We start from the raw sequence: 288,358 nt of genomic DNA, 5'->3' as shown, positions 1-288,358 counted from the left end.
GGCGTTTTAATGTTAACCAAGGTGGTCTATAATACCTGGAGAAATCTACTCATTACCATTACCATTCATCTCAGTTGCTTAACAGGAACAAAATGTCACATGAAGGAAATGACACTGTACCACATAAAAAGCTGACTTTAAAAAGCAGCAGACATTTCTTTTTAAATATAATTTTAAGAAATATTTGCAATGTTAATAAAATAATTAATACAATAATTTTGTGAAAACAAATAGCTGATTTGTATGTCCATCAATAAACATATGGTGCAGATACAACATCTACCAGCACTGCAGAGTACGCTAAGCAGCAGAATATTTTACGTTTACACATATTGACTGGAAATGCTGCAGATTCACGATATATACAATAAATGAATGTGCTTAAGGTTCCCAGCTAGCCATCCGTTTTTATCCATATTTAGTTAAGATATGCAATAGTGAATGTACATGTCGAGGTCTATATAGACCCCTTTTCAGTTGGTAAACATATTGACGTTTTTATGAGGGCGGAGCTTAGGTGGAGGCAGAACGATCGCTCTGGCCGCTTCACTAATGCTAGTTAGCAAGTATTGTTAGCTTGTTTTTAAACAATGACTGGAGAAAATCCGATTTTATCTTAAATGTGTAAGGTCACTCACTGTCCAGGACCGAAACCTTTTCCAAAGGTTAATTTTTAACGGACAGAACCAGATTGGCTGACCCGTAGCCTTCACACGCTCACTCAATGCATGGACGATCTGACAGGATTAAATACCTCGGTTGAGTAGCCTGACTTCTACACCTACCTTATAGAGAAACCGATCGTAAAGAGAAACTGAGGGCATATAAATTAACTAAGTGCTAAATGGTCCTGTAACATTACAAGACTTGTGTGAACGATCTGCTGTTCTGCCGAGCCAGCGCAGAGACGACGACAATGTAAAGAGTGACATTACATGTGAATATTTTCTAGAAATAAAAATTCCACATACAACATATTTATTTTTCATCAATTCTTGCACAAAACAACACAACAAGATGACATTTAATAAGTAATTTAAGCTCCTTATTATGTAGCCGAATCTGTGCTGGTTTGCATTGGCCGCCTCCAGTTTTCACTTTGTTTTGCCTCCAGCTAGCGCCGTGACGTAACTGTGACGTCGGTGCAAAAGGGGTCTATAGTCTAACATTGCCAGACCTTTAGACTGACAGCAGAAGGTCTGGACTTCATATCAGCTTCCTTTAGCTAAGGACCTTCCAAGAGTCTGACTAAAATGTAAAGCAACCAATCACAGTTTGTTTTGTTCATCATCATGTTTACACTCTAATAAATGCAGGGTTGTTTTAATTGTTAAGTCGATGTCCCTAAAATAGCAGAGCGGCATGTACAACTATTGGCATAAGTGCATTTCACCATGTCACGACTTGATGAACCACTGAAACTTGAAATTTCAGTGAAAATTTGAAAACATTTTTTTAAGGTAATGAAATCTTACTTCGTGTTGCTTGGCGGGAACTTGTTTTTAAAAACCCACGTTTAGTTGATCATGATCAGTGTTGGGTAATGTTACCTTTAAAAAGTAAAAGTAATGCGCTACAATATTGTGTTACACTAAAGAAGTAACTAATGGTATTAAGTTACTTTTTATGGAAAGTAATGTGTTGTGTTCATTTTTATCACCGGGATGGGCTTGCTTATTTGTTTTTTAATAATAAAAAAAAAGTTATATTTTTGGCAAATGTTAATGCCCTTTCACACGTCTCCCGAAAATACTATAGAAATCGCAAAATCAGATTTTGAAACACTTGAAGTGTTTACCATTTTGTGTGCCAAATGCATCAGATGTTCAGCCAACAGTTCGTGTGCGTGGTGTCTGAGGCTGAGACTAAAGGCATTGCACATCGAGTCCGAAATTCGCATCTGAAATTTTCGCACGTAAAAAAAAAAAAAAATTCGACCTCATGGTATGTTAATCAGAGGTTTTTTGACAATTCAGAGCCACCGTACAAGTGAACGACAAAATCCAGAATGGCGTCTGACTAGTTAATACACTTCGTCTCGCAGCACAAAGTACTTTATGAAAAACAAAATGCGGATTACAAAGTCCTTTCAGTTTCGGTGTTCAATTCAATCAAGTGTTTACATGTTCTCTCGATCGGATTAGAAAAGGAATAAACCTCCCCTTTCAATCGGATCATAATCGGATAATTTTGCAACTCTTTGATATGGAGGTGGAACTCTCCTTCCTCTCAGCACAATTTCAGGATTGGATGGACCCAATATTTTCCCTTTTGAATAAGAGAGAGTGCAACAAAATCATCCTCACTGCTTGACGAATCCATTTTGTATTTTATTTGCGTTTTTTTTTTTTTTTTTTTTTTTCAGCAAAGGTTTAATAAATATACACATCGGACTCATTGTACAAGGTTTATGTGAGTGACAATTATTTAGGCTGACGAACACGGAAAAAACACATACAAAAATTTCGGACTCAGTGTGCAATGGCCTTTAGGTCCACGTATGTACTTCATAACAGAGTTGGTATTCACTATTCGCTATTGGTATTCATGCAGCAACAAATGCAAATTTTACTCATCAGGACGAGACCTCTGAATAAAGTAAGGAGGAAAGAAGTCCACTGTGGAAAAGAAAGTGCAGATATTTGCATAACGGGCAGCTCACTATTTAAAAAGCAAACAATATTGGTTTGGATGTTTCAGGTTCAACCCACCGACTGAGGAAAAGGGCAGTTTGCAGAGTGCTAATGAGCCTGCAGTTCACTGACGCAAATGTCCTTGTCACACCTTTAGACTTAGTCATATAAAACAGTCATTCGAATGTGCATGCAAGCCTATTTTACACATCCCAGTTAAATACAACAACTCACATGTATACTTCATTGGGGTTCTGACTAAAAGCATAATTCCACAAGCCCCCTGGCAACCTGACATTTTACCTGTGAACTAATGGGTTTCTTCATGTAGGCAGGAGTCTGTATTGTTTCTCCCGATTTGAATGGACCAGCGCATGTTCTGGACTCCTGAAGAGCTATTGATTGAATATTTTACTTACACTGCAGGTAACCTGAGGTAAATGCAGCATTTTTGCTTTGGAGAACTACTTCAGTTTCATGGGATTTGTGACGTCACATCACGGGCAAATACATTCACATATGACTGCCTCCATAGCAAGACATCAACAAATAGTTCAACATAGGCCCCGCCCACTGGTGTTCAGTCACTTAAAGGGATAGTTCATAGTGTTAATGTTCTGAAATTATGGAATTCTATACCCCTAACACTTCGAAATATCTCATCTGTGGCTACATTCAAGACTCAGTTAAAAACATATCTATTTAACATGTATTTTGTGTAATGTGCTTGTGTGCAGGAGTGTAAATGTATTGTAATGTACAGTACAAGTAAAGTGACCTTGAGCTACGGAAAGGCGCTTTATAAATAAAACGTCTTCTTCAAAAATGAAAATTAGCCCATGATTCACTCAACCTCAAGTCTGCCAAGGTGTATATGAAGCAAAGCGATGCGATTGTGTAAGAAAAATATTCGTACACAATGTAAGAACAAAAAAAGCAAACAGAACCCATTATTATAGTCACTGGCACTGTCTACACTGGATAGAGTATATGCCCACACACTTTCTGAAGTTCTTCACACGCTTGAGTCGATAAGAGGACAAATGGAAGGGAATGCTCACATTGACGCACAAGATTTTAGAAGGATATCACCATCAGGAACAATATGGTTTATTTTTAATGGCATCATGAATCACATCCGAGGATTATAGGTTTGTTAACACTTATTAGCATTACAAGTGAACCTCAAGGAACGTATTGAAATAATCTAAAATCCAGAAATAAAGAAGTCTATTATTATTCCCAGCAGGCTTCTATTTGATCAACAACTTATTCTGCTATATATTTACGTGGGAACCTTAATAGATTTTATTCTTCTTTCGTGATGCTTAACACCAGGTCAGAATGGTCAAAAGGGGAGTAAATGCTGATAAAAGTTTCATTTTTTGGTGAACTATTTCTTTGCAAATGCAAATGTTACTGGAACAATTCAATTTGGGCTCAGTCTTTCCCCTATGAATCCTTTACAAAGTCTGGAGCAGATTCAAATACATAAACCACCATGAATTTAGTTAATGAAACATTTGGAAGCCAAATGAGAAATGAATGTCATTTATTTGAATTGTCGTTGTCAACTACACATTCTCAGTTGAGTCAGATCTCCATGCCAGCACTGGCGTGTGCCACTTATGTAATACCAATTCCTCCCAATTCCAGTTTTTCATTTTGATTTACACAGGCACTCGACGGTGAAGGTGACGAGAAATTCTTCCCCACGTACAGCAAATGACTAAGCTAATGTGCTGAACTAAGGATAAGGAATTAGGTTTTTTTTCTTAAGCATTTCAAACATTTTATTGTTCAAAGACACTCCTGGCCACAAGGAAACTAATGAGAAAATAAACTAGGTCACTTTTAAGGCTTGTGGTTCAGTTTCATTCAAACTATATCCCTAGAGAGTAATATTTGTAGTTTTACAAAGCAGTTTTTATGCCTATGTGCATAGGCGGATTAACCATATGGGCAATTGGACAAGTGGACGGCACCATGTCCAGAGGGCACCGCACAAATATTGTCTTCTCTTTTAGTCATTTTCAAACACATTTCTACTCTAGGCCTATAAACACCATTTCATTAGAACGTTCTAAATTCCCTGAAAGTTTTTTAAGCTTATTATCATTACTTTTTTTTTTTTTTTTTTGTGGACTCACAATCTACCACCAGATTCACACTACTGCGTGAGCACACGTGTTTTATTTCAATGCCCATGTGTCCACTGGCATGTAGCAGACTTTTCAATTAATTCCAATGGAAGTTGAGCTTTGAGCTCACGGGTGAGCGTGAAACTAAACTTCCAATACATTCGTATCCCAAGGCGTCATATACTGTACTGACGCTTTTGCCAAAATGCGTAGACATCCAACGCACATGGCACCCAGAGTATGGGTAGGTTTACGTCTGGGGTAGGTTTAGGGTTAGACCACTAGGAGCCCATATATATCTGCGTCTCATATTGACGCTAAAGGGTGCCATGTGTGTTGGATATCTATGCATTGACAAAAGCGTCAGTATATGATGCCTTGAGATGAGAATGGGCTGAAACTTCTATATGAACTGAAAATGCTCTACTCCGCGCTAGGGTATTGGAAGCGCACCATACAGATGCTGGGAGTGCGCTTTGCGGTTTGACGTCCTTTCAATCGAAATGAAACTGACTCGCAATGCTCATGTATGTGTGATTCCACCACAGAACATCATCCTAGTACTTTCACGATGTACTTTGCAAAAAAGTTGCAAAAACAGGCAGAGTGTAAACGAGTGAGTTTTTACGCAGGTGTCAGTGCCGAAAGTTGGGTTGAAGTCAGAACCCAACGTCAGACTGACATCAACATCCGACATCAGACAGATAAGTGAAAAGAGCACCAAAGAGTCTTAATTCGCCACTGCCTCTGTTGACACACACGCACAGTTTTTGTTTTTGTCAGGAAAAAACTCAAATCAATCAATAAATACATAAACAAACTAAATAAATAAACTGCATGGCCAATAACTATACAAACTTTTAAAAGTAATTAAAATCGAAAGCTAGTCCATTCTTTAACATGTATAACATAATGAGGATAACTTCTACATGCTTAATCATGAAACAATTCCAGCACTAAAAGCCTGGCATTTCACAGACACCCATCAAAAGCCCAACCAAAGCCCATCTGTCTCTCTTAATAAGTTCAAGTTCCTGGAATTGAGCCGAGGACAAACGTGTCTGATTTTAATAGATCTTTGGTTCACAGACCCCGGTTACATCCAAAGTCTTCGGTCTCTCTAAAGAGAAAAGGCCTTAGAGCAAAAGAAGAACAGTGGGAGAAAAAAACAACAACTGGCACATCATTTGGCCATCTTTCCTTATCAGGAGTCAATGTGCATTAGAGCTGTTATCTTTGTGAACCTATTGTCACGGGTTATCTCCACACTAATCAGACATTATCTCATTGCATCTTTTAACAAAATTGCAAAACCAGCAGCTCAAAAAAAGAATGCAATTTGCATGAATCAAAATCTGGTTTCTCTGATTGAAGAGTAATTTTAGACCAAATGCAATAATTGAGATATATTGAAAATTTGCATGCAATTATCAGATGAATGAAATGGGAAAAAAACAAAACAAAACTGTGCAATACAAGTAAGTGTAATATCTAATGACTTGAGGAAGAGTGTAGAGAAGGTTCACCTGGGGGGACTAGTTTGATATGGTTGGGTTTTATATTTTTGGATTGATATGAAATGGTTTTCATTACTTAAAAGAGAGAACACATCCCACACACTAGATCCCCAGCGCTAGATTTTAAAAACAGCATTATGTTCAACTAATGACAGAAAATCATACATTGTTCAAACGAGTTTTCATTTGAACCCAAACAAGTTCGTGTTTGGGTAAAATAATCCATGAGCTAAAATCACACCACAGTGACATGTTGAGTGTGGAGCTTCTCAATTTTTTGCAGTGATGTCATAAAATAACTATGTGTGTTTTCTGGAGAACCTTTCAGTGAACACTTCTTAAAATAACCTTTTTTTTTTTTTTTTTGTGTGTGAATAACATTTAAAAAAAAAATCTAAAGAAGCATTTTCAACTAAATAACCTTTCGTGGAATGGAAATGTTCTATGGATGTTAAAAGTTCTTCATGGAACCATCAATGTCAATAAAGAACCTTTCATTTTTAATAGTGCAGGCTGTAAACAATAGCTGCCCAAAACAAAGGGGAAAAAACAGCCACTGTGAGGGCTAAAATAATTCACACATAGAGTTATAGAGAAGTATGAGGTCGGTATAACCTTCCCAATCTTGAGCCAGGCTATTTACCATCAGAATTAATGAGGAGGATAATGGCCAGACTCACAAACAAGTGTCCAGACAAACAAACAGCCGCTACCTGTCCGTTCTGACCTCCACAGCTCTTGTCCTTACAGGCCACCTTTCAGCTCACCTGAAAACAAGCATTAGCATTTCACTAAACGTGTCCCTAAACAAATCATCTATGTTGCAATACAAAAGTGGCAACAAAAAGCTAAAAGTTCAATCTGGGTGGAAATGTGAACTTCTCAATTTTGAAAACCTAATAATGAGACCTTAAAGTGAGCTGTTCTTGAGGCCTCACGGCATCAGATCTGAAATGTGGGGAATAGAAATAGGAAATATGTCAGCACAGGAAAGAAAACTGCCCATGACGGCATTGGTATGAAGTCTTAAAGACTTCAGCTGATGTTGCCGCACTTTCGCTTTAGGCGTCCAATGAGATCATGGCAAGCGCTGGGACGGACTCTGAGATGGAATGACATGGCAGATTCTTCAAAGTGTGTATGTTTCCTGCCCTTGAGTGCAGACAAAAATGGAAGTAAAGGAGTCACGCTGTCTCTCCAGAGAGGATGGGAAAGCAGGCTGCATCTGGCCCATAAAGTGATGGGAAATCGGGCGGTGAGGCAAGGTCAGTGTGAAGGACTCAAAGGGTGAAAGAGGAAAAGAAAGGAAAATGGCAAAACGTAGAGAGAACGAGTTCACAAGGAGACATCCTGTGATGGAGTTCCTGTAGCTCAACTGATAAAGCATCCCGGTAGCAATTCCGGGATCATGAGTTAAGTCCCCAAAGGAACACACCTACAGATAAAATGTACATTACCATTTAAAAGTTTGGGGCTGGTAAGATTTTTTAAATGTTTTTTTTTTTCTTTTATTAAATTAAAAATACAAAAATAAATAAATAATAATAATAATAATAATAATAATATTGTGAAATATTATTGCAATTTTAAATAACTCTTTTCTATTTTAAAAAAACTTTAAAATGTAATTTATTCCTAAAACGAGTGGCAACCTTCACATCAGAAATTTAGTTGGAGATTAAGTCCTTAAAATGACTTTAACAAATTCGTGTGTGTCATGGTGTAGGTTGAAGAAGACGAAGAGGCAAAAAGCTCCCGATACAAACTTTTACTATTAATAAGTTCAAAAAGGTATAGACATCTAATGGGCCTATCCTTTTCAATACCCTCTCTGGGCCAGCATCATCTAACCTGGCCTTTTTGAGAGGATGCGTAATTTTACCGGACACCTTTGAATGACAGATGCAATGATTAATGCATCCATGGCCAGGATATAATTATAAAATGTGACATGATTTTAAAAGTCAACTATAACATCAACTATGCAATACACTTTTCATTTATTTAGTGCTAATGCAATTATCAAGCCTATTTGGAGAGAGAGAGAGAGAGAGAGAGAGAGAGAGAGAGAGAGAGAGAGAGAGAGAGAGAGAGAGAGAGAGAGAATTATAATGTGACGATTTGTCAGTCATCGTGTGATAAGGAAAATATGGCTAGGCCTCGACTACTTGTTCTGAGCAGGTGTTGTCAGTGAACAGGCTGTAAAACTGTTGGCCAAGTTACAGTTACAGACACTCATGAAAAACTGATGCTAATTATCTCGGAAATGTTCTCTAACTGCAGTCAAGTTGTCATTGTTTGTGTCAAACAAGTTGTGAATTTGTTGTAACATTAAAACAGGAGATCATGACTTACTCTGTGCTCAAAGTGATGCTCGAAGCTCCAGTGGAATCACGTGAACAATTCCAGGATATGCTTTTTTTGTCATTGGTTGTTGCGTTAAAGCTTAAAATATTATAAAGGTTGAAAAAACTACATAGTGCTGCTTTAAAACTCAGTTTAAGTTCAGTGGGAATTCATCTTGGCAATTGTCACACTTTGCCTTGGATTCATTGCATGCATCATTTAAGCTAAAAGGAGCTGGAGTGCAGTGTTAAAAAGCCACACTTATTTTAGCCATGTGACACAGTGACGGGAAACTGCTAAAATCTAATTTACAACTTTTTGAACATTTTGAACGGTCCATTAAGTAAGTCCTAAAAGTGTGTCTCCAATTATTGCTTCATTACACCTTTCAGACATCAAATCAGATGCAAAGATATCCTAATTTGTCAAGGGGACGTTCACAGATATGCAAATATGTAAAACTCCAAAACTGTGAATGCATAATCTGCACATGAGATTATTTCGCTTCTAGAACTACAATTATAGTACGCTTCCCAGTGTTAAATTAGTTTCGATCTAAATTGAAGGCTTGTTGTTATATTCCATGCAGTGGCACTTCTACTTCATAAAGCAACATGAAAATGTCCTTGGGCTTGCCTATGGCTGATTGGCTGAACATGTCTTGCCTTCTGGTTGGAGAGGCGTGTAATGAACAATACATGAGCTGGCACGTGTAAATAAATGCCAGGATCTTGTAACTAGGTGCTTACATGCTCTGTCATCCATTAAATGTACCTTTCAGGGCAGCTTGCACTAGTGATAGTGATGACGTGGGGGGGGGGGGGGGGGGGGGGACGATAAAACTAATTTCCATTAGCATTGCAGCAAGAAAAAAAAAATACTGCCAAATCAAACCTGAAGAAAGTACATGATATCTTATCTAACTCTAATAGATAGTTAATGTAATCAATGAAGTAATGACATCTTATAAAACTAGTGATGTAAAGTACACGCATCAGAGCATAATTTTGTTTGTTTCAGTCTTGCCCCAAGGATTGTAACAAATCTATGCCTTGACAAGGTCAGCTTTACTGTTTCAATCTCATGAGCAATCCTACTATTTAAACACGTTTTACTGTTCGTCAGAAGATTAGTTGGCTGACTGTTGCTATATCGTACAAATCAATAAGGCAAAAACGTTTAAAAGTTTCACACAGCTGTCTTAAAGGAAGAGCTGACCCGAAAAAGAAGAATATGTTGTCATAATTTGCTCACCTTCATGTCATTTCAACTCCCATATGGCTTTTCCCTTCCTTGAAATGCGTAATGAGATGTCCGACTCAACGTCCAAGTGAAAATACAATGGAAGTGGGTGTTGATTTATGCTGCTACGCTCCAAAAATGCCATAAAAGTACCACTGTAGTGTCATAAAAGTAGTTCAACTCCTGTTCCATATTCCAAGTTTGAGAAACTCAAATTTAGGCTGTTATTGTTATAATGATGATATATCTTATACACTCTGCAGCCATGAGCTGGAAATACCAAACCTATTCAAAAATTTAAATGGAAAAATATATAAATGAGCCTCACCAGAACACTATTAATTCTTGAGAAAATCTGTGCAAGTAAAGTTTTAAAAGGAAAAAAACAAAAAAAAAAAATAAATAAATAAATAATAATAAAAAATATATATATATATATATATACACTTTTTGATGGAAAATTTCACATAAAGCTATGACTCACCTTTACATTTATTCATTTTTCAGCTGCTTTTATCCAAAGTGTCCTAAATGATGAATACAGCAGGCGATTCATCGTGAAGAGGCAAACAAACAGTAGAAGTGCTCAAACTACAAAGGGATTAAAGGAAAGTGAAAGCTTGAAGTTAAGTGCTCACGGAAGAGATGAGTTTTAAGCTGTCATTTGAATATTGTCAAGGATTCTTCATTCTGGAATGGGCGGCGGGTATGTCATTCCACAGCAAGTAACAGTGAACGAAAATGTTCTGGAGAGTGAATTTGTGCCTCTCTGTGATGGTACCACAAGCTCTCGCTCATTTACTCGCAAGAGCGAGTTGAAGTAGGAGGATTCTGAGCCTGTAATAGGTCTGTAAGCAAGCATCAATGCCTAGATCTTATTGTGAGCAGCAAGTGGTAGACAGTGAGTGCAGATATTTAAAGAGAGGTGCGACTTGGGCCCCTTTAAGCTCATTGAAGACAAGATGTGCTGCAGCGTTCTGATCATTTGTAGAGGTTTGATTGCACTTGATGGAAGTCCAGCCAGAAGAGCACTGCAGTAATCCTAGAAATGATCAAGGCCTGGGTGAGAAGTTTTGTTGCATGCTTAATTAGTGTAGTGCAAACCTGCATGACTGTGCTGTCTTTGCAATGCGGCATTTGAAGGTCAGCTGGTCCTCAAAATTACCTTGATGAGGTAATTGATGATGAACCACTGGATGTTGAAAACGTCTTGTAGAGTTAGATTGGCATGGAAGATAAGAAGCTCAGTCTTTGCCAGGTTGAGCTGCAGGACAAGTGATGACCTTTCATCTGTTACGTCTTCCCCTTAGTCCAGGGGTAAATGGGGAACGACGGAAATAAAAATTTCGCACGTAAACAAGCAGGTGGTAGCCCTTAATCTAATCAGTCAAAGACACACAAGAAAAGAGAAAGAGAGAGAGAGAGAGAAATACAAACACACATACCACTCTTGTTATTTAACAGACCAACGCATTCTCATCCTAGGGTGTCATATAGTGACGCTTTTGAAATTTCGTCTAAATCCAACGCACATGGCACCCTTTAGCGTCAATATAACACACAGAGAGCTTTGCTCGGTTTAGTTCTGGGGTAGTGTTAGGGTTAGACCACTAGGAGGTGCCCTCTGGCCCATATACAGTATATCGGTGTCTCATATTGACGCTAAAGGGTGTAGAAGAAATGTCAAAAGCGTCAGTATATGACGCTAATAATAAGAGTGTTCGGGAAACTTGTTTCACTTGTTGTTATAAGACTGTTACTTGTCATCACCTGACACAACAATGTAATCTGAATGAACAGTTACTTAAACAATAATTACAAAAATAAAGAATCTCAGGAAATCGCACTTTAGCCTTGTTAGCAATGTTGCTAGCCATTTTGGTGCCCTAAGCATACATCCTTTCCTTTCCTTTATGAACCCTAATACAAATGGAAAGCCATAATAAGACACAGGCACTTCTAAGCAGCTTGTCACTCAAAGTATCTGCCAAGAAAATAAATGAATTATGATGAATAACTAGACATCAGTGTTTGTTGGAAAGTGAGCATATTTCCATGAACAATATTACCGGCAGCAGCTGGCTCATGCTGAGCAAATCTGTTAGACTGTATGTGTTAAAGGCAGAAATCATTTATCTAGCTTCAATTATACCCAGACAGACTAAATTCAGTTAGATTCATGCAAAAACTGAATTTGCATTGGCAGAGGCCTCATGGCGGCATTATTTTAGACGGCCTTTAGTTTCTCTAGGTAGCAGTTGCTGTGGGAGCCACAGGGGAATAGCCTTTTCTGTTCTGTTGCATTCATGCAGTATTTACAATTGTAGCTGCCAGAAATCCCATGCACACCTCTTTAAACAGTGTGTGTGTGAGGGAGATTGGGGTCATGAGATCATGCCTATAATAATGTTTACCTGTGTGCTGAGAGGGAGATGGGTTAGGCGATTCTGACTACACCCTTGAGAACGGCTAAATCTGATATAGTGTGCTGAAATAAGGGCATCAGTTCACAAATAACTGCTTATCTGTTTCATTCAAAACAATGAATGATATGACCGTTTTTGTGGCAGAACACACTAAAAAAGTATGACCTATGATGTGTGATCAACAGGTGGGGAAATGATACTGAATACATATAGAAAATCTGATTCCAAATCAAATCTAAAAACAATGAATATACATATGAAGACTTCAGGGTAACACTTTAGAATACGGTTCCTTCGTTAATGAATAACTACACAAGAACTAATGAGTAACACAATATTAACAATCTAGTAACTATTATTAACTAACAAGAAACTCTGATTAACGAACTAGTAAGTAATAGCGCACAGACGAAAGTGGTAGTTCACTATTAAGTAATCAATAACTACTATTTTTTTAATACTTGCACTACTGAAAAAGTTTATTAATAATCTAGTAACTACTATTAACTAAAAGAAACTCTTATTAACGAATTAGTAAGTAACAGCTCAAAGATGAAAGTGTTACTAGATACTTCTGTGGGAATTACTAATTATTTGGATCCGTATTATAAAGTGAAGATCATTGGAACTAACTAGTAATTACTCAAGTGTTACTAAAGACATTTTCTAAAAGTTACTAAAGTTCACCAAAAAATCTCAAACATTTGCACAAATCATGACTAGATCATGTAGTAACACTTGAGTAATTACTAGTTAGTTCCAATGATCTTCACTTTATAATACGGATCCAAATAATTAGTAATTCCCACAGAAGTATCTAGTAACACTTTCATCTTTGAGCTGTTACTTACTAATTCGTTAACAAGAGTTTCTTTTAGTTAATAGTAGTTACTAGATTATTAATAAACTTTTTCAGTAGTTCTCTGGGAAGTATTAAAAAATAGTAGTTATTGATTACTTAATAGTGAACTACCACTTTCGTCTGTGCGCTATTACTTACTAGTTCCTTAATCAGAGTTTCTTGTTAGTTAATAATAGTTACTAGATTGTTAATATTGTGTTACTCATTAGTTCTTGTGTAGTTATTCATTAACGAAGGAATCGTATTCTAAAGTGTTACCGAGTTCAGATGCAAAAGCCTCTAAATGCCTAAATGAAATTTTCTTCTTTAATGTTGATTTTTATTACACTTGTATATTTAAGTTCAGTAATTTCACTTAAATAACAATTCATAGGTAATTATCATTGCCATTTAAGTGAAATCACTGAACTTAAATTTACAAGCTTGATAAAAATTATCATTCTAGAAGAAAATTTCAAATGTTTTAACATAAGGCTTTTGCATCTGAACTCTTCATATATATATATATATATATATATATATATATATATATATATATATATATATACACACACACACTACACTCTCGTAAAGCGATTTATAGCATCTCAGTTCTGTGATTGTTTATATTGTTGCAAAATGTAAAATTTTATGGCACAGCTCTTTATATAATGTTGGATATACAGTATATATATATATATATATATATATATATATATATTATTTAGCAAATCTCAACTGATTTATCATTTGTATTATTATTATTATTATTGCACTGCTTTTTATATCAATTTAGATAAATAAACATATACTCAACTTTATTCATATGTAAACAGGAAGTTCACAAAGTGATGCCCTACATAGCAATATATATATATATATATATATATATTAGGGGTGTGCAAAGCAGCCGCTATTTGTATTTGTATTTGTATTTGTTCAGGGAGGAAAAGTATTTGTATTTGTATTTGTATTCGAGTAAAATTCAAAATAGGCATAAAAATCTTTAAAAATAGGCCTACTTTATAGTGTATGGATTCTTTAATTATATCCATTATAATAATTATGGATATGCAATATTGGTTGGTTTTTTCTATAAATCCAGCAATGAACATGTAACAAGAAAAGTCATTGAAAAGAAAATAACAGTCAGCCATTACCTCATGAACCATGGTTAAACCAACAACTAATAAAATATAATTGTGAACATTATGAACCCCAACACCACGGTGGAGGACGCTGTGCAGACAGAATAAGTTATATGGATAATTTATAGTGAGGAGGTTGATTATGAGCCCGACGCGAAGCCTGAAGGGTTTTCGCTATAACTACGCCTCGCTCTACATTACCCCGCTTATTACATGGCTACCTACCAAATAAATCAATAATTTGACGCAAAATATGGATATAAAAAGGAGTTTATTGATTTAAAAAACGATTGTATCGCTCCCGCTAAAAAAAGAAAAATAGTCCGTTCTGTCTCTACGTTCAGAATCCATGGCAACGCTCTGTTTTTCATAGCAACCTAAGCAACGGTGTGTTGTACTTATAAGCAGCGGCCTGTTATAATAACAGACCGCATTCTACATTGGAATTCAATCAAGCCATGAAACAAATAATTACCGTTACCGAGCTAACAGAGCTACGTAAACAGAGCGAACATGAAAGCACCCGTCTGCAGACGTCAATAATGGAATATACTCCCGATCAAACTCCGCTTCCCGAAAGTTATAAACTGCCACCGGAACATAGTTAAGGTACAAACATCTATTAAACAAAAATAGTGATGCAGTTAAGTGTTTTTTGTTTTTTTTTCGCTCAGCCGAGCCCTCTCTGTTGCTGTGTGGAGCAGCCTGTGTCAGTCACCTCTTCCTGAACGTCACTCACTCAACTCGCGCACTGACTCAAGTCACTCAACTCGCGTCTCGTGAGGAACGCAGCTTTTTGATATAAAGTATTTCTTGTTCCCGAATACAAATATTTTTTTAAGTATTTGTTCGGAATAAGTATTCGTAAAAAACACATTATTTGTACCTTTCCGAATACCGTATTCGGATTCGGCTCCACCCCTAATATATATACATACACACACACACACACAAATATTTATTGTAAAACGTAAACTATATTATTGCCTAGTTCCAATCTGCTAAATGTGACTAAAAGGCATAACGATATTATAAAAATTAACCTCATGATTTTCATAATGCTCTATACAAATAAAATGGACTTGACCATATTTATTCCGAGCTTAAATGCAGAGATTTGTTTTTGGATGGACGGATGCATAAACATTTAACAATTAATAAAACACCTGGGTCTGAGCAGACACCGCTTCTCTTGTTATTTGATATGCACCAGCGCTCTGCCTCAAAAGCCAAACAAATGACATGATTATATTGTAATATCTGGTGTTGAATGATTCTGTTTGGCACACAGGCCGTTGATTCAAGGGATAGTGTGGGGGCGAATGTGTGTGTGTGTCAGCATTTGACGCATTTTCATCGATTCCCAAGCTTAATATCAGGCAAAATGATGCATGTTGGGAGCAGACCGATGACGTTTGACAGGACGGGTGATACCGCTAACCTCCATTCATTCCACTAGCGTTCCACCCACAACATGCTCAAACACTCAAGACAGAAACTGTAATGAGCTTTCATAAGACATTGCTTACATCAATCCAAACTCTGCACATTAGAGGTCTGTCTGCATATACATTCTCAAATTCATATCATATCTTTCTCATGGACGTGTGCGTGTGAGCTAAACTGTGGCTTATATGTGATTGATTATTTCTACAACAGTTTCTCATGTTGTTTAAAAGTGAACCTGCATACATTTTGTATGGTCTTACATTAATAATTTGTATGAACTACGTTTGGGAACTATGGTTATGGTTAATAAAATAATTATCAAAACTATAGCATCATTAGCATGCACCAAAGTGCCATTAGCACACACATCGTTTGCATATTCTGTGTACAATAATCAGCCAGTCCGTTCCTTTAATGATTGTCATAAGTTGATTAAGTGCTAATTCAGGCCATTTATTTAAAAATGCCGTTTAGCAAATGGATGCAAAACAGCATCTGTTGTTTAGTGTGTTGAATCTGGGCCATGGAAATCCTCAGGTCAAACTTTGGTAAAAGCATTTTTTTCAGAGTCCTGGCAGCACCAGTCTAAGGTGGTTTGCTGGTTTTAGCAGGATTAAGTTGGTCTAGCTCTTCTCCCAGACCGACCAAGATGGTGCTTATCTGCTTTTAAACAACTTTCAAATTTGCAAAACCAGTCAGCCTAACTAGCTTGGCCTGATTTACACTACCATTCATCATAAATCCATTTATAACGTTACAAAATAAAATAAATATTGTTCAAATAAATATTGTTCTTTTGAACTCTTTACTCATCAAAATAAATATCCTCAAAAAAAAAAAAAAAAAAAAAAAAAAAAAAACTCAGTTTCCTCAAAAATATTCTATATGGGAAAAAGGTGCACAACTTTTTTTTTTTTTTTTTTTTGGTCAAGGTTTGGAAATCAAACATGGTAAAATACATTTTGCATTTAAACTTGTTCAATTCCTCATACACAAGCTTAGAATGTCCTGATATTTTTCATGCTCTTAAGTTTGGTCAAAGACATTATTCATGACATTATCAAAGGGGACAACAGATAAAATATTGTTTAGCCTGCTGAGAGAGAAAATAAAACAAGCCAAACTAGAGACATGCTAGATACCAGTGGAAGTTGTTTTAAACCAAATTGGGTCAATTTTGATTCAGACCAGCATTGCCCGTCTAAAACCACTTAAAGGGATCGTTCAAATTCTGTCATCATTTACTCACCCTCGCATTGTCCTACACCTGTATGAGTTTCTTTCTTCTGCTGAACACTAAAGACGATGTTTTGAAGAATGTCGGTAACTAAACAGTTGATGGGCCCCATTGAGTTCCATAGTAAGTCAATTGGGCCCATCCACTGTTTGGTTACCCCTTTTCTTCAAAATATCGTATTTTTTATTCAGCAGAAGAGAGAAAGTCAAACAGGTTTGGAACTAGCTATTTTTTATTTTACTTCGAGTCAATCCAAGTACACTGTAAAAAATATATATATATTTTCATATTGTCAAATCTGTAAAAAATAAATATTGTTGGTTTAACTTACAAAAGTAAGTAGCCTGGTTAAAATTAAGTTGATTGAAATGGAAAAAGTGAGTTAATACAATGAAGGAGAATGATTTAATCATCAAAAACTCAAAATGATGTGTTCTGAACTAAATAAATTAAGTTGATTTGACAAAAGAAAAAATGTTGTGATTACAAATCATGAAAAGATATTTTTACAGTGTAGATAATTTATGTAGTTCAGATAACATAATATTTTGAGTTTCTGGTGATTAAATTAATCTCCTTCATTGTATTAACTCAATTTTTCCATTTCAATGAATTTAAAATTACGGCAACCAGGTTACTTTTTTAAAAAAAAATAAACCAACAATATTTTTACAGTGTAGTTTTTTAGCAGATAAGTGATTTTTCTGAACATAAGGTTACAGACAGAAAGAGGTTTCTTTTATTGACCTAATCAGATAGATGTAGAACTTTAAGAGCTTGTGTGACAAAACTTGTACACTTCACTCACTCCTTATTTTTTTATTTTTATTTTTTCACAATCCTCCAACCAATTTCTATCCAACAAGGTCAGGCTCATTTATTCTAGATATGTTGTCATGGCAATGCACTAAGGTCTGTTTTTAGGTCTTCTTAAATTGAAAGTCTGTCATTTTCTAAATGAGCTTGATAATGCATGGATGAGTAGAACCTTAAGCTATTTCCATAAGCATATAACATGGATGCACCCCTAACCCCCTTCCTCCATCACAGAATGGATCCGTAATGGTGTGGATGATGAGAGAAAATGACTCTTTTACTTTGCTTTATCTATTTCAATTTTTTTCAGTCAAGTTAGGAATACAAGAATAGTGCCAATGTGGCCCTAAGGCAGTCGAGTAATCACACCACCTTCCGGAGTAGTTTACCACTGAAAGTTTCAGACCTCTCCTCAGCTTAGAATACATTTGTGTCTAGTTGACACAGTAGTGTCTGTTTGTGTGTGTTCAGACAAATGTGAACCAATAAATCTAGCTTGGCACAGATAATGAGACCCGTAGGATGAAGTAGTGTCTATGTCCTGTGTGCTCATTGACAATCCAAGTTAGCAACCTACATTCAGTACAAACTTCTGTAAGTCTCCGAGTAAAAAAAAAAAAAAAAAACATAATTAAACCTGGCTTCAATAAGGCTTAACTAATACAAGATGATAGGGCTAAAAAGTATTTGGACAGTCTACTTATGTCTACATTCAAATTAATGAGTTGAAATGTAGTTGAAAAGTTACTTGTTTTGGAATCATCAAAACAAAGTGTAACCAAAGTAAATGATTAAAAAAGTAAATATTATTAATAAAAATAACTTCATGTATCAACTGAAATTACTTATTAGTTAAATGTATTTAACTTTTAAATTAATGTATGCATTTAAATTTAAACTGTATCTATTAAACATTACCAATCAGTTAAAAATAATTCATAAAAGTTACACCATACATGCACAAAAAGTTAATTTAAGGTCACACTTAAGAGACGGGTCAAATTCTCACTATAAACTAACTAACTATGACTTTTGCCTAAATAAACTCCTAATTACTTAATAGTTAGTAACGTAGGCTATTTTTAGGTATTGGGTAACGTAAGTTTAGGTATTGGGTTGGATTAAGGTATTATAAGGATTAAGGATTAATGGATATATGGTCATGCAGAATAAGGCATTAATATGTGCTTTACTAATAAACAGCCAATCTCCTATTAATACGCATGCTAAGTAATAATCAACTAGTTAAAAGTAAGAATTGGACCCGTGTTACCAAATGTTACCCCAAACATCCAGTTTTAACATAAGTTAGTAAAACATAATATATAATTTAATTAAACAAATTGACTGAGTCAAATGATTGTTGAACATGTCAATAAATGTTATAAACTTTCTCTGTAGTTATTATGTTAGGAATTTGAGGGGAGCTGATTTCATACAGCCAGTAAAAATCACCTTGGGACTAATCACATGCACAGATGTCTGCAAAAATAAAATTAGTCCTGAGCAAAGCTTGCACTGAATCTGTTTGCAGACGCCATGGTTTGATATTTTCCTACACAGGCCTGGCCACTTTCCACACGTCTACAGTAATTCAGGTCTGGTCATAATAAGCGGAAAATGTCCATATGCATTTGCGTTTTTGTATATCGAGTAAGAACTATTCAGTGTGAAATAGACCATCAGCCAATGAGGGGTGACAGAAACCCAGTTTCCCGTTCTCATTTTTTTTTTACAGTGTGATACATCAAATCTGTCTTACTATAAAGAGAAGGCACAATGTAATTACTCTGTGCACTAGTCTCTTCAGTATCCTCATTCAAAAGGACAACTTAATCATCTTTTGTAGCGATGTCACTGCCACAAATGAAGACAAATGATTAAACTTGAAACAATACTGAAGCTGTGGGAAAAAGAGAAGAAGCTCAGCAGAGGATATTGGTGTTTTGACTAAATATACAATGATGTGATGTCAGTTAGCCTTGCATGTTTCTTTACTACTTAATACAGTAGACACATTCATATTTTACTTAATATTATTCTTGCACGTACAAACAAATAAATCGTAATCATACAACAAATCTCTTATTTAAATTGTGTTTACACTTTGTAATGAAATGATCCCCAAGTGTGCAGCTTGGATTGAACAAAACAAAACCTTGTGCGATTGCAATGACGTTGAGTATGACTAACTCTGAGAGGCCAGTGTTCCAGCCCAAGGCGTCATATAATGACGCTTTTGCCAATGCGTAGACATCCAACACACATGGCACCCTTTAGCGTCAATATGAGACACAGATATATATGGGGCAGAAGGCGCCTCCTAGTGGTCTAACCCTAGCCCAGACCTAAACCTACCCATAACCGAAGTGTGTTATATTGACACTAAAGGGTGCCATGTGCGTGGGATGTCTACGCATTGGCAAAAGCGTCAGTATATGATGCCTCGGGATGAGAATGCATTGAGTGTTCACATGCTCAATATATGATTGTGATTTGCTACAATGGTCAACATTTAAATACACACACTGTAATAGACAGTGTTGTAGTCGAGACCACCTCACTCGAGTCCGAGTCGAGAACGAGACCAGAGAGAGTCGAGTCCGAGACCAGAGACGGTCGAGTCCGAGTCGAGACCAGTGAGGGTTGATTACCTAATTTACTTTTATTTACTTAGAGAAATCCCTTTTTTTTTTTTTTTACTGAATTTACTTAGAGTTTAAAAAATATGATCAGTTTAGGGTAAAAAGGCCACATAGTAGGTGGTGTTAAAAGTAATTTTATTACAATTTGTCATGCGCAGTTGCGCACTAGAAAATCACCAATCACTGGGCGTGTCAATCAATTTAAAGAAATATTTTATTAACATACATTAATAATCATGAAAAATATTTTGAATTGAAAAAAAAAAAATGTTCGGGTACGAGTCAATTCCGAGTCCAAATGCACACGAGTCCATGACAAGACCAAGACCATTAAAATATGGTCTCGAGACTGAGACCGAGACGAGTCCGAGTCTCGAGTACTACAACACTGGTAATAGAAACCTTTGACACTCAGAGAGTGCTCGAACAAACACAAGAAAGAGCGTTTGAAAGCAGGTACAGAATATAACCAGTTTTTTATTATTATTATTATTTTTTTACGGTAGGTTTGACAAACCCCAAGGTGCAGCAATTGCACACTGAAAATGAAAGTCCTTTTTGTTTGTTCAAGAAAGCTAACCTGACAAAATGTTCTAACAAACATAAGTTTACCAACTACAATCGACCTCCCGGGTTCAAGTCTGTCTCTTCCCAATCTTCCCGTCATGTCCCTGTAGCCAGACCCCACTTGGTGGAGCGATTACCTCTATTCGTGTTATGAATACTCTCCACGCTTTCCCTGGCAAGCAGATAGTGAGGGTTACAGAGAGCTTAAACTGCAAAGCGACCTTCTGTTACAGTTTCAAACATCACTGCCATCTGTTTGCTGACCCTTTAATGGATGTTCTCCATGTTTCAAACCTATGACCTAAGGCAATATCCCCAACGACAGCCCGAGATGGTCCTCAATGGGGTTAAAGAAATTGGTTCACTTGACTAAATATTGTGGCAATAATAATATTTTTTTTTAAATCATTAAAAAAAAGATAGCATTAGTAAATTATCCACTGAAGCTTCTTGACTTTATAAAACACAAGGTTTGCCTGTTAAATGCACACAAAAAAAAAGACTACTCATTGGGGTATATTCATTGACTACAGTTGCTAAAAAACTTGCCATATTAGTATAATGTGCAGCCATGTGTGTATTTTTGGCACGGTGTTAAAAGGCTCAGAATTTAAAGTCAAAAGTACCCATTTTATATTCATTGTATGATCATTATAAACTCTATGAATGCATCTTCATCTCAGTAGCATTTCCAGCTGAAAGGATGGTTAAAGATGCAATGACCGTGTGCTCCGTTCTTCAGCTGGCTGGAGTTAAAGAACTATGGCAAACAAAAGTCTGATTTTCATCTTAAAAACAAAGTGTTTCCAAGGGCAAAGCGTATAGAGATTAAGTTTCCAATTTTTTAGCACAGCAGTAAAGTGTCTGGTAGAAGACGCACACCTTTTCTTCTTTATTCAGCTCAGAGAGTGATTGTTATTCTGCTTGGCTCGGTACAGTCCGTGGGTTAGTGCCAACGTGTTTCCCATTTTCATTTCTGCATACTCTAAATATTGAGAAGTTTCCTTTGTGACCTCTGCGAAATGTTGTGTTTCCACTATCAAATGTCTGTGAATAACAGAGCATGATCCTACTGTTTGCCATGCAAATCAGTCAGTACAGCAGACGCTATGAGGGAAACCATTCTCAAAGTTCCTCATGAAAATCAAAAGCTTAAATCTATATTTATGTCTGTTTAGCATGTCCGCTCAGAACATCATATCCACCACTTCATCTTTAATGAACGAACAGAATGATAGAGCAAAAGATAGAGTGATAGAACAAAACAACAAACTAATGAGAGAACGATCGACAGATAGAACAAAAGAACAAACTAATGAGAGAACGGCCGACAGATCGATAAACCGACAGACAGAACAAAAGAACAAAGTAATGAGAGAACGACCGACAGACAGAACAAAAGATCAAACAAACTGAGAGAATGACCGATAGATAGATAGATAGATAGATAGATAGATAGATAGATAGATAGATAGATAGATAGATAGATAGATAGATAGATAGATAGATAGATAGATAGATAGATAGATAGATAGATAGATAGATAGATAGATAGATAGATAGATAGATAGATAGATAGATAGATAGATAGATAGATAGATCTGTTTGTATATTGCAAATGAAAGGTAATGAACTTTGTATTTTATATTTATTTATTGCTTGTTGTAACTGTTTTTTGTACTATGGACCTTTCTTTTTGAGTCCTGAATAAAGTAATATCAATATCATAGATAGATAGATAGATAGATAGATAGATAGATAGATAGATAGATAGATAGATAGATAGATAGATAGATAGATAGATAGATAGATAGATAGATAGATAGATAGATAGATAGATAGATAGATAGATAGATAGATAGTCAGAGCCTGGTGACATCAGACGTGTCTAATGAACACGCATCATGTTTCTGAAAAAATGAACGTCTGTCAGTCTTTGGTTCCCTTGGAAATGAAAGCCTTTATATTTCCTCTTTATAATTCAGAAGGAATATGAATTCAATTCGTCAAGCTCTTGAGTCAGACGACAAAGTTTCAGAGTTTGTCCACGGGGTTCAGTATAGCAGAAAAAAAAAAAAAAAAATCATATGACAAAATGTAATTTGCGAGCTTGGCCGCACTGAAGCTTTGCTCTTGGCAACAATAACATCCTGGAAATAATATGCTCGCAGGGAACCTACAAGGGAGCCAAATTTGCCTCTTCATTATCACCATCACCATCAAACACAGCACTGAAAAATACAGTTTTCAAGTTAAATGGCAATAAACAGCTTAATTTGGAACGGAAAATTAGGGGCTTTTTTAAACTGAAGGGCTGTAGGCACACTGTTATTAGTTTCATAAATCTGCTTATGATTAGTCATGAAGAAATAACACATATCCTGCTCTGCAACAGTTGTAATGCACAATTTTAGCAGAAGGAGAATGTCATTGTGGAAATGTGAGCCAGTCATGTTTTAGCATTTACAGTGAACTAGAAATTAAAGGAATAATTGAATGCCTATTGATACTTTCCCTGTTCTGGTTCAGATGTGGCATTTCTGAGACAGGAAATGCCAGCGCATTTTCATCACAGGGCGTCAATATAACGTGCTTCGGTTATGGGTAGGTTTAGGTCTGGGGTAGGGTTAAGGTTAGACCACTAGGAGGCGCCTATCATTGAGGTTTAGGTGTGTCATAACCGGAGAGATGGGAAATAAAAAAAAAAAAAAAACAACAGAATAAACCCCACTGGGCATAGCAAGAAATTTACAACTGTTTCTGGAGAGAAAAATAACTTGAGGTGTCAAGACTCAGCAGGTAAAGCTGTGAGCCAGAGCGCTAAACAATTCACTCACAAGCACAAGTATAGGACAAAATGAGCAAAACTGCAACAAAATTGCTTGCCTTTGATAGAAGCTCAGACAGAAAAACACAGAACTTAGAATGACTTGTATTCTAAGCAAGGGCGTAGATTACGCGGGGGACGCGGGGGACGTACCATATAATAAGGGAACACTTTACAATTAGATTAAAAAGTTTGTAGACAAACGTTAAGTTAAGTTTTCTTTAAAAAGCCTAACCAGAAAGTTTGAAGAAGTTTTAAAAGCATGAAGTTTGAATGTTTTCAATATGAAAGACAGTTAAGTAAGATAGATAGATAGATAGATAGATAGATAGATAGATAGATAGATAGATAGATAGATAGATAGATAGATAGATAGATAGATAGATAGATAGATAGATACTTTCGGCAGTTTCAAGTAGCTTAAAATGCTGAGACATATTAATGTTAACTCTGTATAAATAATCTGCTGCTTTTGAAAAAAAAGCCAAAAATGACAAGCATAAATGTGAATGAACACTTAACTGTTTATTGTATCGTATTGTTCTACTAATTTAAGATCTCGTTACTGTGACATGTATGTCATTTCAGTTCAATACATATCTGCAAATGTGTGGTTTGAGTGACTTTTATTTCCTTCCTGAAATGTGGACTAGAACAATGTAGAGTGTGAATGTGAAAGTATCCATTACTGTGTGCCATTCACATACAAAACAATGTACACAAAAAATATTTTTTAAAATATGTAAACAATATAGTAAAATATACAATACCATGTGCAATATAGATTACAGAACATCTGTATTCCTTTTTTTTCTTTCTGTTTTATCGTTTTACACATGAATAGCATATTAAGCCAATTAAGCAATAAGCGGTTTACAAAGGTCTGAAAAAAAAAAAAAAAAAAAAAAAAAAGGTATAATGCTTGACATTCTGTCCCCCTCACTTTTGAAATGATTGCTACGACCCTGATTCTAAGCAAACGAATTCAGAAAAATAAGTACCGTACACGTTACACAAAGCTGTTGAAGACAGCAAAGAAACCAGAAAAAGTCCCAAATAATATCGTGAATGGCTCATGTTTAACTCTTTCCCTGCCAGGTTGTTAATAGTATTATTATTTATTTGTTTTATTTTTTTAAAGCTTACACAGTCCTGCACCTCTTCCTATAACACAGTCTCATCCCAAGACGTCATATAACTGACGTCTTGGGACGTCTTTTGACCATACGTCAACATCCGCCCTTTTAGGGTACCCTTTAACATCAGTTACATGACAATCCTGGGACGTCATACAACTGACGCTTTACCTTTAACGTCAGTTAGGTGACGGGGTAGGTTTAGGTCTGGGGTAGGCTTAGGATCCGATAACGTCATCTAACCGACGTTAAAGGGTACCCTAAAACGGCGGATGTTGACGTATGGTCAAAAGACGTCCCAAGACATCAGTTATATGACATTTTGGGATGAGACTGCGCTGCTTCCTAGGTTGAGATATATATATATATATATATATATATATATATATATATATAAGTGTATATACACTCTAAAAAATGCTGGTTTGTTTTGAACCAAATTTGGGTCAAATATGGACAAACCCAAATGTTGGGTTAAAAATCAGCCCAGTCTCATCCCAAGGCATCATCTAACTGACGCTTTTGACCATGCGTCAACATCCGACGCACATGGCACCCTTTAACATGAATATGAGACGCGCCTCTTAGTGGTCTAACCCTAACCCACCCTACCCCAGAACCATGTGCGTCGGATTTAGACGCATGGTCAAAAGTGTCAGTTAGATGATGCCCTAGGATGAGAATGCGTTGTAAAAAATGTTTTAAACATTTAACCCAATGGCTGAGTTTGTCCACATGGGTCAAAACAACCCAGAGAATATTTGCCTACTTCAACTTGCAATGACTTTTTTGAATCCTTTATCCCATCCCTTTCTTCCCACTGATTGCAAGCTTATCAAACATCAAGTTATAGAAAATAAACAGAGAAAAATAACACAGGACAGTTGTTAATGACATTTAAAATTTGTTGTGTAGAAACCAAAATATGGATGTCAGTGAACTTTAAGTTATGAGGTGGTCTTTGATGATGTTTCTAAGATTGTATGGACATGTCATGAAACAATTTTTGAGTCCTTTTAAGTGCTGAGAAAGAAAAATTACCTCAACTTTCTCATCCGTTATCTGTCTCATTATATTTCAAAATAGTCTTTTTTCTATTGTATGCTGTCATTGGCAACAGGTTTTCTCTGGGCTTTTGTCTGTGTAAGTATGAATAAAATATTTTTTTCCAGAAGCTTCTTGGGAGAGAAAGACCAGAGATGCGCAACCCTTAAAAAAAAGCCGCCAACTAAAACAAGCTTTCTAATGCAGTGTTATATCTGTCACATTAACCTTTTTTCTTTCTTTTATTTGCATTTTAAAAGTCTCTCTAGCTCTGAGTGAGCTTACAAAAGAGCGAGACACGGCGAAATGGAAAAGAAGATCCAGCAATGGCATACTGGTGTTGTAGAACAGACCAAACAGGCATATATGAAGCCCTTAATCCTAACCGTCAGATACTGTCTGGCCGGCTCGAGAAGGAGAACACATTTATGTCAAACGCGAATGGTCTTCTTGCCTTTCACAGAGCTGATCTAGACTGTGAATACAATGCCTCAAGATGTCAGTCAACTCTTCTTTTCAACCGAGGGTCAAACAATCACGTCGGCCACATGCCTCCATTCAGCCATGTGCGCTCCGGTTGGCCACGGCTCTAAAAATACATACTGTATTACCGCCTTGTTTTCCTGCCAGACACTCTCGAAATGGCTGACAGGCAGAGACATTTTAAATGTCATATGGCCATGACTGCATAATGACATAACCATTATGTAGTCATACCCTGTCTGAGCCTCAACAAGCCCGAAAGGGATGTAACAGACTACAATAATAAAAATAAAAAAAACTACATCAGCGAGGATTTTTAGGTCTTTAACCAAGGGTTGGGTAAATGCTAAAATATACAAGTGCTGTTTCTCACCATCTCATGGGACTGTCGAATTGATGACTTGTGGTTGCAACATGTGTTTTTGAGCTGACAGCATCAAAAGGCTTATATGCTCAAATGTGGGCAGGTCTGTGGAAAGAGGGTGTCGAATGAATTTGTTCAGTATTTAAAAGTATTAGTAATAATCACTAGTAATGTACTGTATACTCGAGTCTGGTCTCGGACTTGAGACTGGTCTCGAGACTCGGACTCGATCTTGACTGGGAGGAGAAGGACTTGTGATTTTCAGACCGAGTCCTCGAGATTTTTTTCCAGCGCATTTTTTTTTTTATGTTCATACACACAACACATAACACCAATTATAATAAAATGCAATGTTGACGGGCAATATTTGAAAATGACATCCCAATGAGCAATGCCGTCAGAGCCATCAGTGTCTTCAGTTGCTGCCTGGTGTGAGCGCCGGCAAGATGAGCAATGAGTCTCCTATCATCAAATTCACCTTTCAGAACCACAAACCGTTGGTGACGATACATCTGCATTAGATGACTCACAGACAAGAACGGTTTGACCAAAAAATATAAAAATTGAAACTACTGCAGAAACTAAGACACATACATCTTGGATGCCCTTGAGTTAAGCTAAAACATACAAACAATTCATTTCAAAGTGAACTATCCCTTTAAGACGTTAAGACGGCTCTCGACTCGGACTCGACCCTTTAAAGACTCGGTCTTGACTCAGACTCGACTGTATTTGAAAACCAGCGGACTCTGTCTCGACTTGGACTCGACCCTTCAAAGACTCGGTCTTGACTCGGACTCGACTGTATTTAAAAACCAGCGGACTCAGTCTCGACTCGGACTCGACCCTTCAAAGACTCGGTCTTGACTCAGACTCGACTGTATTTAAAAACCAGCGGACTCTGTCTCGACTCGGACTCGACCCTTCAAAGACTCGGTCTTGACTCAGACTCGACTGTATTTAAAAACCAGCGGACTCGGTCTCGACTTGGACTCGACCATTCAAAGACTCGGTCTTGACTTGGACTCGACTGTATTTGAAAACCAGCGGACTCGGTCTCGACTTGGACTCGACCATTCAAAGACTCGGTCTTGACTTGGACTCGACTGTATTTAAAAACCAGCGGACTCGGTCTCGACTTGGACTCGACCATTCAAAGACTCGGTCTTGACTTGGACTCGACTGTATTTGAAAACCAGCGGACTCGGCCTCGACTTGGACTCGACCATTCAAAGACTCGGTCTTGACTTGGACTCGACTGTATTTGAAAACCAGCGGACTCGGCCTCGACTTGGACTCGACCATTCAAAGACTCGGTCTTGACTCGGACTCGACTGTATTTAAAAACCAGCGGACTCGGTCTCGACTTGGACTCGACCATTCAAAGACTCGGTCTCGACTGTATTTGAAAACCAGCGGACTCGGTCTCGACTTGGACTCGACCATTCAAAGACTCGGTCTTGACTCGGACTCGACTGTATTTAAAAACCAGCGGACTCTGTCTCGACTTGGACTCGACCATTCAAAGACTCGGTCTTGACTTGGACTCGACTGTATTTGAAAACCAGCGGACTCGGTCTCGACTTGGACTCGACCATTCAAAGACTCGGTCTTGACTCGGACTCGACTGTATTTGAAAACCAGCGGACTCGGTCTCGACTTGGACTCGACCATTCAAAGACTCGGTCTCGACTGTATTTGAAAACCAGCGGACTCGGTCTCGACTTGGACTCGACCATTCAAAGACTCGGTCTTGACTCGGACTCGACTGTATTTAAAAACCAGCGGACTCGGTCTCGACTTGGACTCGACCATTCAAAGACTCGGTCTTGACTTGGACTCGACTGTATTTGAAAACCAGCGGACTCGGTCTCGACTTGGACTCGACCATTCAAAGACTCGGTCTCGACTGTATTTGAAAACCAGCGGACTCGGTCTCGACTTGGACTCGACCATTCAAAGACTCGGTCTTGACTCGGACTCGACTGTATTTAAAAACCAGCGGACTCGGTCTCGACTTGGACTCGACCATTCAAAGACTCGGTCTTGACTTGGACTCGACTGTATTTGAAAACCAGCGGACTCGGCCTCGACTTGGACTCGACCATTCAAAGACTCGGTCTTGACTCGGACTCGACTGTATTTGAAAACCAGCGGACTCGGTCTCGACTTGGACTCGACCATTCAAAGACTCGGTCTTGACTCGGACTCGACTGTATTTGAAAACCAGCGGACTCGGTCTCGACTTGGACTCGACCATTCAAAGACTCGGTCTCGACTGTATTTGAAAACCAGCGGACTCGGTCTCGACTTGGACTCGACCATTCAAAGACTCGGTCTTGACTCGGACTCGACTGTATTTAAAAACCAGCGGACTCGGTCTCGACTTGGACTCGACCATTCAAAGACTCAGTCTAGACTCGGACTCGACTGTATTTGAAAACCAGCGGACTCGGTCTCGACTCGGACTCGACCATTCAAAGACTCGGTCTTGACTCGGACTCGACTGTATTTGAAAACCAGCGGACTCGGTCTCGACTCGGACTCGACCATTCAAAGACTCGGTCTTGACTCAGACTCGACTGTATTTAAAAACCAGCGGACTCGGTCTCGACTTGGACTCGACCATTCAAAGACTCAGTCTAGACTCGGACTCGACTGTATTTGAAAACCAGCGGACTCGGTCTCGACTCGGACTCGACCATTCAAAGACTCGGTCTTGACTCGGACTCGACTGTATTTGAAAACCAGCGGACTCGGTCTCGACTCGGACTCGACCATTCAAAGACTCGGTCTTGACTCAGACTCGACTGTATTTAAAAACCAGTGGACTCGGTCTCGACTTGGACTCGACCATTCAAAGACTCAGTCTAGACTCGGACTCTACTGTATTTGAAAACCAGCGGACTTGGACCCGACCCTTCAAAGACTCGTTCTAGACTCGGACTCAACTGTATTTGAAAACCAGTGGACTCGGCTCGACCTCGACCCTTCAAAGACTTGGTCTTGACTCGGACTCGGCATAGTCTCGTCCCAATCACATCCAACACCATTAGATCTGAACCGAGTTTGAATCCCGGCTCATGGACCTTTCCCGATCCCATCCCATCCTCTCTCTCCCACTTTGCTTCCTTTCTCATATGTCCCATCAAGGCACAAACAGCAAAAATAATTAAACAAAACAGACTGAAATGTGTCAGGGTTCTTCAAAATATATCCAGGACACCGCTCATTTAATGAGCCACGTCACCTTTCCAAATGTCTCCTTTAGACGGTTCCGCAGAAACTGGACCTACCTGTGTTTGTGCAGGGTAATGTGTGAATGGAACAACGGACACATCTACTAATTACACATCTAACAAGCTTGTTAGACCACACTCGCGAGCACCAATCCATTTAGTTCTTGTTAGAGAGATCACAAGCTCAGCCACAAAAGCAATGATGTAATACCATGTAATTAGCCATTTAAAGGTGCATGTTTCTTGTGACAGATAATATATGTTTTCATGGATACCAAGGCACTAATTATTCTAATCCTCGGAGTGTTCAAGCCCATGTGAATGTCTTTCTTCTGTGGAACACAAAAGGAAATGATAGGCTCTTTTCCGTACATTAAATGCGAGCGAAAAAGACAAATACAAAATCAGTGCCATTCTCCATTCATGTATGTTCTAGGGAATATTGGTATTTCAGCAGAAATTACTTATGAAATTAGCCACTGACTAACCTTTCAGTGAAATGGCGGCTAATGTACTTTTACTGCTGAGATATTTGATTTTCTTTCATTATATTTTCCCTCATGTCACAACCTTTCAACATAATTTAATACATTTATCTTATTGCTTCTATCTGCAGAGGCAAATTACACAAAAGGGTTTAAATCAACTTGAGAGTATTTTAGAATAACAGGTACAGACGGACATGTAAAATGACATACTGTGTGTGTGTGTGTGTATTGACACAATTACGATCTGTTTCGATTTGCCGGTCTTCCCGCCTGTGTTCCATATTCATTAGTTTTCATTGTTTTTTCCTTGAGTTTGCATGCGTTTTTTAGTTATCGTCCTCTATGTGTTTAATCCCTGAGTTTAGTTCATTGTCCAGTACCGTCAATGTAAAACGTGGTTGTTTCTCTCTTGTGTATTTATTATTAAACACTAGTTTGTTTCCTCTAATCCTGCATTGTACGCATTATACAGCCACACTGTGACCTATTGCATAACTAAATAAAGTACTTGCATGTGTTTTTCTGTATATGTAGGTGATGTAACTTTAAAAAACAAAACTGCATGCATATTGCGGAAAAATGCTGTTTCTGTCACGCTGCAAAACTTTCTGTGAGTATGCGGATGAAAATGACCCTGCACAGTAGATAATACGTTACAGTGAACTCTGACATATGGCAGGTTATCTGTTCAATAAAATACCCTAATCAACTGTTGAGTATAAAAACACTTTTACAACATTGCAAATCCCTCAGTTCTCACCATCTCCAAAAAGTGAAGCCAATGTGGATTCTAGTTTATTACAAGCTCTGTCGTTTTCTCTTTCTGCCAGCGGACTGTCCTCTGATCTGCGTTTTTTAAAAATGGGTGGTTCCCTGGAACTTGTAGATTCAGCGGCTCCATGTCAACCTTTCTCGCTTTTTGTGACTAACCTATGCCACTCCACAACCCGGTCTCATCCCTAAACGTCATATAACTGACGTTTTGGGACGTCTTTTGACCATACGTCAATATTCGCCTTTTTAGGGCCCCCTTAAACGTCGGTAGATGAGGTTATGGGATCCTAACTCTACCCCATACCTAAACCTATCCCTAAACCTAACCCGTCACCTACCTGACGTTAAAGGTAAAGCGTCAGTTGTATGACGGCCCGGGATCGCCATCTAGCGACGTTTAAGGGGGCCCTAAAAAGGCGAATATTGACGTATGGTCAAAATACGTCCCAAAACGTCAGTTATATGACTTTTTGGGATGAGACTGTGTTACACTCCAACTCCATACACACGTCAAAGTAGCTGGAGCAAGTCTATTTATAGATATGATGAGATTCACACAGGCGAGTGACGTACAATAAGAAGGCAATTTCCAGTGAAAACCAGGTCTAAATTATTAACACTTATAACAGGCATAAAATGGGGAATCAGGGTAAGACAAAAAAAAAAACTGATTTTGGAGGAAGGGAATAGACTCAATATTAAAAAAAAAAAAATAATAAATATCCAAAGCGACTTACAATTGCTATACGTGTACAATTGCTATAATTGTGGCTTATCTAAAAAAAAAAAAAAAAAAAAAAAAAAATTAAATACATAGTGTACTTTATTTGACATAAAAAAGTCAATATTATGTAGACCACCACGCTTCCTAAGTGTTTGTTTACGCTGCTGGAAAATAAGGGTTTGCTTATACAGGAGAAACTGGTCACTGTGGTGAAAAATAGTTTGTTTTCCTCTTTTCTTGATTGCCTGAATTGGCCACAGTGGGAGTAAAAGATGGAATGATTGAGGACTAAACCTAATGAAAGTCAAAAAGAGTCCGCCCACTGAATTTTCACCCTTTCAGTTTAAAACTGAGTTTCAGTTAACACACACGCACGCTCACACACACACACACACACACACACACACACACACACACATGTTTTAATGTTTTATGGGAGACATAAAACATAGACATATCCATAGACATAATAATTTACTGTGCAAACTATAGGATACATCACATATAATATAATAAGCTTTTTTCCTCATGAGGACCAACAAATGTCTTTGAATCTTATGTAGAAAGATAACCACATATCTACCTTAGAGTAACAGGTGTCTACATTTAAAAAAAGAAGAAGAAAGGAAAACGTAATTTGCTCCCATCTATACCTTCACAGTTTTTCTTTTCTTTTTTTTTTTTAAACTGCATGTTAACATTATAAGTGTAGTGTAAAATAATTAACTAAAGGTTGGACAAAAATTGTAAAATGACTTATGGAACATGCTATCTGAAATCTAACCTCAATGTAATCCTCAATTGTGGCTTATCCAAAAATGTTTGACACTTTTATATAACATCTACAATTAACTTAATGAACCAAGCTAAAGTAATGATTTTACATTCTACCAAAAAAAGACTTAAATTTACATTTCAATGGCTATTTTTCAACACATCTTTATTTAACTGGGCAAAACACACTCATTAGCCGGACTAAATTGCCCTACAGGCAATGTTTTTCTCCTAAAAGCAAAAAAGCTAAATCTTCCAGTATAATAACGGTGTTTTTTGAGAGTAGATAAATTTACATCACATTAAGATGGGTACTGTCACTATGCTAAATTCTTTTAAGAGCATTATAAAATAGAACCGTGGATTTCTGAAACTTTAATGATCAGATCACATAGAATATCACCTGCATATTGAGCTAGAAAGCCTAGTAATATTACATCTAACTGACTGTGGTGGAATGGAAATACAAGTGAAGTGAAGTCCAAGCTCGTTTTTGAGGTGAGTTCCAACAGTCCCCTTCATCTTCTCTCTCTCACACTCACATCTGATTCATATCTTTTTACTTTGATATTTCAGATTCTCCACAGTATATTCCTGCTCTCTGAGCTGGAGTAAGTATTTCCTTTTTTTTTTTTTTTTTTTTTTTTTAAGTATTGCCGTTTTTATTGTATTTTTGATAATAAATGCAGCCTTGATGGAACTTTTCAAAAACATTACAAACTCACCAACCACAAACTTTTGAATGACACACACTTAAAAATATATTAAAATCAAGTCAAAATAGTACTGAAAAGTAAAAGTAATCAGCTTGCCGTTCTGTATTTTCAAATATCATGTCACATCTCTTAAACCATCACACAGCACAACAGCTATAAGTTGAATGACCTGCTATCCTTTAACCTTCAGAAAATGTGTGTGGGGTACGAATTTGGGTTACAGGTTCAATGCCAGAAAAAGTGGAGTAAGGGAAGGAGGCAGAACATGGAGGGCAGCATGGTGTGTGTGTGTGTGCGTGTATTTGGGTTTTGGTCACGGCTCAGCAGCGTGATCTTCATATCTGCTCTGTCCAGCCTGAGTCTCTGGAGTCACCTTTTTCTCTTCTGTTTCTCCTCTGTTGCTTTCAGCACTTGATTCATAATCATCTATTCATTCCAGCACGAATACAGGAAACGCGAGCCGACTGACAATACCGTCGCCGCCGGCCTCACATGATGTGTGCTGGTACTAATCCTTAATTTCATTCTTCCTTTTGACAAATCAGGTACAAGAACAAAGTCAAACACATGAAGGTCATGGAAATCTTCCTAGAAACAGTCAGCTCCCCTCAGCTTTTTATTTGGTAGTTTGGTATTAAGTTAGGGATGATATCAACAAATGGTGTGTGTTTTTGAAATATTTATTTTTTTAACTGAGCAAATCATTCTCAATAATTTTCAATTCACCGCTGGCCAACAATGAAAGCAGGAAACAAAGAAAACAGAAAAATTATCTCAGGCATAAAGGTATCAAGACATGTCCAAATCCACAACATGACATCATGACTTTTGTGTAAACATACACGCCACTTTTGACTCAAGTGGAGTGTCATCTTTACGCATTTTGAGCCATCCGTGTGTATCCGCGTGTATATGCGTGTACGTCTACGCCATTAACGTCCGAGTGATTCCGCGTGTCCGTACACGACGTCAAATGTACGTGCGAAACAAAGCAAAATGTAGATCTACATCTGGGGAGCGATCTTTTTTTTTTTCCTAGGATGGTAAGGGAACAGTCATGCCATTAACCCCAGTGACGGTTAGGTTTAGGGACGGGGTTGAGGTAAGTCATATATTTATATATACAGTAATAACGTTAAGTCAACGGCGTTCATAAACACGCTGAAAAGCGATTATGCGTGTTGATAGCACTCCAAAAATGGAAATACGAATTGGCGCGTCATACACACGCTACTTCATGAGATCAGTCTGAAAACCAATAGTTTACTTCCTGTGTCCTAAGATACCTTCATCCTATCGATTTTTTTTTTTAAATTTACTATATGTATCGGTCACTGCATTTGACATCCCACAATTCCATTTCATGACAGTTTGTATGTCAGTGTGTGTTTTTGACTATGGTTTCCACTTGTGTGCTCCTTTATAGCGATAAATTAGTAGTAATGAAATATTTGCCGTTATCACCAAAGCTCTCTCGATTTTATTTTGGATCATGAGGTATTCATGAGGTTTGGTGAGGTATCTTCATGAGCAAACACTGCCTGCAAAGTCACAAACCTGTGAAGACAGCAAGGCAACAAGTCAGTTGCCTAAGTTTTGGACGTAGCCAACATGGATGGTCATATTAACGAACCAATTCTTGAGCCTACTGGGGCCAGAGAAGAACTCACTACCATAGGCCAGATATTCTTAGGTTAGCAGAAGCCTGAAAAGATTCCTTTGTAAAAACGAAAGCGCTTTAATATCCTTTTTATTTTCTTCACCTCAAATTTGGAGGGACTGAATAAGTCATGAGATATTGGCTCAGTTAAAGGGGAAACAGCACAGCCAAGCCCCGTTTGGAATAGATACACCAAGAGGAGCAGAACCGTTATTGAAGTTCAGAAAGTGAAATTGAAGTGCCACAAGACCCTTAAGCCAATTTGAAAGCATTGGCAGAATGAACCCCACTAGAAGAGGCTTCCTTGCATGAGTTAGCAACGTTTTTGACAGCAGAGCACTTTGGATTACCTCTCGGAGAGCTCTGGCCCAAGTCTGAAAGCCCATGCCGTGATCAAAGCACGTGTGATCAGATCACTATCAAGCAGCGCAAAGGCGTTAAAGCGGCAGAAGATAAAGAAACAATGCTTTGGTGTGGGAGGGGAACATATTCACACCAGTGACATGATGGGAAAAGCGTAATAGTCTGATTAACTGCACCGCAGCGGGTGTCGACAGATTCCTGTAGTAAAACTGAAAAGGGTTGCACTCTTTGAGGTTCACGCTCATTTTCCCTTAAACTCCGCAAGCTGTGACTCAATAGATGACATTTTGCCCCTGTCTGCAATGTCAAGCCGTCATCACCACAAATGCATGCTGCCACTTTCTATAGAATCAAACTATTTATTTACTGCAAGCACTGCATCTTAATACCAGCTCACACACACACACACACACTCTTGGCACTGTCAATCTGAATACTGGGCTGGCATATCTACAAGACCAGAGGAAGGAAGAAAGGAAGGAAAAAGCAAGATAAGCTGAATAATGTGGCACATAAGCAATTACGGAAAAAATAAATAAATAAATGCCAACATTGTGCATTACTATTTGGGCATAAAACCAATATAATTTAAGTTTATTATATAAAGGATTTTTAAATGAGGCCACAAGGGGTGATAGAGGGTCTAGAAAATTTATGAAAAAAAAAAAATTATCTTAAGATATAGAAACAAATTATGCATTTTATAATGCATTCAAATAATGTTAAAAAAAGTATTCACTAAAGTATAAAAAATAAAGATTGGCGTCAGTACAATTTATTAAAGAAATTAGTACTTATTAATAATTTATTCTTAAAAAAGTAATTTTTCAATTGTTCCTCAATGATGCAATAGATTATTCAAAAGTGACAGTAAGTACTTTAAGATTATCATAAAACAAATCTATTTCACATAAATGCAGTTATATTTTTATATTGCTCTTGTGAAATCCCACACAACTCTATTGGTACATTTTAAATATGTACATAGAAAACAGTTGCTTTAAATTGTAATTATAGTTTACAATATGCGTTTTGTTTACTGTATTTTAATCAAATAAAAGCAGGCTTGGTGAGCATGAGTGATTACTTTAAAAAACATTTAACTATAAATGCACAATTCATCTTACACATCTAGTATATGAAAAATGTGCAAAAGGGACACTTTCATAGTAAATGTGTGATTTTTACTTAAAAATACAGAGTACAACACAAATCTTACAGCATTTTAGAGAAACACATGACTTCATTACTTTGACTTATGTAACACAATACATGCTACTAAAGGCTAGTTTAAAAAAAAAAAAAAAAAAAATTAGGTGGACCTTGAAGTGAACATCTTGTTTGTGCATGCACATTCGCCTCTGTCCTGCTATGCTAAGGACAAAAGACAGAATTGACTTTCTGTGGTGGTGAAGGACAATCAAAGACTCCCTGGCATCTGTACACCACAGTTCATGTTTTCCATTCAGTGCAAAAGGTTAACGCAAGAAGGAGACCGCAAAGATGGGGCAGCATACACAGCGCTAACAACAGGAGACCAACCACTAAATGTCTTATCCCACCTACTGCTTTCAACCTCCCACAGCATTCTGGGAAACTCAATAAGATAATCTTTGGTGAGGGAAAACGAAAGAGATAGGGCATGACAGGATGAAAGATCTGAGGAAAAAACAAAGAGAGAAGGAGTGATATAGGGGCAAAACTAGATTTGAATGATAATGCCAAACACACATGCAATCATTAGAACCGAAAGGTCATCACAATGCTCCAGTCGCACTGTTCAAATCATGAGGACAATGCACAGGTATCATGTGGCTAAAGGAATTAAGGATTCTGGCTCCTCTTGACAATTCAAAAATGCAAAATACTTCAAATTTACTTTTAAAAAATGCTAATGCACTTTCCATCTCTTAATGACAGTATTCTGTATTCATTGTGGATGGATTTGCATTTACCTGTATGTTCTTTCTTGCCAAAGCAGCCATCATGCATTACCGTAAAAACTGCGTAGATCAAACTGAATATAGTCGTTATTCATATTTATCCAGGAGCTTTGATTTTGCTCCTGCAATTTAGACATTTCTAGCTTCTCCCTGAAACCATCTCATCTGAATTATTTCCATCTCAGTCTCTTCAGCTGCTCACCTGCACCCACATCTCTAGCTGGGTTTCCATTCTAATGTGAAGTGAAGCTTTTCAAAAGTTGGCATAAAAAAAAAAAGCAAAAAAAAAAAAAAAAGCATGCGTTTCCATTAAGTTGTTTGAGCGGATGATGGTGGTATTGCTACCCTATAACCAGTGCCGTCGTAGATGGGGTGCAAGGCCCTGTGCGAACTTGAAATGCGAGGTTTCGTAAAATTTCAACACAGCAAATTCTGTTTTTTGGAATAAACTCCCTGATAGTTAAAATCAACTCAATCTGAGTGTACATGAAAGAAGTCTCTTTTGCTTAGATTTGAATAAATTAGTTTTCTACTTCGCTCCATTCTAATCACATCTCAGCTTGAACAGACTTTATTATATATATATATATATATATATATATATATATATATATATATATATATATATATATATATAAATGTGGATTAACACGTACCAGATGTGGGCCGGATCTGGGTCGGCACCATTGCGGTCTTGGAAGTGCCTACAGGCCTATGTGTTTTTGCATTGATCACAGACTGATTTGCTCATATGTTTTTTGTACATGTATTAATACTCTGAGGTGCAAATATCTTCAAATAAGTCAAATAGCATTATATGCTTACTATATTTACTGTAAATAGAATCCATCACTGTTTGCACTTGGTGCATCTCCAAATGCATATGGCCAATTGTATAGTGTTATATAGTGACAAATAGCATACTAAAAAAAAAAAAATAAATAACAAAGGAACATCTGAGCAGGTACTTGGCAAATCAATTTCCACTGAGTTAATTTACACAAACCATCCAAATAAACAGATTTAAAGGATGTGTCCTTGCAAGAGCCACATAAAAAGAGCATTTCAGGAGAGCATGCTGAATTATTAGCTCAGCTGGAAAGCTGCACACAATACAATGCAAAATCACAGTGGAAAAAGCAGTTTGTAAATAGTTTTGAAATCAGAAGAGTCACACCTCTACAAAAAGTTACTCCTTAATGATGTAGATCGTGTATGCATCATTGGCCTCTTTTGCTAGTTTCAAGGGATGAGTGTACTTTTATAGAAGACCTATTTTTAACTACATGTCATTAATAAGTGTTTAACTTGCAGAATGCTTGTCAAAAATGTGCTATAAATGTGTCATTTACATTCTACACTCATTTTTTTAAGGAATAACACATTTTAAAAAAAATAGCACGCTGGTATTTCACACTTTATATATAGCTTTTATCATATTACTCACAATATTTTAGCTCCACATGGAACGGCAGTCGAGTTAATAGTTTTGTATGAATATAGCCAAATAGTTTGAATGGAAACTTGGGTTAGAGATGGTGAAACAGCTGTATTTAACATTAAACTAAGCTTAATGGCAATTATCTAAATAAATCAACTCAGAATTAAAATCTTTACATTTTCACTTGATATTTCTGTTGCTATTTTTCTTGTTCTTGCACTCACAGAAAAAAAAAATGTACAGAAGATTTTAAATCTATACAATCGGTTTTAAAACAAAAAGAGAAGACAACACTAAAAATGATAAATTACATTCTCAAGCATAAAAACACATGATACTATTTAGTCAATTTTACCCCATTGACTCGGAAAAACAAGAATGACACATCATTAACTCAAAACTGTTAGCTGCAAGTGTGCAACTCAATTATGTTAAAACTATACCAGTAGTTTTGAGGTGCTCACTTCTTTGATGTTTCAACTGGTTTCTCAATTATTTATTTAATGCATCACTTTGCTCAGAAATAGAAACTGTAATTCACTCTGCAAATTGTACTCTGCAAATGTCTGCCATTCCCATTTTTTAAATGTTTTATCGAGAAACCGGAGCTTCAGTACTCTTCTAAACCTGATAAAGTGAGATTTTGACTAAGACAAAACACTCCTTATTTCCATATGACTAACATCCTGTCACGGTCAAGCAATGCTCTGTTAATAAACACCAGTTTATGTCCGAGTATGTAAATGACACATCCTCTCAATCATATGTAAAAGAATATATACATGTAAAGACATGCATGTATTGTCAGCATCTTAAACGTTAATTATTATGCATTCATAAAGTTCATGGATTTTTTTAATATCATATATGTTTTTAAAATATACTTCATCACATTTATTTAAAGTGGATAATGCACTTTACTTTAATTTTGATTAAAAGTGATGGTAAAGACATTTCAAATGTTTTTAAAGATTTCGGTCAAACAAATGCTGTTCCAGAATCCTGAAAAAAAGTATCATGGACTACGTTTACATGCAGCCAATGTTCAAAACCAGGATATTAGCAATAGCATTAGCATATCGCGTCTTTAAGGTTGTCCCTACGTCTAGACGCTAACCCGCGCCCCGCTGTTTATGTCGGGATATTGCAGTTCCATGCACTCTAAAAAATGCTGGGTTGTTTTAACTCAATTTTGGGTCAAATATGGACAAACCCGAAATGTTGGGTTAAAAATGTAATGTAAAAATTTAACCCAACGGCTGGGTTAGTCCATATTTGACCCAAAGTTGGGTTAAAACAACCCAGCATTTTTTAGAGTGTGTATACAGGTGAAAACTCTCTCTGCTCACGCATGTAAACGGGTTCCTAATGTTTCAGAAACCCTAATAGTGACCTTAACCCGACCATAACCCGAAAATTGGCAGTATGTAAACGTAGTCATGGTTTTCAAAAATATAAAGAAATATTAGAAATATTGCAACATTGAGCAGCAGATCAGCAGACTATAATGATTCGTGTGACAATGAAATCTGGAGTAACGATCCTTTACGGTCACAGGAGTACATTTAAATGTAAAACACATTCAATTACAAACAAGTTATTCTAAATTGTAATAATATTTTCCAAAATTATTTTTTCTTTTTCTTAATTTACCAAAATTAAGCTTTCACTATCTCTAGTTCAGATCAATGATGATTACATCTCTAAAGTTGTCCATGGTTTACACTAGATTTTGTCAATATTGTACGTTTCAATGTTTATCCAATCATTCAATAAATATGTAGAGTACACCTTGCCACCAAATAAGCCTGCACTGCATGAAAAGTGGGATTTTCGTCAGTAAGCGGCACTGTAGATTGTCGTGGAAGTTCAGGTTTACGACTGCACACGGCAATTTACAGGTAACACTCAAAACTGCTGTGAATTGCCGGAAATTGACGTGGGCCTTGCTTGGCAGTTGTCCCCCCATTGTCCCCCCTTCTCCTAAATCTAGAGGAGGCTTTGACATGTAAATGAAAATGCTGTGAGCTATACACATGCAAATAAGGGTAGGGGAGTTTCACCCCAGGTAACATTTTTCTGAAAGGTATAACTTCATTCTAAGACAAGATCAGGCTCAGTATAACCTAATTGCTGTGTTTTTTTTTTTTTTTTGTTTTTTTAACATTGCACATAATGCACAACAATTACAACAATAACATGACATCCAAAAAGATAACAATCAACAAATAATAATTTCACAATAAATAAGAAACAAATAAAAATAGGACAGAATTGAACAAATGAAATAAAAACAGGAAAGGGACTATCTCTATTGTGTATAATATTATGATTTAAGAGAAAGTTAGAAACCAGTAATTTGTACTATTTAAAGCAGCGCTCAGTAAGACTGGAAACTTCTTTGCTGTTTTCTCGCAGGTTTCTCTCTCGAGCTCCCCCTACAGTTTCGGAGTATATATACATGAGAAAACTGTCGTAAACTCGTTGTCAACTCCCCCTCCCATCTCGTTCAGGCAGGCCATGTGAATTTGTTTTCAGAGAAGCCGGCGAACAAACGGATTTTGTCCCCACCACTTTTGAAACATCTCGCGGCACAGATGTACCAATGCAAATAAAACATCTCCAGTTAACAGCATTCGTTTCATTTGTTTGTTAAATAACAGGTGATCTAGCACTGAAATGTGTTGGCTTCTCTCAGAAACGCGCTTCAATCCGTTGCGGAGATTCTTTCCGGTGAAATCACAAATAAAAATGCACACAAACGTGTCCCTTTTTCTCATGGTTTCTAATTCCTCTCTCGTATATTTTCCCCCACTCATCAAAACATATAAAACCACTGATAAACATTATATCAATTCAACCACTGATAAACATTATTGGTTTTGATGAGGGGGAAATAAAAACTATTCGAGTGCGGAACCTCTGGCCGGACCATCACTGTATTGTGCTCATTTTTATTTATGTGCATCAGGAAGCTATGGACATCGTCGTTCAAAATATTACCTACTCGAAAGAGAAAAAAGAATGAATGCGTTACCCAGCACTTTTGAAAACGCCCTTCCGAATGCGTCTCTGTCCCCAGCACATTTCAAACCAAACTGACGCCCGAGCCATATCCAGGTATGATTCTCAGAACAATATTATTCAAATGTTGAGAGTGTATATTTTTATTGTGTTACCAAACGTTATCACGTAACATTATGGTTAAAAATCAATAATACTATAAGAAATATTTCCGCTATTTATTTATTTTTAGTTTAGCCTACAGCTATAGCTACTTTGATTATGCATTATCAAAATACATGTTACGTTACATTCATCATTTTTCTGGTGATCCGAGTTGTCTATCGTAACGATTGACCAAAGAAAGTCAAACACGTTTAATTTGTTTATTACAAGTTTGTTTATTTTATTATTGAAGCTTGAGACCGGTGGTACTGGTGGTCTGGGGTGCCTCGGAGTTGATAACACTTGCCAACGCTTGTAGCTAAAAAGGAAAAAAAAATGTATCAATCTTTTATCAACATATCATTTATAGACAAGGTCAAAATAGCACAGATGGAGTTGCATGTGTGAAGTTGCAATGCAATTTCTCGTTTACTTATAGTTCTGTTTGTGTAAATATGGGTAAATAAATATAAAAAAGTTGCATTATTAGCTAGCAGCTCTCGTGTCGGTTTATGCATTATCAAGTCAGCAGCACAGTATAACGTTACTAATTCTGAGGCTGACGACAAGCTAAACTAATGCATAATTTGTAGAATTTCATATCGATTTATAGGCGATCTGAGAAACACAAATAAACCCTGATAGAGGAACGGACAAAACACTTACTTACAGAAAACAAGCAAGTTTGTTTGCTAATGAAAATGCTAACATCTAAGTTACAGTATCTAACGTACTAGTAAGCCGGTAACAGACAGCGAGCATAATATAATAAAATAAAAAAACAGACAATAGCAAACATCCCGACTCCCGAGGTCACAATTACAAGAAATACAAACATTAAACACAGTTTATTATAAAGATACTTACAAGTGCAACAGCAAGAAGGCCAGGTCAGCATCGGTTTTGCAGGCTTCGCTTTCTTTCAGTTCTCTCTATTCTGAAAAAGCCGGTCCGTTTCTCTTCTTTGTTTCTCTGATAAACACTTCCGAGCTGTCTTCTTCTTCTTTTACATCAGCCATCACGAAAACTTGAAGAATTCAATATCTAGCGTTACCTTTTTCTTATAGCTAGCCGGCTCCTGGATGGCCGGGGGCGTGTACGCATGCGTGTGCGCGTATAGTGCCGTAAAGCAATTCGTTACCTCGCGAGACCTGAAATCTCACGATACTTCCTAACACTGAGGCCGGCGAGCCGCCGGCCCAAAGTTGCAAGGGTGGTTTTGCGGCTCACAGGCACCAGGGGGGTGCGAGACGATCACCATTCAACACGAAATCAGTAATATTAACATTACAATGACTCCAAAGCTGTTCAGTTAAGGTAAAAAAAGTTACTTAGTTCTGCTTTAAAGAAAGAAAATTAGCTTCAATTAGCTTCAATATTCTTTAGCAAATACAATTGTATCACTACATTTTTATCGATACATTTGAGAGACAGAATATACTGAAAACTAAAAATTAGACCAAAAAAAAAAAAAAAACTTCAAACAAGGTTTAGAATTATTCATTTTACTCTTATAAATATGAAATTTTCCTAATAAAATTATAAGATTCATCATAACATTTACGGAAGCAGTTTTCAAAATATATGATAACATCTTTGATGTTAATTCACAGTTATAAACAGATGTTTTTTGTTTTTTACAATTTTTTTGACTGGTTTATTTAATTTAAGTAACCTAATAAAGTTATTTATTTATGCATATATGTATTTTTACATTTCATGGTAGCCTATTTAGGTATATCCACCTTATTCCTAATTTAAAATGAACTAACAGCAGCAGAAAAGTCAAAGGACAGCCGACGACAGCCTTTCAACCTGAGTCAAAAACCAGTGAACGTAACTCTGATTGGCTGAGGCAGCATATCGTCATAATCCAACCTGTAACGTCAGCCACTCTGATTGGCGGAGGCAACGTGCCAGGCATGTGGCGTGTTTTTTTAAGCAGAAAGTAACTACACAGATATTCAGCCTGCTTCGCCGTCATGATCGCTGGGGAACCCATCTTTTCCTCTAAATTGAAGGTAAGTTCGTCCAGCTTTGTGAATTCTATGTCCATTACTGTGTCTGAAATCGCTCCCTATCCACTAAATAGTGCACTATATCGGGTGTCGGCCATTTTGTAGTGGTGTCCGAATTCTGAGTGAACGACATCATTCCCTACATTCATTCACTACTTTTACCCACAATCCTCTCTGAATTCGAGTGTACATTCGATGTACACTCGCTGAAGCCCTATTTCCCACAATCCAATGCGGAGAGAACTGAGCGCGCATGAAAGTTCGGCGCGAGCAAGTTTAAACCAGAGATTACATTACATCCAGTGGAGGATTTGAAAAATGTCCGTTAATCGTCGTTTTGAACATAATAACGGTCGCCGGAGGGCGCTCGACGACACGTCATCTGTGAACGTGAGAGTTAATGTACAATTTCAGTCGATGAAACTACAAAGCTGGCACGGAGGTATAATTACAAAATAAAGTCATTATGATTGTTATTGTTGTTAATATTATTTTATAAACTAGGTAATGTAAGATAAAAGGAGTTTTATCAGTACACGTGACGAAGCCTTTTCTGCGACAGCTCCAACTCTCCGACGCACAGTGTAAACGTCAGCGTCCGAATTCACTCACTTCATCTCCTTCACTCCTTGCAGATATAGTGCACTCAAATGCCATACACTATATAGGGATTAGTGAATGAGTGAACGAGTGAGCGGTTTCAGACACAGCTCATGTCTACTTATAGTTTTTGGTAGTTTAGCGTTTTTGTCTTAAACTTCACAAATCGGCTGTGATTACTGCCGCGAATGTCCAAGGGTGTTAACCTAACGGAACAGTTTTTTGTTTTGCGTTAGCTTGCTGCTCTTAATTCTTTTTTTTGTTTCATTTCAATTTGAACAAATTTGGGACACTAAACTGTACGTTGGGTTGCACGTTGTTATCTGGCTGCAAGTTAGCTACCATTCTTTGATAGTAATCAAACTAACTCGTTTACTCTGAATATCGTCAGAAATTATGAAAAAATAATAAGTGCCAGGGTCCTAAAACAAAGCGCGTAATGTGCTTGTATGCTCTAGTGTAGGCTATCCTTGTTTGTAAAATTGCATCACTTTGTGTGATGAGTGAAATCTTCAGATGTTTGTGATTTGTTTTGTCTCTCAGGGGCTGTTAGGAGTGAGGTGTCCTTCGCTGATGGGAGAAAAAACACCTAAATAAGGTAACGTTACGTGTTGTGATCTCATCCTCTTTTCTTTTGAACAGACCCCAGTCAAATAAAAAGTAAAACTAAACTAATTTGGATTAACGTCTGTGTTTATAGATGACTTTGAGCGTGAGACAGTGGTGAAAACGCCAAAGAGAACTGGAACATGGCATGTTATATTCAGTTATAAATGTTTGACCAAGTTTTTAAATATCTTATAAATCTGTTCAGTTTCATCATTTGATAATAACTTTTAAAACACATTTTTTTGTGGTATAGATGCAGTGACTGAGACTGGGAGATGCAGTGACTGAAACCTGGTGGTAAGTGTTGATCTATTGGCAGTGGAGAAGACGCTTTTAATAGACACATTCTCTCTTGTGAGCTAGCAAACTTTGTTATTCTAATTAGAGTATTGTAAACATCACCAAATGTGTTCGTTTATTTCAGTGTTCCAGAAAAAGGTCCTGAAACTACTGGTCGACATCCGCCATCGCCTGAAGGAAACCAGGTAGTGGATGCAGAAGAAACATATTTTTGCTTACAAATGTGGGGACTTGGAGCAGATTGCCTTTGCATACATCTAAATCATTTGTCTTTTTCAACTTTGCAGAAGGGGTCGTGAAATTCGGTTCCACAGCCACTGAGGTGTATGTACATCAAGGTGAACCTCAAGCACGCGTCGCAAAGACTTAAATTCACTTCGCCCTGATGAGCCAAGCCTACAGGACTTGAATTAAGAGTTTTAAAGGGATAGTTCACTTTGAAATTATTTTTTGAAATGTTTTGGCTTACGTCAAGGGCATCAGTCAGTCATATAATGGAAGTCTATGGGGATCTCTTAAAAGAGCATGCACAGAGAAGTACAAATTAAACATGATTTAATGAATCATAACTGTAAGTACACCTTGATGGCTTAAGATACGAGACGAGCGGTTTGTGTGAGAAAATGAACAGTGTGTGTGTGTGTGTGTATATATATATATGATCTGCGCATGCGGTGGAAACCGCCAGAAGCGATCTTGCACTGGTACGTCACTCATTGTTTACACAGATTTCGGAAGTTTTACTGTGAAGATCTAAACATATTAAGATGTATTGCATTTTGTGTATATCTAAATATATATATACACACACACACACACACACACACACACACACACATTTATACAATATAAATACTGTTTGTTTTCTTTCCCAAAACGCTCATTTCGTGTCTTAGTCAATCATTGTGTACTTAATTTATGAGTCATTAAATCATGTTTAATTTGGTCTTCTTTGTGCATGCTCTTTGAGGTGGTGACCATAGACCTGCATTATATGACTGACAGACAACAACAGTTTGACCTAAAAATATCAAAATTGAAAATACTGTGGAAACAAAACCACCTGCATCTTGGATGCCCTTGAGATAAGATAAAACATATCAAAAATGTATTTCAAAGTGAACCATACCTTTAAATTACATCCTTATTATTCGTTCATAATTCTGGCTCCACTGTACATTGTGTTTGATATATCTGGTGCCCAATTCTGATGCCATTCAGGGCAATTTATTTTTGAATAGAGATGCAATATATTATTGATTTATTTGTATAACTGTAGTGCTGTATGTATGTATGTTGTCCCATGTTTCCAGAGGGTGGAGGACATGTTTTCTGTGCTTTGAAAGATGTTCTCCTATGCTGTGTACATAGTTTTGTGTTTGTTCTAATAAAGCTATTTCTTTGAATAAACAGTATGTGGCAAATGTTCCTTTCCTCAATAAATTCATGTCCTTGATGGTAATAATAATTTAGTCCATAGGATAACAATGACATGAATAAACAACATAATAGCATATCATATGAATATGAATATATATATATATATGATTATTATTATTATAATTTTATGTCGGCTGACCAATAGTAACAGATCTGCCAACCAATCACGAGTGATTTTCTTGTTTAAATGTAGTGAATTTCAACCAATACTGAGTGAGGAAATTCAAGCCATTCTCTGGCAAGGCGCGCGCAGTGCTGCTATTCATATGCTAATTAGGGCCATTCGCACCTCCGCGAGCGCTGCATGCATACGTCATGGTTCGTTTCCGTCAATATGTGGCACAGTGGAACGCGACGTTCACAGTCTGTAAATTGTCGTTAACTGCCGAAAATTAGGGAGATTTCCGGCAGTTTACGGGGACGAAAATCCCACTTTTCATGCAGTGCTGTCCATACAAATATGAATGAGTTGAGATGACCCTGCAGTGTCAGAAAAAGTAAGAAACTGCTCACATCTGACAATGGCAACCTTCATTACTGTCGAAATTTACTCTCCTGCTATTGATTTACAATAACATGCAATGCCCACTAAGTCAGTGCGAATTGTCACTCCAATGTCATTTTGAGGGAGAACACTTACGTTTATTGATATTATGAAGGTTAAAGAATAGAGTAGGCTCAACATTCAACTAAAAAAAAAAACTCAAAATCAATATGGCTAGTAACGTTTCATGTGTGATTTATTAGTGTTAGCAGGCAACAAACCCTCTTTTTTAAAGGTGAAGTGTGTTATACGGTCACTGTGATTTTGCCAAGTAAGGCATGTTCATGGCTCATCATATTTTGTCAGTGAGAAAGATTATTCCTAGCCCTATCACTTCTGCTTAATCTAATGAGCTATCCCTAAAATCAGAGGGGAAGGATATGTAAATAAAACTGATGTAGAAGAACCAAAACCAAAGATTGTGAGTCTAAACTTTGCCCAAAAATCCCACATTCACCTATTTGTACACCAGCAAACAAAATTCAGAAGTCTAAAAATGCACATATACACAATTCATATTAATATCAACCCAAGAATAGCCTATGCCATTCAATCTCTAGTTTAGTCACATAATATTTTACTGTTCAAAGGACTTTGTGCCAGGAAATTAAATGTGGTTGAGTCCCCACTGGTTGCTACAGAGATCAACACATCCGAGTCGTTTCCCTGAGAGATGGCAGATTATTAGCCATATTTATACAACAGAGAAAAGTAATGGTGACATGTTGAAGGATACAAAGAGGTTTATAAAAACAGCTTCAGGGATCTAATCTATTGGAATTATCAGCCGTCTAAACGGTTTAGACAGCTAGCTGCACACAAGCAAACACCTGAACGCACAAACACAAATGCATGCTCAAACACACACGCACGCACGCACACAAGTATGCAAGTCATTTCCTATTTAATTATTATTTCTGTTGTGATTTCTAAAAATTGAACTACGAACTTCCACAAAGATCAATTTAAGAAAATTAAACATTTCCCAATGGTCACTCAATTATACACAACAACATGGAGGTCAAAGTGTCCTCCAAAGACATGCTGACACCTGCATATTGCATTCACATTTTGCTTACAGACAAGTTATCAAAGGGTTGCAACACAATAGTCCACACTATTTCACTCTGACAAGCCTTTAAACCACAAACGACTGATTGCCATGGGAACAGCTGCATAAATCAAGAAGAGGTTACCAAGTGTTGGGTCACCCGACCAATATATAAAAAAAGAAAGACATGGCCTAAAGGCCTGACAAAAGATCAAACCCTACAGCGCCCTCCATTGGCCATTAGTGGTAACCAAACCACGATGGGATGCGCACTGGCAATGTTCCCTCTAATTTTTGTTCTTGCTCTCAACTCAATTGGGCGGACCGTTCAGCCACCTGAGCACCTGAGACACTACATTTACCTTGGGGTCTAAATGTTCGAGACACAGAAAATACTGGATTCAAAATCCAATTTAAACCAGAAAATAGAGAGAAGATTGAACAACAAATTAAAATAAGAAAAAAAAAATCATGCATTTTAAACAAATGAATGTTCATATTTCTTCATCACTGAAAAAATGATGTCAAATGATAAAGAAATACAATATATTGCATGTGCACTGTTTTTAAGACTGTCACTAATTACCATAGAAAGTGAGAAAAATAATAATATTTTATATACATATAAAAATATTTATGTATTATAAATAGTATGTACTGTACAAGCAGTAGTATTTATGTATATGCTTGAAATTAATTATAACGTAAATAACAATGCACAGCCCGTGGGCTGTTATACACACTAATCTAAAAAAAAAAAAAAAAAAAAAGAAAAAAAAAAAGAAAAAGTTGGCTCAAAGTTTGAAATCTTCGATGCATTTTTTTTATTTTTTTATTTTAGGGGGACCTATGACAACTTTTAATGAAATTACATTCAACCAGGAAGCTATTTTGAGTTAGAGGTACTTAATAGATAGAGTTGTGGTCCTGGAACCAATTAATCTTATGAATTAGGTAGTAAGAGCGAACATAATACATGTGAAGCATGTTAAAAAAATAGCAAGATACACTGGCATTAGCACAACAATTTGTTATAGAGTCCATTCAATGTAGTGTTTACCTTCATGTTGTTCAGCACAATAGTAAGTTTTAGATGTGAAAAATCCTGAATCAGTGGACATCTTGATGGACTCTATCCCTTAAACTAATTTTGCAATCTTAAAAAAAAACAAATCCACATTTTTTTTGTATTTTTTTTTTTTGTCTTTAATTTTTGTATGTCTGCACAGGGGCAACATCAGTACTGTGCAGCAGTGCACACATGCAGCTAAGAGGGAGAATTGCTTACTGGGACTATTTAAAAGCTTGACAGATTAGTAAAATTAGTTTGAGAAGATGTCAATTAATTCACTGCTTCCTGTCTTCTGACCCCTGGGTGTCTCAGGGATGAAACAATCTCGTACATTATTAAAACACACAATCAGCAGCAGAGCATGATAGCCTGCAGGTTTATTTAGTCCTAGTTCACTCATATTCAGAGGGAGTGTTTTGTGTGTGTGTTTTTCCCTCGCTACCAAATTAGCTACAGCAATTCCCACCAGCCCCGGTGCATCCGTTGATCGTTCTGAAAACGTTACAGCCAGTGCTGAGAAGATAATTACTATCATCAAACTGTCAGACCATCATCCTTTTCAATTTACTGCAAGGGCTTCATCAGCTGACAGCCGGTGTGTAAAAAGAGTGAAGGACTGAGGTGTACGATGGGATCACGTGTTGGGACGCGAGAGAATGTTTGTGTGGAGCTGAGCTGACCTGTAAATCTTCCTACCGTCTGGAGGCTCATAATTAGTGATGAATTCACGTGACGCTGCAGATGTTTGGCAGAAGCAGTGACGCTGAACTATTGCAACCCTGGACAATAGACCTGATTATAAGTGTTCATACAGATCTTTTTTTTTTTACAGTCATTAGTGAGATAATTACAGGTGGAAGTGTGGAGAGCACTAAAGGCTACGACACATTAGAGCACAGGTCATCAATTACTAGACCTGTGATTCCACCCAGACCGTTAATCGTTTATCAGAAATATATATAATTACACTGTTAGGGGAAGTCGGGGCCCTAGTTTTTGGAGAGTTAGATTGGTAACCTAAAGTTCGGGGGTTTGATTCTCTATACCGGCCGGACATGGCTGAGGTGTTCTTGAGCAATGCATCCAACCCCCATTCGCTCCCCGGGCACCACAGCAAAAATGGCTGCCCACTGTTCCGGGTGTGTTTGTCTCATCCCAAGACGTCATATAACTGACGTCTTGGGACGTCTTTTGACCATACGTCAACATCCGCCTTTTTAGGGTACCCTTAAACGTCGGTTAGATGACGTTATCGGATCCTAACCCTACCCCAGACTTCTGAGTCAACTCCACGGCGTAGCTACGTCATCACTACTACGGCGTCGAGTAAGGCCGTATGAATTAGTACGAATTAGCCACTTTTGAATCACTCGTACGAATTCGTACGAATTGGTTGTGAGATAGCGTAGTTAATTCCACATCCAAATAACACTGAACCCCCAAAAGTGAAAGAGTGAATACTCTTGGAATTGACATTTGATGTCAATCTTGCACCATCAAGTGTTATATTTGATTGGAACAATATATTGAAATACTCAGAAGAATTAGAATAGCAAAATTAATGTTCAGTTTTGTTTACCACACAGATCCATCATTTAACTTAAGAGGAAGCGGGGACAGACAAGTTGTCATTATTCCACACCCCAGGGGTGAGGGGACTGGAAATTAATGATTTGACACTGAACAGTTTTAGGAATGCGTCAAGCTTTCAAAACAATCAAAAAGTCTCCTCCTGAGGTACCATGTTTTAGCTTGGCTCGTGTCTTCAGAGAAAGTGATCTAAGCGCTCTCTGTTCTGTCTACTCAGAGTCTAGAAACAGCAGGAACGCAATTATGATCCAAGGAGAGGATGGGATCATACCTAAAATCACCTGCTACATTAAGTGCCATGTACAAGTATGTTACCCGTCTTTCTGACACATGCGGAGCTTCTCCTTTCCTCTTTACATCCTGCTGTGGTGCTTTATTGATCTGACTAACAATGCCATGATGTTACTTATAATAATGTTAATGATGTTTTTATTATTTAGAGATCATGAACTTTCATGCAAATGCCCTCTTTGCAGGTGAAATGAGAAATAAATATTTTCGGCAAGGGGTTTGCAGTCTGAAATATAACTTTTAACAGCCCCATACTTACAGCATCTTAGCAATTTTGCTTCATTGTGACAGGTTGACTAAACAATCCAACCCTAAATATGCTGCACAACCTGTTAAGGACTGAAATAATGCCGTGTTAAAAAAAATTGTATGCAAAATGATAGGAGCTACAACAGCACATGGATTGATAGACTTTACCACATTTTACTGTTACATTATTTGGGTTCAACACTAATGCAAGCATTTCATTTTATTACAGTAGGGGTTTTACCAATGACTTGTGGGCTCTGAAAAGTGTAAAACAGCTCTGATACATTACATTGATTGTTGCACTTAATCTCATGGCATTAACATCTCATGTGACCTCTAAGTCTAAGAAGCTCACTGTCAATAAAATGGCAAAAGTCCCAGGAAGGATAAAAAGCCATACTGTAACTCATCAATTCTCTCTCTGTTTTTAACCTGCCCTCTTCAACATCTAAGAAACCCATCTCGCATGGAAACTCCTACGGGACTCGAGATGCTGTTTTGAAATTGATGTAATGTACTACTGAAACAGCATGAGAAGTATGGCGCATATAACAGGAATGATAACGTTTGCCTAATAATAAAGAAACTGTCAGAAAATGCACCTCTTTTCCTTAAGCATGTTAAAGCATGCCATGTTTACTCTGAAGTCTTGAGTGCGAAACGATCAACAGGGAACCATTTATTCATAGTGCAAGTGCACTTTAGACTGTAAAGCCTCTCTTTGATAAATAGAAATATGCAGATTCCCTTTGTTCCCTTTCGTTTTAACCTGCGGGGTTTTATTTTTACTTTCAGGATTATGGAATAGTATTGCATTTATTTATATATTTACTCATTTACTGAGAGCAGTAGGATTTCAAAGTACATTCTTGCAGTGGTTATACTAGGAACAATTTATTCTAACCAGTTGTGTTTATTCTTTTATAAAGTTATAATGTTAACACTTAACAATACGGTTTCAATAAAATGAGTAAACTACATTACATTGTACGTTTATAATACATCAATTATTTTCTTCTATTTGTTTGATGGTATTTTGTTTGTAAATTGTAGCTGCGTCCCGATTCGCATATTATCCGCCCTAAATTGTTTTCGAAAATAGAATAAGTACGTCCCAAATCGTAGTATGTTGAAGTGTTCCAAAGAGACCCGCATGCTGTACTATTGCCGGTCAGAATCCAAAGTGCACATCGAAGCACATTCTAACAGCTAATATTGCCCGCAACCCATCGCCCATTGGACGAGGATTCGGTTAGAACTACAAAAAACATGAGTGAAAAGTGTTAAAAAACTACAGACATGGGGGACATGCGAGTCAGGCGGTCAAGTAAAGAGGTTTAGATAAAGTGGTTTGACTCAAACCTTTTAGTGATTAATTATCAGTATCTAACCTGACGAAAATGTATTTATTCAAGGTTGTCTACGTTATTGCTTCTGCAGCAGCATTGTGAACTTTTTTTAAAGAGACCATGAACTTTTAAATGCATCATTACATTCAAATTGCAAACACATGAGGAGAGTCTCTGCATGAAAGACCCACAACTGGCAGATGAACGTGCAACATTTCTCTCAGAAACGGTAGGAAATTAAATTAGATTGAATGAAGGATTTTAACTGTGACAAGATGATTGACAGGGCAAGTTACAGTGATGTAGGCAACAGATCTGTCATTTTAAGACAATGAAAGTATGTCCCAAAGCTTGTCTACTCTTGCCAAACACTAATGCATTTGTGTGTGTAACAAAGTGTATACTTTTTTTCACAAACAGAGGGGCATAGTATAAGTAGGCGAATTACTTTGTAGGACGGAGCATGCGTTTACCTTCCGAGTCGTTCACAAGCTATGCATGTGTTGAACTTCATGAACTCACTCTTAGAAGAAAATGTTCCATCAGCGCTACGTATTTGGAACCCCTAAAAGGTTCTATACACTCTTAAAAATGGTCCTCTGGGTTCTAGAACCCTAGGTTGCACACTTGGCCAATAGAACCTTTTACCAAAAAAAAAAAAAAAGGTTCTATATAGAAGTGTAACTGACAGGTGTTGAAATAGGAAAGTCGTGAATAAAATCCTTTGGACAATTGCTCGGATCATTTTCTATTCTGCAAATATGTGTGGTCCTGTAATAAAACTAATATATTTTCCTTCACTGGTCACAGGGCGCCCGTGTTCCCTGAGCAAGAAGCGTGTTATCGAGCTGGGAAGTGACAAGGTTATGACCTTTTCTGCAGGGTCTGCCACATATATTAATGGTAGATGTGTAACCTGACACTCCAAGATAAAAATTTATGTTTAGACATTGACCTGCTTCTGTCACAGCCACACAGAATGAAACACACTGACATATGATGGTGTTTCACCTTCCATTATCATGACTAAGGATGAGTTGAGAGAGGTAGGGAACCATGGGAACCATGACCAAAAATCTATATCATAGTAAAGGTGTATATCACTATTATTTTACAATAGGCTTTCGAGAGGCCCCTGTGATTTCACCCGAGGGGTCCAACCATCCACACCGGGGCCCCTGATACCTAGCAACCATTCATTATTTTCTCTTTTTATTTGGAGCTTGATGGCCACAAAAATGATACGATTGTTTATAATGATAAAGTTATTGAAGTTCACTGCATATATAAAAAGAATGCATGCATGGCTTTTTATGTTCAATTCATTTTGTTATTTTAAATAACTGTCTTGATTGAACGTAAATTTGCCATTATTGCAGCACTTCAGCAATTACTTGATTTCTTAATCAGCTGAAAAGTTCTGTGCAAAGTGTTCCTTCTATTCACATGGTTTTAAAAGCATCTCATCTTATGTTTTCTTCAAGAAATTTACATTTCATGGCTGGTTAAGAACAACAATATCATTTTAAGAAGAACAAATAAACTCATTATGGTGTCAGAACTTGAAGACAAGTTAAATGGGACACAATCAACAATGAAAATAAAACCGGCTAACAGGCAAATAAAACAATCATATGAATTATTCATATCACAATGCTGGGAAGAATGCAAATCTCAAATCCATGTTACACTTACAGTATGTCCATTTAGTTTCTGTTTTCATGGACTTTCAGTCTGTCGTCATTCATCACATGTGTTCCTTTGTTTTAGTTTCCCGCCACTCATCAGTAACCATGGACATTAATTCATCACAGCTGTTCACCACCATGTATTAGTTCCTATCGGTTCCCTTGGTTTCTGTTGGTCAATGTTAGTGTACTCTAGTGTTTTGCTGCACATGCCTATCAAACTTTTTGTTTTTATAAACCTAGTTTATATTTGTATCCAGTCTTTAGTCCGTCTTCATCTTGTGACGAACAATTAGTGCACACAGTATTTGCTCTTAGAAAAATGCATTGGTAAAACGTATGTTTGTTGGTTCGACTTTAAGGGATATTTCACCCAAAAATTAAATGATTTACTCACCCTCAAGCCATCCGAAGTGTATTTGACTTTCTTCTTTCAGATGAACACAGAGTTATTAAAAAAAAAAAAAAAAAAATTAAAAATAAAATAAAATAAGCTCTTCCAAGCTTTATAAATGCATTGAATGGTAAATTAGAATATTGAAGCTGCCCATTTCTACTGCATCCAACATGTTGATTGTGTTAACACACATCTAAATGTTCTAGACCAGAAAACTGCCAAAACGTCTGCTTTTATAGAGTTGGTCACACTTGCTGATGATCAATTAGGCTAATCAAGGACATTTGATTATCAGGCCCTGACTGCAACTTACCCCCTTAATCCCTATAGACCTCATGTAGCCCCGCCCGTTTTCAGAGCTGCGCTCATTGTCTTTTGACTTCCGGTCTGCGTTTTCACAGCGATCTTGCATAGGTATGAATGAACTGCTCATTAATAATTTCCCGGTAGACATTTGTTAAGACATCTGCTTTACAGTGCTTATGATAAACATTACAATGCTCATGATAACTTTTGTTAACTCTACAATAAGTAAATCCACTTCACCAGCTATTGTTTTATTATGTGTATTGTGTCTGTGTACTGTGTATTATGTCATTATGTCAGGTGTTTTTGTTCACCTGCGGTTTTATTTGCCAAATTTCGAGACATGTTATTATTATTTTAAAATTTTAAATTTGATCTCTAACAAGAAATAAGTGTTTCAGATATTCACTGTTTTATCTCTGAAACTCACTTGTTTCAATCATTAGATGTGCAATAAATATGTTGTCTTCTGTATGATACATATCTCCATGATGCTTTTCCTCATTTAAAAATCATTTTGGATAAAAATATCTGCTAAATGATTAAGTTGTTCATTTGGAAAACCCCGTCTTTCTTTGTGCATAAACGTACTGTATGTTATCTGCCCACACAACACCCCAAGTGTTTCCAGCAATTGTGGATTCCTGCTGTTTAATGAGCTCCAGAGCTCACTGCAAAGATCAGCAGATTTTATCACTGTCCGACTTTCCCATGGAGAGAGTCATTAAGCAAATTAGTAACGACAGGTGCATTTGCATATTCATAGAGTGCCTTAGCCTAGATCATGCCCCAAGACAAACAAAGGAGAGCATTACAAATGCAACAGGTACAGAGGTTCTCCACTGACATGCCTGTGTGTGGTGATGTTTGGTTTGGTTTCACAGCAGTCTGAATTCATGTCACATGAATAACTGATAACATTTTGAGCACATTTTAATTAGCTCTATACCAAATAAATGAATTGAATAACCAAAATATCCGTTGACTACTAGGGTATCCATCTCTTTTCTACTATTTCTGAGAAAGACAATTGTATAGTGACTGATTGCTTGTTCATCTGATAAAGTTTCTCTATTCTAATGCTTGACAACTATCTATGGACTCATCATGGTTGTATTGCACAAAGACTGTGTGCTAACAGTGATATATTGTGTGTGTGTGCCTTGTATTCAGCCTTCTTTCATTTATTGGCAGCGTGTGATTCAAGAAATCTCCTTCCGACTCAGCGGACACCATGATAAGATCAAAGAGTATATTTGATAACCCATCTCATTTTCGGCAGTCTCTCTCGGCTCTGTCTGTTATATCACCATATCTCAGGCACAATCAGACCTATGGGATTTAGAAATTCAGGCATCGGGGACAAGTTGTTGTCTTTTGGATCTTTGGATTGTACACAAACCACATGTTTAAGCAGTTGAAATATCTTTTTTTTTTTTTTCTCCAAGTGGTGTTTATTTAAGAAAACTGTGTTTATTACAGGACTCAACTGTAATAGCTCATGTTTAGCCCTAAAGTAGATTTATTTTACAACAAGTACAAGTCTATACAAGCTCCTCTGGGACTGCAACGTCCATGTCCTCGTGAGGAGAAAATAATTATGAAAATCCTTGTGTCTTCAAAAAAATAAGAAATTCATATTCGATTTGAAATCATGATAAATAGATAAATACATAACAAAACGTTACAACCCGTCTCAACAGCCTCACAAATAAATAAATAGAATCATAAATAACATTCAACAAACATCTTTGGCCAAACGAGGCCGGCGAAGACAATTCCTCCTCAAAACTCCCTCCAACGAAGCTTGGAATTAGGGTCAGCTTCGGTTAGGGACGCCACTCATCCTTAAGAAGGGTGACAAAACAAAGCTAAACCATAACAAAAAGAATAACAAACCAACTCCATTGAGGCACTTTTTTAAGGATGTCAGAAAAAATTTGCATCTTCTATGTTTTTTTTTTGTTGTTGTTGTTGTTGTCTTTTTTTTGTGTGTGTGTGTGAAAAGCAAAGTTCATAAATATGACCAAAAACCCTCCAACATTCATTTACAGATAACCCGTCGGCTGCATTTTATTCTGGCTTCCTTTATCCTCTCTTGTTTTGAGTGTGAAATCAAGGCAAACTAAAAAGTCGAAAAGGTCAAAAAGAACCACTACAAAATAACACAATGGACTCTTGTAAAAAGAAAAGTCCGAGTTAAACACACATCTAGGGTGGAAAGAGAAAAAACAAAACATCAGTGTTTGTTTTCAGTGACGGTGCTGGATGTTACATCTGATTGGCTCTCTGATCGTTCTCCGAATATCCCTGCGAGGGTTTTGAAGCGAGGCCCCCACTCGTTGAGGTAATCGTAGTCCTCCTCCGTTTCACCCTTTACGGACTCTATAGAGCTTAAACTCTCGGCCACCGAGCCCTCGCCCTCGTAGGCGTATGTGGCCAGCGAGTCGTAAGGCGGGGCGGAAGTGTCACCGTCGTGCTCTTGCAGCCGCTGACTGATGAAGTTGCTGATGTCAGCGCTGTTCTGAGAGGCTATTGGCCGCTGTGGACACAAACCCAACTCTGGCTTAACGTCTCGGCGAAACAGATTTTCCTTGATGACTTTGGGGTTGCGGAGGGTGCCCATGTCGAAGGCGTGCGTGTCCTCCTCGCCTCCTCCTTCGTCGTCGTAATGGATGACGTTGTCACGGATGTCCTCTTTGGATGTCATGAGGGTCTCTTTCTTCTTCTGCCGCCGAACCCCAACGTAGAGGACCACGATCACTGCAGGAAACACACAAGCAGAACACAAATCAAAATGCTTTCAGAATGTGATACAACACGGTCTCTAAAGCTCCCCTGAAATCAAAATTTTGAGGTAACTAGTAATAGTGCATTAAGCCATCTTTTTTTGTATCTTAAACTGTTAAAAAAATCCTTCCTGGAAATATGTCAACAGGATTTCAGCAACTCCTAATGGGTGCTATTTTGTATATATTTGTATTTTATTTTTGGCATATATTCAACAAGGTGCAGGTCCATACTGATATGCTCTAGATTTGTCTGCCATTCTCCTCTGACCTCTGGCCTCAACAAGGCATTTTCGCCCACATAACTTTTGGATTTTCTCTTTTAAGGGCCATTCTCTGTAAACCCTAGAGATGGTTGTGTGTGGATATCCCAGTAGATCAGCAGTTTCTGTAATACTCAAGACCAGCTACTTGAGACCAGTCCTTCTGGCACCAACAACCATGACACATTCCAAGTCTCTCTTAAATCAGGACTCTGATGAAGATGTAACTTTACATCGAAACGTTAGTCTGTGTTACGCACCTTAAATTAAATTAACCCGTACAGTCCTACTCACCCAGCAATGAGTGTCTCCAGCATCGTAGGCATGCATGCTAACAAGGACACTAAAGACTGCAGTCTCTAACATCAGCTGCTAGTGCGCCTCTTGAGATCAGGGGAGTGAGGTTTATGCCTTGTTCACACTACATGATTTTAAAACGTCGGGCTGAACTGTGCGGTTCACACTACACGACTTGCTCTCAGTGAAATCTGGAGTGTTCAAGTTGTTAACTGTTCACACCACACAACACAACGTGATTGATCCACAACAGGAGGTAACTCACTACACGAGTTGACAACGCACTGCATAGAGATGCAACCACGATCGGATGATAAGAGCAAATCATTTGTGACTCAATAAGAACTGTTTCAGTACTATGTTACGGTCTAAATCCTGAAAATAATCAAATAAATAACAAGTTGACAACAACTCTGTCACCCAACGATTCTATCTTGTCAACAAACCACGTTTTGTCACGAAAAAAACCACGCAATAAATAAATAAATATTGCGCCAATACCCAGCGAAGAAGAGAACACAACACGTGAATATGGACGTCAGACAGAAACTAGTGCTGCACACTGTTTGCTCGACGATCTGCTCTGAGGGAAAAAATGCAAAAAAAGAGAGAAAAACTAAGATTTACCTGGTGTCCTCAACCCATGCGTTGCTATTGGCTGTACTCATGACATCACTGAGTTTGAGTCGCGCGACTGCTCTGGATATCTAGCAGGCTAGATATTTTTCTGGGCTCGGCGACGCGTCTGCGAGGCGTCTGCGAGCGTTTTCGCTGCGTTGTTGGCTCTTTCATACTAACAGATTGGCAAGCGTTCATCATCCGCTAATCTCCCGCGATTTGCACACGATAACACCCTGACCTGTCGGCGACTCAACGATTCGCAAATCGGGCATACATCGGGCTTAAAATCATGTAGTGTGAACTTGGCTTTACCTGAACTGGCCTCTGTTACACTCACCCCCTCTAAACCTCACTCCCATCCAGGCCACGGCACCAATGTGATCCTACTCCCCCCACTCCAATGCAAACCGGCATTTCCGGCATGGGAGGCAGGCGCGCTAACAAAGACCACAGTCTCTGTTTAAAATACATCCCAGAAGGAGTTGCAGCGCTGATTTTATTTTTATTATCTGAATTTGAATGATGAGAATAAAAATTATATATTATTACTTTTTGAATAAGCATCTCACAATATATCACATGACTTCAAATTAGAAACATTTCGGTCATATTAGTAACATTTTGGTGGGCAAAAAAGGTACATTTTATAGGGATCTACAAAGCACTGTCCACTCTGAACTCACTTTCAAACCAAGTGACTTTCTTTCCTGCGGAAATCCACCAGTACCATTGGAGTTAAAAACAATATTACAACTTCACCGTTTTGAGTTAAGGCAAGCAGAGAGTTTTGAACACAAGCTGGTTATGTACTTGCTCAAAAAATATTTTGGATAATTTTTTAACCCCAAAAAGTGACAGAATGCACCTTTAAATGGCGAAATAGTAGGCGGGTCCACGACGTGTGTACACTCTGCTTATTACACACACACCACTTCACAAATCCGCCATGAAAATAGCAATCTGGCATGGCGCGAGTGCAACTGGCTTTTAAAGGGAATGGGAGATCTGACTCTGATTGGTTTATTGAACGTTACACCCAAAACACATAGATTACTCATTAAGAGAACCGGGACAACCCTTTTAGACCATGCGGCGTGTGTACTGATTTTTCCTGTCGTTAAACTAGCAAAAGGGGGTGCACTCGCGTCCTGCGCTTTAGACCATGTGCTTAGATCGTTAACATAGGTCACTAAATCTGCAAGGGTGAATCTTTCAACCTTTGGTAAAATTCCCAATAAAGGATTCTTGATTTTGTGTTAAATTGACGAACAGCTGTATGTGTCTGCATCTAAAACCAATGATATCATAAATTTGAGTTATTTAGCTCATGCATATTTGTTTTCAGGCGACGTCAAGCCATTTTGCATATGACAGGGGAAAAACAAACGGACGATTAGCTCGTAATAATTAGAAGGCGAGTCTTCTGTTCCTGTAGCCATAGTATTGAGTGCTGTGATTTCTCCCATTCATTCAAATCGTTCTCGTTATGCTGTCTGTACAATCAGGGAGTGAGGCAGGCAGAGGCCAGTGGAAACACTCTTCTTCATTTAATCAAGCGACAGCCCCCTCATTTGTCAGAGTTTTCCATGATTGGCAAACAGTTCCTGACTGCAGTCATCATTTAAAGACGGAATGAAAGCTGCAGCAATAATGGGTGCCCTCCGTCTGATGGACTCTCTCACACATCATGTGTGACTATTTCAGAACCCAGTCCTCGCGCTTTATTATTCATTTTATATTGACTGGCCTCAGACGATCCTCAGCTAGATAGAACACGATAATGATAGATAGATAGATAGATAGATAGATAGATAGATAGATAGATATATAGAGAGATAGAGAGATAGATAGATAGAGAGATAGAGAGATAGATAGATAGATAGATAGATAGATAGATAGATAGATAGATAGATAGATAGATAGATAGATAGATAGATAGATAGATAGATAGATAGATAGATAGATAGATAGATAGATAGATAGATAGATAGAGATCTGATATTATACGTTCAGGTTTCTAAGTATGTAAGTTAACACCTGTACTATGTTTATTAGTATGCAAATTAGAGGAAATTGCTATTAAACAAATAACAAGGTTGGTCTAGCAGTCTAGATCAGTGTCTGTGAGGTGCCAGCGCCCCCAAGTGACAGATATGTGCATTGTAGTTCTCAACCGTTGTCAGACATCCTATTTTCTGAGTCAATGTTTGTGATTTGATTGGCATATGCAGGAGATAGGTTAGAGATTGATGATAAGCCCTCCTCCTCGGTACGCTGATCTCTTGCTCTGTCTGCCATGACTGCATCCGTGGAGTGGGAAATGGGTCAGTCTGACAAATGAAGCACCGATAATGGCTTATCTCCAGCACGACAATGTGTTCTCTTTCTGCGCTGTCTGTGATCCTGGCTGGCACCTTTAACAAGGACGCAGTGATGCTGAGAGGTGCTTGCCGGTGTCTGTGAGACGGGTCAGTTTTTAGAGCACTGCGGCAGTCTCTTCAATACAAGCTGTCACGTACTGGTAAAGGATGGATTGACTGTTTTTCTAAGTGGGGTGAAGATCAGCTTAATTAAATAGACAGCAATATTTTAGGACTGAAGGTCATGCTACAAATAGAAGTGGTGTATGCAGTGGGAACAATTAAAGGGATAGTCCACAAAAAATTACAATTCTGTCATCATTTACTCAAATTCATGTAGTTCTAAATACTATAACGTCACAATACTACATGTAGTCACAAAATAACATATTTTGTAAAACGCTGGTAACCAAATGGATCGGTTAGCATCTGACCTCCATTGTATGAATAGAAATTACAATACAAATCAATGGGAACCAAAATTCTATATATATGTATATATGGGTTTACTATCCCCCTCGGTTCGGTTTGAATCGGTTACCATCTGACCTCCATTTTATGAATAGAAATTACAATGCAAAACAATGGGAACCATCATTCTTCAAGTAAATACATACACACACTCACATACACACACATATATATATATATATATATATATATATATATTAGGGCTGTGCAAAAGTTAATTGCGATTAATCGCATCCAAAATAAAAGTCTGTGTTTACATATATATTTGTGTGTGCTGTATATAATTATTTTGTATATATAAATACACACACATGCATGTATATGTTTAAGAAAATGTGTTATTCCTATATAAAATATTTATATAATATAGATTATGTATTTATATATATATACACAGAATTTAAGAGCAAATAATTCTTAAATATATGCATGCATGCATAGGTATTTATATATACAAAATAATTATATACAGCACACACAAATATATTATGTAAAACAGACTTTTATTTTGGATGCGATTAATCGCAATTAACTTTTGCACAGCCCTAATATATATATATACAGCCCGTTCTCATCCCAAGGCGTCATATATTGATGCTTTTGCCAATGCGTAGACATCCAACGCACATGGCACCATTTAGCGTCAATATGAGACACAGATATATATGGGCCAGAAGGCGCCTTCTAGTGGTCTAACCCTAAACCTACCCCAGACCTAAACCTACCCATAACCGAAGCGTGTTATATTGACGCTAATATTGACGTGTTGGATGTCTACGCATTGGCAAAAACATTAGTATATGACGCCTTGGGATGAGAATGCATATATATATATATATATATATATCATAATATATATATATATATATATATATATATATATATATATATATATATATATAAAACCACCATTCTTCAAGTAAATACATATGTACTATCACGTGTACTGTCCATTTAAAGGGTTTACTATCCAAAAGGCGGATATTGACGTATGGTCAAAAGACGTCCCAAGATGTCAGTTATATGACGTCTTGGGATGAGACTGCGCTGACTATCTCTTTAAAGAAAGATTGGGGATGTCAGCTGAAAAGGAAAGCCTATTTGTGGACCAATATATGACAAAAAAAAAAAAAAACTTTTCTTCTTATTTGGAATATAAGCAATAAGATTTGCATTAGAGATTTTAATTTCATCTTGACTTCAATATGGTCAATGTCAAAAATAACTCATCAACTCCACAAAAAGTAAATCATTTTCTTTCTTAAATGTCTCATTCTGTAATACAATGCATTCCAGTTTTCTTCCAACCATAATGGCTGATGCAGGAAGGCCTAAATTGTATTTGAGGTCTCGTCGGACCCTCTTCTTTTGTGATTCAACTTAATTTTCTCTACTTTGAAAAAAAAAAAAAAAAAGCAAAGCCTTGTGTCCTTTGTAGGTTTATTGTGGAGGGATAAAGAAAGGAAATGAGTTGAAATTTGATGGAGACAGAGGAGATAAAAGCTGAAATAGCAGAGAGGAGAATGGGAATGAAAATAGTGACATCTAAACAAATCAAAACATTAGAGCTTATCAACAGGACGAGCGTGCGCTCGCTGGACCACTGCTCCTCGTAAATACTACCGTGTATTGTGCACATTATTTTTTGACAGACATCGATGTCTTGATATTTAAATGATGGATCGTAAGGTTATACTCATTTATTTCTTAGTCGGCAAGTATTCAGTGAAGTGATTGATGCCCATGCGTGTGTTATGTCGATGCTTTTGATTCCAACCAATAGGCAAAGTTTTTGATTGACGCGATACCATGCGTAAGTGCACTATGTTTGTTTTCTGGGTAATTATAAAACGTGCTGGAGGCCTTCGAAATGCTTTTTGTGTTATTCATTTTACTTATTTTACAGAATTAAGTTTATTGCATGGCATAAATAAATGATGTTACTCGGAGTCAGACATGTTTGGCTTGTCTAAAATGTACATTCATCTTTCACAAATTGGTTAAATTTTGAAAATTAGGTACTTGCTTTGATGTAAAAAGTTGTTACGTTTTATTTTATTTTATTTTTTTATTTTTTTTTTAACCCATGGAAATGCAGATCCTGTTGTAAATAATAGTGAAAAAAAATCACTTTCAAAAACTTTTTTGACTAGATAGTACTGTTCAAAAGTTTCGGGTAGTACGTTTTTTTTTTTTTTTTTTTTTAAAGAAATTGATACTTTTATACAAGAAGGACGCATTTAAAGGAGTAGTTCACTTTTGAAAAAAAAAATGCTGATAATTTACTCACCCCCATGTCATCTAAGATGTCTATGTCATTCTTTCTTCAGTTGAAAATAAATGAAGGTTTTTGATGAAACAATCGCTCATTTAAAAAAAAAAAATTTAAAAAGTTTACGTTTTATAAGCTCAAATGCTCGCCTTGCTCTGTTCTGACACGCGTGACGCTCATGTTCGAACTCCTTCATCAAAATGAACAAATCTTTTTTCGAGTCATTTGGTTCATTCATCGAACGCAACTAACGAATTGACTCGTGACGAAAAGATTCGTTAATTTTGATGAACGAGTTCGAACAGGAGAGTCACGAACGTGCATCGCAGTACAGAGCAAAGTGAACTACTCCTTTAACTGATTAAATATTAAAGTCTATCTATCTATCTATCTATCTATCTATCTATCTATCTATCTATCTATCTATCTATCTATCTATCTATCTATCTATCTATCTATCTATCTATCTATCTATCTATCTATCTATCTATCTATCTATCTATCTATCTATCTATCTATCTATCTATCTATCTATCTATCTATCTTTCTGAAATATAGTTGACCTCAGTTCTACTTCATTTTCCACGTTCCACTGCATTTTGTACACAGGTGGAGGTTCAATCAGTATACTTCTTTGACCTTGCAGTCTGCGCTGACGACAAAACTTATATCATGCAGACTGTCCACGTTCCGGTCCAGCCTCCAGATAGTCTGTGTGTTGTCATTTTCCTGAAGTATAGGCTTAAGTGTCAGTCCGGTGGACATACACATCATTTCCGACTGAATGGCTACAGTGAGATCTGTGTCTGAGGTTCAGTCGAGGACAGCCGAGTGCTAACCTCATTTTGTTGAGCACGCTCTTACTTAATGACCAGCCAGCCCACACAAATTACCATGGAAACGAGGCTATAAAAGTCTCCACTTCATTCCTCACCCCTCCACCCATCCACCCCGCACATCCCGTATGCAAATGAACTGGTTTTATAACTCCTGAGATTTCCCCGTCTAGACCTCAGGGGTTAAGTTAACATGGAGAGTAATTCAGCCTGCATGCGCTCTAATGTTAATGACACTCTGAGATTTAGGGCTTTCACTGTGACATTGACGAGCAAAGACAAGGCTCATTTAAACCCGTGTGTATTCATTTTATCAAACTATACTCCTCCTTACCTGTCTAGAATGGCCAATATACAGGCACTTAATTAACAAGTGTGTTTTAATTAAACCACCCCAGAGAGTTTCAGAGCGGCACATGTATCTTCCGTCTAAAAAAGGGGAGTCCAAGAAGCGCCTAAATCCAGCCGAAAGAAGTCTCCATGAAATCCAGGGGTGGTAAAAGTACTCAAAAGTTATCCTCAAGTAAAAGTATAAATACCTAAATAAAAAATTACTCCAGTAAAAGTAGAAAGTCCTCCATTCAAACATCACTTGAGTAAAAGTACAAAAGTATCCGATTTCAAACGTACTTAAGTACCGAAAGTAAAAAGTAAATATTCAAATTAACTGTAAATATCAATAATTAAGCAGATCAATTGTTTTGCGAGTGTTATGCAATGTTTTATTTAAACAAATGATAAGATTAGATACTGCAATTAAGAATTTGTTAGCTAGCTGTTGACAAGGCATTTTGTTAGCTAGCTGTTTCAATATGAAATCACTTGGCTAACAATAGTAACATTAAAGCAACACTAAAGAACTTGTCCTCTGCGGTCGCCCTACAGGTTGGAAGCGGCATAGTCCGTTACCGCTGTTGTAAATTATTTAGCCTACCGCAGCCTACTGCCATGCACTGTTTATCCACTGTGTATCCAGAACCGGCTTTAGAGTGAATGTTGTCCAATTGTAACGCTTGCCGTAAAGTCAAATTTGGTAGTTTTCTCATGTCTCATTCAAACTACAAAAAAAAAAAACGCAACCCGATCAGGCAAACTTATATAATGTGGTTCTAGCAGATATAGGACCAAAGTGCCTTTCAACCTGTTACGACTTGATGAACTGCTGAAACGATTTTGGAAACATTATTTTAAGGTAAAAAATCTTCTTTAGTGCTGCTTTAACAACGCATTCTCATCCTTTAACGTCATATAGAACGCTTTATGACAAAACGGCGCTATACTACGCACATGGCACCCGTTATCGTTAATATAACACGTGCTGTGAGGGCTAAGTTTAGGTGTGGGGTAGGGTGTGCGTGTCATATTCACGCTAAAGGATTTATAACGTCTTGGGTTCGCGTGTTTATTAACGATAAAGGGTGCCATGTGCGTAGTATAGCGCCGTTTTGTCATATAACGTTCTATATGACGTTAAAGGATGAGAACGGGCTGGCTTTAACGTTAACTCACCTCAATGTGTTTTTTTTTTTCAGATTTGAGGGTGAAGTTTTGAATGCTGAAATTTCATTCACCCGTGGCAGGCAAAGACGACATTTCAGCCGATATAAATCTCCCTTGACTTCAGTGAATTCGAACATATCATTGATACGGCCATGGGTGATCCCTGTCGTAAATCTTGGGATCATTGCTGGCAGTGAGAGCTGCACCTTCACCTGTTTCTGCGGTCAATGGCGAACTGACTGCTATGTGAGCGTATGCTGGCAAAGAGCTTGCGCGTTCTTTTTTTCAAAAGAAAAGCAAGTTTTTCGTTGGTTTGGAAAGCTAGTGTAATAAATACTTGCAGCGGGCATGGGTAAATGTATCGGAGTAAAAAGTAAACTTTGTCTTTATTGTAGTGGAGTAAAAGTGAAAGTAGATGCAAATAAAACATACTCAAGTAAAGTACAGATCCCCGAAAAAACTACTTAAGTAAAGTAACAAAGTATTTTTACTTCGTTACTTACCACCACTGATGAAATCATAATGAACATATACTTTTTAAAGTGCATGATTGATTATTTCAAAGATGGAACAAACAACAACTTCACATCATAATCACTTTTCTTTTTCGACTGATGTAACAATTTCTCAAATCTCCCCTCCAGCTGCCTCATTCTTGCACTTTTCATTATTTTATCAATATTTTTCTTTGTTAAATGCTTTCACTTTGAGGTATTTCATAATACAGAAAGAAAATCATTTGTGAATGTGCTTCATAATTTCAAGGCAAGTGTGTAATTTCAAAAACCACTAGCATCGCAAAATGATATTGTAAAAATAATGATGTTTGGAATACTACATTACTCAGTATAAAGATTATACTGTATACTTTGCACAGTATGCAGTTTTTCTGTATGACCTAGCGTACTACATCTGACAAAATGATCTTCCATTTGGGTGACCGATAAACTGGAAGAATCTATTTCTGGGCTCTTTTTTTTTTTTTTTTCAATTTATCCTACAGTCAAATATGCTTTGCACCAAATTGGATTCAAATTGAAAAATGATTTTCAAAATGAGAACTGAATGCCAAGGTCATGTGACAAACACAGTAAAGTCATGTGAAAGCGATGTGGCATATTTGATTTATTGTCAATTCATGCATTCTATTTAACCTATTTTTTGTATTTTATTTATTAGTAGGCTGTATATAGTTTTGTACAACACTTGTAACATGTAAGCTAGAGTTCCATTCCAAAAAAAAAAAAAATGATAATGACAGTTTTTATTTATTTATTTATTTGGAAATATTGCGATTCAGAAGAGCTTGTGCTATGACAGACACTATCACAGTCCATATAGTTATCTTTCAAAATAAGGTCCTGGCAGCTTTTGCTTTGCAGTATGCATTGTCACTACATATTGAGCTGGGATTACATCTGGTGTATGGAGTCTGGACAGGCAGCTCTCTCTCTCTCTCTGTCAAACGCTCTGATGGATGGATGTTTGCTTACCCAGCAGTATGACGATGCACACCAGAATAGCGATCAAGGCTCCGGTACTGAGTCCCACAGGGAGGAAAATGGCTTCAGCGCTGCATGTTAATAAAGATCCCTCGGTGTCACAGCCACACACACGGATGGTGAGAGTACTGGTACTGCTCAAAGTCTGAAGGCCACCGTCCTCAATCAACACTGGAAGGTGGTAGATCTCCTGAGACCACCTTTTGAAACCACCACGCAGGGCCACAACCCCAGCAGTGTTATCTACAAAAAACAAAAAACAGCAGACATTTTAATAAATGTCTTGCCAAAATATTTTGTTGCAGTTTTCTCAAATGAAAAGTAATTTTTGTAATATTAATATTATTAATTTATTAGGAATATTTATTTTGAATATATATATATATATATATATATATATATATATGAAGAGTTCAGATGCAAAAGCCTCTAAATGCCATTTGAAACTTTCTTCTTTAATGATGATTTTTATCAAACTTGTATATTTAAATTCATGAATTTCACTTAAATAACAATTAATAGGTAATTATCATTGCCATTTAAGTGAAATTACTGAACTTAAATATACAAGCTTGATAAAAATGATCATTCTAGAAGGAAATTTCAAATGGCACTTAGAGGCTTTTGCATCTGAACTCTTTATATATATATATGGTTAAAACCACACCATTCTTAGTTGTAACCACTGATCTATATACTGTAGAATGAATGGATAGCTCATGATGTCATAAACAATGAAGCCACTGCGCTGCCATATTGTGATAGTGAGCTCACGCATTTGATTGAATCAATTGGAAATTGTATGATTTGACTGAGAAAACACTGCATGACGGGACACCATTTTTAGATCTAAAGTCTCCCTGAACAGTCTTACAACGCAAACATCCTAAACATTTAAATGGGTGTTTGTTTAAAGTCAAAAATTATTTCTATTATTTCTAGTCTATTTCTGCTGTGCTGCAGGCGCTGAAATAAAGTGACAGCGCATGGTTTGTGGTCAAACTGAACACGGATTGACATGAAAATATAGTAAATAAATGCATTTAATTAAATTAATAATAAGTAATGCATTGAATAATACACTTATTGGGTTTTAACCATAGGTTTAAACTTGAATACGTCTGTGAAAGAATGCATATTAGGCTATACATTTTTTTTTAAACAACATGGGAAATAATGAAAATTTTGCATATTAATTATTATATATGGGCTTAAATGACAACCTGTGGGCAGTTTTTTCTAGATCCTTTTGTTAACTTCGTTTTACATGTTGATGCACAGCGGGTCATCTTAAAAGTGCCGTCAGAGCTATCAATCTCTGTAGAACGGCCGCCGGAGCCCTCTGCTGGTAGGGAATCGTAAGATGGCCGCTCGAACACTTCTGGTAGTTTCACTGCCTGGTGGCAGTTCAGAACGTCATGAGCTATCCAGTCATTATAAAGATCAGTGGTTGTAACTCAAGTTATGGTCTGGCAAAGCATCATAGACAAATCATTTCCATAGGGGCGTCACCAACGGACGTCGCGGATAGACCTAAAACCAATCAGAGCGATGGAGATGACGTACTGTATGCAGAGTGGCGGAGAAACATCTCTGAGTGTCAAGTCAAACTTTAAGATCCCTTTTGGGCAATTTGGGTGTAGCACAGATAGACAGACACAAACTGACACATGTAGTACATCAAAACAGAAATTCAAAAAGCATAAATATATTATTATTTAAAAAAAAAAAAAAAGAATAAAAAAATATATAAAAACCTTAATAAATACCTTTAAGAATCATTTAGTAGTCTAATTGCACTCGTAACAAAAGAGAATTTGTTAACACATCTCCGAGTGTTGTTCTTTGCTCGGTTTTTAAAGGGTAACTAAACCCCTGGTCAGAGCCTGACTCCACCCACTGGCAATATTTGAAAAATGCTGGAAAAGTGGGCAGAGCCCAGCGGAGGGGGGCGTGCACCTGAGACGCATTTCTTTGTTTGGAACTTGCCTACGTCACCAACAACCGCTGTGTCACGTACCACCGCAAACATCCAATAGGAAAATTCAACTGCAGTAGCCACCGTTCAACCTGAAGAGGGCAGCACTAAGACGTTTTTACACCATATATTGTAGAAATAGAACACTTTATAAACAAACGCCAAAAAAGTTACTCGAATCAATGACTGGTATTAATAAAGATCCATTCTTACAGATCATTAACTAAAAAAAGTTGGTTAAGTGTTTAGTTACTCTTTAACAAAAAGCAAATGTAAAAATCGCTTAAAACAGACGCGATAGCTGATTCGAACGAGTGACGTTCGACGGCTGCATCCATCTAGGCTACAAAATCTGCTTATCGACCATGACGCTGATGTTTTTGTGTAAAGCCCGCCCCAACGTTTCTGATTGGTACCTCGATTTCGACGGATTGGAAATGCACTTGAATCTTTGCCAGACTAACTTTCAGAGCAAATCTAAATTTACCGGAAGTTGTCTGGGTTACACAGCTATTGATTGTTAGCTGATTTTGTTGACAACCCGTCTGCAGGAATTATCCTTATGTCATTGTTATTGAACATAACCGCTGCATCCTTCATGCAGATGATTTTGTGCATCACAAAGAGCTCTCTTGCATGATTTTTCATAGTGAACAAACAATTCAGTGTTCAATGTGCTATGCAGTAGTTCAACAAGGAAATCACACTACAGCTGAGTGCCGAATCCCCCTCAGGCGTCGAAATAAAATGCTTTATCTCTTTGAGGAGGCTGTTTGAGCCTGAACATTCATCTGCAATGATTTCAGGAGGTAGAGAAGCTCTTTCACAATCTACTGTCTAGTGACCTACTGTAACATTGCTGGTCAACTGAGATTTATAACATCCTGAAGGCTACTTCATCTCTCTGACTCAGTTCGAAACCCAACAGAATCGGACATGTTCATGCTTCTAATCTTATAATGTACGGGGGGGGGGGGGGGGATCACAAATGCACTAAATGGGGCTGAGATAAGACTACTTCTAATGCTGAATAACATATAATCAACATTTCCCTTTACAGCTACTATTTTAAAAGGTGTGTTTTAAAATGGCAAACATCTTTTTACAATTACAGTGTTAATTGACATGATTAAACTTGGAAAGGTAAATTGCACACTAAATATAACTACATACAGCTCAGTCTATTAGAATTTAACAAAATATTTCACTACAACTGTGCTGTAAGGGACGTATGCAAATCTGTGAATCATTTTTTGACTTAAACAAACTGATTCATTAAGGTGAATCAGACTCCTCTGCACTGCACATTTGTTTTATGAACTGAACAAACTGATTCATATGACAACATATTCAGAAGACAGAGACACAACATCACACACACACACACACACACACACATATATATATATATATATATATATATATATGACATGATTTTTTTGCTGCACACTGTTTTGAACAGACATCTTATGATGATAGTGCTGCTATGATCTCTAAAAATGTGACTCTATGTCACAAAACTAAACAGAATTGTGTTTTTCACAAGATATTTTTCCTTGTAGCAACACGCATGCTAGGTTAAATGGCAATAAACAATGTAGCTGTTTGTGTTTTTTAAAATTAAGTGCAATGTATTTGGTGTTTTAATGTTCAGAGAAATTACATGTTGTCAAAAGACTTTGCCAGCATCATGGTGGCTGTAAGTTGCTGGTTCTGAACCCTGATCAGTCCACCTGACCTTGTCTCTGTGACTTTATGCTGACCGCATTTTCTTGACGGGTGGGCATTTTCAAGAAAGTCTTGCATGTTACAGGTAGACCCTTTTTATCTCTTTTTTTTTCTGGACTGCCCTCAGCGGAAACTGTCACCTTGTCCCAGTAAATCACATCTTAAGAATGCATTCATGCCTAAAGTGAGGACAGCCATTCCATAAGGCCACAAATAGTGAACGTAGAGGAAGAATAGCACATCAGCTGCATTATAGTAAACAATTACATAAAACAGTTTCATGATTTTCATTGAATTAAATCATTTTTAACCTAATGTTTGCATGCACAAAGATAAATTTTAAGTGTATATATATATATATATATATATATATATATATATATATATATATAAAATACTGAAAACAAAAATTTGAATGACACAAGCTTGTGATGCTAAAAAGTACATGTATTATTTTTTTTTCTGATGATTTTTCTATTTTATTACCAATTTAATTATGGATTTAATCATTTATATAAATAACGCAACATTCATTTATTAATATAATTTTGAGTAATTTGGCCCTCCATACACTTGTGTTTGAAATTATATATATATATATATATATATATATATATATATATATATATTTTTTTTTTTTTTTTTCCCTTCCAAACAGATCACTTGACAAGAAAATAACAGACAGACTCACTCCCAAAGTCTCTGATGGTGAAGTTTTTGGTCTTTACTCCCTCTTGAGGGGATTTGAAGGAAAATCTTTGTCCGGCTTGAGGGAGATCCTGGTCAGTTGCACTGATGACCTGAACCACCTGTGACACAAAAGTTAATCGAAAGATTATTGATCAGGGTTTCAGAATAGATCATAAACAGTCTCTGATGGCACATTTCATCACCGCTGGACACCCATAATGTGGCAAAAATGTAAATTTAAAGCCACCATTAAATCAAAATGTTATTAAATAATTTATAATGTGCACATCGACCTCTTTTTTTAAAATCATGTGCCCTCATAATCTTAAATCAAGTCAACCCTTTCCTCTTTTAAGCAACATCTCTTCTCTAATGGAGTGAGGGCGGGGCAATGCGTCACTCACATGAGATCCACCAATAGCAGCAAACAACAATCAATTCCCCCATGGACAAAACCAAGCCCTGCCCTACATTCCTCTCATTCAAGAAATGTCACAATAGGGAATAAAATACGAATACAACCTCCGTTTAAATGTTTTACGGTGAAAATTAATGTTCATGCATTTTTCTAATGATTTATGAAGGTTATTAGTAAACTCAGGCAATTATATAAAACTTTATTAAATATAAATTATTAAAATTGAAATGAATATATTCAGTTATTTATGGACAAACTATAGTCATAAATAAAGATTATCGGAAACCATGGGGGTGTTTTAAAAGAGAGTTTAGAAAACTAATTTTTCACAACTAATGGAGATATATACACAGCCACATAATATACTTTATAAGAAAAACAACCTGATTTACAGTGTGTTATGTATATGATGCAATTAAACTCACAACATTAAATGAAGCATGATTAAAAAACAAGACACAATGGATGAATGTACGCATCTAGCCGGAAACATGTGCTCAATAATAACGTTTAAAACACTGCTCCTGTGGTTTTTCTTCTCCATTCTGCATCTAAAACCAATTAGTCTGCTTTCACATCCAGTGATCATGATACACTGTGCACTAACATCGCAAGCAGATCGATCTTCTGTGGCTAGAAGACATCCGTACCGCCCACCCTCCCGCTGGCATCACCTGTTGTAGAGCTGTCACTGGCACCACAGGTGCATGCTGGGTAGGACGATTAGCGCAGCTCTAATGCATCACTTACCCACCAGGCTCTTCCTGTCCAATGTATCAATCAACAGTTCTGCCCGGAAGCGTCATACTTATTCAAAGTAAGAAAAGGAGAATTTTTAATGGAGCAAGTTTTTTTCTTTTTTTTTTTTTTATAACCCTCTGGGCATCAAGTGAGGCAGGAATGTGAACATAAAATAAAATATATTGTATAAATAGCTGTTTTTTTAGAAATGTTTTCCTGTTAACTCTGAGGTTCAGTGGTTATAGAGGGTAATACACAGTAGATTAGGAAATACATGGACACACACACACACTCACACACTGTACCTGGCTAGAACAGGGAATATACTGCACTTGCTGGAATTAATGAGAGTGTCAGAGTCTGGAGTCTGTCATACATCATCTTAAATGGCTCATTAGACCAGAATTGGTTTTCGACATGCAAACACACACACATGCACACACAACCATTTACATGCACTCACCTGCCCGGCTTTGGCGCTCTCACACACGAAGGTCTCGTAAGGCATGGCCAGCTCTGGTGGAAACTCATTAATGTCCAGCACATGAACTGTGACGGCCACTCTGCTGGTCAGTACTGGGTTATCTACACAAACAACACACACGTAAGATAATATATTATGACAAACAGCACGCTGTGTTACTCATTACACACATCACAATGCACACGTTTACAGTCGTTCTTCATTTTGGGGAACTTTCCTGTTCATTGATAATTTTAAAGATGTAACATCAAAATAAACATTGCAATATCTACACTATGATTCATTTATATTAGCTTCATTTGATAAAATCAGCTTTGAATGGTGAAAATGAGGGTAAGGGTCTTCAGTAAGATTTTTTTTTTTTTTTACTTTTTTTAAGAAAAGCAATGTAATACTTTGTATATGTTTAAATCATCAAAAGTGACAGTACAGACATTTATAACATCACAAAATATTAATCCAATAATCCTAAAACTGTCATTTCTTATCATTGATGATAGTTTCAAGTACCCAAACAGAGTGTTTAAAACAGAATCATCTATATATACATGTTATAACTGCAGGTATGATGGATCCAGAACCGCTTTGTTAGATTGGATCACATTATAACTCCACACTTCCTTTACTAATATCATACATAGACGGCATATCACATGAGCTTTCTATTGAGGAACCAAAAGGTCTGAAAAAATAATTTACAGGCATAAAAAAGAGTGGTACACTGTACTAATGATTTGAACATTATATCTAAACCATACTACTATACTGCCACCATGTGGTTTTACATTGATAATTGAATGTTTAAATACTATTCTATTCTATTCTATTTATAAAACTAGTCTTATGTCTTTCATAATTTTCTTAACTGAATGACATGGTTAGTAAAATAACACTAGATAATCCAAGAACTTTCTAGCTGACACACAAGGTCATTGGTGTCCTCTCTGGCACTGCTGTTGATGTTCGAACACATCTTGCTGATATTGTTTGAGCGGGCAGTGTGTGGAGGTGAACATCAGTGCGGAATAAACTTTTATAGATCAGATCCGTGAGATGGGCTCAGCATGTCTGAGGAGAAGGTGAGAAGGCTTAGAACGAGGGATCTGAACTCATCCCTCCCAGGGGTCCCGTATAAAGCCAAGACCTGTGGGCGACCTTGATGAAGATGAGCAATCTTCCTGGAGAGAAAGAGAGTCTGTGAGTGTGTCTGTGTGTGTGTGTGTGTGTGTGTGTGTGTGTGTGTGTGTGTGTGTGTGCGCGCAGCTGTTTGTTACTTCAGCTTCAGGGACTCCAGGATGTCTGATGTCCAGTAAAAAAAAAAAAATAATAATAATAAAAATAATATTGTTGCTACAATTTATCTGAGATCTGACATATAATTCTCCAGGCCTTGTGCTTCTGCCTCAAATTAGTTGTGTAGCCAATACTGGAGTTTTGAAAGAGATAAACAAAGGCTAACTAAATGTTAAATGCCAAATTTGAACACGCATATTATTTTTTATGTTCATACATGGCAACACATTATAATTTTCTAACTTAAAGCTGTATTCTGTAAAACTTTTTGTGCTAAAAAATTATGCAAGAGTCTCGGCTAGTAGATTATATCGAGTCATTACGTCACATCTGTACACATAAAGAAGAGTCTCGGCTAGTAGGCTATATTGAGTCATTACACCACATCTGTACTCATAAAGAAGAGTCTCGGCTAGTAGACTATATTGAGTCGTTACGTCACATCTGTACACATAAAGAAGAGTCTCGGCTAGTAGACTATATTGAGTCATTACACCACATCTGTACTCATAAAGAAGAGTCTCGGCTAGTAGACTATATTGAGTCGTTACATCACATCTGTACACATAAAGAAGAGTCTCGGTTAGTAGATTATATTGAGTCATTACACCACATCTGTACACATAAAGAAGAGTCTCGGCTAGTAGACTATATTATGTCGTTACTTCACATCTGTACACATAAAGAAGAGTCTCGGCTAGTAGACTATATTGAGTCGTTATGTCACATCTGCACATAAAGAAGAGTCTCGGCTAGTAGACTATATTGAGTCATTACGTCACATCTGTACACATAAAGAAGAGTCTCGGCTAGTAGACTATATTGAGTCGTTATGTCACATCTGCACATAAAGAAGAGTCTCGGCTAGTAGACTATATTGAGTCATTACGTCACATCTGTACACATAAAGAAGAGTCTCGGCTAGTAGGCTATATTATGTCGTTACTTCACATCTGTACACATAAAGAAGAGTCTCGGCTAGTAGACTATATTGAGTCGTTACGTCACATCTGTACACATAAAGAAGAGTCTTGGCTAGTAGACCGCAATGCTGATGTTGTTAACATTAACAATTTGAAAATAATGTAAAATTTCTAAGGTACGTGATATAATAAGCAATCGTTAGATTTCATCAGCAAGATATACTGCAATGCTTTTTTTCCCCTTAGTTGGTCACAGCAAAAGTGGATGCATTATTCACAACGGCGCGCGACTGACAGCTGCACACTCTCCTCAAAACATTGGATTCATCTGTGCTGTTCCGCGCCGGGGCACAACCCACGTAAAGTTTATAATTCCGCAGAAAACGGCAATTGCATATTTCAAACAGAGAGGAAAAACTACAAACTGCAGCTTTAACTTTTAGACATTTCTATTTGTCATTACATAAAGCTTAACATATGATTAACCTATGGACAATATCAATAGTATCTTGAAAATAATTTAAGAATTCAGGGTGTGAACTTTGACCCATAATTCTGTATGACTGTCTTTTAAGTGTGTGTGTTTCATGTTGATGAAAATGTTGAGGTTCCTCTGGAAAATGTACTACTATATTCTATAGGCTTTACACTGAACAGCACAGGTCAAACAACAGGTCTGAACAACAGGTCTGATCAAACTGGTCTTTGTCCTATCTGCTTGACAGAAAAAAAAAATAGAAGTATGAACACACAAAACATTTAGATATCAATCTCAATATGCGATGGACATCGGTTATTCTTATGTTTTAGGCAGCTCTATATGAACTTGAAGTCAAATGTAATTGACAAATGCCCTCAAAATTCATAAGCTATCTAGGCCTACTTATATTTGATAATTGAATAAGTAATGCATAAGGATATTATAATGAACATATATTAAATAATATTCAATAATGATGTTGTTAATGTTACATTTTGCAACATATTTTCATAGAAAAGAACCCATGGCTTCAACAAGGACGGATTTAACCACTAGATGGAGATGTTGTGTAACAGTGAAAACACCAGACTTTAAGACAAACAGTAAATGTGCCTTTATAAGAGTCTTTGTGATGTTTTTTGTCATTTGCTTTGCAGGTTTGAAACAGTTTGTGTACATTAACTTGTATATGAGAAACACACTTTCCTTTTCATTAACTTGATTGTGGCCCCATTTTCAACTGGTATTCATGTTAACGGCAAATAATTATGTCTGTTGAAACACATTTTTTTTTTCTAACTGTAGAGTAAAAAACTGTTTTATTCAGCTTGCTGACTATTCATAAAAGGGATTATGTAAATCAAGGGTATCTGTGTGTTCTATGGGCAGAAGTTTTCATCATGTGCAACAAGCGTGAAATGTTAGGAAACTGTGTGCTGACTTGTGCTTTCCTCAGCATTTTCATACTTAGTACAATATGATTCAGAGACTCCAGAACATCTGGAATTCCACCTGGTGTGACATTAACATTTCTAAAAAGCTCACGAGAGAGAGAAAAACAAGAATCTGTGATATATGCTAGACTAGCTTGTGATGGTGTTAAACAGGTGCTCATCTCGTAATCACTGGCTCTGAGAGACATAAAAACAGTCACGCGTGTTTTACAAGACTCTATAATGCTAGTGAGGGTATTGCACATCACACGCTGGAGAAATAAGCATTTATGAGATGTAAGATGTTAAAAAAAATTGATGGTTAAATACTTTTTGTGTTCATATAAATGTACAGCTCCAAATGGTCAAAGTGTGTGGAAAAGTTTTAACAAACTAACTAACTTTTAGGGACATGCACATGGACTTTTCAGTTGGGATGCCTGAACAAAGATCAGAAATATATCGTATGATATATATGTATATGATAATGTAACAATATATATATAGTTATGCATGTATATATATACACATACATACATACATTTTATTTGATATAATATAATCTGGTATTTAATTTTTTTAATCAAGGTTTTAATCAGTAAATACAATATTTTTTCAAACAAAGTAAATAATATAAATGTGTTATCCAAACAGTCAAAAATAGTAGAGATGGCTTAGATTATCAATAATTGAAATATAATCTTTTTTTTTTCTAATATTTAGAAAGGCATGAGTTATGAATAAAAGACTATGTGCTCTGTGATTTTTCTTAATCTGAATGATTCCATAAGTGCCAAAGGAACAGAATGTAAAACTGATAGTGAAGAACGAAAAAAAAAAAATGGATAAAAACTGAGTTTCTAACACATGGTGGACAATTCCCACTGCAGCAGAAGAGTGGAGTGTAATGGCTCTGACTTCTGCTAAGTCTCTCCAAAATTAGCTTTAGAAATCACAATTAGCATATCACCAGTGCAACCTTGAGAGACAGTGAGTAATAACGTTACCATGGTGATAAAGGCTCAACTTTTAATGACCTCTCATCCCCATTCCGTCTTAATGAATGCGAGTCGCCGGGTTTGTAATTTTGATTGAGGACTACATAGCCTCCAAGATAATGGCTTTGGTGACTTCTCAGCGGATTTGACGACTTGATGACGATGGATTTGCTTATTTACACGGTGATTCAATCCACGGATCTTTTCCGACACAAACACAATTACAGCAATGACAAGTTTGACGTTGGGGCATGATCGCCTTTCAAATGGCTTCCTAAAATAGTCATTGCGAAATGTAGTTTGCAATCCCTTTTACTTCCATAATCTGAAGGCCTTTCTAAATGAAATAGCATATTCGACCAGAAAGATAAAAATCGTTGGCCGGGATTCGGACTTTGAGCATTGATTGGCTTATGAAAAGTGGATGTTGTTTAGCACAACTGAGGTGACTGGAGAGGGGGCTGACATTGAAAAATGTTAACTTATTTAACCAAAAATTATGCATGGGTTAAGATTAACCTGCTCAAACTAAATGCATCTCTATAGCACGCAGTATGTTTATAGTGCAATTTATATGCGGAAATGAGTTTTTACAAGCTCATTAAAAACTCATTACACTCGGAAAAAAACTCGGAAATGAGTTTTTAACCATGGGTTGGTTAGGGTAGGTTTAGTAATGGTGCGGGGTGCATGTGTATTACACGTTTGGTTAGAATTAGTGGTGTGTGGGGTGCGTGTGTATTACACACAAATTAACTGCGTATCAAATATGCAAAAACTGTGTATCATATGCACGTAAAAACTAATTTTCGCGTATAAATTGCGCAATAATACACAATGCGTGCTATAGAGACACAGAACAGGCTGTTTAGGGATAGGTTCAGGGTTAGTACCTTTTTATTACCCAGTTATTGTTATTGCTTAAAAAGTTCATAGTATGTACACGTGGAAAAGAACTGTAAAATAAAGCGCTACAGTAAAAGGAATTTGGGGATGCCATCCAAACAGGAAAGTAATTTAAGGGGTGGAGAATGTTAAATAAATAGAAGAAAATAAATAATAAAATAGTTTTCATTTTGTTATAAAATATTTAAAATAAATGCTGTTCTTTCAAAGTTTATATTCATTAAGAATCCTGAAAAAAAAAAAAACTACCACTCTTTTCACAAAAAATAAAAAGATAAAAAAAATAGGTAGCAGTATTTCCAAAATTGATAATAATCAGAAATGTTTCTCGAACAGCGAATCAGCATCATGTGACACTAACTGGAGCAATGATGTTGAAAATCCAGTGTTGTATCACAGGAATAAATTAAATTTTAAAATACATTAAAATAGAAAACTGTGATTTTAAATTGTAATAATATATAACAATATTGCAGTTTTACTATATTTTCCTTGGTGAGCATAAACAAAAACATTTAAAAAAAAATCTTGCAGATGTTGCAGATATACCATGCACCAATGAATTATGAACATTAAGAAGTGTAACATGAAAATATAAACTGTCATTTTTGGTTTCAATCTGACTTTAAAACACCTTATCATTAATGTTTTATCATTGCATTAAGACATAATGTGAGACTAAGTCTTCTATAAATGACCACACTGATGGCAAGGAACAATTAATTCACCAGCAGTTTAAGAACTTGGGAATACATCAATTGTTAAACTCAGGAGGTCAAGGAGAAAAGAAAGACACTGTAGTAATGATACATATTCCAGGAGAGTCCTCATATTTTATGAATGCTCGTAAAAAGCAGATTTAATGGAATTCGCTGCTGACTGCGCAGTGATGGGCCACCGTAAATCCGTTGAAAAAGACAATTGGACTTTTATGAATCACTTCTGAGGTTCACAGCTATACTTACTAACTTTAGTGGCCACAACTGAAATGTTGTGCTGCGCTATACTCTCCCTGTCCAGAAGCTCATTGGTCGAGATGGTTCCTCTGACGGGATCGATGTCGAAGAAGCTGTCCAGGTCGCTCTTCCAGTCAATGGAATACCTGAAGAACAAAGAACAGGTTTAGTTTAGAGGGGCACATTCACCCTTACTAAGCTAGGCACCACTGTAGGCGATGTTCAAGAGTATATATTACCATTTTTGTCCCTTTTTTCTTATCCTCACAGTTTTGCACAGTGCTCATTATGTTTGATTTAGTCATGCGGCAAGCAGGCATGGAAATATTGTGCACTCTAGCGAACTGCTACTGTATGTGTGGGTCCAGTTTTGAACAGCTGTGATGTCGGTGTAATAGCCTAGCGACCTTGTTAACACACCCCGTAACCATTCTCAGGGGGTGTTTTACATGTGTCTCGGGGAGACTTCGCACCCCAGTATATGCATGAGAAAGCTTGGTTTGCGATGACCTCGTTCACATATACTTGACGGTTTGGACTCATTCTCTCACAAATATGTTTTTTTCCAACCTGAACTTTTGGATGTATTAATGCAGGCTGGTATTTTCAACACTGCTTGTTTATTTATTTGTGGCTTGACCTAGAATTGAGCAAAAGGGAAATTAAGTGGGAGAGCTGGGTGAGGTGGGATGCTACGAGGTTTATGGTTTCCACATTTCAGCTGCTGCCTTGTTAAATTTACTCAAAAGGTGGTCAACAAAAAGAAAAAAAAGAAAAAAAACATCTGAGGATTTTTGTGCATTTGCACTGGATTCTCAACAAAAGCCTTTGATGTTCTGATTCACAACCGTTAGGAGACCTGATTCGCCATAATAATCATCATACATACCATACAGAGACTGCAGCAGTGTGAATGTAATGCATTTAAATGACTCATTCTGAATCTGCATGTATTCAAAATCTTTATATAATCAAGCTAAGGTATTAGAAAAAAAAATCACAGTCTGATTCTGAAAATACAGCATGTTAAACTTTGATAATATAATTATGCCAAGGTGCGATTAGTTTTTAATATTTTGAAAAATATTGCGCCTCCTCCCCTGAAAACATGTGTCCAGTTTTGTTGTGAACAGATGACTAGGAGTACCAGGTTTACGAGTTGCAATGATTGCAGACTGCCTAAACGTGGTTCGGCCTTCTTTGCACAGACAGCCTTCGCATTTAAAGGCATCAAAGAATGGAACAAACTCCCACAGAGTCTGAAACTTACTTAAGACCTGAAGGATTTTTCTCGCAATACAAGGAAAGTGTTATTAGAATCATGTAAACATAGATGGATGTACATTTTTGTTGGACTTTTTTTTTTGGACTTGGACTGATGGTTTTAATTAACACAGTCTCACCCCAAGACGTCATACAACTGACCATACGTCAACATCCGCCGTTTTAGGGTACCCTTAAACGCCGGTTAGATGACGATCCTGGGGCGTTACTACCTTTAACGTCAGTTAGGGGACAGGGTAGGTTTAGGTCTGGGGTAGGGTTAGGATTAGATAACATTATCTGACCGACTTTTAAGGGTACCCTAAAACGGCGGCTGTTGACGTATGGTCAAATGGTTGAATGGGACTACAGATGGAAACTAGCTTAAGCTAAATCTGGTGCAAAGCATCTTTAATTAATGTTTTTTCGCACATCGTCCCTGTTGAAATATATATATAGTATATATATATATATATATATATATATATATATATATACTGTATATATATGAAGAGTTCAGATGCAAAAGCCTCTAAATGCCATTTGAAATTTTCTTCTAAAATAACCACTTTTATCAAGCTTGTATATTTAAGTTCAGTAATTTCACTTATATGATAATTAATAGGTAATCTTCATTGCCATTTAAGTGAAATTACTGAACTTAAATATACAAGCTTGATAAAAATGATCATTTTAGAAGAAAATTTCAAATGGCACTTAGAGGCTTTTGCATCTGAACTCTTCATGTATATATACTATATATATATATATATATATATATATATATATATATATATATATATATAATCATCAGTGACAGTGCCCGGAATCAGAGGGTACTCCGACCCGGACAATCATCACACATCCATAGACTCCATAATACTTTGCTCAGACTAATCAGCCATGATCAAATCTACCTGTGAGTCATTACCTTGTTTAGCTCACCCCATATACAGTATGCCTAGTTTTCACATTTATTCCCTGCATGGAGGAAATGCACCAATAAGTTGATGCCAACTGCCGTATAATAGCAACAAGAAGAAGAAGTCATTCCCTGCAAAGTCTTTTTTAGTGTTTGTACTGCGCTGTGATGGCAGTTTGGGTCTGTGAAAGCGCTATATAAATGCAATCCATTTACCATTTACTGCAATTTCTGAGCATTCTCTCTGTTGATCCCGTGTTCTTGGTGTTTGATATTTGCCTGTTTCTTGGATTCCCCTTGTGTTTGTTTATATGGACTGCCTTCCTGTGTTCGACCTATACTACTTTGGATTACCCTTTCAATATAAACTGCATTTGGATCCTCAACCTTCGTGATCGGAGCAGTAGGCTATGTGACACTGTGTTAATATAGCACATTTCAAAACAGGACATATTTGGGAAAAGAAAAGATCGCTCGAAACCCTCAGGCCATGTTTACACCTGGTATTAAGATGCGTTTTGGTCAATCGGATTACAAGACGAGGGGGACACATCCCCGTTAACATCTGGTGATTTAATCCACCTCATTTGTTCACTTCTGTCCTGATTTCTAAGAGGGGAGTCTATGTGTGGGTAAATGTATGTTTTATCAGATCTTTACTTCTACTGGACAAAATAAGCTTGAGTAATTTATATATGAACACACAGGGAGCAGCAGCTTTGGTTTCTGCATTTACGAGACCGCGCTGAACGCAGTGAGTGCATGTTAGAAATGGTGAGAGAACATTGTGCTTGTTTTTCATTTTCAAAACAAACTTGGGTCTTCAGATGACAGTTTAAATCCTCCCTGACTAGCGCACGTCTCATAATGTTTACAGATTAGGTCAGTAGGCGGTGAGTTGGCGGTCTTTTGTGGCTGTTTGAACGCATTCGACAAAATTAGCAATTACACCACGAAAGCAACCAGATCAAATGCGTTTTCGATCTCTGGAAGTGGTCGGAGGTGGACAAGCTCAAAACATTTTACACCCTGTTTACACCTGCATTTAGCATCGGCCAAACCACTTCTTAATATGCCAGATTAATAATCTAATATTTCAGATTAATATGGCATCATGTGTGAGAGAGAAGACAGACATATCTTCTGGTATTGGTTCTCATAAGCCAAATATTTAATATGAAGATCAAACAAGATTACGCGGCAGTGCATGCAACGTTTGTTAATATTTCAACTTACAAATCAGTATGGAAACTTTGTTTTATTTAATGTTCTATCGAGCCATTGTGGTTTCATTTTTGTGTCAATTTTTTTTGTGCTACACAAGTTTTGGTTAAATTCTAATTAGCTGATCATTAACCTAATGCATCTGAACAAAGCCTTTTTAATTGATTTTTTTTCAAATGCTGCTGCAACACACACACACACACAAAAAAAAAACTTCAAACAGATTTTCAATATGCTGCTTCATTAATCTTTACATGACTACGAGATTACAAAACAAACAGACTGATGAACAAATTATTCATTGTAGAAAGTAGTTAAGAGACCGGCTCGACAGACCCTTGGCTGTGCAGAGAGATGAAGCAAAACATCAAATTTGTCCTATTTTAACAACTTGCATAAGTCTTGTTCTATTCCTGTTGCATGATCTGAGAGTAGGTTAAACAAATGTCTATCTCCTCAAATTCATCAGGGGTCATGCAGTCAGGATAGTTTGAGCATATTCTTATGTCGACTCAAAGCTTAAACATTCATGTTTGGAAAAGAAAGCAAGCTATGTGGGTCGATACAGCTGAAATATCAGCTTCGCTGGGCCTGAGATCCAAATGTGTAATGAGATACATCTCCCAGAGGAAATATGATGAGTATGTTAAAATACAAAAACAAACACAAAACTGCATAAATACAGATGCATCAGAGGACAAATTGATCTAAAATCAACATGAAAAGGCTGTTCAAAACCCATTTTACTTCCATAATATGATGAATTTACAAGCGCAACATGATATTATTAAAAAAAACATTTTTGCGAATTGCGAATATAAACATTTTATTTATAACAAAAACCTGTTGGTGTGTGGCAAGATGAGGCACATTTATCAGTATTCTCTTTAACTATTCTTTCATTATTTCTCACTATTATCTTGGTTCTAGTCTGTACCAGGGGCGTAGCCAGAATTTTATTTTTGGGGGGTCCCGTCTTTAAATGAGGGGGCAACATTTATTTATATACTGTATATATCAAGTTGATCTTTCCATGCTTTTTAAAAAAAGTGTAATATTGTACTTTGAGTTTGAGCGCCTGCCATTGTCACGGCATATTAACTCTAACGCAAAGATGAAGATGACAGCGTACGTTACGCGCAACACGTTATATAAACAAATCAAGTTTGAAAATAAGCCGCATTTTACCGCGCAGCATTTTGATTGGTCAATCTATCAATCCTAATAAAACAACTTTTTTTTTTTTTTTAAGCAATCAGAAATCTGAGGGGACCGGACATGTAAATGAGGGGGCCTAGGCCCACCCAGGCCCCCTCGTGGCTACGCCACTGGTCTGTACCTCTCCGATCAATCCTGAAACTGCTGTATTTCCTCTTTAGGATGACTTACTTATGTTTTATTTCCTCCATTGTTAGTCACTTTGGGTAAATGAATCTTCTAAATGTAGAAATGTAAATCTTCTGTACAGAACTTTATCCCTCTAATATTTTTCCCACTGTGGGCCTGTGAACTCTCCTTTGAGTCGTTTACCTCAAGAAATGTTTCGGTTTGTGAACTGAAGCTGACGTGAACAACACAGCTTTGGATGACTTTACTTCTTTCATAAGTCCATCTATTTCTGATCTCTCTGAAGCTCTTTTCTTGACTCCTGTAGCTTGGGAATAAAACAAAACAATACGAAAAAAAACATAAAAAAGCTTTGGAGGAAGTCGTTGAAACTTTCGATACCAAAAAGCACTTTAGCTATTTTGTTTCCTGCACGCGGTGGACACTGTGTATAGATGTGTTTTAAAAGCTTTGTTCTTTTCGCACAGAAGCTCATTGGGGACGACTGTTTTCTGATGAGAAAGTGCCCATCCCCATCGAGCAATGTTACGATGTTTCTGAATAATTAACCAAGAAAGTCCCAAACAAGTACAACAAAGCCCTTTCACCAATACAAATCCTCTCTTTGTCCATTTTGCTTTGTTATACCGAATGAAATATTAATAGAGAAACAAATGCGTTAGGTGGTGTTAGGACCCCGGCAATGGTGCATCAGTTGTTTGTCTTCTTGTAAAACTTTAAAAAGCAATCTTAAGAAGTGCAACTCTAAAACATAATGGAATATAAAACGAGGTACATCTTTCAGCATGTTGCTGTTTTGACCTGAGTGTGCACAAGAGATGTGTCAGATGGACTGTAAGCATTCATGTGTGTCCAATTGTAAAACTTTCTTTCAAAGGTACAATGGTGATGGCAAGGACTGAACCAGCAACCCTACGTTTACCAGCCCTGAGTCTTACCTGACCGGACTGTTCCCTGCGTCCAGATCCTGTGCAGTCACGGCTCCTATAATGGTGGCTTGCGGCGTGTCCTCGTAAACGTCCATCGTGTAGGAGGGTTTGCTGAAGACGGGAGGCTCATCCACATCCAGAACGTTTATCTTTACTGTTGCGGTGTCTTTAAACGGGCCAAAACTGTGGAACCGTGGATCCAGGTGTGCATTCGAGGCCTCCACTTTAAATGTGTACGCCTTTTTGGTCTCATAGTCCAGCGGCTGTGAGAAAGACAAACAGAAAAGAACAAAAGAAAAGTTCAGGTAAAGTCTCGGCATCTCGGCATGGACCTGCAGCTCAACCCGGCTAAGACTGAGCTTCTCATCCTCCCTGCCTACCCGTCTCTAGAGCACGACTTCACTATCAAGCTAGATTCTTCCTCAATCACCCCATCAAGGTCAACTCAGAAATCTTGAAGTAACCTTTGATGATCAGCTGACCTTCACAGACCACATTACCAAAACGGCTCGATCATGCAGGTTTGCTATTAGGCCTTTCCTAACTGAGCATGCGACACAACTTCTCGTCCAGGCCCTAGTCACTTCTAGGCTTGATTACTGCAATGCTTTTCCGGCTGGACTTCCATCATGTGCAACTAAACCTCTACAAATGATCCAGAATGCTGCTGCTCGCCTTGTCTTCAACGAGCCCAAAAGGGCCCACGTCACTCCTCTGTACATCTCTCTGCACTGGCTGCCACTCGCTGCTCGCATCAAGTTCAAGGCATTGACACTTACTTGCAGATCGACCAAAGGTTCAGCTCCCTCCTGCTTCCACTCATTATAACAAGTCTACATCCTAAGCAGAAGCCTACGATCAGTCAATGAGCGACGGCTCATGGTACCAGCACAGAGAGCCTCAAAATCACTCTCCAGAACTCTTTCACGGTTCCATGCTGGTGTAATGACCTGCCCACCCTCATCCGGAATGCAGAATCCCTGACAGCATTCAAAAGACAACTGAAAGCTCTTCTCTTCCGTGAGCACTTAACATAAAAAAAAAAACCCTTCCCTTTAAATCCTTGCTTACCTGGTTTATGCTACTCTGAGCAATGTCTGAACTTTGTATTTTGAGCAATTCTTGCGTTGTTTTTGCCTCTTCACAATGACTCGCTTGGTTTAGTCCTCAGTTGTAAGTCGCTTTGGATAAAAGCGTCTGCTAAATGACTAAATGTAAATGTAAATGTAAAGTGCCAGCTGGATTAGGCTAAACCAGGGAGGTCAACATTCGGGTGTTTATATATATATATATATATATATATATATATATATTGGACTTAAACACCACTTTTCAAAATTTCTGGGGTGGTAAGATTAGTTGTTTTTAAAATAATTATCTCATGCGCACATACAGGGCCTATATATAGCGAATGAGATAATTATTTTAAATTATTTATTATTTATAAATTATTTATTTTAAATTGGAATTATTATGTATGTGTGATGCAAAGAAACATTTTCCGCATCATTACTCCAGTCTTCAGTGTCATATGATCCTTCAGAAGGTTTGTTTAATTATTTATGGAAACCATGATTTTTTGATCATGATAAACATACACATAAACATGATACACATACACATAAACATGACACACATACACATAAACATGATATATATATATATATATATATATATATATATATTTTATTTCAGCAAAAATTAATTAAATCGATCAAAAATGGCACTGAAGAAATGCATTATATATATATATATATATATATATATATATATATATATACACACACATTTCTTCAGTGCCATGTTTGATCGATTCAATTCATGTTTGCTGAAAGAAAAATAAAATCATCTTAGATTATGAAATAAGATAATAAATAGTATCCAGGTATTATAGAACCCCTTCATGTTAGCCATTCATTGAGGCCTTACATTAAGACTTCATTAATTTATTTATTGGCGTTTTATCTTTTTTTTTTTTTTTTTTTTTTTGCTGGAATTGCTCACTTTGATCATGATGAATGCAGGCCCTTTCTCAGATCTCGAGTGTGTCGATGTCTGGGGAAGTTTGTCACAATTGCTTTCAGGCATGTCAAACAAACAACACACACGCCAAAAACGGTTCTCTAATGCTTCTTTGTGCATTTTCTCCTGATTTTCTTTCCCTCCCCTTGATTCGGGGCCCTGTTTTCTGCTGAAAACTATCTTTAAATTCTCACTTCTGAATCATTGTCTGTCATCAGTGCGACAGCCATAACGTGCTAGTGTGGATGATTGTGGTCTTGCACCACTAAATCAAAGCAGCCCATCTATAGAGATGAAAATCATACAATGCTATTGTACAATCACAGCTTTCTGTCTCTGTCAATCTGTCTCGCTGGGGGATAGCGAAAGGGCGAAGGAGACAAAGATCATATATCTGACCTGTATACGGTTTCCATCATGAGCAATTTAGTGCGGTATCATCTTTAGATGAAAACAAACACCACAGGTAAAAGAATGGCACCCGCAGACCCATAAATACACACCATATGCACTCTATACAACAGTAACATGTATTTTGCACCTGCAACTTCCAAAGCAAACAGTTTTTCAAAGAAAAAAAAAAAAGTCAGCTTTAGGTGAATGGCAACTCAAAATCGTTTAGGATTTGTCTGTGTCAGATGCACATGCTGAAGTTTCCACACCGACTAAATCAAATGGTGCTAATTAGAATCCCAATCAGGTTAAAGTGAACCTCCAAAAACTGCAGTCGCTAATTAGCTAATGTTCTTGTTGACACGAAAACAGAAGCATTGGTGTTACTGAAGTCTTAAATACAGGGAAAATAAGCTTACAGTTGCCCACAAGTAATTAGAACCCAAGTCATTATATACAAAATATATTTTTCTCATTATTCAAACTAGCCTATGGCCTTCTGTGTCCATACAGAGACGACACTGTTTAGAGGCCAAGAGATGCACGGATTAAGGTCGTAAGCCATGGAAATATGACAGAAAGGCAGTTTACAAGCAAAATCCCTTGGTTATCAGATAAAAAAGGACACATGGAGGACTTCTGTCTTCTTTAATATGCATAACGCTAGTAAAACTGTATTTCCATCCGGACGACATTATGCCACGTCCCTCATTTCAATCAGATCTCACAGCCTTTGTAACTCTAATTTGAAACAAAAGCTAAATTGCTCTCTGACTGTCATTGCATGTGGTTATTTTCCATTTAGGTCCCCTCAAAGGAATCTTTAGTGATGCTCATGTTGAATTATGGCTTGATCTTCACAGTCGCATCGCTCGAGAAAGCCTTGCATCGCCTTGTGATATTTTCCTCTATGACACAATATTTTCATTTATACCCCACCAGAGAATTTTCAAGGTCATTTAAACTATTTGACCACATAACAGCTTTGCTTCGGTATAAATTATAATACTTAGAAACACGGAGAAACCGAGGAGACATGAAACAGCATCCACCTCAGCTCTGCACCAATGGTGACTTTGTGAAAATGGGTTATTTGTTGCAGGCAGACACATTTCTAACCATTACCATATTATATATAAATACAATGTCTGATATACTTACGTATTGTAAAGAAACAACATATGAATTGTGCACAGCCTTGGACTTCAAGCGCATGAGCCAGCTGTATGTCAAAATTACAAATAATGAGAAGTCGAAGAGTTATTCGCCTTTTCCTCATTTGTGTGGACCGAATGTAACTGGAGTGATCATACTTTACCAATCAAAAGTTTGGAATATATACATATTGTTTTTTTTAAAAAAAGTCTCTTATAGGCTCACTAGAAGGCTACATATATTTGATCAAATATGTAGAACAATATACAATTAGAATACAATATGATCTACAATTTAAAGGAACTGATTTCTATATTTTAAAATAATTTAAAATTTAATTTATTCCTGTGATGGCAAAACTGAATTTTCAGCAATATTTGCTGCTTACATTTTTGTGGAATCCGTGACACTCCATTCAACAATATTAGGCAGCAAAAACTATTTTCGAAACTGATAATAATAAGAAAGTTATTAATATTTGAGCACCACTAATAATTGATAATAAATGAGCATCAAATCGGAATATTAGGAGTGATTTCTAAAGGATCAGGATACATCGAAGACCATCTTTATAAATTACATTTTATAATACTGTATATCAAAAAAGAAAATTTTTAAATTGTAGTAATATTTCACAATGTTACCATTTTACCAATACCCATAACCAAATTTTTGATCGGTAGTGTAATGTCCTTAAAAGAGTAGTTCACATCTTTTTTCGTGTCATTTGGTTCATTCAATGAACGAAAAAAGATTCATTCATTTTGATGAACGAGTTCGAACGGGAGAGTCACGAACGTGCATCACAGAACAGAGCAAGGCGACCATTTGAGCTTATAAACTTAACTTTGTTATTTTTTTTTTTAATGACCAATCGTTTCGCTTGATAAGACCCTTATTCATCGTATGGAATCGTTTAAAGCCCTTTGAACAGTTTGCACTGAAACTGTCTTTTGGACCTTGAACTGTTACCAGTAAAGTGCATTGTATGGAGAAAAATCCTGGAATGTTTTCATCAAAAACATTAATTTCTTTTCGACTGAAGAAAGAATTATATGGATAACCAACCCGATCTCACGACCAAGTCGTACGAATTCGACGAATGATTAAAAAGTGGCTAATTGGTAACAATTCATACGACCTCACTCGTACGAATTAATACGATTTTGCTAAATCGTACATATTTTACGAATTGACCAATTCGTATGAATTCGTACGAATGACCTACCCCTTACCCCGCCCCTAAACCTAACCATCACGTGGGTTTAGACAAATCGTACGAATTAGTACGAGTGAGGTCGTACGAATTAGTACGAATTAGACACTTTTTAATCATGCGTCAAATTCGTACGAATTGGTCGTGAGATAGTGTTGGGATAACTTGGATGACATGAGGGTGAGTAAATTATCAGCAAAAGTGTTTTTTTGTTTTTAAAGTGAACTACTCCTTTAAGCATTAAGAATGGGAAATAATCACTCCATCACGCCATATGCACATTTCCAAGCCAACACCTGCTCTTATTACCATGTGCGTCAGACTGCCATTTGAGTTTTCACGACAGGTGAGGTGAAAAGGGTGAACCAGACGTGGCGTCTCTCCGAGCCCGAGTCCGATATTGATGGTGGACGGACGTGAATGGTGATTAAATGTCAGAGGAAGCTGCAGGATTATTGGAGGTGAGGAGGTTTAGCCTAGAAGAATGTCAAGAGCATCATTGCCCTTTTAGTGTGTGTGAGTGGCCACATCACCCCGGCGGCCCTAGTTAATGACTTTACGGCGAGACAAGGGAAGAGACAGAGGCAAAAAGAGAGAAAGAGAGAAAAGACGCCAGAAGGGTAATGACAGTGACTCAAAACTAATGAAAGGCTCTTCAAGTGTGTCACTAGTTGTTGATGAAACTGAATCACAATGTGAACACTATACTTAGTTTACAACATCTTTTACTTGGAAAGGTCCTGAATGCTTTACGTTAGACCCTTGATGATGAGTGTAGCTGTTGCTTTCACAGCACAGATTTGTAGCTACTCACTGATTATATATGAGAACTGAACATATTTATTTAGTAAAAAAAAAAAAAAAAAAATGTTCAGAGACATTCACCCAAGATGTCACGTCTTGAATTGGTACATTTTCTGAGAAACTGTCTGTTTTTCCTTGCTTATCACTGCATATGAAAAATAATGTGTCAAATATTCATAATAAATTCACTGAAATATCTGGCAGCGAATGAATGAATTGAGACTACACGCCGGATTCAAACTAATTTCCAGCTCCATCTATTGATTTGTCATTACAATCAGACAGAAAATCGGACAAAATAACCATACTTTGCAAATCCCAAATCCATTAACTATTATCTATCAACATAAAACAGAAGAGTTACATACTCCACCATAATTTAACTTGATGGCTGATGCCAGCTCTAGTGAGTATTGTCATTGCAAAACATTGAGCTTCAATTAAAGGTCACAGTATCAGGACATGGCGGGGAGGACAATGACTCAGGGGACATAAAAAAACCTTAGGTGTACAAATGAAACCTTTACACAAAAGAAAACATGCTACTGAGATTTATAACATTCGATTGAATACAAGAATGTTGCTCAAGGAACATGCGGAAATGACATTAGCACCACAAAGTAATTATTTACCCAGCACAGCAGTGTGCAATAGCCTAGTAACTTTTTTAACTGGTCTATTAACATTGTAATTATATGAATTTGAACATTATAAAAGCCACAAATTTCTCTGAGGTCGAAATAGTACGAACTTCACTGAATCGGATGAATTTTCTGGTGTTGCTAACAGGATACTATTCAAAAGAAGTCTTTTTATTCTGTAAGACTGCATACAATTAATTAAAGTGACATTAAAAAAAAAAATTATAATGTTACAAAATATTTCTATTTCAAAATAATGCTGTTCTTAATGAAACTTCTATTCATCAAATAGTCTGAAAAAAATAAGTATCATGATGTCCGCAAAACTATAGGCAGCACAAGTATTTTCAAAATTGTTGTAATGGTTATGCTTTATGTGTGGACTCTTATGTTGTTTTTCCTTTGGTTTCCATATTTACTTCCTGTGTTTAAGGTGTATTCAGGCCAGTTCATAATTATTGTAATTACAAGATTCCAACTTGAAAGGCATTCACGTCCCCGTAGAACTCGTAACTACAGCTTGTAAACTGGACATTTTCTGAGCTGAGAGCTTCTACTTGTACCACGTGACCATTGTAGGTTGATAGTGTTGCCATAGAAACGCCAAATTTCCAGTCTGAGGACGTGAACAGCTTCCACGTCACGCGTTGTCATCTTGAAATTGCGGTAATTACGACAGCATTAGTTCCTGTTCCCTTTGTTCCTGTTGCTTAGTTTCTAAGATTACTTATTGGTTCGTTGATTATGTTCACCTGAGTCTTGTCTGGTTCCCAATTTAACCATGAATGTAGCTAAGCCTTGATTGGTTCTTCTCATTGTCTTGTATTGCCTTTAAGTGTGAAGCTGATACGGTAAATTTTACCCTCTGGATAGCCTTTTTTTAGGTTATTTTTTTGTAAATAAACTAAAACTGCTGCAATTTGTCTATGACATATTTATGACAGGTTGTATTGTCATGTCAAAGACATCTCAAACAAATGTCTTAAAAATGTCATAACTGAGTGAATGACACTTAATGACAGTTGTCACAAACATAAAACCTACTTCAGATTCATGACAGGTGTCATGTCATGTTTATGAAGTTGTCATGTCAGTCTAATGCACACCCCTTCAAGTAAAGTGTTACCTCTTAGGGTTCAATCTTAAAACAAATTTGAATATGATAACTCTGCTGCTAATTTTAACCTCTAATATAATAGTAATGTACCAAATGAGAGGGTTCCCTGTATAGTTTGCATCATTGTTTGGGAGATTTTTTTTTTTTTTATCCTAAAGATAATCAAATATCGGTATCGGCAGACATGATTCTGAAGCTATCGAATCGGCTGACACAGTCTCATCCCAAAAAGTCATATAACTGACGTCTTGGGACGTCTTTTGACCATACGTCAATATCCGCCTTTTTAGGGCCCCCTTAAACGTCGGTAGATGGCGATCCCGGGCCGTCATACAACTGACGCTTTACCTTTAACGTCAGTTAGGTGACGGGTTAGGTTTAGGGTTAGGTTTAGGTCTGTGGTAGAGTTAGGATCCCATAACCTCATCTACCGGCGTTTAAGGGGGCCCTAAATAGGCGAATATTGACGTATGGTCAAAAGACGTCCCAAAACGTCAGTTATATGACGTCTTGGGATGAGACCGGGTTGAATCGGCAGATAAATGTAGCATCAGCACATCTCTATGACAGATACATTTGGTCTGAGAAGCTAAAAGCTTTGGAGAACATTAATCAACACTACGCAGATCAAAGGCCTCAGGAAAGGTGTTAGTAGTTCAGGCAGGACGTGTATACGTGTACGTGAAGGAACTGCTCATTTCCGGATCTGTGTAGTGACACTTAAACGTTAGCAGAACAAAAGACACTTTAAATTCAACACTTCATGCCACTGAACTCTTTGATATGGTAATGTGCTCCCTCCTTGCACTGGTGTGAGTGCCAGCAGAGAAATCCAGATGATCGCAGCCCGAGCCGTCAATGCCAGTTGTGGGAATTGAATAATTGCGCACCTGATCCTGAAACAAACAACATCCATTGTGTAGGTGCAGATGCTCTGAGCCGTTCAGTGCAATGTAAATACGTCTGCCATTAGCATTCTCTTCATGATTTTTTTCTAAAACACTAAGGGGCTTTTAGAACGCAGCGTCACTGTCCTCTGGAGAATTTCTGCTGCAACTCAGGTTGTAGATGTGAGAGCGCTTTGAAGTAAAGTTCGTTTTTATTTCCATTAGCGTTCTGGATCTGTGCTCGTTCTTTGTAACCAATAGGAGCTCTTGGAGACATTTTGCCCACACCGCCACATACTGCATTATTATATTCTTACTTAAGAAGATCTTTGTGAAATCAATAGCTATTATTAAAGTCAGCCCTTTAATCCTCAAGGCTTCTCTGCACGATATCAATACACCCTCCTATTAGTATGCAGAACCCGCTCTCAGATTTTCGTATAGTGTAATGCAGTTTGCCTTCATGTAAATAAGATTACAATGTGAAGCATCCGGAAAAAGTGCTCTTCTTGTTGTTGTTAAAGTGCGCCTGTTAGCCTTGGCCTGTGAAATACCTCCAAGTTTTCTTGAAAAGGCTGTTTTTTTTCTTGCATGAGCCCATCAGACGCTCGTTGGCACACTTGTACACTCGCAGGATGCAGGATAATGCATATTTAATAAGAGCTGGATTTGTTTGTGTTTGGTATGGAAGCTTGTTTCCGCCACTGAATAACAAAAAAAAAAAATAAATAATTGCGACTTTTTATCTCACAATTCTGACTTTTTTTCTCACAATTGCGAGATAAAAAGTCCGAATTGCGTGATATAAAGTCGCAATTGCGAGATATAAAGTCAGAATTGCGAGATATAAAGTCAGAATTGCGAGATATAAAGTCAGAATTGCGTGATATAAAGTCGCAATTGCGAGATAAAAAGTCAGAATTGCGAGATATAAAGTCGCAATTGCGAGTTATAAAGTCAGAATTGCGAGATAAAAAGTCAGAATTGCGTGATATAAAGTCGCAATTGCGAGTTATAAAGTCAGAATTGCGAGACATAAAGTCAGAATTGCGTGATATAAAGTCGCAATGCGAGTTATAAAGTCAGAATTGCGTGATATAAAGTCGCAATTGCGAGTTTTAAAGTCAGAATTGCATGATATAAAGTCAGAATTGTGAGATTTAAACTCTTCTGATGGGGGAAAAAGAATTGGCCTAATAAGTCGCAATTGCGAGTTTATATCTCACAATTCTGAGAAAAGATGTCAGAATTTCGACATATAAACTCGCAATTATGTGTTATAAAGTCAGAATTGCGAGATGTAAACTCGCAATTGTGAGAAAAAAAGTCACACTTCTGTCTTTTTTTCTCAGAATTGCGACTTTATATCTCACAATTCTGACTTTATATCACGCAATTCTGACTTTATATCTCGCAATTCTGACTTTATATCTCGCAATTCTGACTTTATAACACACAATTCTGACTTTATAACTCGCAATTGCGACTTTATATCACGCAATTCTGAGAAATAAAGTCAGAATTGTGAGATATAAACTCGCAATTGTGAGAAAAAAAGTCAGAATTGTAAGATAAAAAAGTCACAATTCTTTATTATATTTTTTATTCAATGGCGGAAACAAGCTTCCATAGTTTGGAACACTATTACTCTAACACAACTTTTTTTCATTCCCTTTTCAAGATGGGCACATACAATGGACACATGGAGCATAGATACACTTATTGTAGCTCTGCCTGCCGCCTGTAATTACTACTATGCAGCTCGTGTCTATATTATGTCTAAAGATACTGTAAAAATATGATCACAATATTAAAATTTAAGTGAACATATTTAAATGTAAATCTTTGGCTCGATGGGAAAATGTTTTAAAAAAAATGTTTATAAAACTTATTTCAATATAGAAGAATATTTTGTCAGCCACAGATGGTAAAAATGAGCTATCATTTATTTTTTTCAAGCTACCTGGAATGATATTAAACCTTTTTTTCTCTTGATATTTTGTGACTTTTTTCATCTATCATCATGAACATGCATGAAAATTTTGAACATGCTGCTGTGTTTTGACATACAAACAAAATGAATATTATGGTCGTTCGTGGTGTTCGCAGGTCAATTTGACCCTCATAGGCAGCCTTTCAAAAGCAACTGTACTAACACAAATAAAAATATTTATTTTACGTATGTCAGGGCACTTCAACTTCCAGTTTTAACGTGCAAGTCTAAAAGTCCTCTAACCAAACACACATTCGAAAAAGCTAAAATCACAGTGTTTCATTATCAAATTTATCAAATTATTTTCAAATTACAGATGAAAATCTTTGTCAGACACAGATAGTAAAATAAGCTCTAATTTCGATATTCAATATATCTGAAACACCTAGCTATCAACATTTACCAACATTTTCAAATCCAGCATTACAGAGCCAATTAATAATCACTTCAGATTTGGCATCGCTACCGAGTCCCGAGGTGGGCATGGCAACACCGCACTCTCCGGGTACCAGTTACTCAGACTTGCCGTCAAACCATCCCGTTACGGGCCGGAGTGCCCCTGGAACGAGCTTCCCGACGTGTTTTCGTAATAACAGATGCCTCCACCACGGGCTGGGGTGCCATGTGCAATGAAAAAACACATGCTCACATGTGTATGTCCACTGTAAGCCTCTTTCCCTTGGCAAGCCACCTTGCCACCCCTGGGATTGAAATATTCCACCTGCGGCTGGACACCCCAGTGTCCTTCGGGTCATATGTGCATTCTTTAAGTCCCCCCCCCCCCCCCCCCATCCACCCATTAGTGTTATTAAACAAGTATTAATTAACACTATTCAAATGGTAGTTTACATATACAGTCGTATATGGAAAATGCTTGTTTTATATGTAAACTACCATTTAAAGTTTGGGGTCGATAAGATTTGTGTCTCTTATGCTCACCAAGGCAGCATTTATTAGATGAAACATTCTGTAGAAACAGAAAGAAGGCTTTCTATTTAAAAAAAATCTAGCCTACTTAAATTTGCACCTTGTGCATACTAATTATAAAACAAATGATGACACACTTCCAACGGCAGAGAAAACAACAGCAGTAAATCTTAACGCAGTGGTGCGAGATTCTTTTTGGACACCTGGATAGCAAGAGGCTTTAATGAAACAAAATGACCCAATTATATATTCTATTTTGTCAGAATGTGCTAAATACGGGCAATGCAAGTCAAGGCCAGGGTGTGTTTCTGAAGTAAAGAACCTGTCTGCATCTCCTGCTGATCTGGGTGGATAAGAGCTCATTTAATCAGCATGAATGAGTGCATTACAGGATCATCACGCAAGTTAGCTTGTTGTATTTCATTAGCGAAACTGCACAGTGGATAATTTGTATTGACACAAAGACACAGCTCGCAAAATAAGTCCACTCGGTTAGTGCACGACTTTGGAGAGTACTGAAACTGCAGTTGTGCAGTTCTAAAATTATACTGTTATGAAACTTTTTGCTGACTTAATTTGCTTTATATTCTGTAATACTCTGGCAAAAAGCAAACAAATGTGCATCAGAGAGGTATATTATGGAAAGACAGCATCCTTCTGAAAGAAATACAGTAGATGGATATTCTTTGAAAACAGAGACAAATATGTAAATTACTTTTAAGCTATTGTCCATATACAGACACTACCCATACAGATGCACTTTTTGACTTCAACACATTGTAATTGTTCCTATCTTGGAATTAACCATAGACTTAAACTAGTTTGAGTAGACAAATATGCAAACATTAGAAGAACTTGTATTTTAATGGTGTAAATTGCATAACCAGTAACCATGCTGTTGATGACTAAAATCAATAAAAAGCATACAAAATGTGTAAATATTTACAATAACACATCCAGAATGGAAGCCTATAGCTTTTCGACAATTGCACATAATTTTAGAAGAATAAACACTACTCTTCAACAGTGGCTTCTAGTGTAAGTGAATTGCTGTAAAACATGTCTCCTGCATTATTAAAAACTGAGGGACCAATCAAAACTATTGTCGTTGTAAATCAGTAGGATACCAAAAATGCAACGTCTAGACATTACATTGAAAACAACCTCAATATTGCTGTAAGCCTCTTAGCTGGAAGTACAAAGATTGCAGGTTGGAAGATAAAAGTAATTGGAGAGTATCAGCATGGTGCCTTTGACGAGATGTTCAGCCATCAGTTCCAGTGGGCTTTAAAGGGTTAGTTCAACACCAAATATGAAAAATCTAAAATGAAAAATGAAAATGAAATTTCTGTCATTAATTACTCACTCTCATGTAATTCCAAACCCGTAAGACATTTGTTCATCTTCAGAACACAAGTTAAGATATTTTTGATCGGATAATTATTAATAAATAATTAAAACAAGTGAAAAGTTGTAATTATGATAAAAAGACAATAAAAACAAAATGACTCAATTATGAATTAGTGTGTCATAGTTTAGTATTTTTATCTTATATGATTATGACTCGGTATTTCTCTTCAAATTCGCGCCTACCACGTCTAGTTACACTTTGAGTCCATTCGCGCGTCGAGAGCGAAATTGACGCGTGTAAAAACAAAAATTTGAAGCGAAATTTACGCGCGTCACGTACAACAAAACGCGTTGGCGGCCATCTTTTTCTGTTGATCGAGCATTCATCGAGAGAGTCACCTCTCTGTATTTGCTCTCTTGAGCAGAACAGCGGCGTGGGAATCATCGTCGCCGTATTTGTGTCCACCGGACCCTTCAGAAGCGAACCGTTTGGCGAGTTTCACCATTTGCTCGCTCCAGGAGCTGCGCTGGATGATACTTCAGATACTTCCAGATACTTCACCACGCTCCTGATTGTTTAATCTGGCGTGAATCGACGCCAAAATTCAGATCTTTCAACTCGGGCAGCAGGCGCGTATGCACGTCAAACGCGTGAATGCACAAATAGCAATAACTGAATCATTCGTGCTTAACGCGCCAGATGCTCAATTCGCGCAATTCGCGCCATTCGCATGAACTTGAAGCATGAATGAGGCGTATTCGCGTCTACCACTCCGTGCTCTACGCCTCATAAGCGCCGCAGGAAATTTTTACGCGCATAACGCGTCTTTGCATTGACTTAACATTGAAATCACTCGCGCCTGACGCGCTATTCGTTAATTAATTGATCACTTTTTTGGGGGGTCATAAATTATTATTTTTTTTTTTTTTTTTTTATCCTTTATTTAACCAGGTAAAAACCCATTGAGATTAAAAATCTCTTTTGCAAGGGAGACCTGGCCAAGATAGGCAGCAAACTTACATCACATCGTTACATACGTACAAAGACACACAAATAAAAGCCGATTATGCACTTAAAAATGAAATCTCAACGAAAGCATTGACATGTGAGGGAGTCCAACTCAAAACTTCTCATTCTCAACTTAAAAACACTTAAAGGAATCAATTTACTAAGTTTTAAGTTGTTCTGCAGCAAATTCCATGTAGAGGGAGCAGAATAAACAAAGGCCTTTTTACCCAACACAGTACTGACATGTGGGACAGAAAAAATATACAAATAACATCATAATTATGATTTACCAAAATATGTTTTTTTTTTTTCTTATGTTTTGTCCCCGAGTCCCATTTTCGGTTCATTGCCACCAATTGAGAACCTTAAAGGAAACTGCACTTGAAATTCCTGGATATTTGGCCATGATGCGTTCAGAATCACTAGCAGGATCTCTTAAACTAGCATGCAACCAAGCAGTCATAAACTGTATCTCACAACACTGTTCCACAAGTATTGGACAATACATCAAACTTGACATTGTTTTAAACGGAATGAACACTGCAGGTAAACACAGCAGTGTGTGCTCTGCATTGAGCAGAAGTGTCTGGAAATAGACGGCAAGGCCTACAACCACAGCAGGGTTTGGAGGTGCAAAGAGACCTCTATTTGGAACCAGCAAAGCATGCAGAGCACTCACACTGCTAAATGAGTTTTTTTGTGTCGATAATTCATGTCGTAACTGGGATGTTTGATGTCTTCGTTGTGTTGTACATGGTGTTGTCTCACCATAGTAAAAGGACAAAGTGATCTTTGGGATTTTCGAAAGAGGTAAACTCAGGTATAAGCACAAAACTAGGGCACAACAAATGTATTTTGCACACCAGGTTTGAATTGATGCATATATTGATGGATATATCTGCAGGCACACAAGTAGTGTCATAACACACCTTTGGTTTCTAGATTCTTGACATTTGGTGGTATAAAATATTCCCTCTAATAACCTCAGTTCACAGCGCCGACACAAATACACGTCGCGTCACCTTCAGACTGCTGCTCTCAGCTAAAGTTTTTTATATCCTCTTTCTTTACCACATGCTGTGCATGCTGACATTCCTACTTGTACGTACACACACACACACACACACACGCACACAATCCCATACATACTGTTTGTGGAGATTTTGGTATGTATTATCGGATATAATCAAGTGTACGTCACATCTTCGTCCGTCATGTCATTCACACTCACATTTTTGCATGAAGTTAAACAAGCTGTTTCTGTTTCCGAATACGAAATTATTCCTCCTGAATGTTTGAAATAGCATAATAGCATAGTATTTCTGCAGAATATACAATGTAAACTGTGCACAGTAAGCAAATTTTCCACATGAATGACCTACTTTCCATTTGCATGGAAAACTATCTCCCACAATACTTCACTTGACATTCAGGCTGCATCCAAAATCGCATACTACCTTTTATATAGGTGAGAAAAACAAAAGACTTATATCTGAATTCACAGTACTGATAAAAGAGAAGAGAAACATACCCAGATGACCTAATACTTCCAGCGAGATTGTAATCTGAAGTGGGCATACTATTTACAGACGTTAAACATTGAATAGGGTCAAATTGACCCCAAAAATAATAGGAGGGTTAATCAGGAGTCCCATAGGTGGCACTTGTTGGAAACCTATGAATATGTGGAGTAAACATGGATAAACAAGGCCGTCCAATGTGATTTTAGCATGCAAGACACCTTTCCTCCTTCCCAAACGATCTCAAATCAGGTGAATATGTCATTACTTTTTTATCACGGAAGTGGCGAGTCATTAAAATCCCAGTGACAGTGGCAGTTTGAGCACTCTCAGCTGATTTATAGATCAAACAGCACATTAATGACATACTTAATGAGGGATGAGAAACTCTGACAGAGTAGGACACTGCAGGAATGAGTCATTAGACTGAAGGCTTGTAAGCCCGTGTCTGACTTTCAGAAGTCATGTTTCCGTGTGGCGATTGAAGAGCGGCGCTGGTTATTGTGTTGACGCTCTGCCACGGATGTCCATCTGCCTCACACTTTTTCTTGTCATGTTTTGTTAGCCTCTGTGCAGCTCAGATTGTCTTCAATGTTTTGCCATTGTTTCTTTGTTTAAATGAACTATGTGATAATTATGTGCCTGTATTCTGTGTTTTGTTGCCAACTCTGAGGGAGTGGGAGACGGTGAGATCCTGTGGGATCAGACTTCTCTCACAACTTAAAAGAATAATTGCTTTTGTTTACTAATGGGAGAAACGAGCGTCATTTGTTTTTGATGACTAATCATGAGCTGACCCACTTTCTGGGAATTGGGGGCTGTTGCTTCTCCACACAGAATGCTGACTGGTGTGAAACGTAAATTTCCTAACGTGGTTATAACTGACCGTTTGGTTATGTACATATGTGGGGCTATGTGTCTATTTGTGTGTACATAAAAGTTGAAAAGATTGGGGTTGGAAAGAACTCTCTTGCTCACCAAGGCTGCATTTATGTATATACAAAAAATAAAAAATAAAAACAGCCTTATTGTGTAATGGTATTACAATTATTACAACTGTTTTCTGTTTTATTATGTTTCTGTGATGGCAAAAGCTCTGAATACTCCAGCATTCATTGTCACACAATCTTTCAGAAATACTGTAGTTCTATGAGCTGCTTAATATTGTTTTTGTTAAAACTGTTAAACATTTTTTAATCTAAATAGAAAGTTCAAAAGATCAAGATTAATATTAAATATTATTACATATGATATTTTTAATATATTATATTTTAATATATTATTTAATATATTAAATATATTATTTATATTATATTAAATATTATTAATATATTGAATATGTTACTGTCAGTTTTAATGGATCCTTAATAAAAATAAAAAATAAAAATAAACAAAAACGAGCAAACTTTTGAATGATAGCGTAACAATATGATTGATAGCAGATTTTCATTGTGACAAAGATAAATTTTCACAAAGAAACTGTGACAATGGCCCTGGTCTCCCCTAAATGTAAAATGTGTGGGGTAACATAAAAGCCTCTTCTCTATATTTATTACTTCAATTAACGCTTTCACAAAACACTCATTTCATGCACATTCGCTAACAAACAAATACGCAATAGCCTACACCACAAAGCATTTTAATCTGACAAGCTTTGAGTAGAACCGAAGATAAGGTAATATGTGACTTGCTGCATGTGTGTATGTCTGTGTACATATACAAGCATGTGTATGCGCATTATTGTGCTGCCGAGTGTTTATTCGAGGAATTGTAAATAGGGATGTTCCGTGCGATTGTGGGGCCTATTGTTTGCTTTAATCGCTACTTTAGCCGTGAGGTTGTCTAAACATTTTCATGATCTCCTGTGCTGGCCATGTTCAAGCTGATAGTAGAGCAGGTAATCACTCAGAATCCTTAAGCCTTGATGATCCTCTCAACACACACACACACACACAAATACATCTCATTCAATCGGCCCACCATTCAGCCAAATCCCCGCAACAGTCTTCAGCTTACTTTTGCTTTTTACAAGCAAAATCGCACCTTTATCTGAATAGAAGTAGTTGCTGAATTTGAAACCACAAGCTTACTACCACAGTATTTCTGCCATGACGATATAGTAATAATAATAAGAGTAGTATGCAGTCTGTTTCAGTGAGTTGATTCAATATCGATTCGATTTATTAGCACTGATCATGAAAGTCTCTATTGGGAAAACATGCCTTGGTTATTTAAGATGGCATTCATATTTCTTGTAATTCGTAATTGATTAAAAAAAATTAAAAATTGAAATCTACTTGGCAACAATGGCAGGTCGAAAATATGGAATAAATAAATACAACTTTTTCCAAGTGCATTCTGCCTATTAAAATATCATCTTAAACTATATGCGATTAGCAATGACAAACATTTTAAACAGTATCATGCTACAGGTTAATTCAGCATTGAATTAAATGGTGGGATGGTGTCTCTAATGGTCTACGGCATATTTTAGCAAATGTAGGATGAAATTTGCTCATTTCAAAATAAATTTGCACACCATGCACAGCATCTCGAACATTTGTGTGTTTGTGTTAGTCTGCTCCTGTACTGTTGTTAAACTGCAGTAAACGATTATTCCTGTTCTGCCCACTATTCCATATCACAGAGGGGTCACCATGCCTCATTGCTATCAAGCGCATAAACAGCACACATGTGCACAAAAACACTTCTCAGACACAGAGGGGAAAAAAAACAGAAACCTCTTCACCTCATGTAAGGTTTTCCTTGTTGGGCACATGCTTCAATTCTTTCGCTGTGGAGAAAGAGACAGCATCTCCACACTAGCAGGATTGCTGCCTGGACCTCCTATTGAGGACAATGCATCATTCTGTCTCAATGTTGGCACGACACACAGTCATACTGAGGGGAAAACAGAGACAATACATGCCCACAATAACTCTCCCAAGCTCTACAGAGAGAAAATAACTGCACTAATTTCGGTTGTCCACACGTGTAATTGGTGTCTTGAACCCCCAAGAATACAGATAAAGCACTGGACTGTCAGATAAGTGTAGAGAACAAAATCATAATGCCTATCTCGTTATGTCTCAAAGGGGAAAGGGAGGAAGAGAGGAAGGGGGAGGTTGTGCACTGGAAAAGAGAAGGAGAAGAACAAAAAGCATGCTGATATAGTATAGATTTAGCCTTTAGTGCTGTGAGACCGCTCCTCAATAATCTATATTTCTATGGTAACTGAGATGTTGATGTTTTGATATGTAAACGGTTGCTGTGGAATGTGCACAGACGAGACCTAAAGTAAGTTACCTTTTAATTTGTGTCCCTCAAAGTATGTTTACAGCACTCCATTGCCAGTATTATATTATATTATATCATATTAGATTCATAAAAAGTCATATTACTTGTAATGTAATGACATATTTTATTCCAGTCTTCATTCTGATTCATAAAGTTTGTCTTTGAATCAGTGACTATGGCGTATCTTCTGTGCAACTTAGTGAGATGTTAACAGTCAAAAACAGGCGATTGATTATTATAGACCTGACACTAATGTTCCAGCTGTTTTGATGTCATCACCTGATATACCTGTTGTTTTCTGACACACTTTCCATATCCCATGTGTTGACAAAGAACATCTCAAATCACAAGAAAACCATTTATAGCTTCAACTGTTTTATAAGAGAAGTGTTTGCAACTGCGAGTGTGAATGTGTCAGATTTTATGAGTACCCTTGGGAATAGTGCAATGCTCTATTCCTGGAGGTAACTTAGTCATCTAAGGAAAAGTTGGCAGGCATGCAGGTAAAATGAAATCATGATGCTGTTTTATATCGCTGTGGTGTACATACAATTATTAGGTTACTTGATGCAATATTGCACCAAAACCAATGGGTCAATCTATCTAATGGATCTATCTATCTAATCTATCTTTCTAATCTACCTAATCTATCTTTCTAATCTACCTAATCTACCTAATCTATCTATCTATCTATCTATCTATCTATCTATCTATCTATCTATCTATCTATCTATCTATCTATCTATCTATCTATCTATCTATCTATCTATCTATCTATCTATCTATCTATCTATCTATCTATCTATCTATCTATCTATCTATCTATCTATCTATCTATCTATCTATCCATGCATCCATCTGTCTATCTATCTTTTAAAACCACTAAAGTAAAACTTATTTCAATCTGAAAACGTAAGCTTTTGAAACTACTCCAAACTTCCTGGCTTTGCTTTTTCTTAAAGTTTGATTACTAATATATATATATATATATATATACATACTGTATATATATATATATATATATATATATATATATATATAATTGTTAGTTTTTCTCCGTTGCTTTGGTGCATTTGTCACATCACTATTTACATTTGCACAACAGTTAATGCAGTTCTCAAAACAATTAGTACAAACTGCAAAACTTAGTTGATAACCTGCAAAAGTGTGTCACTTGCTCAAAATGGATAACTCATTCCTCAAAAGCAAGTATTCATGCCATTGAAAGTGTCAGTGTCGTCAAGATGAAAAGTCCTAACACCAGTGTTTATGAACAATATATTCAAATGGCTTTGTCATGTTTTCATTATGACAGTTTACTCTGTAAGTGTTTGCCAATGCAAAAAAGTCAGATCTTGGTGACACTACCTGAAAATGCTCAAGACAGTCCTATAAACTATTTGCACAGCCATTTGAAAACTACAGTAAAGTGTCACATTACTGTATTTAGTGAGGTACAGTAACTGAGTACAAGACACTGAATATGTATGTTTCCCATTTTTACTGCATAGTCTTTGCAATTCTAATTTGTTCAGAGCATTGTGCAAAAGAAAAAAAAAAAATCACCCTTATTTACAACAAACATAAACTCCCTTTGGGTAGATCGGTGCACAACTGTAAACAATATCACAGTACATATTGGAACTGAACGTACAACATATACTGTAAATCATGCATGCACATCTCCTCTCATCAGTGAAAGCTGAGGTTCACCTGTGAGAAATTGTTCAATTTAGGATTAAAAAGGGTTTTTTTAAGATAAAAAAAAAAATTGCTTGACGGATTTTGACAACTAGTTTAACATTTTTGTATGTGATGACTCAAGCAATGAAATGAGGACTATTAGTTTTAAATGGAATGACTATTCAACATTCACAAGTATAGTTAATTTGGACTGATATGACATAAGCAAATGATAATGTTATAAAACAGCAGTGAGTTGTATGAAAGCAATTGATGCATGTCCAAAAGCATTTGCAATTTGTTGGAAGGAATGAGAAACTGCTACTATGATGTGCACAAATGCCTAAATGTTGTGGAGGTTGAACTAACTGTTGTGCAAATGTAAATAGTGATGTGAGAAATGCACCAAAGCGACTGAGAAAAACTGTAATATTTCATTTTGTATACTTAGTATATACTGTTCAAAACTTCAGGGTCAGGAATTCATAACAAATATTCAAAAGGACCAATTCATTTGATTGATTGAAAGTAACAATACAAACATTTATAATGTTCCAAAATATAAGCATTTCACATAAATGCTATCTCTTTTGAATATTAAATTAATCAAAGAATCCTGAATAGAAGTTAACATGGTTCCCACAAGAATATTAATCAGCACAACCATTTTCAACATTGATATTAATAATACATGTTTCTTGAGCAGCAAATCAGCATATTAGAAGGATTTCTGAAGGATCATGTGACTGAAGACTGGAGTAATGATGCTGAAAGTTCAGCTTTTCATCTCAGGAATGAATTACATTTTGAAACTTTAAAATAGAAAACAGTTATTTAAAAAGTCCCTATATAGAGTAATGATTCTTGTTCACAGCTTCAAAACCTGGTAGAACTTGGACAACCATAGTGTTTCAATTCGGCACATAAACACTCCTGTCACTTCTAAAGCAGTGTGTACGTGATAGATGATGTCTAGAAAGTATTGTGGGGATCCTGGCTGTGTTATTTTCATGCATGCTGTGTGCATTTAGAGGGAAGCATATGGACACAGTTAGTGCTCCCCATCCTCATACAGTATATCTCCACTAACACTAAAAGAGATCAACGCAGTGCAGTTTCAGTAATATTATACCAGCTGTTATTATTGACGAGGCTGATCTCGTTCCACTAGGCGGAGACAATAGAGGTAGTCTAAAGAAGATGTGTGCTGCAATAATAAGTCCTGTCACGCTGCCCGTATTTAAGTACTGAGCTCAATTCAAATCAAAGAAAGTCACCTTGCGCACTCTCCAGTCGAGCTGAATGTTCAAGTTTACCTTTGGGGGAGACCATAATGTCAGACACAATTACCCTAAAGTGCTCTTAACAGTGATGTTTGAGAGATGTTTTGATAATGCGGTTGCGGTTGAATGAATGATGGGCTCTCTGTCATTTTCAGCGAATGGTTGAGTCACGACACAGCGTTGAATGACTATGGCCTGGAGGGAGGACATTTTACATGTACTGTATATTAATGTTTCTGTATTTAAAAGTCAAGCTTTTTGTGCTTTTCGGTCCAATAGTGTGACTTTATCATCACAGCTTGATTGGAAATTTCACAAGAGATTATTACCTTGGTTTTCTTCACACAAAATATGCTTCATATTTCAAGTCCTCAAGTCTTGATAAACTTTTTATAAAACTTCATTCACTGAGAGACAATTCTAATTAGTGTACTGCATGGCAAACTGAGCCAACCGCTGAGCTTTATGTATTTGTTGTTTGAATAGATTGTCCAGAACATAAGACCTTACCCTTTTGAGCATGATGATTCCCTCCTGATTGTGCTCGTTGGTGGTGATGTCAAACATGGCTCCTCCATCTCCAGGAACAATGTTATATTCCACCTCTGCGTTTTTCCCTATGTCCAGATCATGAGCTTTGATTCGGCCAACCGCTGACCCGACTGCTGATGACTCTGGTACACGCAGATGGAAGATGCCTGTAGAATCAAAATCAGTTTTTTTTTTTAAGCACATGTTGGGGAAGCTGCTTTGAAAACTAGTTTCGAGCAAATGATTCGTTTTTTTTTATGTTTGGAATAACATGAACAAATGAATAAAAAAATTGTGACATGAAATGCAATGCCTAGAAATCCCCCAAAAATCTATTCGTGTGAATGCGATAACTTCTTGTTTCGACAAACACAACATATATATTTACCTCAGAAATTAAAGTATGTGGATGTGGATTGTATTTCATGTCGCGGTTTTTTTTTTTTTTTTCATGTCTTGAAATTTCGTTATAGCCTTTGCATTTTCGAATGCTCTTTGAATACATTACAGTATATATGTATATATATATATATATATATATATATATATATATTAACAAAACCCAATCATATGCCCCCAAAACACTAGGCATATATGACACATGTTGCATGTGATCATTCTGTGATGGGCTACTTTTGCATCTTTACTTTTAAAACGTGATGCTGGTCGCTATTCACTTCCAGTTTATGGAAAAAATGCTTGTTTTTGGCTAAGCTACACTGTGAAAACTGCTGAGCTAATGTCATGCTACTAAAACTGTAGTTAAGTTAGTAGAACGGCTAGTATGAGTTAGTTACCCCTGCTAGTGTAACACAGTCTCATCCCAAAAAGTCATATAACTGACGTCTTGGGGCGTATTTTGACCATACGTCAATATCCGCCTTTTTAGGGCCCCCTTAAACGTCGGTAGATGGCGATCCCGGGCCGTCATACAACTGACGCTTTACCTTTAACGTCAGTTAGGTGACGGGTTAGGTTTAGGGTTAAGTTTAGGTATGGGGTAGAGTTAGGATCCCATAACCTCATCTACCGACGTTTAAGGGGGCCCTAAAAAAGCGAATATTGACGTATGGTCAAAAGACGTCCCAAAACGTCAGTTATATGACGTCTTGGGATGAGACCGGGTTGGCTAGTGAAGACACATGCACGGTAGGCACAAACAGATCATGCTGATTAGTAAAAATGAATGAGTTGAGTGGCCAATCCCGCAAAAAAAAAAAAAAAAAAAAAAACACCTCAGCTAATTAAGAAGTCATTTGATGCTTTAGTGCAATGAACCAAAAGACAAACAACGAGAGAGAGAGAGAGAGAGAGAGAGAGAGAGAGAGAGAGAGAGAGAGAGAGAGAGAGAGAGAGAGAGAGAGAGAGGGCCCAGAATGCAGCAGTCATCATAGTACCATCCTCTGAGACATGCAGATGGAAATCTACTTCTCTCCCAGGGTATTACCAATATTTACACAGCGAGAAAACCAGTGCTCATCACTGAAACTCAACATGATTTCCATTTCACGATTTCTGAGCGCAAATGGAGCCTGTTCACATTCACTTGTTTAAAGGCTTGGGCTTATTTCAGTGGAAAAATAAACAAAGGATGTTCTACAAGTATAAAAATGCATAAAATATGAGGCTGTTAGGTAGAAGCTATGAAGACTGCTTTCTCATGCTTTTACTTAGGAAACTTTGATTTCTCTAAAAATCGCATTAATTCATCCATATTCAAATCTAGTATGATGATAAACTCAAGAACCAATGATATTTGTGTGCAGTTTTTTTTTCTCTCTCTCTCTCTCTTTCCACGCTTCTCTGGGGATGCTGTTAAATATGCTGCATTTACTGGTTTATCCAAACAATATTTATAGATTCAAGATTGTTTATTTATTTTTCAAGAAATGCTGGCATAATATCTCTCTATGAATGAATTCAGTTTAGACTTTCCTATGTGCATTTAAAAAGAAAATGCTGCACATTTGCATTACCAGTGAAAGGTTTAGACACACTTTCCTGAAATAATGGTTCTCATTATCTTAAAAACCTTTTGATCTAAAGGTTTATGCATAAATGCTTTAAATTTGTTTGGTACACAGAATAAATTGTGGCTACTAAAATTTTATATTTTAAAAAGAGCAGATGGCAAACCTCTGAACTCTTTTGCATGACGTTAAAAAATAGTTTCCCAGGATGTTTAAGCAAGCTTGGACAATACAGATTTTTAGTCACTAAATTATTTCCATACTTCCATTTGTAATGGGAAAACTCTGAATAACAAGCAAACAATAATAATAAAATAATGGAAGTATGCGAATTATATAGTTACCATTAAACAAAGGATTGTTGAACCTATAGAATTTCTGGTTACACTTTATTTTGATGGTAATTAACGTTGCACCTACTTGTCAACTAACTTTCATTAGAGTATTAGTAGTGGTAGGGTTTGCAGAATAACCTCTGAACAAGAATACGGGGAATAATCCACTTTAAAGTCCCCTTGTGTTGAAAATCAAGTTTTCAATGTTATGTCTATGTGGAATTCATTAGTCAAAACCGTTGCTGAGTATTTTTTCCTCACTGTACGTTCACACCAGACACGAATAGCGCATCAAATTCGCGCCTAACGTGTCTAATCATACGCTTGAACACTTTGAATCAATTTGCGAGTCAAGAGCGAAATCGACGCGTGTAAAAACAAAAACTTGAAGTGAAATTTACGCGCGGCACATCCAAAGTTCAGATATTTCAACTCAGGCGGCAGGCGCGAATTCGTGTGAAACGCATGAATGCACAACTAGGACGAACTAAATCATTTGATGCTCAATTCGCGCACTTTGTGCCTTTCGCATGAACTTGACGTGCAAATTAGGCGTATTCGCGTCTACCGCGCCGCGCTCTATGCCTCATTCGCGCCACATTAATTTTTTACGTGCGTAACACGTCTTTGCATTGGGTTAACATTGAAATCACTCACGCCTGACGTGCTATTTGTGTCCGTTGTGAACGCACAATAAAACCTGCAGTGAACCAAATACAGTCTCAAAAACGCTGGTGTTTCACAAACTACCTTATAACCAATCACGTTATTGTGTAATCATCAACAAGTGGATCTCTATGCCGGTGTGAGTGAGTGGAGGTAAAGCTCCAACTTGCCTCAAAACACCTGCTCAGAAGTGTTATAATATGCCTAGTGAGTCCTTGATCAGCTGGTTCAGGTGTGTTTAATGAGCCCGTTCTCATCCCAAAGCGCCATATAGGACGCTTTTGCAAAAGCGTAAATATCCAACGCACATGGCACCCTTTAACGTAAAATGAGACGCAGATATATTTGGGCAGAAGGCGCCCCCTAGTGGTCTAACCCTTACCCTACACCATACAACTTAACCATAACCGAAGCGTCTCATTAGACGTTAAAGGGTGCCATGTGCATTGGATATTTACGCTTTTGCAAAAGCGTTGTATATGGCGCTTTGGTATGAGAATGCGTTGGTTTAATTGGGATCGGAGCTAAACTTTGCAGGACAGTGACCTAACAGGACTGATTTGAGTTGGTAGTTTATCACTTATCCATTGTCTTACTTTTGGAGAACCTAGGTGGGTTGTCGTTGACGTCACTTAGGGTGATGTTGATGGTGGTGGTCCCTGCCAGACCCCCTAACTGCCCACCCATGTCTTTGGCCTGGATGAGAACCTGATACAGCTCCTTCACCTCCCGGTCCATGTTGGGTAGAGCTGTCCTGATCACACCTGCGCACAGATCGAAAGACTGTGTTAATGGAAAGAAGAGACCAGAGAAAAGGACGATAAAGGGATAGTGAGCTAGACAGAGAGTGTAGATGAAGAGGCTGTGAATACAGGGAGGTATCAGCGAGTGGAGAGAATCGGATTACAGAAAAGAGGGTAAGGTGAGGAGAAGAATAGGGTTTAGACCTGAGAATGCTGAGAATGAAGCCTGCTGAGAAAGGGATGTGAGTGGTAATCTAAAATAACAGACACAATTGAGATTGAGAGCGGTAAAAGAAAAGCAAATGGATGGAAGTCTGTAGCATTGTGAAAAAGGAAACCGGAGCAAATTGAACTTAAAGGTGCAGTGTGCCATTTCTAAGCTGGAAATCAATTAATCTTTCAGCATGACTTTTGGGTTGTTTTAGGGTTCAATTTAGTGTTTGGGGATTATAAATTAGTCATGCTTAGGTACACATCCTGGTAGATATGTCTTGGTTGACGTTTCCTACATTTTTGACACTTTTATCATGGTTGTAAAATGTACCAACATGTTTTAATCCATGGAACATGGCGTCTACTCAGTGGAATGGAATCCAAACGATGGGTTGAGGTTTTGCTAATTAGCACGACCCTGTTAGCCTCTGATGCAGGAAACATTATAACAAATAACTCAAAGGCTGATTTTGCTGTACTTGACCATTCTTAACCTTTTTGCTGACTTTTAAAACTAAAGGAATATTCAGGGTTCAACGTGAAGTGATATAATGTAAATAAACACAAAGATAATCATTTTGAAGTGAAAAAGTTTATAGCAAGGCACTTAATTAAAGAAAATGTGGCCAATTTGGGGAGGATGTTAAAGCATAAATCTGAAGCTTAATATTTTACAGAATAAAAGTTAAACAGATTATTTTTGGTATGTGGCTTTAAGACTTCTGTATGCCTTTTGTTTTGATTGGCTCTTTGCATGGAAAGTTCATATCAGTTCAGATTGTCATTCATATTGCAAGTTGCTCAACATTGAATAGGTGTTTATGTAAACTTGTGCATCCATATTTTAATGTATTATGTATTTAGTTTTGACCAATGCGATGATGATTTATCATCATATATATATATATATATATATATATGGCTCTTTGAAATATATATATATATATATATATATATATACAGCCCATTCTCACCCCCAAGGCGTCACTTAACTGATGCCTTGGGAAGCATTTGGACATGCTTCAATATCTGACGCTTTAGGCGCCCTTTAGCGTCAGTTGGATGACGCCCTAGGATTGCGTGTACCCTACCCCCACCCCACACCTAAACCTAACCGCGTCCTCTAACTGACGCTTTCCTTTAGCGTCAGTTAGATGACGCCGTAGGATCGCGTCATGTAAGTGACGCTAAAGGGCGCCTTAAACGTCAAATATTGAAGCATGGTCAAAGGTGACGCCTTGGGGTGAGAATGCGTTGATATATATTACCCCCTTCAGAACACATTTTTGCTTCTAGCAATCAGCTGTTAAAAAAGGGAAAAGCACATATGGTTTCTAAAATACCATAGAAAGTGTTCTCCTTGGTCATCAAACTGTTAAAACCTTCCCGAAACCAGTGAAATACACATTTACCTTCAAGTGTTTTTCTCTGGCTATAAGATTGAGGTCAGCCCTAAAGCTTCTGATGCTTAACAGTCTTAACAAGCTGACAAAGCCAATGTAGCAACACCTTTCCTCGCTTTTCTCCCATAAAGCACAACTAATGCATTTCCCAACGTCACAAGAAGCTTTCCCAGATCAAGAGAGCACTTCATAGGATGAATTAGATATGGCGTTAAAAAGGGCACAGACCTTCATACAAAACCAGTTCAAATGTAAAAGGTATGCTCATGGGATTCTCTAGACCTGTTATATGAGGCAGTAATTAAAGGAGTAGTTCACCTAAAAATCATCATGCATTGAAAACAGAACCTCTGCATGAGATCTTTAAAAAATTAATAAATAAATAAATAAATAAATAAATAAATAATAACAATAATAATAACACAGGATTGGAACTACATGGGGGTGATTGAATGGTAGCAAACTGCAATATTTAGTTGACCTATTCCTTTAAGGTGTGTGTTTCCTGAGTCTGTTTTCTCTCAAGACTCTGTTGATTCCATTATGCATTTTACCCCCTGACTTTTTTACCCCGGCCTCATCTCACATCTTTTGTTTGCTGTCAATTTTATTATGGCCTGCATGCGACAAAACCAGATTTTTCTTCTTTTACTAGTCATTTTGATTTGTTCACCCTTTGAGCCCAGTGGGTTTGCTGATATCAGGATATTATATTTTTATTCATGTATTCCTGTCTGCTATGCTTCATACTTGCTCAACAGGGCCGTAAACATACTGACATACATACAAGTGTGAAATTCCCGTACACGCTTAATCAAGTTTTCCTGGCAGGTTTGGGCTTTGTGCTTTTACATATTGGATATTACAGGTCACTGAATGCAGAGGATGCCCATTAGTAGATTCACATTCATATAGTAAACACTCCTGAATATTGCATGACAAAACATTTACTGGCATAAAATAAAAGGCAGTTTGTTTGCTGCATCATTTGATGATGCTACAGTTCTTCCAGCCATATAAACAACAGAAAAATCCATTTGCTCTTGCCAAGCTGAATTTATTTTTTTACCTGGAGGGTATTGGGGTCTGAAAAGTAGCACCTGATTAACCATATATCTTTTCAGGCCTGTTTAGCGGACAGTATGTCCCTTTCTGCCCCGCTATTTAAATTAATTGCCGTTTATTTTGAGTTACAAATCCATTTTCTTGGCTGGCCACATTATCAAATCAAACCGCCGAGCTTATTTGTCTAATAGGGTCAATGAATGTAATTATGTTGAAACCTGTGAACTGTGAAATTAATGAGCCTAGCCTGTTGTTATTACTCAAACAAAGCAGTGGAACTGTTTATATATATATATATATATATATATATATATATATATATATATATAATAATCATTTAATTTTTAATGTAGCAAACATTTTTCTGTATGTTTTCTCTTAAATATTCAGGAGTGATTTACCAGTTTTGGGGTCGACGGAGAAGTACGGCTGGCCGTGCAGTATGCTGTACACCACCCGGGCACTGTTGCCATATGTAGGGTCGTCTGCATCTGTAGCCGTCACCTTCATCACGTACGTACCTGCAAGCAGACAGAGGATATTCATTTGTCTTAAACTGCATGAATAGATATGAAAGATGTGCTTTATTTGAGGTTACAACTGTATGTATCAGCCCTTGGTACTGTAGATTGGATAGGGTGTGACTCGAAAAAAGGCCTATATAGGAACGTTATTATGTGCGTTTGTTCTGATGGGCTGACATAAAACCAAGTAGATTCCTGTGTACTGATTTTCCACTTTATTTCGATATGTCTGCAATAGCAGTTTTTACATTACAAAGGCCAGCACTTTTAAATTGCCCAATAAATGACAAACCATCCGTATTGTAGAATGAACTGATGGTCACGGGCCATTGAATCACTGTGTTTTACTGAATCACTGTGTTTTACTGAAATGCAGCAGAATTCTGCACAATGACCATCTTGCAATTTAGCAGCAACTGTGTGTTCTTCTAGAATAGTTTCCTGATTATATACACTCACCTAAATGATTATTAGGAACACCTGTTCAATTTCTCATTAATGCAATTATCTAATCAACCAATCACAAGGCAGTTGCTTCAATGCATTTAGGGGTGTGGTCCTGGTCAAGACAATCTCCTGAACTCCAAACTGAATGTCAGAATGGGAAAGAAAGGTGATTTAAGCCATTTTGAGCGTGGCATGGTTGTTGGTGCCAGACGGGCTGGTCTGAGTATTTCACAAACTGCTCAGTTACTGGGATTTCCACACACAACCATTTCTAGGGTTTACAAAGACTGGAAAAAATGTTGCCTGGTCTGATGAGTCTCGGTTTCTGTTGAGACATTCATATGGTAGAGTCAGAATTTGGCGTAAACAGAATGCGAACATGGATCCATCATGCCTTGTTACCACTGTGCAGGCTGGTGGTGGTGCTGTAATGGTGTGGGGGATGTTTTCTTGGCACACTTTAGGCCCCTTAGTGCCAATTGGGTATTGTTTAAATGCCACGGCCTACCTGAGCATTGTTTCTGACCATGTCCATCCCTTTATGGCCACCATGTACCCATCCTCTGATGACTACTTCCAGCAGGATAATGCACCGTGTCCCAAAGCTCGAATCATTTCAAATTGGTTTCTTGAACAAGACAATGAGTTCCCTGTACTAAAATGGCCCCCGCAGTCACCAGATCTCAACCCAATAAAGCATCTTTAGGATGTGGTGGAACAGGAGCTTCGTGCCCTGGATGTGCATCCCACAAATCTCATCAACTGCCAGATGCTATCCTATCAATATGGGTCAACATTTCTAAAGAATGCTTTCAGCACCTTGTTGAATAAACGCCAAGAATTAAGACAGCTCTGAATGCGAAAGGGGGTCAAACACAGTAGTATGGTGTTCCTAATAATATTTTAGGTGAGTATATACACATCATTCTCTTGCTTGTGATATATTGCCTATATATATTGGAATATATACAGTTAGTGTATATATCTACAGGTATATTTCATAAGAAGTATAGGGTCAATTGTGATTTTATATCATCTTTTATGAAAACACTCAAACCACAATGTAGGATGAATGATCGCACTGTACTGTGAGATAATGGATGAAACTTGAAGGCCTTGGAAGAGCGAGAAAATAAATAAATAAAAGAAACCAAGAAGTAATTGTACAGATTTTAAATCAAGGCCATTTCCCCATGGAAGTCCTTTTCAACCAGCTGATGCAATTACCTTTGATTTTTTTTTTTTTAGTTGTCTCAGCAGCACACATCGACCTGCTTTCAGATTGTTCTGGCCTCCACATGCAGAGGTGAAAAGCATTAAAAACCTACACAGTTCCCCCTTTTAAGTTACCTCCAAATTAGAGTCACATTCTGTGAGAGAAAAATCCTGCAACCTGATGGATCTAAAGTCAAGAAATACGGACAAATTGATAAGGCAGAATTGCAGGAATTCTCCTCTCTTGTTTGTGCGTAACAGCAAGACTCAGTTATGCTTTTGTGATGGCAGCAGCCACAATATAAATCACACAGACGTCTACAAAATAGGCCTAAAGCTTCAATGTTGGACTATGGTGCACTTATAAACTGGTCTATTCACATTTCGCTATCTGAGATCATGAGTCGAGCTTTGATTCAGCTGGGAAGGGGAGGGTTTCATTTCATTCTTTTGCCATTCAGATCAAGGAAAAGGCAATCTCAAAGTGTATTACCCTGATCTGTCATCCTCAGGGGAAGCAACATGAAAAGGGCTTTGGTGTTGGACGGGGCATGCAGTTTATTAAGCTTGACACCAAATTGTATGTCAGACTTTTACTCTTGGTGTTTTACCTCTTGCCATTCAAAGCTTTCTTTATTGCTTTTGTTTATCTGAATCTAAAATTTGGCTTTTCCATGATTCAAATCTCTTTAAACTCACAAGCTCAAAACAAATTCGAAACAAAACTGTTTGCTTTGTGCTTAACAGATGAAAGGCGATTTACATCAGGGGTTTTATGTCCGTATTATGTTGTAAGAAGTGATTTATCTCCTGTAATTTTCCGTTTTACAGAACCAGCTTTCATAAGATGCAATGAAACTTTCTAAGAACTCCCGTTGTTTTATCCTTACGATGATCAAGAATGACATGATATCACATGATTTCTTCATGTGTAAACCATACAAAAATAGAGTATCAAGACAAAAGCATTATAATACTTTAAGATAATCTCATTATGTTTTTATAGGACTTGTTACAGATTTATGAACAGTTCCACCAAATCTAGCTTTTCCTAAAATAGTCAGTGAATGCTTTCGGTTTTAAGACTGATCTCTCTCAGGGCCCATGACTACAAATGATTATGAGTCCCAGAGAAGTACTGCTTTTGTTTACTGCGCTCTATTATTGCAGGCAATTCCTGAAGTTTGTAAAGCAACTTTGTCAAAATTGCCATTCATTAAACGTGCCATACAAATAACTCTGAATGGAATTCATCTGGAATGAGGTGAAATATATATATATATATATATATATATATATATATATATATATATATATATATATAAGACTGTTGGAAACACATGGAATGTTGTAACTTTGAATTTATCGACTTCATGTTTTCCCGTCAAAATATCTGTGAAATTGTTGGCTGTTGTCAGGCTCTGTTTTGCCCATTTCCTTTAGTTTTTTTTGTCCCAAATTGGTAACACTTTATTTCCACAGTCCACTTTAGACATTCTACTAACTACAAGTAACTTTACACACTCTTGTCAACTCTCTGTAAGGTTAAGGTTTATAATAAGTTGACATGTCAGTAGAATGGAGGAGCATCAAAATAAAGTGTTGGCAGATATTAAGCAGAGAGTCTAATCCTATTCTAATGACTGCAAGTTGACATAGTCAAAGTAACCTAAAATTAGTAAAATCTTTAAAGTGAACTTTTGAAATAAAGCATTACTAAACCGTTTGACATTTAGTATAAATTAAACATGATAATTCTAAACAAGCGAGAATCCATCAACATTAATTTGTGCACATATTTTTAAACTAAAAGTTATAGTGGATCCTGTTCAGTAAATCCTTGACAAATATACCAGAGCATAGGGGAATGCAGACAAGTGCTGCGTTATTATATTATAAACGTCATTAACAATTTTTATTTTGCGTGTTTGTATACTCTGTATCATTTCTGTGATCAAATATCGCTGAAGTCTGATTACAAATTGTTTTGAGATTAAATGTTTCAGTGAGTGCAAACGACAATGGTGGGCCCTTGATGTTTCCATCTAAACTGGTTAACAAACAAGCTTTCGTCTCTTCTGTAGCCTATAAATCAGTGAAGTACCCTGTTAAATGTTATATAACACAAAGGAACCAGCATTTCATCGACCATCATGTTTGCAGGGAACGTAGCGTCATATTACATAGCTCCCCAGCGTGGCCTCAGGGATTGATGCATCGTCTGCAATCATATTTGACATCATGATTAAGAATATTTGTCCAAATAATGGAGGCCATTATGACTTTAACAAGCTCTGCAATGTGTTCCATGAATGCAAGAGGATAGCGCTACATTGATCTGCTAGTAGTTACAGCGATTGGATTAGGCTGTGTGGAAATCAATACAACTTCTGGCCGGTATAAGAGACAAGCCTCTTTAGAGAAGCAGAGACAGTAACAAAATAAGGTCCTGCTGCCATCATCACCCAGAGCAGATGCCTTGGTGAAATAATCACTAATACAATCAAGGTCTCTGTGAGATGAGAAATCCTACTAGGGCTGTGTAATCCAGTTTGGTGGGGATTTGGAGCCCATGCACTTCTCATTATCTGACGGCACACAGTAATGTCTGGATTAGATCCCCTCTGCCACATCAATGAATATTTGGCAAACTCATAACAAGAGTAATATATGACCTCTAGCATCCCTCGCTGTAATACTGTGGCAGTCAGCCATGTAGCTTTTAGGCTTCATTGTTTGGATTACATATGTTACATTACATTACACTCGCTCGTTCGTTCATTCATTCCTTTCTGCTCTGACATTTGTTTGCATTGTTCCACTGTCCTGAAAAAAAAAAGCCAATTTTGTAACACTGTGACCATCATATAACCTTTAAGATTAATTTATTCATTGAAATTGCATAAAAAAACATTTCATTTTAATTTAGTTGTTTAGTTTTGCTACATCATTTGTTGACGCGACACAATATATGAGAGTTTGTCCTAACCAGCCACGACAGCAATACATACTGTATGTCAATTCATTTCTGCGACCGGAACAACAACATGCAAATTATGGCAATGATAATCTCAGGTACTGATTATGTGCTGTATTTAATGTAAAAATAAATAAATAAATAAATAAATAAATACATAAATAAATACATAAATAAATAAAATAATGTGAGATTTTAAATATCATATTTGCGTGACCTTTATTGAAAATTTGAATTTATAATTCACCTCAGATCCTAAATAAATTAAGGAAATGACAAATGTTCATAATGTGAACAAACAAGTGCAATCTGACAAAGATTGTTTTATTTTATTTTAGCTCCAAATGTGTATTGTTCCTTTGTGCAGAAATAGTTAAATATATATATATAAATATAATTTTGGGAAAAAAAAAAAAAAAAAAAAAAAAAAACTATATGGGAACTATTACCATTTCTACAATCTTATGTAGCGTGAACAACAATTTATATATATATATATATATATATATATATATATATATATATATAATATAACATATATAACATAATTCATATTAATGTATTAATAGGTATAAAATGTAATAATATTCTTCTTTATAAATGAACATTATCCTAGAATAATAAATGCTGCAAAAAATTTTGCCCATTGTTAGTCCATGCCTTTCTAACGCATTGACTAATGTTAGCGAATTGAACCTTGTATACAAGGAGTGTTCAATAGAGTCAGTACAGCCATGATTTTTCCTTCATTTATGTTTAAACTATAGTTTCTATATAACTATAGCAAAATTACGGCTGTATTGACTCTATTCCAAGCATTTTAGTGGGTTTCTTACCCACAGGTGACATCTCAGGCACACTAGCCATGTAGGGGCCTTCCAGGAACTTTGGCTCATTGTCGTTGATGTCCTGCACCTTGATGACAAACTCCGACTCTGGTTCCAGTGGACGGTTGGTGTCGATGTCCACCGCTTGAGCTCGTAGCGTGTAGTAAGGCTTCTCCTCCCGATCCAGACTGCGTAAAGCGTGAATGTCCCCGGTGGTCTGGTCGATGGTGAAGATGGTTCCAGCCCCATCGCCTGAGAGAGTGTATTTCACTCCGCTATCCCCTTTATCCAGGTCAGTGTGTAACTAAGGGAGACAGAAAGAGAGGCAAAAATGTGGTAAAGATATACAATATACATAATATGGCTCTCTGGAATACACAGAGTGTTTTAATGACCTTAGCTGTGTATTTGACTACCGGTATATTAATTACGTTGCATAATATGGTTAAAATAAAAAGTTAAGGGAAGGCGCATTGCCGCATTTCCAATATAGAACAGTTTATGTTATTCCAACCGGATCTCACGGCAATTCGTACGATTTTTACGAGGTGGCTAATTCGTACGAATTCATACGACCTCAATCGTACAAATTCGTATAAATTCATGCAGATGACCTACTCCTGACCCCGCACCTACCTACCCATCACTTGGATTTAGACAAATCGTACAAGTGAGGTCGTATGAATTTGTACGAATTAGCCACGTTTTAGTCACTCGTACGAATTCATTTGAATTGGTCGTAGGTTAATCTGTTAGTGGAAGAACACTTGACTGAAGCATGCTAAATTTACTTCTGCAACTGTAGATTAAGTGAAATAAAGAGAGATTACACATACAAGGATAACCTGCGTGTTATATACAGTATAAACAACGCATTCTCATCCCAAAGCGCCATATAGGACGCTTTTGCAAAAGCGTAAATATCCAACGCACATGGCACCCTTTAACGTCTAATGAGACGCTTCGGTTAGGGTTAAGTTTAGGTAAGGTGTAGGGTAAGGGTTAGACCACTAGGGGGCACCTTCTGCCCAAATATATCTGCGTCCCATTTCACGTTAAAGGGTGCCATGTGCGTTGGATATTTACGCTTTTGCAAAAGCGTCCTATATGGCGCTTTGGGATGAGAATGGGCTCGTATAAACTATGCATACGGGTCTGGAAGTTTATAATGTAATTATTCCTGACAGAAAACTTTGCTGTTTCGTCATTGACTTCACGCTGAAAAGACTTCCTTTGATTTGAACTCTGAGGATGTGATTTGCTCGGTTAGCCTGCAGGTAGATGAACCTGACCTAATTCTATCTGCACAGTAGTCTCTCAGTCAGTTTTTCACTTTTTTTTTTCTTTTTTTTATCATATGTTTTGCTGATTTCCTACTCTCGAGCTTTATGTTAGAACAGACTCATATTGTCTGGGTTGCTGTGCCATTCTTGGTGAACATGTGTCTCTAAAGTTGAATGATGGAGGAAAAATTCTGTTTTTATGATAATATTTCTTTCAGATCCAATCTATGACTGTCCACAATGTTTTGGCTGAATTAAAATTGTATGAATGGGCTCCTTTTTAAAATTTTACATATTTTTATTTTGAATTTGAATGTCCCTTAATTTTTTTTTTTTTTAGAATTACAAATACAATTTATAATTTTATTTGTATAATTTAAAATATATACATTTCTTTCTTTATTTTGACACATACTATATATTTGTAGGCTACTGTTGTTATATGAATTGAATTCTGTTTTTAATTAATATTTGTAATCTCATAAATTCCAATTTGAATTAAGGTATTTTCACCTCAGCTCTGAACAGTGCTCAACCCTAAACTGCATTTGAATGCAGTCAAAGCACAATTGTTCAACAATTATATCATATCAATGCTGTACAGTGTCATGAATCATATGCAAGTCTCCCATCTGAGGGAGCATCAATCAAAGATTGTGCAGAATTTGTTGAAACTTTAAAAAGCTTTTGTATTTCCCAATCTGCATAATATCGTACACCAGAAAGAGAGCTTAATTATCAGAACGCTTCATTGTCGCATGTCAGAATGTTCAGATGTGAATGAAAAGAAAGAGAATAGAGGAAGAAAAAAAGAAAAGAGAGATTTTCAAAAGAGCAAAAAATCAACAATCACTCCAGTAATAACTTCAAGTGGGAAAGTTAGGTGATTCTAATTAAAAATAGAATTAGCATAACAATAGTAATCAATTACACAAAAAGGATTCATGTGCAGACGGGTCCTCCAGACGTCTTGGAAGAAACCTTGTGTATATTAATGCAGAATTATTGAATATACCCCCCCCCCCCCTCCCTCCCCCCCTCTCTCTCTCTCAGACTAACTGGTCTTTCCAGATACTCAATAGGCTCTAAGGAGAAACACTTGCTCTTATTTTACACAGTCATGTGTTGAAGTCGTTCAGCAGAAACTGACAAGCACAAAAAAAAAAAAGGAAATATGTATTTACATGCAATTTCTAGTCAAATCAGAAAACGCAGCAGGGGAGAAATAGAAAGCAGAGGTTCAGCGCAAGATGTCTGTTACCTGTTAGATGTGTTCTCACTCACACACCTTTTGAATTTGCCTGATAAAAAAATACTATTCAGAACCAAACGTTCACTTTCTTTTTCCTTTTTTGACAATGCTAAAGAGTAAATATTCACTTTACAGTAATATTAATATACGAAGAGTTCAGATGCAAAAGCCTCTAAATGCCATTTGAAATTTTCTTCTTTAATGATGATTTTTATCAAACTTGTATATTTAAGTTCAGTAAATTCACTTAAATGGCAATGATAATTACCTATTAATTGTTATTTAAGTGAAATTACTGAACTTAAATATACAAGTTTGATAAAAATCATCATTAAAGAAGAAAATTTCAAATGGCATTTAGAGGCTTTTGCATCTGAAGTCTTCATACATTATTTCTTAAATAAACAACTCATTGCATATAATGAACACTTATGTTATATATATATATATATATATATATATTTGATTGTGATTTACATTAAAATATAAGGCTGAAATATAAGATTTGTGATTTATTTATTTCTATTTCATCAAATGGCAAGTTGAACTGCAAATTTGTGGCTTGCAGTCACACATCTTTGGACATTTCATTCAGAAAAGCTTAGACCTCCATTATGCTGTTTTCTGAATACAGTAAAGATAAGCATGGATGTCTTGCTACTGTCACAGTTAACAGGTGCTGAGAGAGCAACAGTCCAATACTTGCCTTCTCTCACACACAGGACAATTAGAGGACTGTTCTACCGCTTGCAGATTCAATAGGGTTCTAATATACTAGAGGAATAAATAAAGGGTCTATTACCATTCAGATCCCCTAAGCGAATGAATCACGCTGTCAAAATTCCTTCTTCAGCAGCCTTTTTAGTTGTTACAAAACTAGTAATTATTAAAGCTGTAATTCTGCAGAGAGGATAAGCTGTGTTTGCACTATATTTATAGTGTTTTCAAAGCCCTGACCAGATCTCATTGATCTGTTAGTGTGTTGTTAGTAATAATATGTGTGGTTGATAAGCTCAGCTCCCCACATTAGGTGTGTTTCTGTGTTTAAGTGTGGGCATGAACATACGGTTCACTACATGGTGTCTGACCAGTAATTAAATGCATGTTTGGTTTGCAAAGGAAGTGTCAGCTCGATGACTGGATATTTCTAACACACCGGGATACTGAAACCCCTTGAGGACCAGCGTTCCTGCACACTCGCAGCATGCTAATACAAGTCAGACCGGGGCCTAAACACTCAGCCAATTCACTTAAATAAATACATTCCCCAGCGTGTTACGACTACAAGGAGTCTGAGGAGATGAGCACTGGAACCCTTTGCATCAAATGTGTGTGTGTGTGTTTATGCATGTGAAAAAGCAGACATCTGTGCAAGAGGATAAATAAATGATTGTGTGTGTGGTTATACCAGTATGTCAATTATGTGTGACCAAAATCTTACATCATATGTTTTTTATTATTTTGTTTTTTATTTATTTATTTTTTTTAAATCATAGTACAAGTATGTGATGTGTGCATGTGCAAAAAAAAAAAAAAAAAAAAAAAAACGAAAAAAAAAAACAATGTAATATTGTATTATTAAAATTTGAAATAATTTATAATTTATAATTTATTTAAAAATATATATTTATTAAATTTTAAATTCCTGGCATTTATTCCTGGGATAGCAATGCTGAATTTCCAGCAGCCATAGTGGTGCTGAATAATTAACAATGTTTTAAAAATATATAATTATGAATGTTAAATGGCAAATGTTCCTTGAACAGCAAATCAGCATTTTAGATTGATTCCTAAAGGATCATGTGACACTGATGACTGGAACACTGATGCTGAAAATTTGATCACAGGAATAAATTACGTAAAGTATCTCAAAATGGAATACATTTACTATTTTATCCTGTATTTTTTGGATCAAATTATGTAGCTTTGGTGAGCGCAAGAGATTTCAGTCATGATTTAATTTAGGGTCCAAGTCTCACTATTAACTATGACTTTTGCCTCAATAAACTCGTAATTGCATGCTTTATAATAGTTATTACGGGATTGTTAAATTGAGGTATTGGATTAAGGGACGCAGAATATGTCAACTAGCGCTGGATAGCCTACCTGAGGTAATTTTGTAACACTATGCTAACATAATATCTCATTGTGAATACTTCTCACCGTTTATCGACTGCTTTCCATATATCCATCTTTTTTAACATATCCTTGAAAAGGGGGTTTGACTTGTCAAACAGTGGAGGATTTTTGTTTTTGTACCTTGACGATTAACTTCTCCGCAATGTCATCTGCCATTTTAAATGCGCGAGACCTTTAAATTAGAATGGATTCTGATTGGTTGTCAGTGTTTTATCGTTGGACAGTTGGAAAAAAAACGTTCTGAAAGTGATCCCAACGATATCGTTCCTCATATCTTTATCGTTATAGCTGTGGTGTGAACTAGTGATGTTACGTTCGTGAACGAATCGTTCTTTTTGAACGAATCTTTTAGGTGAACGAATCATTCTCGTTCACGTTATCCATTGACTCATATTTCTCGTTCACTGAAATTCCCCCTTCTACCACTGCGCGCCGCTATTGCGCGCATGCGCAGCTCAATGAACCGTGTAGCTCTGAGGCCCGTTTCATCTGTCAAAGACAAAGAGTGACTAAACCTCGAGCCAATAGCCTTCGAGTATGATACGAGGACGGAGCATGTGATTTGTTGAATCTAGTGAACGAATACGCCCTTTATTGAGTTGCTTTGAGTTTGAACGAGTCCAATGAACTGTTACATACATCTCGTTCGTGAATGAAAGAACCAGTTGTTTGAACGTCAAGATAATAATGACGACGAAGTTAACAGTGCAAGCTGATGGTTTAATTTAATAAAAGACAGCTTAAAATTTTCGTTTTTTACTAAAATCTACAAACTACATCAGGTAATCTGCTAACTTCAAAATGAGTGGCACCACTAGCACTGGTGTTGTTATGTGTGCATTTTGTATTATTTATTTTTATTATTGTTGTTTTATGTTTCAACAGTTTTATACTTTAAAAAATAAATATAATATAAAATGTAATTGGTTGGATCTACTCTGCTGAATGAGTCTGAACAAGAGAGAGATCTCCCGTTCGTGAACGAATTGAACGAATTGAACGAACTGGTTGCTATACCCAGTTCGTGTACCAGGTCGGCCATTCTGTCAATCTAGTTCATCAATCAGCAGAAAGTGAATGCAAAGCGCAGGTATCCGTACTGTGAACGCCCAATTCATAACTTACATACAGAAAATAACTTCTTGTTTAACTCGTTCTGACCAAACAAATAAAATGTTAACTAGCCTGCCTAGTATGCAAACAAATTAAAAAACACTTGTGATTTGGTCATCCGAAAACCCAGATAGCAAACTGACATTGAATCAACGTGGAAACATGACATCGAAACAATGTTGATCTGACATTGTTTTGCTCATCGAATTAACGTTGAACCAACGTCAGACGCGTCTTTCTTTCAAAACTAACGGAAAATCAACTTGAAATCAACGTTGTTTCAACGTTATGAAAGCAAACCAATTTTCAATTTTCATTTAGCTTTGAAGAATGCCGCGTCTGACATTGGTTCAACGTTAATTCGATGAGCAAAATCAACGTTGTTTCAATGTCATGAGAGACGTCTTTCCACATTGATTCAATGTCAGTTTGCTGTCTGGGAAGAGTGTAATTTAAAAGATAAACTTGGATCGCTTATTTAGACTTATTTTATAAATTTAATGAGTAGCCTAGGGCACAATTTTTAATAAAGTCAAATCAGTTTTTATTTTGTAACAAGTAAATACGTTGTTAACACATTTTGCCGCACCTGCTGCTGATGTGGAAAAAAAAAAAACTGAATGAATCAGTGAACGAGTCTGAACGAATCATTTTGGTGAACGAACTAAAAATGAACGAGTCTCTGAAAAGAATCAAAATTTCCACCACTAGTGTGAACTAGTGGTTATTCTTTAATATGGAGAACGATTTTTAGAATTATCTTTATAGTTTTCATGCTTGGTGTGAACGGGCCTTTACCGAGTTGTGGTACTGCAAATATCATCTGGCACTTCAGGCTTAGGAATGTTCATAAATGGTTGTGCTGAGATCAGAATGTGTATTAATGTCGAGTCTGTAGTGTTGATAAAAGTAAGAGAACGGAAGAGTGCCTGTGTTTGTTTTCATTTCTGTTGCTCTGGGGTGCAGACTCATTGTAAACTGTGAAATCTGTCTCACACTCCTGTAGTTTGTCATACAGTTCGCTGTTTGATTTTACGAGAAACAGCACAGTTTTTTAATGCTTTTATTATTATTTTTTGTCAGAAGTTGGAATACTGACGTGTGTGTGTGTGTGTGTGTGTGTGTGTGTTATGAAACAAACACATCAGCCTCAGCAGATGGAGACTGTCTCAGGTGGATAAACAGCTGATCTAATCACAAGCAATTAAGGAATACTATAGTACTTCCACATCAAAACCGCAGCAACACACTCACACAACAACTGGAACAAAAGAAAAGTGGAAAAGCTGCGTATAAACAAACAATCAAAGACCATCAGGCTCAAAGGACAAATTATATCTGACAGTATTAGCTTTTCAAACTTCTGGATGTGCTTTGATTAGAGGACAAAAGTTTTTTGTAGAAAAGAAAGAAAGCCTGTGTCTGAAATCCCCCCTAAAGAGTGCAGTATTTGAGGTAACAGCATCAGTGGTGTCCGAAACCATAGTAGATGATATCGTGTGGACTCATTCAGTCCCAGCAAGCACCACAATAACGAGTGTACAACCAATGTACACTGAAAGGCTAGAGAACACCCACAATGCACTGTGAGAGTCACACACCAAATGAAATCCTGCATCTGACCAGAAGATGGCGCTTTCAAATATATTCAAATATAAAAACAGTTCATTTAAATTGTAATAATACTGCGCAATATTAATGCACTTATTGTATGACACAAACACATCGTTATAATTGTTATACTGATGAGTGTGATATTTAGCAGTTAAACCATGTGCAATGTATAAAAAGTAAAACTAGCTTTCAATTAATTAACTGATGCAAGATTGCCAAGCTTTAATGCTTCTGTACATGACAGACGAACGCATCATATTTCCTCGGCTATAGCTGAATTAGGCCTGTAATGGGGATCATAGTTCAAAAAATTAATAAGCTATATGAATAAGTTGAAGGAAAAGTGTTAAAAAGCAATTTCAACTTTCAAGTCAGTAATATCGGCTCACTCTGAATTCATGCAATGAGCGAGAGATACTGCTAGGAACATTAGAGGTTTTTGAAGTAGGTGTGCAGTGCAATTCAAGCAGAAATCTCATTATTATAAAAGTTGGATTAGAAGAATGCGTGTATTATATTGGCAGTGCAGATAAATGACATCATTATTCCACTATTCCTTTAACATATCTGTGCCAGCGCATTCGTCATCTGTGGCATACGGGATGGGCTGCTGCATTGGGTTTCACTTGCATAATTTGGGGCAGAGTTATCCGAACAAATGACTTCACATCTGCAGAATTAGTTTGGCATCAGGTTTTTGTGAGCCAAACGGCGTGAGCTTTGGGAGGGGTGAGATTACCGCAGCGTGATTGTTTTTGAGGTGTTGCGTTATTGCACTGCTCGGGTTCCAGAATGCATTTCATGGCCATTTTGGATCATGGTCTTTTCAAATGTAATCAAGAGTTTGGATGCAGTAACCTTTAAACTTGATTCACCGTAGTACTGATTGCACAGTGTTTATTATAGTGCACCATGCTGCACACAGGCATGAGGAGGCTGTCTTGTTCACAGCAATTAAATAAAAAAAAAAGTTTTATATAAAATTGCACAATTGTAATCGAAACAGCAAGACGGCAAATTTTGACCAGTGGCTTTACAACAATGAAAAAAGGCACTGAAGTTTGAAGGTTATTTTTTTTCTCTTGTATATTCTGAGGACTGCACTGTATCGATGGGTGAATAGAAGTTTTCAAAGGAAGAATAGGCAATTTAGAAGATTATTTGTCCGCTGCCAGTAAACCATGAGTCTGACCAGAAATATATAAATACTTTTCGATTGCTGCCGTTAAGAAAAAAGAAAAGAAAAAAAGTAAACTTAAACTTCCTGTAAATGTCCAATATTTGCTGCAAATCTGTTCAATTTCTCATTAATGCAATTATCTAATCAACCAATCAAATGGGAGTTGCTTCAATGCATTTAGGGGTGTGGTCCTGGTCAAGACAATCTCCTGAACTCCAAACTGAACAAACAACACTCACAACCTTGAGGCGGAAGGGCAACAACAGCAGAAGACCCCATCGGGTACCACTCATCTCCACTACAAATAGGAAAAAGAGGCTACAATTTGCAAGAGATCACCAAAATTGGAGAGTTAAAGACTGGAAAAATGTTGCCTGGTCTGATGAGTCTCGATTTCTGTTGAGACATTCAGATGGTAGAGTCAGAATTTGGCGTAAACAGAATGAGAACGTGGATCCATCATGCCTTGTTACCACTGTGCAGGCTGGTGGTGGTGGTGTAATGGTGTGGGGGATGTTTTCTTGGCACACTTTAAGCCAATTCGTGCCAATTTGGCATTGTTTAAATGCCACGGCCTACCTGAGCATTGTTTATGACCATGTCCATCCCTTTATGGCCACCATGCATGTACCCATCCTCTGATGGCTACTTCCAGCAGGATAATGCACCATGTCACAAAGCTCGAATCATTTCAAACTGGTTTCTTGAACTTGACAATGTGTTCACTGTACTAAACTGTACTAAAATGGCTAATTGGGATGTGGTGGAATGGGCGCTTTGTGCCCTCGATGTGCATCCCACAAATCTCATCAACTGCAAGATGCTATCCTATCAATATGGGCTAACCTTTCTAAAGATTTCAGCACCTTGTTGAATCAATGCCACGTAGAATTAAGGCAGTTCTGAAGGTGAAAGTGGGTCAAACACAGTATTAGTATGGTGTTCATAATTATCCTTTAGGTGAGTGTATAAAGTATATATAAATACGTGAACATGATAACTGCATCGGGCTGAAACTAGAAAAAAAATAAAAAATAAAATAAAAACACTTGTGTCGCTGTATGATAGGGCCCTATGGGTCTGTAAACAGTCTTATCAGGTGCACATTTCAAATCATGATTGAGTCTCATTAAATGCACACATTAAAGCAGACCTCTCTTTTAGCCAAGCTATGTCGTGAGACACACACAGGTAAAGATTGGCCTGTTTAAGATAAGCTCTCCAGCACACAATCCATTATTATCTGCTACAAGTTGTTGTCAGTTTACAAGGTCAACCCTAGATGAGGAATTCAGAAGAGGCTCAATATGGCTTGGAACACATTTGGTGCAGAAGAAGCACTTCTGATCCCAGCAAGGTCAAGTACTACTTTAGTGCTCAAGCATGCTGTTGTATTTCGGGCACCAGAGTAAGGATTCTGGAATTTTCTCTCCCGAATCCATGTCATTGCATTCATTTGGACTCAGGGTCAAAAAGCAATCGTTTATCAGCAGTGAAAGTGAATATACAATGAATACAAACATATGCAAACTCAGAATATTATGCAAACCTGGAATAATTAAATGTGTTAAATAGCCTACTTTATGTATTTAATCTCAATTTATGTACCAGTTTCTTTGCTTCTGACCTTCGTTGATCCAATTCAACCATACTAGCAAGCAAAAGTTACTTTAGATAAACATCATATTTGTTTCATTTTTTGGTTTTTATTACTTAAGTAAGAGTGTTGAACTTTCTTGAAATCCAGGGGTCAGTGTCCCGTCCAACGACGTAACTCGCTGCTTAATTACCACTACCAGTATGATGCATCGTTAAACGTATTGTCTTAAATTTGATGTTCAAACATGTTATTAAATGATGCCGTGCATGAAGGATTAATAATAAATCTGTTTGAGATTAAATTCATGCCAGTTTTTTGGGATCACAGCATCTACAGTATAGCATCGAGGACTAATTCTCATTTTTCTCAGTCATTTTGCTTTTTGCAATTTACTAGCCTGGGAAAACCAGATAACTTCCATCAAATTTAAATTTTCTCTGAAATTTAGTCTGGCAAAGAGCTCATTCAAGCCCATTTCCAATCCTTCGAAATCGCGACACCAATCAGAAATGTTGGGGCAGGATTTACTGTACATGACGGCGACAGCGCTGGGATTTTGAAGCAGATTTTGTAGCCTACATTACAAAGATGGATGCAGCCGAACATCACTCGTTCGAATCAGCTGTCGCGTCTGTTTTAAGCGATTTGAACGGTTCCTTTTTTGTTAAAAACCGAGAAAAGAACAACACTCGGATATGTTTCCCTGACGCTCTGCATACGTCATTTCCTTCATTGCTCTTATTGGTTTTAGGTCTGTACGCGACGTCCGTTGGTGACGCCCTCTGTAAATGACCAAACAACACTCTGTAGATGGGTTTGACCAGGCTAGCAATTTAATAGATAGTGTGCTTAACCATAAATAACCCAGTTAAGTGATCCATGGCAATGGCACTCAAAACCTCTGATAATGCGTTAGACATGCTTGGTGAAGAGAGCGAATGGATAATTGCAGTGTGTCTAGCTGGGTCTATGTACATGGTAACCTTGATTAGTGTACAGGTCACTGGAGAGATTCAGTCTGGTCATTTGACGCTGATTACTGGAGAGAGCAGCCTGTGATTGTATTATGGAGCTCAGTGTTCTCGCTCCAGCTACTGTGCATTTATGTGTGTATTAGACATTTAAAGCCCCGGTTTAACCATGTAACTTATGAACGGTTTTAAATTGAAGGGATGGATGATCTTGGATATCATTGTAAATTTTGCATATGGAGCTTATTCTCTTTCATTTCAAAGTCAACATGAAACAACCTTTCCTAACCCATTTAACGGGACATTTCTGAACGAAAAATAAATATTCAATGAGGCAAAACAAAAGTAGGGCAGTACTAGATTTTATCCAGTGGGAATTGATTGGATTGTGAAAAGTGTTTCATACTAGATTGAGTCTGAAACAGTACAGACACTCAATTTTGGATGAGGTTTTTAGACTGTGTCATGGTCAAGTTCAAGTTCAGAACACCATCTTAACCTATTCCAGTTGTTGAATTCATTGTTATTTTATACCTTTGATTGACTTCATTCAATATTCTATTACTTGAAATATTTGTTTTTCTAGCAATTTGTGAGTGAAAGTTGTTTTAAAGTAAATCCTATAATAAAATCCTATATATAAAAATCAGTAAATTACATCAATGTTAACCAGCATTAAATCACTTATACACTCAAAAAGAAAAAAAATACTGGGTTGTTTCAACCCAAATTTGGGTCAAATATGGACAAACCCAAATGTTGGTTTAAAAATGTAATTAAAAAATGTACAATTAAAAGTGAAAGTAGAAGTTGGGTTAAATTTTTAAATTACATTTTTAACCCAACATTTGGGTTTGTCCATATTTGACCCAAATTTGGGTTAAAACAACCCAGCATCGTTTAGAGTGTACCAACCCGATCTCACGACCAATTCGTACGAATTCGACGAATGATTAAAAAGTGGCTAATTCGTAACAATTCATACGACCTCACTCGTACGAATTAGTACGATTTTGCTAAATCGTACATATTTTACGAATTGGCCAATTCGTATGAATTCATACGAATGACCTACCCCTTACCCCGCCCCTAAACCTAACCATCACGTGGGTTTAGACAAATCGTACAAATTCGTACGAGTGAGGTCGTACGAATCAGTACGAATTAGACACTTTTTAATCATTCGTCGAATTCGTACGAATTGGTCGTGAGATAGCGTAGAGTGTACTTAAGGAAGGCTGCACGTAAAATATTATAAGCTTAGCCCAGCTTAGCCTAGGAAAGTATAATTATTAACATACAATTTTCTTTGTAATTATGTGCACCGATTAATTTATGCAAAACACCTTACGTGTGAAATAAGAAAAGTGCATAGGCTCAATTTTGGGATTTAATTTTTATGTTAAAGTTGTATCAAGCTGTGTACATCCATCCATGCTTATCTGTAAAAATGCTTTGTGTTTTTGTTGCATTCTAAATTGGTAAATAGCCCTTTTGACTCCCATGCACAGATCCATGTCTTCATAAGTTATGTTGACATGATATGAGAGCTAATGATAGGTTGTCTCAGACAGACAAGATTGCAGTCATATTTCTGGGAATTAATCTAAGAAGGTGATAGGGAGAGATGAGGAGGACGTGGGTGTCAATAACACGATGGAAGTGAGTAAGTGTCAACCTGTTAGCCAGAAAGATCTCACGTAAACAAGCTGTAAAATTGATGGCCTTTTCACAAAATGCATTATAGTGAATGAGAGACCTTTCTGAGGAAAGTATTTTTCGGACGTTTTTCTAAATGATTTTCGGCAGCAAATCTATATGCTGAAACCTCAATTTCAGCCTGTTCATTATACAAGGCTGTTGCATGTCTTTAGAAGACTTGCAATGCAGCGGACAAGTTGAATTAACTATTTTTAAACATTGATTCACCCACTATTTGCATGACAAAGAAAGGACAACCTTTTAAATTTTATGGTTTTACATATTACACATTACATAATACACAGTGTCATGGTTGATTTAACAAAAGAAAAAAAAAACTAGGCAAAAAAAATGATTTGGTCTTTTTAAGTGTTAAGTTTTTTACAAAAAGAGCACAAGAGGCAGCAAAGGAGAAGCTACATGGTTTGAAAAGGCTGTTTGATCGCAGTTGATGAACAGAATGTGTTAAGAAAGGCTGAAAATGAGTGAAAGATGATGTCAGTGCAGGTTTCAAAAGATCTGGAACATCCCACCCAGCTGCCATTTTTGGATTGGGTCTGTAAATACCTATCTCAAATTTTCCCAGACAACGTGGTGTGCATCTCCTTGAATCTTTCTTTCTTTGTTAGGGGAATGATTCTCTTCTGTGTTCCCTGCACATACAGTTTCCTGCGCCTTTCTCCTCAAAGCTTGCCGCGGGATGGACACACACACACACAGAAAAAGCCCATTCGGTTGTGCCTTTGTAAACACAGTATAAACCCTTGATCCGCTTGGGACTCCTGATGATTCGTTTGTGCTCATCTGGGATTGAAATCCTCAGATATGAGGTGAATGTGATCCAGCTTAACTTTTTGAGAAGCTCCCTCTGCTCTAGTCAATCTGAAATGCCTTTTGCAGCCGTTTTGCATCCGCAAACTGTGAGTGAAACTGAATTTACAGGAGTGTATTTGCAAATAAATATCTATATTGCCCTGTAAATCCATGCGTAAAGGATGATTACTTTACAAAGTTTGTTAATTAAAGGTCAGTTAACTGGAAAACACCCCCACAAAAAAAAAAAAAAAAAAAAAATGTGTGCAAATAATGTAGTGTTATTTGAGGGATTCTGTATTTTTTTTTCTCAAGTAATATTGAGTACTAAATACATGTTCTGATTAAATACTAAATACTAATTCTTACCTTTCGAATGCATTTATGATGGTATACTTTCTTATTCATTTCTTCATTATAAACTAATTATATTTTGACATAGAGTAAAGGCATTCTCTACTTACTCTTCTTGCCGTCAATTTCAAAAGCTAAGACAAGTATAAGGTTTTTACTTTTAAATAGGTACAATTAAATCCGGTAATTTGAACATATCTATTTATATCTACTCAAGAATGTTTTAGGCTAGATTTTCATTTCATTTCACTTCCGTTTAATGAGTGTGTTTGATAAAAATAAAACAATAGTATTCAAAATTGCCCACAGAATAGAGAAGGTTGTAAAGAAAATTTATAGGGATTCATCATAGCTGAAAATAAAAGTTAATTTAGAGGCAGATAAAGTTATTATGTTTTGATGCAACATTACAAAAACTTTTTTTTCCCCCTTTGGAATAACGTGTCTCAATGAATCGTGCACAAGAAGACTAGGAACGTGCATTAAGAAAGTAAATGGGTTCAATTTTGATTTCATGTTGACTTGAAACATAAAACGGCACACAGATACACATCGGATCAAATTACTTTTGTATATTGGTTCATTCGCCTTTTAAAATGACTGCTATCAGACTGACTGATTTCACTTTGGATAATGATGTCATAAATAATGTTACATCATAAAGTTGCTTAAACCTGCCGACCTGTGTCTTTAAGATTATGTACAGTCTTTATTATGTTATTAGCTCAGATGATTTAAGAAAGAGGTGAATTGTGGGTGGTCATAAGTGACAGAGAGAGGAGGGTTTAATGGTGATTGAAAGGCTAAAGCAGGACAGGGAGAGGAGGAGAAAGAGAACCTGATTTATAGTGAGCAGAATGACTGTCGTTTTTCAGGCATCGCTCAACACCCGGGACGGTAGTGCATTATTTAATTGCAGAATTGAGGCTTTGTTGTTGTATTCCCAAAGGCTCAATGAGGCTTTCATTCATCTGTAATAAACGATAAAATGCTGATGTGGTATAGAGTTTCTCCTGTATCTGGAGGCTGTGATACTCTCATGCCCACAGCTTTTGCATAAATGCATACAAAAATAAATAAATAAATAAAATACATCTGCCTGCTGTTGCATATTATGTGTCAATCCATCAACTCTTCTGCTTGGGATGAATATTTTATGCTTGCAAAAATGTTATCTCATAAAACGAGATATCTATTAGTTCTCCACTGCCAAAATTCCATGTCTAACGCTTAAACAACGGGGTTGGTTAACTTATTACTGTAATGCAGTACATTTCTGTGTCCCTGTCATGAGGTAAATGCGTTATAATGGATAAAATGTTAAACTCACATGGCTTAATCTAAGCCGTTTTTGTGAAACTGGGCCTAAAAGTGATAAAGTGTGAGTGTCTGTGAGCGTAAAGTCTTGTATTCACCTTTATAGAATTATTTCCATAAATTACAATGCAAGCAGATTTTTAAAAGGTTACATCTCTCAAAGTTCTGCTTCAAATAAATGACCCAGGTCATGTTATTTAAGAATATAATTCAATTAGATTTTTTTCGTTTTTTAAGGAAAATGTGAGTGGAGCAGAGCTCTTTATCACGATGCTTGAATGTAATGGGTAATGTTCTTTTTTTTTTGGTAGTGCATTGCTATGCGCTTGCTGAGGTGTTCTTATTTGACTGTTGGTGTGTCGTTACGCTGTTGCTGATGTACTTATTGAACTTAAGACAATCCCACAGACTTCCAACGGAACCGAGAAATTGTTCCAAACACTAAAGTTCCTGCATCGAAACCCATTTATTTCAGTGTTTCTCAAGCAGACGTGCAAGTAAGCCATTAAAGACATTTTAACACATTAGGCTGTGTGTCCACTAAAGTGTTTTTTCCACGCGCCTGGCGTATGTTTTTAATTGTTTCAATGGGAGTGCCGCGTTTTTTTAAGCAGCATGAGCATAACGCGGCGCTGAGCGTTTTTTTTTTCACGCTGAAACACTGCTCGCTGAGAGTTGAAAAATGTACAACTTTGGATAAAACGCGGCGCTCATCACTGTCACTCTTTACCCAGCCGTCCAATCATAGTGGAGGAGGGGCGGGGCTAATACCACACTGACCAACTGTCACAACATTCTTTCTGTGCAACGACATCAACCAGCAGAGCTAACCGAACAAAATGGGTGAAAAAAAAAAAAAAATTGAGTATGAAACAAATTATCTGCGAAATCAGTTACAAGTAAACTGTAATAGCAACAAAACGTCTCAACGGGGAAAAAAAAAAAACAAAAAAAAACACTGCACTGCCAAAAAGCTCTCAAGCGCCCAAAGCACAGTGTCTTCAGCACAGCATCTAGTGTTTTCAGTAGGCTAAAAACACTTTGGTGGACACACAGCCTTAGTTCACTTCAAGCCAGTAGTGTTATATAGTTAGAATATAATTGAAGTTAAATTATGTGAGCAATACTTCAATAGATACCATAACCAAATTCTAGTTGTCATATTTCAACGATTTTAGTCTTTTCGATATCTGCTTTTATGAGGTCGAATGAGTTTATGAAGACTGCATATTCAAGAAATGATCTAGCGCCTCACTGGATATATATATATATATATATATATAGCTGTAATATAATATATATAACAGCTTTACTCATTCAACCCACTAAAATAATAAGATAAAATAAAACAAAATCTAAAATGAGAAAATATTAATTCTACAAATTGTTATTATTGTAATAATACAAAATCACAATTGGCTCTGGTCTGAGGCGGCAGGTACCAGGAATTGCTTCAAATAATATTGAAGTCTATCCTGCTTAAACACTTTCAAAGAGATTGACACTATTGAGAGCTCCATGAACCATGTGACCATGTGGCAACAAGATCAAAGCATCTCGCAACGACTCATTGCATTGCAACTGCGTTGCTATGCGGTTGCTACAGTGCTCATATTGGTTTGTAATTTGTATCTATGTGGTTGCTAAGGGTGTTCTGATTGTATAAACGGTTAAATAAAAGTAGCAGAAATAAAAATAAATGTATTCATAAGGTAAATATATGTGTTGTCTCTTAAAGCAAATGTAACCGGTAATGACAGGCCTCACTCTTCACGGTTTATCAGAAATACCAACCCATACACAAACAAAAAGCAGTTTGCATGTCAATAGATAAAGCAAATGGACATGGCAGAGAAACAATACAAAGTCCCAAGTGGAATTTATGCCCGACTAAGATGCCAAAATGAAACACAAGCATTGTTCTTTCCGCTCCTTTTTCATTATGTTCATTCCTTAGACACTATAGCACACAGCCATCTTTCTGTCACACAGCAGTAAACAAATGTTAGGAGAGTTGTGTATTTATTAATTCAAAATAGACAAAAGCCAGTCCCTGGTTCAAAGGAAAACAAAACAAGCCAAAAGAGAAGCTTCCTTGCATTTCCTCCTACCTCTAAACCCCCAGCCATGATCAGTTACGCTCTTGGAACTCATTGAATATGCGTTGTGACATTACCGTGTTTATTTATTTATTGTTTTATTATGCTAATCAGTTTTGCTGGTATTTTGGCTCATTGTCCTGATTAAGACGTCTTACGCAAACCGCTCTGAAGAGTATGCAAAGCAGACCCCGCTAAAGGTGGCGAAGTATTCATCTGTGCCGCAAGTCATGTTTGCTGATATGTTGTAGCCTTGAGCATCACTGTAATTTTTTTGTCTTTGTTTCTCCTAGTTCTCTTGGTAAATTCACATTTACCTGCCTGATAATGAAACCACTATTGAATGAACTCCTGTGCTAGGAAACCTGACCGTAGTTTGACATAAATAGTTAAGCAAATGCTAAATATAATGTCATTTCCTTCCACTTCCAGTGACATATAGGATGTATCAGGTGATTTGTTCCATTAAACTGGGTAAAGTGTGGAGGGCACTTGTTCATACTTCCTTAGAGGGAAAATCCTCTTTAAATGTTAAATAAAGTGAGGTGTTCAAATCATGCACCACATGTCAGGGGACGAAGCCATCTGTTTTAAGATGAATTTGGCCCAAAATGAAGCCCTAATCACTACTAAGAAGGAACTTCACTTTAGGAGATTTGTTTAGTCTCTTGTAGAGCATGTAGAGTGGTTGAAAAAAGGCGGTGACAGTGACACAGTGGCAAGACCCATCAGCGATGAGCCTTGCTAATGTGAAATAATATTCATACTGAAATGTCTCATTTTACTTGATAAGTGTGTGGAAAGATCAGGTCGGGTTACAATCTGCTAAGGCGATGTTCTGTGGAAGACTAAGGCACTTTTCTGCATGAAAATTAGATTTCAGCTTCAAGTTGTGTTGCATGCTCGGAAATGCACCAATGAATATGAATGGTTTGTGATTGTCAGTGTGCACATGTCTTCCACCAAAATGTGTGCGTCATGCTAAAAACCAATTTTTACCTGATGACAGATTTATGTTCATGCAATACAACAGAAAAATTACATTATGTGACCTGTCAGCGGCATTATTATTAAAATTAATGGCAAAGTAACACTGTCTCTATTGCCTTGTGTCTGGATTCCATCGCTTCTAATATGCGCTGCTGTATTTTCCATAAACACATGACGATTTTAAAATTTGATCATGCAACTATTTATATACTGAGTGCTTTTTTGGAGTAACAAACAAAAACAGAATCTACAGAGTGAATTATATTTGCTTAACAGTTCAAAGAAAACACAAGGACCCCACAAAATGTATATGTTATGTTTCTACATGATTAGTGAATGAAACCCATTTGTTGATTATGTTTGACTGTTCTTACTCAAGAGGATTTGTCTTAGATCTCAAATCAGTGAGTTTTTGATATTACGTACAATGGGTAAGCTGTCACTATTTATGTTTTCTTGCTTAACTATCTTGGTAAGTCGTGATACAAACCCAAATTTGGGTCAAAAATGGACAAACCCAAATATTGGTTTAAAAATGTAATTAAAAAATGTATAGTTGAAAGTGAAAGTTGAAGTTGGGTTAAAATTTTAACTAACATTTTTAACCCAACATTTGGGTTTGTCCTTATTTTACCAAATTTTGGGTTAAAACAACCCACCACCCTTTTTTTTTTTTTTTTTTTTTTTGGAAATAGGCTCATTTTACAACTCACCCAGAGTTAAAAAGTTTTACCGTTTTCAAATGCATTCAGACGATTTTCTGATATTTAGAAGAATATCAGTAACCAGACAGTTTCTGATCTCATTGACTTCCATAGTAGGAAAAAATATATATATACTATGGAAGTCAATGAGACCAGAAAGTGTCTGGCTACTGATATTCTTCTAAATATCAGAAAATCGGCTGAATGGATTCGGAAATGTTGAAACCCAACTGTTTAACTCTGAGGGAGTTGTAAAATGAGCCTATTTCCAAAAAAAAAGTGGAGTATCCCTTTAAGCAACGTTAAAACATTGAGTCTCTGAGTTCCTTTAATATGGGACAGAATATGTTAATTAATTTAGGCAAACGGATATGAGCTGTGGGTTTGGATTAAACAAATTAAAGGAAAGGCAGACAGCTCCCATGGCAGAGGGGACTGGGCTTTGGCTCAGGATGACTTCTGAAAGCTGTTACGGTTATTAAGTTGCAGTTGAAATGCAGTCATCCTTGATCAAAGCATTTTTTCTTACCTTTCCAACGTACTGTGGGTCCGAGCCCATGTACTCCTCAAGCACGAAGAACTGGTTCCACACCCAGCCCCTCTTGACCCTCTGGAATCCTCTGGAACCTCCATGCGTTCCTGCCGCCGATGGCCCCGTCTGGCTGTGGGACCACTCTTGCCCTGGCCTGCTTTGGAAGGGAGCGCAGGAGCTCTGCTCAAAGAGGAAGCACAGGAACAGCAGCAGGCAGTTCCTCCTCAGCATTGGGCGGACTGTTATGGCGCTGTTCCCAGGTCAAGGTCCAGAGGAAAAAGGCGAGAGACAAGAGATCCAGGGCTCCGAGGCTGACAAGCTGGAGCGTGAATCCAGTAGAGAGGAGGTCAGGGGCCCGGTGCTCTTCCACTCCCCTCGCTGGAAATTTGACTCAAGTCACCCAGGTAATAAATTCATCACCTGCAATTGAAAAAAAAAGAAGAGAAATCAGTTTTGTTGCTATGCAGAAAATTTAGTTTGTTTTTTAATGCGGAAAACCTACAATAAACATTTTGTGGAATATCTAGTCATCTAGAGAAACCAGTGACCCTGTTTTGACCCCTGTTTGGCATCTGAAAAGATGAAAGCACAGTGAAAGCATGGGGACATAAATGCTTAATGTATCCTCTCAGAGTCTCTATTGCTGCTGTGGGATGCTGTCTTTCTATTAATACTGCCATACATTCACAGCATCTCCATTCTTAGAGAGATCTGGAATTGCATAGCGAATAGCTGTCATAGTGGATATACATGCAGGCCACTTCTTTTTTTGTGCCTTGAGAAGAAAACGATAAAGTTTTTTCCTTGGATTTAAAATCAGTTCTCGAATTGAGGTACACTCAGTATTGAGGATTTGGGGTGCAATATCAATATTTCGGACTGAGGTGCCCTTGAGCAAGGCATCTAACCTCCCAATCGCTCCCCATGTGCCACAGCACAATGGCTGTCCACTGCTCCGGATGTGTGTGTTTTCAGCCTGTTCTCACGTAAATGCATCTCTATAACACGCATTGTGTATTGTCATGTAATTTATTCACGAAAATGAGTTTTTACATGCGCAGTTTTTCGCATGCATTTGATATGCATTTCATTTGCGTGTAATACACACGCACTCCACACCACTATTTCTACCCAAACGTATAATACACACGCACCCCACCCAACACCTAAACCTACCCAAACCAACCAATGCGTATCATATGCATGTAAAAACTCACTTCAGTGTATAAATTACACAACAATACACATGCGTGCTATAAAGACACATTTAGTGTGATCGGGTTGGTGTGTTTGTGTGTGTGTGTGTTCATTACTTTGCTCCTAATGTGTGTGCACTAACTTGGATGGGTTAAATGCAGAGGACAAATCCTTACCATATGTGACCTTCACATGTGTTTCACTTCCAATATTATATACATACACTCTCAGAAAAAAAGGTACAAAAGCTATCACTGGGGCTGTATCTTTTTAAAAGGTACACTTTTGTACATATTAGCACCTGAAATGTACATATTAGCACCTGAAATGTACATATTAGCACCTAAAATGGACATATTAGCTCATGAAATGGACATATTAGCACCAAAAATGTACATATTACCACCTAAATGGACATATTAGCTCCTGAAATGGACATATGAGCACCTAAAATGTATTAGCACTTACAATGTACATATTACAACCTAAAATGTCCATATTAGCTCCTGAAATGTACATATGAGCACATAAAATGTACATATTGACACCTAAAATGTACTTATTAACACCTAAAATGTACTTATTAGCACCTTAAATGCACATATTAACACCTAAATGGACATATTAACACTTAAAATGTATATATCAGCACCTAAAATGTAGATATTAGCACATGAAATGTACATATTAGCACCTAAAATTGACAAAAGTTTACCTTTTGAATAGGTACAGCCCCAGTGACGGCTTTTGTACTTTTTTTTCTGAGAGTGTAACTACATAAATGTTTTGAAAATTCAATATGAATACATCTTTCATTAAATGTGTTTTGCTTACCAATTGCTACAATTTAAAACAACTCTTTTCTATTTTAATATATTTTAAAATGTATTCCTGTGATACACATGATCCTTCAGAAGTCATTCTAAAAAGATGATTAGGTGCTCAAGAAACATTTCTTATTATTATACATGTTGGAAACAGTTTTTACACCATTCAGAATATTGAGAACTTGAGCACCAGATCAGCATATAATGATTTCTGAAGGATCATCCGACACTGCAGACTGGAGCCATGATGCTAAAAATGCAGCTTTGCCATCACTGAAATAAATTACATTTTAAAATACACTCAAATAGAAAAAGATGATAACATGCTCCAGTTGAAATTCCACTATAGCATTGAATAGTTGATTAATGTAGTGTTCACATTAATAACAGCAGTAATGGATTAACATCACTTGTTAATCATATATGGCTTAGATAAATATTTGTTTTAGCAGTAATAGTGTTAGAGTTGCGCTGATACAATCATATAGATAGATAGAGCAATATTTGTAGACATTATTGTGCTTTTTTTATCAATAGTTTTATTTTGTGCATCCACATCATGTCCAACAGATCGATTGAAGAAGCAAGTCGTCCAAATAAGCACATATATCCACTCTGTTATGGACACGTTGGGTGTGTTTAATGCGGTTTCAGTCACAATTCAATTTATGATGTTGTGATGCATTGCAGTGCATTGGAATCGTGACATATTTATACTGATTATATATTTGAAGGTCGTATAAGTAGATAACCCAGTCCTAAAGAGTGTTGAAAAAAAAGGTAAAGGGCTGATTGTTGGTAATTTAGAACTTGAATGTGACTTATAGCATGCTCTGATAATAACTATACAGTTTTTTCTGTCACTTTCACACCCGCACACACTTGTCACTACGTACAGTTAAATAGGAAAGTGTATAGAGAACATTTATCTGTGAATCATTATCATATCATGTTAAGAATAACCTTTGTCACTTTGTTAGCAAAAAGCAATTCCATTAAAGTCAGCAATTTTGCACAGAAGCTGTCACAAGGAGCAGCTTGCAATTATTGCTCAGATCCATCAAGGATTGTAACGAGCTTGTGGTTATCTGAGCATCTCTGCCTAGAAACGCGTTCAGCAAGATATGTCAGGTTCCTTCATTAACATGATTAGATGGTAATTTAATCTAACTGTTAGTTTCTCTGAGAATGGGACAAAGCATTTTCCCTTTGTTCAAAAACAAAAAACAGCAAATAAACCTTTCAGTGTGGATTTGGGTGACACTAAACCATAATTGAGATGCAATGGACCATGGTACATCCAAGAGCAGAGACAAATCCTGTAACCATAATTATTGGGGACCGTCATATCTTCAGATATTGATGCCATATGCAGTTTAGCTGGACTGATCACTGTTTGAGATCAGTTAAAACAAATTTGTGGAGAAGCTAATAAAATGTCCTTGTTTAAGAAGAACCAGAATAGGAACTTGCAAGGAAATATACTTACACTAACAGTTTGGTGTCTGTGAGATCGTTTATTTGATCATTGAAAATACAATAAAACACCAATATTACAAAATACTATTACAATAAAAATATAAATAAAAAATATATAATAAAAAAAATATATAAAAATATAAATATAAAAAAATATATATAATGTAAATAAAATAGCTATTATTTATTACTATGATGACAAAGCAGAGTTTTCAGCATTATTACTCATGTCTACAGTGCCACATGATCCTTCAGAAATCAATCTAATGTGATGATTTGGTGCCCAAGAAACATTTCCTTTATTACTATAGATGTTGAGAACAGTTGTGCTTGTAAAAGATTTATTAAAAATAGAAATATTCTGTAATATAAAACATGTATTTCTGATCTGTATCGCTGATCGCATGCTTGTATAATGGTATTGTGTGTGTGTGTGTGTGTGTGTGTGTGTGTGTGTGTGTGTGTGTATATATATATATATATATATATATATATATATATATATATATACACGTATATATATAGGGCTGGGCAACGATAATACATAATTATTTACATAACGATTTACATAATATATGTGTGTACAGTGTATAATTATTTTGTATATAAAAATTCACACACATGCATGTATAATATATATTTCAGAAAAAATGTGTTATTAATACATCAAATATTAATATTTAATATGAATTATACATGCAAATATTTATTAAATATATACATGCATGTGTGTGTGTGTTTATATATACAAAATAATTATACACACTACACACATGCACATATATTATGTAAACACAAACTTTTACTTTGGATGCGATTAATCGCGATTAATCGTTGCCCAGCTATATATATATATATATATATATATATATATATATATATATATATGAAGAGTTCAGATGCAAAAGCCTCTAAATGCCATTTGAAATTTTCTCCTTTAATGATAATTTTTATCAAACTTGTATATTTAAGTTCAGTAATTTCACTTAAATAACAATTAATAGGTAATTATCATTGCCATTTAAGTGAAATTACTGAACTTACTGAACTTAAAGTTTGATAAAAATCATCATTAAAGAAGAAAATTTCAAATGGCATTTAGAGGCTTTTGCATCTGAACTCTTCATATATATACACATACACACAATTGTTATATACCATTGTTAAAGCCCCTGTACCCCCTGTTAGCAATTATTTTATTCCTTAAAACTCATCTTTGATCATCAAAATGTTGACCAAAATGTTGTTTACTTATATATATATGTATATATATATATATATATATATATATATATATATTTCCATGCCATAAAATAGCTTGAATGTTATCACGTTGTCTCATGTAGAATAAATTATAAATGTGCAGAGTAGTCCTGCCTCCACTCACTCAGAGATCAGAGATCCACTCATTGATGATCACACGGTGACATGATTGGTTACAAGGTAGTTTGCGACGTCAGAAAACCAACGATTTGAGACTGTCTCTACATTTAATGCTGTGGTTCTAATGCAGTTCCAAGAGTTTCAGTAGCCATCCTCTACCTCCTGATGCGATGCCGTAACAGATGTTTGTACATCACTGCGAGCCTGTGTTCAACACCTCGTCGATCTTGTAAATCCAATTCACTCATAAGATTTGAAACATTTTCAGTTTCGCTAGCTCTCACACCACCTGATTCGTCCCAATGCCAACCCAATGATGCTCCGATTTGCCTGAGTGCATCTCGCCTCTCATGTGTGCTTCATTGGCTGCGGGATTGATCACTAGCTTTTTGTGCCCAGGTCAATGTGCTTATCAGTTTGCCAGCGCTGAACCCCACCTGCTACCACCCACTGGTAGTTTGGCAGCATTCACGTGCATCAAGTGTAAACAGTAAGCCAAGCCTGCCAGGCTTTTCAGTTAGCTCACAATAGATCTGGAGGTGCTGGCACACCAAGAGTGGTCGGAGGAGGCCAGAGAAAGGAGTAGCTCTTAAAGCCTGCCAGACTTGATCCTCCTGCAGGGGAGGTGTTGATGGAAAAGCAGTTGACTTCTTATCCCTGGATGCTCTCAACGAAACAGCCTTTTTCAAAGCCAAAAAAAAAAAAAAAAAAAAAAAATCAAAGAGACACTTCAGACTGGTTCATATAGAGCGAGATACGGCTGGTGAAATTGAACCTGCCTGTTTTAATCAAGAAGCAAACGTGAAAATGATTCAGAGTCATAAATTTAAGCGATGGTTATAAAATTTCAGGCTCTTAACATGCAGGTTCCATCTGAGTTGTCCCCAATGAAATGTGCCTTGCTAAATCAGATTAAATTACATATTTACTATCTAATGTACTTTGCAATGTATGCTTAGTATTTGCTATGCAGTGAGTGAATGAGGAAAGCAAACAGAGGAAAGTGCGTCTGTGGTTTATCTTGATAGGAACGCAGGAAGCAATCTCTGCACATCTGAATGCTTATTTCAAGTGGCATTTTAAAGGGGTTGTTTACTGCTTTTTTTTCTTTGCATGATTGTGTTTATGGGGTGCAATATAACATGTATGTGTTTTTTTTTTTTTTTTTTTTTAAAGTTTTCTTCTTCATAAATTTCACCTTTATTGTAAGCCGCTCTTTCCCGTCATTTGAACGACCGGTTTACATCCTGAGTCTATGAACCACTCCCTCAGAAACAGGCAGTGGGTAGGCTGGCAAGCCAGACCAATCAAGATGTTAGGTCTGGGAACTCACAATTGGCATACCTCAATTCGAGGCGCGGGATAAAATGTTGTCTTTCCAACCAGAGCAATGAACGACTGTGGATGAGTGAGTCCCATGCATTTTCCCTCCAGCGGAGCAAGTTGATATTAAACTTTTGCCGTATCTGGTCGTCAAAACTCCGAACACATCTTCCTTTTTTAAGAATGACGTACGTGATGTTCTCTTAAAGGGTTAGTTCACCCAAAAATGAAAATTAAGTCATTAATTACTCACCCCCATGCTGCACCAACCCCGTAAGACCTTCGTTCGTCTTCGGAACACAAATGAAGATATTTTTGATTAAATTTGAGAGCTGTATAACTACCACATTGGCTCCTAAGGGACTGCCTCTTGACGGCCCAGAAAGTCAATGAAGAAAATGTTTAAATATCCCAAGTGACTACCGTGGCTCAACTATATGTTTATCAAGCGACGCGAATACTTTTTGTGCGAAAAAACAAACAAAAATAACGAGTTTATTCGACTATTTCTTTTCTTCCTTGTAGGCCAGAACGAGACTTCCTTATAGATTTCCACGACGCATGCGCGAGAATTGCGATCTGAAGTGGTGTAAGCTGGTGTAAGCAGATCGCAATTCTCGCGCATGCGTCGTGGAAATCTAAGGAAGTCTCATTCTGGCCTACAAGGAAGAAAAGAAATAGTCGAATAAACTCGTTATTTTTGTTTGTTTTTTCGCACAAAAAGTATTCGCGTCGCTTGATAAACATATAGTTGAGCCACGGTAGTCACTTGAGATATTTAAACATTTTCTTCATTGACTTTTTGGGCCGTCAAGAGGCAGTCCCTTAGGAGCCAATGTGGTAGTTATACAGCTCTCAAATTTAATCAAAAATATCTTCATTTGTGTTCCGAAGACGAACGAAGGTCTTACGGGGTTGGTACAGCATGGGGGTGAGTAATTAATGACTTAATTTTCATTTTTGGGTGAACTAACCCTTTAACTCCAAGTCATCCAGAGTCGCGGCCAAAGCCGAATCGAAAGACCGCTGTTCGCCAGCTGCATCTTGTTTGTTTTTAAGTAGCAGGGAAATCACCAATGGAAATCACGGTGCAGAACGGTCACAACTCTGCCGTCATTGTGTTAAGCCCGCCCACCAACTCTATACAAGATGTGATTGGCCTGACCAGAGTTTGGTATTTCCACTACAAAACTCAACGGAGAGTTGCTAGACCACACTTTGCTGCAAAATCATTTTTGCTGCCGCTAGGGTGCGTCTAGATTTCTAGGCTAGGCAGTGGGCTCAGATTGGTTAGTTTGGGCCGGTGTGTTGTGATTGGCTAAACGGTGTAGTGCACATTGTCCGGATACTTCACGCCCATTACCTTTACGGGCGAAAGTTGCATACGTGTTCTTGTCAAATGTAAATAATGGTGTCGATACTGCAGTATCAGTTTGAGCCAGAATCAGACCCAGAAAGCGACGATGTAGAGAGTCAAGCATAACCTCACCACACACAGCTCTTAAAAAAAAACGTCTGTCTGTGTCAATAGGACAGTATGGGAAAGACATGAAACAATGAAATAGGAGAGAAATTTGGATTGCTCGAAGTGTTGTTGCATCTTATAGTATGTTGGATCCCTGCCTACAAGTCTATGGCTTTTTCCAACTTCTTTAAGACAACTGTAACAGGCAATTTCACTGTGTAGGCGAAAGCGTGGTGCATCCATATAGTCTGATTGATTTTAAAACGTCCCTATACAATGTTAAAGACAAGCCTACGCCCTTGATTCCACCGCAAGCAGAAGGCTTATATCAACACTTTGAAAACCTCCATCACTTCAGCATAGATTGAGGTGACCTGAAGTCAAACTCATCCCAGTTATTCGATGCCTGTGAAACATATCTCTCTTCAACAAGAGACTTTGCAGGAGACTGCTCAGAATTTCACTCAATTACAGAATCACTTCAGCAGTTCTGGCCTAGTCATTCGGTCAAAATGTGGCTGATTTAAGCGGAGGCCTGTGCCAGTTGCGTCATACCACTTTTGGAAGCGGTAGGCCTAATGTAAAATTATTTAGGGGAGCAAAATAGCATCCGTTCACTGACTCAACTCACCACACTGAGAGAAAGTGGACTGGCAGGGAGAGGGAAGCATTCACGCGGCATTTCAAGGAGACAACTGACTGCAGTAGATGAATTCCCAGACAGCCCCAGACTGCCAGCCTCCATTACATTCTTCCAATCTCCATAACCTGAATGACTTAAACGCATCTGGACATTTAGGCTAATTAAGGTTCCATGATTGATCCTGTTAAGCAATTAAAGGATTGGATTAAACAAAGTTCAAGGAAAACCAACCCATCAGCAGGAGTTCATTTGATGATTTGCATTTAATTAGCGTTGGTGGGTCTGGGCAAATTACCTAGCCTAAATTTGCCAGTCTGAGAAGGCGTGATCCACACTAAAAATATCGATCCTATGCGAGTTTGTTGTTGTCCTTGGAGATATTCTCTGCAGGTGTGCTCAATATTTATCTCAAAATTAAGGAATGTTCTGAAATATTGACTCTTAATTTCAGCAGAACTATAGATCGCTAGAAAGAAAACAGTGAAGCTTCAAGGATTTTCAAGTTGTAAATGCAGTACACTTCAAAATGAATTAAATTGGTCATGATTTTTCAATTCGTATAACTTTTTCAGGCTTGTTGTACACCCAGCCAACATGTATATGTGGGCCCCACATGGTTTATGCTTGGGCTACGTGGGTACCAAGTGGGTATGGTCCCAAAATGGGCATCTTTTCTGGGGCCCACTTGGGTCAGCTACGTCGGTCCCACATGGGCAAAAATAAGTGGGCTCCCTATGTGGGTCCTAGTTGGGTCACTAATGGGAAATGAGGGCATGGGCTCAAAATGGGGAACACAAATGGGGCCCATTTGGGTTTATCAAATGGGTGAGACATTGGCAAATACAACCAGTCCCATATAGGCTGCCTGCGTGGGCCCAAGGTAGTACCCACATAGATAATCTCTATATGGGTTATGAATGGGAAAAATATATGGGGTCCACTTTCATAACCCATATGGGTCAGACATGGGCAAACACAATCAGTCCTATATAGGCTGCCTACATGAGCCCAATGTGGCACCCACGTTGGTAATCTCTATATGGGTTTTGAATGGGGCAATACATATGGGACCCACATGGCCAAACTATATCGGACAGACATGTGCAAACACAATCAATCCCATATAAGCAACCTATATAGGCCCAAGGTAGTTCCCTCATAGGTAATCTCTATATGGGTTCTGAATGGGAAAAACATATGGGGCCCACTTTGATAAACCGCATGGGTCAGACATGGGCAAACACAAACAGTCCCATTTAGGCTGCCTACATGGGCCCAAGGTAGTTCCCTCATAGGCAATCTCTATATGGGTTCTGAATGGGAAAAACATATGGGGCCCACTTTGATAAACCGCATGGGTCAGACATGGGAAAACACAAACAGTCCCATTTAGGCTGCCTACATGGGCCCAAGGTAGTTCCCTCATAGGTAATCTCTGTATGGGTTCTGAATGGGAAAAACATATGGGGCCCACTTTGATAAACTGCATGGGTCAGACATGGGCAAACACAAACAGTCCCATATAGGCTGCCTACATGGGCACAAGGTAGTTCCCTCATAAGTAATCTCTATATGGGTTCTGAATGTGAAAAATATATGGGGCCCACTTTGATAAACCGCATGGGTCAGATATGGGCAAACACAAGCAGTCCCATATAGGCTGCCTACATGGGCCCAAGGTAGTTCCCTCATAGGTAATCTCTATATGGGTTCTGAATGTGAAAAATATATGGGGCCCATTTTGATAAACCGCATGGGTCAGATATGGGCAAACACAAGCAGTCCCATATAGGCTGCCTGCGTGGGCCCAAGGTAGTACCCACATAGATAATCTATACATGGGTTATGAATGGGAAAAATATATGGGGTCCACTTTCATAACCCATATGGGTCAGACATGGGCAAACACAATCAGTCCTATATAGGCTGCCTACATGAGCCCAATGTGGCACCCACGTTGGTAATCTCTATATGGGTTTTGAATGGGGCAATACATATGGGGCCCACATGGCCAAACTATATCGGACAGACATGTGCAAACACAATCAATCCCATATAAGCAACCTACATAGGCCCAAGGTAGTTCCCTCATAGGTAATCTCTATATGGGTTCTGAATGGGAAAAACATATGGGGCCCACTTTGATAAACCGCATGGGTCAGACATGGGAAAACACAAACAGTCCCATTTAGGCTGCCTACATGGGCCCAAGGTAGTTCCCTCAAAGGTAATCTCTATATGGGTTCTGAATGGGAAAAACATATGGGGCCCACTTTGATAAACTGCATGGGTCAGACATGGGCAAACACAAACAGTCCCATATAGGCTGCCTACATGGGCCCAAGGTAGTTCCCTCATAGGTAATCTCTATATGGGTTCTGAATGTGAAAAATATATGGGGCCCATTTTGATAAACCGCATGGGTCAGACATGGGCAAACACAAACAGTCCCATTTAGGCTGCCTACATGGGCCCAAGGTAGTTCCCTCATAGGTAATCTCTATATGGGTTCTGAATGGGAAAAACATATGGGGCCCACTTTGATAAACTGCATGGGTCAGACATGGGCAAACACAAACAGTCCCATATAGGCTGCCTACATGGGCCCAAGGTAGTTCCCTCATAGGTAATCTCTATATGGGTTCTGAATGTGAAAAATATATGGGGCCCATTTTGATAAACCGCATGGGTCAGACATGGGCAAACACAAACAGTCCCATTTAGGCTGCCTACATGGGCCCAAGGTAGTTCCCTCATAGGTAATCTCTATATGGGTTCTGAATGGGAAAAACATATGGGGCCCACTTTGATAAACTGCATGGGTCAGACATGGGCAAACACAAACAGTCCCATATAGGCTGCCTACATGGGCCCAAGGTAGTTCCCTCATAGGTAATCTCTATATGGGTTCTGAATGTGAAAAATATATGGGGCCCATTTTGATAAACCGCATGGGTCAGACATGGGCAAACACAAACAGTCCCATATAGGCTGCCTACATGGGCCCAAGGTAGTTCCCTCATAAGTAATCTATATATGGGTTCTGAATGGGAAAAACATATGGGGCCCACTTTGATAAACCGCATGGGTCAGATATGGGCAAACACAAACAGTCCCATATAGGCTGCCTACATGGGCCCAAGGTAGTTCCCTCATAAGTAATCTATATATGGGTTCTGAATGGGAAAAACATATGGGGCCCACTTTGATAAACTGCATGGGTCAGACATGGGCAAACACAAACAGTCCCATATAGGCTGCCTACATGGGCCCAAGGTAGTTCCCTCATAAGTAATCTCTATATGGGTTCTGAATGGGAAAAACATATGGGGCCCATTTTGATAAACCGCATGGGTCAGATATGGGCAAACACAAACAGTCCCATATAGGCTGCCTACATGGGCCCAAGGTAGTTCCCTCATAAGTAATCTCTATATGGGTTCTGAATGGGAAAAACATATGGGGCCCACTTTGATAAACTGGGTCAGACATGGGCAAACACAAACAGTCTTATATAGGCTGCCTACATGGGCCCAAGGTAGTTCCCTCATAAGTAATCTCTATATGGGTTCTGAATGTGAATAATATATGGGGCCCATTTTGATAAACCACATGGGTCAGATATGGGCAAACACAAGCAGTCCCATATAGGCTGCCTACATGGGCCCACAAGGTAGTTCCCTCATAAGTAATCTCTATATGGGTTCTGAATGTGAAAAATATATGGGGCCCATTTTGATAAACCCCATGGGTCAGACATGGGCAAACACAAGCAGTCCCATATAGGCTGCCTACATGGGCTCAAGGTAGTTCCCTCATAAGTAATCTCTATATGGGTTCTGAATGTGAAAAATATATGGGGCCCATTTTGATAAACCGCATGGGTCAGACATGGGCAAACACAAACAGTCCCATTTAGGCTGCCTACATGGGCCCAAGGTAGTTCCCTCATAGGTAATCTCTATTTGGGTTCTGAATGGGAAAAACATATGGGGCCCACTTTGATAAACCGCATGGGTCAGATATGGGCAAACACAAACAGTCCCATTTAGGCTGCCTACATGGGCCCAAAGTAGTTTCCACATAAGTAATCTCTATATGGGTTCTGTATGTGAAAAATATATGGGGCCCATTTTGATAAACCGCATGGGTCAGACATGGGCAAACACAAACAGTCCCATTTAGGCTGCCTACATGGGCCCAAGGTAGTTCCCTCATAGGTAATCTCTATTTGGGTTCTGAATGGGAAAAACATATGGGGCCCACTTTGATAAACCGCATGGGTCAGATATGGGCAAACACAAACAGTCCCATTTAGGCTGCCTACATGGGCCCAAAGTAGTTTCCACATAAGTAATCTCTATATGGGTTCTGTATGTGAAAAATATATGGGGCCCATTTTGATAAACCGCATGGGTCAGACATGGGCAAACACAAACATTCCCATAAAGGCTGCCTACATGGGCCCAAAGTAGTTTCCACATAAGTAATCTCTATATGGGTTCTGAATGTGAAAAATATATGGGGCCCATTTTGATAAACCGCATGGGTCAGATATGGGCAAACACAAGCAGTCCCATATAGGCTGCCTACATGGGCTCAAGGTAGTTCCCTCATAAGTAATCTCTATATGGGTTCTGAATGTAAAAAATATATGGGGCCCATTTTGATAAACCGCATGGGTCAGATATGGGCAAACACAAGCAGTCCCATATAGGCTGCCTACATGGGCCCAAAGTAGTTTCCACATAAGTAATCTCTATATGGGTTCTGTATGTGAAAAATATATGGGGCCCATTTTGATAAACTGCATGGGTCAGACATGGGCAAACACAAACATTCCCATAAAGGCTGCCTACATGGGCCCAAAGTAGTTTCCACATAAGTAATCTCAATATGGATCCTTAATGCGGAAATATATACAAGTATAATTGTGAATATAATGAACTATGGAATAAATATAAATTGTGCATCTGTAAATGACTTCATAAACTATACACTTGTAAAAAAAACATATCTGTGCAATCATTAAAACATTTATATACAGTATATTTATGATTTACAGTATAATCCTTGTTAAAATACCACTAACAGTTGACCATATTTAGTAGTGAGGAAATTTCACAAATGGACTTATTCCACAGGTGGAAACCTATCATGGTACCACGCTTGAATTTACTGAGCTCCTGAAAGCAACCTATATTTTTACACATGTTTGTAGAAGCACCTGCATACCTAGGTGCTTGATTTTATACAACTGTGGCCATGGAAGTGATTGAAACACCCCCATTCAATAACTTGGATGGGTGTCCCAATACTGTTGGCAATAGTATTGGTATGTGGATACAGTATAGGCCACGGCTCTTCAAATCCAGTCCTGGAGTGTTGGCGTTCAGCAGATATTAGTTCCAACCCTAATCATTGACACTAAATATTCAAAGTGTCAACTTTTAGTGGTTTAATTTTGTTACTGCAAACTTCTGAGTTACTGCAATATGCTTATCTCAATATAGTTATACAAATGGTTCAAAATATCCCGAAAATGGTCACTGTACAATATGAAGAACGGGTTACAGAAGCTACTTATCTATCAAAATATTCTAATGACTTGAGATGGCTAGAATAAATCAAACCCCTAGCATCAGCCAAATGCCCTTATTCAATGGAAATACTCAAGAGTTTTCTGGTCAGTCAGTTAGTGACAATGTAATTCTAGAGATTTTAAATATTGGGGTTAGGGTTAGGGTTTTGATTATTGAAAGAGAACTCAGTCCAGATGATGAAATAGCCCAAGTAAAAAAAGTTAGAATGCAACATGCAGTGTTTGAAGGGAAAATCAAAACTAAATTCAAAAATCACATTTGCAGCGAGTACAGAATGCACACAATGTACACAATGTAACATTTTAATGCTAAACAGTTGAATTGTTTTTATCTGTTTGTTGAATCAATGTCATGTCTTCAAGAAATCCATAACATTTAAATTATTATTATTTATAATTATTAATTTCTAATTATTATTGTAGCATTTTATGATATTTTGATCAAAACACCACTTCAAAAATATAAATTTGTGTTGAAATAGAATCAGTATATTATTAACAATAATAAAAATAATGGATATAATTTCAATCTCAACAAGTGCAGAATAAACTTTTTTTGCTTTGTGCGATTTTGTTTGGGGTTTACAATTTTGTGTGTGTGCCTAAAGTTTAGCTTGCAGGATTACATTTTTATTCACACACTTTCATAAAAACAGTAATCAAATAATATAGCCTACAAATTAAATTAAACACGGATTTCTTAAAAAAAAAAATCATTACCACTTTTTTTTTTTTTTAATCATTACCACTGAAACAATAGAGTGCCGAAGTGATGACGTCACTTTGTAGGACAACCCGGAAGCTAGCGGCGCATGGGTTCCCTCGGTAAAAAGGCAATGCATTTTCCCCATAGACTTTTGGAAAATCGCAAAAAATAAGATCTGTGTTTAACAGAGGGTTGTGACCCTTACACGTTTTGTCTAGCAAGATAATCTTTACAAGTTAATCCAAAATTTATATACATTTTGAAGCATATAAAGATTTTAAAAAACACAATCAGACACAATAAAGTTTAAAAAAAAAACACACGCAGGTTATAATTGTGTGTTCTATGTCATAGATCAAAACGTGAAAATATTTAGAGGCTCTGTTCACCAGAGACCTTATTTCAGGAGATTTAGCAAAAACCCATTCAAAAAACCCATAGGCTTTAGAGCGAGGGAACTGTAATGCTAAAATGCAAATTCACTTCTGCGTTTTGGCCTACAGAGTGACGTCGTAACTTCGGTTGTTTCACCTTCTTTGATCATGATTGGTTAATCTGACTGTCATCTATGTAACTGGCCAATGACAACTGTGCGCGCCTTTTTACTGGTCAAGTTTGAAAAATCAAATACATTTGAGTTGATGACGACGGCTGCTCAGATTACTCGGTCTTTCAATTTTATTATCTTGAACTATTTGCGATGTGACATGTAAACGAAGGAGAACAGAAGATGTGAACACACAGAAGACGCTCAGACTGGATGCGTGAGATCCTGCAATATTGGCGATCAGGTAAGAGAACATTTTTCTGTCTCCACTATCATTTTAGAAAAACTGAGATCCACTAATATAAACGTTTAGGTATTACATTCAAATAAGTGGATGAGAGTGTTAATATAGTTCATGGTTGAATATGCAGATAAACAAAACGTATGTGAATATTCACATACGTTTTGTTTATCTGCATATTCAACCATGAACTATATTAACACTCTCATCCACTTATTTGAATGTAATACCTAAACGGAGTTCATTAACTACCCAGAAATGTTCTGTGTAACTTAACGTTAACGTTACATACGAGAGTTTTATAAACGGATAACGGACGTAGGCTACTAGTTACCTGCAGTTGTGTTTGTAACGTTAACATAACGGGTAGCTAACCATATTTATCTGAAAGCAACGTTAGTGCTTCTGAGTAAGTGTATTTGATTGTGCTAAAGTGGAACTATTGCAAATATACTTTTGGTACACTTAATAGTGGTAACGTTATTACTTTATTTTTTTGTCGTAATATATATATATATATATATATATATATATATATATATATATATATATATATATATATATATATATATATATATGTATATATATATAAAATGTTCATTGTGTAATAAAGTCTTCTTAGGTGATGTGTCATTATGTTAATGAAATTGAAGTATAATTAGTATGAAATGTGTTCTAATATATTCTGGTAGAAGTTATTTATTTATTTACTAGGGAAGTAGAATCCAAATGAGTAAAGTGACTGATATATTGTGAAAAGCGCTATATAAATATGATTTGACTGATAAAACGGTCATCTCTGAAACACTGGAATCTACAGAAGAGTTGAGAAATGTTATTGGTCTAACGTTAAATCTCTTATATTTTAGTAGATGCCCGTTTCTAAATATTTTGACATCACCTCTTAAAAAACTGATAACTGCTAATGATAAGAGATTTGTTTATTTTTTTATTATTTTTATATATCAAGCACTGGAAGAAGATTTTTGGGGGGAGAGCAGGCACCCAACAGAGACAAATCCACCACGGCATGATTATCAACTTCATTATGTAAGTCAGTTTTAACCATTGCTTCTAAACCTTACATTGGGATTAATATATTATGTTGTCAAAAGTATTATACTCATCATCAAAAGTCATATCCTCTACCAGTGACAAATCTGAGTAACTAATTATCTTTATGTCTTTCTTCCTCTAAAGTGACAAAGAAAGGAGAACATGTCACCATCATGAGCCCTTTATTTAGTTCACGGAAGAACATCAAGGGAAAGACCCTCAGACGTGTCATAACAGGATAAATGTGGCTACAGGTAAAATTGTTTGATGGTTTGTTTGATTTTGGAGTAGCAAGTTCTTTTTTTAAAGCTTTAATTGATGTGATGTGACATGTGTCCCCAAATTCATAATTTGTGCTCTTCATTTCATCCATTCAAGTGCACACACACACACACACACACACAGCAGTGAGTATTAAACACACACAGTGGAGACCGGGGAGCTATTGGGCTATTTTTCATGTTCTCTGAATGTTTTATAATGGCAAATGTTGGTACGATATTGATACGTTTTGTTTTAATATTGTTAAGGACGCATCACCCCACCCCATCCCAGATTGACCAAGGATCCAGATGAGTACTGGCAATTTGGTGGAGGATTGCTCTTTATCTACTACATTGTACTGTCACTTCCGGTATGGATTTATTAACCTTGTTGAGGTGTTTTGATTGTACTTAATTTAATAAATTTTTCAAAATTAGATTTTACATAATTTAATTAGAGTATTTAGCCCATGATTTACTCACCCTCAAGCCATCCTTTGGTGTATATTAGCCCACGTTCTTCTTTCAGACAAATACAATCAGAATTTTATTAATAAACACCCTGACGCTTCCAAGTTTCGTAATGGCAGTGGATTGCAACTATTAGTTTAAAAAAGCTCAAAAAAGTGCATCCATCCATCATAAACTCCACACGGCTCCAGGGGGGTTAATAAAGGCCTTCTGAAGCAAAAATTTTGTTTGAAAAATATCCATATTTAAACTTTTTAAAGTAAAACAACTAGCTTCCAACTAAATGTCCATAAGCAGCCTACTTGCAAACTTATGCAATTGACCTGTGGCTAAGCCACGCCCCCTCCACTCACTTGGACAAACAGTCAACATTCGGGGACAGGCGCTATGGCAGACATTTTACAGGAGGCAATTGGTGATTTTTGGAGACAAAAATATTATATATCATCTCAAAGTCACCTTAAGGGCCTTAACTATGCATTGGAGGGTTATATTAATAATTTTGTTGTTGAGAAGGCCGATGAAAAGCTTCAGCTCCAGGCAAAAATGTAATTTACAGGTTACAATGTAAACGTGATATACCGCATATCGTTGCCATCACCGTTTGGTGCTACAGTATTTACATGAATCATTCAGCACAACATTGTTAACATTTGTTATCTCGGTTATTTACAGATACGCTAATTAAGCTAAGTGACATGATGTGCAAAGCAACTAGAAGGCTAACTTTAGTTGTTGTTGTGGTCTACCGCGGCGCATGACTTAATCGCATAACTTAATCCAGAGCAGACACTTATCTCTGTTGAGAAGTGGCTTGGGAAAGGGTAAAGAAATACACACCGTCGCCCAGTCTCTCGGGAACCTAGTGTCGGAGTTGTATGTACCCCATGCACACCGTTTGACCATTTTAAACTTAAAATGACAAAAAAAACCTAATGAAAACTGACTAACTGCAATGCATTTCAATGGACGTGGAAGCAGAGAATGTCCGAGTGTATTAGGTTAGGTGCGCACTGGTCATCGTGTTTGACTGAATGGCTTAGCCATAGGTCAATTTGTGACGTCAGAAGTAGCGTAGTGCATAATGGTGTAGAGTAAATATCAACTTAAAACCACATAAGTTGCACTTTACACTTAAGTGCAATCTGTATGTTCGCTTGGCCGGAAGCTGGTTATTTTATTTAATAAAGTTTTAAATATGAATATTTGATAATGCTTTAGATTACAGCCTGGAAAGTACTGCGTAATTAAAGCGATTTAACAGCGTAACCTTTGGTAATTATAGTGTACCTATAACATACTTACAATATAAGTATAAAGGAACAATATATTAAGTTTGGGGAATAAGGATGTAACAACCAGGAGAATTAAACAATTATTTATACTGTAAGTATTAAAGGACTAAAGGGTGTTTATCCTACTATTGTGATAACAATCTTACATTTGGGAGCAATTTCACCAGAAAATTGTACACTGCGTACCTTTTTGAAATAAAGGTGAACCAATACCTACTCTAAAATTACAGGCTTTTAAAAAAAATTACAGGGTACATATGCATTTATAAAGTCATCTTTTTTACATAAGTGCACTGAAACAAAAACTATTGCAACTTTTGCTTAAATATTGGGGAAAGATACACTTGTTTCATGTGGTGGTGCTTGTTACCCCCTTGTTCCATGTAGTTACAGGGTAAGTACAATAAAAATACATACACAGTTTTATATCACTGACTTGGAAACCTTTATTTATTATACAAGCACCACTTACCCTGTAACCACATCAAACAAAATATATGTCCCAGTATTTAAAAAAAAATTGCAATAGTCTTAGCTTTTCTTGCCTTGAAACATGTTAGCCAAAACTTAAACATCTGCACTTTTGCTATAATTTTTTTTAAAAATATTAAAGAATTGTATAAATGCCTATACATGTACCCTGTCCTTTAAAAAAAACCTATACAGTATTGATACACAATTTTTACAAAAAGGTTTGCAGTGTATGTACTCGCTAAATTGCTCCCAAATGTAAGACTGTTGTATCATAATAGTAGAATAAGTAACCCTTATTTCTATAATACTTACAGTATTAATATATATTTTTAATTCTCCTGGTTGTTACCCCATTATTCCCAAAACTTTACCCATATACTTACATGCAAGTCCTTTATAGGTACACTATAATTGCAGAAAGTTACACTGTAAATTCCTCTTAATTACATAGTACATTCCGGGCTGTAATCTAAAGCGTTACCGAATATTTTTCTTACACAAACTCATGGCTTTGCTTCAGAAGGCGTTTAATAACCCCCTCCCACTGTATATGCGCTCTTTTGACTCTGTTGATGCCTTCAAATGCAGACTAAAGTCTTATTTATTTGTTCAGGCTTTTAATTAGGTACCTGTGTTACATGATATGGTCATGTACTGTCTATGCTTTTATTGTGTGTATTTTATGATATTAATGTTTTTGTTGTAAGGCACTTTGTTGCCTTGTACCTGTGAAAGGTGCTATATAAATAAACTTTTACTTACTTACTTAGTTAACCTAACCCTAATATCTGGCCGATTGATCGGAGCATTCCTAATTTTACTTTAAAAGTAATCATAAATCATTATACTTATTATGCATACTTTATAAACTGTTTTTTATTGATTTCCTAAATGCCCTTCCAGTGACATTCCAAAACCGTCACCATTCCTATATAATTTTTTTGCTGTTTTTTTTTTTATCCTGAGTAGAAATTGTTATTCTGTCATAAGGTATTGTGACGTGTAAGTAACATGATTTTTCTAAAATCAAAATCCCTAAAAAAAAAAAAAAAAAAAAATGTTTTGCAGAGGCTCTTAAGAAGACAACACAGATCAACTGGCAAGGAACTGAGAGGGAACTCTCAAAATAGTCCAGGACAAGAGATGGAGGAGGAGAGTGTCTAGATGCGCAAATGACTGTCTGCAGTGTAAGCTGTACTGATAAATGTACTGTATAGTTGCTGCTTCTTCTAACTGTCACCAATTTATATCCTGTTCAAATGTTCAGTAAAGACTGGGTCAAATACAGGTTCAAAATATGTATTTTAACAAATAGGTATTAAATAGATACTCTTTAATCTGACATAAATCTGCTTCTTTAAATATTGTCCCTGGAATTTCAGAATATAGCATAATATGATTATGAGTAATTTTAATAAAATTGAAAATATTTCAATATCACTGTGTGCTCTAATGCTTTAAAACTTGTTTGTGTGGTGTTGCTACTCATTTAGATGGAGCCCAGATGATCCCTAATTGGGCCACATGCATATGATTCCTAGTTGGGCCCCACCTAAAGCCCTGTGAAATCCTGTATAAAAGAAATCCTGAATCCTGAAATCCAGCAAGTTGCTGGGGCCAGCATGGAACCTATGGACAAACCCACTTAAAGCCCATATTTCAGCCCATATAGTAACCTTGTAGTACCCACAAAAAACTAAAGCTGGGACCAAGATAGGTCTTGTGCATGTGGCCCAGTTGGGGCCCACCTGTTAAAAGTGCGATCCTACATGAAACCCACCTGGGCGATTTACATGGCACCATTATGGAACCCACGGACAATCCCATACAGAGCCCACTTTTCATTTCAAAGTCACATGGGACCCACATACAAATGTCGGCTGGGTTAAAGCTGGGCCCGAGATGGGTCTTGTGCATGTTGCCCACTTGGGTCCGGCCTAGTACCAAGTGTAATCCTACATAAAATTCATCTGGGCAATTTACATAGGGCCATTATGTAACCCGCGGACAATCCCAATCAAAGCCCATTTTTCAGCCCATTTCAAACCCACATGGGCCCCACATATAAATATCGGCTGGGTTAAAGCTGGGACCGAGATGGGTCTTGTGCATGTTGCCCACTTGGGTCCGGCCTAGTACCAAGTGCAATCCAACATGAAATTCATCTGGGCAATTAACATGGGGCCATTATGTAACCCGTGGACAATCCCAATCAAAGCCCATTTTTTAGCCCATTTCAAACCCACATGGGCCCCACATATAAATATCGGCTGGGTTAAAGCTGGGACCGAGATGGGTCTTGTGCATGTTGCCCACTTGGGTCCGGCCTAGTACCAAGTGCAATCCAACATGAAATTCATCTGGGCAATTAACATGGGGCCATTATGTAACCCGCGGACAATCCCAATCAAAGCCCATTTTTCAGCCCATTTCAAACCCACATGGGCCCCACATATAAATATCGGCTGGGTTAAAGCTGGGACCGAGATGGGTCTTGTGCATGTTGCCCACTTGGGTCCGGCCTAGTACCAAGTGCAATCCTACATGAAATTCATCTGGGCAATTAACATGGGGCCATTATGTAACCCGCGGACAATCCCAATCAAAGCCCATTTTTCAGCCCATTTCAAACCCACATGGGCCCCACATATAAATATCGGCTGGGTTAAAGCTGGGACCGAGATGGGTCTTGTGCATGTTGCCCACTTGGGTCCGGTCTAGTACCAAGTGCAATCCTACATGAAATTCATCTGGGCAATTAACATGGGGCCATTATGTAACCCGCGGACAATCCCAATCAAAGCCCATTTTTCAGCCCATTTCAAACCCACATGGGCCCCACATATAAATATCGGCTGGGTTAAAGCTGGGACCGAGATGGGTCTTGTGCATGTTGCCCACTTGGGTCCGGCCTAGTACCAAGTGCAATCCTACATGAAATTCATCTGGGCAATTAACATGGGGCCATTATGTAACCCGCGGACAATCCCAATCAAAGCCCATTTTTCAGCCCATTTCAAACCCACATGGGCCCCACATATAAATATCGGCTGGGTTAAAGCTGGGACCGAGATGGGTCTTGTGCATGTTGCCCACTTGGGTCCGGTCTAGTACCAAGTGCAATCCTACATGAAATTCATCTGGGCAATTAACATGGGGCCATTATGTAACCCGCGGACAAACCCAATCAAAGCCCATTTTTCAGCCCATTTCAAACCCACATGGGCCCCACATATAAATATCGGCTGGGTTAAAGCTGGGACCGAGATGGGTCTTGTGCATGTTGCCCACTTGGGTCCGGCGTAGTACCAAGTGCAATCCAACATGAAATTTATCTGGGCAATTAACATGGGGCCATTATGTAACCCGCGGACAATCCTACATGGGGCCCATTTTTCAGCCCATTTCATACCCATATGGGCCCCACATACAAATGTTGGCTGGGCAGTGAGGTCTCATTTGCAAACATTAGATTGAGTAGTTAACATGAACTTGAACTATCTTTTCATTTAAAAAAATGTATTAGTAATTACTAATGTAGGAATTAGACCAGTAAATATTGTAGAAATTGTGTTTATTGTTAGTTCATGTAAACTACTGTAGTTAACTTATTATATAAATAAAAACCTTAATGTAGTGTTAGTGATAATTAAAAAAAAATGTCTTATTTTCCTCCTTGCAATTTTAATTCAGATCAACTTTTTAAACTGAATAAATTATTTATTAAACTTATATATATAGTTCTAAAGATTCATTCAGGAATTATTTAGCCATAAAAAGTTAGGAACAAACCACTTTGTTTTTGCATCCGTTTGGAAGCATGAAAGTTTCATTTTTATTGCATGGAGACGAATGAATTGTACAATTGTTGTGTGTCATTTGGGTTTGACACAATGATTGACAATTTTCTCTTCTTTTAAGTTTAAGCATCAGTATGCGTCAAACTGTGATGATATGAACACCTCTGTTTCAGAAAATGTCTCATATACGTCTTTAAAAGTTCCATTCTAAATTGATTATATTTTGCATAATTAAATTAGTCATAGCCAGATTAATTCAATCAGAACTGGTCTCGCTGACACCCATTGTCTTGGACTAATTCCATAGACCTGAAACGACGCTGGGACGGGGAGAGAAGACTTTATCAAGGTTATGCAGCATTTCCCCTTTCACTTACGCCCGCAAGATGCTGCTTTAAAGTCCAAACTCATCAGCCGGTCTCTTCTCCTCCTCCACCTGTGCTCGCGATCAAGACAAGCTGTCACGACGTGGGTCGTCCGAGTGACGGTGAGGGTCAGTGCTTATTCCGCTCTGACATAATGGGATATGACTGCTCCCGTAGTTCCGGGAGAGTCCAGAACGCTCCGCGGGTCGTTTTCGACGGGCCGCGTTGAGCCGCATGCTTGATGAGAGAGCGCTTCATTAGCATGTGTCAAGCCTTGCGTTTGGAGCCCTGACCTGCATGTTGGCCCTCGATAACACGGAGGCTGGGCCTGACAGCATTCCCTGAGTGTTGCCCGACGTTCCCCATTCTCATCACCTTCAATAATCAGCGAGCATATGGCTCGCCGAGCTGCCGCCAACGATTAGGAGGCAGGAGACGAAACTCCCTTGGAAAGTTATTAGTTGTCAGGCCTGTCGTAAACATGATTAACTGATAAGCAGCTGCAACTGTGGCAAACTGGAGAAAGAAAGATGGAGCTCATCTGGACGGAGACCTTAATCTAAAATCTGTTTATCACTCAAAGGTAAACGCGCTATTTTAATCGTGTCGATTGCACAGGTGTGTGCCTGTGTGTGTGTGTTTGGTGACTGTATGGTGTGTAATATTGTGTTAGGCATAGAAGTCAAAGCTGTTTTAATTAAGCCGGTAAATGGATCCTTGGGATTCTTTGGGGAATTTTAGATAGCATTCTTGTTTTTCTCGTCTGCTATGTACTCGGAGTTGGCAGCATACTGTAAATCTTGGGGGACTGCAAACCAATAATCTGGACCTTAGCTATATATATATATATATATTACGGCTGTGCAAAAGTTAATTGCGATTAATTGCATCCAAAATAAAAGTCTGTGCTTACATAATATATTTGTGTGTACTGTATATAATTATTTTGTATATATAAATACCTATGCATGTATATATTTAAGAATTATTTGCGCTTAAATTCTGTATATATATATATATATATATATATATATAAACATAATCTTTATTATATAAATATTTTATATATGAATAACACATTTTCTTAAATATATACATGCATGTGTGTGCATTTATATATACAAAATAATTATATACAGCACACACAAATACATTATGCAAACACAGACTTTTATTTTGGATGCAATTAATCGCAATTAATTTTTGCACAGCCCTTATATATATATATATATATATATATATATATATATATATATATATATATATATATATATATATATATATATAGTGCAATTAGTTTGTATTTGCATATGTGCATTTTCAAACATTTCCATAGACACTGACATGGATGGAATTAAATATGGAAGTTTGTTTGAGACTTGGATAAATTGCAATTGCGTGTTTTTCCTCATGGTTCTACGAAATGCAAGATATAAACTCACAATTGCTAGAAAAAAGTCTGATTTACGAGTTGATATATATTTATAACTCGCAAGTGAGATTTTATCTAACAATTACCTCTTTTAATTTTCACATCGGGGCAGAAACAAGCTAACATATATTAACGGTAACGGTGGGTGGGTGGATGGATGGATATATAGTCCATAATTTTCCAAGAGGGATTTGCTTTGGGGAATGGCCCTTTATCATAGACATTTATGCATAATTCACCATGCAAACTTCCAAACATATTACTCACCATTATAAAATGTTCAGCAGAGATTTATGCGTCCATAAAATGGCCTTAAAAATACATGTCACCAGTAACGTTTCAGTCTAAGATGTAATTTGCAATGCAAACAGGCAGTAAAAATAAAAATTGGTACTTGCGTTTTAAAAGATGCGGAGAATGCAAGATGCTCTCCGAAGACAAGCAGCTTGGAGAAATATATTATCCTATAAATGACCAGGGGCATGCAAATTATACGTCATCAATATACTCTAGCGGTTTATGGATGGATTGCTTTCACATGAACTATACCCCTGACCACCTTTTGTAAGACATTGTAAAAACACGGTTGTTGTCTATCACTGATTTGAAGCCAAAACTGCAGGGAGGAGACAGAAACTTTAGAAGAAAAATTCGGGGTGTTTATATAAAGACAGGCTGAGAAAACAAAGACGGAAAGAGCTAATAAAGTGTGTCCCAGACTCAACAAGGCTAATAAATAATCAAGAAAGGGCTCATGAATTTAACAAAAGGACGAAAGAAGCTGAACCCGGTTGCAGATCTTTAGACTCCAGAACTCCATATAGGATGAGTGCAGGGTCATCAGTCTTTAGGTCCAGTTCCTTGTAAATGGAAGGCCATTTGGAAAGTGTGTATCTGCTAAAAGAAAGGCTATTTGTCAAAGTATAGCAGCACTAGTTTATAGATGATCTCAAACCTAATAGAAAAGAACTCCAGATCACCAACTTCAACACAGAACTTAAGCCTGCAAAGCCACACTAGGTTTGATCATTCAAGCTGCGTATACCAGTGGAATGCAGTGCCAAGCTCAGGGGCAAAGGCCGTCACACCCAAATACATCTGAATCACAGCCAAAGCTGTTCTTATAGTTTTCATTTGGTCTGTGATGCTGAGTCATCAGATTGCTTTTACTCAAGTCCTCACACTTCTCCCTTGTTTCACTCATCTACTTCCCCTTGTTCCACATTGTGCTGCTGTCAGTCTGAGCGACATGTGAGAATTAAGCTTTGTATTAAGAGCAGTGATCAATGCCTGCAAATAGATATTTGGTTGGGTGTTTTTGTTCAAACTTTGACTCAAAGAGTTATTAAACAATTCACTGGGTATATTTTAGCGCAGGGCAATCATTGTAAAGCAGCTCTACATGATTATGCGGTCGATACTCAGAAAACAACAAAGACTAAAGGTATAAGAACATACAGAGGATCAAACACATTCTTAACTCTGCAATCTCATAAGTTTACAATAAATCTTGGCAGCATGCTGTTAATCATTGCAATGTCAGAAATCAATCAGGGATTAGGGCAAAATGCCACAAATCAGCAGAAAGAAAGCCCTTATATTGAGTTTTCATATATTTTAAAATACTATCTAACAGTTTCAGAAAGGAGTGTTGTGTGGGATAATGGCTAATGGATTTTATCATAGTTTTAAGCGCTACCATTTCAAAATTTGGTGATCATTATATATATACATATTGTAATTAATTGATGGCAGTAAAGACAATGTTATAAAAAATGCAGTTGTTTTGAGCTTTCTATTCTCATCAAATAAGAATAAAATGCATCACAGTTATAACTGTTTTCAACATTGATATAATAATACGAAATGTTTCTCAAGCAAATACTCTAGAATAGTTGTTGAAGGATCATAACACTGAAGACTGGAGTAATGATGCTAAAAATTCAGCTTTGCATCACAGGAATAAATTATACTTTAAAACATTAAAATATAAATTTTAAAGAAATAATATTACACAATATTATTGTTTTTACTTTAGATTCAAAATGCAGACTTTGTTCAGTATAAGAGTCTTTTTTTTTTTCAAAAAAAAAAAAAAAAAAAAAACGATCAAGCCCAAACAGTTATTTAAATTGAATATTGGGGTTTGTGTGTGTTTATAGTAGTTTAGTCGTATTTAAGAGTTATTTTAGTTTTATATGGATCTGATTGAATTTATTTAACTCAATATCTTTATTAAATTAGCTTTAGATCTATTTCTCATTTTTTATCTGAAATAATGTGAAATTCCCCAGAAAAATCAGTTCCAAGGGATTGATATTGACCCTTATACCATTAAAACGAAAAATTCTGATACTGTTCTATTGACTGACCTTTCTTCTGTTCAGCACTTCAGTGACTTCCATTCAGCTGGAAAAGGTGCACTGATTGTCTGTAAATTCTATCTAAATCAATGGCACTTTTGGCTACTAGAGGAACCAATGTTTATCAGCAGAAGGAATAGTAACAGTACAGTATGTGCCTCTGATAGACTGTCTTAAGTTAGAGCCTTCTGGATCTAAAAGCAAAGTGACATATTTGCCAGGGTTTAAACACATTGTTTATCCTCCCGTTCATTTGCTGTATGTTCCAGTCAATACCACGACATTGCTGTGTAAACACCATGGTATCAGGAGCTTTTCAGTGTCCAAAGCTAGTAGAAGACATACCCACCAGAGAAACGGTCATTTGAATGACTCAAACCCCAAGCTAAGCTTCCTATTAAGCAGCCAGCCATCTGGAACAACTGCCTGCAGCTTTGTGCTGGTGGCCTGAGCTCCCATCCCATGCATGTCCTCCATCACAGCCTGGCCCGGGGCGGGAGGCAGGAGGAAGGAGGGAAGCTAACCCGCACGGATGGAGCTTAAGCCCCAGAGAGACCTCGGGCAGACTGGATTAAAAGCCAATCGTGTCTCTCACTTAAATCTCACAACAGTGCTGAGAACTCCATCCCACTGTAGGGCTGTAGCTACACATTTATTTCTTCTTATCTTTTCTCCAAACAGATTGTTGACCGAAATAAGAACTGTTTTTAAAGGGGTAGTCCACCAAAATGTGTAAATATAATGGCATACACTATAGTGAAATCATGAAATTGTATGCTGGTATTTTTCTAAAGTAGAAAATTATCCCAAGGCGTCATATACTTACGCTTTTGACATTTCGTCTACATCCAACGCACATCTCACCCTTTAGCGTCTATATGAGATGCAGATATATATGGGCCAGAAGGTGCCACCTAGTGGTCTAACCCTAACACTACACCAGACCTAAACCTACCCATAACCGAACAAAGCTCTGTGTGTGTTATATTGACGGGACAGGGTGCCATGTGTTTTGGATATAGACAAAATGTCAAAAGCGTCGCTATATGACGCCCTAGGATGTGAATGCGTTGAATATTCAGGCAGCTCATGATTGAAGACAGTTTCAGAGTAAAAAAAAAAAAAAAAACAACATAAAAAGTATTTAGACACTTAGGTTATGCATATCAAACCAAGTGACATCAGCAAACAAATTATGAGCTCTCAAAACTAGCTTCTTTAGTTCAAAACTTTAACTTCTTAGATTTTTTTTTGTTTTCAATTATTTTTAACCAACATGTTCGATGAGGAGATGTTGAGTCTGTTTTCCTTTTGCATAAACAGAGTAACACTGTAAGTTCATCTGTTAGCTGTGAACATGTTCCAGTTTGACTAGCAGATTTTTTTTAAAAATATAAATAGCTTCATATTGTGAAACCAAACCTAGCTTTTTGATTTAAATATACATTTTTAGCTTCCAAAACAGTTCACTATATCTTATATTTGCTTTTCCCAAATTGACTGTATCTTTATGGCCTGCAATGTGACTGTTTCTCAAAATGTTTCTTAATTTAGACCTTTATCTCACAATTACCTTTATATATTTTTATATATCAAATGCCAAAAAACACCAAAGCATAAAATTTATACTTTTGTTCAGCAAGATTGATTCAACATTTAAAAAAGCTTGTTGGAGCTCAAAAACAGTTGGTAAATGAAGAATTGATAAATGCTGTATAATGATGATTAGGAATTCCTGATTTGGTGTTCCTGCATTTAAATTTTTGGCTGAGCTATTCCTTTGATTTAAAAAAAAAAAATGGAATTATTTAAATGGTTCGCATTCCTAATTTGAATCTCATGATTTAGTCCATATCTTTTTACACTCTCCTTGATCTACTTCTGTCTGACCTGCGCAGCTGCCATAACATCACAGAAATGAACTCTCCTTTACCCCCTGAAGACACAGCGAGTGTGAACACACAGACAGAGATAGCCGCGGGCAAGGAAGAGCAGAGATACGCGAGGCGCTGAGTCAGCAGAGCCCTATGGGATCACATCAGGCCTCGCTGCCAAGAACCAGGGCCTATGATGCAACCAGCAAATGAATGCAAGCAAAAGGAGAGGGAAACATCATTTGACAGTTTAGAGATGGCTCCAAGCATATGGACTTTATATTTTCCAGCTACCTGTCACATGTCAGAGTTGCAGAGACCATGCAGGCCTTTTTTTAAAAAAAAAATGCACAGCAAATGAAGACGATCAGGCCATTTGTCACATCTAGGTCTTTGTGACTTAAAACACCCTGAAAGCAAATTAGAAGCACACATCAAGTTCAAAACCCCTGGTGTTAGACATTCTGATCTAAAAGTCGTGGTTGGAAATCAGAAAAGGGGTCTCAGAGCAAGACATAAGATGTGTTCGACAGAGAGAAAGGGAGTAAGATCAGTAAGGAATCGGTGTCAGTTCGAGCAGAGGAATCTAAAAACCCTGCAGCCTCAACAACACTAGCGGCAATGACACATCATTTATGGGTCTGAAACCCGCTTTGTCCTGAGCATACGCTTTCAGTCCTTTGATATCAGTTCAAGCCGAATCTACAAAGCATTGCAGAGCAATGGAGCCTGTTTCTGGAGCAACGCTTCCTCTTAGTCTTTACCAATGAGCATCAGCATAGACAGGAAGAGAGATGGGACTAGGATTTATGGAAGCATGCTAAATGAAATGGAGTTTTTAACAATATGCACACTTATCTACATTTGTTTTGTCTGTTCATGTATCTCAAAACCAAAGTGGGATGCAAATAAATGTATTATTCTTATTCAGGTTAAGTCCCAACTTATGTCATTAGAAACAATATAATTTCAATATGATAAACTTATTGTATCACATTGCTAAGCTACTGTATACTGTAATAGTATGCACAGATACTGGGTATTTTAATCAGAGTTTTTAGGCTTTTTATTATTTAAAAAGGAATGTATTTAATTGATCAAAATACAGTGACAATACAGCCTTTATGCCTACAACACAATATAATGTTACAAAAGATTTCATTTTTTTAAATAAATGCCATTCTTTTGACGTTTCTATTTAAAAAGCCCTGAAACCAATTTCATTATGGTTTCCAATGTTTTCAAAATTGATCATATTTAGCATATTATAGTGATTTGTGAAGGATCACGTGACACTGAAGACTGGATTAATGATGCTGCAAATTCAGCTTTGCATCACATTAATACATTCTATTTTAAACTGTTTTGATGTATTATAAACCAGCATCAGAGAGCACACGAGACTTTAAAAAATAAAATAAAAACGTATCAACCTCAATCTTTCAGATACTGTGCATTCTGGGATTGTCTTCTGTGTGAAGAATGAATTTGGCCAGAATAATAGAAGCTAAACATTTTTGAACTGCTTATTCCACATTTCCTCCTTGTATGAGCAGCTTAAGATTTGGATCATAGTTTTAGATTGTACATCTGAAAATAACTATTTCTTCTTTGTCACTTTTAGTATGAGAGCATCTGCTAACAAGCTGACTCATTTATGAAACTTTTCTCAGTTTCCTTTGTAACACCTGTAACAACTTTTAAATGAGCTGGTTAGAACTGCACCATATGTTCACTGGGCAATCTGAGAGATGACTTGAAATAGTCATATAAATTCATAAGGTATGGCTTTATCTGCAGTCAGATTCAAGACTCATCTTTATTCATGAGTACATTGAGTCAGTGAGAGAACACTGTAGTTTACAAATGAATATTAATGGCATTCATCTTATGATGTTTTGATTGACGCATCATTCTTTATCAAGCCTAAAATGTAAACATATTTTTTTTTCCATCAAAAAAAATTTTTTAGCTAAAATATTACTTCTCAAGACTCAAAGCCACAAAAAATAAATAAATAAATAAATAAACAGAAGGTCACTCTTGCGCTCATTTCTGATTTTCTGTGATTTTCCGTCTAATGTCCCAGATGGAACGATTTGTTTGAGTGTTGCTTTAATAAATTTTGTTCAGTGTGTGCAGAAAAGTGAAACATGCAGCATCGGGTAAACCTACGCTATCTCACGACCAATTCGTACGAATTCGTACGAGTGATTAAAAAGTGGCTAATTCGTACTAATTCATACGACCTCACTCGTACGAATTCGTACGATTTGTCCAAACCCACGTGATGGGTAGGTTTAGGGGCGGGGTCAGGGGTAGGTCATTCGTACGAATTCATACGAATTGGCCAATTCGTAAAATGTACGATTTAGCAAAAACGTACAAATTCGTACGAGTGAGTGTCGTACGAATTGTTATGAATTAGCCACCCCGTAAAATTCATACAAATTCTCATGAGATCAGGTTGGGTAAACTTTTGAGTCATAGAGGTAAAAACTTTTTACTTCATCTTTTTACTACTTATGAAGTAAAAAAAAAATTACTTCATAAGTGTCCCTTGTTAGAGAGAAGGAAATGAAATCTTCCAAGCCAATAAATCACTCGCTTGCCTAATACTCCATCTTGCTACATTTGATTCTTGTTAATCGAGAAGCTTCATTAGTCTGACTGTAAAGCACTGTTCCACTCCTGCTCTCCCATAAGAGCACTTTCCAAGCAAATGATAATTGTGTTAATTTGCAACACTTTACTAAATGGAAAAACTCAATCTGAATTATTTTTTTTTATTTTTATTTTTTTCCCATTTGGTCCCATTGGATCAGAGTCCTTGGCAGGCACTTACTGTATAGACTTCAAACTGAGGTCTAGTTGTTGTTGTTGTTGTTGTTGCACTTGCAGAATAACTGTCTGTAATTGTGCAAAAGTAATCCACCAACATCCACCAACTGCTAACCTCACTTCTCTGAGTACTCAGTACTTCTAGCAAATAATCTCTTGGCAGTAACTAAAATGAGTCATCCTCCACATCAACAAATCTTTTCATCTGAAAAACGATGTCAATGGTATCTGTGAATCCCTTTTAGCGAATGCCAAAAGAAAGAATGTTATTTTTAATTGATGGAAAAAGCTTCACTTAATTAGTGAATTTGACTGATTGCTTGCAGCAGTTTTTTTTTTTTTTTTTTTTTTTTCATTGCTGCAGTCTGTTATCAACTGGTCTTTAGATGCAGCTTTTTATTGTGTCATTGTCCTTGATTTGTCAAAAATTTTCAAAGCCTACTGAATGGTAAGTCTAAACGGGCTTAATGGTGACTATGCACAGATGCGCGGTCCATTCTTAAAGGTAAACACACACAGATGTGTCATCCGGTTTTAATGGGACTTTGAATGTGGCGTGGTTGTTATTTTCAGATGGGCTGGCCTGAATATTTCAGAACCTGGTGATCTACTGGGATTTTCATCCACAACCATCTCTAGGGATTACAGAGAATAGCCCGAAAACCAGAAAATATCGAGCAGCAGTTCTGTGGGTGAAATCCCTTATTGATAACAGAATTCAGAGGACAATGACCAGGTTTGAGCTCTGAACGCACAACACATCGAACCTTGAGGCATATGAAGACACACACAGTGCCACTCATGTCTGCTGAAAACAGGAAACTGAGACTACGATTCCAACTTTTGGTACGTTGTTAATACGGTACCGCTACCTTTTACAGTACAGTACTTACCTAGAAAGTACTGGCTAATATAAGGTAAATGGGTAGGTTCAGGGTTAGTTACTTGTTATTACCCAGTAATTGTAATTACTACAATATGTACATGAGTAACAGGACTGTAAAAGCAAGTGTTACCGTTAATAGACTGTAATGATATCATTTTTTTTTTTTTAATCCTGTATCTTATAGACGCTTTCATCAGACGCGTTGCCATGGTGATGAGCTGGCCCAAAGTTAACTTCCGTTCTGTTTGTTTATTAGTGTTTACTGAATAATATGGCATTGATTACAAATGCCGTGAAAGTTAAGGTGATGAGCAGGTTGTTGAGCTGTGGGGTGCAACCTGACCTAGGGAGCAAACACAATTTTTCAAAATAAAAATGTCAAGGTTTCCAATGAGGGAGACGGCGGTATTAAAATAGCCTATCTATGTTTATCTGAGTGATAACCGGTACAGTGTTTCCCATACATTTATTAGTGGCAGCCCACCACATTATCAGCGCTGACCGCCACATATTGATTTCCGTGTTTTTAACAATTTAAGATGGGAAAAGTTGTAATTGACTGCAGAGTTGCGTGCAGCGCATATTCGCACGCTCTCTCTCTCTCTCTCTCTCTCTCTCTCTCTCTCTCTCTCTCTCTCTCTCTCTCTCTCTCTCTCTCTCTCTCTCTCTCTCTCTCTCTCTCTCTCTCACACATCTCTCTCGTAGTCTCTCTCTCTCTCTCTCTCTCTCTCTCTCTCTCTCGCAAACACATTGACAGCGGACCAGTCTGTCTGTGTATTGAATGGTTAGTATCATAAACAGCGCTGCACAGATCCATCCAACATGCTGTCAATGTGGAGACCCACCTTAAAAAAAGGTTAGCAAGTATGTAAGAAGCCTATCTAATAAGGAGAGCTATGTTAACCTTATCAAACCCCGCCGTCGCGCTCGCCACAGTTTTTTTTAACACTGCGGTAAATCAGAAATGTCGGTAGAAAAACATCTTGTCTCCAATTTTTGTTCAACGGGTCTGGTAGTGTCACATTTCAGTTTGGCCAGGTAACATTTATTTTCTTTGACTGGCAAGAAATACCAGCTACTAGGTTATTTACTTGTTATGGATTGTCTCCGCAAGTCTGCCGGAAGATAAGTTTGGGCCAGATTAATGCACATGCGCAGTACCGTTTGTTTATGTTGTCACTGCTGAAAGCGTCTATAGTACCTGTTTCATGTATAGCTGACATACAGTATGCATAACATTGAGTTTTGTACTTCTTCTTTAACACGTTCTATGTTAACAAAGTGCAATTATCACTTTCACATCATGTACTATTTTTATTTTATTTTTTTACAGTTTTCGGTCACAGCTGATGGCACATCACAAATAAAATGAACGTTTCTGCAGTCACAGGTTCTTCTTAGAGTCTACTTCTCATTACAATAATTCCAAGCTATGCGGTTTTGAGGAAAGAATTATGAGCATAAACCGGCGGTATTTGAGATTCGAACATGACTATTTATTGATGTGCAATGAGAAATTCGAGTGCATGGGGCAAACTCATAAATAGAGAGGTAATAATGATAGCCTGTTTATTGTATGACTTAAGGTCACAATCTAAACAAAATGCTTATGAAAACAGTCCCGGATGCCCTTCCTCGGGGGCCACGGGGAGACCCCATGATACTCTTTAGCATTCGCTCAGCCCTGATCTGATTTGCATGATTATGAAGAATGAGGGGAAAAGAAAACAGCAAATCTCTTTTCCCTCCTGCGGCAGCAACAAGCACTTTTTCTGGGGCACTTATTAAGAAGCCGATTGAATTTGTATTTCGGAGGTGCGCGAGTAAATAAAGGCATCAGATTGAGAGCTGTTAGCAGTGGCTCTTAAATAGAGCCAGTTGGAGTGTCACGTCTCTGGGGGAAGAAGAGGAGGATTGAGTCTTCATCACCCCTACACTGAGACTGATGTCTGCTGACAGTCAGATGATTGCCATTATGGCTGGGAGAATAGCAACAGGTCCACTCACACACACGTCGGGAGATGAAAATGAGAGTGTCTGTCTCTGTTAGAAATACTTGCTATTTTCAGTAGGGCTTATCTGTAAGTGAATAAGGGAATGGTGATTGGACTGAGTCACAGATGGAGGAAGCCAGAGAATTAAGCTCATTGTTTCTGCGTGTGGCATTTGCGCAACGGCTGTATTGTTTAATTTTACGAGATCATTCAATCGTGTGTCCATGTGTCCTAAAAGTCTGGCTGTTTAATTAACTACCTTTGTTACTTTCGGGTCTCGGGTGATTTGAATGGCAGGATCGGGCTGAGGTTTGGGCTCTATGAAAACAAATGAGCTTTACTTGTGGCGGAGTGAATGTGAAAACATCTGCAGATATGCATATTAAAACATGTCGTCTTTATATAATAGACTTATGGGTCTAATATAGCCTGTGTAGATTAACATTCAGGGCTTTTGGACTTTTTTTCCATGTACAGTTTTCATTAATAACAACAAAATGTACAGTTAAGTAGTACAGCAAGCTGTTATTTATATATTCAAAAGCAAATATGATTTGTTTTTTCTTTACACAGTTCTTTTGAATGCAATGACAGTTGACTTTCAAACTCAAAAAAGGACCAAAAACACCATAAAAATGTTTTGTATTTTATTGTTTGGTTTACTAAAAATGTATATTAATGTATTATCATATTATATTTTATTATTAAATTGATGACATTTATAAATGTTTCAATATTTATTTATATTTATGCATTTACTTCTTTTTCATATATTGCATTCGAGGTCTACATTTTCTCAGTTCATGCATTTCCTTGAGAATCAAACCCATGATGTTGATTGGCATCACTTTTATCTGAAAGCAATTGTGAAAAGATTCCAAACTTTTGCTAGAGATGAAAATTAGCAATGGATAATGACTTAAATTTTGTGTGGAAAATAGCTGTGAGAAAAAAAAAATATTGTTGGTTTAACTTAAAAACTGAAGTAACCTGGTTGCCTTAAAATTTTAAGTTGATTGAACTGGAAAAAGTAAGTCAATACAATGAAGGAGATTGATCATCAGAAACTCAAAATAATAAGTTATCTGAACTAAATGAATTATTTAAGTTGATTTGACAAAAGAAAAAAAAATGTTGATAACAAATCTTGAAAATATATATATATATTTTTTTTACAGTATCTTTCTATTTTCCATGGAAAACATGATTTGTAATGACATAAGAGTAAAATATGTAAAAAGTTTCATTTTTGGTTGAACTATTCCTCTTTAAAATGTTGCTAAGCTTATCTTATAGCAAAGAGCAGTTTCTTTTGACTTCATCTAAATGAAATGCAATTTATTTCTCTTGTTTGTGCACATTTATCACGCAGCCATTATCAGTTAAATACTGCAGTATCTGGTAATTACAGTTCCTCATAAAACCAAGTAATATACATATTTTCCACTCAGTGTGGAGACTGTATATTTTTATTTGGCAAACAAGAAAATTAGTCCTTGTTTTACCTCAGCAAGATTCATCACCCCATTTTTTTCCATTACAACTGTAATCTAAATGCAAATTTTGATTGGCTCTCTTTTCCAAAGCGCTTGGATGCAACCCGTAGACACAAGCTTTTGTTTGTTTCTCTCCAAATGGGAACATCATTTTTATGGTGGGTTTCGATAAAAGGTGATGACGGTCTACTGGGTTAACGTGCCACCGAGGGTCTCAATGAAGCATCTCAATTCGAGAGCAGGGATTTGTGTTAAATGAGCAAAAGCACTCACGACAAGAGTGCCAATCCATCATATCATCCTCTGGGACATGATAAACTCACATTTTCTCTTCCTCGGTCGACTGTGTTCGTTTGTGTGCGCTCATGTGTTTCTTAATACCCTTTAACAAGCTCAAAATACATTTGTATCGATGCGGAGACTCGACGGAAGACACTCTATTGTTAGGACACAATTCAGGTGGGCTCAGCGGTGTCAGAACATTGATCCAAAAGAACTGCCCGGTAAACACGTGTTCGTCCTCAGCCGTACCATTCACACTCCCAAATTAACACTGTCTTTCTTGTCCTTCATTGCTCTGTCATCTGACAGGCTGAAAAATAACGGAGATACATCAAGCTTGTGTTTCTGTCTGTGCCGACGGCAGGCTCTCAAGGGCTATAGCGAGGGAACAAAACATTGCGGAGCCCCGTAGATTTACTGCATCTGGGCCCGTGGAAGAAGATACGGACCAGTGGTGGTAAAATGCTTCATTTTATCCACTTCCAGACACCCTGGCCATCAATCTTTGCTCAGGCCAGCTGTTAGAATGAGTGACATGGCATTCACTTAGCTCTAGCTGTCAAGCATTCCCTTGGCAGACACATACGCACACACACACGCTTGTAAATACACTTACAATGGCACATGCAGCTATTGCAGAGAGGTGAATGGGCTAGGGAAGATACGAGAAACAGAACCTATTCCAACGTGCAGTCACCAAAAGCATTTGTGACGCTTATTCAGTTAAAAGTCCTTGAGCAACTGCATTCTTTGGCATATGCGAATAAAATGCGGGTGCTATGATATTGGTTGCATAGTAGCCTATTACGGCACTTCTATGAGAAGTATGAGTTGTGAACTTGCAGCCTGCAATGAATGTAATGAGAAAAAAAAAACACACTCTAGGATCCATTCAATAAATAGACAATGCATTGCTGTAATTTGGCGTCCTTGCCGTTTGCCTGCAGCAAACCTTGTGTAATCAGATCAGTGTAGTCTGTCTTGCAAATAATTGACTCTTATGAAGTAAATCTATCATGAGATTTAGAAATGTTTTCAGTGTATATGTGAAGCTTACTTTTTTTTTTTTTATCTGTGTTTATAGTTTTCATGTAAAAATCACTGTTTCACTTCATATCAAAATCCCTTTAAGGCTAGTCAGTAATTTTACTCAGTGTCCATCTTTGATACGCCTCTCTCTGGCAATTATTTCAGTCATGCAATTGCAGCTCTTTGAATGGGGAAAAATCAAATCATTCAAAGATGTTCATCAAGCTTAAAATGAAATTTTGAAATCACCAATGAAACCTGAAAAAAAAAAAAAAAACGGCTACCATGCTTTTGAATCGCTCTCGCGGTACGTTGATGTCATTCATAGATCAAGCCTAAGACTAGTGATTGTCCCTTTTATTACAAAGGTAGGACTTATTCAGACAGATTGAGCATTGCCCTTTCCCCCTTTCATAGTAATATGAGTGTACCGTCTTTGCAGGTTGGTAGATTCAGGTAACACAGTCTCATCCCAAAAAGTCATATAACTGACGTTTTGGGACGTATTTTGTCCATACGTCAATATCCACCTTTTTAGGGCCCCCTTAAACGTCGGTAGATGGCGATCCCGGGCCGTCATACAACTGACGGTTTACCTTTAACGTCAGTTAGGTGACGGGTTAGGTTTAGGGTTAGGTTTAGGTATGGGGTAGAGTTAGGATCCCATAACCTCATCTACCGACGTTTAAAGGGGGCCCTAAAAAGGCGAATATTGACGTATGGTCAAAAGACGTCCCAAAACGTCAGTTATATGACGTCTTGGGATGAGACCGGGTTGATTCAGGAGTGAAATTGACAATGGAAGGTGAGCCATATCTTTTTAATTCCTAAATATCTGCATATATATTATGGTATTCTTGAGTACAGTGAATTTTTATATTTATATTTATGATTTTATAAAATATGAAATCTTAAATTTTAACAATATTAAATTATTTTGAAACATTAAAAAAAAAACTTTTATTGATAAATGCTGCAATATATATATATATATATATATAAAGTTTTGAACCTTTTTTTTAAGACTTACCTAATATTTTGAGCCAAAATTGAATTTATGATTCAGGTCATTGCCTCAGGTGTGCCTCAGGGCTCCTTATTCGGCCCTCTTCTGTTTATTATTTATCTATTGCCTTAAGGTCAAATTTCCCATTTAACAACTCCTTCTCTTCAGGTTAAGAGTCTGGGTATGATCCTTGACAGCACTTTATCTTTTGAGGCACATGTAAATAACTTTACACGGTCAGCTTATTATCATCTGAGAAATATTCATCGTCTTCGAGCATCTCTTTCTGCTATGCTGTTCATGCATTATTTAAATCTTGCTTTGACTATTGTAATTCTCTTCTCAGTGATGTTTCACAGAAACTTCTTTATGGACTTCAAGTGGTACAGAATTTAGCAACCCAGACTGTCCATATCATCTTAATTTTTGCGTGAATTTCTCCAAGTCTTTTTTTTTTTCAGGCAACAGTCATCTGAAATTGCTCATGAGGCAGAATCTGCCACAGTCAGCATACTCATCTCTCAACTCGCTCAACCCCCGGCACGCATTTAGCTGCTTACAATAGTCATACAGTATTGTTCAATAACAGTGATTCATAGCTGATCTGATTCATTCAATTTGTAGTCCATTTTCTGTTTATGGGTTGGTGTAGAGAAGCCAATTAGAAAGCTGTGCTCGCAGGCAGAGCCGTAGCATGACTGACACTCGTAGAAAGCTGAACTTTCTTTAATGAACCGTTTGCTCGGCTTTGCATAATGTTGCTCATTGTTGGAGCACGTGTAGCCCTAAGGAGATGATGTAGGCTCGCATAGATGCTGACTTCACTTGGGGAGTCTGGGAAATGTTTCCTCAATGGAGCATGATGGTTTGGCTGTGGATTTTAATGGGAACATTTGCTGTTTTCATATCAAACCATTCTGGAGATGTTTACATGTTCTAATGTTAAAAACTGTGCTATGTTTTGAATAAAAATGTAAATGTTAATAATGGCATGAAGACGATTACTTCTAAGTATCTAAATTAGTATTAAGTATCTAAATTATTATTTCTAACCAATATCTAAATATTGGTTCAAGATTGTTCTAATTTTATATTTAAGTTTGTTTTCCTAGACAGACAGTGCTAAAGTACCAAACTTACACACATTCTCCAATTTTGTCGTCTGCCGCTTTCAATTTTCAAGCTCTTTAAAGCGGGATAGATTCTTATTGGCTGTCAATGTTTTTATCATTCTTAAACCTGGTTTAAGTATTGGTGGAGTAGAAGCTTTTGAACAAACCAAGTGATATTGTAACCAGAGGCCAAGGTCAAGGCACACCAGGCAATTTCAATGGCAGCAATGGACACAATAGATTGAATAGCTTTTCAGTCCCCTGGATTTGTCGACAAAGGGGTTGTCTGATATTGGTTCTTTTACAGGTGATGTGAAATCATTTTGAGTTGGTCTTTGTCCTTTTCAGTTTCTTGTTCTTTCTTCCATTTTTTTCCACAAAGAGTTTGCAAAAAGGGGATTTCCTTTAGTCTACACTTAATGAAGTAATGAAAGGGTAATGAGTCACATTGCAATGTGTTTCTAACTGAGGTACCGCACAGTGTGTGAAGGTACACGATCAGGCACCAGACAAAATGAAACATCTTGTTCCATCTTAGATTTATAAAATATTAGCTTGTATACTGGGTTGTTGGTGAAATTGCTTGCATTTTGCTGGTAGGGTACTCAATAGAAAGTAAACACGTTATGGTACTCTACAAGTAATTACAGAGTGCAGCAAATGTGCTATGGTCCAATAAGCATTCTGCATAAATAATGAAGGATTGCTAACTCGAAGAAAGATCTGATTAATTATTTAAAGCTCTGAATGGATTTACCATTTTACCCCCGAATGAATTATGGCTCAACATTACTGAGAGACAGATACCAGGGAGACTAAGGAAACTCAAGAACAACGAGATGCTGTTAAAATGTCCAAAAACTATTTTAAAAGTCTGGGATTGATAAGTAATATATATTTGAATTGCTTCAGAATCCTAATATTTTATAATATTTGTAGAGATACAAATTTTACCATCAATTTTTATCATTTTAATGCATCCTTCCTTTAAAGTCAACAAATTACTGACCCGAAACTTGTAAAAGGAAAAACTCTGAATGTTTTATAGGTCATCAAAAGTGTCAGCAAAGTTGTGCTACCATTCAACTCCATACAATACAATTATAAAATGATAGCATTTTCATTTGTGGACTCGTGCTTTTGGATCCCACTGTATATTTAAATTGTTTTATTGACAACCGTCTGTTACTGAGAATAGAGAATAGATTTCAAGAAATCAGCTCATTAAATATATTATCAGTCTATAGATGGTTTCATCATGTTGGCCGGTGCTCATTATTTGAGAACAAATAACCTTAAGCAATTCATAATTTCTTTAGCATGATGGAGATCGGGAATAAGAAATCAGTTATATATTAATTATATCCTCAATATATGCATGAATTCTCCCCGTTTTACAACACGCACACATTGGTACGAAAAACACAGGAGCAGCTACATTCATAAAGACTAGAATTTAATTTCTCTGCTATGAAAACAGATCCACTTTATGGATAATACATCACCAAGGGACATGGCGTAGTTGTTCCATTACTTACTCAAAATAATGAGTTCAAACAATCACATAAAAACAATAAAAAAGTCCAATGCTTGTAGGAAATAGAATGCCTTTTAATACAGTTTGCAGAAGGAAATATGTAGGAGTTATTCCAGATCCGCAAAATAAGTCCCTATTCAAATAGTCACACATAAATGAACATACAATATTGCGGAGGGGGGGAAAAAGCTCAGCATAGGATGAACTTGAGCACTGACACTAAAGATGTAGCTAGACTGTTTTTTTTTTTTGTTTTTTTTTTCTGAAACAGAACCAGAGGCCTGGTCGACCTCCAGGGAGACGTGCCATTAATATATCATTTTCTTCAAGGATGAACTTGAACAGATGAACAAAACATGCTGGCCAGAGGTGTCAGCTCATGATAAGGATACTCTCTCCACCTGGACGTGGCGATATGTCACCAACGATTTGTCACCAACACTGCATGACAGGCAAGGGGAGTTCAGAATGGATGCCGTACATTATCCCACTCTCTACACTCTCTACGGCAATATCGACCGGGCCCCAACTTTCCAGAGCCATTTGATGTGCTTTTCTTGGTGTTTAGCTTGGTTGTTGAGGTCATTCTAGGCTTAAAAGTGAGCATACAGTGCAAGGTGAGAACAAAGTTAACAGTGACCGGTAAGTGCAGAGGTTACTGTCACTTTAAGAAGTAACATTTAGGACCCTATTTCAGTGATGTAAGCGCATGGTCTAAAGCACAGTGCACTTAGGACATGTCCGAATCCACTTTTGCTAATTTAATGACGGGAAAAATGGTCTAAAATGGTTGTCCCTATTCTCTTAATGAGTAATGAGTGTGTTTTGGGTGTAATGTGCAATAAACCAATCAAAGTCTCATCTCCCATTCCCTTTAAAAGTAGTTTGCGCTCACTGCATGGAGGCTTCGCTATTTACTGTACATGACGGAATTTGCTAGCCGACAGACTGAACGCTTCTCCAGAGAGCAAAGGTTAAAACGCGCGAGCTGACCATCTTGGGAAAAGTCGGATCACCCATATATTAATGTACACAATAATAATGTTTTACATTGTAATCCTTTTATTTTTAATATTTGGCTAGTTTGTGTGACTTATTACCCTGTGTTGGTAATAATAAGAGTGTACACACCTTGTGGCCACCTATAGGCACATATTACTAATTTTCCCTTAAAAAAAAAAAAAAAAAATACTGTGCTATTGACTTTAGACCAGGTTTCAGTTGGTCAATGGTGCAGTCTATTTCAGTTGCCTCAAAATAGCAACACCACACCCATGAGCACACAAATGGGCGCCAATGCATTTTCTATTTAAACAACGTATGGGATGTGAAAATGATAACGTCTGGTTGAAACTAGCAAAAAAACACGTGTCGCGCCTGCTACCGTATTATGCCAGGTGTATGATAGGGCCCTTAAGCTTTAACATCTCTTTGTCTATTTTAAAATCCATAGGTTTGTAAACTCTATAAACAATCAATTTTCAAGAGCCATCAATCAATTATTTAACAAAACAAAACTCTCAAACCAGTCTCTTGACAGTCATGTATCCTGTTACCATTCAAATTCAGGAAATTTAACATGCATTTTCTATTCAAATCACACAACCCTGTTGGACATTGGTTTCATTACATTTGCCTGCTGCTATAGTGCAAGTGATATTCCAAGATTTACTCTCAGCCTGGGTCATTATTTAATGCTGTGTTGGTTTAAAGTCTTGAGTTATAGAACATTCTAAGTGACAAAGACAAATGAAGTGTCTTTAGGCAGTGTGTTATCTGCTTTAATTAATACACTACTTGATTACATATGAAAGTCCTTTGCCCCCTTACTATGTGTACTAATTAGTTAGGACTAAAATTAATGGCTACCTGTCTGGGGTATGTATCTAGTCTGAACTTGCCTTATCTTGTCCTCAAGAAATATCTTACCTGCAAGTTTGATGAAACCTTTTTTTTTTTGACGCTTCGTGCATATTCATCTCAGGAGTGTTTTCCCTTCAAAGTGAGTCATTATTCATCCACAGTGCATCAGATATTGTGGCAATAGCTATGCATGTGTGTTGTACGGTATCAGTGGCTTATATATAGCAAGATATTTATCTGACAAAATTATTTAGCAAAAAAGGCAAACTCCAGCTAGGTTTTATTTGACTATACAAAACAAAGCATAGAAAAACTAAAAGCTCACAGGAACAAGCATACATTATCTACAACATAATTAATCAATAATATTTTGTTGGTTCTATCTTGATTCTAGTGTTCAAAAGACACCCTGGGCAAAGTGTCATCACAATTTGTCATGTTTCATTGCGTCATTATTACACATACAAAATTGACTCCAAGCACAACTACGCAATATGCTTACAAAATCATTAACACAGTTTTAATTTATTTGAATAAAAGGTGAAGATGTCCGCCAAGGGGCCCAGCACCCCCGGTGGAACCCCTTCCAGTCATAAGTGACCTTTTTTGTGAAAATCCCTAATAATTTGTTTGAGATGATTAATGTTGTATGACTTGGAAAAAATGTGCATTGCTATGAAACATTTACACTTAAAAAAACATATACTTTTAAGGCTGTCAAGCCAACATTCAAAGTTTGTTTTGAACAAACTTGCCTTTTTTTTTCTTTAATTTTTTTCAAAAATATAAATATAAATTCAGAAATTGGAATATATTGGAAATTGTCTTTATGAGGGTTAGATTTTGCATGTGCATTTTTATACGACCCAACTGATGCATTTCCTTTAAATTATTATGACCTTTCATGTGACGTAACAAAGGGTGGAGAAATTTAGACGTTGCATTCTTTTCAGGTGATTTCCAGTGTTTATTCTCATAAAATAAAATGCAACCACATCCACCACTATTTCTGATGTAGGCCTGCATATACTGACAAACAGATGCAATAAAAAAAAAAAAAATCATATGCTTCACGGTGAGTTAAATCTACTATTTCATGAAATGCATCTGTTGCCCAATGACAAATAATTCTAAAAATAGAAAGAGAATGCAAGAGTAGAAAAACAAAATATATACTCTTGCTCACATGCTGTAGATATAATGAGAACGCTACTTCCTCTACAGCATGTGAAACAGGATACACCCCAGCACAAGTCCGCCCTTGAATTCTTGTTCACCCTGGAGAGACACCACCTATTCTGATTGCATTAAACAGTAGATTTTGCCAACTCAGTGAGCCTAAAACGATGCCGCTGACCTTGTAGCTCTGGATGTTGAGCACTGGGGTGATTCAGCTGTTTCCCACCAGGATCTGCACATGCAGGTCTGAATTTTCTCTCTCATTGCCTCTCTGTTTCTCCCTGTCGGGCCTCTGGCTCTTCATTAGGACGGATTATTTTCTAGTTCTTTTGTTGTTGTTGTTGTTTTGTGTCATGTTTCTCACCCCATTCTCACTATTTGACTTTCTCTCACCAGCCTTTATGCTTTCGCAGTAATCTTCACATTTTTTAAATGCTCTTTATAGTTCTGAACACGAAACTTGCCATGAAACGGCAAATATTTCTCTGGTGCTTTAAGGGTCGTTAGTCGCATTGAGACTCATTAGCGCTTTGGGAGTGAAAGGCACAGTGAATGTGTGCAAGTGTACGAAATTGCGAGAGATGAAAGATTGCCAATTGGTTGCACACTCTTGATCTCAATATATCAAAAAAACATGAGGAATTTCTCTGTGATGACATCACAGCACGGGTCATTTACAGCAAAACGCTACAGGGGCATTCATACTGGCAGCAACTTGCTGCGACAAAGTGACTGGAAGTCATTCATTTTCAATGAGAGTTGGCGAATTGAGGCGGCATGAGCAGCACCAACCATTGGTGATGCAACAGTTGAGTAAGATGAAGGAATAGTTCACCCAAAAAAATTAAAATGGCCCTCTTGTTGTTTCAAATCCAACTTTTTTTGTCCAATATTTAATATGAGCTCAAATAACTACCTGTTTTGTAAAATCGGTTCTCTTAGACTATTATCTGTCCTGTGACAGCTATATTCTCAGGCTCTGTTTACACCTAAAGGGGTGATGAACTGAGAAATCAAATTTTCCTTGAGCGTTTGACATGACAAGAGGTCATCATATTATAAGAATATCCTGTAAGTTTCAGAACTGAAAACGTCCTTGTTAGTCCAATAAAAGCTTTTACTGACCCCAAGCTCAGCAAATTTTTCAAAGTGGGGAGTTATGATGTCAGAGAGGATAAAACACCACCCCGCCGGTTTAGCCCCGCCCACCGATTCGATTACATGCATAGCTAAATAATACAGGCTGGCCTACCTTCTGATGACAAACCAGATCAAGAGTGAAACTCATTATAATATGCAAAACTGTTATCCACTCACAGCAGTGGGTGTTTACTTTTAAGTCTTCAATGCGAGACGCCCATAAAAACTGAGCGTTTTAGAGCTAGGCTCAAAACTAGGGTAGAAAATAGCCTATTACTTATTCATTTTGATATTTTTGAATGTAAAAACCAAGTGAACGTCATAAGATATATATATATATATATATATATATATATATATATAAGAAATAAATAAGTTAAAAAGCCAGTTCATGACCACTTTAAGATACATTTTGGTCGATCGATCACAAGTAGACGAGAGAGACACATTCCTTTAACTTTATTCCTTAAACAGACACCTGCTTTACTCTGTGTATTTTGTCTACCTTCAACCACTTCTGTCCTGATTTATTAAAGGGGAGGATCTATGGGCAGGTATAGAAAAAAAAAATAAAAAAAAAATAAAAAATCAGTGTTGTCCTTTTGTCAGTCTCTGTGTAGGTCCATGTTCTCTTAATATCTTTGTGTCGTCAATGGTTCCAGTAATCTCATTTCTAACTAATTGAACAGCACTACAATAGCACTTATTTAAAATTCATGGGAACCAAGCCATAATCGAATTAGCATGCGTTGTCAATGAGCTGATCATGAGATGTTCTATTTATGAATGCGCACACAGGCCATTAAAAGCTGACTTTTCTGTCCAATTTCCCGTAAATAGGTCTATCAAGTTTGATTACAGTGCATTATCCATTTGTCAGAGCTCTACATATCACCGCATGTTGAGGCCTCTGGGTCTGGTGAAGGATGTTAACCAGCACGGGCTCCTCATATCGTGAATATTTATGGCTGATCTACCCGGGCTTAATTTGAATAGGCGTAATTCCATTGCACTGTCATGCACTTGTGAATACCGAAAACAATCTCTTGCAAAGGTGACAGGAAGAATTAGGCCTTTGTGCGGTGATGAAGTTCTCGGTACATTCAGTCCATTAAAATATTGTCTTGGAACACTTGGCCTCCATCTAACTCCCCCCTGTGCCTGGTGTAAATTGAATAAAGGTTCAGTAAATATATGTTGCTTCAGCTTGCGTCGGTCTTTCCATTTATTTTACTTTTAAGTACATCTTATATGAACCTGAGGTCATTCTCTGTGTACTCAGCAGTCAAATCGACTGAAAAAAGAAAACACAACTCTTTATATTCATCAATACGCGCAGACAACACTTGACCAGGCATTGGTCATGGATATTTTAAGCCATTTGTTCTTGGTGGCAGAAGCTGTGGCAGCAATCAGGCCATTTGCTGAGTAGCTAATAAAATGCTCTTGAGGACAAGTTACCGCTCAAGTGGGCAGCCTTTTTGTTTGGCTCACACAGCTATGTATTACACAAAAATGCTGTGTATTACACAAAATGTTGGCGAGTCAGACCTTAATGTGATGTGATCTATTCAGACATATGCATGTTATTCAAAAGGAAATGTGTGTGCAGTTTGATTTTTATTATGTTAGATATACACTACCGTTCAAAAGTTTATTCAGCAAGGAAACATTAAATTGATGTGTCAGTTAAGATATGTAAGATATATTTCGAATAAATGATGATCAAATAAATGATTTCTGAAGGATCATGACACTGAAGAGTGAAGTAATGATTGCTGAAAATTCAGGTTTGCCATAACATCACATTTTAAAATTTGATAAAATATGAAACGGTTATTTTAAATTGTAATAATATGCAATATTGCTGTTATATATATATATATATATATATATATATATATATATATAACAAATTGCATTATTGCTATGCATTTTAGTCTTTTCTTTTTTTCAAAAACATTAAAACATACTGATCCCAAACTTTTTAACTGAAGTCTCAGCAACTTTTTTTCTTTTTTTGCACTTCAAGTGCTGGTTTAAAAAGCTAAATTAATATTTTAGGGTCCATTAATTATTCTAAGGATTGATATTAAAAATGCTCCTTGAATCATAAGGAAACTATTCTCCAGTATGCAATATCACATCCGCAAATGTATTTTCATTTAATAGCTGAGCCAGATTAATAAAATGTGAGAGACACCAGGCCGGCTTGGTCTCATTAGACCTCTAAATGCAGTAATCAAGTAGCAGGAAGAGACACATTAGCCCCGGGCCATGTCACAGTAATCCCACTGCCAGGTATTAAAGCATGGCTATTTCAGGCAATGAGGTGATACAACTCACTTAATCAAAGATGCATCATACTGTGAAGACTAACAGAGATAAATCCCCAAATAAGTATGAAATACCTCCATCAATGAATTAGACGCATGCTTTACCATTTGGACAGTGAAAAACAGATCACCCAGGGATGTCAAAAGTACTGGTACTTTAGTACCCATATAGGCCGTAAGATAAAAACAGTCAACGATAGCAGTCTTTCTACTTAATTTGATGCCCAAAGGCTGTGTGAGTGACATGCAACTGCTTTGAAATGCATATTTATGCACATACTCTCAGTGTTTACTTGAGCAATTACTTGAAGCGATATTTAGAAAGTTGAGAAATACTTATCGTTTACATTTAATTTAATAACATTTACTTGATTTTTAAAAATTAGTTTGTTCAATATATAGATACGTAGCAACATGACATCATGACTTTTGCGTAAACATACACGCCAATTTCGAGTCAAGTGGCGTGTTATCTCGACGCATTTTCAGCTATCTGCGTGTATCCGCGTGTATGCGTGTATGTCTACGGCATTAACGTCCGCGTCATTCCGTGTGTCTGTACACGCCATCAAATGTCCGTGCAAAACAAAGCAAAATGTACATCTACATCTGAAGAGCTATGTTTTTCTTTCCTATGATGGTAAGGGAACAGTCATAAATGCCATTAACCCCAGTGACGGGGTTGAGGTAAGTCATATATTTATATATACAGTAATAACGTTAAGTCAACGGCATTCATAAACACGCTGAAAAGCGATTATGCGTGTTGATAGCACGCCAAAAATGGAAATACGAATTGGCGTGTCATACACAGCGTGTTACTTAAAAGTAACACAGCGTGTACTTCATGAGATCAGTCTGTAGAGATGGATAGCAGCCGCTAGAGTTCTTACATATAACACCGATTCTATCATCACTTCATTGGTTACCTATAAAGTTCCTTATTAATTACAAGGTATTGCTTTTGACTTATAAAGCTCTAAATGGTTTATCTTCTGTCTATTTAACAGATCTTATATCGCCCTACAATCCATCGCGCTCTTTAAGATCACTAAATTCGAGGCTTCTGGTCATTCCTAGGATATCCAGATCCACCAAAGGAGGGAGAGCATTTTCACATTTAGCTGCAAAGCTCTGGAATAGCCTTCCTGATATTGTCCGTTGCTCAGACTCGCTCTCCCAGTTTAAAACTAGACTAAAGACGCATTTATTTAGCCTGGCATTCATATAAATGTTTTATCTTACTGTAAATTTGGCCTCTATAGTTGAACTGGCCCCCGACTGAGCCTGGGTTCTCCCAAGGTTTTTTTTCATCTGATGGAGTTTTAGGACACCATTGGGTCACTTGATGGAGTTTTTCGGTTCCTTGCCACTGTTGCCTTTGGCTTGCTCAGTTGGGGATATTCAAATTAAATGACCCACCATTGATCAGCTCTACCAAACTTGATTGTCTTTTTCATGAATAAACAAACACTGTTAAGTTGTCTTGATTGATACTGTGAAGCAGCTTTGATGCAATTTGTATTGTGAAAAGCACTATATAAATATATTTGACTTGACTTGACTTGATAAATGCATAAGCCATCCATTAATTGGACATCTAGTATTAATATTTTGGTGTACTCTAGGAGACACTGCTGACATTTACAAGTAGAAAAGAATATGGCTCATTGAAATCACATTGAGATAAGAAAAACAAACAAAAAAAAAGTTTTCAATGGAGCATTTCATAGAGAAAAACTGTTGTTGGCAATTTGCCGACGTTCTTCCATCTGTTATCATCTGCCTTTTACCTTTTTTTTTTTTTTGCACTCAGTTTTATCTTTTTTGGAAGGTAGATCAGCCGCTCCCAAGTTCTGAGAGGATGACAATATGTCCCTGTGCTTTTGACTGCAGGCAATCCTATTGAAATATTGAATAGCTCAATTATAACACCCACAAAAGCTTTGAAACCGCTTCAAGTGAGTCTATTTCTGAGTGCTATTAAAACATCCTGGAGTTCCAGGTATGAGATGTTCTAAAATCCTAAAAAGTGAAAATGGATCTGAACTTCAGAAAAGGCATTTGCAGTCTCAAGTGTCAATAATTAAAGCTGCCGAAAAGGTTGCAAATGTAACCAGCTAAAATTATTTTGAGAGTTCTGCACGCACAAATTATAGCACACCGACAGCGTCTGTAAAATGGAGCCTTAGGGAAGACCCCTTTTTTCAAGTTCATCTATTTTGATCTAGGCTGTGGATGTATGCGTTTCTGCATACATAAACCTCTGGATGTCACATCTAGGCTGTGTGTGAAGTCATTTGCACACACACACCTATCATGGAAACTAGTCAATACCTCTCTCGGGGCAGCCAGTGAACAAATATAAATCATGTAAAACTCATTTAGGGTGTCCACATGCTCCACTGCTTTGTTACAGTAGGTGTGGATGGTCATGTGTGCAAAGCCAGAAATGGTTGAGAGATCGATTAAAAACAGGTATTGATGGAGAATAGAGGCAAAGCGAACACAATAAACGTATGAGACCCTCCCAAACGTGCAGACACAGAAAACTCACTATTGATTTCCCCAGGGAAATTAGCCTTATGGTGATGCACAACCAAGATGGGGCTTGCAGCACAATGTAATTTACTTTTAATATATTACTAGCTCCCCAATATGACTCATCATACATTTAGTATATACTAGTGTGTGTGTTTTTTTTGTAGTGTTTGTTTCCTCCGAACACATTCTGTTCCTCTGCAGTAACCGTGAAGAGCAGGTTGTGAATATAAAAGCTAATCTGGTTTCTCATACGCAGCCTAGGTTCGCTATGAGCTTTATCCTATTGCCGCCCACTCTTCCATATATACATGTACCACAGTGTGACATGCAGAATTGCTGCAGTGACAATGGGGAAAGCCGTGTTGCTTAAAATCTCTCCATCCTTGATTTTACCCATGGAGGGAATTGGAAATTGGTAAGCCTTGGGCATATTTGTGCAAGATTTAATTACAGGCACTGCTGGACTTAAAGGAATTTACGACAAGAGCTTGTAATTTAAATGAGTGAATACAAGCGTAAAACGTTCAGTGAATGGCTTGACTCTTTGTGGAGTACAGGAAATCCTCAACTATCTCTCGAGAACGGTCTTGATGGCTCCCCGTAGTGCTCTATTAAGAAAAGAACACTCACAAATACAATACGTGCTGTGGCAGACTGCAGGCACTTCACTGGAGGAAAAGTAGGACAGGGTTTGATTGACCTTTTTTTTCAGAGCAGAGAACATTGAAGATGGCTGATTTCAAGACCTGCTAGTATGGATTGCCTTATTTTTCTCGGAGAGAATGTGTGGTTTGTTCTGCTTTGGCTTTTGGTTGATTGATAATCTCCGTTGACCGTTTTGCTAACAAGAATCTAATGACGTTTAACTTATAGTCATATATGCATAGTCGTTGAACCACTATTTTCATTTGCGTTACTAAATTAAGTTAAGCGTAATGGCTTAACTTTTAGTGGAGTCTTAAAAACATTCTTTTTTTCTTTTTTTAGTACCAGTGTCTGTACATTATATAAATACAGAATACACAATTGTGCTCAAAAGTTTACATTCCACTTGATGATCAAGGACACATTGTCATTAATCTTAAAGGAGCTGTATGCAAGACTGTGCAACCCGGTCTCATCCCAAGACGTCATATAACTGACGTTTTGGGACGTCTTTTGACCATACGTCAATATTCGCCTTTTTAGGGCCCCCTTAAACGTCGGTAGATGAGGTTATGGGATCCTAACTCTACCCCATACCTGAACCTAACCCTAAACTTTTTTTGTTTGTTTTTTTTTTAGTTTTTTTAGTTTTTCTGGGCAAGACAGAGTGAAATGCATTGCAAGAGTATCACATTGCAAAGTGCACAGAAGACCAAAGGCCAAGTTCAGGATTTTCATTAAATAATACATTACATTTCGGTTTGTTTTTCACCAAGTACTTGTACACAACCAGAACACGTATACTTTACATGTTGCATGGGACTGTTCTGTACTTTGCATCTTTTTTTTAAAGCTTGATGATGGTCGCTATAATTGGTTTTATATGGACAAACACGAGGAGATTAAAAAAAAAAAAAATGAAATATCCTTTTGTGATCCAAAAAAGAAAGAATGAAAAAAATAAATAAATAAATAAACCATGTTCTCTGTAAGACCAGTAAACCAAGAACTAACCAACCTCAGTAGAGGCGCTACAATCTCTCTTGATCACTGAGGATAAGGAAGATCAACCCTCATGGTCCCAGTGCACTTAGACTATAAGCTAGCTCAGATGCCATGTGTGCCGTGTTCTGCCGAATGGAACACAGAGCAGTGACGTACTGTAGACAGAGATCTATCAAAAAAAATATATCACGTATGTGGTGTTACGCCTCCCAAAGGCACTGCCGTATCGATATGCAAAGTCTACTGAGCATTCCTGATTATCTCTCTGCAGGCAAAAATGGGCAAAGCAATTCTTATTTTAACTGTACTTCTTGGCTGATGATATTGGATGATGACATTTCTGCTGCTCTGGAACAATGAAATATTTCATTTAGTTTCACCCTGTTACTTTTTGTTAAAGCTATTTCAGCAGCAGAAGTATTTTCTTTCAAGCACAAGACAACGTTTTAATAAAAAAAAAAACTGAAAATGTTGTCTAAAATAATTTGGATAGACAATTGACCATTTAATTCATTTGATACCAATTTCTTAAAAAAGGGAATAAATGTATTTATCAAGTTAAAGTTACTATAGTTATGCAGTCAAGAGCTGTGCATGAGTTTCTCTTTTTCTTGTCAATATTGTTTGATTAATAGCATCAACCTAACAGTTAGCTGCATTTACTGCAAGATCAATTTTTTTTTTCTTGTTTGTATTCACTTAAGATGTAACTGACATCGGTACTTCACCAAATAGTGCTTTGGACGGATTTGTGCACAGCCGCATCATCACTGAAGTGCAACCTTTGTTTTTCTAACTGGCTTGTGCGTTAGCAAAACCTGTCAGTAGTTTTAGTGCATAATCCATCTCCTGGGTTTAGACGAATGGTTCACATGAGAATGTGAATTCATTTATCTGTTTCTACATTTCCAGTTGGTAATGTATTTTCTTCACCCTGTAGGTCATGTTTGATGGAGAGGGAATCTGTGAGTATGGACGAGGTGGGAAATAACTATTTCCTTCCTTTCACCTGCAGAGTATAAGGTTCAACCCCACCGCCGTTCGTATGCAACATCCGCGAGCAGACCGACTCCATAGGAAATCCATTTCTTACAGGTTTGGCCGCAAACACCTCACCCCATCCATTTTTTTTTTTTTCTCTCTCGTCTTGTACAGTAGTAAAACCAATACAACGGCGAGAACGGACCCTGAATAAGGTAGAACACAGTGTATAAATGCTTGGGATAACCATCGGGTGGCCGTGGTGGTGAAGACCCTTCCGGTAGTCATGGCATTTGAGTTGACATTTAGTAGAATGTCTAAAGTGGACTATCAAAATAAAGTTTATTGTTTTAATTGTTATTTCCTAGCTAGGTGGAAAGGGAAAAAATAAAGTATAAAAAATGTGAATCAAAGATTGAGAGAAATACTATCTCATGGTCATGGAGGCTTTAAATAGTATTAAAACTGGTCGTCAGTGGGTGTATATTATGCATCTGATCTTTAAAATGGTACTATTGTCATCCCTTCCTGATTGTTGGCTTCTAACAGGTGAATAACTCTTTATGACCAGACCGTTTATTCTATATCTATGTTGCAGACAGATGGAAAGGAAAGTGAAAGGGGGGGGTTGGTGAAGTAAAGCATAGAAAGCTGCTCGAAGAAAGTTATGCACTAGGACACAATTCATTTTCAATGAGATGTGCAAGCGGAATGGAGAGCAGCCGCATGTTTCATGAGACTGTCTGAATAAGGATGGGGTGCTAAATGCAGAAAATGCAGTGATCTGCCAATGTTTAAAGAACATTGTTTGAAGATTGGTTCTTTTTAAAATCAAGTCACATATTGGGGTTGTTAAAGACGGTACAGTCCTTTCGAACAAGAAAACAATACGGGGCATGATTTGATTTTAACCGTGGGCACTTGATTGGATGGTTAAATTGTTGTGGTTTGCAATTGGTGGATCTCATGTGAGTGACAGGTTGCCCTTGTGCCAGTAAACACATGATTTTGGTGCAAGTGGGAATGGAAGTTATGTAGATTAAAGATTACAAGGCCACATGAATGTTTTAAATCAAAAATATGTGCACATACAAATCCTAGTAATACATTCTGCAATATTCCATCAGATTTGATTTTATGGTGACGTTAAACTAAATGGAACACGAGAACGACATCATAGGTTGGTCCAATATGACATTCCTCCTGGGAGGCACAATGGTTTGACAACAGAATGACTCTATGCAGTATATTCAGCATGAGTCAGCATTATACTATGATATATGGCAAACCAAACTTCGGCATTGAGATTCTTGCGATAGCATCAGTAAAAAAAAATGTCCTCAGGTGCTTGTCATCATGCTGCATCTCCTGTCTACCAGATTTGTTATGCAGGATTAATCATGTTGTTTCTGAATTGCATTTTGATAAAGAGATTCACTGATATCCCGAATCTCTGTCTGCCTCGTTGACATCCTTGTCCGTCTCTCTCTTTCGATCACGGTGTATCAGGCTCTCACCTTAAACCTTTCACTTTTCCCAGACTAAACTGAATGCGTTAACCCATGCTCTTTTCAAAACCGACTCGGTCTTTGTTTCCAGGGAAGGCTCTGAAAAAAAACAATGACCTTCAGCCTCCCTTCATACTCGCCGGGCTCTCAAGACGCTTGGCTCTGTCATGATGATTTCTTATTCCATTTTGGTAGTTGAGGAGCAATGCTTTATCTCTACCCGGGTTCATGGTTTATCCGAGGCAGCAGTGTCTGAACGGAGGGGGGCCGAGCCCTAATCCAAACAGTAAGCTGTTTAGTCAAAGTATGGTGATGAAACAACGTTCTTCCCAGTCGTCGTAATTTAAAAGGGGGTTTTGGGAACACAGGCAATTTTGTTGTAAATCCGTAGCCGTCTGAGTCTTTGAAGGATTGACAGATACTGTTTTAACTTTTCTATCTCTTCAGAGACTCCTTCATACATAAATACTGGTTTGTTTTTTGGACATTGTGAGGAGGAAGATAGATTTTTGTATCGTTTTGGTCAAGGGATTGTGGGTATTTGCTCTGGGGTCCTGGAAGGTTAATCTGCATTGGCTCAGATGTGGGTCAGAACTGACGAGGCGTGGACAGCATGTTGGTTTCTTACTGTTACACACATCAATCATGAAGTTGTTACTTCAGCAATAGCATTTAAATTTGTCTGAAGGCTGGTCAAGGGAAACGGTTTTCCTTTTGGGGTTGCCAAATGTGGTCTGCTTGACTGTCATTTAATCCTGTCCCTTTTCTGCATTCAAGAAAAAAACTCTTTCTCTTCCTTAATGTGATTTAACAACGTAGGACATGTTCCTGGATCAACATCTTTTGCTTGTTCTATAAAAGTATTTCAATCAACCAATCCAATCCCTGGATTTTACAAGTTGTCTGCCTCCATAAACATCTAAGGCAAAGGTTTTTAAAATGGAGTCTTAAAATGGAGTTTTAGTGGGTTTGTGGAAAAGTATAGCAATGAAGTAAAGTCTATACATAAATGCCTAAACTTTGATATTTATGTTTAAAACACACAAACGGACGCATGCACACAAATACAGATATATATATATATATATATATATATATATATATATGTGTGTGTGTGTGTGTGTGTGTAACGATACATGTATTCATATTGAACCGTTTGGTACGAGGCTTTCGTTTCAGTTTTTGGTACGCATTTTTGAACCGAACGGTTCGTTGGACCATTTTTCCTTCCGAGCAAAATTTCGTTATTTCAAATGTAGGTGCGTCGCGCGTGGCAAGTCGGCTCATAATGTAAGCGACGCTGGCGTGACCACAACATTGCCCAACATCAAATAGAAAATGTATTGTAAGCGGAACGAATCTGAGCTATTCGTTATTGTGTGGTTGACGGACCGAGAAAACGCTGGCCCAATGTTTATCCTCAGGGGCGCAACTACCCAGTTTCAGAGGGGTATGCAGCAAAAATTTTTCGTTTCCCATGATAGTAGCCATAAAGGCTATTGTAAAACAAAATGCACAGAAAAATAAAGGAAACTTTCATAATTAGTTTTGCACTAATTTCTATACTTGAAAGATACTTGCGCATAATGACGTATTTCATGGGCCAGTGTGTCAGAAAAAAAAACTAAAGCTGACTTTTTTTGACCAATGCATTACACCAGCACAGCGCTGCCAATTAAGCAAAAAACAAAACAAACAACAAACAACAAACAAATGGGCCGCCGATGTATGAGTTTTGTGGGCCGTTAAGACAAATAAATTAAAAAAGGATGAAATGTATTGGCTGAAAAGCACGTCGGCCCAGCGGGAATCTCCCGGTAGTCCCGATGGCCACCGAGATATAGCCTACATGTGTTGGGATGTCACATTTTAAATCCTACCTGTTGGCTTTCAGCAATGCATGCAGTTATTTAGCTGCTGTCGTATCAATTGACATGCCATCTCCTTTTCTCTCTTTCTTTTTCCATTTTTAGCCCCACAACATTTTGTTTAATCCATCTTTTTCGACGACAACTCGACTACTCGTACCTGCTCGCTCAGCGCTCACGGCGCCCCCGCCCGCTCGCGATATTACCCGCCCCCCTTCTCCATGAGGGCGCCTACTCTAGCCTAGCTGTTAGTCCTCTAAAATTTTATATAACAATGAAGGAATGCAGAAATGATTTAGAAACGCACAACGGCAGTTACATATAGAAATACAATATAGCCTATATAATTTTTTTTTTTTTTTTTTTTTACCATCGCTTTGGCGCCCCCCATTGTGCTGCGCCCCTATGCGCCGCATATAGCGCATACCCACTTTTTGCGCCACTGTTTATCCTCGTTCTGCCTTTAACACGATCACTTTCTCTTTTTCTCTTTTCGCTTTGCTCTGATAAAACCTTTGCTTTCTTGTTTTTCTGTGCTGCTTCGGCCATGACTATAACATTTGTCTCGCAGGTTCGAATTTAAGGAAGTGGGGGTGGGGGTGGAAGTGACGTATATGCCGTAAAGCAGTCGAAATTTGCAGTTCTCTTTGTTTGCTGGTTACTACCCAAAACCCAAAGTTTAAAAGTATGATTAAAAACGCTACAGACCCCGTCAAGCTATGGCAGACGTGTCATTCAACCTATTGTAAGTCGATGTACCATCACAAGAGATTTGGAAATATATTATGAAGGTTGAAAAGTTACCTATAAAAGTATAATTAAAAAATTAAATCAAGGAAATTTTTCTGGCATTTCTTTCTTTTCGCTGTGTCGGAAACGTACCGAACCGTGACACAACTGAAACAACTGAATTTTGTGAAACGTTACACCCCTAATATATATATGCAGGATAAAAAACTCCAAAACTCAAGGGTGTCTGTATGTGTGGATAGGTTAATGGTTGCTTATGTTTAATGCTAAGACTAATCGGTGACCATCGAGATCTGGCAAATGTCACTGGTATTTACTCTGTAAAAAGGATTCATGAAAGCGGCTAGGACCGTGACCCTCCAGGAAGGGAACATGAGAAAGAGAGAAAGCAGAAGCTGGAGGAAGAGAAATCTCTGTGATTGATGAACAAACACTGAGATGGAAGAACTGTTTGCTCCTTCCATCCAGCTCAAGGGAATCAGAGAGGCAACCCAGAATCTGAACCAAGATCCCACTTGAGAGAGGTTTGAGCCACTGCAGCAGGAGCGCACAGACTGCGGTTTTTATTTAATTATGAATCGCAGCATACCACAGCATACCACAATTTGGGCACAAATTAAATATTGTATCTGTTTGTCTCCCTCCCTTGTGCAAACCCAGAGCTAGCCATGAATTAGGTTAATTAGGGTAACCTAGTGATGTGTAGCATTAATAAAATACTATATCAATCTCTCTACTTTAACATTTCAATTTTACTTGCTAATTCTTTAAAATGATTCTTTAAAATGATTTAAAATGAAAGTTGTTTCTACACCATTTCTCCCTGAGTGAATGTTAGCATTAACTTCTACTGTTTGGTTTCACTTTATCTTGATGGTCCCTTCAAAACATTCTGTTGAATATTCAGTAAGTGACATTCACTACTCATTAGAGTATTAACAATGCATAATAACTGCTAAAATCTATGTTGTATCTTTGTTGTTGTAAGAGGAAGATAATCCTGTTGTACTGGCTTGTGAAATGAGGTCAAATTGAGTAAGCAAGAATATTTATATTTTTATGAAATTCAGCTTTGTCGTAGATCAGACAGATGACACATCACCAGATGACACGCTTCAAATGAACAGTCGATCTTCTGATGAAATCCAGCACACAACTGAAATACTTCTTGCGTAAATGTTACATTTAAAATATCACATCATATACGTAAGGAAATTCCATTACCTTCTGAAACATTTATATACACATCATATATTTCATTTTCATTGAAATTCCTGACCCATTGGACTGGTAAATGACTTAATCAGGGGAAATGCTTTTTCCACTTAATGAAATGAAGATAGGATTTGGCATGCATGGATATAACCTCAAATTTTCTGTGACACTCAGCAGTGGATAAAATATTAATTTCAAAGAGGTAGGAAAGGGCTATGGTGAAAAGCAAGATTAGAAAGTAATACTTATTCGTACTGACAACCTATGTTTAAAATAAGTCAAAGGTTTTACTTAGGCCTTAGTCATGTTTAAATAATGTGGTCAGTGTTCGTAATATATGCCCAATCGAGATCTCTTCCTGCAGAGTTTAGCTCCAACCCTGATCAAACACAACTGAACCAGCTTAAAGAGCATTCACAGTCAGGTTTGAGCTGAACTCTGTAGGTAGATCTCCAGGAACAGGATTGGGAATCCCTGATCTAGACCAATGCAGTGGTACGAATATTTTTGATAAGACAGATCTTTTCTCTTTCTTCCATTGCCAGATAATTACACATTTTCCACGGATTAATGCAATTCTAAATAGTCTTATTAAGTCAAATCATGGTATTACTGTTATTTCAACATCTCAAATGCATTCACAAAATTGGCATGCTTAAAAAAAAAACCTGGGTTTTTTCTTCAGCAGTCATTCACACTCAAAATTTGACATCAGTCTCATGATATCAGACACAATTTCTGACGGCTCTGCTAGCTAGAGGGCTCTCTGTGATGGACAAGTGTAAGACAATTTGTGGGGCGGCACTGAGTGCTATCAGTCAAACTATCTGCTGTCTTCCTACTTTCGAATGCAGCTTCAAACAGTCAGCTGTCTTACATGAACATGTAGCTCAGCTGGTAAAGCATTCTAGGAACTAGTGTCCTTTTCACATAGTTTTTGTTTCAGTCATGGCTATTGTGTTTTGACATGAACTTAGTCAATATTTTTTGTAACACTTTATTTTAAGGAGACGTAGTTACACATTACTTCATGTACTTACTATAGTAATAACAGTAAATTATGCGTAGTTAACAGAGCTGTTTGCAAGATTGGCCAAAACTGGTACTGCAATCACTTTCAAATTAAGGTGTAGCCTATTCCCGCCTTCCCCCATGACTCGAGGTTGCCAGATATGCTGCAGTTTCCTGCAGGAATGTAAGCTGTTACAAGAAGCTTCCAATTGCAAGTGGTGAGTCCTAGACAGTTAGTTTTTTGTTTTTTTACTGTTAATTATTTATTTCGTACTTTGTAACAAAGTATTTCGGATTCATATCGAGTTTTTTGGGGTTTCACTACGTTAGAATTTTTTTTTTATCCGATTCCGACACATTTGTATCTGCAGCTGTGGTAACTAGAGAAGAGCTGGCAACCCGAATGCCGCAACACTATTGAGTCCGCAGCTGGAGTGCCCTTGAGAGCCACCAGAGGGCACTCCGCACAGACTTTTATCACTCCCTCACAAACTACATTTCCCATAACTCACTGCCCGGACTCATCATTGATTGCATTCACCTGTGTGTCACCTTGTTAGTCTCAGCCTATTTAAACCTTGTTTACTTATTCACTCACTGCAAAGTTTTGTATGTTGTTGCACTGCATATATGAGCGTTTACCCTGGTTTCATGTCTCTTGTTTTTTTTGATTTCTTGCCTGTTCCTTGGATTACTCTTTTTTCCTCTGGCCCCTGCCTGTTTTGTTTGTTTGTTTGTTTGTTTGCTTGGACTGCCTACCAGTGTTTTGACCTATTGCCTGTATATTGGATTACGTGTCTGGATTGCGTGTCGTAAAAAAAAAAAAAAATAATAATAATATATATATATATATATATATATATTACCATTTTTAAAAATGTAATTTATGCTCAAAATTTTCAGTTCAGCATCATTACTCTAGTCTTGAGTCAGATGATCCATCAGAAATCATTCTAATATGATGATTTGCTGTTCGAAAAAAAATGTATAGTTAATATTTCAAAAGTTTTCTGGAAATATGTTAATTTTAAAACATTTTTTTTTGTCTCACTGTAGACAAAAACAAAAACTTTGTTACCGAACATTTACACAAAAAAAAAAAAAAAAATATATATATATATATATATATATATATATATATATATATATATATATATATATATATATATATATTCATACCTAAGGTTTGTTTCCCAGGGAACCCTCTCATAATAGCTGATTCATGTTTAGAAATAAATATTTAGTATTATTGATATTATTTATCTGTGTTGTTCAACTTTCATGTTATCAGTGTGAAGCTGCTTTGATACAATCTGTATTGTGAATATATAAATAAATGTGACTTGACTCTTTAGTATGGATGCTATTCCATTAGAGTCGAATTGTTTGAGCTCACATATAGACCCGAGATGAGTTTATGCATCAGTCTTTTCCCTGACAGAAAATCTATTCATAGAGAACCTCTCAGCATGGCTTGATAACATTCAGTTATGGATGAGAGAGAATATGTATTGATGATATTGATGTGACTCTTTGGGCCCTTTTGTCTGAAAGGAGCATCTCTAATGCTTTGAAGTTGCTTCATTGATTTTGTTTAGTGGCTTGTGGCCGAGACTCTCTCCTTGTCACCCCTTCTTTCCTCTTTGCTTCCTCTTATTTTTATTGTTTTCTCACAACAACCGCTTCAAGTTTTTGATCATCCAACAGTCAGCCTTTTTAGCACTTTCCCATGCTATCTCCTCTACTCAAGAGTCCCCAAGAGAGCGAGACACTGTAATATAGCATGGGGAGAATAGTCAGAGCCCATCTCTGAGGGCCATTAGAGTCCCCATTTCCCCCCAGTCCTGCAGTCTCTGTAAACTAATAGTCATTCACCTGGTTGACAGGAAATCTTTCCCCTGGTGCCAATGTGCGATGGCTGGGTTTTGTTTAAGGTTACAAAGCCTCGGAGGAGACCATCGGTTCAGTGTGCCTGCTCTAACATTCCCCTGAGCCTTGGGGCTTCACAGGCGACCCTAGACTGATGAACACAGCCAAAGTGGTAAGAGAGATGTGTTGAACAAATGTTTCTCGGTCTGAAAAAAAAGGATATACTGAATTGCGGCTGAAAAGGAGAGTTGATGAGAGATAATCTGGAGAACGATTACTGGTATCGGCCTCACACAGCTCTACCACAGACTGCTTAATGCATATTGCACACAAAGAAAAAAGTTTGTGAGTTCCATGTTGATTGGAAAATAAAAATAGGTATCTATCTATCAGTCCATCCGTCCGTCCATCCTCCTGTATATGTAGACTTCATACATATATATATGGATAGACAACATATGTTTGACTATCTATCTATCTATCTATCTATCTATCTATCTATCTATCTATCTATCTATCTATCTATCTATCTATCTATCTACCTATCTATCTATCTATCTATCTATCTATCTATCTATCTATCTATCTATCTATCTATCTGTCTGTCTGTCTGTCTGTCTGTCTGTCTGTCTATCTATCTGTCTGTCTGTCTGTCTATCTATCTATCTATCTATCTATCTATCATCTATCTATCTATCTATCTATCTATCTATCTATCTATCTATCTATATATCTATCTATCTATCTGATGTCAGTCCATACGTCCATCTGTCCTCCAGTCTATGCAGACTTATATATAGTTATGTATAGAGTGCAATGTATGTTTGGCAATGTCATGCTGAGATTAATACAATACAGCATATGTGGTAGTACATGCAGACACAGAGAAACTTTCTTTCTATTTTACACACGAGTGCTCACACATTTTCTGTCCCCTGCTGTTGTTGCAGTGGCATTTTCTGCACGGTTCTGGTACTCGAGCCAGTTTGTTTCTGTCTGGATGTTGTTTCACTGTGTGGGTTTTGTCTTCGTCCCAGGAAAACCCATGAATATATTTAAAACTTCCTCTACAGTGTGAACACATCAGCCATCCAAATGGCATGGTCATGTGACAGACATTCACAAAATAATAAAGAAAAAAAAAAATAATAATAATAATATATATATATATATATATATATATATATCCCTCCTATTAATTTGAACCCATTCATTGTTTAACGTCTGCAAAAACATTTCTTTCCAAATGTTATAGATTACAAAAATTTATACTTAGAAATATTATACAACAAATAAAAGACCAGATGTATTTATACTTTTCCAATTTTAGGTCAAATCAGTAAGATTTTATGTTGATTTGTAAATTTGTCCATAGTCGTGCAATGGGTATTCTGGATGTATAAGGGGTTAGGTGGAGTTAGGTGGGGTGGGGAGGGGTCTGGTGGGTGGATGTCAACTTAAAATGTTACTTAAGTAGTAAATAAAGACATAAATTAACTATAAATTAGACAAACCTTTGAAAAAAAAAAAAAAAAAAAAAACATTGTGGAGGTTTAAATTACTGGGGTCAAATTGACCCCAGAGGGTAAAAAGTGTTATCAGATTTGAGGGTAACAGGAGGGATATATATATATATATATATATATATATATATATATATATATATGTATATATATATATATACTGTATATACAGTAGTTATAACAATTAAAGTTTGTTGGAATTGAAAATAAATAATAGATATTGATCATGTAAAACACTGAGAGGGATCAAAGCCATGCAGAGATATTCATTAACAATATAAGGACAGAACAAGTGGATAATGTCACTGCACACACAGCATCCACAGAAAGAAAAGAGAAAGGTTTATACAGGAGAAATATCATGGCACGCCGTGTGACAACAGCACAGAAACGCATGCTGGAGAACAGAAATGAACCGTGGAGGGAGAAGAATGCAAACACATTACATGAAATGGTGATCCCAATTATTTAATTTCCATAATGTGACATTTACAACTAAAACTGCATATTTAGTGATCCATACTTTAGGGTGAGACTATTTTGTCAGCCTGGGTTTGAATGAATTGAGAGAATTGGTGAATAAGTAATAATCCTAATTCAGCTAGGCTTGCTTAAGAGTTGAATTATTATTATTATTTATTTTTTTTAATACTTAAACTGTCTCTTTTCATGGATAGAGAGAACAGATGCAATTAGAATATAACTCTACACATATATATTTAGCAGTTTTGTTCAATGATAAGAGATTGCCATGGCTATGAGATTATTAACTGCTATTATATCACTCTCTATATATATATATATATATATATATATATATATATATATGTGGAACATGTTTGACACTCTTTATCTCTGAACTGGTGCATCAAAAGTAAAATTATAGCTAGTATGCAGATGTGTTGAAGCACGATTGTTCATGCTTCTGCTATGTAGTGGTGTGTGTACGAGTAGCTGCTGGAAACGTGCAGTGAGGATGGAGACAAATCAATATAAACGATGGGGAGAAGTGGCTATCATTCAAGGGGGAAACAGGTGCAATATCTCTCTCAGATAGGAGCCCATCCATCACAGCCAGACTTTAATTTGGGATGTTTAGACCCCCTTCTGCTGATTGTCTCACAGTGTGTGTGTGTGTGTGTGTGTGTGTGTGTGTATGGTTGCAGGTGGAGAGTGACAGTCAGGGGTTACATGTTCAAAATAAAACAAAAAAAGCTTGAGAACGGTTAGAGTTCTGACAGAGAAAGAAAAAAAAGACTCATGTGAAGGTGATGGAAATGAAAGAAAAGACAGTGGCTCTGTTCCAATTCCTGCATTCTCTTGTGAGCATACACACTGTAATGGACTGATTTTAAAAAAAATGATGTACATACAGAGCAGTTCTTCTCACAAAGTGCACAACTGTGGACATGTAGTAACTAAGCAATCCCCTAAATGATTAACATTTTACATTTGTTCAAATAACATTTGTTCTCAAGTCTCTTAAGCTCACCAAAACTAAACTTACTTGATCAAAAAGACAGTAAAAATAGAAATATTGTGAAATATCATTAAAATTTAAAAGAACACATTTTATTTTAATATAGATTAAAATGTAATTTATTTTCTGTGATGCAAAGCAAAATTTTCTATATCATTCATACAGCATAATTATTCCAGTCTGCACGGTCCTACAGAAATCATTCTAATATACTTTTTTTCTGCTCAAAATACATTTCTGATTATTTTTATTTTTTTGTGGAAACTATGAGATACACTTTTTGAGGATTCATAAATAAACAAGGATTTTAAAATACAGCATTTATTTTTTATTTATTTTTTGTTGTTGATTCCGGCTTGTAATTTTTATTTAGTTTTTTTTTTTGTTTATTTTGTTTTTGTTGTTATTTTGTTTGTTGTAATCTTTGTATTTTTTGTTATTTGTCTAGGGACTACGGATGTAAATTAGCCCTGTGGCTATAATCCGGCATGTTTACGTCTGTTTTGTTGTCTCAATTCAGAAGTTCATTAATGTGCATTGTCCCTATCAAATAAATAAAAAATAAATAAATTTTAAATATAATAACTTTTCCACTATAAATGTGGAATACAATTATACATTTATTTTTAAATGGTATTGTATGTTTTTAATAGATGAATCCTTATCTTTCACGTTACTAGCATCATACACTACCAGATGAGCAAAAAAAAAAAAAAAATGATATAGCAAATATTGGGTAGCAAAACGTGTCAGGTTACGGATGTAACCCTGGTTCCCTGAGAGTGAATGAGACCGCGTCTCAACGAAAGGGAACTGCAATTTTTGTTTCATTTTTAGGTGTTAAGTTTATTTTTAACATTTATTTTACTCCATCTGCGATCTATTTCCATATCTTGTTGCAAAGCATTATGAGATTACCTTCTTTTTGAAGGACATATGCAATGCTGCCCCTTGAATATGTGTATATAATGTCAGCGTAGGAAGCGTTTTGAAACTGGTGGTGAATGTTTTGTTGTTGCTTTAACCTTGAAACGCCTCAAAATGATTTCTATTCCGTTTTCTTTATTTAATTATTTCAGGCTGCTATATGTTGAATAGATTGCGCATTGGATTTGGTGCATTATATGTTTCAAAACTTTCAGAAAAGCAGTAACAATGTCACGGCAGCCACCAATATATGTGTAACCGTACCAAGGTTACATCTCAAGTGTGCGTGAGTAGACGCACGTACATGAACGCACACGCGCTCAATCAGCTCTGCCTGTGATAAAACAGTGTAGAAACGAGTCCCTTTATTGAAGCTTTAAACTACATATGGCCCAAGGTGAAGGGAGTCCAAATAATCTCAATTATTGATCGGCGCCGGGCATAGGGCTCTCCGCAGGAGTGTTTGCGGCAGTGAGTGTTGATGCCAGGCATATCCGGATGAGTGATCTGGTCGGATCTCTCGCTCTGGATGAAAATGATAATGGATACTCAGATACACACGCACACACCCAAGTTCAATACCAGGAGCTATCATCACTGCGGACACAAAGAGGGTATGAGCAGCTGCTCTGTCTTCCCATTAAAATTACATGGGAGAAAAGGAAAGAGCAGAGACAGGAAAGCAAGAAGTAATATCTAAGAAAGTGAGAAAGAGATTAAAATAACCACAGCAAAGAAAGAAAGAACTAAAAACTGAAAATTCTGTCACCTTAATGTTTTTCCCTGTATGGCTTTTGTTCTGTTCACCACTTTTGAAGACATTCCGGTTTCACTTTTTCCATTGAGCGACAATAAATAGTAACTGGAGCTTTCAAGCGTCAAAAGCACAATGAAATATCATAAAATACATCCATATGTATATTTTTAAGTTTTATGGAGTCAAGTAGAATTGAAATATGTCAAATTTTGTGATCAAAAAGCTCAAAAGTCATAATTAACTGACAGTCTTCATCTCCAGTGGCCTGTTATCCATTGCAACAAGAATATTAAGTGAATTAATGAAGCATTCATACTGGATTCATATTCTCATTCTGAACCAAATCTCCTGATTATATGAAACATTGAAATTAATAAGGTGATGAGATGTCATTTCGAACAAAAATAGACCAAAATGGAGTGCAAATTAGCTTTGCCAAAGCAAAGTTCACTCCAGCAGGTAAAAACACCAGTGAATTGGTCCGTGCCGATTACCTTATTATGCGTGCTTTGGACACTGGCTTCTTTGACCACTCAGTTCTCCTTTTCAGTCCGTGGCGGTCAGACTTTCACAGCCAAAAGCCGATTTTAGCAGAAACTAAAGTTTTAATTCTACACTAGACACTGTTTTTGCATGTTTAATACTGTAAAACAGGTCGCTTTAATGCAGTACATTGAAAAAAGAGTGACATTACTGGAGTGAGCACACAACACAAATTCATCTAAACGCATCGGTCAGTTGGCTAACTTGTAACTTCGAACTTATTGTTACCCCTAAACGAAGAACGAAAATGTATTTTCTGTGAGCTATATTGACTAGCCGTCAACATTTTGAGTGAATAATGCCTTTTCCAGTCACCTATTGTGTGGAATCTGAAAACAGCACACAAGTCATGGAACTCTTTTGATGCCTTTTTTTTTAAGCTTGAAAGCTTCAGTGCATATTCAACGTGGAAAGGACCACAGAAAAGCTTCAAATTTTCTCTTTTGTGTTCTGCCGAAGAAAGTCATACGCGCTTGGAAAAACATTAGGCTGAGTAAATGATGACAGAGCTGTCATTTTTGGAGGAACTATTCCTTGAACTGTCTAAGGCCTTGTTGACTTTGGCATTAGAAGGGTTCAGCATCACCTCTCTGCCACCCATTCAGTCTCTAGGATATCTGAAGGCCCTCGCCAATCACACAATAAGTACACGGGATTACCATGGATCTCCCCTGCAGCCTACGGCTTCGTGCACCACACCAGAGAGGATATCCTCCTCTGTACAGCACTGCCCAGTCATTCACTCCCTCAATGCCTTTTCACTGCATCAGCAATGGCTTTCTTTAAAGAGAGAGCTTATTCAGCTGCATTATGCATTGAGATCACTTTAAGAGAGAACTCGAGATAAGCGGCTCGTGTGAATGAAAAGAGCCATTGGGCTGGTTGAAATGAGGAACTTGATGCTTTGGAGTGTTAAGGGAGTGTAAAGGACATGTTGGGAAATATATCTCTGGGCCATATCATCCACTTTGGCAGTATTTTATTTTCTCTGAAGTCCACTTATAATGTTATAGGTTTCTTGCAGCAGGAACAGTATTGTAATACTTCATGGGCATTTGTCTCCTCCTTTCTGAGCTTTGGAGTTAACGGCATGTATTTTAGCTAGTTTTCACAGGAAAATATTTCTAAAATCTTATCAGATTTTCAAAATGTGAGAGACCAGACCACAAACATGACGTAGATTGAACAGTTTTGTTTCTATGGTGTGTGCGATGTGACCAAGACAGCACGGCAAACACTTACAGATTCCATTCACAAACAACTAGTCCCGACTGGAAGATTTCGTGAAATCTCTTGCGGTCAAACGTGACATAAGTGTAAACAAACATGGCGGACAATGGGCACGAAGAAATGATGATAATGGTGTTTGGAATGCTTTTACAGAAGTTTGGATGATGTCATGTCATGCTTCTGTCTTCCATCAGCTCGCTTTCTGATTGGGTATCGTTTTGTTCCACACGGCAATAAAGTACTTTGCGTTTGTCCGCATAGTTCTAAACATCTAACTTGATTTGACATTGGTTCTTAGACAATCTTCCAAGCAGTTTCAATCACTCTTAATGCACATCACAGCACAACAAAATCTGATTACATTCTGTAGAACTAGATAATCGGGACTTGATTGAATGGGGAGAATTGGCCCGGTTATCTTGTAGTGTATGTGTAATCAAAAGGTGATAAGCTATATTGTGTTCGTTAATGTAGACATTAGTGTTTATATCCAAATCATCAGATTTTATCTGAGTATTTCGTGATCATTCTCTTTCATCAAGCTCTTTTCATCCCAAAGCGGTAGCGAGGACACTGATTTGAATGTTCCTGTATGATTTTGTCAAAAGGGTTAATAGAAACAGGCGAATGGTTGTCATTTAGGAATAAGATCGCATGGGTGTTTAAACTGACATAGCAATCTTTTAGCGATTAATCGTGCAGCTCTATGTTTATGTGCTTTTTGAATGACCTTTTGCATTTTTTTCCCCCAGAATTGTCTGGTTGGACTGGGAACAGAGCATGTCTACATAATGCATTGAAGTCATTAAATAAATTTAAAAGAGGAAGTAAAACCCTTTGGTCCATGATATGGTTTTAAATTTAGTAATTTAATGGAGATGGATAGGCTGGGGGGATGGTTTTATGGGAATGGTATAGGGGCATGTTCAAGGTTAATCTGAAAGTTTAGGTCTATAATACGCACACACACACACACAAATATATCAGTGTTTCCAGCTGTTATTGACCCTTGTGTTCATGTCCCTGGACCAGTGCCACTTTATGTCATCATTTTCTCTCAATTCCAATTGAATTCTGATTAGAGGGACACAGGCACATGTCAAATCTTACACTCCTGATCCCCTCCGTCTCAGGGTTCCCATCTGCTTTGAGCTGATTAGACCTCATTTAGCTCACCCTCAAAGCCGTCTCTCTCCCTCAGAGCTGTCTCTCTCTCCATCAGTGCTGATTGTCTCTCTCTCTCTGTGAGCTGTCTGTCCCTGGTGTTATCAACTGGTCAAAAGAGGATTCCTCATTAAACCCAATGCTAGTGCATCTGCTATATCGCTCTGGGGAATTGGACTCTTGTTGGGACACGGCTTTGTTTTCAGCAGAAGCTCAGATCACTAGGAGCTCTGCTTCTTCTACTGTCTGCTCTGATCCCTGTCACAAAAGCAAAGCCAAGACCTGCCAGAGTTTCTAAAGTACGTTCAGGAGGGGTCTATGGATGGTCCCTGCCTACTGATTTCAGACACTGATTGAAGCCTGGTGTTTCCGGTCTTTGTAAAGGCTGGCTTGATCCAGGGAAAAGATAGGATGTGTTACGGCTTCATTTGTGAGTTAAATTCTGTCCACTGACTGTTGTGCATTCATCTTTTATTCTATTTTTTTTTTTATTTCTTTTTTGTCCTAGAGCGTCCCACAAATCCGTGCAACCTTTAACAGATGGACGGGATCAGAGTTTTTTTTAACGTGGGACTGCAATTCCAATGCCGCAACAGATCAAATGAAAATATGTGGATAATACAGTTAGAGATGGGCCGATATTGTGTTTTATTCCTGGCACATAACATCCTCTGATTTATGACAGCTAGAGGCAGAGTCTGGATGAATTTAAGTGGATGTCACAGCTCACCTCCTATTATTTTTAACATCGTTTTTTTTCTACTTTGTGGTTTATTCTAGGAATGCTGATTCTGAATTTTACTATCCAGAAGGGATTATGCCAGACCTCCCCCAACACACACACACACACATAACAGCTGCCACAATACGGTTGTACAAACAACCACTGAACATTATATAAATGTTTTCTTCTAAGGGAAAACTTACCATCAGAGTGTGATTCTACTACAGTATTGGTTACACAAGCCATAATGAGTAAATAGTAACTAAATAATGCTTTCAAAATTTTTTGACATGAATTATGGATTTGATGTTTATTTTATTATTTTATTTCATTTTAATGCAATGTGCAATGCAAGTATCTGAAGTGTTTTCTTCAAGAAAACATGTTAGTCAGACCACTTGTTAAAAGAGCTGTTTTGCAACCTTTTTCCTTAGTATAACAATTGGTTTCAAATAAAACATTTTATAAATATCTGAATTAACTCAACAAGAGAAAAACCTGATGATCATGTCTTCCAGCATGATTTGAAATGATCCAAAGACCATTTTATGCTTCAGTGGAAGCAAGAACATCTGGTATTTTGTATTAATTAATTCACTTTGGCTAATTTCACAAATCTACATTTTTGTACATTATTTACAATTATCAAACCCCAGACTTTACTTATTTCTAGGTTTAAATGGTAAATATATATTGAGATATTTCCAGGCTAAATCATATAATAATAATAATTACAACAATTATTATTATTCCTCTTTTCTTGCCAGGCTATTATAAAAGTCAAGTGCCTTTTCAGCTATCACATAAGTCTTGCATCTATTTATCCAAATCAGAATGGCACATCTACCTCCTAAAAACAATGAAATACAGTAGAGTGCAAGGTTTTTGTGTGTGGTTCATATGCCTCCGCAACACAAAAACCGCTTGAGGTCTAATCCCTCTCGCATGTCACAAAGTCCATAATCTCTGTGAGATTAAATTAATATGTACATAAACACCAGTCCTTTGTACATGAATACCTCTATTAATAGTATGACAATGATGTGTGTGAAACAAAGATTTAGCAAGTGCGATTAAGTATCATACTCATAATTCACAACACGCTGAAACTGTTCATTGCACTGTTGTTTCATCTGGGAACAAACTGTCAGTAGAGCCACGAGAGATATCCAGAGCTGCAAGTAATTTGTCTGTCTTTTCTAGTCCCTCTTGAAGCAGGACCTTGATGTTGGCAGAGCTCTTTTTTTGAGCTAGTGTTTCTCTACTTTGTGGCAGAAACGAAGCACACATATGTAAATGTTTCCTCACACTCATAATTAGGTACTCTAGGTATGAGTGTTTGCACTGGTGGGTTGCAATCAGAATTTCCACTCTAATCTCTCCAAGCATCAAGCCAGTTTTCACCTGAATGAAGAGCCAGCAAAACAACCTCCCCTAAGCCTCCACAGTCAAAATCTCGTGCCTTTCCAAAAAGGAGGGCAAAACTGTTCTAAGGGTGCAGGGATTAATCATGGACATGTTTTTCTTCTGGACTCTTAACACTGAAAGTATTGCAGTTTGCATGGCTGTACGATTGAGGATAAACGCTCATAGTTGTGGATGCTGACAGGTCAGTGATTTAGCAGGGGCTTGAGAGGAACCTAACACTTACACCAAGAGTTATGAGCTCTCCGCACTCCCTAAGAAAGTCCACATCAGCAAAACACACTCACACATTCAAGAGATTTGTTCACAGAAAATGTCCTACCTTAATTGAGTCCTTTTCCTCCGGACAAAATGATAGATTGAAGCTGGAAACCAGTAAAATCCAAAACGCTTCACAAACTCTCTTCCTTCATCTGTCCTCAGCCTCTTTTCAATCCTTGTTTCACCCTTGTTTTAGTTCCTTGTTTTCTCATTTACTCTTTCTCATTGAGTCTATCGTTCTTTTTCACCCTGTAGGAAACAGTGCAGAAGCGGAGACAGATGCGCGTGCCGCCAGTGAGGAAAGAAATAAGGTTGAGCAAGCGCGCGCGCGAGAGAGAGAGTGCTGAAGTGTACGTCCCTGCGGTTTTAGAATGAGCAGAGCGCGCGCGAGTGTGTGTGTGTGTGTAAGAGAGAGAGTGACGGTGAGTGAGCTGGTCGGAGAGGAAAAGACCGAGCGGAATGAGAGAGCGCTTTGCTGACTGGCTCGCGGCTCTGCGGTCCGTGGCGCGCGTGATTGAAGAGAGTGCGACCCCTGTCAGGTCTCAGGAGTGAGGGATCTTCATCAACTACATTAGAGAGATGGAGCCTCCCCTATATCCCTCCCTTCACTCCTCCTCCCTCCCTCCCGTCAGTCCCACAGAGAAGCAACGATCTGTGTGGTCATCGCAGGAATATGCTAATCCTGTTCTCGGCGTCTTGCGTTTTTTTTTTTTTTTTTTTTTTTTTTTTTTTTTAACCAAACGTTAGTCAGAGCAGAATAAAGTTGTTTTCAAGCATGGTATATATAATTGATTTGAATTACTGAATGGATGATATTGTCACTTGAAAGTATCTGGTGTTGCGAGGCTGTATTTGACGATGTTTTTAGTTGTAATAAAGGTTTCTTAAACTTCAAAACTAATAAATAAATAGATTCAAATCAAACTAAATCATTCTCATCAAATTAAATGATTTTCATAATTTCCTGCCCTGTCCTGTCTTGTGCTGCTCATGTGTGTTTTGTTATTTTGGGCCATGTATTCGTGTCGTTGTCTGATCCCTCCCCCTCCTTACCCGATTATTGTTTGAGTTCTTCCACCTATGCCCTCATGATTAGTCCCCTTCCAGTCTCCTCTTGTTTGCAGTTTTTGTCAGTTTTTGAAATCAAATGTTTCCTGTTCCCCGTGATACTCAGCACATTCAGGTTCTGTTATTGTTTTATTTTATTTTTTTTTTTTACTTTTAGCCCTGTGGGTTTATGCTTTGTGTTATTATTTTTGTAATAAACTACCATTCTCCTGCATTTGAGTCCTCACACCTTTGTTGTCTTGCACGTGCTGTGACATAACGATCTGACCAAATGAGGACTCAGCAGTTAAGAAGGGGACTAATCAAGAGAGGACAGGTGGAAGAACTCAAACAATAATCAGGTAACAAGGGCTGACAATGACAAGAGCACATGGCCCAAAATAACAAAACACATGTGCAGCACAAGACAGGACAGGCGTGTGACACAATCACGCTTCCGGATGGTTCTGACTTCGTGGAATATAATTTGTAGTATTTAAAACTACTTAAGTATTTAAAAACGGATGTTTTCAAATTCCAAAGCTTGTAGAAGGTTGGCAATGCTGACTTAGGCGGTAGCCTTGAGTAAATTAACTTGTCTAAGAAAATAATTAAAAAAAACAAAAAAAAAACCATAAATATCAGTTAAGCCTATGTTTACTTTCTTCCCTTAAACAGACAAAAATAAAAAAGACTATCAGTCAAAGTTCAGCTTTGGGAGGATAAGGGGACAAGGAAAGAAAGAAAGATGAAGATGAGGAGAGAGCAGGTATTGGCAAATAATCTAATGACTAGGTTTTAAAGCTATTTCTTAACAAATTTTGGGGCCTTCAAAAGACCTAAATTGCACATATAGCCTAGGTCAGAGAAATCCAAAATTTTCTCAGGGGAGCACGCCCCCGGACCCCACTGACTACCTCATATATGAGTTTCCGTGTCTGTGGCCATTTATGTCCCAGTCCGCTCCTGACCGTTGCTGTTCTAACCAGAGCAAGTGGATGTTGCAGTGAAGTTAAGAGTCTGTCACGGTTAATGAATCCATTGTCTTATTCTGGCCAATCACCGCACGCTATTCTCCGGGTTGGCCATCAATGTCCCTGTGTCTTTCACCATCTGTGTGTGTCTGTATTGTTACAGAGTCAAAGGTGAAGTAGGCAAATGTCATATTTCCATAAAATTGGGATTGATTTATTTATGTTAGTTGTCTTCAGCAATTTTGGTATGTTAATTTTTAGTCAGTTTTGGACATCCCATTTTTTTTTTTTTTTTTGTTTAAATGTACATTGTGAAAAACAAGGTTGTGTTCCACATTAATCTAATCCTTTCTTTGATTACATGATATATTAAAAGCATAATATTTTGGTGAAATGTGGTGCAATGCTGCAAACCAGGACTTCTTTGCATGGGTTGTTGGTTTGATGGCTGAATGATTGAATCCAGGCTGGAGTCTTTTACACTCTGCTTCAACTCTTACCCTCATAAAGTGACAGGCAAATATAGATGGTGATATGTAACCTTTAAGGATAGGGGTTTGTCATAAAGAGGAGCTGTTTGCCTTGACGGCCATCACTCATGAGAAAGGTTAACTTTTCAGTTCACATTTCTCCTGCATCTCAAATAACTACTTCATGAATGCAACATGGAATAATGGTTCTCTTAAAGTATACCTTCAAGACTCTTTTATGAGCTAAAAAATCTTCATGGTCAGTCAGAAAAAAAGTGAGGTTTTGACGTTTTGTAAATTTATATTTCAGTTTATGATGTGTGTTTTTCAGAAAAGTATAATAAGATGTCTTTTTCCTCTTCTTGTAACCTTGTTCAGTTTTTGTCCAGTATTTTCAGAAAAAAAAAAAAAAAGATGACATCATAGAAGTTTTCAATGTTGTGTTCTTCAGGGTGGGATAGAGGGAAAATAGCACAATATATTGCCCCATCACTGTCATCCACAATCCTCTCTTGACCATTATCTGTATTTCATTTGCTTTTTGATCTTAAAAAACTGATGCAGCCGTATACTTAGTGCACATTATACAGTATCAAACTTGTTTTTGGTTGTTGCTGCCTTCTAAGAGCCATAATGTTGCACTCTGCCTAAAAAAAAAAAAAAAAAAAAAAAAATTTTTTTTTTTGTTTTTTAACTTTTTGTTAAATTTTTGCCTTATTTTCCCTTAAAAAAGATTTTTTTCTTTAAATGTATCTGTTTGAGATATTATTATTAATAATAATAGTAATAATCAATTATAAATAAAAATTCATGTAAATTTATGTATTATTGCTTATACTGTATGTGATCACATGGATTTCAGAACCTGCTCAATTAATCACCAGTCTGATCACTGGGAGTTCCTTCAGAGGCTCAGCTATCCCAGTGAATCCCTCCAATTTTATCACCAGAGACTTTGTTAGTAAGCTCAGAGATCGCTTAGAGCAAATAAAAACATTCAAATGAAAATTATGAAAGGCGAGAGCTCGGATTACAAACCCCCTTTTTTTGGAATTTTTACGCTTTCTTGTGATCATATGGGAAATATGTTAATATGTTGACTTTCAGAAATCATTATGAATGAGGTCATTTTAATTACCTCATCACAACATAATGCCTGATAGGAATATTCTACAGAACTTCCAATGAACTTTCTTGGATCTCTTGACAATTTCCATTTTCAAACTTTTTTGTTTGTTTGCCTTAAAGGGACAGTTCACCCAAAAATGAAAATATCCTCATAATTTACTCACGCTCAATCCATCCTGTATATGAAATTCTTCTTTCAGACAAATACAATCAGAGTTATAAAAATGGGGGAGGGAGAGGACTTCTGAACCGAAGCGATGCATTTATATTTATATTTTCGACTAAAGATTTTCGATCGTTTTACGGCAAAAGAGTATCATCTAACATGATGCATCGGCGAACGCGGAAGCTCAGAGGATAGAGCAAAACAAAACGATATGTCTGAGATGTTGTTTTTTGAGCTATATGTCTGAGAAGCTTGAGTTTGTTGCCCAGCGCTGTTTGTTTGAACCGAAAGAGTCGTCAAAGCTTACGCTTCTCCGACCTACATCATACGCCTTACATCGATAAGGGTTACTCTTTTGACGTACTCCGCCTTGAGGGTAAGAAAATCATGGGGTAATTTCAATTTTTGGGTGAACTATCCCTTTAAGCAATCTCTGAGCTAACCGTGCAAGTCTCCGCTGATAATCAGTGCGATAGATAGCATTAAGGAAGCAGTTGTTCGTAGTGATTCATTTGGACAGCTCCCCCTCTATTGGAACTGGGAGTGATCAGATATTAATTAAGCAGGTGTACAGCTGCGACAGAGCAGCATCCAAACATATGGACATGAATAGAGCAAGAAGGAGACAGGCATGCGGGGACAGCCAGGCTAAATGATCCTGTATAGTGTCTTCCCATCTCCCTGAATGGATAAGTCCATTGACTGCTCAGTTCAGATGCAGATGGGAGCTACATTCGGTATGTTTCCATCGAATTGTAGCATTACTGGACAGGAGTATTGGATTAGAGACACACACACACACACACCATCAACGTCTCAACGCCTCCAGACGTGGCCCCTCCCCACTCAGGGTCATCTCCCATCCAGATGGTGTGTAACCCTCAGCGGGGCATGAAGATAATCCTCTCAGAAACCACACACACACATAAACAAATATAAAACACATGCTGAGGAAACGGATAAGATAAAGATGAACGGTCAACCCCTTTGGTTAAGTGTACTTGTGCTTTTAGTTATAGACTCTTACAATGGCTGACTGGAGAGATTTTTCATATCTGCTCTTTTGTCTCGGGTTGTCAGTGTTGTAGTCGAGACCACCTCACTTGAGTCCGAGTCGACACCGAGACCAGAGAGAGTCGAGTCCGAGTCAAGACCGAGACCAGTGAGGGTTAATTACCTAATTTACTTTTATTTACTCAGAGAAATCCTTTTTTTTTTTTTTACTGAATTTACTTGGAGTTTAAAAAATATGATCAGTTTAGGGTAAAAAGGCCACATAGTAGGTGGTGTTAAAAGTAATTTTATTACAATTTGTCATGCGCAGTTGCGCACTATAAAATCACCAATCACTGGGCATGTCAATCAATTTAAAGAAATATTTTATTAATATACATTAATAATCATGAAAAATATTTTTAATTGAACTCGAGTGGACTCGGGAATAATTCCGAGTCCTAAAAAAAAAATGTTCGAGTACGAGTCAATTCCGAGTCCAAGTGGACACGAGTCCATGACAAGACCAAGGCCATTAAAATATGGTCTCGAGACCGAGTCCGAGACGAGTCCGAGTCTCGAGTACTACAACACTGCGGGTTGTGTAGCTGAATTGAACTCTTCATAATCTTTAGGTTGCTCTAAGAGTGGTTTTACATCTAAACTTGCCGTTCAGCCAGTCAGTCTTACTCTGCACTTTCTGTATTCCAGGACCTGTTGAGTTCAGAGAGTCCTGTGAGTTCTTTTCCCTTAAATATCTGATCCTGTCTGACAGAAAATTGCACAAGAGTATCATGCCCGCCGCTAAAATTGCTCTGTGCATATGAAATTGTCTGCAACTGTTCGTAGAGAACAAGCAAATGCAATTCTTAGACAATGTGGGGATAAATCAAGTGGTCAAAGGTGAATTCACACAGTGCAGTAATTCATTAATAAGTCTTATTGGTGCATTGCTATTTTGAGGCAATTGAAATAGGCTGCACCATTGACCAACTGAAACCTGGTCTAAAGTCAATGCCGCAGTATTTTTTTTTTTAATTTTTTTTTTTTGTTATTCAAAAGGGTGCATTAGTAACATTATTCACCACGCACATACACTCTGCTTATTACCCACACAGGGACGGGCAGCAGCACAAACATGCCACATTTTAAAAATGAAAAATTACAATGTAAAAGATTATTATTGTGTACATAAAGATTTGATGGAATCCAGCTTGTCCCGTAGATGGTCTCCTTGTGCTTTAATCTTGCGCTCTGGAGAAGCGTTCAGTCTTTCCTCTTGCAAAACCCGCCATGTAAATAGCAACTGGCTTTTAAAGGGAATGGGAGATGAGACTCTGATTGATTTATAGCATGTTATGCCCAAAACACATTCATTACTCATTAAGAGAACAGTGACAAACCTTTTAGACCACGCGCCGGTCACGCCAACCATTTTTCCAGTCGTTAAACTTGCAAAAGTGGATTCGGACACGGCCTAAGTGCACTTGCGCCCTGCGCTTTAGACCATGCGCTTAGATCTTTAAAATAGGGCCCATTGGCTTTGTGCATTGCATATGAACTTGTCTGAACTTGTCTTTCAACCAAAATGTCTTTGTGTCTGTCTCACTCAACATTTTCTAGATTTTAGAGAGTCTCGTGAGTTCGTTTCCCTTGAATTCCTGATGCTGTCTGAAGGAAAAATGCACAAGGGTATCATTCTCAGAGAGTGAGCAAAGCAAGGCGTTCTGTTTACTAGTCAGGGTAGAGAATCAAGTGGTCAGAGGATGATTAATAAAGGTAATTCATTCATCTGTAAAACACTGATTGTCACTCAGGAATGAATGTAAAAAACAAAAAGTCTTGAGCGATCTCAGAATCAGGGCTGAATTCACACAATTCAGCTCAGTTTTATTCAACCATCGCAATCTAGTTTAACCAGGCCCTACATTTTCTCAAACAGACCTGGTAGTATTTCAAATGAAGTCATTGTCTTTTTTTCTTTCTTTTTTTTTTTTTTTGCATTGCATTGCATTCCATTGCAAAAACATACTTTCTAGGTATTAAAATATATTCTCAATATCAGCAGCAGCAATTTATCAGGTGATGGTTATCAAACATAAATATAGACTCAATGGGGGGGAAATCAAGCTTTTTTTTTCATTTGGAAGAGTTGACCCAGATGCCTGAATCACAGTGATGTCGTGAAACTGTTAAATTCCTGTAAAATATTCCAGAAATGAGCAAGACTGTGATGTGAAATCTGCATTTACAATACAATTGTTGGGCATATATTGGGTGCTAAAACATTGCATGCAAATAACTGCAATGGAACTTTCACACCTGCTAATTGTGATATGCACTATGTTCTACATTACTAATACATTCTTTCATCAAAGAGTACAAGTTTTGTTTCAGGGTTTCCACCATAATATTAAGCAGCACATTTTTTTTCAACATAACTAATACTTGTTTCTTGAGCAGCAAGTCAGCATATTAGAATGATTTCTGAAGGATCAGCTTAAGACTGGAGTAATGTCTGCTTTGCATCACAGGGGGGAAAAGTACATTTTAAAATATATTAAATAAAACAAAAAAAAGTTATTTAAAATTGAGACGATATTTCAAAATAATGTGTCTACATTCTCAGGGGAAAAAAAGTACACAAGCACTAAATATGCCTAAAGGAAAAAAAAAATGTGTAGCTTTTGAAAAGGTATTATCCCAGTGACAGATTTATACGTACTTTTTTCTTCTGAGAGTGTATTATAGTTTATTAATATAAATGCAGCCTTAGTGAGCATTAAGAGACTTCTTTCAAAAATATTTAAAACATCTTACCAACCCCAAACTTTTGATTGTTTTCTAGATAGATTTTTTTTTTTTTTTTTTTTGTCTTGGAGCTACAAGGCCAATATCTGTCCAGAGCAGAGCAAATACCTTCAAAGTAGCCTTATGTAGCCATATACGATAGCTGTTTGTGGGAAAAGCATGAGTTGTTATTTGCTGAAACGTTCCTGCCAAATCTCATTTAAACTCAGCATGTTGTAATCAGTCACAATAGATGCTAGAGCTAATTGCATTTGACAGGTGATGTCAAACCTCATCCACTGTATGTTTTGGCAGCAAGTTTATAATGGTAAGTTAAAAAAAATATATATATGTGTGCAGAAGTGAGGGGCGATTACATTTTAGTCTCCTCTTGCAACAAATATAATACACAAGCCATGGGAGCGGTTTCATGGTACTTATGTTGATCTGTCATTGTTAGCGCTGAAGCTTGATGAAAAAAAAAAAAAAAAATCTAAATTAAATGTTTAGCCCTGAGAAAGCAAAAGTCTAAAAATCCTTGGAAATTCATGAATGTGATATTTTGTTGGTGTAGAGTTTCTTTTTCAGAATTGATCATTTATCACAACTTACCGACACTCACATAACACAGTAGATATAAAGAAGAATAAATAGTAGTTTGTCTGTAGTCATGAGTCATCTAGCCACCTCTTTCAACAGAGTTTAGATGCAGGTTTAGTGATCGGTTGCTGTTTTCCCTTTCGGGAAGGAAAAACAAAGGATGAGTCATGCTGTGAAGGAGTTGTCCCGACTGCTGTGCCATTGTACGCACAGAAACAATTATTCTGACTGGAGAGTGTTTTAAAAGACTGCTATCAGCAAGCTCAATTCTCTTTCACTCAGATTGACAAATCGACCTTGAGAACGAGTGACCACTAAGTGACTCCATTAGACACAGATGCTCACTATTAGATAGAGGAAACACACCTCTTTTTGTTTCTTTCTTTAGAAAGTCAAATCTCTCCCTGATTATGTTTCTCTCTTTATAAACAGACTAAATGGCAAGCGAAATTGAGCTTCATTTTCACTGAACCAATTAGCAACTCGTTATGCCCATGCATTAGTATGGAGAGACTCTCCTATAATAAAAAAATGCATGCATGTTTGTGAGTGACCACTGCAGAGCCACAAGTGGTTAGTGTATAGTTAAAGTGTCCTGCTTTTTAAAGGTCCCTAATTTTGTTTTGGAGGTCTCTTGCATTTAAACCTTCATTTTTTCCTCACAGGTCAAAATGACCAGAAGCCATAGAATTATATCCAGAAAGGATATAATATCTCATGTCTCTACAAAAAGACCTTCGTTCATCTCCGGAACACAAATGAAGATATTTTTGATGAAATCTGAGAGCTTTCTGTACTTTCATTGACAACAACTTCATTGCAACTTTCATGGCCCAGCACATTAAAAACTTCCTTAAAATAGTCCATGTGAATACAGTGGTTCAACTTTATTTTGAAACTGTTCTCATATGAGAATGACATGGCTTGTTTTTTAGGATTGTTTTGCACAGAAAAAAAAAAAAAGTATTCTCATTACTTCATAACATTAAGGTTGAACTACTGTAGTCACATGGATTAGTTTAACAATATTTATACCACCTTGAAAGTTGCAATGACTTTGCTGTCAATGTACTGTAGGGTCCTGAAGTAATTTCTCTTCAGTATGCATTCAAATAGCCTACACATCCATGAGCACATCATACTTTTTTTTCTTTTCTTTTTTTTTTTTGGTAAAGTTTTAGCATTTTTAGTTCGAATTTTAGGCATTTTTAGGATTTTCTATGTGTACTGATGCATTGTTCGTATTCCATTAGTACCTAAAATGGGGTCAAATTGACCAAGGGTGAAGGTGCGACAAAAGTCCTTGGGTCTTGGACCCCTCTGATAAACACCAAAAAAAGAAAGCATATTTGGGTCAAAATGACCCGAGGGAAGGATGGATCAAAAATTTTCTCATAATATAGATTGCACATTATTTCCTTTGCCAAAGAGTCTGAAAACGATCAGTTCAGACTCTCTAATCTTCTCCTTTTTGCGAGCCTCCGCTGATCAGGGCTGGGTTTCCCAAAAGCATCGTAATCTTAAGTTGATCGTAGAACAATTGCCACCAATGGTCTTTACGATCAACTTAGGCTTACAATACTTTTGGGAAACGCAGCCCTGATTGGTCAGATAGTCTATGTATGGTCTACCGCTTACATAGCATCTCAGAAAACGCATAAATTTCGAGCCCGATCTCATGAAAGTTCGTATCTATAGCACGAATGTCATTTATCGTGGCATTTATACACCAAACAGTTTTTGTGTGTATATGGTACGCATTTTTCGCGTGCATATGATACGCACTTTTTGGCGTATAATACGCACAAAGGGTGTAGCATAAGCACGCAAAAAAACATTTTTGGCATATAAATGCCATGAGAAATGACATTCGTGGTTTAGATACGCATCTTCATGAGACTGTGTTGGAATTTCTTATTCTTGTACATAGAAGGTTTTGCTTTGCCATCATGAACATCTTGACGTGCCGCCACTTCTCAGAATTTTTGCACAGATAACTGACCTTGTTATCTTGCCACAATGCTGTGTTAAAAACCACATTGGTTTTTCAATGAGTCTGTTCAATGTGTTCCTTCACTGATTTTGAATACCCATTGAATGACAAGTGAGACTCATTGGGGAGCACTGACTGCAACTCAGAGGCTGAGCTACATTTGCAATGCAGGGAGTCTGCTTAACAAGCCCTGCAAAATATCCTTTCTGAGAGATTAATAGGGCTGGACAGTATGATGGTATAAATACATAAACTTCTGTATTTAGTGATACCTAATAAATACAAAACAGCACCACAATTTAACATTACCTGATGGGATTTCTATGTCAATGTTATTTCTTTGATAATTACTGTAAAAATTTGTTTTGTGTTTAAATTGATATTTATTTCTGTACTATTAATAAAAAAATAATAGCTATACTATTAGCTATAATATTTTCTTTGTCATTATTTTAGCTTGAAATTACCAGATGAACTGATAGAAGCACCTAACCCCAGTTTTAAAACTAAATTTCACTGTAAACTTGTCCCTCAAATCTGATTGGTTGATTGGAATGTAGATGATCAGCATCTTTGTTGATCAAGGAACATGTTGTATATAATCTTATAATATAGATTTATCTATTAATCTTTTTTTTAAAGCATTAATAAGCACCTAATGTATCAGATTATGTCAAAAACTCAATTTCGACCAAAAGTGGAGATAGAACCTTGTAATTCTAAGCTCACGACTTGGTGAATCAGGTTCTGCCTAGTTGTAATCTCTTTTTAAGACCGTATAGTCCCTGAGTTAACTATTTCTCAGTATCTACTTCATCTTTGTAGCCCTTTTTATTTTCTGTCCCTTCAAGTGTGAGCTGAAATGGGACAGATTATGTGTGTCTGTATTGGTTTGACAGTGTGCTGCATGTGTGTTTGTCTCTAGGGGAAAAAGGACATTGAGGACTCAGGTGTGTTAGTGTCATTAGTGAGCAAGCTAATCGAAGAGCCCTGCTGTATGCGGACCACAGCCCTCTTATAACCGGACCGTTTGCTCTCTATGGACCAGCTGCGTGTCTGTCTGTGTCTGTACGCTCATGAGTCGCAACAGTCTGGATTTTCTTTGTTCCTGGCTTATTATTTACCACCTTAATTCACATCTATTCGTTTAAATTATCTCATCCTCACTTTCTTTAAAAATGATAACAAGATGACATTGTGTTCCCTTTTCAACCTCGATGAAAGACTTTTCAAATCAAAAGACACAAAAGACACATTTCTCATACAAAAGTCAAAATCATCTTGATGTATTGCATGGATAATTGAATGCAGGTAGGAGCAGGCTTCACTCAATGATTGCACTTAATTTTTTTGAGAGTGCTGGCCTGATAAGTGGAATATACAGTATATGGTTAATAATGGCTTTGAAGAAATAAATAATAGTAAAATAAAATAAAAAGACTGAGGAAGAACTAAAATAAAAACTCTGCCAGTGTCACAGACAGTTCTGATTCCTGTTAGTCTGACAGTTGCACTTCTATATCGACACACTCTGGTATACAAGGAAAAAAAAAAACACTCTTCCTGTTCTTTCTCTCACTAGAAAAAAAAGAAGAAAAAAAAAAAAGAAAACACATTTTTGAAACCCAGTTTGCATTTTGGGATTTTCTAAAGATAATGTGGGTTGTGCAAAACCTGTGCTAAACTCACAGCCCCATGTGTTGTGGGTGGTAAAGACTGGATTTATCCTGCTGGGTGTTCTGAATTGTTGCTAGATGATAACTCAATCTAAAGAGCCCTCCCAACAAATACATATGAAATCACATTTGCATTTACATTAAATCATTTAGCAGATGCTTTTATGCAAAGTGACTTACAAATTAGGTGAGCAATAGAAGCAGTTAAACTAACAATGGGCTATATGCATGCATAAGTTCCGCATTTGACGCAAGGATGCTCGTCAGTTTCCGGTTGGGGAGATTAAAGCGGAGGAAAACCGAGGAAAACGTCTCGGGTTATGACTATAACCCTTGTTCCCTGAGAAGGGAACGAGACACTGCGTCGATAAAATCGACTCTTTGGGGACGCTCCCTAAGCGTGCGCCTCTGAAGTATGAATGAAACTAATCCAATCCTGATTGGTGTTGCGTCGTGACGTAACATGTGACGGCATACCCGGAAGTATAAAAGTGACGCTGTCACAACACACACTAGCCTCGCGATGAAGCAAGACGCTCAAGGGTCTGAAAAGGGGGCGTGGCAACACGACGCAGTGTCTCGTTCCCTTCTCAGGGAACAAGGGTTATAGTCATAACCCGAGACGTTCCCTATCGAGGGAACTCAACACTGCGTCGATAAAATCGACTCTTTGGGGAACGAGTACCCACTAGGCCACGCACCGAACAGACCCGCCCCAGAGTGAAACTGATTAGGCACTCAGCAAGGGCCGAGTACGTGTGCACCGGGCGTACTGGGAAGGCTGAGACTGTAAAACCTGATGAAAGTATGCGGGGTAGCCCAGCCGGCTGCCTTACAAATCTCCTGCAGAGGTACTCCCGACAGAAGGGCCCTAGAGGAAGCCATGCCTCTAGTCGAGTGAGCCCTTAAGGCCAAAGGTGAAGGAACCCCACGCACCTTGTAAGCCTCAGTAATAGCCTGGACAATCCAGTTACTTATAGTTTGTTTGGTCGCCGGGAGCCCCCTCTTAGGTGACCCAAAGCATACTAACAACTGGTCAGATCTTCTCCAAGAAGCAGACTTTTCCAAGTATACACTCAAAGCTCTGACGGGGCAGAGCAAGTGAAGCCTCTCTTCTCCCGCCGACACATGAGGTGGAGGATGGAATGCCTGAAGGACTACAGAGCGAGCCGTACTCGAAGGAACTTTAGGCACGTAGCCCGGACTCGGGTGCAAAAAAGGCCTTTACTTTGCCAGGGGCAAACTCCAAGCAAGCTGGCGTTACCGCCAGGGCCTGGAGATCTCCCACCCTCTTAAGAGAGGTAATCGCTAAGAGAAAGACCATTTTCAGCGTTAAGTCCTTAGGCGAAGCCGACTCTAAAGGTTCGAAGGGAGCGAGGGACAACCCTTCCAGAACTATTGCCAGATCCCAGGCAGGCACCCTGGACCTGATCGCCGGCCTCATCCTCCAAGCACCACGGAGAAACCTAATGACCAATTGGTGCCTCCCCAGAGGTCCACCATCTACTGGTGCGTGGAAAGCCGAAACGGCAGCCACGTACACCTTAAGAGTGGACGGGGAGAGACCCGCAGAGAAACGATCCTGAAGGAATTCCAGAACTGAAGCCACTGGGCAGTTTACTGGATCCAACCTTCGTTCTCCACACCAAGTGTGAAACACCTTCCACTTGAGGCCATATAATCTCCTGGTAGATGGGGCCCTAGAGCTAAGTATGGTTTCAACCACCTCAGCTGATAAGCCAGCATTTAGGTACTGAACCCCCTCAGAGGCCAGACCCACAGCTTCCACAACTCTGGGCGAGGGTGGAAGATTGTGCCCTCCGCCTGAGACAATAGATCCCTCCTCAGAGGAATCGGCCATGGCGGAGCTATGAGGAGTGATATTATATCCGAGAACCATACTCGTGTCGGCCATCTCGGGGCAACCAGAAGTAGACTGATGCCCTCTTGACGGACCCTCTCCAGGACCCCTGGGAGCAGAGCGATCGGGGGGAAAGCATACAGGCGAAGCCTCGGCCAAGCCTGTACCATGGCATCCAACCCCAGCGGGGCTGGATGTGAGAGGGAGAACCAAAGTGGACAGTGGGACGTCTCTCGAGACGCAAACAGATCCACTTCCATCGGTCCGAACCTCTCCCATATCGACTTCACCACATCCGGATGAAGTCTCCATTCCCCGGGCCTCAGCCCCTGCCTCGACAGGATGTCTGCTCCCCGATTCTGAACCCCTGGGATATACATTGCCCTTATTGACAATATCTTTCCCTGGGACCAAAGGATAATCTGATGCGCCAGTTTGCACAGAGGGCGCGATCTGAGTCCCCCCTGTCGGTTCAGATAGGCCACCACTGACGTATTGTCCGTCCGTATAAGGACGTGGCGACCCTCGATGTCTGGGAGGAAGCTCCTCAAAGCCTTGAATACCGCCATCATCTCCAGGCAATTTATATGCCAAGTGCGATGATGGTCCTGCCACAGACCCCTGGTAAAGCGGCCGTCCATGACCGCGCCCCAGCCCGTAAGGGAGGCGTCTGTCGAAACGGTTTCCCGGCGACATGACACCCCCAACACTGGCCCTTGGGATAGGAACCAAGGCTTCTTCCATATTTGCAGAGACTGAAGGCACTTGCGCGTTACTCTGATCATACGGAACGGATTTCCTTTGGGTGAGAACCCCTTGGTCTTCAACCACCACTGGAGGGGCCTCATGTGAAGGAGGCCCAGAGGAATAATGTTGGATGCCGCTGCCATGAGGCCCAGCATCCTTTGAAAGTGTTTCACAGTGACGGCCTGACCTAGCCTCACCCTGGACACCATCGCCAGAATTGACTCGATACGTGCGGGAGACATACGTGCCTGCATTGTAATCGAGTTCCACACGACTCCCAAAAAGGTCGTGCCCTGGGACGGTTCTAGCACACTCTTCTTCAAATTGAGTCTTAACCCCAATTTTTGAATATGGCCAAGAACGACATCTCGATGCCGAACTGCCATCTCCCGAGACTGGGCCAAAATAAGCCAGTCGTCGAGATAATTCAATACGCGAATCCCCTGAAGTCTCAGTGGAGCAAGGGCCACGTCCATACACTTGGTAAATGTGCGGGGAGAGAGTGCTAGGCCGAACGGAAGAACCCGATATTGGTATGCTTCGCCCCCGAAAGCGAACCTCAGGTACCTCCTGTGACAAGGAAGGATGGAGATGTGAAAATAGGCGTCTTTCAGATCTATCGTGACAAACCAGTCCTCGGATCTGATTTGACTCACGATTGTTGGAATGGTCAACATTCTGAATTTGAACTTTCTCAGAGACCGGTTCAACACCCTGAGATCCAAAATTGGCCTTAACCCCCCATCCTTCTTTGGAACTATAAAGTACCGGCTGTAAAACCCGGACTCCCTGTCTACCGGAAGAACACGTTCTATGGCTCCTTTCGACAGCAGAGTCTGTACTTCTTGTTCCAGCACCTGAGCCTGCTCTGGGACCACCGCAGTGAGCACCACCCCAGAGAACTTGGGGGGGCGGTGCACGAACTGCAGTCTGTACCCAACTCGTATTATCTGCAGGACCCATGGAGATATGTTGGGAAGATGATACCATCCCTCTACAAAATCTGCTAAGGGTACCAGCCTCTCGAGGCTGGCCTCTGGTGTCTTTTCGCTGGAAATTGATGCGGCCCGAAGCGCTGTTAACGGCGGACCTGCATCTTTTCCTAGAGGGCCCCGTTGTGAGAACAACCTCGGTTGTCTCACTGCGGAGGGGGCAGCCCTCTGAAGTCCTGCCTTGGCTAGGACCTCTTTTCCGAAGTCCTCTTAGCCTGAATGACGTCCCTCAGGTCGCCCCTCTGGCTGGAGGACTTCGGTTTTTGGGAGCGTTTCCTCTGTTGCCAAGACCCCGGAGGGGGGGCTCTAGAGGAAACGCTCTCCTTCTGCTCTGCCCTGTGGGAGGAGCTGGCTGATGGCTGGGGCTGATTGCTTTGCCCCCCCCTACTAGATTTGGCCTTCGCTTTCCGGGGGAGGTACTGCTGGAACGCCGCAGATTGTTTTCTCGACTCCTGAAACCTGTCGACAACCGAATTAACGGCGTCGCCGAACAGGCCAGAAGCCGAAAGCGGCGCATCCAGCAGGAAGGACCTATCCTTATCTTTAATACCGGATAAATTCAGCCACAGATGCCTCTCCGTGGCCACCATGGCCGCCATAGAGCGGCCAATAGCGCTGGCCGCTTCCCTAGTGGCCCGGAGAGACAAATCTGCGGCCTTCCTCAACTCCGCGACATCTTCAGGAGTAGGCCCCTCCCCCTCATCCAAATCTTTCAGGAGGTCGGCCTGGTATGCCTGCAAAATCGCCATTGAGTGCAGACACGAACCAGCCCGACCCGCCGCCATGTAAGCCCTGCCCACCAATGCAGATGTCTCTCTGCAGGGCTTACTAGGCAACACCGGGGTCTTTAGGGAAGACGCCGATTCGGGAGAGAGATAGCTCGCTAAAGCCTCCTCCACCTTCGGCATCTTCCCATATCCCATATCTCGAGCCCCCATAACATTGCTGTAATCTATTACATTGGGACTCGAAATACGGGACGAATGCGGTCTTTCCCACGTTCTCGAGATCTCTTTATGGAGATCAGGGAAAAACGGCAGACCCCGGCGGTGAGGCTGTGACCTGCGCTGCAGGTAACGCTCGTCCATTTTACTGGTGACTTGCGTTTCCTGCTCATGTTGTGGCCAGCTGATGTTTAGTCTGGCCACAGCGCGTGTCACAACCTCCACCAGCTCCTCATAACCCAGGCCGCGTGATGGCGTGCTGAGATCACGGTCGTCCGCATCGATGCTGAGCACGTCCCCTTCCTCAGAAGTAGACAGCTCAAGCACCGGGACCTGATCGCGGGTAGGAGAAACCGCAGCGCGGGCTCCCACACCACTCTCAGAGGCTGCGGGATCAGCCGATGGCGAGCGAGAAAATGCCTCAGCATTCTCACTCTCCTCCGCCAGATCCCGCTGCGAACCCCAGGATCTCAGTCGCCGCATCGCCTCGACATATGCGGGACCGGAACCCTGGGGAACGCGAGCCTGACCGTGCTCGTCAAAGCACGCCAGCCGGGAGCGCAGCACTCTAATAGGCAAAGCCTCACACATTTCACAAGCAGCCCCCTCGAGAGCTGCCCGTGCGTGCTGCACTCCCAAACAATACACACAGAGAGAGTGTGCGTCCCCACCCGTGATGTAACGAGGACAGGGATGCACACACCTCTTGAATTGTTCACTGGCCATACTTTCTTTCAATAATAAGACAAACAACACCAAATAAGACAGACAGTTTCAACATAAAGCGCTTGCTGAAGAGCGAAAGCTAGTGTGTGTTGTGACAGCGTCACTTTTATACTTCCGGGTATGCCGTCACATGTTACGTCACGACGCAACACCAATCAGGATTGGATTAGTTTCATTCATACTTCAGAGGCGCACGCTTAGGGAGCGTCCCCAAAGAGTCGATTTTATCGACGCAGTGTTGAGTTCCCTCGATAGGGAACTGGATTATGGCAGAGTCTTCAAAATTTACTGTCCTCTCGTTTTTGAAACGAAACTTTCATACGTTTAGATGTCATTTTATATCTAACTATGTTTATTTAATATAATTTTAAAAAGAAGCATAAACACAACGAGGGGTGTCTGTTTTGTCTGTTTTTGTGACTATATTTGTTTCTTCAGTATAAGCATGGAGTATAAAATTCAATATAAATTATCGGTATTGTATTGGACTCTACGATCGGTGAAAGTTATCGAGCATCCTTCAATTCAATTCAATTCAATTCAATTCAATTCAATTCAATTCAATTCAATTCAATTCAATTCAATTCAATTCAATTCAATTCAATGTAAAACAGGTTGCATCGCTTCCGGTTTAGGCCTTTTGTATGTGCTTCATGAAATTGTTTGCAGTTTTACTCAAGGTAGGTTTGTTGCTTACCTTAAAAATCCAAAGATATCATAGCGGCAGTTGATACTTTCTCTGACAAGCGGATGCGATGAGACCCATTTTCCGGTTTGGCCACGAGACGCTCGGCATAAAGCTTATTTTTCTCTTGCTGCCAGAAGACTGTCTCCCATGGATTTGTGGAAAGATTTGAATATAATAGACAAAGAGAGACAGCATGTAAATACATTTTTTCATCGTAGCTTTTTTTTTGTTTGTTTTTTGGTTTCTGAGTTGGGTGTATTTCCAAATCTGACTTTATATTCCCTTAATCACTGTCTTGTTGGCTCAGTTAGATGACGCCTTGGGATGAGCAGTTCTGATATGTAGTGGCAGGTTAGTCCACAACTTAGGGCCAGCCACTGCAAAAGCTCGATCACCTCTGCATGGTATGTGAGATTGAGGAACAGACAGAAGATGTTGATCTCTTGAAGTGATTGTGAGTGACAATTCAGTAAGAGAGATATTTAGGGGCTTGATTACAAGTCAATTCGATATCGAACTGGCAGCCAGTGTAGAGAGCACATAATTGGGGTAATATGATCACATTTACGGCTACCGGTGAACAAACGGGCAGCCGCGTTCTGGACCATTTGAATACGAGAAGTTGCAGAGAGAGCAAACCTGACATACAGTATAGTGAGTTACAGTCATGTGGAAATGAAAGCATGAATGATTGTCTCTATGCTGTCTAGATCATTTAACTGTGGCTAGCCGGCGAAAATGATAAAAACTAGTGCTAACTGTGCTATTCATTTGTTTGTTTAATTTAAGTACACCAGTCCACTTCAAGTCTAATTATGTTAATGCAAGACTCAAGTCTCTTATTTAAGAGAATTGCCACTCCGCCAGGAATGCGCCCTTGAATTATACCATCACTAATGAACACTGGACTCCCCAGCACAATAGAAGTTATAATTTATTGCACTTAATCCATTTAGATCCTGTTTTGTCGTAAACACTGATCCAGATGCTGGTCTATAACAACACGGCGTGTTCGGTCTTCTGCGCACAGGCCCACGTGCAGTTCACGACAGTTGTACAATACTACTTTTATAATAATTCATTCAGTGGCATGGTTTGCTCCAGCAACATGGTTTTTAGCATGTTGACATGCAGTTGTTGCATTTTTAAATGGTTGTTGGCACTAGAAATAATTGCTAGATGCTTACTTATTGGTTACTGTATGTTCAATGCAAGTGAGTGAAATTATTATTTTTTTTTATGTTTTATTTATTTATTTGTGTATATTTTCACCCATCAGGCAAAAATTTTAATGACCATATATTTTCCCAACAAGTCATTGAAAAAATAGAAAATAAACAAATTCTGGATCAGTTCCATTTTTTTTCTATATATATATACAGTATATATATACAGTATATATATATATATATATATATATATATATATATATATATATATATATATATATATATATATATATTTTTTTTTTTTTTTTTTTTTTTTCATTAAAAAATAAAATCCTGGATAGGTTACATAGGACATTTTGTTAAAATTCTAATAATTCGCTTTAGTGACATGTAAATAAATAAATAAATAAACCAATACTGGATAGTTCCATTTTTTTTTTCATTCAAAAAAATTAAATCCTGGGTTACATAGGACATTTTATTTAAATTGTAATAATTCGGTTTAGGGACCAGTTTTTACTGACATACTCTGGTAAAACAAGCTATAAATTCTCTCTCTCAATTTCTCTCTAAGCAAACCTTCGAAATAAAGTGTAACCAACCTTCTGAATGAAGGTGGGAGGAGATCAGAAGAAAAGGATATAAATCGAGATAGAAACGGAAAACAGTGTGCCCTCAGACACACATCAGTGAAGCCATTGACTGTAATCATCTTCACAGACAGGCTGAATTGCACTGCTAATCAGACCTGAATAAAACCCTAATTCCGAACTAATACGAGGCAGAATTGGCTTATATAGACATGATTCTTATGAACAATGAGGGGAGCTTCAGTTTCTAAATAACACAGCCACATGTGTAATGACTGCTGAAACAAGAAAATGTCCATTGTCAGTATATTCAAACCTTGCGGGGGTTTTCCACTGCAGTGTTGGAAAGAAAATGGCCTCAGGGACACAGATGTCGGTTTTTGTGTGTGAGCAGAAGCTAGAGGAGCCACAATGCAGTGATAGTCTGGCCTGTGGGCCAAATCCAGCCCACCAACTGGTTATCCTTGCCCTGCCACAATCCAGATTTTTGTTTGTTTGTTTTGAGAATTAATTTCAGCATTTAAACTAGTATGTACAAGTATGTAATGTGGCATGGCAAGCAATAGAGCTATTATTTTAACAACATTTATTTCAGGGCCACTATCGTCAAATACGATTGACAATTAGCATACAGTTTGGATTGGCGGTATGGTCAGACATGATTTTAATGAACAATCAGATGATCTTTGCTTTCTAAATTATAAAGACACTCTTAAAAATAAAGGTTCCATATTGGCATCTATGGGATCATGGAAAACCACTTTTTTGAACACAATGACAATCAAGTCATGTGAAATTGCCAGTTGTCTGTGTAGATTTAGCTAGCGATGCCCGATTCATGAAAGAACCGCCTTTTACATTAATCAAATAAAGGGGTTAGCAAACGCTCTGGGGAGTGTTTCCCGTACAACGATGCAACTCACTGCTTAAAGATGCATTGTTGAAGAAATCAATTAGCTAGTCACGGATGTTTCCTGAAACCATATTTTCGCAAATTTGTCATTCAACCACATTAGTTAATGATGTCATGAAGGTGGTTGAATAAAAACGTCTTTTAATTAATCAGTCTGAGATAAAATTCATGCTAGATCGGTTTGCTATTACAGATATGGCATGTGAGGACTAAGTCTATTTTTTATCAGTTATTTTGCGCACGTATCAAGATACTGTTTTATTAAGACCACATGTCATGAAAACAAGAAACTACACTTCTAACCACAGGTCAAGAGCTGTCGTTCCAACCACACAACTTAGGACTCATTGAACTATGCAGATAGTGACAGAACCTGCAAACATAGATTTCTAATGATCAGCTTTCTGGAAACGCACACCTGAATCTGTTCAATATCCAGTTTGACTAATTGAATCATTCGCTGACTCACTGAATTGTTTGTTGCGGTTTCTCACTCAGTAGTGATTTTTCAGAACTCCAAGCTCTAGGTAAAGTGGATTTTTACCTATAATCCACTGAAACTAAACCCAATAATGTGTTTGCCAGTCTTTATTCATTTCAGCACCTTCATCTGAAGCTTTTGAAAGACTTGGCAGTATGCAAAACAGTAAAAAACAATGTACAAAAACACTTAAAGTTTAAAAATGTACTATCATGGTATTATGAAAATATATTATTTAAATGGTACATTATCATTTGTGCTTACATAAAACACACAGACTTCCCAAGTCTAATGCTGCAACCACAACCAGAACTGTTCTTCACGTCAGAGCATTAGTGCATGGCTTATGTTGGTGTAGTAACCGTCATTATGGTCAATGTTCCCTCATAGCTAATGTTAGTCCAGCACAGACAATTAAAAAAAAAAATTTCTGCACAGAAGGCGTGATCAAGTGTGTGAAAAAGCTAGCAAGTCAGAGCTAAATGAATGGGCATCATTTCAACTGGAGTCCATCCATGTGTCCATTGATTTTTCAGTATGGAACGGTAACTGGGAAATCTTGTGCGTGCAAGTGTGCAGCGATAATTAATTCACAAAATAAGCTCTGCATCTTAAAATTGTACTGGGGTTTCAAGTTCATAACATCACTGTTGCAAGAGATACAGTGCTGTTGTGAACATGAAATTATATGCGCACATGCAGACACTCACACACATACACAGCAGAAGCACACACACACACCTCCGCTGAAAGCAGAGACATGCACACACACACACACACAGACACAAACTATGTATGGTTGTATGACCAATTACTAAAGTAACTGGAGATACTGCATTGCAAGTGTATGTATGAAACCATGATGTGTAATTATTTATATATTTGAATATAATATAAAATCTAATAATAGTTCCCATGCTCTTTGCAGCATAACAAGTATAAAAAACAAAGAACAAAACGGGGCAAAAATGCTAAAATGTTTACATCATACTATACTGCAAATATATATATATATATATATATATATATAAATGATTTCCCCTTTCTCTTTGTTTCTCCACCCACGAGCTTACTCAGATGTGGTGCATTCATTGTCGTATCCGTTGATTGATGTCTGATGTTTGGGTTTATTTTTAAAAATAGAACAGATCTCTCATGTTCTTCCTGTCTGTTCTGTATTCCCACATGCCTATTCCTAACCCTAACTGTGAAGTACATATGACGGAAGATGATCAGATTATCATTGCTGTAATCATTTATTATTCTTCAGTTATAAAAAAATAATGGATTGACCAATATTTTATGATTCGGGCTTTTTGATTGGTTATAATGCATTTAATGATATCATGTCACTGTAGAGATTCACAGAGCTGTTTTATGGTTTGTAGACATGTTGATGTTGCATACAGAAACACAGGCAGTCCTGTGCCAGTTAATGATATAAAAGGCTGATATAATTATTATTGATTATCCTTTATAATGAACCGTGTGTGTGCTGTTTGAAAAGTGTGTTTGTACTGGAGGAAATTATTAGCATTAGTTTTAAAGTCAACATGAAATTGGATTCGCAGCTTATTTTACTTCCATTATTGGATGTATTTCCAAATGAATCTGTTGGACAGGACTTGATTTTATACATGGGGATCGATTGGATTATATATAAAAAAATGGCTGTTATGTACCAGATTGGAGGGAAGAGGTTGAAAAGTAATAGGGATACAAGTTCTAGTTGCAGATAATGTTCATTAAAAGGCAAAGAGGGTGAAATTTGATTTTATATAAACTACAATAGAGTGCTGCAGAGATAACTTTTTTGTAGGCCAAAAAAAAAAAAAATAGTTGACATTTATCAATGCATTCTCATCCTAGGGCGTCATGTAACTGACACTTTTGACCATGTGTCTAAATCCAACGCACATGACAACCTTTAGCGTCTGTTAAATGACGTGGGTAGGTTTAGGTATGGGGTAGGGTTAGGGTTAGACCACTAGGAGGCGCGTCTCATATTGACACTAAAGGGTGCCATGTGCGTCGGATGTTGACGCATGGTCATAAGCGTCAGTTAGATGACGCCTTGGGTTGAGAACGGGCTGCATTTATAGCACTTCTGGTTCCATTGTCCTAAAGTCAATGAGGTTTTTTGAATGGGGTTTTTCGATTAAATTAAATGATAATAAAACACAGAAATAATACCCTCTTGTGCTTAGCTTGCAAAAGGCGGTTGCTAACAAGTAGCTAGTTTGTTGGTGACATTAAACATCATCACACAGAAGAGGTAAACTCAACTAATTCAAACTTTTAGGGAAATTTTATTTTAAATAAAACGGAAAGAGTCACATTTAGATTTAGATAAATAGTTCAAGTGACCCAATTACATTTTTTTCCTCCCATGTGGCACAGATCGCATATGACCCATGAACGTGTAAGCAGGAAAAAATCACATTGATTACGATATTCTCAGATCGAATTCACGCCTCATTCATATGTGGAAATAATCTGATATGAATCGGATGCGTGCGTTTGAGTCTGCCTTGTAAGTGGATAGATCAACCCGATATCACGGCAAACCGTTCACATTTTATGGGGTGGCTAATTTGTACAAACGTATACAAATTTTTGATCAACTGCGATTACATGACACTTTTCAGTAGCGCAATAGAGAACGAAAGCTCAACCCAACGTTTTGCTGACGTTTAAAGAAAAAAAAGCTAAAGTGTTATTTGATCTGCGTCCATTGCATATCACATATTTTCAACCAAAGCTTTTCTGGGTCAGTACATCTACCTTGGGTTATTGCAGCATTGTGTAAATGCACATATTGGATATGGGTCACTTTTAAAATAGTATGTAAGCTAGTCTTCAACATATTGGATATAGTCAACAAATCGAAATTGGTCATCAAGACTTCCAGTGTAAAAGCAGCCTTAGTGGTTAAACTGAAGAGTAGATTGTTTATGGAATATGTTTTTTTTTTTTTTTTTTATTTAGTCTTCAGAATTCATAAATGTTGTGTTCATTTTTGAAGATTATCATTATGCATTCAACATGAAAGAATCCTAAACTTTTGTTAGTCTCAAAGCTAATCCAAAAGCCTACGGAAAAATACCGTTTGTTTGTTTTTACTGTCAAGGGAACCAGGATGATCCTAACTTCTGGGTTGGCCTACAAAAATGCATCAGCCCTGCATCACTCTATTTCCGTGTCTTTGTTGTTATTCTCTGGAATTCTCAGGGGCCCGATCTGGAGGTTTGTGCAGAGAAAGGGATTCTGGGTGATCATTCAGCGCAGCTCTATGTCCAACATGAGTCTTTCTCGTTTGCGCCCAGAGCTTTCATTCACAGGCTGGACACTTGTGGGATATTATCACGTGGTGAGCTCAACAGACGACCCTCTATCCTCTCTCTCTGCTCAACTCTCTTCTCACTGATGGTATTCATACAGAGGTCACATTGATTCGAACTGTCTGGATACTGTAATCCTGTTTTATATGCTCTGGGCAAGCCGGGCCAGGCAACTGTTCTTGCAGGGACATTTTGTCATTGTTAATACGTTTACCTATGTGATTCATTTGTGTTTAATGATGTTGCATGTTTATTTTTAGTGGGATTTCTGGTCGAAGTTAACGGTAATTTGTTTTATACAATTTAATATAGATTGGACGTAAAATAATTTGCATTGTTTTTAAGGGTGCATTATATCAATTATTTCTAAATAATGTGAATATAATATACTAAAAATGATTCAAATGATAATGATGGATGGATAAATGGTTAGATGCATAGACTTGTTTTTTAATAATCGTGATGGGTTGCTATTTTAGTATATTAATGATGTCATCTAATGATGTAATCTCATCTTTCATGGACTGAAAACTCAGACTCAGGCGCGTTGTGATCCTTTTTGGTCAGTTATATTTGACCTAATGAATCGCATGACTTATGGCCGGACTTTTAATCTCTCCAGAACATGAGGTAGCTTATTTTGAACAGTTATGATCCCAAAGTCATTTAGGCGACGGAATAAGCGGATTTCGGCCTTCATGTCTCCTGAAAATTGGGTCAGTAAATTGATGTGGCCTTTGCCAAGCAATTCATTTTTATAGTGCTTCGCTGTCAATACAGCTGGAAGCATCATCATGTCATATTGCAAATGAATGCTTGTTTTGGCAGATGTGCCCAGAATGAATATTAATTTTGTTTGTGTAAAGTGATCCGAACATGCATTTAAAAGTAAACTTTTAAAAGAAGTTTATGATGATTGCTGTGTGAGAGAGCTGTAATGCCATGTATATTTATATTTTTTCCCCCTTATTGGCAGGTTCATGACACAGATTTGTTTTGGTTATGCTTATTATGGCCCAGGTACACTTCATTTTCCGCTTTCTGCTCCATCTCGTGCACAGTCGGGTCCGCACAGCTTCCAAAGTATTAATGCGAATTGACACGTTCAACACATGCGCAGTACAATTGCATGGCACAACACACATCATATCCCAGTACAAGAATCCAGATGGCCAACACCAACGGTTAGTTTACCTCTACTGAAAACCCGCCAACCAGCCCTGGAGTCTTCTCAGCCTTTTCAAACCAAGGAAAGTCACTTCAGTCTAAAAGATTGTCAAAAGAGTCGCAGAACCTCTTGACCACCTGAGCATCCTCTGGCATTTGGCCCACAGGTGCTCTACTGTACTATTGAAGGACCTGAAACCAAATTGCACTGCTCCAACATGGAGTTCATTCCAAGCATTTATCATCCCAGATTCCATCCCTGCCACTGTGATCAGCTACGGTCCCTTTTCCCCAAGTTACCAACAAACTATTGGAGGACCTGAAACCAAATTTGCACTGCTCCAACATGAATTCATTCCAAGCATTTATCATCCCACATACCATGCAACTGTGATCAGCTGTGGTCCCTTCTTCCTCAAGTCACCAACAAACCACATCTGATCAATTCACTCATCTTTTTTCATCCATTATTCTTCTCTCTTGTTCAGTCCACCCCTGTCCTCTTCACTCTTCTCTTGTCACTCTTATTTTACTTTCAATCCTCCACTCCACTCCTATTTATAGTCCTTTCCAATCCTCTGCTGCCTTCTCTTCTTGTTAACTTTTCCTTCACAGCAAACCCAATAAGATCAGGACCAAATCTGCCAATGGGAATTATTGTGCATTCGGGTGAAAGAAATCTAGATGTTTGACATTATAGCTAACTAGCTTTTGACAAATCACTCACTCTATATACTGTACAGTACTGAAAACAAACTATGCATAATATATAGAATGTTTACATATAGTTGTACAGTCCGATATCCAATATAGCAACAGTATAAATCATTTATTTGTGGGCCATTCATGCGACAAGCTAACTAGCTAAAACTTTTCTAACCTGAATGTAACAACTAGCGATGTAGCTAATTGCTAACGGCAGCTAATATTTAGCTAATCTTCTAATCTTAGAAAAACACTTTGAGGACCAAACCAGACTTCATACAAGTGTATTTCCAATGATTACTCGCTCAAAATGTATCTTATTTTATTTATTTATTTAAACTCCAAGTCTCATGAGCAACGTCTGAAAATTTTCATTTTCCTCTAGGGTTAAGGGAATGGCTTTAAATGTTTTTTCAAGAAATTACATGTTATCCTTTTTAATTACCCAGTATCCTCTCATAGCGTTTAAATCAGAGTTTCCTGGCTCATATTTAAACAGCCTGACATCTAGCCGATGCTAAATCACAAGTCAATGGTGGATCAAAGCTACATCCGCTTTGTTTATACAGTAACAGCGGTGTCTTGGTGTGCTTTCTCTGTGCCTAATGTTGTTATAATTGTTATAGCAATGATAAGTCGCTGTGACACTGGAGGAGAGCGCCGCTTTACCACAGAACACAAAGCTGGATTATCTCTAAATATATGCAGAGTTCACAAACACATCCACCCGGATATTTTCCATTAGTTTTGTGTCTTTTAGTTTATATATATATATATATATATATATATATATATATATATATATATATATATATACACTCTTTGAGCACCAAGGGAAATCAGATCCACAGATGTATGGCTTTGTGTGTGTGTGGGTGTGAAAACATCATAGGGATGGCTGTTCATACAAACACTCATTGCAGCGGCAACAGCGGACTGCTGTCATTATCAGCTTTTGATGAGACAGTCACCCTCTCTGGGAATGAAAGCAAAACATCTAAAGAGTTTTTTATATGGTTTATGGAAGGGGGAAGGTGTAAGTGACATTTAATATGTACAAAAGCAGTGTTTTTTTTATTTTTTTCTTTCTTTTTTTAATATAATAGAATCTTCTGTTGAAGCAAGACATTCAATTCTTACCCATATGGAATTGTGTAACCCCCAAAAATGAAAATTCTGACATTATTTACATCAAGGATATAACCTTATATTCAAGGACATTCATTTGTTCATTTGTCTATCTCACGACCAATTCGTACGAATTCGACGCATGATTAAAAAGTGGCTAATTCGTACTAATTCGTACGACCTCACTCGTACTAATTCGTGCGATTTGTCTAAACCCACGTGATGGTTAAGTTTTGGGGGCGGGGTAAGGGGTAGGTCATTCGTACGAATTCATACGAATTGGCCAATTCGTAAAATATGTACGATTTAGCAAAATCGTATTAATTCGTACGAGTGAGGTCGTATGAATTGTTACGAATTAGCCACTTTTTAATCATTCGTCGAATTCGTATAGTGTCAAAAGAATAAGCTTTTTTATTTACGCAGAAATAAAGAAAGCTGAAAGCGTGAATCTTCAGGAGGGGTTCGAGCCAAAATAACAAACCAAAATGAATTCTAACTAACGCCGACTTAAATATAAATTACCTAACAAATAAAAATCCCCAAAGAAAATACAACAAACTTCCCTTACTCCCTAACTAGTCAATAACCAAGAGAAAATGTTTAAATAAAAAAAAAAAGAATGGCAACCTCCTCCCTACGGCTTTCTAAAGAAACATTCAAACATTAGTTTAATGACATAAATCAAAAACAAAATAAACGAAAACAAGTAAATACAAATCAGTCAACAAGGAAATAAACTTACAACAATCAACTCAAGAGAAAAGTGTCCTCTAAAACACACCGTGAGTATTCCCCACTAGGAAAACTCACTAAAAAATCAAAACATCAATATTATTGATCTCAACAGCATGTCTGGGGCAGGAGACAAGGACCACGGAACTCCGCGACGCGCGTTCTAAGGAGCTCTGTCTCACTGCAGTCTGTCTCCGCTTTTAAGCGCTCCCGCTCCTCATCGTAATCGGCCGCAGCTGAACCAAGGCCTGCACGGAGGGAGAGAGAAAGAGAGAGAGAAAGAAAGAGGGAGGAACCAACTGCACACACCTCAAATCACAACACAAATTAGAAAAATAACATAACAGCAAAACACACGTCCTAGGACGTAACAATATAATGCCTTATTCTACATCACTTAATCCTACCCAGTTCCCAAACTTAATAAATACCAAACTAACTATTAATAAGAAGCAATTAGGAGTTTATTGAGACAAAGGTCGTTGTTAATAGTGAGAATTGGAGCTAAAATGTGACCAATATTTTTTTCCAGTATTTTGATCAAACAAATGCACCCAGACTGAGCATGACAATTCCTTATGAAACTAAAATAAAGATTTTTTTATATATATATATATATATATATATATATATATATATATATAAAGAGTCATACAAGAGTTTTGTGAACATGAACTAAGGAACTGTCACTTTAATCTCTGATTGTAATCCTAATAAATTAGATCTTGTCTTTGGTTAAATCAAAAATAATTTGACCATGGGTGAAGGAGTTTCTGTTTCTGTTTTGAATAATAATCTGAGTTTTGTAATTTTGAGTGAATTGTCACCTATAGCGAGTTTGTCGTGAGAGTGTGGGCAGATAGACACAGCATTAAGATGTTTCCAGCAGTGTGACGTTCCTTAGTGTGGGAGAAATGGAAGGTGATAGACCAATTCAGGAGGGTCTCAGAGGAGAAGGCATGAGCTCTCTCAGCAGGAGTGCTTTGCTACTGCCACTCCATTTAAATTAAGTCTTGATGATGTATTTCTTATACTTATTTAGCTGGTTTGAGGCATTGATAGAAAATACACATCTGAAACAGTGAATTGAGTTTATATAAAGCTATTTATGTAATTTAGCATTTTTTTTTTCAATAGTTCAATATTTAGACAACTGAAAGTAAGCAAACCGTATGTTTATCCATGTGGTCATCACTTCTTTCTCTTTCTACTTTGGCTGGTCACCACTCCAGTAGCGTTGCAAGAATGATAACTATACAATATTAGTGTCTGCACCAATGCAAAATATCGTTCTGTTTATTCAGTCGTCTCATATTGACGCTAAAGGGTGCCATGTGTGTTGGATGTATACGCATTGGCAAAAGTGTCAGTATATGATGCCTTGGGATGTGAACGGGCTGGCCAGGCAGACTTATAATTTATTGCTTATGAATAATATGATCTTTTTATTTGCATTCAGTTCAAAATCAAAACTGTCAAATTATATGCCTTCAATTTGTAAAACATTCAGTTGACATATCAAAAAAATATATTATGGTCTTAATATTCTTCATAGTATCCCCATATTGTTCCAATAATGTGGTCATGCCATCCTCTTATGTGTCACGTTCCCCTGATATCTCCTCATATTCTTCTTCACCCATGTCATGAAAAAATAAATAAATAAATAAATAATGGAAATCTAACTTCTTATGTTTAAATACAAATAAAATCTGCTTTTAAATTATTCATGCATTTTCTCAGCAGAGCTTTGAATTAATACCGCTAATAATATAAATGAAAACGGTGAAAAAAATGAAATGTTTTTTGTTTTGTTTTTTTCATCTGAGGTGAGACAGGTCATTGGATCAATGAAGTGTTTATTTATCTTGATTCCTCTTTCTGTGCATTTAGCCGTTTGGGCCACTACGGTTCACAGGAAGAGCAGGAACTGTGGCATTCTGGGAGATTTATTTCCCTGCATGAGTGCCTCTGCCAAAACTATGAGATAGGGTGCTTTCTTTCTTTTTCACTTTCTTTCAAGTATTATATTTTTACTTCATTGAACAGCAAGCAGCACAAAAGACCCGAGACTGTTCACAATTACGTGTCGTAACCCTTTTGTGATTTGAAAAGCAATTATTTCCCATGGTGTTATTCGAATGACAAATTAAGATCTGATCAGATATTAAAGACCAAATTAACTTTTTTTTAATTCAAAAGAAGGTTGAAATTTGTGTAATTACCAGTAACTGCAAATTGCTTGATTTATCATAAATTCACCTCACTACAGCAAAAAAAAAAAAAAAAAAAAAAAAATGGATATAAACCTAGCACTGGGTGTCGCAACATTTTTTTCTTAACTTTGTGATAGATAGTCTAAATATACAAATCCATGTGTGCATATGTATTACCTACCTCACCAGCACCTCACACATAGAATTAATGTGATTCTGACCTTAATAAAAAAATGAATTCACATTCTCTAAATATCCTGGCCAAATTCACAGTTCTTAACTTTCTCTTTTGCCGTTAAATCCTATTACGTGTGTCGTTTCTCATGCTGAAATACGTCTACCTTTATATGGTGGAAATGGGAAATGACTCGCTGTTAACATCAAGAAGAGCAACCAGGCAGAAATGAGGAAAGGGGAACAGCTGCAAATTACTCTAGAGTTCTGGTTCTGGAGTGGCAGCTCCTATAGAGAGGAAGTTTAGAAGAAGGAAAACTGATCCCTTTACCCAGGAAATGATGGTTAAATAATGGACAACCATGTCCTTGGTGAATTCATGAGCTGTCAGCAGTTTTCCCTTTGTTGGTATAGGATGCATGATCAATAGCTGGCCCGCTGCCAAGCCACCTACAGCGCCAAACTTCCGTATTTACACCATTCCTGACAAACTGCTGGGGTAATTGAATTTGTCGTTGTGATTGAACAAAGTCACAGTTCTGTTTATTGTGATTTAAAATTTACAGTTTGAAGTCCTTTTTGAAAATTGATATTTTGATACTTAAAGGGCAACACAGCAGTTTTGGCAAGTAAACAATGAACACTTAACTATATTTATGTAGTGTGACAGTATTTTAGCTCTTTTCTGAATAAATGACATTGTCATTTTTACTTTTTTTTCATGTAACAAGTAACTTTTCCTACACTTAGCAGTGTATAACAAAATGCTACTGTCACAATCACGTTAGATCGTTGTGTTTCGTCATTCATTTGTTGTCACGGACACTATGTTCAGCTGTCCCAGCCTGATCTCATGGTAATTCGCAAACATTTTCGCACACGGTGTCATATGAATTCATGCAACTTCACTAGCACAAATTCACATAATTTTTGCTAATTCGTACATACATTACGAGTTACCAAATTCTTATGAATTGGCACAAATGACCTACCCCTGACCCCGCCCCTTAACCCACCCATCACTGGGGTTTAGAGTGGGGTTGTACGAATTTGTACGAATTAGCCACCTTTCAATCACTTGTATGAATTTGTACGAATTAGTCCTGAGATAGCGTTCGTTGTGCAGTCCATCATCATCATTGTCACCTGTATATAGACTCACCTAATTGGAATTGGATTGTTGGAACCCGTTCAATTTCTCATTAATGCAATTAGCAAATCAACCAATCACATGGCAGTTGCTTCAATGCATTTAGGGGTGTGGTCCTGGTCAAGACAATCTCCTGAACTCCAAACTGAATGTCAGAATAGGAAAGAAAGGTGATTTAAGCAATTTTGAGCGTGGCATGGTTGTTGGTGCCAGACGGGCCGGTTTGAGTATTTCAAAATCTGCTCAGTTACTGGGATTTTCAAGCACAACCATTTCTAGGGTTTACAAAGAATGGTGGGAAAAGGGAAAAACATCCAGTATGCGGCAGTCCTGTGGTGTCCAAATGCCTTGTTGATGCTAGAGATCAGAGGAGAATGGGACGACTGATTATAGAAGTGCAACTTTGACTGAAATAGCCACTTGTTACAATCGAGGTAGGATTTGTGAAGCCACAACACGCACAACCTTGAGGTGGATGGACTACAACAACAGAAGACCCCACCGGGTACCACTCATCTCCACTACAAATAGGAAAAAGAGGCTACAATTTGCAAGAGATCACCAAAACTGGACAGTTGAAGACTGGAAAAATGTTGCCTGGTCTGATGAGTCTCGATTTCTGTTGAGACATTCAGATGGTAGAGTCAGAATTCGGCATAAACAGAATGAAAACATGGATCCATCATGCCTTGTTACCACTGTGCAGGCTGGTGGTGGTGCTGTAATGGTGTGGGGGATGTTTTCTTGGCACACTTTAGGCCTACCTGAGCATTGTTTCTGACCATGTCCATCCCTTTATGGCCACCATGTACCCATCCTCTGATGGCTACTTCCAGCAGGATAATGTCATGTCACAAAGCTCGAATCATTTCCGATTGGTTTCTTGAATATGACAATGAGTTCACTGTACTAAAATGGCCCTCACAGTCACCAGATCTCAAACCAATAGAGCATATTTGAGATGTGGTGGAACGGGAGCTTCGTCCCACAAACCTCCAACAACAGCAATGCTATCCTATCAATAAGGGCCAACCTTTCTAATAAAATAATTTGTCCGCCCTTCCGACTGCAATCTGAAACTGCAATCTGATGTTTTTGCTTCAGTTAAGAATAGACGCTGAGTCCCTGTTCAGTGATTGTTGTTCTCTCCTGCTGCTTCTTTTTAGCTGAAGCCCCGCTGATTGATCCTTTAGATTCTAGGCTCACTTGTCTCTTTCACACAGGAAGACTTAGAAAACTTCATTTTAGGAAAGAGAAGGTCTTTCAGTTGAGCCATGGCTTCATTAGATACTTTAAAAGAATGTGCTCTGACTAATCCTTACATTGCAAACAGGGATTTTCACCATGATTTCTTATGCTAAATTGCATCCCCAAACAGAGGAAACACCTCTTTCATTTAACAAGTTATTGTGTTTTAATGGGCTTGGCTTTGCCGCGTTTAAAGCCTGTGATTCTGCTGAGTCGGGCTGAGTGGATGGGAGGCAGCTAGGCATTGAAATCAATGGTGTTTGAATCAGGATACAGGGGTTAACCTTTTGAGGGTTCAGCAAAACAGACTCTAGACACTGGAGAAAATAATGACTGCAGAGAAAAAAGGCTGTGTCCCAATAGCTGACTCGAAACAACAATTTTGTTCGGTGTGTCTCACATACCGACTGCGTTTGCTGAAAGCTTGCGCCGTTCTGCCAGAGGTCTGTCACTCTCACCAATTAAAGAGGGAAGAAGGGCGACATATTAAACTACTGCCTCTTGACATTTTTCTACGATTTGCTGTCAAGTGAAGCTCACTGAAATTAGAAAGGAATCGCAACGTGAACAACCAGTTCTATAGATTTGAATGTCTGTGAGTAATTTATTCCCTTTAACTTTTATAAAAGGAAGTTCTCCCTAGGCATGAATCATTTATTCATTCCAATAGCTCAAAGTAACATTTAAAATGTGTTAGATGACCATGCAAATATGAAACATTGTGTTCTGAAGATGGTGTTTGGTGACACTTTTGATATTCAACATGAGCAAATATATTGATTATTTAGTCTTTGGGGCGCAAATTAAAAATGTTTTTCTTTTTTCACAGCATTCTTTGTAAACCCTAGAAATGGTTGTGGATGAAAATCCCAGTAACTGAGTAGATTGTGAAATACTCGCCCGTCTGGCACCAACAAACATGCCATGCTCAAAATTGCTTAACTCACCTTTCTTTCCCATTCTGACATTCAGTTTGGAGTTCAGGAGATTGTCTTGACCAGGACCACACGCTTAAATGCATTAAAGCAACTGCCATGTGATTGGTTGATTAGATAATTGCATTAATGAGAAATTGAACAGGTGTTCCTTATAATCCTTTAGGTGAGTGTCCAGGTCATTGAACAACTTTTAAATTTGATTCATATTTAAAAGATATGAAGAGTTCAGATTACCATTTAAGTGAAATTACTGAACTTAAATATACAAGCTTGATAAAAATTATCATTTTAGAAGAAAATTTCAAATGGCATTTAGAGGCTTTTGCATCTGAACTCTTCATATATATATATATATATATATATATATATATTAAATTTCAGAACAACTTTTATTTTATTTGCAATGCATTAGTATGTCACAGTTATCTGGACTCATTCATGTTTAGTTTCACTTTCATGGACATGGACTCTCTACATCGGTGACATTTGTTCCTTTGTTTGAATTTTCAAAAAGTTGATCGGAAGTACTATACAAAGTTATGGGAAGGAAAAGTTCTCCCTGCTTCTCGGGTCATAGTATAATGGAGTGATCTGAAAGTTTATGGTTTTACCTAATCTGAGCTAAAAATAGTTGGCAGTTTTCTTTGAACTAAAGAAAAAAAGAAGGTGAATTTGAGGAAGAAGGCGCCTGAAGATCACAAAGGAACAGCCGATGTGAGACTGTGTATCATCATCAAAGACAATAACTTTGAAGCCAGCTTTCACTGGGTAATAATTAGACTCAGTTGAGCATAACATTTTTCAAAAAGCTCGCTAATGACTTTATGTACAGCAAATTTAATTAAATGCCTAACCATTCACATCAGTTGCAAAAGGAATATGGAAAGTGTTCTCTCTAATGACTTGAAATCTTGAAGAGAGAGTAAAAGTGTGGCCTTTCCCCTTCAGAGAACGACTTCGATAATAGCAACATTTAAGGAATGGAGATCATAATTGATGAATAATTTGAAGGCCCTTGGTGTACATATTAAGGGATTATATTTATGTATGCTAATGGAGGTGGGGATGTCTTCTCTCAAACTGGACATCAAAGTCTGGTAAGGAGAGAATATCAACCGGTAATTTGCATGCAAGCATAATCTGTAGCTGGGTTGGCTGAAACCTTTTTTCAGAACCGTTAATGTTATTACATCAGCCAGTAAAAGGATTCAAAACTTCTGTTCACTGTAAATTGAAGTTCAGTCTCTGGTATTTGGCTTTTTAAAGAAGCCAAAAATTATGTTGTTTACTGAGAAATCATTTAGCTTGCTCGTTGCTTTACAGCAATTGCCTTTTATCATATTTTAATACGTGATTGCAAAGCTTAATTTAGTCTTCCGTCAAAATATTAAAATGCTGATTTTCTGCTCAAGAAACATGCCAAAAAAAAAAAAAATCATGTTGAAAACAGTCGCTTAATATTTTTGTGGAAACTGTGACATTTTTGTATTTAATGTAATATATATATATATATATATATATATATACCCTAAAAAAAATGCTGCAATAACCCAATGGCTGGATTTGTCCATATTTGACCCCAAATTGGATTAAAACAACCCAGCATTTTTTAGATTGTGTAGTATATTGGAGTGGAAAATATTGTTAGCTGCCTGTGTATAATTTGTTTGGATTATGGGGTGTACATTATTCATGTTATGCTTTTCACCACGCAAAATTCAGATTGAAAACAACAACAACAATACTGGTTTCCCCTTCCTTTTGCAGCAATAACCTAAACGGCACCAAACTTTCCCCTGTAAATCAAACACAACGCATATATTTCTATGATATAAGAATGCGTTCTCACTCATATTCGTGCAGTCGCAGAACACCACAAGGGAGTGTTACCTCAGAGTTCATGCACATCTCTCACTAATCCTCTCAGTCTGCTTTCACATGCACACTCTGTCCTCACAGAAATATGCTAATATTAAGCCGAGCAGGTGTAGGGGAGAAAGGGCAGCCTGTTTAGACACATTTACCTGGAACAAACAGACTTTTTCACACTCCTCAAGGTTATGCAGATGGAGGACACTTCCTGTGATTGGGACTGTTGGACCAGAACCTGGCATGAGTTACTCCTTGTGATGAGGAATGTCTCTTAACATTTTTGTATGCTCTTTTTAGGGGTGAATTCACTAATCTGTACATTTATTTTATCAGATTAGTTTTATTAAATAGTTTTTTTTTTTCACATATGGATGAAGTTTTGAATTCTGAAAAATGACATAGTGCCTTAATCTGTTTGATCTCTAAAGATCAAGGAACATTTTTAATATTTTAAATGTTTTCATACCTACCAGGTGTGAATTACGTCTGTGTGAAGTTTGCATTCTCATTTATGCATTAACCAAATGCTTTTATATCCTATCATTTATTGGAGGCCTGATCCATGACCATGAGGTTGATAGCAGCACTTTTTGCATATTTAATTTGCATGATTACAATAAATTTGGTGCAATGATTGAATTATGGATTTATATTTGTGGTGACTAATTATGTTATTAGTAAATCCAATCGTACAGCATAGATGACGCCGTAGGATCGCGTCATGTACTGTTACTGACGCTAAAGGACGCCTAAAGCGTCGAATATTGAAGCATGGTCAAAAGGTGACGCCTTGGGGTGAGAATGTGTTGATATATGACATTGATGATACTGTATTGATGAAATGTTTGACAGCGACAGACAGAACTAATGGACTGTTGAGTACAGACAGAGACATGCTTCCCTGCATGTGTATAAACAGAATGTAGTGTATGTCACATATTAATGTTCATGCTGTGGAAACCAGAGCAAGAAGCTTCACAGCGGTAGCTACATCTGTCAGACTGCATTCTCTTGAGGGATTTTTAAAGTCAATAATATTGAATGTTTGGCATTAAAAAGCCTTATCCTTTTGAATGAAAGTGTTGAAATATGAATTAAAATACAGAAAAGGTTAGGTTATGAGTATTTTTTTTTTTCTGTTAAGCTGCATGAGGTCACAGACACTAGGGTTTAAATACTATTCACATAGCCATGGAAAATTCATGGGGCAAGTGAATCACTTAGCTATCGTGCATTAAAAAAATCAGCTCGTGGCTGTTTGGTGAACAGTCTTTGGCAATCTTATTAATTAAAAAAAATATATACATTCCTGAGAAACGGTTGTTTCGCATCATTAGAAATTGGATTAAGAATTCCCTTTTGTGCCACATTTCACTGTGAAGCATAATCTTTGGAAAAAAATTCTTTCTTTTTTTTTTTTTTTTTTTTGATGGCCTTTTTATTCCTTGTTTTGAAGGTGGCGGTGTCTAATCTGTTAGGCATTTTGATGAGGCGCTGCAGCAAACCAGAAGCGACAAAGATTTCAACTACAAAAGCAAATCCTGCTGAGCCTTTATGCAAAGCCAAACCTGATGTGGAGAAGATGAGGATAAATGTCTTTAGCGAGGCAGATCGGACAGGTAAAGGGAGTGATCATCAGGTGTTTTTACAGCCAGAACATGAAAGCCGTCGAGATATTATAAGCCTGGCTAGCTGTTTGCATCTCACATAGATTATATATTGGGATGCGTTCACATGGATGTGTAAACAAATGAGCACGGCGACAGCCAATGAGCCTTTACTTTCATAGAGGAGATAAGTATACCTGCAGTGAACAGGTAATATATCTCCCCTTAAATGTATTTTAAGAAGCCAGTGGTTGATGAAAAAAAAGATAATAATAATAAAAAAACCTTGGAAACTTGGAAAAGAAAAAAATGCCACTTATTATAATTCCTGCAAACAAACACCAAGGTCATGGGATTTGTACTTTACTCTACAATACGTCATTGTTGATGAAAGTGTTTGTCAAATACATGTATATTTCGCGGATGACTTCATTTGATCCAAACAGCAATAGCGTCAGTATGCATTGACCTGAGGGATTTAAACTGTTTTCCTGTTAAATTTGACAGTCTGAGCTGCTTGTTTTGTTGAAAACTAGACATTATTTAATCTGATTCATATTTATGAATTAGTGTAGCTTTCAACATTGCCTTTCTAAGGGTTAAAGGGGTGACCATTTATATCAAGGTTTCATTGTTGTCAGAATTTAGACGATTGATCACTCTTTCTCTTATCTTTAAATTAATCTTTTTATGATTGGGTAGCCATCAGGGCAGGCTGAATACTCAAATACTTTTTGATATGTACTGTAAATATGCAATGTGGTTTTCTGCATAATGATAATGATTTCTTAACAACCCGTTTTTAACTGACTTCTCAACCAAACGGTTGAACACATATTGATTCACTATATTTTATTGAGATGAGTACCTTACTTAACTCAAACTGAGCCATCTCTATCATCTGGTTGAGGTATATTATGCCAAGAAAAATCCACTAGATTTCACAGTTTCAATCAACAGCACTGGTCACAACACTTCTTCTAACATGGATGTCAGAAACCAATAAATCACCCCAGAATTTTGCAAGCTAAGCATAATGTTTTTAAATATTACACCATAAGAGCCTTAACTTTACAAAATGATGTTACTTGGTGCTTTAAAAAAAAAAAAAAAAAAAAAAAAACTTATGTATATTTTTTAATAATTTTTCAAAAACATGCTCAACCAAACGGTTAATTTGCCACATGACAGTTAATTGTCACCCACTTTTTTCTTTTATATAAAATATATATTTTACAAAATGTTTTTTTCCTATAAAATTACTATAAAATTAAATCCATATATCTAACCAAGTTGTGTTCCAAATTTGAAGTTGATGTCACAAAAATAGAAGTTCTCATGAGATTTTGTAACAAAAATGACATAAGTCCCATTGAATTTAATTGAATGCATTCTGTTGTAACAAATTAATACATTTCTGTCCAAATATCACTTCTGTTACAATATATGGACCCTTGAGACTCTTTGAGACAATAAGTTTTGTCCAGACTAAAAAAAGTTTTAATAATAAATTATGATGGGCAATGAAAAAGTATGGCATGTGTATGAATTCCGGTACCATTTATTACCATTAATTGACATCTCAACCATTTGGTAGAGGCCGATATTGTAAAAATTATGGGATGTGTTGAAAAAAAAATACATTGTGTGTGGTTACTAGCGACACAAGAAGATACGAAATGCAAACAAAAAAAAATTTCCATCACTTTTTTCTTGGTGCGGACTTCAAATATTTTTAATGCTGTGAAGCTTTGCATTGTGAACATTCGAGAAGCTATGTATCAAATATGTCCCCTTTAAAGAAAATCCAACCCAATCTCACAAGAATTTGTACGAATTTTACGAGGTGGCTAATTCGTAACAATTCGTACATCCTCACTAGTACGAATTAGTACGATTTTTGCTAAATCGTACATATATTACGAATTGGCCAATTCGTATGAATTCGTACGAATGACCTACCCCTGACCCCACCCCTAAACCTATCCATCACGTGGGTTTGGACAAATCGTACGAATTCGTACGAGTGAGGTCGTACGAATTAGCCACTTTTTAATCACTCATACGTATTCGTACAAATTGGTCGTGAGATAGCGTAGGCAGATCTGTAAAATTAACAGGTATTGTACAGTATTTATTTTCGTTATGTGCCCTAACTAGGCAGGTTAGCACTGGCTTTTTCAGAAAGAAACTACTGAAACTTTATTTTGTGCACAGAACTGATAATGAATCAGGGTGATTTCCACACGCAGGCTACCCATTCTCTGTAACCGAGACTCATTATCTTCCGGGAAACTCTCTTGGGTCATTGTTATTGCACAGCAAGATACCAAATGAAATTTATCTGGCCTTAGCGTTTCAATATGAAAATAACACTAATGTGTGATCTGTTGATATTATTAAAGTTTGGAAAGCTGAAAAGTAGTAAAAATAAGATGAACCCGAAAGGCTATTTATTAAAATATGTCTATTTATTTTCACTTCTGCATTTTTATGTAATCTTTTCAGCTGAGTTTTCTGAATAATTGGCTATAATACACCAAGTTTGGCCTTTTGACATGACTCAGGCCAGATTCGAACCCACGTCAATGCAACAGCCCTTCATGTTTTGCACATTTTTCAAACATTTACTCATTAAAGAAACATGCATTTAACCGGAGGCTATCACCAAATTTGAAGAAAATTAAATGGCTTCAAATGCATTGAATTCTTCATTAGGATAATGCACTTGGGTATAAAAACGATTCCGATATTCTTTTTCCCCCGGAAAGAAGCGCCTAATGCATGCAAATGCATGCATAAGCCTTCAGGTGGCTTTAAAATTAAAATGTCCCTAAACAGGCGTATACAAGTACATCTTGTTCTCTTTCTCTCAAACTATTCTGAGGTCATAAGTTTATAACACCACGCTATCATTATCAGACCAGTCAAGCAGCGAGAGTTTCAAGGGTACAGTTGAGTTGAAGGGAATCCTTACGTTCGGCCAAACATTGTGACTAACGAGATCTTTTGGGTGCCTTGTGGCAAGGTTTGCCATTTAGTGTCAGGATCCGCAGCAACGGGTTCAAGGAGAACTGTTCTAACTGAAGGACGCATCTATATCCTCGTCTGCTCGGCTATACGTCCGCATCCTTGGCCTGTTTTTCACCTAGGGAGGAGTGCATTATGTGTGAAGAGTGGCGTTCACAGTGGGGTGAGGCCTCTCGGGTCAACAGAGGTGATTTCGGACACAAAAGCTCTTCGGGCTGTCTGGGGGAAGTCATGCGGTAAGTCCTGCGTCCACTGTGAATCACAAACGCTCTCCATTCCAGCCAAGTCGTCACCCTCACAGGCTGATTTGTCAAACACAGAGGTTTCTTTCACCTGCTCTCTCTCTCTTTCCTAACTGTCACTAGAGTCTCCAAGCAGCCTATTTGACAGTATTGATCTGTTTTTTTTTTTTTTCGCCTCAGGACTGTCTACATGCTTGTAGCTTGATAGACTAGGCTCTGGGTTCGTTTTTAGTTAGAGAGTGTGGGAGATAAGCCTTTAAGACAGCATTCGAATTATCAAACTCTCATGTCAGACAGGATGAGGTATAAGAGACATTTTGAAGCAACTCATGCAGATAATACTTCTTAAATCAGCATTTTCTGACAATTTTGACAATGATTCCATGGGGGAAAAACTACCATATAGCTATTTTTTTAATATTATGGCATCATTTGGAAGCAGGTATGTTAGGCTGCTGTCACTTTAAGACCTGATGCTTTGATCTATTATACTGTTATGCATCTTCTTTCTTAACCGTTTACTTTCATTTAACATAACTGACTGTTTATGTAAATACTCAACACATTCTCATCCTAGGGTGTCATTTAGTGACGCTTTTGACAATGCGTATACATCCAACGCACATCGGTTATGGGTAGGTTCAGGTCTGGGGTAGGGTTAGGGTTAGGGTTAGACTACTAGGAGGCGCCTTCTGGCCCTATATATATATATAGGAATAGCCGAAATGTATTTTTTTTTTTTTTTTTTACAACATATGTGAAAATTCTGAATAAACACCTGAAAAAAAATAATAGACTGACTCAATTATTGAAATGAGGTATAAGAATGTTGGAATGTGATAAATGTGACCAGTTTCTCATTCTTTTCACCTCTTCCTACTTTTTTTTTTTTCCTGCTAGTCTCAGTTCCTGTACGGTAATAAAGAGTGATTCAGTGATTTGGACTCATGTTGTGCTATTTGATTTCCTGTTATCTGCATGCCAAAACCTCTCTGATTACTGAGACGCAGAGAGACAGGGGAAATCAAACTAGAAAGTGTATAAATGTGCTTCCTGTCCTGATGAATTATGCATTTGTCTCTTTTATACATTTCCCATTTTTAAGTCATACTTGCATGATAGCACTTGTTGCAGGAAAAAATAAAAAGGTTAACCACAGATTTGCAGTCAAACTGTCCCCTGCTGCTTTACAGTCCACAAAAAAAAGTTTTTGACTTAATTTTGACTTTATTTTCATATTCCTTTTAATATGTGAATTTGTACCTTTTAAATGCATGCTTTCCTTCACAGCCAGCATAACAACCACTATTACAGTATGCATTTATCAATTAAGTTAACCGATTCAATATTAACTAATTTACATGAATTATTAATAATTATTTATATAATTTATAATTTATATAATTTTATTGCTTCATAAATATGCCATTTTAAATATATTAATTTTAAATATATTATATAAATTAAAGTTTGTTTGTGTTTTTTTTTTTTTTTTCAAAAAATGTGTTTATTTGATAATAATTATATTTAAAATAACTTTTTTTTGTACTTTTCTATTTGAGTATATCTTAAAATACAATTTATTCCTGTGATGCAAAGCTGAATATTACATTTCTTATAATTACCAGTTTTGGAAACAGTTGTGAACATGTTAGTTTTTTTTTTTTTTTCAATTACAACTAGAAAGTTCAAAATAAAAGTGTTTGATATATATACTTTTTATTGGTATTACTGATACATGTTCACATGAACATTGCAATGAAAAGTGTGACAAATGATCAAATGATTTCGCAGCCATCTGTAACTGTGAGATCATGATATTTTTATAATTCTTCACTGAGAAGCTGCAGAATACCATACATCCTGATTAGTTTGTTCTATATGGCCAGAGGGTCTGTAAAACGAACTATTGATTAAACTTCTCGCCCCTTTGGCTGCCCGTTCGGCAGCTATATAGTGAAAAGTGTGTGTGCTTCCTTTATTTTCCTCCCCTCCACTTACAGCCAGGAAATGTATTACTGCAACCCTGTGCAAGATATCCAGCATCCATAATTGAGGAGCATTTGATAAATAGCTGGGATTTTCCATTTGCCAGCTGTGGATGGGTAAAGACTGTTTTGCAGGAGGGAGATCGCCCTGGTTGCATCCTTGTGCAGAGAACATTTTCAACATGATAATTTAGCTTGCAAAATATGTAAGGAAAAATGTGACTTATTTATCTGCCATAAAGTGGTGTGCTCAGAATTTAGAGACGTTGTCTGTTGCTGAAATCTATATGGTCTGTATGTTAAAACTCTAAACTCTGGCTATTGTTGTGATCTTATTGAATTGAGTGTGGCTTCTAAAGTAGTATAGTTAGACTTGACCTTAAGAGGCAAAGTATTGACCTTAAATGTTGCCAAATGCTCATCTAAAGTCGTTCAGCCCAGGTATGTCAGCATATGTTCCCTTCAATATCTCTGCAAAACCTTCAAACATGTAACCTTGATCATTTTGCATGTCAATCCAACCCGGTCTCATCCCAAATCGTCATATAACTGACGTTTTGGGACGTCTTTTGACCATACGTCAATATTCGCCTTTTTAGGGCCCCCTTAAACGTCGGTAGATGAGGTTATGGGATCCTAACTCTACCCCATACCTAAACTTAACCCTAAACCTAACCCGTCACCTAACTGACGTTAAAGGTAAAGCGTCAGTTGTATGACGGCCCGGGATCGCCATCTACCGACGTTTAAGGGGGCCCTAAAAAGGCGGATATTGACGTATGGTCAAAATACGTCCCAAAACGTCAGTTATATGACGATTTGGGATGAGACTGTGTTAGTCAATCAACTTCTCTGTACTGCCTCATGTTTCTCCTGAAGGTAGTTTGAATGGTTTAAATACAGATTGTGTGTGTGTGTTTGCACTGATGAGCCGAAACATTATTAATATTGTTGATCATCTGCTAACAAGGCCACAAATTAAGGCCTGGGTAGATTAGATGATGAGCAAACAATCAGATCTCGTAATCAACATGTTGGATGCAGGAGAAATGTGTATGGTTTACATTTATCTGGTTTTCATGTATCATCCTTGACATAATACAAACCGATACAAGCTGCATAAAACAATATCCCCTGTTCAGCTAGTGAAATATCACTAAATTTGGTTTTAAAACTAAGGGGTTGTGGAGATATTTAACAAGACTCACTGGTGCACTGTTGACTTTGCATGCTCAATCTAAGTGAGACATCTTTGTAAGGATTTACATTTGTCATTTGTTATAAAATACGAGATTTATTGGGTGCATAAACCTCCTATTTCATAACAAGTGACCACTTCATCCCATTGTCTATTAAGGGCATAAAAGTTGAACCCTTGTGATCTGTCTTGTCATAATAAGGATAGGTAGCATTTATAATTATACTGAGGGATCCTCCCAAGGACACACACTCACTGTCTTTTTTTTATATCTCTCTCGCACTTTCATTCTCTCATCCACTTCCTGGCATGATCGTTTATTAGAAGAGTGCTCTCGCTTGATTAAAAAATGATTTAGTTGAACGTCTCGATTCCAGAGACACTTTGACTGCTTTATTTATTTATTTTTATGGCTTCCCCGCAAGAGCTATCACAGGTAGAGCATGTGATGGTTCTCTTAAAGCGATAGTTAACCTCTGTCATCATCTACTGTATACTCACCCTCATGTGGTTCCAAACTTTAGTTTTTAACATTTATTTGCCTTTTTCTCATATAGCTATTGTAATCTAGTGTGCAATATCGTGTGCAAAGTCATCTGGACAACTTTATGGTGCCTTTTTGAACCTTGAAAGCTTGAATTTGGTAAGAAACCACAGAGGAGCTGCATTGACTTGACCCTGACCACCATAAGAGCACGCATCACTCGCATATTGTGAGTTAGCAGATGCTGGCCAATGAAAGAGATGACAAGCATGAACTAAATAGGATATTACCTCAGCTGAAGGAGATTGAGGTCTGCTATAATACATTAGCTTAAACTGTCAGGACACAGACTGATCAATATACTGAACACATTACCCCACCCCGAACACATCTTCATGGCTTAATGCACTTCATGCTCTGTAAAAGAATGGCAGGCTCTGGAAAGTGGCAGGGGTGTAATTCTTTCCACAAATTTAAAATATAAGTTGTGCTGAATGGGAATCACTTAAGGCCAGTTGACACTGCACCGACAGACAGCAACAGACACTTCGTCGGATGAGTGTATTGCCACAGTCGGCACTTGTCTGGTCGTGGAGTGCCTAAGAAGCGATATGCTGTAATCTAGTGATTATGTGCAGTGTGAATTGGCATTTAGAGGTAATTTTCCATGAACACGGTTTTGTATTTTGATTTCCATTTTTAATGTTTGCAAAGTATTCTAGGCACAAATCCTAAGCTTTTTTCTTTCTTTTTCTTTTTTCCTTTTTTTTTTTTTTTGAGTGAGATCTCTTAGAAAAGTTAGATATTATCTAATATACCATGGAAAGCAGGTATAAAATTAAACACATTAGATACCTACTATTAAAATTATTATTTTATTTTTGATCTGTGTCGTTTTGCCTAAATTTGAATTAACATTTAAAAATATCTGGAACAAAATGTACTCAATTTTGTTGTTAAGGCTATAATCATTCTGTTTGAATAATTCCAGATGACGATATTGAGTGAATCCATCACCCTTCCCAGCATGCACTCTGGCATGGATAATTAGAATAGCTGCATTGTATAATTGCTTTGTTTACACTGTTGTTGTTGATTTTGTGTTGTGATGTCAGGAAGTTTGTTTGTCTACTTCAACCGTGTTTCATGTACAAATTGTTGATCTTTGGGTTCAGCAAGATTGTTTCCATGGATGTTACTCATGTGATGAGTAATGATGAGTGATATTTTTAAAAAGCAGTCTTCACTGCATGAGATTCATGAGATGAGAGAAACATGAGATGGAGAATTTGAAACAACATCAACAAAGTTCATTTCAAATTACTTTAATACATTTTGAAACATTGAAATGCATTTGATGTGATTGCAAGAAAATCACACAAATTAGTTTTAAATTTACATTTAGACATGCTTTTATTTTTGGTAAATTGAGTAGCCTAATAAATAAATAAAATGTGTCATCTAATACAATCTATATTTTTTAGGGTCTAGGGTTCTTTGTTATGCTCAATTTTTCATAGACAGTGCCTCATGCCATGTACATTTACATCTATTCATTTAGCAGATGCTTTTATCCAAAGCGACTTACAATTGCTATATATGTCAGAGGTCGCACGCCCCTGGAGCAACTAGGGGTTAAGTGTCTTGCTCAGGGACACATTGGTGTTTCACAGTGGATTCGAACCCAGGTCTCTCACACCAAAGGCATGTGTCTTATCCACTGCGCCATCACCACCCTTTTATCTGTTGGGCAATGCCTGTTGAGTTTTGCCTTCGAAGTAACTTCTATACATGTGCTGATATCATTAGGCTAGATTTACTGTCAACCTGACAATGCCCAATGCCATTGTATCAGATCGCCATCAATCACTGCTTGATTTCTGATTCACAAAGCGGAATCAGGTCTGCGTTTCTCAAACAGTAGGAGAGACACCTTGACACGTCACTGTATATGGTATAAACACTCAATTATAGTATATATATATATTTTTAAATATCACACCATATGTTAGTCTGATTACTTTCATGTGTGACTGATCAAGCCAGTAACGTTAGATTAGCTAACAAAACTTTGGCAGACTGTGTAGAGATGACTTGCTGTGCTTACATAAATATAAAATAGACACATAATACTTTATATTTTGTTTTAAACAAAGGCACTATAATCTTTTTTTCCAAAAAAGCCATGCCGTGGTAAACATTAAAACGTGAGAGCGTTAGCTACACCATAGCTACATGCAACTGTGTAATATGCGTTTTTTTTTATTATTATTATTTTTTTTTCATTTTTACACCGTAACACAGACATACACGTAAACATACACTAGACTCTTGTTTAGTGCCACATTCAATAGCATTTACGTATATTAGGTACGGAAGCCCTGAACCGCAACCTAAAAAAAAAAATCTGTAAAAAAAAAAAAATCTGTAAAAAAAAAAAAATCTAGCATTTCGAGATTAAAGTTGAAATGTTTCGAGATTAAAGTCGAACTTTTTCGAGATTAAAGTCGGAATGTTTCAAGATTAAAGTCGAAATGTTTCGAGATTAAAGTCGAAACATTGTGCATTCATAACAGTGCGCGTCCACTGGCTCAGAGCGCGCGCGTGTGAAGTCGAACTGCCAAGGACAAACACAAAATAGTAGCTTTTTACTTTTATCTGAATTACTTATCTTACTTTATCGTTATAAAATATAATACGCCGGAATAGACTTTAGCCTATAGGATAACCAACACAGAAAACACTTTTCAGACTGGATGGAGAAATCCAGCTTTATGAATGAATGAATGAATGAATGAATGAATAGGGCATTTATATAGCGCTTTCATATATGCCTACAATCAAAGTGTTTTACAATCATATCACAGAATCTCTCCTCAACCATAATGGGTTATTAAATCTTAGGAAATCACAGGATCCGGCCAAATGATTGGATACAGAATGATGCACTTAAAATGTATCCAGAGCGTACTTACGTTGAAGAGGGAGACCGAACAGTTACTGTTGTGTTCTCGACCCAGATAGTGTTGACTAGACGAGCACGAAAACACCTCAGAAACACTGCCACTAGCACGTGTGACGTGTGTAGAATTTTGTTGAAAGCCCAGATAAAAGTAAAAAGCTACTATTTTGTGTTTATCCATGGCAGTTCGACTTCACACACACACACGCGCGCGCTCTGAGCCAGTGCAAGCGCACTGTTATGAATGCACAATGTTTCGACTTTAATCTCGAAACATTTCGACTTTAATCTCGAAACATTTCGACTTTAATCTCGAAACATTTCGACTTTAATCTCGAAACATTTCGACTTTAATCTCGAAACATTCCGACTTTAATCTCGAAACATTCCGACTTTAATCTCGAAACATTTCGACTTTAATCTCGAAATGCTAGATTTTTTATTTTTTTTTTTACAGATTTTTTTTTTTTTTTACTGATTTTTTTATTTTTTTTTAGGTCGCGGTTCAGGGCTTCCGTAATTAGGGCACTGGGCATTGCAGGGATTTTTTTTTTTAAATTGTGCTTAATATTTTCCAAACAAGTATTTATTTCCAGTTGAATTTTCTGATTTCCCCTGGGCCCACCCTGACTGGTATTGGTCCCCCTGTGTGTGCCCACCCCCCATTTTTATAAGATCCTGGAATTGCCCCTGTCCGCTGCTCACGTTTCAAAGCTATGGAAATGACATGGTTAGATTGAGAATAATCTAAAACGTAGCCTATTCTTTAGTTAGAAATTTCCTCACCGTTTCCTATAGGTACTGAAAGACATGTCAAGGGTATGAGTGAATGTCAGAGAAAAGCTTTCCAAGCTTACAAGCAACAAATATCAGAGAACTGGCCATGAACTGGCTTCAAAGACTATCCCTCAAAGAGATGTTGTGTTTGACAACCCAATGTCTGTTTTTTTTTTTTTGTTTTTTTTTTTCAAATCCGTCTTTTGGATTGACATTCGAAGTGTCATCACTTTGAAACACAAGTAAGTCATAGCTGAAACATGTCAGCTCACCCAGCATGTATGCATTTATACGGACACGGTATTTGTCCTTGTACCTTCCTCATGAGACGTTTTCTTCTCATGAATCTTGCATATTGTGATGGAGCCAAAATAGGAGGATTACTTTGAAGAGGTGTCATGGATCAATATGCTGGGGTCAACACATTCTTAATGATTGTGACCTATTCCAAAATAAACCAAGGTGCATGCCGAGGAATTAAATATCTTTATGATAGAGATTAGACCAATTAAAGAAATGCATATAGATAACAGAGAAGATTAAGGATCAGTCAGCATCCAAAGAGAGTCCCAAGTGGAATTTGGTAACACTTAATTTCTAGTCCACTTTCTACTAACTATTAGTAACTTTAAAACTAAATAGCAGCAACTAGAGTAGTAGATAGTCTGTTAAATATCGAACCCAATATCAATTCGTAGGGATTTACGAGGTGGCTAATTCATATGAACTCACTCGTACGAATTAGTGAGATTTTTGCTAAATCGTAGGCTACAGATTTTACGAGTTGCCCAAGTCGAATGAAATCGTATGAATGACCTACCCCTGACCTAAACCTAACCGTCACTGGCGTTCAGACAAATTGTACAAATTCACACAAATCAGTCACATTTTATTCACTGGTACGAATTCGTGAGAACAGATAGTGTTGAAATATCTGCTAAAACTTAATTTTGATGGTCTGCCTGCATATACATTGTACTGACTATAAGTTACTTATAAGTGCATATCAACTTATTCTATCACACACATAACAGTCTACTAATACTAATGAGAGGTGGCTGGCAAATTAACTGTAGTTTCAAATTAATGAGAGTTAGTTTACACATTAGCACAGTTACCTGTAGTTATATGTATAAAGTGGACTATCTAAATAAAGTGTGACCAGGAATTCTTCATAATTATCTATTTTACAAACTGTTTTAGATATAAAGTGAAGATTAAGTTATGTAAAACATCTGTAAGAGATTCATCATGGCATTGATATATTGTAAAACCCTGTTTTTAAATCTTAAATGACTTCTAAATTGTCCATGTATATGGAATCTCTCAGCGTAATGAAGGCACTATGCAAATGATATAGCATTAACTCTGTCAAATGTTTTAGTCTTTCTAATTAAATTGTATTGTGTATTCTCATCTTTCTTTTTGTTGGGGATTCCAAAAGACACTTGTTCAAATCAAGTCCTGAAATCATGGAGTCTTGGATATTTTCCACAATACCCTTAACAAAAGCTTTAATTTGAAATGTCTCTTGAATGAACAATATCAGCTAATTTCATGATGGCAGCATCAACCCCTTATCTATCTTTTACAGCCACTCATCCACCTCTTTTCATCAGCTCCAATAGGCACAATTTGTTTTTCCGTTGATTTATTTGTTTAATTTAGCGTATGAACTGCTGCATTATATATCCCTGCTTATCCTAAAATAATACACTGAAAGTATCCCAAGTTCTGGGATGGCATTAACATCAATTCATTGCAACTAAGTTGGGGGAAAATATTTTGTAAAAAATTTCCTTGTATATAAAAACACTGACTCATTAGGTAATATTTTCTGATTAAATTTAGATGATTTCAATTCATATATATATATATATATATATATCAGAGAATGGCACACGTATCTTTACAGAACATTTTCGGTATGAGTCTTTTGGTTTGGTGTGCATGTACCAAATGAATACAGTGTTGTTTTATGTGCTGAAGGTGATTTCAAATTCCCAGTTTCCCCCATAGTTCGTTCACACCGGACGCGAATAGCGTGTCAAATTCGCATCTACCGCATCTATCATAAACCTACACTGCTTGGCCTAATGTCAGATGTGTGTGTTGTGTAATTCCTTTGAGATGGGTTTTCCTCAGTTGCACTTACATCTTACGGTAAATGTTACAAATTCATGCAAATATTCTCATTTCGCAGACAGCAAGTGAGTCTTGATCGTTTGAACTCGTTTAACACTGACTTCAATGAACGAGTGCCGTCAAACATGTGTCAAATAGACAAGGAATAAGAATGGGACTGCAATAATTCTAACCTCATTGTGAAATATTTTGCTAATATATTTTGCTTTCAAAAGTCTAAGCATTTTAAATCTCTTCCCCCAATTAGAACAGCATCATAACATGCAGTGAGTGTTTCTGCCAGTTGCAGCAATATTGACAGACTTTATTTTTATTTTAGGACAGATATAGTTTTTTTTCAGTGAACCAGAGTAAAAAATGAAAATAAAAACATGTTTTTTTTTTTCTCCTCCTCTACCAAAAACATACAAAACCTTGAATTTTGTTTACTGTTACACCCCTCGTGTGTATCTTTGACTGACATTATTGCAGGCACCACACAAAGGTTGTACTGTATGTCAATCCTAACATTTCATGGGGGGGATATCATATTTCTTGCTTTGTCTTTTGATTGTGCAATGACAGCTAAACAATACCAGAGTCCACTGTATATTTATAGGCCCGTCCTGCCTTCCATGATCAGGTTATTGCAAGTCACATGTAAAGTCAAAGGGTTCAGAAACTATAGAATTTTGAGTGCTCAACACCCAATCATCCAGGCCGTATCTCAGCAAAGCTGACACTAATGCACCGTCGGATGAGGGAAGTGACACACGATAGACCGATATCAGCATGCCCCCAGGCTAAGATTGTAGGGGCTCAAGCGCAGACAGGTCTGAAACGGGCCAAACATCCCATAATTAGATCTGCAGGTTGAGAAGGAAATGGCCTCGTCGTCTGATCGGATAACTGGAGAGCATGGCCGAGAGATTAGAGCCGTGTAATGGTGCAGCCATCTCGCTTAACACAAGCAGCCGAGCTGTGATAGACTTGCCAGTCCGATCAGATAGCATCTCATAAACGGTGCCACAGATGGCAGTGCTAGAGGTGAGGATTGCAAACTGATCAGAGACATGCACAGTCATGTTGGGCCTGTTTCATTAAGAAATCTGCCATAGCGGGACGATTCACCGCCTAATCTCATTTGCTGAGAGTGCTTGAAAGGTTTACGAACAGTGATTGCTTTGACTTCTTTGAACTGCCTTGCTAAATGGCCTGAGCTACTTTTTTAAAGCATACATATTTATATATATTTATACTCACACTTGAGTTTAGAGTCCAATTCTCACTGTTAACTAACTATTAACTTTGACTTCTCTATATGAACTCCTTATTAATAGTAATGCAATTGGGTAAAGGGATATAGAATATTGCCATCCAAAATAAGGCATTAATATGTGCTTTATAAGTACTAATAAACAGTCAATATTCTAGTAATATGCATGCTAACAAGCAACTAGTTAATTGTGATAATTAGACCCTAAACTAAAGAGGTACCATATACACAACATGTAGACTCACCTAAAGGATTATTAGGAACACCATACTAATACTGTGTTTGACCGCCTTTCACCTTCAGAACTGCCTTAATATGTGGTATTGATTCAACAAGGTGCTGAAAGCATTCTTTAGAAATGTTGGCCCATATTGATAGGATAGCATCTTGCAGTTGATGGAGATTTGTGGGATGCACATCCAGGGCACGAAGCTCCCGTTCCACCACATCCCAAAGATGCTCTATTGGGTTGAGATCTGGTGACTGTGGGGGCCATTTTAGTACAGTGAACTCATTGTCATGTTCAAGAAACCAATTAGAAATGATTCGAGCTTTGGGACACTGTGCATTATCCTGCTGGAAGTATAGCCATTAGAGGATGATGGGTACATAGTGGCCATAGAGGGATGGACATGGTCAGAAACAGTGCTCAGGAAGGCCGTGGCATTTAAGGCCAATAGGCACTAAGGAGCCTAAATAGTGCCAAGAAAACATCCCCCACACCATTACACCACCACCAGCCTGCACAGTGGAAACAAGGCATGATGGATCCACGTTCTCATTCTGTTTACGCCGAATTCTGACTCTACCATCTGAATGTCTCAACAGAAATCGAGACTCATCAGACCAGCCAACATTTTTCCAGTCTTCAACTGTCTAATTTTGGTGAAATTCTAATTCTGAATTTTGTAGTGGAGATGAGTGTTACCCGGTGGGGTCTTCTGCTGTTGTAGCTCATCCACCTCAAGGTTGTGCGTGTTGTGGCTTCACAAATGCTTTGCTGCAAAAGCATTGTAAGCAAATGCTTGTAAACCCTAGAAATGGTTGTGTGTGAAAATCCCAGTAACTGAGCAGATTGTGAAATACTCAGACCAGCCCGTCTGGCACCAACAACCATGCCACGCTCAAAATTGCTTTCCCATTCTGACATTCAGTTTGGAGTTCAGGAGATTTTCTTGACCAGAACCACACCCCTAAATGCATTAAAACAACTTTTATGTGATTGGTTGATTAGATAATTACATTAATGAGAAATTTAACAGGTGTTCCTAATAATCCTTTAGGTGAGTGTATATCACAGTGATGCTAGAAGGTTCAGGGAGTTCATGCATGCAACCTGTTAAAGAAAAAATTGCTCGAACTATACAATGCTCAAATCTGTTCCTCGTAATGAGGCATTACATTCAGTATATGAGATGCTCGTTAAGTGAATGTTTTGGCCTTGAGCAATTTAAACATTCAAAAGAAACAGAAACAGAGAAAGTCAAAAGGACAAAAGGTGAGGATTTTGAGGGCAGAGCTGGTTATTCCAAAACCAGCTAATGAGATCTAAAGCTGAAATGGAAATTAAATGCTTGTACTTATCAAAAATAAAATCCTCATTGAAAATAAACAGATATCATCAGAATGCTTAAATAGATGGAAAAGTATTCATGTAAACACCTCAATCGATCTTCTGACATACTTGCTAGCATTTTTTTTTTTTAAACAAGGCAATATTGACAGTTTTACTCACAATAGCTGTAAAACTGTGACATTATATAGCAGCTTTTTCCAGATTTGAATGCAGATTGTAAAGTTTAGGGTTCATATAAATAGAACTTTCAGAATCAACATATTAGAATGATTTCTGAAGGAATTTGTGACACTGAAGAAAATTATTTTAGATTGTATTTTTATTCAAAAAAATGCTTGATGAGAAACAATCTTATAGACTTTTGGTTTGTACATGTGGAAATTAACAAAAGCCTTAGTAACTAATGGCATAATTCACTCAAAATTTTAAATTCTATCATGATTTACTCACCCTAATATTGTTCCAAACTGTTTTTTTTTTTTTTTCTAAGAACATTGGAGCCCAAACAACATCAGACTGCATTGATTTTCATTGTATAAACAAAATATAACGCAGAAGAAGTAAAGTCTTAGGATATGGAATGACACATGATGATGATGATATTTGAGTGACTGGCCTGTATCTGTTAAAGTATTATTTATTGTTAGTTCTCCACACCTACTTTATTAACAAATTATAGCTTATTATGAAGTGCAACAGTCAATCAATGTTGCGGTGTCAGGCTGGTCGAGATGTTCAATCAAACTGAGAAATTTGTTGAGAACACTATTTCCACTTTCTGGAAAATCAGCCGCTAAAATAGTTAGCCATGAAGCTGAGAAAGAAGAAACTCTTTCAACAGAAAACAATTACATGCATCACTTTTTAATTCAATGAGAAATGCTGCTGCAGCTCAGCTTTAGCAGTGCCTGGAGTGCACTCTTCCTGACGTCAGTTAGATGTGAAAGATATGATAACATAATTAGTTTCCACTCTCCAATTAAGTATTTTTACAATCCCCTCCCTGCTGTTGATGTGGTTGGGGGAAAAAAACAGAGAAGTGGTTTGTTAATTGAGCGTGAGCTAGAAACAGTGATGTCATACATATTTAACCATCTCCTCCTCCTCTTTTACCTCCTCTTATCATCTCTTTCTCCCGTTTCACTCTCAGCTAATGAGCCGGCAGCGGAAGTGATTGTCTTATCGTTCTCATTAACACCGGGCCCCTTTCTTCTGAGTGCTTTAACTCGCTGATTCTGTTGCAGCAGGAGAGCCGCTCATGCGATTTGACTCCAAGTCTGACGTCGAACGTTGAGCGGCTCTGAGGTCCGGACCGGAGGCTCGGTGAAGCTAATGAGAGAGGATATAAATGATCTGGTGACACTGTAATTATACTCCCTGTCCTCCCTCTTAGCCAGCGTCTCACTCGTCTCCTTTCCTGCTCCATCAAACTTTTCTCTATAGTGCATCAAAACTTAGTGAGCTTAAGGCAACATGTATGTCCTTGTTTGTCCTTCTTCTGTAGACTTTGGCCTGATGTTGTTCTCTCTTCTCACTTTATCAGTGAGTCAGCAGGAGTTTGGCTTCCATTCTTCTGTTGTTGCATCTGTTCATGATAGACAAACATTGTTAGTAAGAATTATGCTGCTTTTATCGTTTATTTTGACATCTTTCAATAATTTGCGTTCAAATTTTGGTCTAATTTAGTAATCTGCACTTCCTTTAAAAACACCTTTTTATAGGACATTTTAAAAGGATTCAATTGATAATTTGAACGATTTACTGACAAGAGGAGCTCTTTGAGGATGCTGTTATTGTTATGGAATGACAGACAGATGATTAAAGTCGAATAAGGTGGTTTATTGGAACACAACAGGTAAATGGAGAGAAGAATAAATATGAAATAATAGTCCTTGAAGCAACACGGAATACGATTTTTTTTTTTTTTACCTTAAAATGCTTCCAAAATCGTTTCAGTGGTTCATTAAGTCATAACAGGGTGAAAGGCACTTCTGGATTCACTTTGAGGTCCTATATCTGATATATCTACGCTATGTAAGATTGCCAGATTGGGTCCCATTTCTTTAGCTCTAATGAGACATAAGAAAACTACACATTTGACTTGCTTTACGTCAAGCGTTACATGGTCACAACGCATTGTTATCCTATAGGGCGTCATCTAACTGACACTTTTGACCATGTGTCTAAATCCGACGCACATGGCAACCTTTAGCGTCAGAAGCCATGTTTCGTATAGATTCACCATTCCGATGAAGAAATTAAAAAAATAAATACAGAAATAAGTACATTTTTTTTAATCAAAAATGACTGAAAAGTTCCAGAGAGTTAAAGCTTGTCTGACATATCGTGCATGAAATAGAAATATATTTGTATAATTAAATCTGTAAGCAGCGATGGGCGGGCCCTCGCACCGGGGCTGCTTCGTTAAAAGTCACTTCCTGTTGCCAGAAGGTGGCGCTATGACTGTGGGTGAATGTCAGCATGTAGATTTGTTCAGGGCGGGACTCTTGTCAAATGTGTAAAATTTCGTGCAGATCTGGGCATTTACAGCCAAGTTACTACAACTTCCTGTTTCATGGCGAATCATCGACGCCACGGACACGCCCATGGACGAAAACGCGCAGATAGCACAACTTTACATCGTCAATGCCTTTAGAAGGTACAGCAGAAATTTGAAGTTGATCCGACAAAATCCCTAGGAGAAGTTCGTTAAAGTACGGAGTGTGTAAATCGTCCCAAATCGGGCGCCAAATTCAAAATGGCGGACTTCCTGTCGAGTTTAGGGTATGGGTTCTTGAGGATTTTTTGTGCGTCTTGAAATCCTACACATCCCCACCAAATTTCGTGCATGTAGGTTGAACGTGGACGAGGGGCTAATTTTTTCCAATTTTCTAGGTGGCGCTAGCGAGCCATTTTGCCCAGCCCATCTGCGAAACCCACAAAATACGAAATTTTTCACCAGTCCTGACATGCGCGCCAAATTTGGTGAGTTTTTGAGCATGTTGCGGCCCCAAAAAAGAAAAAATAACCCTTACAGTTTCAATAGGGTCCTCGCACTGTTAGTGCTCGGGCCCTAATAAATGCATCTCTGTGTAGAACATTTGTGAGTAGATTGTTTAAAACAACACGTGAGTTCATTTCATAACTTTATTTGTTATTTTTGAGACCGCTCTGTCTCTCTTTCCTCCTATTATGGACCACCACCAATCAGAAACCCAAGCATTTCGAAATGAGCTTTGTCGCTCAGTTTCAATAGGAGACTGAGAGCTGGGGAAGATGTTATGAGTACACAGTACATTGAACGCTTTTATGTCAGAAGATCAAGGAAAGCTTGATTCCTCAAGATATGACCCTCAACAAGTGCACAAACACCTGAACACCAGTAAGACATTGTGTTTCTGTAGGGAATTCCTCAGCACATTGTATCTGAAGCAATTTCATTTCACTCATTTTCCCTCAGATATTCCACGTTGTTCTACACACTCTCTCTTTTTCCACAACTAAATGTTCTTTTTCTCGGTTGTCCCTTTATTCTGTCACTCTGTGTCCCTCAATGCCCGCAATAAGTGCCAATTTGCTCTCTCGCTCTCACCGTCTCCTCTTATGTTTCTCTCTAACCCTAATGAACAGCGATGGAGGGAGCCGTGTTATGGCTGGTGCCGTGTCAGCGAGCGCATCGTCTCCGTTCTGACAGATCGCCCCAATTAACCTTATTTACCACTATTTCCCTTCGTCCTTTAACAAGTTCCTCTGGGCTTCTCCCCCTCTAATGACCAGGTGCCTGAGACGAGGGCTCGTCGCGGTTATGACACCCTCACGGCCCGACTACCCATTATTCAGGTGCTCAGGGTGCAGATCACATGCTCATATGAGCACATTTGTGTTTTTCCATAAATGTTCACACCAGAGGCAGAATCGCGTGTCAGGGGGAATTATGTTGACGTTAGCTCATGTTGCTCTCTGAACTAATGCTTAATTTTTAAAGTAAGGATTATAGTACAGACATGGATTTCTCATTTGTAATGATTTCAGATGTGGGTGTGAGACTTCTCAAACTCGTAATGAATGGGAACAGGGAAGGTGGGTACAGAAAAAAAAAAAAAACGAGACGTGGGTGTTGTTAGCTTTGGCATCACATCAGCAGAACTCAATAGAAGAGTGAAAAAGCCATTGTGTTTCTGTATCACTAAGCAACAACAGCCTAATATTTCTGTGACCTCTAATGAATACCATGGGACTTTGTGCAAGGTAAACATACCCATTGCACGACTCTGTTCCACCTTCTCATTAACAAGCACTAAAAAACTATTGACATTTTTCTGCCTAATTGGTTCAGGAAACAATTACCTTAGTTTCATTTTCTTTTCTTTTTCTACAGAGCCATTGCATGAGTAAATGAAGTGAATGTCTTTATAACCTTTTGTACATATGTATTGTGCTGTTGCTGATAAATCAATGTGCTCTCATGCAGAGATGTGGGCTAAATTCAATCTTCCTTGCTGAAAGGGAACCTGCACTTCTGCAGCTGTGAATCCCGCAGAGAAGAATGTCTTCGGTATGTGGGCATTAATTACGGCTCAAGTATTTTCACACACAAAAACACAGTCCCTAAAAGGCATTTTGTTAGTAGGAGGAAACATGTATTTTATCCATTTTATTTTATTTTATTATAATAGTATTTTTTTTACTTTAAAAAATGTATATATATATATATATATATATATATATATCATATTTTATTTTATTTTAATTAATTTATTTATTTATTATTTATTTGCAAATTACAGGTCCTTAGGCTTTTCAATTTTTTTTTTATTATTTTTTTTTATTTTACAATCATATAATAAAACATTTTCAAACTAAGACATGGATATTCGGACATTATCTCCCTGTTATTTTCTTCTACCCACTCTAGGCACTTACTCCACTGTACAACAAACCAAATCGTACATTCTCTTTTATGTGCCCAACAATAGCAAATGAGGATGAATGATAAATTAAATGTTACTAATAAGACTTCTTTCATAAAAATTAAAGAAAAAAAAATTTACAAACGTACCCTCCCCAATCCAATAATATATTCAATTCATTAAATATGCACAGCCCTAAGCCAATCACGATTCCAGTGCATGTATAAACGTTAAGGACCTCCAGCGCATCCTCATCCCTATGCGTCATATACGACACTTTTGCCAAAGCGTAGACATCCAACGCACACGACACCCTTTAGGTTAGGGTATGGTTAGGGTTAGACCACTAGGAGGCGCCTTCTGCCCCATATATATCTGCATCTCATTTTACGCTAAAGGCTGCCATGTGCGTTGGATGTCTACGCTTTGGCAAAAACATCATTATATGACGCCTTGGGATGAGAACGGGCTCGGACCTCTCATGTTAAGAGGTTTCAAGGTTTCAATTTCACTTGTTTTATTTATGTTGCAGAAGTGGAACTGGAGTGTTGACTTTCCGGACTGCTTTTGTGTGGTTTTTGAGCTTTAGACCGTGTGTCCACAAAAATGTTTTTAGCCAGCTGAAAACACGAGTGTTCTTCTGAAAACACCTTACACTGCAGGCACTTGAGAGAGCTTTGGAACTAACAGCACAGCAGGGTTTTTTTTTTTTTTTTTTTTTCAGTTGAGTCACTTTATGCTATTTTACAGCTGTTTATAGTACCTGATTTTAGAAAATAGTTTGTTCCTGAAAATACACATGATAGACAATATAATGTACTTGCTCTGGCTCTAGTTTTCAACGAAGAGACATGATTGGTGTTGTCATCTGTTGCCATTGTACAAGCAGGAAGTGACATTTAGTCGCTGTGGTATTTGTCCCGCCCCTCCTCCACTGTGATTGGACGGCTGAGTAAAAAGTGACAGTGATGAGCGCTGTGTTTTACACAGCTCGGTTGAACATTATTCAACTCTCAGCATCTGGTAAAAAAAAACGCCAAGCACTCAGTGTGAATAGATGCTCAGCGCCTCGTCACACTGTTGGTGTTTTAAAAGAAATGCAGCGCTCCAATTGAAAACAATTGGAAAAAATATGCTAGCCTCAGGATAAAATGCTTAGGTGGACACATGGTGTTACTCAGTAGATTTTTGTCAATTCTGGTCAGGTTTGTGTTGAATCACAAACTCTATTTCTCTCCCCTGGAAGTCCTGTGTGTAAAATGAATCGGTAGCAACTGAAGGAAGTGTCTCTATCTACGAACACTTACATCCTGTGGAGGTGGCAGGGCAACCCAGAGTTGGTTTCTCTGTCAGAGTTCAATTTGCAGACTAATTGGATTCGCTTTTCCAATGATCATACCTGACATATACAAATTACTGAGAGAAAAGGGCTCTGACTCAAATCGGTTCTGCTGTTACTGCCTGGAAATTGCTCAAATTGTCTCAAAGGATTAAGCCCGTGAAGTGTATGTAATGTATCCTATGGCGTACAGTTTAAAATGGATAATGATGGCTGTCCTCATCTCCACACATTTACTTGACACACATCTAATGGCTTTAAGGTATAATACCAATGCATTCTCATCCTTGGGCATCATATAGTGACACTTTTGAAATTCCATCTAAATCCAACGCACATGGCACCCTTTAGCGTGAGCTTTGTTCAGTTCTGGTAGGTTTAGTTCTGGGGTAGGTTTAGGGTTAGACCACTAGGAGGCGCCTTCTGGCCCATATATATCTGTGTCTCATATTGACGCTAAAGGGTGCCATGTGCATTATGTATACAAAATGTCAAAAGCGTCAGTATATGACGCCTTGGGATGAGAATGGGCTGATAATACTGTTCGCAAGTTTCACAATGCTTCATTTCTATTCAACTATTCAACTAGTTGAATACTTATGCCTGGTTCAGATTACAAGATTATCAGATTTTTTTTTTTTTTTTTATCTGTTACGCTAGCCACTGTGTCAGATTACGCGATTTTGACTCCTAAAATCTTGTCGTGGACAAAACACATGTCAGACTACACGTTGCTTCCTGACCAGTCATCGCATGTCGTCTTTAACGGCGCGCGTGATGTCATCGAGAAGGCGAAACTAGTAGCGAGTGACTTCCGGAAACGAACGTAAACAAACAATGGATGAAGTGGTGAGTGTTGTATTGGCTGCCCTGTATTAAGAAAAAAAGTAAGAAAAGAAAGAAAACCTGACAATTGACACGTTCCTGAATTGCTCGAAGCGGACAGCATGGGCTGTCAATCCTCCAAAGAGAACTTGAGGTAAAATATTGTTTTCTTATATATTTTTACTTTTAGTTTTAACGTTAGCACCATCATCTCTCTTTCGTTTTGGCATTTTTGAAAGTTGTGTACGGAAAAGCTTCTGTGCTCCTATTGGTCAACCATGTGACGGAACCGTCGTGGACGGCCATTAAAAAAATTAAACATGCTAGTCTTTTTGTCGTGATGTCTTGAAGCATCACAGACGCGACGTTGGTTGTCGCCCACTATGACACACTATACGAGATGATGCGATCGAATCTTGCACCCCGACGCCCGTTGTCGTTTACAAATCCCCACGACACCCTACGTCAAACAGATCATGAAAAAATCGGGCTAAAATCGTGGAATCTGAACCAGGAATTAGATGAGTATTGTTCTTAGACTGAACTGTAAATTTTGGGTGAAATATTCCTTTAATTAAGACAATTTAGATTTTGAATTTATTCTCGACTTTTAAATGGTTTTGGAATTCTGTAATCCTGCAAACATAAATATGGCACTAATTTGAGGAGAAACCTTCTAACATTACTTCTTTAGAAAGGGTGCTGTGGCAACATTGGTCTGGTTTCACTCACTGATCTGTTTAATGAGCAGAGAATCTGGACGGAAGTTTTCCAGTTCAGGAAGTCCGTTTTAGGAAGCGCTGCGGTGGCGACCGCACACCACAACAGGGGGGGCTCGAAACCCAAGCTGCTCAGGGACGCTGACATTTTAAGACAAAACCATGTTTTACCTGGCTGTGTAACTTGGTAACACTTTATTTGAAGGTCAAATACAGAAGGTACATAGCACTTACTAGTAATAACAGTAAATTATATGTAATTACAAGCATTTAATTCTAAACCAAACCAAATCCCAACCTTAATGTCAGTAAACTAAAATAAAAGATATTAAATTCATAGTGTGAAAGTTGTGCTTGAGTTGTTCTTGATTGCTTTTAGTGGACTGAGGTTAAGCCAGCCGCTTTATATCCAGTAAAACGTGATCACAGATCAACATTTAATAGGCATATAATGGAGACTGCTTTAACGTATAAAAATATTTCTGCATTCATTTTTCACAACATAAATTATACACAAACATATCATTTAGATTGCTGGTGCTGCCTCTGTTTGACATCTGCAAAGACGCCAGTGGATTCACGAGTTAGGTCAATTGACTTTTGCTGAAATCACAGAGGCCATCTTGCCCTTTATGTAATCTAAACAGCATGTAGTGAAAACAGTGCTTACTGGTTCATACAGTGAGAGAGGTTATCAAATATCTCCCTGATATTTAAAATTTTGCACTTTTGGAGGGTTGAAAACAGCTAGTTCAACAAAACTGGATGACCTTCAAAGGTCCAAATACATCAAAAGCAGAAAAAAGCAGAACTTGCAGTGTTTGGTCCAAGTGTGGTGCACAAATGTACAAATTTTCCAGTTTGTAAGTTTGTTTGTAGAATATCCAACCTGGGGTGCGTTTCCCATACAATGTAGTTCACTGCTTCACTACCATAGTACGATGCTTCGTTGGAGAAATCTAGTCACGACTGTTTCCCGAAACCCATTGTCGCAAAGTATCAATCAACCACGCTGTTTTCGCACGTGGTGGAGTAATATCTACTTTTAATATAACTGTTTAAGATCCAATTAATGCTAGATTTTTTAATATAAATTGAATGTCATCTGAGACCTATTTCTAATTGTTCTCAGTTGTTTTGCTTTATTACCAGACTCAATATTTGACTCGTTCTTACATAGTAGAGCACGTTCGCACGTGTGCACTCTTCAAAATCGTTACTTTTAATCTTTTGACAAACTAAAAGACGTAAATTACATTTGTATGTATTCTAAATAAAATGCACCGGTTGCACTGAATGTGAGCTTGCTTATTTTGCTCAAGATAAGGATTTATTACATCCAAATGTGATGCGATATAGAAACTATGCCACTAACCACAGGTCGAGAGCTGTCGTTAAAAACCACACAACTTTGCGATGCTGTTTGCGAATGTTCGTTGGAATGATTGTTTCGGGAAACACAGACTCGTTGAACTATGCTGATAACGACTGAACTTGCAACCATAGTTGCTTTCGGGAAACGCATCCCTGCTCTTTTCCATGCAGTGGACGGCTTTCTTTTCATTGGCTCTTATGTGTCATGTGACATATTGTTATGAACAATTATATCGAAATCTGAGTGCTGCAGACGAACGACTTTCTGTATTTTTGTTTTTTCTTCCAGACAATTTTCCCTAAAAAAACGTATGCATTATTCATTTTAATACAATTTTGTGTATCATTCTTAATAATATTCCCTACATTATTTAAACGCAGTGCAATAATATCAAGCCAAGGATTGATTCAATCCTCCAAAATGATTTTTTGAGTTTTGTAGACTAAACAACTCATATATCATTTATGAGACTGTCCTGACAGCAGAGATATAATAATGTGACCATCATGTACAGCAATATTTGTTTGAGGTTCCAGATCTCCTGTGTAAATCCCCCCATGTATCAAAACATATGAACAGGTTTAAGCCAGCAGAAGCTCGAGTTAATAACTTACCATCCTATTTCCTATGGACACGACTACCACCATCATTCCCTTTGTGAGATTGAACATTTCACATTCTCCCTAAAGTCTTTCACCACTTCCTCTGCTGATGTAATTTGTAAGCAAGCACGTAGAGCAAACAGATGTTGTGCACGAGGTGATGTTTTCTTTAAGTGGCTAAGAATATTTCTGAATCATGCATACAGACATTTATATACGCATGCTTACATATTGTACATACATTTACATACATGCATATATTTAGGAGGAAACACACACACATTTTACAGCCATATCCTAAAGTACCACTCTGCCGTATGTCAGAGCAGAGTAAAAATGATTTATTTCAAGATTTCTGGGAAAATCTTTGAAATTGGTATTTTGAACTAAAGAGCTAAAAGGTAAGGTAAATGAATCAATTATTATTGTAACCCGGGGTACAGAATGCCTGGACAGCTTGTGGCAGCCTGCTGTTCTTTTCAAGTCTCTTTGGTTGACGTGGTTTATTGAAAGGGCCATCTGAATGGACCGGTGGGTGGCACAGACAACCTGTAATCAGGGTGTTTGGTCACTCAGTGTAGGTGGAACCAAGCACCACCTGATTGTTCTCTGATAGTCTGAATTGGGTCCTGTTTCATTCCTGGGTAATTATCACATGGAGGACTGCAATTAAGGCGAGTAGAAATTCAATTGGTTTAAGATGTATATATAAAGGAGCTTTTTGTATATGTATTTATACATTGACTTCTTAAAGGGATAGTTTATCCAAAAATGGAAATTCTGTAATTAATTACTCACCCTCAGACTTACATTCATACATTTTTTTTTGAGGAATTTCTATTCCTCAGTTACAACGCAACTGACACTTTGACGCTTCAAAAAGTTAATTAAGAGATCGTCAAACGAATCCATATGAATTGAGTGACTTAGTCCAACATTTTCAGAAGAGACACTATTAATTTATGTGATGAACAGACTGAATTTAGGCTTTTATTCATATGGAGACATTCATCACACATCAGTTGTGGTAAAGGAAGCTCATGCTTGATTGACGTACGAGAACCAGTGAGATTCATTCTCATGTTACGCATCACGTTTGAGCTTTCGCTAAGAACCAATGAGGTTCATTCTTGTGTTACGCAGCACATTTGAGCTTCAACAAGAACCAATGAGATTTATTCTCATGTTACGCATCACGTTTGAGCTTTCGCCAATAACCAATGAGGTTCATTCTTGTGTTACGCATCACATTTGATCTTCAGCAAGAACCAATGCGAAATATTCTCATGTTACGCATCACGTTTGAGCTTTCACCAAGAACCAATGAGATTTATTCTTGTGTTATGCAGCACATTTGATCTTCAGCTAGAGCCAATGAGATTTATTCTTATGTTACACATCACGTTTGAGCTTCTGCAAGAACCAAAGAGATATATTTTAATGTTACGCATCACGTCTGAGCTTCCGCCAAGAACCAATGAGGTTCATTCTTGTGTTACGCATCACATTTGATCTCCAGCAAGAACCAATGAGATATATTCTCATGTTACGCATCACGTCTGAGCTTCCGCCAAGAACCAATGAGGTTCATTTTTGTGTTACGCAGCACATTTGAGCTTCCGCAAGAGGTTTGTTCTCTCGCATCAGGGAGTTTGGTTAAGCCTCTGTTTATTTTCTCTGATCACTGTTTATATGTGAATAAAAGCCTAAATTAAATCAGTCTATCTTTCATATGAATTCTTTTTTTTTTTTCAATCTATTTATGACTGTAAATAGAATGCGTGTAACCAAACAGTGTCCATTGACTTCCATAGTATTTTTTTATTTTTTTTCATACTATGGAAATCAATGGTCACACACACACATTCATGAAATATATTCTTCTGTGTTATAATGTTTATCACAAAATAATTAGATGAGGTATATTCAAATTGTTGACTGGTAGGCCTACTGCATATTCTTTAAAAACCTATATTACAAATTTGACTATAAAACAATAAATGTAGACAAACAGGTAGTGTATTTACAGGCCAATAAACAATATGAATGCCACTGAAACAGGCAATATACTGTATTAGCAATAAAACATGTCCAGTTTCTTGCTCACCATTCCTTTCTTTGGTCAATATAAGGATAAATAATGTAATTCTTCACACCCAGAGATTTATCCCTCAATCACATTTTCTCCCTATTCTTTTTCGTTTGAGTCTGTGTTAGCATATCATCTATTCTATAGAGTTTCAGTTTCAGTGACAGAACTATAGATCTACAGAAGCCCACAATTGAAGAAAGACAGTGGTGAGTCCTTGTGTAACATCGCCTATCGCTCAAAGTGTGGTTGAATGTAAGAAGATTGGTAAATGTGATGAAAGGAGTGAGAGCCTGTTAAGTGCTGTGTTGTGGGCACCATGTGGTGTTGCTCTCTCAGATGGTTTGCTTGAGTGAACTGGAACATGATTTTGGGCGTGTGTCCCGAAACTTGTGTCCATGTGTGTCTGCCTAACTTGAGGTGATGTTGACTTAGTTTTCTCAAGTTGGTCTGCACGTTATGTTTGTGCGTCTTGGGTGAGAAATGTGTGTGTTTTACGCTTTGGCTCATTTTGAATGGCTGTTGACATGTTTATGTGGGTTGGTTGGTGTGTATGAGTCAAGCAGCCAGGCTTGTCACTCAGCCTGGATATAGACTTGACAGGCCTAGTGTGTGTGCAAAAGAGAGTTCACCATGTCAGCAAAAGAATGTCGTGGAGATGTTGCTGTGTGCATGTAGGGCCCTATGAAATCTGTTTTATTTGTTACCAAAACTCTGTTTTATGCTATTTTTTCCTTATGTTGGACCAATCCGATATTGTGGCAATTCGTACGAATTTTACGATGTGGCTAATTCGCACAAATTCATATGACCTCAATCCTACGAATCATGTTTTATGAGTTGCCCAATTCATTTGATTTCATACGAATGACCCACCCCTGACCCGACCCCTAAACCTACCCATCACTGGGGTTTAGACAAATCGTATTAGCCACCTTTTACTCACTCGTACGAATTGGTCGTGAAATAGCATTGGTTGATCCGTCTGTCTGTGGACGGGGACGCAAAAATACGGAAGTAGAATTTGTAGTTTTCACGTAAGGCCTGAAAGACTTTCGCTGACAAATAAAAGTGAATCCCTTGGACTAAGTGACATGGAGAATGAGTAAACATTGTTCACTTACACATACTGTACTAACACTGTAACAATACAAAGCGGGTTAAAAATTGAGATTATTGAAATCACATGTTAATTTATTCATCTAAAATTTGCCAAATTCCATGGCATTCTGTTTTATACTATAAAATCCATTTTTATGACTAGATTCCATGATATTTGCATTTTCCCTTATCATTGAAATCATAGGATCCTATGCACGTCTGTCTTAGCAAACCAACACGATGCATGTGTCAGCCTGTGAATCCATCTATGTGTGTCTAACACGTCTGAGGAAATGCTGTGCTGCTCTGATTGCGTTCACCCTTGCGTGCCGTGTGCCCTTTGTGTTCGGTCCCTGATGGGGGCCCATGTGCGTGACAGATTTGGTGTTCAGGTGCAGCCCAGTGCCCCACCCCCCCCACAGAGAGGTTAAGTACTTCAGCACGTTACTTTAGGGACCTGCTACTGACAGACAGCTTGGTGGCCATTTGGGTTCCAAAAGACGCCACGGTTGACTAGATAGAGGCAAAGACCCTATTTTGAACAGCAGATGCCATTCACTGCATGATAATTTGTTTTACAAACAAAGACGGCCATTGGTTTCCTCCATTTATTTGGTGCATTTAATGATAAAAACAACTTCACAATCAAACAAATCACAATGATTCACTTTCTTGGTATAAAAAAATAAAAACATGCCTTTTTCCAACTCCTCCCTGGGATTAGAAATGTATTCAGAGCAAAATAATGAATCACTGCTGTCTCTTCAGTTTTAATTTAATTTAATTTAATTTAAATTTCTAATTAAGAGTGTTTGTTTTTTTTTTTTTTTTATTTGAGCCAGACGCTTCTAGTTAATCAAAAACAGTGCAATCACATATTGTCAAAAGGATATTATGCCTTTTCAAATCATTATATTTGAGGGGCGCCTTTTCTTTGAGGCTCTAAATGTGCCACATACAAGGAGATTCTGTTTTAAAATGTAAAGCTTATGGAATGGTACAGTAGAACATACGTTTAAATCATGACCAGAGTCATTCATTCTATCTATCATTCTATCATTCCATCAATTGTTTTATTGTTTATCTAGCATTCTATTGTTCATTTTTTTCCATTCTATTGTTTGCTCTATCAGTCATTCTGTCGGTCTGTCTGTCTGTCTCTGTCCGTATATCTATCTATCTATCTATCTATCTATCTATCTATCTATCTATCTATCTATCTATCTATCTATCTATCTATCTATCTCTATCTATCTATCTATCTATCTCTATCTATCTATCTATCTATCTATCTATCTATCTATCTATCTATCTATCTATCTATCTATCTATCTATCTATCTATCTACCTATCTATCTATCTATCTATCTATCTATCTATCTATCTATCTATCTATCTATCTATCTATCTATCTATCTATCTATCTATCTATCTATCTATCTATACCATGCACTATTATTATTATTCATTTTATTCATGTAATTTAACAAAAATGAAACTAAAAGCATTCAAAATATATTTCCCAAAAGCTGTAAATTTAAAATCCTGCAACAATAATAAAAAAAATAAAAAATAAAAATAATAATAATAAACACATTAATAATAAAACATAATAAAACCAACTGACACTATATTTGCCATCATAATATTTTATTGTTATTTAAAGAGCATTTGCCTCAAAATAGCAACACGCCAACAATGCACCTGAACACACCTTGTTTTCAGACCAGCACACCAATGGGCGAACAAATGGGCGCAAATGCATTTGCTATTTAAACAACGTGGCGCAGGACGTGAAAATTATGATTGAGTCGGGCTGAAACTAGTAAAAAAAAACACTGCATTGTGCCGGGTGTATGATTGGACCCCAGTTCTCTGCAACATGATGTGAAACCTAGACCATGGTCATAGCTTTTGGGCCACAGTTACATCAATAATTTACCGTAAGAGATTGGACCAGATTGTTTAAGAATGGGCCAGTAAGATAACATCAATGAAGAAAAATGCACACTTCTTTGCTCTAACGATTTTTTCCCTTCTTTATTTATTCTTTCTTTTCTCTTTTCATTTTTTTAAGAAAAAACAGTGACTAGTGGGAGGCTATGGGGTGTGTTGCTGTCCCGCTGTGTTGAAGTTGTCTTGCTTGTTTGGTATTCCTATCACAAAACTCTCTCCTTGTAGTGTGAAGCCAAGGTTAACACTTCTATACCATTATGGATGTTCCGCTGTATGTGGCCAATGCCTCGTACACCTGTAAATATGCAGTCTGCACACTTTTATTTTTAACCTTAAACAGCACTGGAAACACAATACAAGAATGCCATTAATTATTCATGTGACTTATAAATGAATAATGCAGCTCCATTGGAAGAAAAATGACTGATTGATGCAGTGGGGGGAAAGAAGTGATGAAATTGATCATATTTTACATTTTTCTCTCTATCTTAAGGTTTTGTGAAGATTATAACTTTTAGTTATTTAATCAAAAAGATTCAGAGCTCCTAATTAAACCCCCAAAGCTAAAGAATCCACATCACTGGGCCAGTGGATATTTTATATATCGATATATTTTATATATATTTTATATTTTTATGTAAAAAAAAAAAAACCCTCTTTTGCTCTTGAAAATCTGTTTGTGCCGTTCGTTTTCTCTGTTATTGGTCTCTGGATTGTGTGCAGAGAAATGACGTATCTTTGTTTCTCAGTGCGGGAGATAACGGGTGCTCTTGAGAGTTTTCCTATACCGTTCATTTACATGAATCCCAAATTTTCTGCTCCTCACATGCTGTTTGAAGAGGAAGTTGCAAAATTGTCTCCCAAATGACCTTGTTATGGAGAGAAGAAGTTGTGAAGGTTTGCAGAAAGTGTAGAAATTACAGAGAGAGAGAGAGAGAGAGGTTTTGGAAAAGAGAGTAACGAGGTCTGGGTTTCCTAGTAATGGTGCAAATCACGCTATTAAGATCATCTTAAAAAAAACAGCATGAAGTATTTTATGATAGAGTAACATCTTTTCCCAAACCAGCATGTAGACTGCTTATTATTAAGTAGAACTTAAGTTCACCATTACAAGATTTTAGTTGCAAAGATGCTGAAATGTCTTTAACTTTTTCAAGAGCACAAAAAACTCTGCCTATCTGGACCACACAGTATATAAATGATAAAATATACAGTACTGTTTCAAAGTTTGGGGATTTTTTATTTATTTATTTTTTAATCAGCAAGAATATGTTAAACTTAGGTAATTGGTAAATTACAAGTATTGTTAGAAATTATTTAATTATTATATTATTAGAAATATCAACCCGGTCTCATCCCAAGACGTCATATAACTGACGTTTTGGGACGTCTTTTGACCATACGTCAATATTCGCCTTTTTAGGGCCCCCTTAAACGTCGGTAGATGAGGTTATGGGATCCTAACTCTACCCCATAACTAAACCTAACCCTAAACCTAACCTGTCACCTAACTGACGTTAAAGGTAAAGCGTCGGTTGTATGACGGCCCGGGATCGCCATCTACCGACGTTTAAGGGGGCCCTAAAAAGGCGGATATTGACGTACGGTCGAAAAACGTCCCAAGACGTCAGTTATATGACTTTTTGGGATGAGACTGTGTTAGAAATATACATATCAGGGTTTCCACCAAAATTAGGAGCAATATTTTCAACATTGATAATAATTAAAACAAGCATAGATAAGTATGAACTAATAAGTACAGGATGAAACTCATACATTTTACACAATTTGATCATTCTTAGTGATTGAAACAATCTTTGTTAGAATGCACTTGCTTGAGTTCACAGTATAACTTCTTAAATGTATTTTCAAGATACGAGTTGAATTATCCATTGTCGCTTTCATTATGGCTATGCAAAATCATTTTCAAAATCTCCTTTAAATCATTTTAAATCATTACCTAAGATAATCAGTGTCATGCTTTGTGTTGTTGTTCCATCCACTATGTCACAGAAAGAGAAAGTGTTTCTAAAATGAATTGAAGGTTGGCATCATTACATTTCGACCGTACTACCGTATGTTATCCTGTCAGATCAAAGTCAAATATACATGCAGAATGCATATAGGCTCTCCTTTTAATAAGCTTCGCCATACGTGTATGGAAAAGTCCCAGGCCACTCATTAGTATACCGACAAGAGCCATAACACATAGGCTGACACACTCTGTTGATTTGATTTCCATCAAGGACACGTGGGCTTTTAGAGAAAGCGACTGCATTTACTCTGGGTTGTGGGCGTGCGTCTGGGGAGAGAGACGAGACGTATGGAAATAAGCGGTTAATGGCTTTAAGGATGCTGGTGAGGAAACATTACTAGAACAGTTTTTGGACTAACTTGTGTGTGTGTGTGTGTTTGATGTGCTCATGTATAGGCGAGTGTGTTCGGGTGTTGTGTTAGAGCACTCTGTTGTCTGGGGGGCTTCTTTCGATTCAATGATTGTCTAATGAGATGGTTTCCTTTCTCCGGAGTAAAAGGGTACCATTCCGCCTTTTCTGTGTCTCTTGGGATTTTACTGCCCTGACAGTCAATATAATGCAATTTACTAAGTGTATTAGATGTGTGCATTTAATTTCCATCACCCTTTATAAGGTTATTTAGACATCTGCCCCTTTTAAAACATATTTTATTTATATCTACAATATCTAAATGGCTCCTCTGAGAGTCTGGTCGTACCCCAGACCCTCAAGAAACACACATAAACTCTCTCAAACACACATGCATAGATACAGTCCCATAAATCCAGGACATATTGGGTTGGTTCTGGTTGGGGTCCAGAGTCATAGATGATCCATTTAGATATTGCAGATATAAATAAAAGATGTTTTAAAAGGTTTTATTTTTTTATTCAACGGGCTGTTATGATACAGTGGTTGTTCTCAGTAAATTAATTTGCCCCAAGAGTTTATTACTGCAAATATATCTTAATTTTGGGTGTAACACAATGACAACATACAGTAAACCATAACAGGATTTATGTTGGATTGATTTATGTACATACCTCGGTTGTAACGAGTGGTTATTGCAGTCAAAGTTGCTCTTCTATCAGCTTGAATCAGTCGGCAAATTCTCCTCTGACCTCTAGCATCAACAAGGCATTTTTGCCCACAGGACTGCCGCATACTGGATGTTTTTCCCTTTTCACACCATTCTTTGTAAACCCTAGAAATGGTTGTGTGTGAAAATCCCAGTAACTGAGCAGATTGTGAAATACTCAGACCGGCCCGTCTGTGCACCAACAATGCCACTCTCAAAACTGCTTAAATCACCTTTCTTTCCCATTCTGACATTCAGTTTGGAGTTCAGGAGATTGTCTTGACCAGGACCACACCCCTAAATGCATTGAAGCAACTGCCATGTGATTGGTTGATTAGATAAATATATTAATGAGAAATAGAACAGGTGATCCTAATAATCCTTTTTTTAAACTTTTAAAACTTTAAAAACCCTAATAAAATTTTTTTTTTCACCTAAACAAGATTTTAAATATTTTAAGATTTTACAAGATTTTTAAGATTTTAATATATATATATATATTAAAAATGACAAAGACAACTAAATGACTAAAGATACAAAAATGCTATCTAAAACTAAAGTGAAAACAGAAAATATGAAAGTAACTGATTCAAAATATTAATAAAATCTATAATATCATCCCAATGTTACTAAAACAACACTGGAAGGCATCTCAAATTTAATATTTGTCAAATCCACAAGATTTTACTCTTGACGACAACAAACAGAGCACCAACATGCTTTATCCCGATGATGATGATGATGATGATGATGATGATGATGTTAATGTAAGCTTACAGGGAGAACATTAGTTTGCTTCCATTAGCCTTGCAGGGTTACCTCAATTATCTTGCAACACTCTGGGCACCTGCTGTGGAGAAACCCGAGGACGGGGACCGGGTTTGTGTTGGGGACGGCATTTCTTCTGGGAGCAGAGGTGGCATACAGGCAGCTGGTTCACCCTACAGACCCCTCGCTGCTTCTGCCCATGACCCCTCCGGCCCTGTCTGACCGACCAACAGTAGAGCAGGAGCATAATGACGATGAAAGATGCTTACATATTCAAAGATGGTGTAAAAGTGAGGGAGATCAAGAGAAAATGAGGGAGAGAGACAGAGTAGCCCATTAAAAATGAATGCATCAATTTCTGATGTGTTCTTATATCAGTAAAGCACTATTTAAGATGTGTCTCCATTCAAGGCAGACAGTGCCCATTTGGCCTGTGGATTGTCCATTAAGTTAGTATGCCATTAAAAATGAATGACTTTATCATTTCAGCTTTTCTCTTTTTGTCAAGGCTGATATAGACCTGAGTTCCACTTCAGTTCAATGCAACGCATTCTCACCCCAAGGCGTCACCTTTGACCATGCTTCAATATTTGACGTTTTAGGCGCCCTTTAGCATCACTTACATGACGCGATCCTACGGCGTCATCTAACTGACGCTAAAGGAAAGCGTCAGTTAGATGACGCGGTTAGGTTTAGGTCTGGGGTAGGGTTACACACGATCCTAGGGCGTCATCTAACTGACGCTAAAGGGCGCCTAAATCATCAGATATTGAAGCATGGTCAAAATTTTGGCAATAAACAGTGACGACATACTACAAGCAAAAATGTAACTGATGTGAAATTAGGCCAAAACTAAGTTTGTTTGGAGTTTGTTTCGGAAAAGTTTGACAAACCATCTTTCCAGAGAAGTTTGCTCGCGCTGGTGTATGTATTCCTACTTATTTTCAATGATATACAATTACTGTATATATATATATATATATATATATATATATATATATATATATTGAAAATAATTAATTGGCCATATCAATATCGCTGAATACAAATTTGAAAAATAGTTCCTCAACGCGATCATTAGGATGAAAATTTTATTTAATTTTGTGATCAGTTAAATTATTACAGAAATGTTATTTTAGTATAGCCATGTTTAAAATCATTATCCGTTAAAAAGCTTAATTTTCTGTAATTATTCATATTGTTCCTCTAATCGTGCTAAACCAATGCATTGTATTGACCGTATATGAGTCCAATAAATATATATATATATTTTTTTTTTTGAAAGTCTTTGAACACACTCAGTTTGAACTCAGTTTGAAAGCTTTTGTGGACACTGTTGTATTCTCACTGAGTTGTGAGTAAATAGAGCAAAGCCTGGCTAAACTGATGCTTCACCAATATATGATGCAAATTATGACACTTTAAAAAAATCACATCATATTTAAGAATAAGATGTGCCTTGCCTATAGTTTGACCACCTTCCCTCAGGCTTGAGTTGGGGAGAAAACTGCATATCTACTGTCAGCTCTCATATCCTCTCAAAATTTGTCTTTCTTTTTCACTTTCTCGGGTATCCAGCATCAGCTGTCATTCTGTCAGCTCAGTGAAAAATGTGTCCAATCCTTGTAGTTAATCAAATAAAATAAAAATGTAAAATTCTGATGAAACAGTTTGACAAAATGAAATGTCAACAACTAACACAAAGATGGGCTGATAGGGCCGCCAGACGAATGCTGAATGCAAAATCTTCAATGTAGCCTACACACATGTGTAACATTGCTCATGACAGCCAATGTCAAAACCGACCATATGACAGTTTAAGTAATGTTAACCCAAAAAGCTAAGTGTTTTCTTAAGTTTGATAATTAATCTGCTATATGTCATGGTTATGACAGGTTGTGTGGTCTTAGTAATGCCAAGTTGTCATTACCAAGACACTGACAGGTTATGATGTATTGGTTTATCTAAAGTTGCCATAACAAAGACATCTCAAACAATGTCATATTTGCATAAAAAATGTCATAATTGAGCGATTGACACATAAACATGCATATTCATGTGTCATGTCATGATTATGAACGTGTCACATCAGTCTTCAAGTAAAGTGTTACCTAAATAGGATATGTATTGCTCTATACTGTAAAAAATACAAATCACATCTGAATTCTTCTTACATTTTCACACCTGGAGAAAATTGTTCACTATTATCAGAAGGGACATTGCATCAGCTATGATTCAGTATGCTGGTCTGGAACAAGATTAGAGGAAGACAAATATCAGCCTCTGCAGATGACTGTGTGTAACTAAGCTAAGAAAAAGGAGGTTGAGACTGAAAACTTTGTTCACTGACCAGAGGGCGAAGGCTAAGGAATACCATTATGTCCATAAACTATGTTGCAGATTGGAAGACGTCTCTCTAACACAATGTCAACAGAGAGCAGGAATTCATCAACCCTGGCTGACTCTCACTCCCCTCACGTTTTTTTATTTTTGGTGGTCAGTGTTTTTTTTTTTTTTTTCTTCTTTTCTGTTTATTTTTGTTCTTTTATCTTTGAACAGGGTGATAGATCATTTACTGATGGTAGACGTTTTCCATTGATAACAACAGCGGTAGTAAAATAATCTCTAAAATGTGTTGGATACAACAAGGCTAAAGATCGCCTTTAGAATATATACAATATACAGTATATATATATATATATATATATATATATATTTTTTTTTTTTTTTTTTTTTTTTCTGGTCTGAAATTGCAATAAAAAAGAAAAAGCAATTGCAATTTATTGTAGGAGAAATTTGTGAAATGTAAAATGTCTGTCATAGAAAAGTCATAGGAACAGTAGTGACACAATTTATCACCATATGCAAATATTTTTGATATAGCAAGATAAGTACGCACTTATTCAAAACGATCATTTTAGAAAATGTTTAGCCAGTTAGCCATTTGTTTAATCACTTGAGGCATTTCAGAACCTCTTGAACAGGCTATATAATATGAACTCCTGTTAGACTTTACTTAGAGCTACAGTGTTTGTCATGGAAAACAATTAGGTTTTTTTTTTTTTTTTTTTTTTTTTTGAATGCCACATTCTTAACAAGGGCCTTTAGTCCCAACATCAAAGGGGGCTTTACCCAAAATGTGTCTTTTCCCTTATTTGATGGTTATTGAAACATTAAGAATTTGGTCCTCAAAGCTCATTAGACTCTTTGAGATACTTGATTTTGGTTAATTGTGGCAAATATTTTTGTATAAGGACAATAAGCTGTACAATTAAGCAACATATTTTCTACTCTGGTCATATTTCATGTTTCTTGTATTATTCTGCATTCTTTTTTTTCTACTCACAAAATAGAATATAATAAACTATGTATCAGTAGTTTATTGTTGTATATAGCCATGCAAAAGGTTGGGGTCTCTCAAAATCAACCATTTGTCTTTGCATGTGACGACTTCATGGTTTTATTTTTTTTAAGAAAATTGATTGATTGATTGATTGAATGTTGGTGTTAAAAAATCAGAAGGATATTTTAACCTTGAGGCATTTAGATTTGTTGTCATGTACTGTTAAGACGAATAAAACAAAATAAAAGTCAAACTCAATAACTTACATTAAGGTGTATTAGGATATTTGTTTCCGTGTAGGTCTGTAGTTAAACGTGCCAAACCATATGTAAAAGCTTTTTTTAATGCATTGCTAAGGTCATCATGGATTGCGGTCATAAACTGAGTGCTTTCATTTCTAAATTATTGTCTATTTGTCCTCAAATTGTTTTATTGTATCGGGCTATGATTACCCACAGGCATTAAATCTGCTATACTCCCATCCAATTGTCAATTCACCTCTTCATTATAGTTAGCATGAAATCGAACCTTCATAGTCGGCCATTATCACCGTCTTTATGGGGCACTGTAATAATACATTTTCTGGTGAGGTTGAAAACAAATGGGGAATTTATGAAGAGACTGTTTCTGTAAACACCTTGTGCTGTTAAATGCAATTTATTCTGCTGAATTGGTTGAGCCATTTAATTACGTTCAAGGCATGGAGCATATTATCTTTCACTGCACTCAACAAGTAAACACACACAACTAATTGGTCTTGAATAAATGTAGGTGTCAAATGCAAAAGCAGGGAGGATAGAACACATGTCATTGATAGAGAATGCCCTGGAAACCTGTCAACAAGAAACGGGTGAAAACTTTAGTGCCAGGCATCATTTAGAATGCAATTTCAGTCAGCTGAAATGAAATGTCATGCGCAGAGGGATTTTTGGGTAATAAGGTTAATGGAATGCAAATGCTTACAGGCATGACTGTGCAAAACAAGCAAATTCTGGGCTTTTACAATCTGTCTTTTGGATGAGTCAGAACGAGACTAGGGAAAACATAAGCAATTGTGTAATACGTAAAAACACTAAACCTCAAGGAGGAAAACGAATCCTGCTTTTTCAGAATGATTTGTGGTTGATTTGAGCATGTTGTGATGTTAGTCAACATCAACGAATCAAATGAAGTTAATTACACCCAGATTTCATCTTTTTGGCTCAGTTTTCTAAATATTATGTGTGATATGTAAATGAGGAGATCCTGTGGACCATCTGTCAGACATACTGCAAGACACAGTAGGTGAACTCCCTCTGACTAACTTGGTTTACCATATTATATTGTAAGATTCACACAGATATGAACCAGTACCTCAGATGAAAATATAAATGAAGTCAAGTCAAACCTCAGAAGGGCACTGTGCTTAACCCACAGCATTAACCTCATTCTAAACTCATGGATAAAGGAATGTTTACACTTGTAATTTATATGGGGGTTTAGCACTGCACGATGCTTTTGCGGTGCCATTATATGCAATGTGAAATGTGAAGCAAGATAACCCACAGTTTAGAATGACCCAGGTTTAACTATTTCCAGAGTGAAAAGCTCTATAGAGGTACATTCCTTAGAGAGCTATGTTTTTGATTTAATTACATGCATATGCATATGCTTTGCATTTCTACAGTGGTGGCTTTAGAGAACACAAGTCACATGCAAAGGAAGGCCGTGAACTTTGCAGTCAGCCAATACTTGGTCCATGTTCGACATTTAGCAACACA

The 288,358-nt window shown here is 37.4% G+C and overlaps 1 protein-coding gene and 2 long non-coding RNA genes across 3 annotated transcripts; 2 read left to right on the top strand and 1 right to left on the bottom strand.

Moving 5' to 3' along the window:
• Positions 1-45,128: 45,128 nt before the first annotated feature.
• Positions 45,129-47,091, top strand: LOC120473770 (uncharacterized). The gene is made up of 5 exons (XR_016147139.1): positions 45,129-45,368; positions 45,471-45,522; positions 45,633-45,676; positions 45,804-45,864; positions 45,967-47,091. It is a non-coding gene; the product is annotated as an uncharacterized LOC120473770 (long non-coding RNA).
• Positions 47,092-57,081: 9,990 nt separating this feature from the next.
• Positions 57,082-212,162, bottom strand: cdh12b (cadherin 12b). The gene is made up of 12 exons (XM_039665301.2): positions 211,654-212,162; positions 140,653-141,075; positions 121,003-121,297; positions 115,405-115,524; positions 112,176-112,343; positions 108,588-108,775; positions 86,790-87,043; positions 81,105-81,241; positions 74,586-74,707; positions 72,965-73,082; positions 68,559-68,810; positions 57,082-58,419 (listed from the first exon to the last, which is right to left on the bottom strand). Exons 2-12 carry the CDS (start codon positions 140,884-140,886, stop codon positions 57,896-57,898), a joined length of 2,412 nt encoding a protein of 803 aa, XP_039521235.2. The 5' UTR covers positions 140,887-141,075; positions 211,654-212,162; the 3' UTR covers positions 57,082-57,895.
• Positions 155,935-161,328, top strand: LOC120462477 (uncharacterized). The gene is made up of 5 exons (XR_016147138.1): positions 155,935-156,071; positions 157,039-157,118; positions 157,269-157,378; positions 157,655-157,758; positions 160,696-161,328. It is a non-coding gene; the product is annotated as an uncharacterized LOC120462477 (long non-coding RNA).
• Positions 212,163-288,358: the final 76,196 nt, after the last annotated feature.

Source organism: Pimephales promelas, chromosome 17 (genome assembly GCF_988280905.1).
Source record: "Pimephales promelas chromosome 17, fPimPro1.hap1.1, whole genome shotgun sequence".
In the NCBI taxonomy this organism is placed as follows: Eukaryota; Metazoa; Chordata; class Actinopteri; order Cypriniformes; family Leuciscidae; genus Pimephales; species Pimephales promelas.
Note: the sequence above shows the minus strand (reverse complement) of the source record. Positions and strands in the feature narration are given on the sequence as shown.

What these genes read in the sequence shown, in the direction of transcription:
- cdh12b (XM_039665301.2), bottom strand. Translation starts at nt 140,886, where the DNA reads ATGCTGAGGAGGAACTGCCTGCTGCTGTTCCTGTGCTTCCTCTTTGAG. An exon ending in GAATCATCATGCTCAAAAGG is followed by an intron (nt 87,044 to 108,587) that starts GTAAGGTCTTAT and finishes TCTTTCTCACAG; the next exon opens with CCGCTGGACTATGAGACCAA. An exon ending in GCAGGGAACAGTCCGGTCAG is followed by an intron (nt 81,242 to 86,789) that starts GTAAGACTCAGG and finishes TTTGTTCTTCAG; the next exon opens with GTATTCCATTGACTGGAAGA.